The 288,358-nt window shown below is 42.8% G+C and overlaps 4 protein-coding genes across 15 annotated transcripts; 3 read left to right on the top strand and 1 right to left on the bottom strand.

The window, feature by feature from the left end:
* Positions 1-14,463: 14,463 nt before the first annotated feature.
* Positions 14,464-44,126, bottom strand: ANGPTL5 (angiopoietin like 5). Its single transcript, XM_054974659.1, has 8 exons — positions 43,724-44,126; positions 31,298-31,433; positions 29,240-29,343; positions 28,620-28,713; positions 26,556-26,656; positions 19,496-19,616; positions 17,492-17,677; positions 14,464-14,891 (listed from the first exon to the last, which is right to left on the bottom strand). Exons 1-8 carry the CDS (start codon positions 43,820-43,822, stop codon positions 14,581-14,583), a joined length of 1,152 nt encoding a protein of 383 aa, XP_054830634.1. The 5' UTR covers positions 43,823-44,126; the 3' UTR covers positions 14,464-14,580.
* A 3,672-nt stretch (positions 44,127-47,798) lies between these two features.
* On the top strand, positions 47,799-75,012 carry CEP126 (centrosomal protein 126). 2 transcript variants are annotated; one of them, XM_054974025.1, is made up of 12 exons: positions 47,799-48,143; positions 51,094-51,213; positions 53,679-53,821; positions 54,655-54,745; positions 56,128-56,317; positions 59,700-61,716; positions 63,465-63,626; positions 68,209-68,327; positions 69,495-69,582; positions 71,258-71,425; positions 73,024-73,088; positions 74,488-75,011. In XM_054974025.1, the coding sequence occupies exons 1-12, from the start codon at positions 47,914-47,916 to the stop codon at positions 74,581-74,583; spliced, it is 3,489 nt and encodes a 1,162-aa protein (XP_054830000.1). In that variant the 5' UTR covers positions 47,799-47,913; the 3' UTR covers positions 74,584-75,011. The 2 variants fall into 2 exon arrangements, with proteins under 2 accessions (XP_054830000.1, XP_054830001.1); XM_054974026.1 differs by lacking the exon at positions 63,465-63,626 and having other exon boundaries at positions 74,488-75,012.
* A 14,386-nt stretch (positions 75,013-89,398) lies between these two features.
* CFAP300 (cilia and flagella associated protein 300) lies at positions 89,399-115,157 on the top strand. 2 transcript variants are annotated; one of them, XM_054973150.1, is made up of 7 exons: positions 89,399-89,505; positions 91,624-91,705; positions 92,134-92,206; positions 95,843-96,009; positions 97,330-97,502; positions 99,643-99,709; positions 114,613-115,157. In XM_054973150.1, exons 1-7 carry the CDS (start codon positions 89,399-89,401, stop codon positions 114,742-114,744), a joined length of 801 nt encoding a protein of 266 aa, XP_054829125.1. In that variant the 3' UTR covers positions 114,745-115,157. The 2 variants fall into 2 exon arrangements, with proteins under 2 accessions (XP_054829125.1, XP_054829127.1); XM_054973152.1 differs by lacking the exon at positions 89,399-89,505 and adding an exon at positions 91,212-91,378.
* A 1,166-nt stretch (positions 115,158-116,323) lies between these two features.
* On the top strand, positions 116,324-247,463 carry YAP1 (Yes1 associated transcriptional regulator). 10 transcript variants are annotated; one of them, XM_054973196.1, is made up of 10 exons: positions 116,324-117,032; positions 126,891-127,135; positions 190,498-190,613; positions 197,758-197,871; positions 221,144-221,325; positions 223,540-223,587; positions 239,598-239,728; positions 241,997-242,047; positions 242,370-242,482; positions 244,031-247,463. In XM_054973196.1, exons 1-10 carry the CDS (start codon positions 116,700-116,702, stop codon positions 244,267-244,269), a joined length of 1,572 nt encoding a protein of 523 aa, XP_054829171.1. In that variant the 5' UTR covers positions 116,324-116,699; the 3' UTR covers positions 244,270-247,463. The 10 variants fall into 10 exon arrangements, with proteins under 10 accessions (XP_054829171.1, XP_054829170.1, XP_054829177.1 ...); XM_054973195.1 differs by having other exon boundaries at positions 221,144-221,337; XM_054973202.1 differs by lacking the exon at positions 197,758-197,871 and having other exon boundaries at positions 221,144-221,337.
* The last annotated feature ends 40,895 nt before the right edge of the window (positions 247,464-288,358 follow it).

Raw genomic sequence — 288,358 nt, 5'->3', positions numbered from 1 at the left:
CCCTAAATCAATAACTTTATTTCCATCCCGCTGCAAAACTCACCCATCTTTGTTCATCAGTTCTACTTGCTTGCTTCGTCAGACTCCAAGCAGGGACATGTGATGTGTTCTAACAGCGTTCCCAATGTTAGCTTGGGAAATTTGTGGAGATTTGGGGGTGGAATTTAGGGAGGGGAAGGAGTTCAGCAAGAATAAGATGCTACAGAATCCACCTTCTAGAACTGACATTTTTTGTCAGGAGAACTGAACTCTGTAGTCTGGAAATCAGTTTTAATTCCAGCCCCAACTGGAGGTTGATAACCCTCGTTCTAACCCAGTAGCCACCAACGATCAATGCTCATTCCAGAACAATCTTCTAGTCATCAAAAGCCATTGAGCAAAAGCACCTTTAGCCTGCTCCAGAATCATCAACAGATCTTCGGTGCTCATTTAGCGAGCAGAAGGGTACCATCTTCACTTGACAACACACAGTAGCTTTCCTGTTGCGCATCCAATGACTAGCATTTTTGTGACTTAAAATGGTCAGATATTTTCAGAGGAAGGGAGGCATCACCAATTCGAAGTCTGTTATTTGGTTTGAAAAATACTGGAGATTCATTGCTACTTTCCACTTAATATAAATTTATTTCACTTTAGCATCAGTATTCCGCGGTGCTGTCTTCAGGAGTAAAGTGTAAGACCAATGTGGCACATGTGGCTTCCACACAATCGTATTTGTCTATTTCTGCCAGCTCTTTTCCTCATTATGATTGTGACAGTTATATTAATTAGCTGGGGAAACGAATGAATTCTCCTGTGTTTGCTTCTGGTGCACTCAGGTTCATAGCCATGAGGTCTCTTACTTATTCATGTGTATACATTTATGCAATGCAATTGAGACTTCCTTTTTGCAGGATTCTCCATACTAAAATATACCGACAACATGCTTTCATCAAAGACTACTTTAATCTGCTGTAAAGTCTAAGTGCATTTAAATTTTTCCCTGTCCGTTTGCACTCTACAGAATAAAAACAAGAACTGCTGATGAATTGACATGTAAAAATTTTCACTACATGATACAATCCAACCAGGCAATTTGCAAAAGTATTTCCATTTCCAACATTCCATACAGAGCCTCAGAAGATGGATTTTTAAGAACCTTTATGTTCATACTGGATTCCGTGCTTCATTCAAATAGAACTGAGCCATATTATGAATTACTTTTATTTATTCATTTATACTCCATTTTTCTTCCCAATGGGGATCCCAGGTGGCTTGCCTTGTTCTCTTCCCCTCCATTTTATCTTAACAACAATCCTGTGAGGTAGGTTAGGCTGAGACTGTGTGACTGGCCCAAAGTCACCCAGCAGCCCATGGCAAAGGGGGGGTTCATATCTCCAAAACCCTTGTTCGAGACTCTTACCACTGCACTACACTAGCTCTCACTAGCTCTTTTAGGGTCAGCTGCTGGGAATTTAGGGATTTGAATGTTTACTCAACATAAGTCTTATTTAAAACACTTGCAGATCTCTATTATAACGGTAAATTCCTGAGAGGTCTGGCGAGAAAACATTTCATATTTTTGAAATGACAATTTAAATTAACTTTGATAGACACAGTTTTGAAATGACAAGCTTGTAAATCCCTTTGAACAAAGCAAAATGTCACAGACTTTGTTTAAGGGGGCTTTGGGGTTGTTGTAGAAAGCGTGAGATTGTTTTTCTGTTGCATCTTCGGCCATTTTTATGAATTCATTCTGGTTGTTTTATTATGCTCAATGTGATATTGAAATGTTTATATGATGGTTTTTATTGATTGTTAGCTGCTTTTTGAGACCAGCGGGCTAGAAATGCAAGATACAAATGGGGGGGGGGGAGATGAAATTGAAACAGGAAAAGGATGTGCCAGGATGTGCCCTTATTGACTACGACGTGCGGAAAGAGCCAAAATAGATCAATTTCCTCTGTAGGTGGTCTACTTTATTTCTTTTAAAGCTGGAATCTTCATGATTTGACAATGTTTTTAATGTTAGAAAACATCTGTATTCAATTATCCTAAAGATGTACTTCTTGTTCAAGAAGCATTTTTTTCAGGATCAGATCAAGATTTGCCTAGTACCTTGTTATTTGCAAGATTAAGAACCAGACTAGCTGAAACTATAACTGCTGACCTGAAAGCAGTGCTTCTTAATCCCAGTGTTTTGAAAATAGAGTTGCCAGGGAACAGGTGGGGGGCACAATATCTTGTGCACTGCTACGTCACTTCCAGGTGTGGCAGCCATTTAAGAAGTTGTGAAGGGCCTGTCTTGATAAAAGGCCTTATGGGAAATGCAAACCACTGTATTTTTGAAAAAGGCATTGTCGGATCTCAAATTTACAAGAAAGACATCACGAACACCCCCTTTTTGAACGAGGATAGCGTAGCCAGGGAATATCACACTTTCCTCACACAAAACACACACTCATAATTTAGAGTGCAATCCTTCACTCAGGTATACAATCATATTAATAATAACAATAATAATACAGGACAAGTTCTCAAAGCACAGCAAACAGATTAGTTCCCCTGATAGAGACCAGTGATGTCATCACTTGTGCCCATTGCAGGCACCATTATCCATTTGGAACCACGTACCTACACAATGCCACGGTCAGATCCTGCCAGGAGTGCCGCTATGTGAGGCGCCAGCACACCTGACCTTGATCCTGGGAGGCCATCAGGGACTGTGCAGGTTCCCACCCTGTGGAAGGAGGGGTGGTATACATCACCCTAGCTCCCTCTCAGTCCACTCACAGGCCTGCTCAACCTGACAGAGCCCCAGCTGCTTTCCCTTACTCCTTGCCTTCCCAAGCCTCATGACTCATGACTCCCCACCCCCACCCCCACCCCCACTGTCTCCCAGCTGCCTCCCATCCCCACCTCCCAGTAAGTCCAGAGGCTGAGCCTCAGACCCTGGACAGCCACAACTGCTATCCCAGTACCTTTTGGGCCACCTCCAGACATCCTCTGCATCCCCCTCCCCTATTTAGCAGCATTCAGTGGGGGAAGCTGGTTGTGCTTCGGTAAACCACTGCACAGGCCACACTACCTACTGCAGACATGGGCTGGGGGAAGAAGACAGAATAGCACCGTTGTTAGTTGATTCCAGAAGTGAGCTTCCTTCTAGCATGGACGGATTAAAATCCATTCCTATTACAATTTCTATCAGAAGGAAAGTTGATCAAAATGTTAACGCCCGCCTCAGCTTGTCTGCTAAGGTCATTCCTTTTCAAACTGTTGCTCTGACACTGGTGGAATCCAAACTCATGTTCTTTCACTCTTTCTGTATTGATCAGATGATCAGTCTAAAGAAAAATCATTTCCACAATCAATGCCATGAAAATAAACTAGTGCTGTCAAAGAGATGCAAGTAAGCATTGCTCAGGGACGCTAAATATTATAACCTCACCGTTTCCTGTTTAAAATAATTCATAAACAACAAATTATCCTTTGCATCCACGTCCCTAAAGAACTTCAATGATTCAGGCCTCTTGGACGTGTGTGTTTACAGTTGTATTGCATTTAGAATGCAGCTGTAATGACATAAAAACTCTAAATCAAATGTGCGGGGACTTAATTCAGACATAACAACAAACCTTGGTTTCTGCTAGCTCTGAAGGGGCTTTGCTGGCAAGCTCCTTGCTTCCCTTCTCCCTCATGGGCACCAAGCTGATTTGTCCTTTTCCATTTTTGTTGGACTGGCAATGAATAGTGTGTGTTCCCTGCAAATCAAGATTCAACAAGGTTTGGTCTTGGTTTTGAGTTCTGGTTTGTAGAGAAAACACGAGCCATAAATTGCCATTCCTTCAAACTGTACAGGAGGAGCAGTTGTTACCGATTTTCCCTGCTAGCTGTAGCCCACTTGGCCGCATTCCACATTGTTCCCAAAAGCCTTCATTATTGGCTTTCGGTGGGCACAAGAGGCCGCAGTGGAAAGTAGATAACAGCAAGACTGTTCCATTTGCAGTTCTGTAGGATCCAACTAGAAGTCAGAAATTACTAGGAGACAGACAGACAGATATTCTATTGCTCCCCATCCTTTCACCCACAGGAACCAAAAGGCAGCTTACAATACAGTGAAATATCAATAAAATATCATTAAATTTTTTGAACAACAATCATGCTAACTATTCAACAAAGGAGTTTCCAAAATTCTGGTTTGTGTGTCCGATCTGTGGTAAACTTCTGCATGAAGTAATGTTGCATTGAGAATGGTTAGGGGGAGAATATCTACAAGATACCAGCAAACAGAAATGAAGAAATACTATTACAAGGTTATGAAGGCCCTGAAGAAAAGAGGAGGAAAAATAAACTCGCTTTATTTATCCCTCACAACCTCAGCTGCCAAAGCACACTAGACTCTCAAATGGCTATCAGATAATAGATCCAAAGTAAAATCAAAAAGAGTCCAGTAGCACCTTTAAGACTAACCAATTTTATTGTAGCATAAGCTACAATAAATCAAGTTCTCTTCGTCAGATGCCTGATACAGAGACTGGTCAAATACAGAAGAGGAGGAGAGGGAAGAGGCAATTAGGGGGAGGAAGGGGGAGGGTGCAACCAAAACATTCCTTTGCTAGTATATGTAAACATCTCCTTTTAGTGTGTAGATCCAGAGGAGTTAGCCATGTTAGTCTGTAGTAGCAAAATCAAAAAGAGTCCAGTAGCACCTTTAAGACTAACCAGCCCCCTTCCTTCTCTTCCTTTTAGTGTGTGTAACAGTTGGCTTCAAAGGAGTTTGCCCTGTTAGTTTGTAGCAGCCAAACAGCTAGACCATCCAATTCCAATGCAGTATGGGCCTTCGATAACCACAGCTCTCCCTGCCAGATGCATCTGACAAAGAGATCTGTGGTTCCCGAAAGCCCACGCCAGGTGCCACTGAGCTCCCCCAGACCCCACCTCTGTAAAGGAAATCTGTTACCTGTGGTAATGTGATAACCATTCATAGTCCCTATTCAGTCCCAGCTTGACAGAGTCAAATTTGCATATGAATTCCAGTTCAGCAGCCTCCTGTTGGATTTTGTTTTTGATTTCTGTTGAACTACAGTGACCTTTAAGTCTTTGATGGAATGTCCTGGTAGATTGAAGTGTTCTCCCACTGGTTTCTGACGAAGAGAACTTGATTCTCGAAAGCTTATGCTACAATAAAATTGGTTAGTCTTAAAGGTGCTACTGGACTCTTTTTGATTTTGCTACCACAGACTAACACGGCTAACTCCTCTGCATCTAGATCCAAAATAGAAACCTTCATGAAACCCTTTTTGTCCTTTCTTATATTTCAGAGTTAGAAGACAATTAAATGCAAACATCCTTTTCATAAGTACATTTGCTATTATCCCAAGCCTTAATATACACAGGGAGCACCAGTGTATGCCATTCTCCTGTTCACTTTGACTGAGGGAGAGCAATTTGCACAAAAAGATTGTGGATTCAGAGCTTCTCTCTGCAGTGAAAGGAACGACACAGTCCTTACAGGTTGGGGATCATGTTGCAATTTTAAAGCCTACCTCACACAGGTGCACAAAGTATTGCTTTTTGTGTTGGTATTTGTTTTGATGAGCGTATTGATTTCCAGATATTCTAACCTGGTGATGGATCTCTCATGGCTTGAAAGCTGACACATGACATCATATTATTTGGTCCTAATATAAATTATTTTGTCCTAATATAGTGTTATGGTTTTGGATTTTGCTATGGACCAGTGCTTCAATGCAAAGTCCCCCCCTCCCCGCCTTAACAACAGAATCAGTTTCTTTGCTTGTGCTGCCACCTACTGGAGAAATTATGGAAAATATTTGGCAAATTTAACAGAGGCATTACCATTTCTAACCTAGAGAGGAAAGTCAAAGCAGATGAAATGTATTACCCATAAGAAAAGCAGCCACTTTAATTAAGGCTTCATTTTGACAGGTATGGGGCTGAACCGGAGGCTGAAATCCTTGGCTGCAGGTAGACAGTAGAGATTTAAGAAAGAGTTCCATGTGTCATAATGATGAGAGCTATAAATTAGGATTGCTAAAAAGCCTGAAGAAAACTGCTCTGACCCTTTCATAGAGGCTTAATTGGATTTATTTACCAGGTGATTTACCTCTATGGCATGGAAAGTTTCACCTGCCCATTTCTGCACACAAAAGGAACAGGACAAATCTCTACGGGCATGTTGGCAACGCTTGCTCGGGTGAATAATTTTTGCAATAGAGTGCTGGATAGAGGTTAGGGGACCAAGGTGTAACAGCAGAAGAGCATGACGCTGTGTTTTCCAGAAAGGAAGGACTGTATTTTTAGAAACTGGTAATGAGAAAAGCAACATTTAAAAAATTATTCACACTTGAAGTACATTTGAAAGAAAGATCACATATATGCATCTCCCACGTTTGCCTCCACATTGCAAGGTTTTCAATTATTTTGGAATGTGTGCTATCTGTTTAAATGAACACAGCAGTGGGACAAAAATGGAATATGTTTGTTCAGTATGGGAATGTGCAACACATCTTGCAAACCACTTTCTGCCCTCTTAAAAATTACATGTCTCCAGCCTTTGGTACATTTTCCAGACCCTGCTAGTTCTTGGATTACCCTTTTCCTGCCGCTGGAATTTATTTTCACTTCTTTCTCTCCTTTGCAGTATCCTTGAATGGCTTCCCCTGGGAATATTTTAGGGCTCAATGGTTTGCACTACCCCTTCTATGAGAAGTTTGTAATCTTCGGCATTTCTCTTATGCAAATAGTTTCAGGTGAGTAGCCGGTTAGTCTGCAGTCAAAGAACAAGATCAGGGCCCAGCAGTACCTTTAAGACCAACTAGATTTCCAAGGTATGAGGCAGCCTGATGAAGGGAGCTCTGACTCTCAAAAGCTCATGCCAGGAAAATCTACTTGGTCTTTAAGGTGCTATTGGGCCCCGATCTTGCTCTCCTACACAAAGTATTCCCAAGGTTTCCAGTAATAGAAAATATATTGCTGTTTGCACCATTTTTTTAAAAAAAAATCTAATTTGCTTAAGAAGATCAACTGCCAGTATTAAAAGGAAGTACCACAGATGCCAGCTGCCATCTCATCTCATGGCCCCAATACCATCCACTTCCAAAACAGATAGAGGGAAACAAGAAGTGTTTCCATTAGTGTGGCAACTCAGGGCCAAGCTACAAGTGACGAATGACACAGGTTGGACACTTGTCAGCTTCCCTCAAGTTTTGATGGGAAATGTAGGCATCCTGGTCTTGCAGCTTGGCTCTCCGACTTCTGTCCAATGGACTTTTCAACTGTCACTTGTCCAACATTCCACCAAGCTGCCTCTGGGCCAAGCTACACATGACGATTGACACTTGAACGGCAAGTGGATTGAGTGGAGGGCAAGTGAACAGGGAGAAATACACTTGCCGTTCAAGTGTCATTCGTCATGTGTAGCTTGGCCCTACATTTCCCATCAAAACTTGAGGGAAGCTGACAAGTGTCCAACCTGTCAGGCATCACTTGTAGTTTGGCCCTCAGTCAATCAATTTTGTCCCTCAGCAGAGGGATGAACCAGTTTTTAGTTGTGTTGATTTAACGTAATGTGGTGGTACAATCTGGATTTGTTAACGGTGGAGTATAAAATCATCCTACTCCAGTAGTGATGCTAGAATCAACTAGTGTAATTATTACTAGCAAGGAGATTAGCACCACGGCATACCCCCAATAGCATCCACAGCTTCTTCCCCATGATTTTCCTCAGTTTTACATCACCTGAGCAATGTTGTGCTCCTGGTTTAGGTAGGCCTGAAATGGTAGAGTTCCAGAGGGCAGGTGCCGCAGAAGAGAGGGCTCATCTGCCTAAAATTTTGACTGGATGGACTAGATGATCCTTCCTTACAAAGGTGGTTCATGTGTATGAAGATGTGTCCACAGCTATGGAGGCCCAAGATGTAGTTAGCAAAGTGTCCTAATACTGGAGTTGCATAGTATGAATGGCATGGCATGAGGTAGAGCCATGTGACTCCTGATTCTGAACATAGACATTGTAAATTTCCTCAGTGGTCTAGAACGTGGTGCTTGTGGGCACCAGAGCAACCATCAGTGTGTTTCCTGGCACCAGGGCTTTTTTTCTGCCTGAATGCTCTAGAATGGGCCCAAAATGGCCAGGATCAAACCCAATCAGCATGGAACAGGTCGCTGCCGGGCAGGGAACACTGCCCCGCCTGGCAGCGGCTCAATCCTGGCCAAAAATTTGGCCAAAATGGGCCTGAAACGGCTAGGACTGAGCTCAAAACAGCCAGGATCAGGCCGCTGCCAGGCAGGGGAACACTCCCCCACTCGGCAGCAGCCGAATCCTGGATGCTTTGGGCCTGAATTGGGCCCAAACAACCCCAAAATGGCCAGGATTGGGCCCAAATTGGCCTGGGGTGGGGAGGCGAGCAGACTTGAATCACGAGAGCGCTCTTGGGATGGCCATGCCCTGCACTATTACATCACTTCCCGGAAGTGATGTCATCGCACAGTCCCATGAGCGCAAGAGCACACCTTGCGCACATGTATATTGTACAACTGAGAGTGGAACTACAAGTGACAAAAGGCACAGATTGGACACTTGTCAGCTTCCCTCAAGTTTTGATGGGAAATGTAGGCATCCTAGTCTTGCAGCTTGGCTCTCTGACTGCTGTCCAATGGACTTTTCAACTGTCACTTGTCCAACATTCTGCCAAGCTGCCTACATTTCCCATCAAAACTTGAGGAAAGCTGACAAGTGTCCAACCTGTGCCTTTTGTCACTTGTAGTTACGCTCTGAGTTCCACCAGCTCTTTTCTCAGAAAAAAGCCCTGCCTGGCACCATCTTTCTTCTTCTCCATAGCAACATTTTCCCAAAGTAAGGAGCCAGATCCTAGTCATGCTCCATTCCACTGGCGTGGGAGGTGCTTCAGAGCCAAACTAAATGTGACAGTGAACTCATGATCGCCATGGATTCACTTTTGCATTTTAAAAGTGATTTTAAAAAGCCATGAAGGCCCAATCCTGATCGGGTCCATGGCACAGAGCTCCTACCCTTAACCAATCCCTTTTCAAGTGCAGAAACATCTACATGCCATGTGCCCAATCAGGAAAGGTTCCCCATAGCACTTTAAAATGGCAACAGTGAACTCGTGACAGCCACAAGTTCACCATCACATTTGGTTTGGCCCTCAGAAGAGCCCAGAGGACAATACCTTTTTTATCTGTAGGGAGCACCCATTTGGAATCAGTTGCCTTCATTGGCTTGAAACCTTCCTAGCATTTTGTGGAACTTCCCAATGTTTTTTGATTGGACCTTGCCCCCATGGCAGCCATTTTGTAGGAGTGCCCAACATTCCAAAAGTGCTGATGAGTTCAACAGGGTTAGAGACCTCCGATCTATACCATGGCACTATACCCAAAACACCCAAACAGGCATTTTCAATGGTTGCCTCACAAAGAGGGAATTGTCATCTACTGGTGACTCTCCAAACCTCTTCCCCCAATAAGTATCTTGCAGAAACCTTATAGTGTAACATTTTCTGTATCTTAAAAAGCTATTTTTTCCTTCCTAACCACCTGTTTCTTTCCTTGCTTTGCAAAGCCAGAGCTGGGATATGCATCCAGTATTGTTTACCAAAAAACGGCCCAGAAATATGAGTTTTTCTCTTCAGTATTGCTCCATCCCCTTCCCCATATCTATTAGGTGATGATAAAATATCACTATACTGGACAGGGTGAGTGTAGCACTAATTTAGTGGTTGGAAATTCCTTATTGGGCAAAAAACACTGGAATTAATTTGAATTCTTTGGGGTATCACTGGTATTGCTTATTATAAAAACGAAAATGCTGATATGAAAACATCCGTATAAGTTGTCGAAGGCTTTCACAGCCGGAGAATGATGGTTGTTGTGGATTTTCTGGGCTGTATCGCCGTGGTCTTGGCATTGTAGTTCCTGATGTTTCGCCAGCAGCTGTGACTGGCATCTTCAGAGGTGTAGCACCAAAAGTCAGAGATCTCTCAGTGTTTGACAGTGTTTGACACTTAGAGATCTCTGTCTTTCGGTGCTACACCTCTGAAGATGCCAGTCACAGCTGCTGGCGAAACATCAGGAACTACAATGCCAAGACCACGGCGATACAGCCCGGAAAATCCACAACAACCATCCGCATAAGTCTTTTTTGTAGGATCAGAGGAGCAGTTTTTACTCTATGTGATGCCCACGTAGTCTGTTCTGATCTTTCCTCTTCCCAGTTTGGGCAGTGAAAGGACAGTTGCAGACCAGTAAAGGTTGTGCCTTTTATGGGCACAACTACAACCTTACACAGTCTTCTCCTGCCAGCCTCCAGGTAGGGCTTGGAAACCTCCCAAAATTACAACTGATTTCCAGACAACAGAGACCAGTTCCCCTGAAGAAAATGGTGGCTCCAGATGGCAAACTTCATGGCATACCATCAATTCTAGGTGAAAATCCCTGCCCAGCTTTCCCCTTCCACAGGCACTGCTCCCAAATCTCCAAGAATATCCCAGGCTTCAGTTGACAACTGAACTTCATAGAAGCCTGGTAACAGAAAAAGGAAGAACAAATATGAGGGGTTAGAATGGAATGTATCATTTCAGGCTACAGGTGGGGGGATGCCGTATTTGAATGCTCTCCCGCATAAGAGGATACCCACATATTGCAAACAAACATGTAAGAAACTGAGAGCGGGACCACAAGTGACGCCTGACACAGGTTGGACACTTGCCAGTTTCCCTCAAGTTTTGATGGGAAATGTAGGCAGCTTGGCGGAATGTTGGACAAGTGACAGTTGAAAAGTCCATTGGGCAGCAGTCGGAGAGTCAAGCTGCGAGACCAAGATGCCTACATTTCCCATCAAAACTTGAGGGAAGCTGACTAGTGTCCAACCTGTGTCAGGCGTCACTTGTGGTCCCGCTCTGAGATTCTAGCCCAGCCCTTTGACTGTTGTGCTGGGTTTTTATTGGCAGGGATTCTTTAAGGAGGGGAAAAGTTTTTTTAAAATCCACCCATTGTCTTATGTGGCCCAATCCATTCTAGCACCTCAGTATTCTTCATTTAGTGATGTGTAGCCAAGGCCTCTTAACAGTTGTTTCCCCTCCTAAAGGAATTCTGAGAACTATAGTTCTGTGAGAGAGGCTTGGAATCTCTACACCCTGTCAAATTTTTTATTTTTTATTTTATTTCATTTATATCTCACCTTTCTCCCCTACAGGGACCCAAAACAGCTTACATCATTCTTTCCTCCATTTTTTCCTTACAACAAACCCTGTGAGGTAGGTTAAGCTGAAAAGGTGTGACTCGCCCAAGATCACCCAGCAAGCTTCCATGGCTGAGTGGGGAATTGAACCTGGGTTGCCCAGACCCTAGTCCATCACTCTAGCCACTGTACTACACTTGCTCACAAAATCATTTAGATCACAGTTAAAGTCAAGGATTAAGTAGTTCTTTCCACAAAGTGGAAGACTCCGTCTTTTGGAGTTCTCCTGCCCAAGTCTGGATCTCACCCCAAATCACTATGCATCTAGCATAATACATTCTGGGTGCTTGCCTTTCCAAAGCAAGGGTCTCCTGGGGGACCAAGCAGATTTCCCAAGGATATATCTGCATTCCCCAGCTATGTAACTTGGCCCACAAGGAAGTGTATATTTGCAAAATACACATTCGCCATACAGCATTGCAACTTCTAGCATAAATCCAGAAGCAAATAAAAATATGCAAATGCATTTTACAGACACACGCTAATATTCAGCTTCACTCTCTGTACAGCACAAATAGACACTGACATTAGTCATCTAAGTATGTCTGCAGAGACTGTGCCGGCCAGACTGAAGCCTGTCCAGGGAGAACGGGAAGCTCCTTGCCTGAAAATGCTTTGTTGTTTCCAAATGTTTAACACATTGAGCTTCTGCTGCCACGTCAGACATAGCTGAGCTGTACACTTGCCTGCTTGCTGGAGAAATGATTTCCCAGCTGCTCGGTGACACCAAAAACAGTAGTGTATTGAAGACTCTTTGCATATGAAGTTTTCATTAAAATGTGTGTTGGCACTGACAACAGGCTCACAAAGCCATCTGGAAATACATAATCATTACTTACAATTTGTATTAGGTTACTTTACTAGCTGTTTCCTGAGCAGGAAAGGGGCATGTTGCAGATGCCGTCTCATCCACCACCCATTACTGTCACTTCTTGGGAAGGCAGAGCATTCGGCTGCCATTGCTCTACCCACTTAGATGGGGCTAAGCATTCTCTGACAGATCAAGTTTATGCCTGGGGATGCTAGTAGATCAGCCCTTGTTGATGGATAAACAGGTCAGCGCTGTTGTTAGGAGAACCTTCCCTCCATTGCATCTGCCTCATAAACTGGCCCCTTATTTAGACACTGCAAACTTAGCCACACTGATCTATGCCACCATAACCTCCAGTGTGGCCTACTGTAATAAGCTCTGCATAGGGCTGCCTTACAAAACCTCTCTGGATATTCAACTGCTACAAAATGCAGCAGTATAGTAAAGAGTCCAGTAGTACCTTTAAGAGTAACCAACTTTCTCTTCAGTGTGGCTCTTGGAAGCTTATTCTACAATAAAGTTGGTTAGCCTTAAAAGTGCTACTGGACTCTTTACTATTTTGCTACTACAGACTAACACGGCTAACTCCTCTGGATCTATGAAAATGCAGCAGTGAAACTCCTGCCTGGACGACACCAGAATGACATGTTCTAAACAGCGAACTCCAAGCACGAGGCGTCTAGATTCATGGCTGCCTTATAGGAAGCCCTCCCTGTGCCCAGGGGAGCCCCAGAAGGATCTGTGGGGGCTGGAGCCAACTGTGGGCTGTTTCCATGTCCCATATCACCATCCAGGGGTGCTCCCTTGTCAATTGGCACTCCTGGTATCTCTTGAGTCTCGACATCCACTGCCTCTGCCTCTCACTTTAACAAGGGGCACAGCAAGGGGACAGAACTGGGTGACGACCAAGCACAAGCTGGCAGGGCTCATGCAGGAGCTGTAAACTGTAGTCTGATCACACCCCAACAGTGCGGGGGGGGGGGGACTGTTTGCTGGCAAATCTCACAAGGGGTTAGCCAGGCACAGTTCATCTCATTGCAAGGAACTCCATCCATCTGCCCACTTCCCCAACCACTTTGCCCACCTTTCCCCCCCTGCTACTCTGTCCTCCAGCATGCCATTCTTTGGGGAGTGGTAGCTACAGGGGAGAGGTGGCTGCCGCCGCCCTTGGCATCAGCTCACAATCTTCCAACCACTCCCCCATGCAGCAAGGTAAGTGAATACTTTTGGGTGCCAGCAGAGTGTTGTCTGCACAAGCACAAGTGATGATCATCTGTTTGGGGAGAAATTTGCCCCCTCCCATCATTTTTTCAGAGTTGTCAGAATTTTCTGCAAACCTGGGGGAGGTCCCCCATGTTTGCAGAACTGTTTCCCACTCCATGATCCCATTCTGCAGATTTAGATATCCGCAGATGAGGCTATGTTGACTAGTAGATATATTGATAGTGTTATAATAATATAGCAACCTAGAAAGTCTGTAAAGAAAAAAAAAGCTGTCCAGTGGTGCTTTCTTGCTCTCTTGCTACATGTTTAATACGTATGCTGCAATTAAAAATTACTTTGGTGGCAAGCTCTGGTTGATTTTGGCTGTGAGGAAGTCCACGTAGGTGTTTGCTAGTTCTGCTGGCCCATTCTAAGGACCAAACTAGATGATATGGGCATCCCCAGGGATATTTTGGGATGCCCACCATTTTGAAGCAGTAAGTTCCCATCTAGAAACCCCTTTAAACTGCATTGTGGAGGCCTGATTCTGGTTAGGACCACCACAGTGCAGAGGGAAATGGGCTTCCCTCCATGGCATTTTTCTGATCTGAAATGCAGCCATGGGGATATATAGGCAAATAACATTTTACCATAGAGTTTCTGACGACTGCTAGAGCTACTCATTGTCACTTCCAGGTTATACCCAGAAGTGAAATACTGGCACAAAGGCCGGTGGTGTTTTTTGTTATTTTTCTCCTGCCACTGTTCTGAGCAACAAAAATAATCGCTAGGAGATTGCCCACCATAAGCAGGCACATGATAAGCCTAGCCATAGTAGTTTCAACTGAACTTGGGCCCCACAGTGCAACTTAAAGGAGTACTTAACTGGGAACTCACTGCTTCAAAATGGTGGGCATCCCCAGTGCGTCCTTGTGGTTGCCATATCATCTAGACTGGCCTTAAGGTTAAAGACAAGATATCGTAAAGTATTAAAGAAACTGGGATTCTAGGTATTATACTGAAGGTTTTCTGATTCCTGTAATAACAGTACAGATGCAATATGCCATAATGACAACCAGTAAGGTGATGAAAATATCCCTAATGAAGCTATATCAGGCGTAATTTTATAGCAGAAATATAATTATATTGTTGCAAAAAGTGCAATTTCCAATTAAAGTCATGTGCAAAATGCTTTTGAACCTTACTAAACATTGATCGCGGACTACAATTCTGCATAGTTCAATCTGAGAAAAGCTATAAAACAGCCTAATTCCATCAAATGATACATTTCGATGACATCCTTCCGTTATCTGAAATATGTTCTTCTGATTTTCATTGAAACAGATTTAATTTTGATTGGTTTTCCACCCACAGTCCAGGTGTCCCACCGAATCCCCGTTTCCAGCATCCTCCCTGTGAACCGGTGAACACCGTTGAGATTTGCCAGGCCACATTGGCTGAACCACCAGCCGGTTTTCTCACTGAAGTTACTGCAGCTCTTTATAGGCTGTTCCCCAAGAGTGCAGGCGGGCACACAACCATCGTTGTCAACATCAAATGTACTAAAAGGAAATGAATTCTGGTTATCTTCTTTCTTGAGTCCCCGAAATGCATCTCCTGATTTACAGAAAGAAGAAAAAAACAGTAATAGTAATTGAAATAATTGCAACAGCGTTCAAGGTATTGTACTAAAAAATACAATGGCAAACACATTTACTATTGATTACATGTTTATCTCATCCTTCCACCGAAGAATTCCGGGTGCCGTATGTGGTTTTCTTCACTTCCATTTATTCTCATAACAAATTAGTGAGAGAGGTTAGGCTGAGAGAATGACTGGTACAAGAACTATCAGTAAGCTTCAGGTAAAGCAGGAATTTTCCACCCCACTTCCAGATCTCAAGCCTAGTCTAGTCTCTACATCACACCAGCTCTAAAAAAAAATTGACAATATTTTACCCTTTGATTATATTTCAAAATCTGCTTCCTGGGCAGTTTCCACTCAAAGACAAGCCGTTTCCCCATTGCTGCTGCACCTGCTGATACAGCACAGTAGCAACAGGGCTTTGAGGTTCCAGTTTTTCTGCCATGGTCAACCCACCCACAGTCATTCCTCTACCTCCACACCACCACAGATTTTTCATTTTTTTAAAAAAAAATGGCGATTTAATATTGTTATATCAATGTAATGTTATAACAATATACGTAACAAGTTCTCTGAATTCCCAGCTGTCATTTTTAAGTAAGTGTCCAGCCCCTTTTATTATGGATTCTGCTCTGGAGCATGGTACAGCAGGAGGAGGGACTTCAGCCTTATCTACTGTGCCACTTTTGCAAGCAAAAATAACTGTGGTGGGAGCCTGTTTGTTCCACTGCCAAGATCTATGTGTCCTGAAGCCATGTCCCACCCAGTGTTTTTTAAGGTGAGCTTCCAGTCATATGTATGCCTGCAGACTAGGTTGAGGTACTCACATCACATGACTCATGTCACATGCCTTGTGCACTAATAACAGCACCACTCCACATGGGTTCCAATGTACTTCATGCAGCATCACATGTGAGTTCCTTATGGCAATGGGTTTTCTCGGAGGGGTGCACTCTCTGGAAGTGTAGTGGTTAGAGTGTTGGACTAGGATCTCTGAGACTCACATGATGTCACATAAGAAGCTGCCTTCTACTGAATCAGACTCTGGGTCCATCAAGGTCAGTATTGTCTACTCGGACTGGCAGCAGTTCTCCAGGTTCTTAAGCAGAGGTCTTTCACATCATCTATAGCCTGGTCCATTTAACTAGAGATGCCGGGAATTGAACCTGGGACCTCCTGCTTGCAAAGAAGAGGCTCTTCCACTAAGCCACAGCCCTCCCTTGTCTCCCATTCTACCATGGAAACTCACTAGGTACCCTTTGGGTGGCTATTGCGCAGAAAAGTGAGTTATAAATAAAGAAAAAATAAGCGGTTACTCACTGTAACGTATCCATCTATTGTCTAACATTTCCATTTCCAGGAAGAGGTATACTCATTGAGGGCCATTTCACCAAAATGGAGCAGGTGTTTGTTTTCAAAATCATGCAAGACCACCTTGATCTTACAGAGTGTAGGCTTATCCCTTTATAATAACTGTAATTTAAATATTTTTACATTTTCACAAGCAGCTATAACAGGCAAGCTTGGAGCTGTGTATCTCAGCTATGGCAGCACAAGAGGCTAGAAAATGTCCTTCATGTTAGCTGCTTTCACCAAGAGCAGAGAACTCCTGGCTTGTAGTTGCTGGTGCAGATCTGCACTTAGAGAATTCCCATATGCATGAATGAAAGTAGCATGTGAAACAGCTCTTCATCTTCACCCTTCTCAGAAAGATACCAGGGTGGAGATTCTTAATGCTGTTTCTTAGTCTGGGGGCCAAAATAGACAAGGGTCAGGCCTGTGGATGCTACCCCCATTTTAAAGCAATTTAAAAATACTGCCAGGGCCCAATCCTGATCCTGTTTGGGCCCTCAGCACAGCAGGCTGTGGGGCTCTTGTCCTCCCTCTCCATATTTTTTTAAGTGCTGAAACAGCCACACAGACACCCATGGCTGCTTTGGTACTTGAAGCAGCGGGGGGGGGGGGGGGGACAAGAGCACCTTAGCCTGCTGCACCGCAAGTTTGATCAGGATCGGGCCCTTGCAGCATACACTTTAAAGTGGCAGTGGCATCCCGATGTCCGACCCCTGAATGCTGTGATGTCTAGCTTGGCCCGATGTTATTCAGCTTTACCTCCCCGGAGGCTTTGTCAATTTCACCTCCCCTTTGGGAGGTGAAGATGAACTTTTTAAAAACCCTCTGAGGAGCGATCTTTGCCGTCTCTGTCTTTTTACACTATGCTTCTCAGCCAACATTGCCTCTCCCTACACTTGAGCATCCCCGTGTAAGATGTCTCGTGTCAAGAAACTCTTATTACAGGTTCCTAGCTGCAGGTTTTAACTGATGTAGATCGCTGAAACAAAAGGCCGTGTATTGCAGAACGTTGGCAGTTTGCATAAAGCAGACCGTAACTTGGTGATGATGCTGAACACAGGAGATGGGATAGATTTTTTGAAAGAAGATCTGGGTCTACTGCTTTCTTAGCAATCTCCTTTTAGAACAGATGCTGCATACAGAACTTATTTGTCCAGTAATTTTCCAATCTGCAGTTTTAAATCTCAACAGCTCTGAATGCCCCAAAGAAAAGTCTTACCAGCATTTCCAGAATAACGTCCTAAATGTATCTTAAAAGAGCACGCTTCATCTTCTAACCAAAAGCTGTCGTACGAGGCATATGCATACGTGTCGTCTTCAGACTCCAAGCCCACGTAAAGCATGAAGCTGGCAGTTTTCTGGTTTACTATGTGGAAAACCTTCCGCAGCCCGAGCCAAAATTCCCCTATAATCAGCATTAAAATAAACTTGGAAAGAATAGAAGCAAAGCCTTATCCATCTCTGCACTTCTTTTCATGGTGCAATCATAAGCAGAGTTACAGTATTCTAAGACCTCAACGGACTTAAAAGGGTATAACTCTGTGTAGGATTCATCTGTTTGCCTCCCTGGAAACCTGCCATGAATTGTGAACTGTTTGAAGGCCGTTACATTTAGAAATTGAGAAACGAAACAAGAGTTTTCTGCAAAAGATGAATGCCCTGGAGCTTCAAGGTTATGTTTGACTGAGTGACAGCATCCCCCTGCCCCAGCCCCTATTTCTCTGTGCAGTAGGAAAGGCTCTGAACATGCTATGCAAGTACCCATGCTTTCTGCTGAGACAGGGCCAAGCTACAAGTGATGAATGACACTTGAACGGCAAGTGTATTTCTCCCTGTTCACTTGCCCTCCACTCAATCCACTTGCCGTTCAAGTGTCATTCATCACTTGTAGCTTGGCCCTGAGTTTCACCTTAAAGAGGAAGCCCCAGCACATGTGGGGCTCTAATGTAGTGGCCACTTTATTGCAAGAGGGGAAAATCCATACCATTTCACATGCAGGACAATGCACGCAGGACAAAGGCAGGCACTCCCTTCCCCCGATATATTCTTTTTCTGCTTCCCTTACTCGATCAGAAGCCCAACTCCTAACTTGCTCAACACTCCCATTCTTCAGAGAAGGAATATGCTGGAGCTATGATGGTGAACTAGGAATTCTCAAAGTGCCATACATCAATGCTCAGTCCCCCCCAGCCTACTCAGCACACAGCTAACTCTTGCTGGGGGACTGGACCAAGAATTGCCTACATGGCACAGGTTTCTGTACACACTTCCTCATCCAGGTGAGACATACCTCATCCAGGTGGGAAACAGCCTCCAGCTAGCTTGGAATTGTTAGAAGGAATGGACTGTGCAATGCCTCTAAGTACTAGCACCATGGCTTTTTTTCAGCGGAAATGCGGTGGAACAGAGTTCCGGAACCTCTTGAAAAGAGTCACATGGCTGGTGGCCCCGCCCCCTGATCTCCAGACAGAGGGGAGTTTAGATTGCCCTCCGCGCCACAGCGTGGAGGGCAATCTACACTCCCCTCTGTCTGGAGATCAGGGGGTGGGGCCACCAGCCATGTGACCCTTTTCTCCGAAGGCAACCCACTGAGTTCCACCACCTCTTTTCCCAGAAAAAAAGCCCTGACTAGCACACATACCAAGACTTCAAAGACAGCAATAGAGCTAGAATGATAAAGAGAGCAGGACTTTCTGTACCCTTCCTTGGATCTACTTTGCTGGTGTTTCTTTGACACCTAGATTGCTATTCTTTGGGGACATCCTTCCTTCCCGCTGACCCTTCTCTCTCCCCTTCTTGGTCTAACCTCCATGAGGGCAAGATGTGTTTCTTTTCCCTCTCTCCATCCTAGCCTAGACAGACAGACTGCTGTCTCTACCCTTTCCTATCCAGCATGGAGTTCCACTGTAATAAAGAATTTCTATTCTGGGACAGAAAGTGGCATGGTATAGCCCGGACTCATCAAATCTCATAAGCTAAACAGGTTCAGTACTTGGATATGTTCAAGGAAATCAATGGCAAACTGCCTCTGCTTCTAACTTGCCTTGGAAACCCCTTTCTGGGGTAGCCTTCTCTTGCAACTTCATCACATATGTATGTATTTCTATTTCATGTGAACTTAACTCCTAAAGCAGCATCAGAATCTTGTTGTGCAAAACAAACTCTTAAACTATCAGGAATGACTGCAAACACACACAAACACACACAGTTTATACACTGATACCTGAAAGATCCCCAAATCCATCCAAATAGTCAGACCACGTCTTCTGAAATTCAACTATCCCCTCAGATCTCTTTTGAATCACTGTCCATCCTCCTCCTCTGAAGTCCATCTCGCATAATACCTAAAATTAATCAAGGTGTGGAAAAGACCTTTGGTAACGTCATTTGTTTGTCACAGGGCATTTTTTCCCTCTTCAAAAACAAACAAAAACGATGTATCCAGTAAGGAATTGTACACATGTGGCAAAGTGAGGCCAGTAATTTTTCTCGGTTTTCCTTCACATCTTTTAAAATGAACTTTGAAAAATTCCTGGAACTGCCTGTTTAAGCAATGTTCCACTGCCTCAAGGAATTTCCCTGATACACAATTGGATCTGTGTAGAGAAGGAATGTAGCGGAACTATGGTGGTGAACTTGGAATTCTCAACGTTCAATAAACCAGTCGCTCAGTCGCTCTCCTGTTCGGCCATGCCTAATGAGGCATTTGTTCTAGCTACCAGGCCAATAAAGGGCTACTCCACCTCACCTCACGCCAAGTGGATGGCTTATCAGGTCCAGGGGTCATTTCGTAGAAAAAGAGCTGGAGGAACTAATTAGCATAACATTAGCATATGCCACACCCCTTGACATCACCAGAAGTGTGTCATTAGCATAACTGATTTGCATATGCCACACCCCCTGTCATCACCTATCCTAGCTGTTTTGGACCCAATCCTGGCCATTCAGGGCCTAAATTGGGCTCAAAATGGTAAAAAGGGGCCCTAAATGACTGAAAGTGGCCATTTTGGACCCTTTTGGTCCTGGTTTGGGGCTGAAACAGCGTAGATTTGGTCAGTGCTGGGCAGGGGAGGGTTCCCCTGCCCGGCACCGATCCAATCCAGGCTGTTTCGGCCCCAATCCAGGCCAAAACAGGCCCCAAATGGCTGAAAGTCAGGTGGGCGGGGCCACCTGACATGTGACCTCTTTGGAGAACTGCCGGAACTGCATTCCTGTGCGTTCCCCCTCGATATGAGCCCTGGGCCGTTTCCAGACGGCCCCCCGCCTCGCGAAACGTCGCGCGTCGTCGCGCGTCGTCGCGCAGAAAACGCGAAATATCGCGTTTTCTCGCGCGAGTTTTGCGCGACGTCGCGCAAAACTCGCGCGAGAAAACGCGATATTTCGCGTTTTCTGCGCGACGACGCGCGACGACGCGCGACGTTTCGCGAGGCGGGGGGCCGTCTGGAAACGGCCCTGATCAGGTCCAAGAAGAAAACTCTATTAAGCTGGGTTTGTGCACCTGTAGGCCCAGCTCCAGTGCCAACCTTGGATATTTATAAACAGAGAGAGTGGCACAAAGACTCCAAACAGATCATGGTGAGATGGGTATGCATAATAACAATGTAAAGAAACACTAAAGTTGGCTACGAATTTGGCCAGCTTGTAATACTCTCTTGGACTGGGAACTGAGCCAAGTTTCTCAGGTTAGCATCATAATTGGAGATGGTGCACCTCCCTCCGCTCTTATTGGGACATTAATATAATCTCGAATTCAGAACAAGGCTCAGGGGAAAAATGAACGGTTTTCCAACTGTCATGCAAATAGTTCAGTTTGTTAAGTTCAGTTCTGAATTGTCTACCCTTGGTAAAGAATAAAAGCCATCACATTCAATGGAAATGAGTGTCTTTGGATCACATCAGGAGCAAGTGAGGGGGACACATTCAGGTAGCAAAGATGGATTTCAAATTTTTAGGATGATATGGTTCCTAGGACTTATTATGATCCTTGCTTCATTTTAATTTCAATTAATAGGCCTTGTCCCTCCCCTGAATTAATTTTTCAGATGCCTTTATATACCATCTTTTTAAAATGGTATCTCTAAACTATGCAACTTATTCAGGAGGGCGTTTTTGGAAAGGTAAAAGAGACTTATTAAAACGGAATGATCAAGGAAGAATGCTTTAAGAAATAGAAGGAAACTGCGGGTTAAACTGCTGCGTGCTGCATATAGAACATATTATCTATTGCTGTATATATTATCCTAGTATGTAATTTCTGCATCATTTGATATGCCATGTTAATAGTTATGCTTTGTTTCAGCCTTGTTTCAGATTCTGACATGGTTTTAATTTTCCAGTCCTAATCCTAATGCATATTGAATGCGCCCATCCTATTGATTGCATTGACTTGCACTGTGTAACTCACCTGGAGTTTCAGTGAGAAAGGTGGACTATAAATAATGTAAATAAATAAATAAAAATAAACCCTGAGCTTTGAAGTGGGATGAGGAAGCACAAGTGGTCCCTATGATGGACAGCTTCCAGTTCTACCCTCCAGATGTCACAGCCAACCCCTAATCCTCTGAGGTGTATAATAAATTCCTAGAGTTTCCAGCCAATGAGAGGCCATGAACCCTCTGTGGGAGAGAGGTTCGATTTTGAGAAGAGGGTTAAAAGGGGAGGAATGGCATCAAGCTGTCAGCTAGGGCTTAGGCAGATAGAGAAGTATGGATCGGACAAAGACAGGACTAGGTATCCCTGTGTTAGGCAGGTTAGAGAGGCTGTAGGTCAGGGATGGGTGAAAGGATCAAGGAAGAATCCTGAGACACCAGCTGATCTTATCTTCAGGGTCTGAGTCAAGGGGTGACCAGACTGGGGGAAGGGTAGGGGCTAAATAGATAAGGTCCACACTTCTAGTACTCCTATCAGTGTGGTGAAAGCAGTAGTGAAAGGATCAGAGATCTCAGAGTTTAGGGGATGGGAGGACTTCCTGGTTTGAGGAGAGGCTCACTGGTGATGTCACTGCATCACTGGTTACACACTGATGTCACTTCCCATGCACCTGGAAGACACTCCCCATAACAAGGAAGCACTAGCATTTGTGGGACGTGATGTTAACATGTCAGGATACTGACAACATTTTCCCCCATTTTCCCCACCAGCCAACCGAGCAATGGTGGGAAACCCCAGACAGCAGTGGGACATCCCCTGCTGCAGCTGACTGGGGAATGGTAAACCTGCTATTGAGGGACTGGTGACAGGTGGAGGCGTTGATACAGAACCCTGCTTGTATAGCCCCCCCCCATCCAGTTCCCTCTTGGGTATAGCCCTTATCTGGACCAGAGGGCCTTCTTTTTTGCAATATTTCTGACCCTGAATATTAGCCTTTGTTGCTTGCTGAATCTTGTCCCCACCCTCACTAAAATCTCTTCTTCAAATCTCTAATGGCATCCCTGACTTTATTTTCAGTGTTAACTCCCTTCCTCTGGTTATTTATGTATTAGGTAATCATGTTTTCCCATTGGTTCTTGATCTCTGGCCAGTGTTACAAGCAAACATTTTGACTTGTTTGAACATTAATGTCTATAGATATTGGCACTGACTCTCAAACATTAGGACATCTTTTTTAAAAGAAATTTTTGAGATTAAATTATCATCCTGGCTATTTCAAAAGCATCCTTCAGTGTGTGCTTAAATATTTTGATGTACAAATGTTTAACCCTTATAAGTCCAATTTTCACAAAGGATTTTTTTAAAATCATGGAACTGATGCAGTACAAGTTTCTCTGATTGACTTAATTGATTTAATTTCTATAGTTTTAATGCACAAGTATTGTCTATTAGTTCCATTCTAGAGCTAGGATTGATTGATTGATTGATTGATTGATTGATTGATTGATTGATTGATTGATTGATTGATTGATTGATTGATTGATTGATTGATTGATTGATTGATTGATTGATTGATTGATTGATTGACAGACAGAGGGAGAGAGAGAACTGTAAACAGGTTTTTCAGACCTATCCTTCAATCACCAAGAGCTAATTATATTCACTTTGCTCAGAAACACTCCTGGCAAGTGCAATGACATTACTTCCAGAAGTGACATCATCACATCCGATGGTGAGCGCAGTTCCACCCTTCACAGGGGCCAATTGCAACCAGCAGAAGCACACCTGCTGCACATTGGCCAGGGAGATTATTTGCCTCCCAGGCCCATTCTCCCGGGTGCTATCACTCACCGGCCAAGTGAGTGGTGGCTGAGGGCAGAGGCTGGTACCGAAGGATCCCCCTGCTCCTACTGGGGGACCTGGCAGCCCTAGCTGTGGCGGAACATAGGAGGAGAGGTCATGAAGGGCTTTGAATGTGATAGATTACAAATTGAAATTTAGATTTTTCAAAATGCCAAAATGTTTGTAGAAAAATACTTGGCGCCTCATTGGCCTTACTCACTTTTTATTAATTCACAGTCCTTATTCCAATGATCTGGACTGAACCATTAAAAATAAATTTTTAATTTTATCAGTCACCCAAACCTGCTCTAACAAAAACAAATGATACTGGAACTGAACCTATGAGTGAATTTTTGTTTGACAAGTCAGATCAGATCGCTAAGTCAATATCTATGAAACTTTATTGTGTACATTGGCTTAATAGAAGTGGTTGCAAAATCAGGTTGTAGCTAAGAAGCACAGATATAGGATAAAACTTTTGCCGGAAATACTTTTTAAGAGGCAAACTGCATGTGATGTCAACAGGCCTATAAGCTAGGAGACTATGGGTTGCTGCAGAATTAATCAATATCAAGGCAGAGAGAAACTCACAGGAGAAAACAAAATAACCAAACTGCTCACAAAACAATATATACAGCGTAATGCTATTATTACTTATAAAGTTTGGTTATTTTGTTTTCTCCTGTGAGTTTCTCTCTGCCTTGATATTGTGTTACGGGAGACGCCATCTATTTATTTAGGCAGAATTAATCAAAGCTGATGGGGCAACATAAGACTGAAATAGTAGGCCAAAGCAGACCCAGAACTAGAGTTACCAGGAAGCCCCAGTACTTCAGCTCCCATTGTTGCTCGATAGAGCATCGGAAAGAAAATGGGGGGAGAAAACTAGTGTCACTTGATGCTTTAGAAATTTCCCAAATCTCTATGGTTAGAAAACCATAGAGATTTAAAGAATTCCGTGAGTATCATATGATACTGATTTCAACAGTCCCTTCCTCTCCAATGCTCCTGGGGATTGCCAGATAAGGACTGGCAATTCTATACAGAATTTTTCTCCTACCATTCTCTTTTTTTTTCAGTCCCTTCCCTCCAGTCTTTTTCCCCCCTAGTGAGATGTTGAGGTGAGAAAGAGGTAAGCTATATGAGAAGAAAAACAGCTAGAGGTTGTAAATGTAAAGCAGAAGTGGGGGAAGGGTTGATGTTTTGTTATCTCTCCCCAACGAGTAACCTATGGGTGCCATACAACCTGCCAGTGGGTTTCCTGGTACCCATTTGCTTTTTCAACAAAGCATCTCTTCCCCAAAGCAAAGAGCCAATCCTTTCCTTCCTCCACATCACTGGAACAAGCTGTGCTTCAGAACTAGGATTGCCAAACTCAAGGTGGGGTCTGGACTTCTCCTGGAATCACAACTGACCTCCGGAGTACGGAGATCAGATCCTTTAGAGGAAATGGCACCTTTGGGGGGCAGGTTATATGGCATCACATCATTGACACTGAGCTCGCTCCTGTACCCAAATTCTACCCTCCCCATGTATGGCCCCCAAATCTCCTAAAATTTCACAAGATGGAGTTGGCAACCCTAAGAACCCAGGAGTCATCACTTATTTTTTACCAAGAATACCAATTCAAACACAACTGCCTCCATCGCAGGAATATTCTTGGCTCGCAACCTTCCCAGCACCCCATTGGCAGCCATTTTGTAACTGCCCTGTGGCAGCCATTTTGTGATTGCATCTACTCACTGTTCTCAAAATTCCAAAAGGGCCCACGGCAGGGCTTTTTTTCTGGGAAAAGAGGTGGTGGAACTCAGTGATGGAACTCAGGACCACACAATGATGTCACTTTGAGTCAGCTGGAACAAAGGGGGAGTTTTTTAAAGTTTAAATCGCCCTTGGCAAAAATGGTCACATGGCCGGGGGCCCAACCCCCGGATCACCAGACAGAGGGGAGTTTAGATTGCCCTCCGTGCTGACCATTTTCAAGAGGTGCTGGAACTCTGTTCCACTGCGTTCCTGCTGAAAAAAAGCCCTTGCCCACGGTTCCATCAAGACTGGAGGCCACTGATTCATATTAATTATGAATAGCCCACATTATAAAACAAGTTGTGCCACCATTAAATGTAGTTAGCTCCTGTGAGTCACCTCTGAAGAGGCCACAGTCCACACTTTCTGCTGTGGACAACAAAGGTATTTACAGTGTACTCCTAAGCAGAGTTACACCCTTCTAAGCCCCTTCAATGGACTTAGAAAGAGGTATCTTGGTTTAGGATTCTACTATTAGCAAGAGAAAGCTAACATATTCTAGGACATGCATAATTACCTCTTTTACTCCTGAGACTGGTGGTAGTCACTTTGGGAATAATTAACGTCAATTTATACATCCACTTCTATGATTACTGTTTATCTACATAATCATGAAAATTGCTACTAGCTGAGGTAACACATAACATTGGCTTCATGAGGGCATATGCGGGGGTGACACATACTGGTATGCGTACATTTTCCAGGATTGTACCTCAAATCTCTAAAAAGCTGAACAATTTTTGCCTTTCAGTTCAGCAGGAATACAAATTTGGACACAAAGCAGTCTTAATTTATAAGCCTGTAAGAAAGATTGAGAATTTCTGCAATTCTGTGCTGACCTGTTTTTCTGATCTTGTGCAACTGTTAATGCACTTCGGTGCCCTCATCACCAGAAGTGGGCTCAGAAGGTATCAGAATCATACCACTGCTAAACAGACTGAGGGCCAAGCTACAAGTGACGCCTGACACAGGTTGGACACTTGTCAGCTTCCCTCAAGTTTTGATGGGAAATGTAAGCATCCTGGTCTTGCAGCTTGGCTCTCCGACTTCTGTCCAATGGACTTTTCAACTGTCACTTGTCCAACATTCCGCCAAACTGCCTACATTTCCCATCAAAACTTGAGGGAAGCTGAGAAGTGTCCAACCTGTGTCAGGTGTCACTTGTAGTTTGGCCCACAGATGGGTTTAACTTGGCCATAAAGGGCTGGGGGGGAATCAAAGAACTCTGTTTTTGCAAGCAACCAGTAGACATGAAAAATGTTCATTACCTCAAAGGGGTAGCTTGATCCTTCTGGATGGATTATGTACAGGCCGCTTGGTGTTTTCGTAACAGTGCCAATGGTGTCTTTAATATCACTGCAATCCAGACCTAGAAGATGCATTACGAAAATTCACACCCAAATTTGCAAAAGCGACCGTATGTTAAGCCTAAAAAATGGAGACACTGCCAGCCCCCGTTGGCCTGAAACCCCTCTCTCTCCAGCATCAACCCATCCTGCTGTGGAGTTTAAGAGCTATATTTGCAAGGTAAACATGGATCCAGAACATTGTTGGGAGTAAAACCAACTGAGAAAATGGAAGTTCCAAGGAAAGGATAAAATGTCTTCTTCAGCCCTTTTCCTTCTCTACTGAAAAGCCACCCACTCCTAAGAAGAAGGGGCCCTTGAGCCAACATTGCACTCTGTTGTAATGTAACAAGTCATATGGTGCACAGACTTTTGGCCTCCATTACAGGGTATTTCTTATCTGTTGCACAAGGCCCTTCTATGGTAAACCAATTATTATTATTCCTGAGGTCATCCACTTCTCATGTCTTTCTTGCAAAAAATGTTGACTCATAGCTTTAAAAAGCATTGTGTAACTCTATTGCACGTTACAATGGGGAAATGTTTAGGCTTAATTATATGGCTGGACAGAGCTTACAACCACCTAGCTCAAGAAGCTTGCAAATATGTATGTCATATCCTGATAGATCTAGTCAAATCCTGAAGGCAAATGAACGTAATTGTTCTGTCTATGGCAGCCACTTTGATTTTCAGTTCATGGCAGGTCCCTGTTTAGGATAGATGGGTCCCCTCACTCATTCAGCACAGAATAAAGCTTTGTTGGGTCTGTGATAAGATGTGAGGCTTTATGGGTTGAGGCTTTGTGGGTCTGTGATAGGGTATGAAAACTTGCAGGCTCTTCTCATGATAAATGAATCTACTTATCACAAACAGGGAGACCTAAGGTCTAAGCCAACCAGGGATGTCCAGGGCTTGGACATCTGAAAGCTGTATGAAACATGTGAACTGGCCAAGGCCTGGTATAAAGGCCAAAGAATTTGACCACCTCTCCTTCACTCATCAACACAGCAGAATCTTCCACCTGCTATACACCAGGTAGACCCAATTTAAGTTCCAGCAACAAAGAAAAATCACCATTTGGCAGTCTGGATTCAGGCATTGTCCTGACATAGGCTTGCTGTTTGCCCACCTACAGCAGGTATATTCCCACCCTTGAAAAATTGAGGAATGGGAGAAAAAATGGCCAGAAAATGGCTTCCCCCTGTCTCTATGGTCTTACCATAAAGATTAGGAGAAATTCCATCATCTGGATGTGATGTCACATCCGGTCCAAACTCCACCCTCATCAGGCCCCACTCTCAAAATCTCCCAGCATTTGCCAAGACAGTGCTGGCAACCTTATCTTAATAGGCTGCAATGGAAAAAGACTGACCAGGGTGGACATGTAAACAGACCGACAGTCTGAGGCCAATTTATACTTTCCCGTGTCATGTGCTTTCCATTTTCCCCATGGTTGAAATACATTCTGCAGTTTAACATATCACATGATTACTAGACTTAGATCTTACTGCATAAAACGGCATCTGGCTATGGAGAAGCAGTAACCACACTACAGAGATCATCTATAAAGAATCATCTATCAGTTAACACCTGGTGAGTTGCTTATTTAGATAAGTCATTGGCACTTTACTTCTCTGTCAAGCATGAATTAGTAACATATCCAACAGGATAGTAGTAAAGATAAATAAGATAAAAGATTGCAAAGCTTTCTGTATGCCTAAGTGTTGTTGAAATTATTAGGAGCCACCATATGGAGAAAAGCGGACTTTAATGATAAGACAATAGTTTGGGGTCATCATGACTCATGAGGCAGATTAGGAAGAAGGAAATTAGCAATTCAAAGGGTATTATAACAAGGAATAAAAATATACAGCTTTAAAACAACTGCCCGAGCCCCTTCCATTTTGATTGTTTTCATTGTGTTTCCAGAATAATTATAGGATTAAAAAAGAGAAACAATAACTACTAGGCAAGAGAAGTCTTTACCGTGAGACTGAATTGCTCTATGAGGAAATACATCCATTGGTCTTCTGGAAATGTCATTGTTTAACAGCATGATCCGACTCATAAGTTCATTAACCTGTGTGTTTACAAGAAGAATAATGGTTAAATATTGTTACAGTTTCCGGCCAGATCTGCATTCTCTGATGTTTAGAATTTGCTCATAGTCAGAAGCACATGACTAAAAAGTGCTCAGTTTTTCAGTGGATCACGTCTGCAGTTTAGATATCATTTTGGTTTTTTTAAAAGAATGTAACTATAAAATATCTGCTTATCAATGTTCAAACTGATTCTATGTGCTGAATAAATATTCTGGACTGAAACCAAGTATTGCACAAAGCTCTAGGGGCCTATCTTCAATTACTTCGATTTTTTCTTGATATCTATTCACAGCGGTGCCTTATGCATATTGTATGATAAGAGAACAGTAGTTACTCCATTACAACTAAACCACCCTGTACTTGCAGCTGAAGAACTGAAGCACAAGCTTCTTTTATGAAAGCATTTGTTAAATTTGTAATTCAAATTTCATTTGGATTAAGAAAATTATACATTAATACTAGTTCCTGTACAGAGCAATTTATTCTGCTAGTAATAGCAGGCACCTGATTAGAAAGATAATCCAGAGAAGACTGGTGGTCGTCCATCATGTTTCTTATCATTTTCTTGGTACTTCTTGCATATTCAACTAGAGAAGTCTGCAAATTCCCTTGGAGCAAACAGATTGTTTTAAAGTTATTTAAACAATACAATGATATACACAACAGTATAGAATGTGTTAGTATTGCATGGAAATGTCAAGCTTTGTAAGTCAGCTTCTCAAGTTAATATGGGACACCATTTTTAGGCTTTTGAATACATCTGCTATGGTGATAGAGTGGCAGTTCAGAAAGGGACTATAGCTAAATTTGTTATTAATTGTCCACTCTACCACTACCCCCGAAATATGGTCAAAATATTATACAACACATTAAAAAAAGTGCAACAAAACCCATCAAGAACAAGAAAACAGCAAAAGAGCTATCAACAAGGTGATTAAAAACCCAACAAGAAAACAGCAAAAGAGCCATTAACAAGGTGATTAAAATGGGAAGAACTAAAAGCAGAAGGAAATAAAAAAGTCTTTTCCTGGCCTACACTGCCTACAGTGAAAGAACCAGATGAACCTTTCTCCAGAGGAAGCCACAACTGTACTTGTCTTTGGTCACCAACCCGCTCATCCCTAAACTCTTGGGGGACCCAAAGAAGGACCTCTGATAAAGATCTGATTGGATGAGGAGAACAAGTTCATTTGGGAGAAATGGTAGCTTGGTCCTTGTACTTTTGATTCAAGAATTCAGTTAGCAGGGCTGAGAAAGTCAAACCCCCAAGAGAGTGCTGCCAGTTACAAGAACTGGTATTCCTTTAAGGGGGTAGTTTGATCTACCATACAGGGTTGCGGCTGTAAGGCTTATATCAAACAGGCTGCCAGGCCTCAGGGTCAGTGAAGTGTTTCTAAGGTCTGCTTCACACATGCACATGTATCACTTGGCTGTAGTCCTTTGGAACAACATGAGATTGCTGAGGTTAGACTCCTTGATTACTTAACAGATGATGCCTTGTGGATGAATACGTAAACTGTCTCTGCTGAAATCCTATCTCTAATACATGGTGGCTGGTTTATACTAGAGATGGGCACGAACAGCAATATGAACAAAAAAAAGCCACGAACAGCCCAATCAGCTGTTTGCGAACAAGCTGTTTGCGAGGCCCCATTCTAAACGAACAGGTGGTCGTTGCAAGCCTCGTTCATTGCTGTTTGTTGCTGTTCATCAAGCCAAACAGTCTGGCACCTGCAATCAATTCCCTTGGCAACCAGAGGCAGGGACTGCCTGAATTCTGTCTGAACTGCTGTTGCCCTGGAAACCCCAATCTAAGCCCAATTTAGCTTGATAGGCAGGTCTTCCTTTCAAGTGTGGAGCTCCAAATTTGTTACAAGGAAGAAAAGAGCAGGGGGGAGGGGGGCTCCCAGCTCTGGTTTTGCAGACAGTGAGGGAGAGACCGTTGCTATTGGCATTTTGAGAGACAGGGTGAGTGCATTAGAGCTTCAGTTTTCTTTGTGTGTGGTGGGATAGGGACCTACCTCTTCGAGTTCCAGGGCTGCTGCCAGGCTCTGGGCGAAGCTATGATTTATTACTGGTACCTTTCCTGCTGCCTGCTCAGGTAAAGTTTCTGGGAGTGGTGTGGTAGGGATCTACCCCTTCAGGTTCCAGGGCTGCTGCCAGGCTCTGGGGCCAAGCTATTATTTATTATTGGTACCTTTCCTGCTGCCTGCTCAGGTAGGGTTTCTGGGAGTGGTGCGGTAGGGATCTTGATGGCTGGAGGAGAGCCTGATGCCCCCCACGAACAACAAACAACAAACATGTTCATGAACAGGTCATGTTCATCAATGTTCGTTGTCCGTGGATGGCAGTGAATAACGAACACCATGTTCATGTTTTTTTCTGTTCATGCCCATGTCTACATGCAAAAGTTATTGTGTGATGCTACAGTCAATAAGTGGTGAATTAGCAATTTGAAAATGAACAAAAAAATCAGAATAATGCAGAATAATTATGGCTTGATTGTATGACTTTATTTTGAAATGGCATGGCAGGAAAGAGTAAAATTAAGAAGGAACGTACTACACATATAATGTTTTTCTTCCCGCATTACTTTAGCTTGAAAGTCACAAGGCATACAGCATTGTTTCTTCTCTTGTGGAATATCTGCTGTTTGATTTTTTGTTGCTGGGCTGTCTGTGCTCGTGAGGGAAGTATTCTGTAACAGCAAACAGTAGAGAAAATTAAAGAAATCTGTAGAAAATATAGTAATCTAGCTCTCTTATTCAAGGATTTCAAAGTATGAATGTAGGAAACTCATGTTTTTAAACATTTATCTCATAGATGTACTGAGTTGGGGCTCTCTGTTAATTTATTTAGAAAACGTATATACAGTTCTCCACAGGCCTGCCTGAGGTAGCTCACAAAGAAAACCATTAAAATAGCAGTTTGAAACTTTTCAGCAAGCCATAAAAACAAGCTGAGGCATTAAAACAGTATAAACAACACTCAACAACCTAAAATGATATCCATAAAGCAGTCCTTGGGCTAGAGCAGACTTTAAGAACAACTTTAAAAGATCTAACTCCTCAGTTAAAGACTGAGCACCTAAATAATAAAGTAGGTGGGCATAAGGCAAGACTCATATAGGAGGGTATTGCAAAGGCAAGGTGCCACCACTGAAAAGGCCTTGACTCTGGGTTCTACCAACCTCACCTCTGCAGGTGAGGCATGGAGATTGAGATTTAAGATTGTCAGGTTGCCTGCTGTGGTGGGCAACCTTATACCCCTGCCAGCTCACTCTGTTCTCAGCCACTCTAGTAAAAGTGGGAAATGGGGAGGAATGATGTCACAAATGTATCCACAATGCTCTAGAAATTTGTTTCTTTGCCATGGAGATTGGAGGAACTCCTAAAGTGGTGGAAGAATGACATCACAGAAGTGACATCACCATCTCAGTGAGGTTCATCCTCCCCATAGTCCACCCCACAAAATCTTCTAGGTGTTGTCAGCACTCGGCTGGCAACCTTATCAGGGCTTGAGAAGAGGATCTTAACCAGCTGTCTGGCCATTTAAAGTACACCTGGTGGCTAGTCTGGGATTGCTGTTAAGTAATGAAATGAATGAGATTGAGGGATACTCAGTCTTATGCTCACCTTCCCTCTTCCCTTGCTTTAACCATAGTTTATTACATATGGATTTTTTATTTATGTCATTTATAGTCCACCTTTCTCACTGAGACTAAAGGTGGAATTACATACTGTGAGACTAGTACAATCAGTATCAAGGACATTTCCCTACAGTCAAGGACAGTTCCATAGGATAAATAAATACAAGTTTACAAAGGCATAGCATTAGCAAGGATCCAATACAGAGTTTAAGAACTGCTGAAACAGAACATAATCAATTCTAGGACTGACGTTAGATAACATGAAGCACAGGTAGTATATAGGAACACATATTCAAAGCAATAGATAATATGCAAGACAACATAGTGGTGAAGTCACCAACTCATTAGCAAAGCATCTGAGACCCCATCCCTACAATACCTCCCTCCTATCTGAGTAAAACGCCTTTTTGAATAATTCAGTTTTGCATCATTTGTGGAAAGCCAGGAGAAGGGGGGGCTCTCCTGACCTCCTCAGGCCTCCACAGGGTAGAGGCCACCACAGAGAAATCCCATTTGCTTTCTTTCCTCTAAACCAGGGCTGCATCCATAAGGTGAGAAGCCTGTTTCCCTGTCGTCATCTCCATGAATTCAACTGCAGACGCAATTGCACTGGAAACAGAATTTCATACGCACTTTTTCTCTGCTGTTTTCTCTTCATTTTCCCTGCTCTGCCACTGGATAGCTTTTTCCAGAGATTTACAATAAAAGGGCTAGTGGCTTAAAGCTGGGAAACCAGAGGAACTAGTAGGTTGTGGCAATAGATAGTTATAATGGTATTGCACTGCAGTGCAACAGAAATTACCATTTTTTTAAAACCCTCACTGATGACATTGGGACATATGCGGCTGAGGCAGAGAAAATCGTGCAGATGCAGGCTGAACCTTTGAAAATCCTCACCTTCTAGGTGGTTTGTTAATGCACTTGAAAGAAAGGTCATAGCAAAACTAGGTTTGAGAAAGAACAGGCACGTTCTAGGAAGTGGACTATTAGAGGATGACATACAGTTGGCTCCTACAGTTTAGAAGGCAACGCACAGGAAAAATCTCTGCATGGATACAGCCCAGGGTTCAAAATTATGGCCTAGTCCTTATTTGGAATCATCCAGGCTCATCACTCAGAGGTCAAACAATGGTGTGTTGTTACATCTGAACCACATCGCAACACCCAAGTAGAAGAGCACCTGTTTTTGCTAAAAGTCCCAGCTTTGAACCTGGGACAGCACATCAGTAAAGAGCCATGATTGCTAGACACAACCTGGTTCCTAGCTGGAGACCAGGGGAGGGCAGAGACATGGGGGGGGGGCACTATCAGTGACTGTGCTGATGTCACCGTCAAGAAGCTTACTTTGTTTCTTGTTCAGATCAATTATTCTGAATTAAGTATTTTGGATGGTATGCCCTTAAAGTTTATGGCTTTAACGTTTATGGCCTCCATCTCTGATATTAGGGAATGATGGCTTTTCTTTTTGAAGACTGAGCCCAGATGGTACTGCTGGCTCAGACTGATAAGATAAGAACCTGTCTCTTGAAGTGTGAAGTTCACAAGGCCAGAGGCTTGGGGAGTCCACTTCTGGTGTCCTGGTTAATTAGCACAAAGTCTCCTGGGATTTTAAAAAAAAGTGTTTCCTTTTTTTATCTGAGAGCCCAGTAACTGCAGAACTAGCCTAGCAGATCTGCCCTTTGATTGGCTAGTTTGTTCTGACTCGCTGCAGGTCAGTGTGTCTTTAAAAAGGTGTCTTTTGGCTTTAGTCTTCATCCCTCTCTGCGTTCCTCCTCCATTCCCTTTGGGATCCCCTTCTGTCTCCTTGTTTGCCCATCCTTTCTGGAAGGATGGACTTTTGAAGATCATGCAATAAGTGGGAATCTATAGCTGGTCTCCCACTGTACTCTTGGATTTGTCGTCTTGAAATCTTGCTGAACTCTCCTATTTGCTTATAGGCAACATCTGGAATAAGCTTAGGGATCTTTAGTGTATGCTAGCTTAGTTAATAAGTCTTTGTTAATTTTGCTTCTCCTGCTATACCCTTCTAAGCTCTTTGGTAGTTAGTATTTTGCACTTCTTTAATAAACATTAATTATATCTTGTGTGGAGTTGTTTGAGCATTGCTTCAATCTGAATCCAGTTGCTTGGCCAATTTGCCACATTACCCTGTTCATTTGTTTTGGGACTCAACCTGCCAACTGCCTACCTCGCAGGGCTGACCTGAATTGGTTTAGCGTCCTGAGGGCTAGAGGCTCACCTTTCGGTCTCTAGCTTTGGAATAGACAGAGGGGCTGGAGATAGCCAATACTGGATCTTTGTATCTTTGTTCTTGTCAGCACCGAGAATCAGGGCTGTCCTTTGGGGGGAGATCACGGCAGGGGCAGCGTTCCCTTCTCCTACAGTCACTTCCAGGGAAAACCCAGAAGTGATGTCATGGCTATCTAGAAATTGCTGCAAACTATACCATAGAGTTTCTGGGGATTCCTTGAGAGGACTGACATCACTTCCAGATTTTTCCCCTGAAGTAACATCAAGCCTTTGGCTTGACAGCCAATTTTTTTCTTCTGTGTATTTTTTCCCACTTGTATTTTTTTCTCATCACTCTGAGCAGCAGTGAAAATAGGGAGCAGGGGTGGAGAAATCCCCAACTCCAGCAGGGGCTTGGTAGCCCTACCTGCAGAGCTTCCAGCTGTTGAGCAGAACTGTGTTAAACAGATAAATGATTCTGAGCACATAAGACTGTCGCACATCTTTGCTAAAGTGATGATCAGGACTAGAGATGGGCACGAATCGAATTACAACCCCAAAAAATGCACCAACCAGGCCAGTTTGTGGAAGCTTGTTTCCATGAACTTCCACAAACTGGTCTACTGGTTCGTTTGGGTTGTAAAGGGGCAGTTTAAATGGCCATTTCCCCAGGGATCCCCCCCCTTGCTGCCTTCCAGGTGATAGTTTAAAGGGACCTGCCGCTTGCAAGCCACGGGGCCCTTTCAACTGCTCAAACCGCAGCCCCAACCCCAGCCCCACACTTACCTTGCCCTGCGGGCCCGCGGCATCTTCCCTCTCCTCCCGTGAGGGGTGGGAAGGCCCTTTTTGGCCTCTTCCGCTGCTGTGTGGGTCCGCAGGGTGGTGGTGGAGGCCCTCAAATGGCCGCAGCATTTTTGGCCTCCTCTGCTGCTGCATGGACCCACAGGGAGGTGGAGGAGGCCGAAAACGGCCCTTCTGCCCCTCAAACGGCCACCGCACCATTTGGTGTAGTGGTTAAGAGTGCGGGACTCTAATCTGGAGAGCTGGGTTTGATTCTGCACTCCTCCACTTGAAGCCAGCTGGGTGACCTTGGGCTAGTCACGGCTCTCTGGAGGTCTCTCAGCCCCACTCACCTCACAGGGTGTTTTGTTGTGGGGATAACAATGACATACTCTGTAAACCACTCTGAGTGGGCATTAAATTGTCCTGAAGGGCAGTATATAAATCGAATGTTGTTGTTGTTGTTAAAAATGGCCTTCCCACCCCTCGTGGGAGGAGGGGGAGGCTGCTGCGGGCCCACAGGGCAAGTTAAGTGTGGGGCTGGGGCTGGGGCTAGGGGTGGGTGGTGGGGGTGGGGGCTGGAGTTTGGGCAGTTTAAAGGGCACCGCTGCTTGCAAGCGGTAGGTCCCTTTAAACTATCAGCTGGCAGGTGGGGAGGGGGGGATCCCCCCTGCCACCTGCCAGCTGATAGTTTAAAGGGACCTGCCGCTTGCACAGCAGGACAGGGCCCTTTATACTGCCAAATGCCTCTTTCCCTGCCGCTGCTAAGCGGCCGGAAAGGGGCATTTAAACCCCACAAACCATGAACTGGTTCGGAAACTGCCCCAGTTCATGCCAGTTTGTGGTTCCTGGTTCGTGAAAACCCACGAACCACGAACCTCAAGGTTCAGGTTTTTATGGTTCGTGCCCATCTCTAATCAAGACATTAGGAGCAAAGTTTCCGGGTCCTGTAGCATTTTGTGGGATTGTAATTTACATGTGTTGAATATAACCTTTGAAAAAGGAATAGATGGATCCATATGGCATAAAACATACTATATGGGAAACGTTCTCAGAAATTGCTTTTGTCATGCTTTACAATCATGTTAACGGAAATTGCCTTACAGTCACACTTTACTATTTTTATTATTTGTTTGTACTGCAGAGTAAAACATTCATAGCACAAATAAACTGACTTTCTTACCACCCATAGATCACAACTATGTAACCAATGGATAAAGTCAGCAAACTGTTTGCATGCGGCAGCTGCAACTTTGCACACAGCCTTCTGCCACTACCCTGTCCAGGCTCCCAAGCATTTTGATATGCCATCTACATAATGCATATGGATGGAGGACTCTGTCCTATGGGCTTAACAGAGTCTCTGACAAAAGGATACAATTACAGGACCCAATGGCATCAACTACACTGTCTCTGGCTCTTACAGCTGCTCATCCTCCAATCTGATATATGCCCTCATGTGCCAACAATGTCCCTCTGCTCTGTACATTGGACAAACCAGCCAACCTCTATGCAAAAGAATAAATGGACACAAATCTGACATTAGAAATGGAAACGTCCAAAAACCAGTGGGAGAACACTTCAATCTACCAGGACATTCCACCAAAGACTTAAAGGTCGCTGTGGTTCAACAGAAACCTTTCAAAAACAAAATCCAACGGGAGGCTGCTGAACTGGAATTCATATGCAAATTTGACTCTGTCAAGCGGGGACTGAATAGAGACTATGAATGGTTATCACATTACCACAGGTAACAGATTCTCTTTACAGAGGCGTGATCTGGGGGAGCCCAGTGACGCCTGGTGTGAGCTTTCGGGGACCACAGTTCTCTTTGTCAGATGCAACTGGCAGGGAGAGCTGTGGTTACCGAAGGCTTATACTACATAGGAATTGGATACCTTCACTGCTACAAACTGACTGCACACCAAAAGGAAATGTTTACATTTCCAAGCAAAGGAATGTTTTGATTGCCTCTATGCTAATTGCATTCTGCCTTCTTGTGATTTATGCTCCCCTCCTTCCCTCTCTTTCCCCCTCCTCTTCTGTATCTGCCCAGTTTTGATCAGGCATCTGACGAAGAGAACTTGATTCTCGAAAGCTTATGCTATAATAAAATTGGTTAGTCTTAAAGGTGCTACTGGACTCTTTTTGATTTTGACAAAAGGATAGTTATGTTTCTTAAAGCTTTTAGCTATTAGGAAATGGTTCTGTCCAAGTACCCAGCAGGGCTTGGAAGCATTGGCCTGCCTAGCAGAATAAGGGAGGAGGCAGATACTGCAAAAGAGAGAGAAAGAGAGAGAATCATACAGAGCAGTAAGCTGTCTAAAGCCATTTAGCATCTAGTTACATGTGACAGAATCCTTGTGGCTTCCACAAACATGTTTGCTTTTCATCCCTATAAGAGAAGGGGAAGAATATTCACACCTCTCCGTAAACAAAGAAGCATAAACTTGAGTCTTCTTCTGTCTTCCAGAGGGTGACTCATCACTCTGGATATATCCCAGCATGCCTTTTCTTTACCCTTCCCAAAAGGCATTGTCTATTTTTTAAAAAATCTCTAAGTACCAGGTAGTGTTGTAAAACAGTATTTACCCATTAGCTATACATACGTTTGTAATAATATGCCCCCCCCCCGACCCAGGAAATGCAGTTGTTGCCTGAGAAGCAGTGATCATTTCACAGCATTCACACTTCTGGGTTGGGAGAATGTATGCCGGGGCTCTGAGAAAATTTCCTAAGGCTGCTTTCCTTCAGATTCATTGATATTGCACTGGTGAAGAGGTTTGCAGTAAAGTGAATTTCTTTTGGTTCTATCAGGCTTATTTCCAGTTCAGTGCACAGAAGAACTCACAGCAAAAACTCCCCTGCAGGGAGTTGCTGGAAAACCATAGGGAACACCAGAAAGAAATCTGCTGAGGCAAACTCTCTAGTACAAGGACCCGTGGCCAGGGCAGTCAGATGCTTGGAATTGTAAACAGAGGACAGGAGACAGGGTGGAGCAGGCACACAGTTGTGAAGATAGGGTAGAACTCAAGTCCTCAGAGGATCTGTCTTTCAGGGGAATTTGACATAGAATGGTAGATCTGCTGTCCTGTGACAATGTCTCTGCCTGTGTTGTACTTGTGTGTATGTTTTGTGCTGTAAAGTTGCCTCCAACGTATGGTGACACTAGACCTCCAAAATGTTCTGTCGTTAACAGACTTGCTCAGATCCTGCAAAATGGAGGACGTGGCTTCTTTTATTGAGTCAAGTTATCTCATTTTAAGTCTTCCTCTTTTCCTGCTGGCTTCTACTTTTCCTAGCATTATTGACTTTTCCAGGGAATCTTGTCTTCTCATGATGTGACCAAAGTACAATAGCCTCAGTTTTGTCATTTTAGCTTCTAGGGAGAATTCAGGCTTGGTAAGTGAGTAGTACCCACTTATTTGTCTTTTTGGCCATTCATGGTCCAACTTACTTCCCAATCCTTTCAGTTGGAGATGTTGGGGATTGAACCTGGGACCTTCTGCATGCAAAATTGTTATTCTACCACTGAGGCACAGCCCCTCAGTGGTAGAACATCAGCAAATGATCACTGCTGCTCAGGCAATAACTGCAATAATGTATGACAATATATAGCAATTTTAAGAGACAGCCAGTTTGGTGTAGTGGTTAAGAGTGCGGGACTCTAATCTGGAGAGCCGGGTTTGATTTCCCACCCCTCCACTTGAAGCCAGCTGGGTGACCTTGGGTCAGTCACAGCTCTCTCAGAGCTCTCTCAGCCCCACCCACCTCACAGGGTGTTTTGTTGTGGGGATAATAATGACATACTTTGTAAACCGCTCTGAGTGGGCATTAAGTTGTCCTGAAGGGCGGTATATAAATTGAATGTTATTATTATTATTAAATGTCACCACTATGAGTCTCTCTTCATAAGACATCTTACATGAGGACGCTCAAGTTTAGGGAGACACAATGTTAGCCAGGAAGCATAGTTTTAAAAGTCCCAGAGCTGGTGGAGATCGCTCCTCAGAGGGTTTGTTAATTTCATTTTCACATCCCCAAAGGCTCTGTCAATTTCACCTCCCCTTAGAAAGGTGACAATGAAATTAACAAACCATCTGAGGAGCAATCTCTGTAGGCTCTGTCTTTTTAAACTACTCTCCTATAGAGAGGTGAAATGGACAGAGCCTTCTGGGAGGCGAAGATGAAATTAACAAACCCTCTGAGGAACAATCTCCGTGGGCTTTAGGTCTTCTAAAACTATGCTTCCCAGCTAACATGGCGTCTCCCTACACTTGAGTATTCAGTGTAAGATGTCTTGTGTTGAGAGACTCTGTGTCCATTGGGGTAGTAAGAATTGCACAGGAACAAATATATCAAACTCAAATACATACTTGCCACTTAGTCATTACCCCAAATGCATTGAGAAGGTTGCCCCACCAACCTTGGAATTTACTCTGTTTACCAAACGTGATATGCCTGGAGCAAAGTACTGTCATGTTCATAAGTCAAAAGCTGAAACAAAGAGAACATTTCTCTACTCCTACATTATGATGATTGAATATGTGACTAAATTAAGTGTGGGCCAGCAGAGCCCTGTAATCTTACCACTGGCAAATAATCAGGACTTCATCTGAGCCAAGTTGAGTCCTAGGCCATTTCCACACAGATTATTTGACCAGGGTTCAATGCTGTTGGGAAGGGTTTTTTTTTTCAGGAGCACCTCATGAGGAAGTAGGCTTTAGTCTAATATTTCCCAAACATGTTTGGTACCAAAGTTTTGGGAGAAATCCCCCAAAAGCCTGGACAGCTGATGTGGGGGCAGGAAAGTTTGGATTTTCTCGATCCCACCCACACAGTAGCGATTTTACACATGGCAGCCATTTCATCCCCCATCCACCAGAGGATTGTCTCATCATAGGGTTTTCAAGGTAAGAGATTAGCAGAAGTGGTTTACCATGGCCTTCTTCTGCAGCGCAGTACTAACCAGGGTTAGTTAAAGTGGCACTGCCGTTGTCTGTGAAAGATCCTCCGCCAGTGTCACCTTCCACTACTGCTGCTGCCCAGTAACTAACCTTCAAGAATTCCTCCACTCCCATCACCATTGGAATATTCAATTCTCTAAAAGAAGCCATGTCCTTCAGTTGGCAAGTCTGTTAATGATAGGACATTTTGGAGGTCTTTTCTTTATAGGGTCGCTTATAGGTCAGAGGAGATTTGACGGCACATAACACACACACACCACCAGGGGGCTTTTTTGTTTTTATTGGCAGCTAAATATTGTTACATTGCTATAACATTATATAACAGGTTCTTAATTCCAAGCTCTCATTTACAAAAAAAGTCTCTCTTCCCTTTTGTTGTGGAGATATGGGGGGGGGGATCATCTCTCTGCAATGAAATGGGCTAATTTCTAGAGATTTACTTTTTTTAAAAAATCAAAAGCTAGGAATTCATAAAACTTATTGCATATATCAATATAACAATATTAAAGTGTTGATTTTACAAAAAGGGACAGGGAGAGGGAAACTAAGGAGAAATGGCCACGTGGATGTCTGTTGCTGCTGTGGTATATTGGCAGCCAAAGTGGTAATGGGGAATCTTACACAAGCCTCTCCTAGGTTGCCAAATCTGTGTTGGGAAATTCCTGGAGATTTTGGAATAGAGCCTGGGATGGCAGAGTTTGGGAAAAGGAGAGACCACAGTGGGGTGCAATGCCATTGAGTCCACCCTCCAAAGCAGCCACTTACTCCAGGAGAAGTGATCTCAGTATTCAGTTGTAATTCTGGGAGACTGGCAACCCTACCCTACCTCCATGTGGAAAACAACGTAGAACCTGTTTTGAATGCCACAGTACAAGGCCATAATAACAGAGAACCCCAAATACACAAAGATGGTTTTTCCCCCCTCATCATTGAACAATAAGAAAGGTCACAACCAGATCTGTGTGTGTCAGATGAGGGGTATAGATATGGTTGCCATCTTCCCTAGGGATGGCGGGCAAGTTCCTACTTCCAGGCTCCAGATCCTGCCAGGCCTCTTCACTCTAGTGGGAACAAAGGGCCTGACATCAGAAGTGGACGAAGAGAAAAACAGTCCTGGGAAAGGGCCCCAGCCAACCGTGGCCTCAGCCCACAAAAAGAGAAAGGGAGGATGAGGCAATCTGCCTACCCACCCTCCAGCTGCTCTGGCCCCTCCAATCAAAATGAGGGAGGGAGAGGCAGCCTGCTCACCCATCTGAATAGACACCATCACCCACTTGTCAGACACATCCCTTAAGGGGCTGGGTAAGCTCTGCCTTCCCCTCCCCCAGCTAGGACTGGGTGAGCCACACAAGGGGCACTGCTTCCCCCTTCCTGTTTGAGGGTTGTGTGAGTGCCGCCTGAGGGCCAGGTGGGCACCCATTTCCCCCTCTCCATGTGGAGCGCCGTGAAGTGGCTAGGTAGCTTCTGCCTCCCTCTCATCATGTGAGGGCTGGGGGAAGCCCTTTTTCCCGCTGGCCTGGCCTGGCCTAGGTGGGGGAAGAAGGCCATCAGCCCACCAGGAAATGTCCTGGTAGACATAATGGTTAATACGCCCCTGAGCACCATCATGATGTCACTTCTGGTTTGTTGTAGGAATTCACACTTTCTTATGGTAAAATCATGTCAATTCCAAGTACAATCTGGAAGTGATGTCACAACTTCACACATTATCATGTGATATTGTCCACCACCACCACCCTGCTCCCAAGTTCCTTGGGTTGCTAGCATTGAGCTGGCAATCCTAGAAGTGTGTTAGTTATGTGTTGTCAAGTTGCTTCCAACTTATGGCAACCTTAAGAATTAACAACCTCTGAAACATCGTATCCTTAACAGCCTTGCTCAGATCTTGCAAACTAGAGGCCAAAGTAGCCGGAATTCTCCTCATCCCTCAGTAGGAATTTGAGTACAGGAACTTTATGAGAAACTAGAGGCTACTTTCTTTTATTGAGCCAAGCCATCTCATTTTGGGTCTTCCACTTTTTCTAACAGTATTGTCTTTTCCAATGAGTCTTGTACAGCAGCCTCAGTTTAGTCATTTTAGCTAGGGAAAATCCAGGGGAAATTGGAGGTACAGAGGCTCGCGGCCCAGTGCTTTTCATTTTAGAAATGTAGCTGTTATTTAGATTGTATTCACTCACACTGTGTAATCCACCTTAGGTCTCAGTTGGAAAGGTGGACTATACATACATACAAACATACACAATCACTGGTGATTACTTTTAAAACCTGACTTTTAAAAAATAAGTTAACAAAGAAAGATATAAAAGTTGGAAATCAAGTTCCCTGAAGCAAGGGAAAAAATTACCATTTCCCTTTCCAAACATTTCCTTCACATTCTTTTCTTCCCCACCCAAGGAAATACTCTGTTTTTACAGTTCATAGCTTTGATAAGACTGTACTCTTTGAGGCTTTTTAAAAAGTGAAAACACGTAAAGTGTAAAATGAAAACATTTAAAATATGAAACGTTTAAAATGTTTTTGTTTGACTATTTTTACAGATGTTCATCTCCGTATTTGTTATTTCTGGCATTGGCAATATACTGACACAATAGTGTATATTGCAAGGCATACTTCGAACTGAATAAAACAGTTACTTAAGGCAAAAAGCTATAAGCAAACACTTTGATCCTAAATACATTTAAGCTGAGTGGTTAATGGAGGATTGGCATGACAGATATAAAAAAAGAATCCTTAACTATAAACAGATTTCCTTGTTGTGCAAATAAGCAGCAAAGCACCTGAATCTCGTGCCAGATCTTTCAGTGGTTATGGCTTCAAAAGAATTACTAAAACTTAGAAACATAATAAATCTCAAAATCAATCTTTCTATGAAAAAGTTGAGACACTTCTACAGGAAACTAGCATGAATCCTAAACTTATTGTAAAAACTTATTGTAAAAGAAGAGCAACAAGGAGCAGATCCAAAGGACTGGATTTTTTAAACCTCTTTTAGAGAAATCAGTATGTTAAAAATCACATTAAAAACAATGTTTACACTGGCATAAATGAATCTTGATGTTCATCCAAAGATTCCATTGCCCGTATGCTGAGGTAGGTTTCCATCACCTATAACTTAAAAAAAAAAAAACCTATCTTTGCTGAAGTGAATGGCAAAACTCCCGGTAACTTTAGTGGATTCACCATTCTTCTGAAATTATAAAAGTTAATTGCTTTAGGGCAGGTTCAGCAGGATGTTTTCAAGAAGAATGCAACTTCTCTTACTATAAATATCCCTCCAAAAACAAGTTCGAAAACATGATCCCCTGGCTTCAGCCTCTCTATTCTTCTACCGCCCATTCAAGACATACACATTACAGACCTTACCATTGTAGAACATGGCTTGGCATTACCAAACACAGCATCAGCCCAAATGAAACATATGACACTTAAGAAGATCAGTGAGGAAGCTCTCGACTGGATCATCTCTGAGTTGAAGGCATGAAAAAAGGGTTTCAGGGAGTCTCAAATTGTCTTGGAAAATATTGTCCGTTAGCCGATGAAGTCTTGAGTTAAGAATTTAGGAATGTGTACAGCACAAACATTAGCTAGCAAGCCAACCCTTTTATGAACAGGCTTTGGGGGAAAAAATGCACAAAATTGCTTTTATGTAACACGCACACGGTTCAATCCTAGGAGCGCTTAGAAATCTTAAAGCGATTTGGTATTAAGGCAGAGTGGCTAATATTTAAATAACAACTGAACATAGTGGCTATGGGTTTTACATCAGCACCAATATTCTGCAGTAAGAAAGGCAAGGGTAATTTTATTGAGAACTGCCAGGTATACCAATGCCCCTTCTAAAGCAGAACTCCATTAAAAGGAAGTGCTGTGTCCCTCACCCCATGGCTTGCCAGCAAACCCAGCCACCATTTTCTTCTCTTCTCCTAAAGGATGGAAGCAAGGGTGGGGCAGTGGGGGAAAGGAAGCAAGCAGAGCATACTCAGAAGGCAAAGGACAAACCCCTTCCGGGCTTACCCTGGTCTATTTTCCAACCTTCCTCTCCTGAATGAAAGCTGAATGTACCAACCAGCTTACAAAGGGTTTCTCCTCTCCCATATTTTGCTTCCTCTCCCCTCCAGCTGTTTCAAGCTGTATGGAAGGGAAGGAGAGACGGAGTTGGCAGCTGGGGTCTCAGGCATATTATGTTTACATTCACCATAATCCCTATTCAAACTCAGAGATATTTATTCTTGGAGTGGGAAACAGACCAATGTGAGCTGTTGATTTCTGATTCTGATCATCTGGAAATAATCTTGCAAGAGCACACAGGATCTCAGAAGGATCCAGGGTGACGTACTGGTTAAAATGGGAGTTTGTATGCATATTTACTGTGGTTTAAAAAGGAGACATCTTAGAAAAGAAAGAGGGGGGCTGGATTGCTGAGTAAAGTGCATTATAATTGGATGGTGGCTGTATCTTGGGGTTGCCAACCTGCCAGTGGTGGCTGGAGATGTCCCAGAATTACAACTGATTTCCCAGCCACAGAGAGCAGTTCCGTCAGAGAAAATTGCTGCTTTGGAGGGTAGACTCCATGGCATTATATCCCACTGAGGTCCCTTCCTGAACCCCGCCTTCTTCAGGCTCTTCAGGCTCCACCCCAAAATCTTCAGGAATTTCCCAACCTGGTGCTGGCAACCCTAACTTAGCTGTTTTGAGGGAAAGAGTTACGTGTGTTGTTCTAGAGTTGATCAAAGCCTGGGGAAAGAGGGAAAAGTAGTGATGGGCTATATTCTGAAAGAAGTCTCTGTGTTCTTTTCTTTGTAGATATTATTAGCCTAAGTGATAACCAAGGAAAAGTAAGTCTCTGTGATTGTTTAGAAACATTTGAAGATATGTACCTATGTTGAAACCATTACGTTTATCAATATGCTTATGAAGTACTCTGAAACCATTATGCATATGTACTTATAAATAAACTCTTATTTCTAAGTAAAATGTGTTTTTATCTAGAATAAAGGATCGATTTTTACCTCACAGCCACCCTCATGCACTGACTTTTCTCTCAATCTACCAAATATATCTAAACCTTCCTATACTGTGGATCAGCTGAGAACTGAGAGCCTTTTGTGGCAGCAAAAATCTAAAGGAACACTAAGAAAGGCAGGGAGGTAGTATAATACAAGTCTCATAAAGGGAGCAAAACACCACAAGTCTCATTTTACCTTGATAAGGAATGATTTTCTGATACTTTCATGGAAAACAGCAATGGGATCAGAGGAGCCCCCTTATTAGCAGAGGTTGCAAGGGCCTTATAGAATTTTATGGGATAGTAAATGAACTGCTTTGAGTATATGGTGCTTCATGTGTGAAAGTTGTTAATAATTTGTACAAAAATGGAAAGTAGTACTTTATTTATTTACTTCATTTAAAGCTAATCTTTTTCCACATTGGGGACCCAAAGCAGCGTATATTATTCTAGCTAATGTAGGTTTCCATTCAGATTACAGACTAAGACTTAATTCACATGTACCAGATTTCTGAGCGGACTAATGGCCATGCACAAAGGTTTATTTACAACTGCATTTTAACTTTCTTGCATTTTACAAAGTATATGGCACTGATTTAAGACAGAAATTGATAATGTGCTATTGTAACTCAGTGCTATGCATGTTGACTCAGATGTCCTACTGAACTCAGTGAGATTTACTTCTGTGTAAAAAAATAAATCAGAAGTCTAGTGACTTTTTAGAAGAATGCGCTGTCAAATTGCTAACGACTCATGGTGACCACTTCCACGGGGCATTCCACGTATGCTTATGCTGGAATAAATGTTATTAATCTTTAAAGTACTAGTGGACTTCTGTTTAAAGACTGGGGTCTCAGATGCTTCGCTAATGAGTTAGGGACCATAGACGTCACCACTATGTTGCCATACATATTATCTGCTGCTTTAAATATGTACTCTATGTACGACCTGTGCTTCATGTTGTCTAATGTCAGTCCTAGAATTATGTTCTGTTTCAGTATTTCTTGGATTCTTGCTAATGCTAGGTCTTTTTAAACTATTTACCTTATGGCATTGTTTATGGAAATGTCATTGATACTGTATGGAAATGTACTTGAGACTGATTGTACTAATTTCATACTGTGTAATCCGCCTTGAGTCTCAGTGAGAAAAGTGGACTATAAATGACTTAAATTAATTAATTACCAACGCTTATATTTATTATTTGTCTATCAGGTTTTTAGACTTCCATTCAACCCAAAGGACCTCCAGTTTTCCGTATGACTGAATGGTCAAGTATCTGTATTAGAAGACTAATACAGTACAGATTGCCTGGGGAAAACAGCTGCTTTGGTGGACAGACTCCACAGCCCGACACCTTGCTGAGGTTCCTCCCCTACTACCCAAACCCCATCCTTAGGGTTCCCAATCCCAAATTGGGAAATTCCTGGAGATTTGAGGGTGGTGCCTTGGGTGGATGGAGTTTGGAGAGAGAAGGGACATCAGCAGGGTATAATGCCTCCACCTCCACGAATTTCCCGTCAGCGTTGGTGATCCTGTTTACGGCAGTAGGAAATCTATTTCATTGCTGATGTCTTCTTTTAAGGGGCAGATTGTCTTCACTTCTTGTTCTCTAAAGTTTTCAGACTCCACCATATGATCCATGCGCTTTGGAAAAAAAACCCATTTAAACAATTTTCATAAGGTGTTTTGTTTTTTATTTTATATATTTCCATTTAGGTATTGGGGTATTTAACTTGTGGATCCCCCACCCCCACTACTAAGGTCTGGCTCACAAAAACTTATACTGGAAAAAAGTAGGTTAGGTTCTAAAGCGCCCTTGGACTCCTGATGAATTTTGCTGCCACCTTTCTGGATGCAGACCCTGGAAGGAGAGAGGGTCAGGAGTCTTGGGGCACCTTAAAGGCTTAACAAAATCTTTTCCAGCATAAATTCTTGCGAGTCGTCAGAGGCGTGAAGTGTCAATGTGTCTGCCTCCGGGATGTACACGTCGATGCGTATGAAGAGATGAGCGCTGACTGGGGGGAATCCTTTTTTCGGGGCAATCCTAAAACCCTTTTCCTGGAAGTCCGCCCCACTGAACAGGCCTGAATAGGATTCAGACAGAGTAGACTGGTTTGAGTGCAATCCTCAAAACGTTTTCCCGAGAGGACGCCCCATTGAATAAAGTGGGACTTGCTCCCGCGTTGGGCTTCTTTAGCAGGCTGCCTTGGTTAGCCTTTGAAGGCGCCTCCTGCTTCGCGCCGCTCCCGCCTGTTTGCTTAGCTTCTGCCCTCGCTCGCCCGCCCGCCCGCCCACCCGCTCGGGCCGTCGCCCCTGGTTTCCGTTGCGAAGGAAGCGGCGTCGCCGGTTGCTAAGATGGCGGCTGGGCGGCGGCGCCCTGGAGCCAGGCGGAGGGCTTCGGCGGGCGCTTGTCAGGCGGGGAGGGCCCTCTGGAGCGCCCCCGCAGGGCGCTGAGAGCCCGAAGGCCGAGAGGAAGGCGCGAAGAGGGGCGGCGGCCGAGCCGGGGTGGGCAGCCCGCGAGGCGGCGATGGAGGCCGGGCCGTGAATGGAGCCCAGCGGCGGCGGCGGCGGCAACAACGTCGGGTACTACTCCGGCTTCGCGCGGGTCCCGGCGGCGGCGGCGGCGGCGGCGGCGGGGCTCCAGGCCGAGGCCAAGGCCGCGGCGGTCGCTGCTGAGGCCAGGCCGGCCACCCAGGGATGGAAGAGGAGCCCGTCGGACAGCGCCTTGTCGCGGGGGCCCAGCCGCCGGGCGTGGAGCGCCTTCGCCCCCAGCACGTATCCTCTTGCCACGGCGGGAAAGGAGAAGGGAGGAGGGGGAGCGCCATTCCGTGGGCCAGGGGCAGTCTCGCACGTTGTGGGTTGTTTTTTTTCAATTTGAGGTAGACACCTGACTTTTTTTTAGGTGTCTACCGGATAGCCTTCAACAAAACTCACCCAATGCCTTTTAAATTATTACTAAGAATGTCTAAAATCACACAAAGATTTGAGTCCAGCGGCACCTGAGAGACCAACACGATTTTCAGGGTATAATCTTTCGAGAATCAGAGCTCCCTTCAGATACTTCAGATCTGATGAAGGGAGCCTTCGCTCTCAAAAGCTTACCCTGGAAATCTAGTTGGTCTTTAAGGTGCTACTGGACCCAAAACTTGCTCTTCTACTGCAGACCAACACAGCTATCCACCTGCAATTTTCTTCAGATATCTTATGCAGAGGGCAGCTATTCTTCAGGTATCTGCGGAAGGGAGCTTGGACTCTCAAAAGCTCATACCTAAAAAATCTTGTTGGTCTCTCAGGTGCCACTGAACTCAAATCCTGCTATTCTCTCAGTTTAACCTTCCTCACAAGGGTGTTACAAGGGTGGGGGTGGGGGGGAGTAGTGAGTAGAGTAGAGGACTGTACAAGTCAAAATCTAGAAAGGAAGACTAGGCTACAAAAGTTTTAGGTGGGTAGCCATGTTGGGCTGCAGTAAAACAGCTGGAGTTGAATCCAGTGGCACCTGAGAGACCAACAAGATGTTCAGAGTATGAGCTTTTGAGAGTCAGAACTCCCTTCTTCCATTACCTAAAGAATATCTGAAGAAAAGAGCTTGGACTCTCAGAAGTTCATACCCTGAAAATCTTGTTCTCTAAGGTGCTATTGGACTCAAATCCTGCAAAATCTTTGTCTCACTCACATATACAGTTGCACGCACACACAGAATTGCCATGCAAGCTTCTGAGTCCTCCAGAACTCTTCTTTACCCAGCCTGATGAAGAGTTCTGGAGAAACGGAAAGCTTGCTTGCTGTTTTGTTATTCCACAGGGGGTAGTTGTGTTAGCTGCAGTAAAAATAAACAGGATGTCTTATAGGAGTCCAGTGGTACCTCAGAGACCAACACAATTTTCAGGGAATAAGCTTTCCATAGTCAAAGCCCCCCCTTTTCAGATACCTTATTCAGATATTGTTCAGGTCTCTGACAAAGGCTTGGACTCTCAAAGCTCATACCCTGAAAGGAGCCACTGGACTCAAAATGTGCTGTTATACTGCAGACCAACATGGCTGCCCACCTGAAGGTGTCATGTGGCACCCTAAAAATTTAATTAAATGCATAGCATTGATGAACTAGACTCAGCCTGCTTCAGATGCTTCTAGGCTAGATGGCTTCATATAGCGCTTGCACAGAAACGATTGTGCTTAAATAAAATTCATTAGCCTTAAAGTTTCCACAAGACTCCTGTTTAATAGTACTCATTTCAGTTGGTCTTCGTAAAAAGTATTATATGGTTTCTGTTTCTGGATTTTGTTTTGAACAAGCGTGGGTACCTATAACTTTTTTTCTGCCCACTGAGAGTTAGGCATGTTAATTGAAATCAGTTGTTTTAACCATGTCTAACTCTTTGCTAGTGTATACCCAAGTAGTACTAGTGTACTAGTGTATACCCAAGTAGGTTAGAAGTGCGAATAAAACATTGAGAAGTACATACATGTTTGTTACACAGATACAGTCTTTGAGGAAGTGTTTGTTTTGCACACTGTGTGCCACTAAACCCAGGTTTGTCATGAAGTTTATACTTAAGAGGAAGCCTTGGGCGCTTAGATTCATGATGGCTTTGTATACTTGTACTTCTCATCCTCACATTTTACAAATTTTATTTGTGCAGACCTTTTAAAAAATGTAGTGTGTGCGCAAAGCAGAGAGCAGGGATTGCCTTGGGCTTCCTGTCAAGTGCACGTTTGGTGGCAAACATAAATTTGTCATTATGTGACATGATATGAAATGGCCCCGAATGGATGGAAGGGTCCCGTAGTGCAATCCTAAGCACGCATACATAGAAGTAAAATCCAATCAAGTTTAGTGTTGCTAACTTGCTAGTAAGTGCATTAAGGATTGCAGCACAAGTGAAATAGCAGCAGTCTTCCCCTTTTATAGACCTTCATCCTCAATTTGCAACATGAGATTTGCTTTTAATCTTTGAAAGGCTGGACGTCATCACTTAATGGGCATCATTTGAGTCACAGGCTTGCAGTGGCTGATTTCTGCCATAATGCATTATGTTGCCAAAGGCTGAGCGAGAACAGTGGGAAACACGAAAACTCTTTATCTGTTCCTTTGCTAATATCCAGCTTGGAACATCTGGAGCAAGCTGGTTGCATTTGCTTCTGAGCTAACATGCGTTTTACTGACAGAATGCTTTGCTGGAAGGTCTCTTGGTTTAGCTCAGCACTGTTGCTTTTACATTCTTTATAGCCAATTTTATTAGCATTTTAGATCAGAGGTAGGCAACGTGTGCTTTAAAAATGAGATTAAGGTTGTACTTGGCCAAGAACACTGGGCGCATGCTGAGCCCGGCCAACAGTGATGCCAGCAACTCAAGGGCTAAGCTTTGTCTGTTGGGTGGAGAATTGGTCCGGCATGCTGAGCAAAAAAGTTTGGCGTGCTGCTGTTCTGCAGGGATTGTCAGTGGTTGTCTCAGACACTTCATGTGTGACTGTTTTAAAATATGTTTTTAGGCAAGCAAAAAACTGATGTGTGTGTGAGAGAGTGTTTGGATATCTAGAACAGGGGTGGTAAGCAACTCTACTGTCTTTATTTTGATTTCAGGCCATATAAAATGTTGGATTATATGGAATTAATACCGATTAATTTCAGTGGGATTTTAATTTCTAATCTAGGTCATAATCTAGTATTTAATTGGAGTTTCTTTGCATTTTTACTAGTTTCCATTATCTTTAATTTCACAATCAGAAATCTAAAGCTTTTTCTTGAGAGGGATTTATCAAAAGAACGTCAGGAGTTGCTAAAGGATCAAAGACAGTTTCATAATCGAGCACGAAAACATTCTCTAGAAACAAATAAACGAAGGAGGTATGCAAGTATAGGTCATTTTTTATTTTAAGTGTGCTTTTATTCAGATGTCTTTTTTATACTTAATATGTGAGATACATGCCGAATAGCTGTGATTCTCTGCTTATGATAGGTTTCCAGTATAGCTCTAAACACTGAACAACATGACATTTAGCAGTAATAATCAGATTTTTCAAACTTTCTTTCTAAGTCCTGATTCTGTGGCTAAAATAATAGTGACAAAATTAATGCTTTTAATGCTGACCTTTTAAAATAGGTACTAAACTAAATCATAGCTGGAGGATAAGGTACCTTGTTAGCATTCTGTTACAATACTGGTTTACCCCACTGCAGTCAAGACGTGTGCAAAGTTCATGAGTTTATACAACCTGAAATTGTATATGGTCAGCTAATGAAATACTCTGGAGTCTTTATTATGCACTGCCAACCTAGCATATTCCAGCTTTGTATTTATAGTCTCAATAAAGGAGAAAAAAATCTGTGCTGAATTACAGTTTTGGAGGGGAGGTTGAAGTAGGGTACAGTGTAAGGAGGTCTAGCATTAAGGATTTGCAGGCTCGTCCTCAGACAGACCTCTATATATTTATAATTGTATTAATATTTACTTTATTTATACCCTACCTTTCTCTCCAATGGTGACCCATTTTATTCTGACAACAACCCTATGAAGTAGGTTAGACTGAGTATATGTGGCTGGCCCAAGGTCACCCAGCAATCTTCCATGAAACACTGGATGTTGGGTGGGATGCTGCTTTACTGGAACAAGAACTGTAAATTCCCAAAAAGTTTTTTAGACATAAGATGCTACCAGTGAATCATTTTATAAATATTTTCTTTAATCTATAGACCAATCGAAAAGGTTGAACCGCCTGTAAATATAAATTGCCACATCTTATCAGTAGTTGCATAGCCCAGTGTATTGTTCCATTCATAAGTATTATAAATACAGTCAGTATTACTTCGGAAAGCACTTTTTAACAAGACATCATATAATCTAGACACTTGATATTTAGCGTTTTAAAATACTATTTGTTCAGATTTCATACAAGCTCTTATTCCTGATGATCTCATTTTTTTCTTGTTAAAATGCTTTTAACTTGCAGATATTCTAGAAAGTTGATTTGTTTATTGCTTTTCCTGTAAATTTCTTCAAATGGAATAATGCTGTTACCAGTTATACACTTCCAACCCAGGTTTTCCCCACTTAGTTAAGGATTGCATTTTATATCCTTCAAATTTATCTAGATCATGGGTAACAGAAAAAAAGGGTGAAATACCTGGGGCAAGTATACAAATCTTCAGACTATAATGGGTTATTATAAAGTTCTCATTTTTGTAGTATCTTTTTCTTTCTTGTTTTTTGAGCCATAAAATTTTTTTATAGGAAGTTTAACTGAAGCTTATTCATTTGCATATCTACAGTCTCCAAACACCAGTCTGTAATCTGTAAGAGTTTTGCTGCATTCATGATATTGTGCAATGTTTGGAATCCCAAAACCATTTGTGTTCCATTTAGATTGAGTTATACTAGCTTTTACCTGTGGTTTCTTTTTATACCACACAAATGGACTTATCAAAAAATGCTGTTGTTTTAAAGATGATCCCTGCACTGGTTGTGATACATTTGTTAATAAATAGATTAGTTTTGGGATTACCATCATTTTATTCGTGTTTACCCAGCCTAGTAGGGATACTTTGAACACCTACTATGTATTCAGAAAGCTTCTTATTTCCCTTATTATTGCTTTATAGTTATTCTCAACTAATTTTGAATTGTCTTGACCTAAATGCTTAACTACTTTTGTCTGCTATTAATCCTCATTGTTAAAAACCAGCCATCATGTGGCAAGTCCAGTTGTTTCACATGCAGAAGTAAAGCTTCAGTCTTATCAGTGTTCATCTTACAATAATAATAACTGTGCTTATATACTGCTCTTCTAGAAAGATTAGTGCCCCAGTCAGAGTGGCGAACAAATCAAAGGTATTATCCCCACAATACAGCTGGGGAGCTGGGGCTGAGAGGAGTGGCTTACCCAGGGTCACCTGTTGAGTTCATGGCACTAGTGGGATTCAAACCAAAAGGCTGCTGATTCATAGCCCAAGCACTTAACCACTGTGCCACAGCAGCTTTAAATAGTCATACCACTGTGGATGGTTTCACATGGCCTGAGTATGCCTTAGTTTCTTGGGAACAGTAAACATTAATGCAGCAACCTTTGTCTTTATGCTTGCATGGTAGCCTTGGCATTAATTCTTAAGAGTTAGGATTCAGTGCATTCACAGTGCGTTCAGTGTTAAGCTTGAAATATGTTCACAATAAGTCTTACCTTTCTAAATATGGAATATGGCATTCTTTGGGGAAAGAGTTTAAGCACAAAAAAACCCTTTAGAAAATAATTTTAACGAAGACCACTTGCAATTTCATGGTAATTATTTTTATTTAAAAAGTAGTTATTCTTAAATAGAGCACTTGAAGAAAAATGGAAGAAAGAGGAAGAAAAAGAACAAAGATTTAGAGAGCAGATTTTACTGCAACGGAAACTAAAACTCCAGGAAGCAACTGAGAAGTTCCAGCGCGGCCATCTTCCATATTCACAGCGGAAAAGAGGTTTGTCCAGTTTAAAGGATGCTTATAATGTGGGCAGTTTGTAAAAGTATGCTGAACCATTTCAGTGAACAGCTTCAAGAACACAGATGTGCTGTTTTAACTAATTTCTAATTTGTTCATGCATTGCTGAAATTGGCTTTCTTTGCAAACTGCACCCTATATTTTGGAACTTGCATCCCTATGAAATTCAATAAAATTTCAGAAACTTCACTAAATTATTTGAATACTGGAATTTTCCTTTAACCACTTTTCCTCTAGTACTTTTCATCCACTTTAGTTCTGCTCCAATTTTTATAATTGGAATAAGTGCACACTGTTAAGAGTAGGTGGCAGTTGTAGCATAGTCTGATGTCTCATTCAGCTTTCCAAGGTTGAAGCTACATGATATGGTATTTCACTTAAACGTTCTTCTCTAGACTGGCTGTCATGAATGCACCAAGTCCAAATGTGAGGCAATATTTCCTACTCATTAAATTAAGGGAAGGAAAAAAAGAGTTGGTAGTGGTGCATCCTAGCTTTTCCAGGTTCTAAATTTGTGGTGTGATGTGATGAGGGAACAATAATTCTCAAGTTATTAATATAGATACAGCCCACTCTATCAACCTTCCCCCTGCACTGTTTTTCCCACGGAGGGGAGCTACATGGGCTGGAGTAACTTTGCATAGGATTGCACTGCAAGGCACAGTGAGGAGGAAACAAAACATTAAGAATTGAAGTGAAAGACGCTGGTATGGGATCAGCCTATCGAGCACTAATTTTCAGTCTTTTATTGTTGAGAACTTGACATTTTTGTAAACTTCTTTTCAATGCTGCGTCTTTTTAAAAACTCTTAGTGCAGAGAAAACCAGAATCTACATTGGATGAAGCTTTTGAAAAAATTCAAGTAACTGGATTACAGTTGCCATTATACAGATGCAATGGCAGGTAAATAGTCTGTTTATTTAACTCCAGAATATGGACACTGCAAGAACCAGATGTTAATTTGAGGGATCTTTGGCAAAACATCTGGCATAAAATATAAGATGTCAGAAATTAGGTAGGTTGTATTTTTCTATCTTGGTAATGTTTACAAGCATATTGGACCATTACAAATATTTCTAATCTCTTAATTGTCTCAAATAACTCATTGCATTCTTCTGAAGGTACTTCTATTGAAGTTTTTCAGGGTAAGCTCTCAAGACCTTCACTTTAGTATCCTCATAAAAAATCATGCTGAGACATAGTGTATGGCCCAAGCTTTCCCTGAACAGGAAGTTGAACCAAGGACTTCCTGGGTGCAACTACACGTGACACTGGAGGTTCTGTATATAAGCTCCTCCCTTTGTTTTTTTAAAGCAAAAAGCTGGGAATCCCACTTCGGAGCAGAGTTACAGTGCAAGGAGGGAAGGGCCTTAAGCTTTTCCCCATGCTGTATTCTCAATCAAAAATGGTCCCAAGGAGCAGCCATTTTCCCCATTTGGACAAACATATGAGTACTTATATCAGTACTTGTATGTTTCCCCAATAGGATAAGTAGTACCCACCCTGGAGTCATTACAATTTGGGAAAGCTTAAATCACAGTCCCAGTAATAATCCCCACCCCACTTCTGCATGATATATATGTGTATGTGTATTAATTAGGATGCTTATATGTGGTACCTCCATCACCATACATAGTTACACACCTCTGGAACAATTACACCACACTGACTTGTAGGTAGAGGTGTTCCAAATGTTCCAGCATTTTTAAAAAAATCTCTTTATTATGCACCTTCATGGCTTTGTCTCAAGTTGTCATCTTTTTGTCTGTTTGCATACATGTTCATTAACCAATCAAATGCATATTTTCAGCCCTTCCGTTCAAAAATCACTGCTCAGTTTATTTACACGTAGAGCTTTGCCCTTTTCTCTGATTTTTCACCATTTCATTTTTCAGCATCACAGCTTCATTTCTCCTTTTATTTTTTATCTCCCTCAACCCTTTACATACTTGCCTGTGCCCAAAAGGTCTTGGCATATCCTTCTTTTTGTTATTTATTGTGGCATCCAAATCTCTGCTATCAAATACTTCAAATCTTTTACGCTCCTTTAGGACATTCTTAACAAAATGTTTAACAATGCAATCAGTACAACAACAACAAATCTTTCTAGCCAGGTCATAGTTTGAGATGAACTTTCTAATGCCACATATTGCTATTAAATGGTTTCAGTTGTTCCAAATGTTACATTTTAGGTATCATATTTGTTTTATAGGAAAAATACAGGTTTGTGCACAAAACAGACAAGAATGTAGCCAGAAGTAACAATATTTTATCTTCCCTTCAAGAACTACTGACACAGTTTCCTCAGCAATCAGAAATGGCCCTTTCCTGTGGAAACAAACAGCAAAAACTGGTAGTGATAGAATTACAGAGGAAAATGATAGGGCCAGTCTGGATAGAGGCCAGCTTCTCTTCCAGCAAAATCTGGAGGAAATGCAGCAGCAACTGCAGGAACAGCATTTCAGCAACCTTCAGGTATGATGGCCTGACCATTACTTACTTTCTTTTCCATCTTAATGCTGCAGTTCACAAACTACATAAGCAGAAGTAGCACTTTATCTACTTAAGCTCATTGATTTCAGTGGGAATACATCTGCTTCAGCTCCGGTATTCTCTTAAGGAGTTTGAAGCACAGGACTTACAAAGACAGGAATCACAAACTTGCCCCACTACCTGGCATATGAAGGGGTACTTTCATAGGACTTGACCCAAGCATTGCTGATCCTTGTGTTTGATACATTGTTTCTGTGTTGTAGCCAACCGAGCTATTCATAGCACGATGAGGATCTCGTGTGCCCATTTTGCTACATCCAGTGGCCAGTTCTGCTCAAGGCCTGTTACCTTTACTAAGTCAGTTGACTGGCTGCTTTCTAATGATTGTGTGATGATCCTGAAAATTACTGCTGAGCAGACCCATGGAGAAGCCTTTGGCAGAGTCAAACCATTCTAAGTCCATTCACTTCAGCCTGGAAACCCTAAAACATAACAGTTTTTGGTCTTTAAAAGTTTCAAAAACATTGACATGGCTTTATTGAGATGATAATTCATATAGCAGTGATCCACTTCTTTTTAGTTTTTGAAATTGTGTATCAGAATTCCCTAAAAAAATTAGTTAGCACTAGCTGTTTATACTTCACACTAGCAAAAATACTTTCAAAAGCCATATTCTGGTGAAAAAATGGTAAAAAAATTATACTTTTCTCTATATTATCAGTCTATATTATCAGACAAAAAGCATCAGAATCTATTGACTGTACATGTATAGGATCCCTCAGGATGTAGGTAGGATCTGTATTAAGTGTAATCTAAATTCACATTCAATTTAGTGGGCGAATTGGAAAACAATAATATAAATAATTGATTTTGATTTTACATCATAAATTGCCACTAGGGGCCGCTGAGACTTTTCCGGTAAATCAAGAAAAGTTGTATGTCCTATTCTAGGGATTATTTATGTGTTTTATAATTTCAACATAGAGGTAAATGGCAGTACGACACAAGAACTGTTACCATTCATTCAGTGAATGCTTTCATGATAATTTTTCACTTGATATCAATCCTCAATGCCTTTGTAATTAAGTAAGGATTGGTGATAAGAGCGTGTATATACCTGATTCCGTTGCTGAGAATATTATGTATGATATGAATAGGCCATTTGATTTTTATTATCTGTTGCTTAAATCAATCAAAATCATTCAGAACAACAGTTGCTTCTGTAGAAGAATTCAGAGCTCAGACTGTACATCAGGTTCAATTTTTTATTATTAAGTATTGAGCTCTTTTGACATCTCACTCTTGGTGTTACAGGCTCATAAAGATCCATAAAATTAATTTTTTAAAATAGCCAGTGACAGACCCATAGAGACCTTGCTTCTATAAGAAACACTTGATTCTCATGGATATCCCTAAACAATAACAGTGCAGTCTTAAGAAGAGTTACCCTCATCTAAGCCTGTGGATTTCAGTGGGCTTAGACTGGAGTAACTCTTCTTAGGATTGCACTGTAAATCTATTTTCACTAGCTTGAATACAGTAGCAGTGTCTATAATGTGTGTTTGTTTGTTGTTATTTTGAGAAATTTATTCTATTTCAACTACAGTTTCTGGGTTGGATCCTACCAACTTTTTTGCTGGTACAGGAGGGAGGAGGGGAAATCTCAATAGATTCAATTGATTCCCTTCCTCATGCAGTCCCACCCCACATGACTTTTTGTCCACATGGATGACATGACCCCCCAGCAAAGCTTTTCAAGGGTCAGAAGTGGACCCTCCTTCCTCTTGTGCCAGCAGGTAGGAACCAATCCTCTGTTTCATTCTACAAATAAAATTAATGATCTTGCAGTGACAAATTATTTTACTAGTATTAACTTACTTTTTCTTGTTCTAGAGAAACAAGTGTACCTAATTCTTATTCAGTAAGGAAGGAAACATAAATTTAATAGGGATGAAATTAAAGCACTGAAGCAAAATTATTATTTGTTTAAAGTTTTTGAGAGGATTAGTGTAATCCTAATCATAGTTTCACTCTCCTCGATCTATTGAAGTTAATGGCCTTAGAAGGATGTGACTCTTGAGTAGGACCTCACTGTCAGAATATTTGAGCCACTCTTGTAATGTGGCATATTTACTGGGTTGTGTCTACCAGAGGATTTCATAGGTAGTATTTTGTCTAAGTAGATTCTAGATCAGATCAAGCCTGAATTCTCCCTAGAAGCTAAAATGACTAAACTGAGGCTATCGTACTTCAGTCACATTATGAGAAGACAAGACACAATGGAAAAGACAACAATGCTAGGAAAAGAGGAAGACTCAACATGAGATGAATTCACTCACTAAAGGAAGCCACAGCCTTCAGTTTGCAAGATCTGAGCAAAGTTCTTAATAACAGGATGTTTAATGTCATTAATTCATAGGATCGTCATAAGTTGGAAGCAATTTGACTGTGCATAATATGCACATATTTTAACTATATGCTATGCTATTGGATATGGTCTGCTGATGCAGACAAGCACCGCTAGGAGGTTTCCACATTGATTAACATGCCATGTAAATAAGTTATGCATTGTTTCAGAAGTTTTCATCTCTATGCTTAACTTCATGCTTGTTTTCAAATTTGCTGCTTCCGTACAGTATTGTATCTGTCCACTGAATATCCTAACTGTTGTTCGTTACGGTACTTGCTCAGTGAATGTCCTAGATGTTTGTTATATTGAATCTCACTTGCACTACATAATCCATCTTGGATCTCAGTGAGAAAGACAGACTATAACTGATTAAATAAGAACAACAATAACCGTTTCCAACATGGCACTGGATGAATTTTTGAAAATATATATTTGGCTAAATAGAATGAAATTCGAGCTAGAAAAATCCCAGGTATGCAGTTGCCTAGAATTGGATAGTGGCACCTGGCAAACAGATATTCACCCTCTGTGCAGGACCTAGAATGTAAAGCAATGTGATTTTAGGAATTTGCAGCCTTTTTCTAGCTTTGAAATAGATGATTGTGTGCAAATTCCAGTTAAGAGAATTAATTGTTTGGCATTCTTAAATCATCTGACCATGCTTGGAAGACAATGTTCTATATCTCAGAAACTTTCAGAGGCAACAGAATTGTAATATAGTTCTTGAGAAATTCTAAAGTTTTCTATAAAATTATTTGGTTTGTTTTTTCCTTTTACTATACATGTCATGTAGATAAGAATGTCTGTAACCTCATGATGCTTCTATGAACTTCAAACTTTAAAACATTATTGTATACAGAACACAGTAGTATTTCCTTAGTTTTCACCTCAACTGATTGACTTACGTAGGGATGTGTCAGTAATGTTCATAACTCATTTACTTTTCTGTCTCAGAGTTTTCATCGAGAAGTGAATGAAATAACCAATTCGGAAAGTATTGGCAGTGTCGACAGTCTGGAAGCTGGAGAACAAATTGAAAGTTTTGCAACACCCACTGAGGCTTCTGCACAGTTGGACTCCACACTATACACTTCACAGGAATCACAAGCTAGAAACAAAAGTGTATCCGATTACATTAACATGACTTTTTCTAAAAATCAGCATGTAAATAATTGGCTCATAAATTTAAATACCTCAAATATCCAAAGAGCTTCTCCTTTTCATGATATGTTAATTAAATACAATGTTCTAAATCCTGAGGAGGAGGCCTGCAATCCTGCTCAGAAACCACCCCTTCTGAGTACATCTGAACAAAAAGAGTCTGAGAGATGTACTTCTGATGATGATCTAGCTTTTATGCAAAATAAAAGAGGTGAGAAATGCTCTCTGTTGAAGAATCCATCTTCAGGACCAATTAGCACAGAAGATCGAGTAGCTGCTGATAAACTTGCACCCAAATTCAACCAAGTCTGGGCTACCTCTGATCCATCTCCAGTTGCTTTAGAACAAGAAAAGAATTCTGAAGGTCTCCAGAATAATAGGACTTTGTTGGCACAACCCTCCAATCCAATTGCAGCAACACCTGTAGCCTTTCCTACTGGACAGTGGAGTTCCACTGCCCCTTACAATAATGGCTTCTTAGTTAATTGTTGGCAAAAGGGGAAGGATGCCCATGCAGCAAGATGTACTGAAGATATAGATTGTGCAACAGGTGCTGAAATGGAAAAATACTTCAGTCATACTAACAATGAAGCATCTTTGGTCGAAGAGGTGCGTAAAAGCAGCCTTGATCAACAGAATGACAAAGGAAAGGAGAAAACGTCTGATATTATATTATCTGTACCCTCCAGAGACTGTGCAGCCAATTTATCTGACCGTGACCACCAGTGGAACAATAATGCTAATGAGATAAAAGGAGTGAAATTTCCGAAAAGTATTTTGAAGAAAGAATCTAAATATGAGCCTAATGCTAGTTTCAAAGCACTGGTTGTAAACCGAGGGATCAGATTTGGGATTCAGTCTGTATCTTCTATCAGAGACAGTGTTGAACTGGCTAAAACGAAAGGGAAAGATGTAGATATTCAAAAGAACTATAAAAAACTTAGATGGTTTGATGAAATTAACAGAACAGAAGAAACTAATGATAATGAAAAATGTTCAGAACAAAGTATAATTGAAATACCTCGGGCACCATCCCATTCTTCTGGTTTTCCAATCAAAGCTACGACTTCTAGAACAAATCTTAGAAGTGTTCCTTCTTGCAATATGAATTCTACTTTAGTAGAAAATTGGCAGGATAATTCTGAAACATCAACCAAAATTGCTGCTTCTGGAGGCTCAGAAAGAGTTTATGACACACTGAATCCTTTTGAATCAACGAGATATCGTATTGCTAAAGAGGCTTGGATGGCGCCAAAAGGTGAGGAAATCAAACCTTCTCCATGTGTTGACCTTAAAAATCCAAAAGGCAATCCACGCAAAAGTCGAGCAAAAATGATCAAGAGACCAAAATCTGCCAAAGTCCCATCAACTTTCACCCCCAGAAACCGAAAGGGTACCATTATCCGACCTCAGTCTGCCAGTGAAGCCACCAATGTTATGAAAACTCAGGGCAAAATCATGGTTCCTCACCCACCTTATAAATCTGTAGGAGGCAAAAGTACTGATCAAAATGGTAGCTCACTTTTAAATGAAGATCAGGATTTGAACAGAGACACTACAGAAGGCCCTTCACCTCACATGGGCACTGGGAGTCTTTCTGAACCTCCTCCTAGTACACATGATCCTTTGACAAAGACCAGTCACATGGCAAACACTACTCAGTCAACTGCACAGCATGACAATGCTATAAAAAGAAGTCCTGGATACTCAGAAAATGGATTATGTCTAGATCACACCCCAAGCGATGAAGAAATAGAACTTGCATGCCAAGGAGTGCATACTGTACAGACTCAAAAGGACGGGGCTGCTGGTAAGATTTATTTGAGTTTTTAGTGAATGAGAAGGGTTCGTATTTTCCCAAACATATGAAAAGTCCATTCACAAGGACTTCAAAAAACATTCAGGTTCAGGCACATTGGGCCATGTTAACCTTGGAAATAACAGAAGTATATAACAAGACGGTCACGGCTGATTATGCAAGGGACTGCCCACCCAACCCCAGGGGACCTCTGCTTATCCATGACTGGTATTCAGATACTCCATTTCTTTAAAAGTTTTGTCTTCTCAGTCTCAAAGGCCACTATGGTTTTTTGTCTCACTTGGAAAAGCGAACGTTCTGAGGAATGTTTAAAAACAGAATGAAAATAAGCCATTCGTAGAGGAAGGGAAGAGGAGAAGGAAGTATTTTTTTATCTGGAAATGAGAAGGGGGTTGCTGATACTCATACCAACAAATAACTGCTGGTTCAGCAGTCAGTTTTACCCTTTCCAAAAGATTTAGTCAGGTGACTCCCTCCCTTAAAATTGATGAAGCACTACATTTTCAGCAAATTCCACCAAACCAAGGTTCACGTGTAGCAGTAAATAATTAGATTAATTTGAATATTTGTTGAAATTCCAGATCAACCATTAGTTTGATATATGACTTTGGTCAGCAATAAATCAGCTTGTTTCTGACAATACTTCACACTCCAAGACTTTGGAGTACCAGTGGAATTGTTACTTTTCTTTTGATTGTTTGATTACTGTGACATATTGCAAACTGCTTATGAAATGCCCTTTCATTTTCAAAACGAGGATTTGCCATTTTGAGGGGCCTCTTTTTCAAACCTACAAGTCTAAACCTCCCTTGGCCACATGGAACTAGTCATGTCGTTCTTTTTCAGTGCAATCCTAAGCAAGATTACTCCAGTCTATGCCCGTTGATTTCAATGGGCTTGGACTGGAGTAACTCTGCTTAGGATTGCACTGTTTGTGTAGGCCATCATTTAAGTATTACCACTTGTGTGTTTTCACACTGTAATAAATTACCTACATCTTTTGCTACGCAAAAGTCTTATTGATACAGTACTGGAGGAACTGGTAAAATAGATGGGCTGAGCAGGTCCTAATAGCAGGATTAATAAAGCAACTATTATCTGATGTTACAGATTGCAGACCTGTCAGTAAGTGCATTGGCAGCAGAATTTTGCTGCAAGAAAGTACTTTAATTGTCATCTAACAGAAGCCTGGCTATCATACATCATGAGTTTTGGCATTTCAGTGTTGCAGAATTGAAGGAGGAATGGATATGCATTGAGAGAATGTTTAACCTTCACACCCAGTACATCATGCCTGTGGTTTCATCCCATGCGGGTGAATTGGGTCTGTAGATTTGCTCTATAAATGTTCTCCTTAGGTAAAGCAATTGGTGATGGAGAGTGCTGTCAAGTCATAGCTGACTTATGGTGACCTCTGGTGAGGTTTTCATGGCAAGAGATTAAGAGAGGTGGTTTACCATTGCCTGCCTCTGTGACCCTGGTCTTTGCTGGAGGTCTCCCATCCAATTACTAACTAAGGCCAACCCTGCTTAGCTTCCAAGATCTGAAGAGATCAGATCCTATCTAGGTCAGGGCTTAAAGCGATTAGATAAACTGAAAATAAACACCTGTAAACAGGGAATAAAGAAGCTAGGTTTTCTCTGTTTTAAAGAATAATTCTTGGCTCTGATTTCTGTTCCGTTTGATAGAGTTAATGGCTCTCGTCATGTACTTTGGTTTTGTCTTTCTTCTTCTTACAGGGGATTTCAAGCATTGTCCTATACGTCACAATAATTTAAGCAATGGGGACTCGCAGCCCATTAGAGCTAGTGTGCCCCACATCACAATTGATGGCGGCAATCTGATAAACAATGTGAAACCAGGTATTAGGGTGAATGGATTTTTTTCTTCTCAGCCAAGCAGTAAGTTCCTGTTTCTGTCAGATGTTGATGTAGTAAAATAACCTATTATATAACATATTTGTTGACTATCAATCATAAAATGTGGGCAAGAATGTATATAGTTAAGCCTAGATTGTCTGTTCATTCAGTCACTTAGCTCTGCATACAAGTATGAAGACACCTATTTGGATTGAGTGCCTGCATCCCAGTTGAATATGGATATTCTTTATAAGTAAATTTTAGAGACTAGAACCTAAGAATGCAGTAATCTCATGGAGAAGAATGGTCATTTTGTCATATTGATGGTTGAGAAAATTGCCTCTGGTACTGGGAGTCCATACTAGTGAAGGGGAATATTTATTCTGCATCTTTTTGTTCTTTACTTGACAACTCGACAAATCTTCAGTGCTAGGTCACTATGGTGCCTAGGAATTTAGTTGTGGTGCCTAATATTTTCAGCAGTGATTTTACTGTAGTGTCTTTTGACAATTCTCAGTTTGTCCAAAGCTCATTTCACTTTAGAATGTTTTCTTCTTTGACATAAAAAGGATGTGCATGAAGTTCTTGTCATTTCTTGTTTATATGTTAACTTTATACATTTTCATGGTGGTGGATGAATTCATTTTTTACCAGTTGCTTTCTGTGGCTCCAGTATTCATTTAAATGGAGTTTTTAAAGCAATACTGCAATTATGAGAAACTAGGAACGAAGTCTGTTGTCTGAAAAAATACAATGAGATCTAGAAGGGGAAGGGTAGGCAGGCATCACTTCCACCTCTGTGACTGATCCCGGCCGGGTGAAGGCGGGGGGGCAGACATTGCCACCTGCTCCACTCCTGATCCCGGCCGGGTGAAGGGGGGTTTGGGCATTGCCTCCTGCTCTGTACCTGATTCTGACCGGGTGAAGGGAGTGGGTGGGCATTGCCACCTGTTCCAAGCTTGATCCAAGCAGGGTGAAGGGGGGCAGGCATTGCAACCTCCTCCATGCCTGATTCTGGCAGGGTGAGGAGGATGTGGGCATTGCAACCTGCTCCATGACTGATTCCGGCAGGGTGAAGGGGGTGGGCATTGCCACTTGCTCCGTGCCTGATCCTAGCTGGATGAAGGTGGGGGGTGGGCTTTGCTGACTGCTGTGCTCCAAAGCCTGGCTGAGTGAAGAGGGGTTAGACATTGCCTCCTGCTCTGCTCCTGATCCTGGCTGGGTGAAGGGGGGGCATTGCCACCTGCTCCGCTACTGATCCCAGCTAGCTAAAGGGGGTTGGACAGTGTCACCTGCTCCACTCCTAATCCAAGCTAGGTGAAGGGGGGCGAGCATTGTCTCCTGCTCTGCGCCTGATCCCAGCTGGGTGAATGGGCAGGAGGTGGGCACTGTCACCTGCTCTGCTCCTGATCTAAGGCTGGGTGAAGGGGGGGGCATTGCCACTTGCTTCGCCCCTGATCCTGACTGGGTAAAGGGGGGGCAGGCATTGCCACCTGAACCTCGCCTGATCCTGATGGGTGAAGGGGGGGTGGGCATTGACACCTGCTCTGCTCCTGATCCCTGCCAGGTGAAGGGGAGACAGGCATTTCCTCCTGCTTTGCATCTGATTCCATCTGGGTGAAGGGAGGCAGGCATTGCTGCCTGCTCCGCATCTGATCCAGTAATTCAACAAGTCAGCTTCTCCTGGTCCGCTTTCTTCGGCTACACCACCTAAAATTTAAAGAAAGGATTTGTTCTATTAGATACATATGAGAGTATGCTTTTTGTATTCAGCTGATACCTGTGTAAATTTGCATACTGTAATATTTATTGACTTTCTATAGAGATATTTTGTTACATATTTATTAAGCACTAGTCACTTTTCACTTTTAAGTACTTAAAATATATATATATATATATATATATATTATAAAAAAATTCATATTTAATTGTTTGGTGTATATTTACTGGGTCTTCCTACAGAGTGGTATTTACCACTGAGTATTGTGGCTTTGGTTCTGGAGGTGCCTCTTATTTTGTTAATGCTGGGAGGCACGCATTGCCAGCTGCTCTGCGCCTGATTCCGTCTGGGTGAAGGGGTGGGCGGGCATTGCTGCCTGCTCTGCATCTGATCCTGAGGGGGTGAAGTGGGAGTGGGCATTGCCACCTCCTCCATGCCAGATTCTGGTGAGTTGAAGGGGGAACGGGCGTTGCTACCTGCTCCGCTCCTGATCTAGGCTGGGTGATGGAGGGGGTAGGCATTGCCACCTTCTCCATTCCCAATCCTAGCTGGGTGAAGGCAGTGGTTGGGCATTGCCACCTGCTCCACTCCTGATCCCAGCCAGGTGAAAGGAGGGTGGGCGTTGCTTCCGGCTTCGAGCCTGATTCTGGCAGAGTGAAGGAGAGTGGTCATTGCTGTCTGCACTGCGCTTGAGCTTGGCTGGGTGAAAGGGGGACAGGCATTGCCACCTGCTGTACTTCTGGTCCCGACTGGGTGAAGGCAGGGGGCAGGCATTGCCACCTACTCCACTCCTGGTCCCAGCCAGGTGAAGGTGGAGGGGCGGGCATTGCCACCTGCTCTGCTCCTGACGCCAGCTAGGTGAAGGCAGGGGGCAGGCATTGCCGCATGCTCTGCGCCTGATCTCAGCCTGGGCTTCCTGCTGCGGCTCTCTCTCTGAAGGGATGGGCTATCTCATCTGGGCTTCCCTCCACAGTAGCATTCTCTGGAGGCTCACCAGGGTAGGAGGTGAGTTGTCAAGACTACACATTGCCTTTTATATAGTAGGATTGTGGGGCAGTTAGATTAGAGGTAAACTTTTTGTTGTAGTAATGACAATCAGCATTACTCCTGTATTTATTTATGTTTGTGCCACATGAAGTTGTGAAGATACTAGGATTAGGCTTTGTGATAGCAGCAATTATAAAATTATAAAAATATGGTAATTAAAGTACAAAACCTGAGGTCTGAAAACTGAGTTTGTCTTTCAAATTTCGCAGCTAGCTCCTCAAGACCTGGTTTATAAGTAATATGGGGACTGTATCAGTGCAAGTGAGTGTGTGTGTGTGTGTGAGAGAGAGAGAGAGAGTGAGTGTGAAAGTGATTATTCCAAATCTCAGTTCAGATCAAAGTAGCCTTAAAAATCATTAAGTATGCCTTCAACTTTCACCCCCTACCAATTAAACAAATGCCTTTGCCAGCTGAAATTTTCCCCAACTGACCAACCAAAGCTGCATTTATTTAGATTTTTTACCATATTTTTTTCCTCAATGGGGACCCAAAGTGGTTTATAACAGTGTTCTGCCCTCCTTTAGTTTATCTGCACAACAACCCTGTAGGATAAGTTATGCTGAGAATGACTTGCCCAAGGTAACCTAGCAAGCTTCCATGGCAGAGTGGAAATTTAAACCCGGACATCCCAGATCCTAATCCAATGTACTAGCCACATTTCAACTCTGTCTCTCAAGTCTAGTAGGTTAATCTGAAGCTTGCACCCTGTCAGGCTTTGGCTAGGGCATAGCTGCGCAGGGCATCGGTGTGCCTGAACGGCGGTCCTTGGCTGTGGACAGGGACTGCCCAGGTCTCCGTTCTGTGGAAAGAGGGGAGGTATACATCACCCTTGCTCCCTCTCTACCACTTGCGCGTCTACTCAATGTGTCAGGGTCCCAGCGGCATCCTCCTACTTCCAGCCTTCTGTGGCTTCCACCCTCCTTGCCTCCTCCTTGCTTGCTCTTCCTTCTCGCCTTCATCTCTCTAGCTCTTTCTTTCCGCCCGCCCGCCCACACTCTCCTAACCCCTACACAACCCACCATGTCCTGTGGGTGGATTTCCCTTATATCCCTTCACCCATTCCTGGCTCCACCTGCCAGCCATGCCCCCATCACCCTAGCCACGCCCTTGGCTGTCCTAGGCAGCCACACCTGTGGTTGCTTTGCTGGCTGCCTTGGCTTTCTCTGTTAGGGGCCTCAGGCAGCCCCACCTGGTTCTGGCTGATTCCTTCTGGCCTGCCTGCAGGCTGGGGTGTGGCCCTGTGCTGCCTTTCCTCTACTGCAGGTAAGGCTGCTGATTGTCTTGCTGCTGGCTGGCTGTCCCTGCTTCCTGGGCTTTCTCCCTCTGTATTTGATGGCATAATATCGACTGACTGTAAGGGTGTGTCTGTGGAATAAATGAATGTGTGAAAAGGTGTGTAAAGTGCTGTAAAGTCACAACTGATTTATGGCAACACCTACTGGGGCTTTCAGGGCAAGTGAGAAGCAGAGTTGGTTTGCTGTTGCCTTCCTCTGTAGAGTCTTCCTTGGTGGCCTCCCATCCAAGTACTGACCGTGCTTAGCGTCTAAGTTCTGACGAGATCAGGCTATACCATGCAGCCTTCCCTTCCATAAACAGGTATGCCTCTAGTTAAGAGGATTAGGAACAATCACTGTAACATATGAAATGTCATCATCAGCCATGAGTTTTGTCAAAATAATCTGCAGAAAGTGTCTGAATTGGCCATTGAATCTGTTTGGCATTTTTGATTTAACGGAGGTTTAACAGGCTTAGCAACCTGCTCATTCATATTTCTGTTATGCTCTCTGGGGACTCTAGGGATCAGTGCAGGCTTATAGGAGCAAGGTTTTTTTTAATGTAGTACATTATTTCTTTCAGGTGCTGTTGCAAGACGAAAATATAGTAATGATAATAGTGAAAATAAACGCAAGGCTCTTTTAGAACAGAGAAGACAAATGACAGCCTCAGCAGGATGGAAACCGTCTTATTTTGGACAGGTATATATTCAACTGAGAAATGATGGACTGGAGTTATCAAGAGATAGTTGTCTGAAGAAAGTGATTTCAAGTTAATAAAAGTTTTTTAAAAAGAAAAGAGAAAGAAAGTGATTTCAAAGTTATGTGGTAGTAATATATGAATAATATACTGAAGAAAACAGAAACTTTACTTTCAGGACAAGGGGGAATGATTCTTTGGCTCTCTCTGGACCTCTTTGCTCCCACTGCTCTGATAAAGTAGAACATGGAAAGTGGGGTTCCAGTACACTTGTACCTTATAAAGCAAAAATAGGATGGAGGGTGAAGTGATCCAAATCTCATGGTTATTGCTTTATCAATAACCATTGTATCTTGTGCTTGGTTACATGTGCAATGTGTGTGTATGTATACACACACACACACAAACATATATACACACGTATATACATACATACATACACACACACACACACACGTTGCACATGTAACCAAGCACAAGATACAATGGTTGATGAAGCAATAACCATGAGATTTGGATCACTTCACCCTCCATCCCATTTTTGCTTTATAAGGTACAAGTGTACTGGAACCCCACTTTCCATGTTCTACTTTATCAGAGCAAAATAGCCTTCAGAAAGATCCTGAAGAACTACTATAACCATTGCAATAGAGGGCCATTTCAGTTACCATTACAGTCAGGGTTTTCTGGGAAAAGAGGTGGCGGAACTCTCAAGAGGGAAATGAGGAGGAAACACACGGGATTCTTTGAAATAATATTATTTTCACGCACTATTGCTGAGTATTTTGAAGAGGTGCCGGAACTCCGTTCCACCGCGTTCCTGCTGAAAAAAAGCCCTGATTACAGTAATATTTCTGTATGTTGTTCTCTGTATGAGAATTTACGAACCAATCAGTCACTTGTAGTCAACAGCACAAGAAGTAGCCTTTGATCAGTGTTGCCTATTCCTATGGTGGTATCATCTTCCACCATTGCAAGTTATTGCTTATCATCCATATTACAACAGCATATATTATAGACGGTTTCTTTTTTAGCTTATTAAATTAAGAACTCGTTTGCCTTCTGTTTAAGGACAGTGTTAGCAGTTACAGACTTGTTTTCAGTTGCGTTTAATTCATTTTAGTTACATTTTTTAACAGGTGGATTCTTTTTTAAAAATTTCTTAATAGAATTCAACACAAACCATGAAATCTGGACCATTGTCATCTGCTTCTGAGCCGGTGCACGCTATGGGTAGCGTTAGTCATTCTGACGAAGGTAATGCAGCACATTTCCGTCTGTTGCTATATATAGTTATTTCTTCATTATTGCTAGGTACCATGTGCCATTTCCACTCCAGGAATACTTTTTAAATTGCAAACAAACCCCTCTCATTTCTAGAGTGCTTATCTACAACAAGCACAAAGTCAGACTAAAAGACAAAGCTCCTGTCTTCAGGCTTCCAGTCCAAGTAAGATAAGATGCATAAGGTGAAGGGAACGTGGGAAAGGTACAAGATCAGTCAGACAGCAAAAGCATGTTTAAATCAGGTATTTAAATATACTTCATCAAGGAGTCAGACAGTTGCCAGGATGAAAAGTAGTGTAAAGGCAGCAGAGTTGAAGAACAGAATCTAATTTTAGATTTATGGAATACCAGGGTACCATGGCATACTGTTCTGCTGTGTGCAGAAAATGAATTGTCTGTCTGGATCATGATTTTGAAAAAGGACATCAGAACATGGACTTCTGAAAGGGCTCAGAAATATTTAAATATACATCCTCTCTAGGCGACTTGTACTTCTTGGATCACCTGCTTCTTATGCAAACACTATAAAAGGAGACCAGCTAGGTATCCACACCAGTGTACTGTTTATATGGTTTACAGTGCAACCTGAAGGCCAGCCTATAAGCTCTTTAACAACTAAGTCACATGGCCTTCTTTGGTATCTGTCTTCTCTGCTGAGAGAGCACAGAACACTAACTGGCTATGGTGCCAGCATCTCAAGCCCTTTCTGCACCGGGGCATAACTCCTTACTATCCCAGAAGTCAAGCTGAAAGGCACGGAATCAGCTTGTCTGGGTTCTTCCGCACCTCTCATGTTTGGCCAGTGTGGTGCCATTTTTTTTAAGTCTGCACTGTGTCAAAGCGAGTGCTGGTGATTTCATCACCAGTGCTGTCATTGGTGATGTTAGAGCACCAGCCCTTTCCTTTTTTCCTTTTCTTTTTGTATACACAATGAATTGATGCAGCGCTGGATAAGTCTATTTCCTGGATTTCTCCCTCTCGACCCGTAGGTGCATCGATCCTACGCTGGATTTTTTTTAAAAAAAATTTAAACAATTTTTTTTTAAAAAAAAGGAAAATGAAGACAAAAGAGGGGAAGGGGAGGAATGGAAAGGAGGGGGAGGGAGTGGCTGGATAGACAACAGCGGCCAATCCCAGTGAAGTGGGCTGGCAGGGGGGGCAGAAGAGGGTGGAACTAAAAGATGGGATAAAGAGTGCGCATGGGGAAACAGCAGACTGGAAAACGGATTTTTTTTTTAAGTCAGGGTATAAGTGCTCCTAGGAAAGCTGTGGAAAAGCCGCATAGTAGCCAGAGTGACTACTCATGGTGGCAATTCAGGTGCAGATGGTCATGAAGAAATGCTGCAGTGTGGGATCTGAAGCGGCGAAACTGGCCCATGCAAAAGGGATTTCAGTCTTAGGATTGGATTCTTGCTTTCTAATTTCAAATGGAGAAAGATTTTCTTCTTTCTGGCATGCTTTCTGTGTACCTAGTTTAGTCATCCTGAAAGCAAACACTAATGGTGCCAGGTTAATAGTTGGGTATTCCAGAGGCAGAGGTGATTATAATAGTGCTGCAGTCCAAGTGTTCAGGGTGCTTCATGTACAGTACAGTGCAGATACCATTAAACTGTTTTGCTTAAAAGATCTTGTATGCATTTCCTAGCAAACGCTGCAGCTGCAGAAGGTGAAATCCTGACTTGTGTGGACCCAGCGCAACAGTACAAACCAACGGTGGTGCTAAATAGACCCCTGCGGCCAGGCATGAGTGCACTTTCACTTGAAGAGTACAAAGTTCTTCAGTCTCTTGACCGCCTTAATCAAAGGCTGCAAAGTAAGCACTCAGTAGATCTGCAACGCTGTATTTTTAAACAATGTAGTCATCAGATTGGCAAAGTCATCTAAATATAAACAAATGAAACAGACAAAAACTACTTTTTTTGGCCAACTGACTTGTCTATTGGACTAAAGAATGTTTGTGAGAAACAGAATATATAGGATTACAACTAGTTGGATTCATTTTTACGCAGGCAAAACCCCATGCCTAACTTTCCCAGTGAGTATGACGTTTGGGCTGCTGCATAGTGATATATACAAACCTAGAAAGTGATATATTTGCCATTCAAGAAATACACTATCCCTGCAGAAAGAGAGTAACAATTCTATATCTAGGAAATTCAGAGACTGAGGCACATTCAAGCTCGCTGCATAGTGTTATTTGTTGAATGGCAGGAGGCAAGGCCTCAGTCTCTGAATTTCCTCGTCTCTATTCAATCCAAGTCTGATTGAGTCAAATTTACATATGAATTCCAATTCAGCAGCTTCCCATTGGATTCTGCTTTTGAAATGTTTCTGTTGAGCTATGGTGACCTTTAAGTAAGTCCTTGATGAAGTGTCCTGGTAGATTGAAGTATTCTCCTACTGGTTTCTGGATATTGCCATTTTTTATGTCAGATTTGTGTCCATTTATTCTTTTGCGCAGAGGTTGGCTGGTTTGTCCTATGTACAGAGCAGAGAGGCATTGTTGGCACATAAGCACACATATCACATTGAAGGATGAGCAGCTGTAAGAGCCAGAGATTGTGAAGTTGACACCATTGGGTCCTGTATTTTCTGTGTAGATACGTGGGCAGAAGTTGGCATCTGGGTCTGTTGCAGGGTCTGGTTCCTGTGCTGATGACTCTGTCAGCCAGTTCATGGTTGTTAGTGAGAAGTTGTTTAAGGTTGGGGGGCTGTCTGTAGGCAAGGAGAGATCTTCCACCAGAGCTTGTGAGAGAGAGGCATTTTTGGCAGTCCACTGGACAACACCATCCTAGCAACTATGGATGTTGAGGCTCTGTAAACCAACATCCTACATGCGGGGTATTTTATCAAGGCGGAACAACTGCTGAGACAATAAATTGGCTTGCTTAAACTTTGTTTTGTGCAACTCAGCATACTAAGGGGACTTTAATCAAAATTGCCACGCTGTTTTATAGTAGCCTTCTATATCTGGGGAGAGCTTAGTAGACTTCTGTGGTCACTCACTAGAAGGGATTGGGAAACGGCAATCATTCGTAACCATTCCTTAGGAACCTTCTGGCAAGAGCACACACTGGTTTTTTTATGTCCTTGAGCTCCATGGCTACTTTATCAGCATCTCATGATCAGCAATATCAGAAACTTCAGAAACATCCAGCAGGGTCAATCGTAAACAATTTCTGTGGCCAAATAGCAGTAACTAGCGTCGTATGCCATGCGTGGGTTGAAAGCCAGGCCAGCTAGCAAATAAAGCAAATGCTTCTGCATCCCTGCAGACAAAAGCAAAACAGAAATCTCTACAGGTACTGTAAAATTGCTATATTTGAATGAACAATTGTGCCAAAACAGTGACTGTTCATCTTGTTCCTTTTTGGCCACATACCTGAAACACCTTCATTTTATATCATTTAGATGTCCAAGAAACAATGAACAAGAATCCATCCTCCACAAGCATTTTACAAACAATTGCACCTTTGGTAAGCATACAGGTTTGCTCTTCCGATTTCTCTGTCTTACAGAGGATTAAGTATATATACAATTTTCTTTATATATTATAATATTCAGTGAGTAAAAGTCCTATTTATTTGAAACTCAAGTCAACTTGTAAGTTTCCATAAGCTGCTAAACAAACCAGAATGCTGAACTAGATGCATCTGACTAGAGATGGACTTAGAATACCCTGCATCATCTTTTGGGGGCAAACTACACATTATGTGCTAACCCATATATCAGTGCATGGAAATCTTTTTTTTAAGCAATGCTACTTTGCAATATAAGAATTTAGAGCAGAGAAGCAGCAAGAGGGGGATGTGTAACCTTTCACACTCCAAATCCACCTCAGCCCCAATAGGATTTTGTGAAATCTCACAACGTCCTTTGTAATAACTGGGTCATGGGTAGACATGGGCACGAACCAAAAAAATTTATCGAACCAGTGGATCATGGTTCAGTGTGGACCACGATCCCGGATTCCCTAACAGCAACGACCATCTCCCGTCCCCGAACCGAACCCGGATCTTGGAAAACGCAGCGGGGCGCGCCGCTGTTCCCAGCCCATGGCTATTTATAAGCATGGGTCCCATTCAGCAACACAGGAGGTCTGTGTTTGACCGTCAGAACTGCCTATCAGGGTTTGCAGGGATGAGATTGGAGTGCCCATGGCTACAGAACACCCCCTTCCCCCTCCCTCCCCTGGGTGTCTTCTTCCAACTTGTGATTGCTTTGCTGCTCCGTGGTTGGAAGGAAGCCCTGCTGATCAAGGAAAGCTGGGCTTCCATTCGGGTTTCCAGGGCGACAGAAGGAGGGCAAACAGAGCTCAGGCATTCCCCTGGCTCCGTTGCCAGGGAAATACATTGCTGGCGCCTGAGTGTCTGGATCCCCGAACCGAGCCCGAACGCCATGATCCAGGCCTCTCCCGACGGCTGGATCGTTGGCCGCGGACAATCACGATCCGCCTGGTCACAATCGCACAATCGCCATTTTCGTGGGGTTTTTATGTTCGTAATGCGGATCGTGCCCATCTCTAGTCATGGGTATGGCAGGAAGCACAATGCCTCTAGGATAATCTCTGGTTTAGGAACTAAGAGCCAAGCTACAAGTGACGAATTACACTTGCCTGGCAGGTGAACAGACTCGCGTGTATTCCTCCCTGTTCACTTGCCATTCACTTGCGCTCCACTTGATCAAGTGCAGAGCAAGTGAATGGCAAGTGAACAGGGAGGAATACACACGAGTCTGTTCACTTGCCAGGCAAGTGTAATTCATCACTTGTAGCTTGGCTCTAATTTGTCATTACACGCAGTTGATAATACAGAAGGTGACATGTTAGAATATTTTGTTTTCTGTTGTTAATAATATTCTCCCTCTTTCTTATAGGTTACATCCCCTTCTTATGTGGACACAATGCCATCCATACAACGGTGTAAGAGTATATTAGCTGATGCCCGAACTCTTACACAGAGAAGATATTGACATGGCCTAACAAAGGCTGCTAAAATGGGGTTTATTTTAATATATTCTTCGCTGCTAACTATGTAACATATTTGCAATTTGCCTTAAATACTATTCCAAAAAATCCAAACAAAATAAAGATGTAACACAAGTATTGACTGCTTGTTACCTAGTTTACATACAGGGCAAAAATTACTTTATATATGCACTTTATTGTATAATATATTGTATTTTTTTTAAAGAATGGAAATACCTCACTTTTGAATGTGTGGTGATGTTTGTAAATTTATTGTACATTTTAATTAAATTGAAAAGAAATTATTTTGCTACTGATAAAATTATGTATGAGTTTATCTCTTAAACTTTATGGCTTTCGTTAACTGCTAAATAAATTTCTAATACATTTGTAAAAGGTATGTTGCAGAAAATTATCATCAATTATCTACAGAATTCAACAAAATAATAATCCTCTCATTCTTTTTTTGATTGTTCCTCCAAACAGTAAAATACACTGTTTGATGTTGTAAGTCATGGAGTCCTCAGAAGGTACCTACTCTCTTTCACTGGGACATGTTCCAGGAGAAACAAATATACTGTTCAATAAATAACCTAGCAATAAAAAACTGCCTTCAAAATTTAATGCGATGGAGGGTTCTGGATCCTTCCTCATTTTACCTCTTACTATCCAGTTACTATACGAAATCATTCTGATGGGGTAGCTGTGTTAGCCTGCAGCAATACAGAACAGAAATCTAGTAACATCTAAAAGACTATCAAAATCTGTTGAAGAATAAACTTTTGTGAGACAGGGCTCATTTCATCAAATAGCAGTTACTTCGAGTTACAAGCAACAGATGGGCTTGAACAAAGACTTGTTTTTTTCACTCACTAGATATGTTAATAGATCAGCATGACCCACCCTTTACATTTGTTAATTAGTTCTACTTAATCCTGTTTCATACTGCACCTTTCTCAATTAGAATTTATGTTTATCATAATCCACCCATTAGAAGTGGTCCTTAACCACTCTGTAAGGACTGAATTCCCTTTAGTCCTTGATTCAGATTGTTTTATCTGTAACATCTTCCAACACCTACCCACCTTTAACTTTAATGAGAAATAACGTATATACAAAAAAGTGTATATACAAAATGTATCTGGTGAACTGAAGTCTAACTCACAGAAGCTTATGCTGGAATAAATTTTCTTAGTCTTTAAAGTGCCACCAGACTTCTGTTTATTTTTATGGAACAATTGAGCTGTACCTCTGTATTTTATTTCTGGAAATGTATCTCTATTGTCAGTCCTTTTTCAAGACTGTTTATTTTCCCATGACAATTTTATATAAAGGATACATTCTAGTATGAAGACAAAGCATATTTTATTTTTTAAAAAATTATTTCATTTATACATCACCTTTCTCATTTATACATCACCAAAGTGGCTTACATTGTTCTTTCCTCTTTTTTATCATCACAACAACCCTGTGAGGTGGGTTAGTTTGAGGGTGTGTGACTGTCCCAAAATCACCCAGCAAGCTCCCGTGACACAGCAGGGAGGGACTCAAACCTGGATCTCCCAGATCCTAGTCCAATACTGTAATTATTACCCCACATCTATCACACTGTGGGATTGAGTGTACCGCTATATGTTGAGGTTTGACCAGAAAATGGACGTACAGATCATCTTCTCAATATGTGTTGGGATGAGCAAGACTCTACATTTTTTTTGCTTGGAGTTAAGAGAGTAATAGAAAAATTAATGGGAAATTACAGTTCTGCAAAGAGTATTACCTTGTGGTTATTTACTTCTGATATCAGAACTGGCCTACCTACCTGGAATGGGAAGAAGTGGTAAGTCACATTTATCCCTTAGGAACCTAGAAAATCATCAGGAATACTACAGTTAAGCCATACAATACATGTCATATTCAAATTGCATTTATGTATCGGTTGCATCTATTTACAATAAATAAAAAGGATGCCAGTTCTTCAGTAAACCAGTAAAACTGAAAACAGTGGCAACAGAGAAACTAAATGAAAAAGAGCAGAGGAGGAATTCACAGTATCCCCCAGATTATATACATTCATTGATGCTTAGGGGATTCAGAACAAGTTTGAATATTTTCGTATTGGAAATGGATTGACTGCAAAAATAATTTGTTTCAGCAAAATAAGATGTTGGGGAGGAAAGTGACCAAAATTTTCAGCTGCAGCTTATATTGAAAAGCAATACAGGAAGCTAAACAGAGTAATTTGTTCTCCATACTGATCTAATCTCCAGTAAGTGGCATTTGATTTAAATACATCTCCTTCCAATTTTTAATGATGTACATTTGCATTCACACCGAGAGAGAATCTTAGGAATGCTCTTTCTTGCAGCTAAAGAAATATGTTTTTATTTCAAAACGTAGCAATGTTCATGATGGCTGTTTTGAGTTCTTAGCGCTTGGAAAATGTTTTTAACTTTAAGATACTTGTATACTGCTTTTTCCATTTGATGTTTATGGCTAGCACTAAGCTGTTCAAGAATATCACATTCTTGAAATTGCTGATGAATTTAGATGGATCCAGTTTGGGAGATAAAAGGATTGACCTACTGAATGCTTTCCAAGTAGACGTGGGCACGAACCAAAAAAATTTAACGAACCAGCGGTTTGTGGTTCGGTGCTGATGACGATCCCGAAGTCGTGAACCGCAACAAACATTTTCCGTTGCCGAACTGGTTCGTGGTTCATGGGCGCTAGAATGGCCCCCGTTGCACTTAGAGAGCCCATATTCACAGGGAGTGTGTAGCAGACTCTCCTCCAGCCAGCAGCCAAGTTTGGTCAAGAGCCCTTGCCCACCACTCCCACAGACCTGAACAGATCAGGCACTAATGTGTGAGCCCTCAGCCGAGGTGCCCACTGAGCTTGGCCCCAGAGCCAGGCAGCAGCCCTGGAACCAGAGGAGATAGATCCCTATCCCCCAAAGCCAAGCTGACTTATACTCTGTCTTTCTCCCCAAAGGCTAGCAAGTGGCAAGCAAGAGCTCTGTCCCACACCACTGCTCGCTGAAAGTGAAACAGCCTGGGAGCCCATTGCTATTTATAAGCACAGGTCCCATTGAGCAACGCAAGAGGTCTGTGTTTGGCCATCAGAGCTGCCTATCAGGGTTTGCAGGGATGAGATTGGAGTGCCCATGGCTACAGAACACCCCCTTCCCCCTTCCTCCCCTGGTTGTCTTCTCCCAACTTGTAACCGCTTTGCAGCTCCGTGGTTGGAAGGAAGACCTGCCGATCAAGGTAAGCTGGGCTTCCATTGGGGTTTCCAGGGCGACAGAAGGAGCGCAGACAGAGTTCAGGCACTCCCCTGGCTCCGTTGCCAGGGGAATTGATTGCTGGCGCTTGAGTGTCTGGCTTCCCGAACCGCAGCCGAACGCACCGAACCAGGCCTCTCCTGAAAGCTGGTTCGTTGGCCGTGGACAATCATGAACCGCCAGATCGTGATTGCGCAATCGCCAATTTTGTGGGGTTTTGAAGTTTGTAATGCGGTTCGTGCCCATCTCTATTTCCAAGGCTATTTCCAGACATTTTCAAAGAGTGTCCATCCAGAGACAGGACAGATGTTGTGTAGTCCTTTGACAAAGATAGCTTCAGTTTAGATTCCATGGTATTGGACTTTCAGTCATTCCCAATAATGTTTCCATTAATTCAAAATAACTGGGAAGGTGGGGAGGAAAACTGGAACTTATTGTTGAATTTATTTAAACCTGGTTTTTTTAAAAAAATCCATGTTACAATTCTAATACGCTGAAAAAATTCTGGTTTGTTCAGGAGGTAAGTTTCATGTCAGAACAGGTTTTCTTTCAGAAATCTCTCTTCTAAAACAAACTTCACTCTCTTTGTTTACCATATGTTGACTTTTTGGCTTTTTAAAAAATTGTCCATAAAGCCAATTCATATGAATTTTTTATATGCTTGCTTAAGATGGCAAACCATCTTGCAACTTAACTACAACAGGGCAACTTAACACCCAATCCAGTAACCAGAACAACTTTGACTACTGTGACAGGGCAAAGTGTCCCCATCGCCCCCGCCCCCGCATCTTTCAGTTCCATTTTCACAGTTACTGCAGAGAGAGAAGCCAAAAAGAAGCAATGGGGTCCATCGTCTGCTGAAGTAGCCCTTGAAGTCTGTTTTCAGGAAGAAGCAGGCTGAATCTAGTTTGGTGGCCTAGAGAGAGAGACACTGATTTAAAAACTCTCAGATTTAGTATTCCTGAGGGAACCCAAGGGTCAAACTGAGGCCTGAGTGGTACAGCTCCAGAAATGTTAAACTAGGCTGGAAAACCTGAAAGAAATTTTCTCTCTTTTAACATACAGTAAATTTTCTATTTCATAATACAGTTTTCCAGTCGTAGCACTCAGATGAAGGCCACCTGGCCTCAATATCTTGTTCTTTGAAAATCCAGTGCTTGTAGTCTGTTGGAGTTGGCAGGAAATGTGACTACACCCAGCTTGTTTACCGTTTATGTGTCAGTTGTTCACAACCTCCAAGATACTTCTTGGTTCCTGGGTTTAAAAGAAGTTGCTTTTATCTTCACTTGTCTAAGGTATAAATCTTGTCATGTCACCTATCTCTGTCACCATCAGGCAGGATTAATCCAATGCTCTTGAAATGGGTATACAAACAAAACGATAAGTCATAAACTAGTACAGATTTAGCTGATACCTGCAATATATATGGGGAAGCCTAATTTCAATATATTATTACACCTCTGCCCCAAGCTCCTAAATGGCTTGCCAAACTTGCTTTCAGCTTTCTTTATGAACGGGTTACATCTAAATTCTTTTAGGTGACCTCTGCAACTCAAGGTCTTATCCTGACTTGAACTGAAGGATTTTGGGTAAGGATTCTGGTCATTGCCATAAAATTAGCTGTTGCTGACTGGTTAAACCTGATTCTCATTACAGGCTGACTGAAGCTGAAGTAATAGAAATTTCTGGACATAGGCTATAGCCCATCTGATACTCAGCTGGCTCTAGGGTAAATTGTTACTGTGTGTAGAATAAATCTCATTTGAAAAATGTGGAATAGGACAACTGATTTTTTGGCTAGCTATAACTTGTTTGTTTATTTATACTCTGCTTTTCTCCCGTCGCTAACAATGTCGTGCTCCTCCATTTTATCCTGGCAACAACAGTCCTACAGAGCAGATTAAGCTAAGAGTGAGTAACTGGGTCAAGGTCCCTACAAGCTTCCATGATGGCAGAGTGGGGAACCTGACCTTCCAGATCCTAGTCTGGGACTTTAAGCTTGCCAACCTCCAGGTGGGTCTGGAGATCTCTTGGAATTACAACTGCTCTTCAGACTACAGAGATCTGTTCCCCTAAAGAAAATGGCTGTTTTGGAGGCTGTACTTTAGGGTATCGCATTCGTATTGAGCTCTCTCCATGCCCAAATCCACCTCCACAGATTCTACCCCCCAAATCTCCAAGTATTTCCCAGCCTGGAGTTGGCAACTCTCCTTTAACCTCTAGATCACATTCACTTGTGAGAGGTTTCATTATACAGGAAAGGTTTTAATCTATCCTACCTAGTAGAAAAGGTGCTAAGTATTCTCTCTAATTTTGATCTTGAAATTGAGGCTAGTTATTACTTATAAAGCTATTCATGACCTAAAAGCCACATACCTCCAGGACTGCGTCTTCCAATATGTATTTATTTTATTTTGATTTACTCCATTTCTAGCTCTTCTTTCTCACTGAGACTCAAGGCAGATTCCAGAAGATAAAACAAACAACAGAGAATGCCGATTAACAGTGCAGTAAGACTAGGATTACAGAATTGTAAAACAATGCAAACAAAGAGGGGGAAAAATTTAAGGCAGGACAAACCATAATTCAGAAAGTGAGCAACATTGGTCAAAGATGATCTGATAAAAGGAAGGTGATGATACATACAAAAACATTGCAATAGACCATGAATTTAGCCATGAACGGTGGCTAATCTCGCACCAACTCACGTCCTCACCCCTCTCTTCCCTTGTGGTTGGCAGGGAGGGGTGAAAACCTGGGACATAGTGCAGATGTAACCCTTGCTCACTAGAGGGAGATAGACAGTTGGGGTATTCCTTATGAGGAAAAAAAGGCGCAATTTTCCCTGAGAGACTGGAGGGCCTGAAGCTGCAAGGAGAAGCACTCTCTCCTCAGAAACACTCCTTTCTATGAACTCTGTATGAATGTTATAGGACTCCTGTGACGAACAGAAGGCATCCCAACGTAGAGCACAGCTACAAGTTGCTGCAATTCAAGGGACTGACCACCATACAGAAGTCAGAAAGACTGAGACCTGGGTCTGCTTGAGTAAAACAGGCCTGTTTTGTTACATGATTGTTGTTATATATGCTTTATTATTGTATTGTTCCAAATAAGATGTTTTTTCCCTCAAGTTTGTTCATTGTAATCTTTTATAAATGCAAGTGTCACAAGGTGGGATCACACTGTCATAGACATGAACTCTCCCAGTTCTCAAATTAGATAAATGTACTTATTTGATATTGCCCTGGAACAAAACAGGTTACACAGAGTCAGAACAACTTTATGCACTATTGTGTTTGGAGCTAAGCCTTCTGAAGATGCCATCCTGCCAATGGGTGAGATCAACAGTTGCCCATACCCTGGCATCTCGGCCATGGTCCCAACTTTATGGAAGGGCCTGCCTGAGGAGGTCAGGAAGGCTCCCACACTTCCAGCATTCTGCAGAATGCGCACAACAGAATTGGTTAGGACCACATTTTTATAAATAGAATAGAGGTGTAGTTTATGGCATTGTTTATTGTATGTAGTAGCTCTTGTTTTCTCATTTTTGTAATCCAATTGTTGCTTTATTTATGGTATCTCTTGTACTGTTTTTCTTTATTACATTGTTTTTTTCTTATTTTGTAATCTGCCTTGAGTCTCCACAAAAAGAGAGATGGTAAGTAAAGTAACTGCATAAAATAAATTCATATTATGATTGTTTTGTAACATAAAAATGTTCTTAAATACTGTTTGGAGTATGTAACCAAAGTGACATTACAGCAACATTGCTTTTCCCCTCATTGGCTTCCACTGTTCCACCAAGCAACAACAGGAGCCCAGAGACGGAGCCATAGCAGGGAACCTGGCCTCCCAAGGTACTGGTGCTATAAGTGGCTAGACCCATGTAGAAGCCTGGCTGCCATATTTTTAGAATTCTCCATTGTTTTTAAGGGCAGTCCCAGTGTTACAGTAGTCCTTTCTGAAGAGTACAGCGGCACAGGTTACAATAACAAAGATCTCGGAGTCCAGACAGGGAGACGGTTTACAAGCCAGGTGTAACAGAGGTGCTCCTAGTAACATCATGAGTATCTTTTTCCGTCAACAGGGCTGGGTCCAGGAGCACTTTTCAAACGCTATTCTAAACCTTTCTAAGGCCATAACTTTGCACTGTTAGGCTGTTTGCTCATTCTGTATAAACTGGCAGAACAAACCAAATCCAGATAAGACAGAGGTGATGTTGGCTGTAAGGGCTATGGCTGTAAATGGGATTGTTCTTCCGACCATTGATGGCGTGCAGCCGTCACTGATTCGGTTAAGAGCTTGGATCCTGGTCTCCTTGTAGAGAAACAAGAGACCGTGACAACAAAAAAATGTTATTTCCCCACGTACATATAGTTAGGATGCTAGTTCCCTATTTATAAACGTCTGATCAGGCCACACTGATCCATCCATATAAATAAATAAGTAAATAACTAAATAAATGTGACGGTGCTGGTTTAAATCTCGCTTCAGCAATAAACTAATTGGGTGGCATTAGGCAGGCCACCATATCTCCATCTCCTCTCCTCCCCCACCCATTGTCATTGTTTACTTAAAATATTTATATCCCTCCTTATCTCCTTAGACTCAAGGCAACTACCAAAGCAACAACAAGCTACAGGCGGTATAAAATTAACATAACAGTAAAACCAGCAAGATGCGAACAGCACGGGAGATAAGAAATCTATCAAAACACTTCCCTGCCCTGCCACCCAATGCCCTTTGAAATAAGACCATTTTATACATCTTCTTGAATGCACAAAGTGCCTCACCCCATCCTTCTAGGATGAAGATAATCCCTGGCCTTCTCTTGAATCTAGGTTTTTTGTAAGGCCTGTCAAACCGTACGTGATTTCAGTTAGGCAGCCATTTAGCCAATAAGGGGGCATTATTTTAGCCCAAACACAGCTATTAAGATCAACAGAGTGTCTTCCTAAGGCCATAGGTTTGCCAGCTCCCAGTTGGGAAATTCCTGGAGATTTGGGGGCCTGGAGAGGGCAGGGGAGGGACCTCAGGTGGGTATAATGATATAGTTCCATGGCAACTGATTTCTGTTGTCTAGAGATCAATTGTAATTCCGGAATCTTGAGCCACCACCTGGAGGCTGGGCACCCTACAATCAATCCTTCTGGTTCACAGGAGTTAATGTTTTCCACTATATCAAAAAGAACAGGTTAGAACACTTTGCATGTTAGAGAAGTGACAGAAACACAGATGCACAAGAGGCAGCTTCTCCTTTTCAAAATTCCAGAAGATGCATGAAGAATGGGGTCACATAAGACATGCCGAGACCCTAAACTATGTAAGAGGACCCAAACCATTAATTTGAAAATTAGTTTTAAAAAATTGTATTTAGAAGTCCCTCATAATCTGAAATACTAAGCTATAGAATACATAGCTTCTGCATAAATCCAGCTCTGGCAAAGAAGAACCTTGGACATCTTCATTGCTGCAAAATGTGTTAGAACAAACTTGTGTGGGACGTGTGCACCTCTTTGGATGCTAGAAGCTGGAGCTGCTGGGCTGAACCTCCAGCATCCTTTCTAGCCTCAGTATTGGGAGATGAAGGTGTTACTCACCCTGTACCCTTTCTCTCCTATGTTGACACTCTTAGCAATCTAGCAAAACAAGCCCACCTTCATTAGCCTTTTAAAGGAGGCACTGGAGAGGAGACTCACCTATCCGGGAAATCCCACCAGAGTGAGTATTGGAGACTGCAGAGGGAGGTGTGTGGCTTTATCCCTCGCTTGAGAATTTCCCTGGTCATATTCTGGGCTTAATGGCTAGCTGGCAACAAGCCCAGCTACTAGGGATGGATCCTTAAAGGCTTTACTGGATCTGCTAGCCTTTTGAATACTACTGCTGTTCCAGGGCACACCTACTTCTCCTTAGGAATACAGTGGGGGTAGAACCACATTGCTGGACTTGCTGGGTGGCGGGTAGTTGCCCTCCGCCCATCTGCCAACCTCAATAGTGTGAGGGAGCAGGGATGGGCACCCCAAACCCAGGCACTGAAAAAAAACAGACAAGTTCCCCTAGGTTTCACTTACTACCCCAAAGTTTAAACTACTTTTAAATTCTGCTTTTGTTTTACATGAACCTACCTGTTAGTCCGGTTGAATACAAAGGCTTTGGAACTTTGAACTTCAAACTAGATGCTTGGAGATGGCTGGATGGATATGCCCAGCATTTTTTTAAAAAATTATAGATGCAGAGGTGCCCAATTTGGATTGAAGACACTGCTCAGGGGGAAAGAGGTTTTAATCTTCCCCCTCCCCATGTGCAGTTTCACCAATTAAAACCAACACCATATTTAGCATTGTCAACTTTGGGCTGGGAAGTTCGTGGAGATTTGGAGGTGGACCCTGGGGAAGGTGGGCTTTGGTGAGGAGAGGGACCTCAGCAGGCCAGACTATCCTGCAAAGCAGCTATTTTCTCCAAGGGAACTGTAGGCTTGAGATCAGCTGTAATTCCAGGAGAACTCCAGGCCTCAGATGGAGATTAGCAACCCTAATCCTTCCCCCAGATCTATAATTAATCCTGAAAGGGGGAAAAAGACATCTTTTGTTCCCTTTCAAGGCTGATAGGCTGGAGAGAACCGGTCAGTCAGTGAAACTGCATGAAGGTGAGAGTTAAGATGTACAGCAGCTTCATTCCCAATCAGGCCCCCCCCCCCCGGCTAAAATTTGCCTTTTAAAATGCTGGAAGATCTGTTCACAGGTCTTCCAGAGTTTCCTGTAGTTTGGTCCAAGCTTCTCCTGGCCAAGAGTTCTGGAAAGAAAACACCTTTGCGTCTGTACTTTGTTTTGGTGCTAACCAAGCCAGCGCTTCAGATAGCCCATGCTGCTGAGAAGACTCACCAGGCTGAGCCAAGGATGGCCTTTGGGCACTGCATTTTACAACACTTCATAAACTTTCTTTGAACAAGTGTAAATGGCAGACAAAGAAAACAGGATCTGGCAATAAAAAGTTATTTTTGTAAAAGCAAAACAAAGCGCTCCTTGAGTGTTCTGCTCCGCTGCTAAAAGTCTCTCACATCTGCAGGACTGTTTCTCTTCCTATGCTCTGCCATGGCAGCTACTCTCATCTGAACCGGGCCTTCTGCAGGTGCCACCCTGCAAATAGCCAAAATCAACAACTGCCTTTACATGTGCAGTCTCTGTTGTGGGCGGCCTCCTAACAAACAAACAACATCAACAAGTATGCTTATGTACCACCCTTCTGGACAGATTAGTGCCCACTCGGAGCGGTTAACAAAGTCATTGTTATTATTATTATGTCCACAATACAGCTGGGGAGCTGAGGCTGAAAGGAGTGGCTTACCTAAGTTCACCTGCTGAGATCATGGCAGTAGTGGGAGTCAAACCAGCAGAGTGCAGGCTCAGAGCCCAGCCACTCAACCACTATGCTACAGCAACTCTTTCTTATGGAATGGCCTGCTTGGTGAAGTTAGGAGGGCTCCCGCTCTCTTGATTTTCCACAGACTATGCAGAACTGAATTGTTCAGTAGGACTTTTTTTACACTGTTCGGTAGGACTTTTTTTTACACAGGTAGGAGGACCATACTGTAAGGAAATGGTTCGGAGAGATACTTTGGTAAAGGGACAGGAACAGTGGACTATACTACTGTGCACCGTCTGTTGCTTTAAGTATGCTCCCATTAGGTAGCTTCCCCCTTGTTAATTACATCATGTTAAATTGCTTATGCTTCATTTCACCAATGTTTCAGCTCTGTATCAGATTTCTGCTTGTTTTCACATTTCTGCAACCCATAGCCTATTGTATTGTTTATTGAATATCCCAGCCATTGATCGGATTGACTGACACTGTGTAATCTGCCTTGAGTCTCAGTGAGAAAGGTGGACTACAAAGAACGTAAATAAAAATAAATAGATAGTAAGAACAAGCCACCCTGTCATGGGTAGTCCAGGCAAGCCTGATCTTATTAGATCTCAGAAGCTCAGCAGAAAGAAGGCCAAGGATGGCAGATGCCATGGCAAACCACTTCTGTTAGTCTCTTACCTTGAAAACCCTGGCAGGGGTTGCCATAGGTCAGCTATGATTTGATGGCACTGTCTACCACCATAGCCCATATAGATTACCCACTACTCCACACGAGTGGCAGGGACTATTCTGCTTAATTAGCCATTTGCTTTCTGCAAATCATGGCTGTAAAAAAAACCACTGCTAAACAGGAAGTACTGGGGAGGACCTGTGGGACTACTGCTACTGCCAGGGCTGCAAGCTAAGCCTGAGGCATGAGCAAGTACAGCCTACCAGCTAATCCTCTGTCACACAACAACCTTGATTTACAACAATATCCAGGAAGCACTTCCACTTCACCTCAAGCCTCCTCTTTCCCAAAGCTCACTCCCAGTGTTCCAATGGTGGTGGAAAGTGCCATGAAGTTGTAGCTGACTTAAAGTGATCTTGTAGGGTTTTCAAGCAAAGAACACAGGTGCCTGCCTCTGCATAGCAACCCTGGTCTTCCTTGGTGGTCTCCCATCCAAATATTAACCATGGCCAGAGCTGAGGAGATTGGGCTAGACTGGGCCATCCAGATCAGGGCAGGGTTCCAAGAGAAGCTGTGAAACCTCTCTCTGACCCCCCCCCCCCGGGTTTCATTACATGATCTTATCACCAGCTGGCTTCTTCACTTCATCCCACCTGCAACCTTCCCTAATGCCTGCCATTTTCATAAGGATGTTCTGAAGACCAGAGCAGGACCAGCCTCAGCATACCCTGAGGCAGACCAGGGCCCATAGTTTCTGGTAGGGCCCACTGTCACAGAGCTTCCCCCTCCCCCAACCATATGCCTCCAGGGAACAACCTGCAGATGGTGTACAATGATGGCAATCTGGGTGGGCACACTGGTGGTGTTCCTATGCGGTCACTGGGAAGGCTCACAAATGGGCCACAGTTTGGATACTTCTGAGGCAAAATATATGAAGGATGTCTCCATATGTAGCTTGCTCAGTATAAACATGTCTGTAAACAGCTGCCTGGCAAAAGATGTGTGGTGAGGTATATGAGTGATTCATGTACAGTTCTATAGAAAGGACTCATTGATATTTTGATATTATAGATTAGGAAAGGGGTTTCCTTGAATCTTGATTGAGCGATTGTGTAGTCTTTCTTTCAACAACAGGTATGGACTTATCTGATCTTCTTGCCAACACCCTGCATGTGCCATTCCTTCCCTTTCCTCACTTAAAGATCTGGAATGACCAGTCGGAGAAGTGAACACGCCCTCATCGTCTTCCTTACTCTGGTTGAGCTGGAAGCTTTTGCAGCAGGCGGAGCAGGTGAATCTCCGCCACCTGATGACTGTCTCTGAGGTTCTACTATTTGCTTTCCAACTATTTCTTCAGGACCTATGACTACAGTGCACACACCTAACTATTGGAACAGGCAATCAGGAAACCTACAAGAATTCACAAGGGAGAAGAAGTCCCACTTCCCCTACTGGTCCCCACTTCCTCTGCCTAAGCACACATCTCCCCCTGCCCTTCTCCTTGTCCAGCCCTGTTCCCCTCATGTGATCCTTTTCTCAGTGATAAAGCACCTGCTTTGTGTGAAGAAGGTCCCAGGTTCAATTCTTCACATTTCCATTTAAAGGGATCAGGTAGAAGATAATGTGAAAAACCTTTGCCTGAGACCCTAGAGACCCTTTCCATGCAGGTCCTAGGTTCAATCCTCCACCTCCATTTAAAGGGATCGGATAGGAGGTGGTATGAAAGGCCTCTGCCTAAGACTTACTGCAGTCTGAGCAGGCAAACCCAATAAGAAAATTTGTGGGTTTCTTCAATCAACCAAAGAGAATCCACTTGCACCTTTTCAGGTCAGAAAAATGGTTCAGGGGAAGGCTCTAGCCAATTCTGCATAAGGGCCAAAGTCATGATCCAAACTGGGTACGGTGTGAGCAAGAACTGAAAAAGAACTTACAACTCATGAGTGAATATTACTTAGGACACAGGGTGAGGCTCCTGGAACAAACCTGTGTTCTCTGTAATGTATGAATCAGCTAACGTAGACCAAAAATCTGACTCAGTATAAGGAAGCTTCAGTGATGTGATATTTTTTCTGTTTACATTTTCACTTGGTTTGGGTTTTTTTAATGTGTGTGCATGCACATCACTAATTACTTGGGGGTGGCTAACCCTCAATATATTTAATCTTTTAATATTTTTGTGTAAACCTGGGGGTTATCTCTCATTCACAGAAACATATACCGCAGTTTTGGGTGCCCCCTTCAGATTTTTTTGATCCATACAGTAGGGCCAACCATTGCTATTAGACATGTTTTCAAAGACAGCCATGTTCTCACAGCACTCTGATGTTGTCTGTATCCTCTGTTGATACATGACGGATGGATCCCATGGTGGATAACCAATCTATGATAGAGCCATTGAAGAAGGTCTTAATGAGATCAGGCCAGAAAAGCTAAAATCCAGCTCTGATCAGTTTAGTGTTTCTGCTGAGATTTATGTAGCCCAATCTCATCTCTTTTGCAGAAGAATGGAGCTTAGTTCTTTTCTAAGTAAGGATGATATTAGGACAGTTACTCCATCCACTCTGAAATATAACTTCATAAGACAGCTGAGTAAAAGTTCTTATTTATGTTGCTACTTTGCTTACTTCATTTGCATGGGTCATGACTTAGGAGCTTATTGATCAAATCTATCCCGCAAAAATAGTGTTTCCATTCCTTTACAACTGGGAGGGGTGCAGTGGAGGAGTGTATATATGCACGTACAGAAAAAATGCTGACTCAAATATGTGTCAGCTAAATAAAGCTGCGTTAAACATAGTACATCCAAATGGGGAAAAAAACCGAAGGCTCATTGCCTCATTCCAACTCATGATGCTGAACTGGTTCTGAACAACCGAGACCAGCTCAGTTGTTTAAGTGGAGGGTGTTAAGGACGCACACACCCTTGGTGACTGATTTTCAACAGGACCTGACTTAAAATCTGGAGGAGTTTATGTTGTATGCAGAAAGTTGCGAAGCACTAGCACATCTAATCACCACTTAGGCAACACCTCACTGACTTCATAGATAAAATCCGAGTCGGTTAGGGACCAAAAATTCAGCCCAAACATCTGGTGAGCTGTGGAAAATAGAAGTAACAATAATCCAAGACTCTAGGAGTCAGGGCAGGGGGTATCGCCTTATCTTAGATTCTTGGATAAAATCCGAGTTGGTGAGGGAGCAAAAATTCAGCACAAACTCTTGCTGTATTGTGGGGAAAAAAGAGATGGTGACGAAGACAATAATAGCTCAATGCCCATTCTCCATTTCCTGTTACGCTCCGTCCCCCTCAAATTTGATGGGAAACGTTATATCTCCAGTTGGAGGAGAGTTCAACCTTTACTTTAAGGGAATAGAAATGGAACCATTGTCAACAGTTCTGGCTTTTCGGGGGACAGGAAACGCGGGACACCATGCAGGCATGGCTGTAAACCAGCTCGTTTCCATGGTAACCAGCAGAGCGTTTGGTCCTGCAGTAGCAACGATGTCTGCCCGAGGGGACGAAGGATCACGATACGCTTTTCACCACCTTCCTCAAAAAAACTTCCCGTCTCTGGAAAGCAGGGACACCCGGGATCGCCTGGTCAAATGGTGCGAAGGAGAGCCGGCTGGAACAGCTCCCCGGGGGGGACGAAAATGTGGGCTCAAGTGGAGGGTTCCCTGTGAGGGTGGGGTGGGGAGAGGCTGCAAAATACGGGAAGGCACTGGGGGAGTGGGTTGGGTGAGATACAAGGTCAAAATTTCTGCCAACTCCCCCCAACCCCCAAATCGGGAAAGCCTTTAGCAGCTAATTTATAATGTAAAAAAGCACTTTTGCAAAACATTTAGAAACGGTTCTTCCATAATCTTTGCTGCATGTTTATTATGTCACGAATACATGCATTTCTTGAAGAGTCAGGGGGACGGAGCAGAGAGCAGCTGCTATTAGTGTTCGAAACAGATTTTAGGGTTGTAGTAGAGGAAAGTTCAATGAAAATGACAGCACAGTATGCAGCAGACGTGAAGAAGGCAAACTCCATGCTAGGAATTATTAGCAAAGAGGTGGAGAGCAAAATGGCCAATATTGCAACAGCCTTGTATAAAGCTATGATGTGGCCTCATTTGGAATACTGAGTGCAATTCTGGTCACTGTATCTCAAAAGATATTACAGAGCTGGAAAAAGTACAAAGGAGGTCATCCAAGATGATTAGAGGGTTTGGAGTACCCTTCTTAAGAAGAAAGGATTTCTTATGAGGAAAGTACTTGCTTACTCAGAAGTAAGTCTCACTGTATTCTATGGGGCTTACTTCCAGGTAAATGTTCTTAAGATTTCAGCCAGTGCTTCTTCTCAATCACAGTGGAGAGGTGACATTTCCTACCAATGGCAGCTCCTTGTGCCTCATTAGGTGCCATTCCAGAGGGTGTCTTGACCTTAGAGGAGGGTAAGGGGTACAAATGGCTACTGATGGACTGGAGAAACTTAACAGCTAAGTGTGTGAGTGGCACACCTTGCAGAGGTGGGTTTTGAACTTCATCTTCTGTATCTCTCTGATTCAACTGTCTGTCCACCCAGGGCCTTGCATTGTTTTGTTAAGAACCTGCAGGTTGTGGCTTTGGTGGGCCAATCTTGAAGTGGAGTTCTATAAAAGAAGGGGGTCACCAATGTTGTTTTCTTTTGAACTGTAATACATCTCATAGCCACGTCTTATATCTAAAATTAATTTAAGTGATTGGATGTATTGGACATAATGTGTACATTATGTATTGGACATAATATGTAGAATTGGCTTGTCTTGATCAGACCCTGAAAAGGAACATGAGATATTAAAAATAACAATACCCTCCCCCCCTTTGCACAACATAAATGTACCTGTTGGAAAGGAGATTTGTTACATATGTAAGATTAGGTTTTATTTTGGAGATTTGCTATATATGAAAAATTGGATTTTATTTTAATGAATCTATGATTGCTCATAATAAATCTTTTGATTTTCTCTGTGCCCAGTTAGGTCTGTTCCATCATAAGTATGATACAACATTTTATCAATGTTGCAATTTATCAATGACCACTGAAGAAGGCTATTTGGGCTGAAACACATATGATTGGTTGATGATATAGTTTGTTCTAGTCTGTTATCAGATATCCTACTGTTTGCCAGTTTTCTGTTGACCTTATCAACATCAGGGAAAGATGCTGTATTGAAATGTCATGTATATGTAGCTTTGATTTTTAAAATTTTGTTCTTCTCTATTTCATTAGAATTGTGGTGTTTTTAATTTTAGTTATTATTTTACTTTTTGCTTATTTTGGCTTTGTTTTCCCAACCTCTTGGTTACCTTATGGAGGTAAACAACACCCATCTTGTAAATAATTTCCCATTAAGGCTCTGGTAAGAGCTGGACAGTGTTTCTCCAGGTTGTTGGCAACTCTAGTTTGATTAGCTTCCAAGCAGAATGGACAATATGACTTGAGCCTGCAATGAGGTATGCCATTATTTAATATTCTTTCTTTTCTTTTCTTTTAAACAAAAAGTCTACTAGGAAGAAAGATTTTGTCCCATTTTTCTGCTCTCTGTTAATTTTTATTTTGCACATATGTTTATAAAGGGGTGCACTGAAAATGATGGATTCTCCCACTGTAGTCTGAAAGTGGTAAAGTGAATTCCATCACATCGTTCAGTGGCATATGTAGACGAAGCCTGTCACTGCATTCTTTCTGTACTCTACAGGTCCATGGATGGCAGAATCATAGCACAGGCATTCAGCTTTGATCAGAATTTCAAAGGCTATCAACAGGAAGATTTTCTTATGGTAGTTATACAAATATTATTACATTACTTTTATGTAAAGAATGCTGTGGACAAGAATCATATATTTACAGGAGTGCTTCTGCTAGTCTTTCCCATGGGGGAAAATTATAACATGGAAAGATTTATATTCCCCTGGACTAGCACATCCCGCCTGATTTTGCTGAGGAGCAGCTGTGCAGAGCCTTCTGATTTATGAATAGACATGGGAATAAATCTTCCTCATGTTACAGCTTAGTCATTAGAACTACTTGCAAGAGAGGCTCCATGAATGAGAATCTTAACATGGAAAGCTGTTCTGAATTGAAGACTTTTGGAGGCGGCAAGGGCTCAGAAGTCAAACTGGAGACACCTACCTTGATGCATCTCTTAATTTCATTTAGTAACAGAGTCTGTTTAACCAATGAATTGTCATTTGCTTTGTACTTCTAGGGCTTTTTTAATGACCCAGATGTTAACACCAATTTGAAAATGCTTTCGTCCTCTGGACAATGGACTACATTAAGTAAGTAGCAAATATTTGGGAGAAGCTTCTCTCCTTTCAATGCAATCGTTTTCTCTCTTCCGTAACCACTCCTAGTTTGTAATAGCAGTGTGATTCACGTTCACATCTTTTCAATGACACAATAATTGCAAAATAGAAAACATTACTCTCAACGGACAGATAAGAGGTATTAACGTATTTGGGTACTCAGTTGTTCAGGCTGCATTATCTGTGTTTGACCCTCAGGTTTATTTTAATTATTTGCGCTGTAGATTTTGGTACTATATAAGAATCTGGTGTGTGTGTTTTCTTCTGTTTAAAAAAGCTGTGGTATGAATCATATCTGGTTGTAGCACTAATGCAGCATTTCACTCCACCCAAAGCTTCTAAACAATTATGTTTGGGTGATTTTTCTTCATGCTTTGCTTTTCTAATTGTGATGAATTGTCTGTCCTGTTACTTCCTGCATTGTTTAAACCTAATAAGATGCTTAGGAATATCCACTAGCTAAAGGTTATGGACTGTCTGCTGTTTACCTATAGGCCGTTTGTTAGTTATTTTGAGAGTTTCTGAAGTATATCCTAGCTGGTTCCCTTGGAAGGCAGTTCCTGTAACACCTGAATGCAAGATATGTATAATTGTGTTAACCGCTTTCATATCTAACCTTAAACCATGTTGGGAAAAATAGGAGGGGGCATACATAGTATAGGTATATAAATTACATATGGTGAATGGATAGAACATTTTCTCCTTTCCCCATAATACAAGAACTTGAAGTCACAGTGAAGATGATGGCCAGTAGATTCAGTGTAGAAAAACTGAAGTAACTTTTTCATAAAATGGGTGATTAATGTATGGAATTTACTACCACAAGATGTAGTAATGATGATGACCACCATGTTTGCTTACTTAAAAATACAAGACTAGTACTGGATAGGCTATTGCTAGATATTGGCTAAAATGATTAAATGAAATCTACCATAGGAAATATCAAGTGTCATTTTCTTATGCGTGTGTGTGTGTGTGTGAGAGAGAGACACACAACGCACAGCACAAGACTGCTGCGTTCATATCCTGCTTGTGGGCTTCCTAGAGGCATCTGGTTGATCGCTCAGAGAAATGGGGGCAGATGAACTCTAGCGCTGATCTTACAGGGCTCTTCTTATCTTTGGTGTCTGTACAAGGCTGGTCTGAAGGGCTTCCAGAGATGGTCTCCAGCAGAGTCCTAGCCCCATTGCTGGGGATACTGATTAGATAAAATAAAAAGGCTGGCTTGCTCTTGGCAAGTGTCACTTCTGATTTTAACAACAGCCTGATCAGCAGAAGCTGATCAGTAGGTGAAGCTTTTCACAGTCTGGCTTTAAGGATTTTAATCTGCATATGTGTGCAGAGCAAGCTGCTGTTACAGGCAGAGGAAGAGAAGCCATTAAAAAAATTGTCAACCTTCCCCAGTGCACCCACAACCAGCTTTTTCACCCTCTTTTACACCCATTCTGTCTTCAAAGGTGTTTGCAATTGTTCATGTGCAATCTTTTGTCATTTTTTGTGCCTATGAAGTCCTTTCTCTTTGTTTGGCATCTTTATAGTTCCCTTTTTAATCTTTTTAGATAGGTATCACTGAAAAAGTATTCTTTTCAGGCTGGTCATCAAACAACGATGGATAATGGGAATATGAGCAAAAGAATGTATTTCCAGTTTATTCATTACGGGTTATATTTCACTGTGTGACCATGCGGTCCTCAGAATACCTTATAATATTTTTAAAAGTCAGTGGCAAGTATCCAGTCATGCATTTGCTGCTATGCAATAACAGTTCTGTTCATGAAAGAGGGGAAAGTGATTTGTGCTGGTTTCCCTGTCCAGCGAGGACCTCCACTGTGCTCCCGTTTCTTTTCTTGAGCGTGCTCTGACATCCAGGAAGAAAACTTCTGGCAAAAAAGTGTCCCCCTGCCAATTCTTGTGGACATTCGAGGCAAGATCCAATCCACCATTTTCTACTTCCCCTCTGCCCCCATTGTACCCTAGCCTTCCTCAAAGCAGTGTTTAACCTACGTGATAGATTAGGAAGAATGATACTGGTTTATCCAAGGTTTACTGAATGAGTGGACTAAGAAGGGCGCAGGAATGCCATTGTGTTATGTGTCCTCTACCCAGTAACTTCTGGTTCCGCTTACCCTGTGTCTTCACACATTCTGCAGAGTTTGCCCTCTGCTCTTCTGTGTTTGTCCAGTCTCTGTATCAGGCATCTGACGAAGAGAACTTGATTCTCGAAAGCTTATGCTAAAATAAAATTGGTTAGTCTTAAAGGTGCTACTGGACTCTTTTTGATTTTGCATTTTTAAAAGTTTGCCTCACATAATTGGCTGCCACTGGTAGGGGCAGGGCAAAGCACACTGACTTCGGTTCAAATCACCCTGAGCAAAGTGAAGTTTGTAGAGCAGGACTTCCCTGCCTCCTTCCTCCTGCTGCGTCCATGCTTAGCCCCGGTTCTGTTTCTGGGCAGCAAAGCACAAAGTGGGAGTCTGCAGTGGGAGGGGGAAATTGGCAGAAGTTGCATACATACAAAACAATTGACTTAAAGTAATAAATTAGATCTAGGAATAAAACAACAATAATTTATAAAATACATTAGTTATACAGGTATCCACGACAGGCTTCTTCTGTTGGCTATAAGATGATAAAGTAGGTGCCAGGCTAATTGGACTAGGAAGGCTGTTCCATAAATTTGCCACCACAGAAGAGGCCCTCACTCCTTCCTAACCTCAGAAGGCAGGGGCATGCCTGTGAAGGCCTCTGATGCAGACCTTAAGCTGAATTCATTTGAGAACAAGCAGTCCTTAAGATACCTTCGTTTGAGATTCAGGGATTTAGGGGTCCAGGGCTGTTGAACTAGACTGTAATGCCTAGTTTCCCTTGAGGTGGGGGAAAGTTGACCTGGGGCTACTGTTTTCAATTGCAGCCCTTGTATTCTTCATAAAGTTTAATTCTGCTTGGGAATCAGCTGGAATTTGAACTTGAGTTTTCAATATCTGAAATCAGAGTCTCTCTACAACAAGACATCTGACACATGAAGAACATGTCGAGAGATGCAATGTTAGCTGGGAAGGGTAATTTTTAAAAAACAGAGCCAGTGGCAGGGCAAAGGCTTTGCTATACAGTGGAGCTGTATGAAGGGGCTGTGAAATGCCAGAAGGGAAACTTCGCCCATTATAACCTCTTCAGATCCAAGCCCGTCTCTGGAAGGCAGCCCCAGCCCATTTCTATTCCTCGCTGCCCTCTGGTTGCAATCCCACAGAGTTTTAGACTGGAGAAGTGAAATTGACGGAGCCTTAGGGAGGTGAAGATGAAATTAACAAACCCTCTGAGGAGCGATCTCCACTCGCTCTGCCTTTTTAAACTATGCTTCCCAGCTAAGATTGTGTCTCCGTACATGTGACAAACACTGAGGTGCCTTGTGTAGAGAGATTCTCTGTGCTCTAGTCACTGCATCATGCTGGCTCTAGAAGTATTCATATTTGTGAAGACTTTAAAAAATTCTTTAAAATTTGCAAATATAAATGTTATCTTCTGTATTCGCCCCTGCTATACATCTGTGAAAATATAGCCTTGTGGCCTCATGTCAGATTTATTCCCCATATTTCTTCAATTCCCTTTCAGATACCAGTGTGAAAAAAGTTGAAGTGAAGAATATTCTGTGTACCAAAGTTTCCATGTCATTTTTTGATCGATTATATTGTGAAGGCGTTGTTCGAGAAAATGGATATATTGTCAAGTGTTTTGATGAATACTGTGATGATACTCTAATTGCTGATGAGCTAAGAAAGGTAAGTACAGGGTGAAACATAGTTTTAATCTTTTGCCAATGTCCATACAGTGGTTAGAACTGCCCAGTGATTTATATTATCTATCTATATTTCCCACTAGTGTTTCTTTAAATAAAATAAGGGAATTCCAGCTTTGGAAAAGGGGACATAAATCAAAACACAGAAAATCTGTAAGTTGACCAAGAAGAAGTTGCTCTTTAATGGGATTATATAGGGGTTGAATCCAGTTGGCTTGTGTGCTCAGATTTGCTCAGGTCTCTATACTACAGACCTTGTCCAATATGGCTTTTGTCCATGCAAGTTATATGATCCCCTAGAATAGCCTTTTTGAATGGTTAAAAGGGACCTCTCTTCCTTTTTCACTGGTGGAAAAGCTGGGTGGATCCAGCCTAAATTCAGTAACATTTGAGTTTCCTTTTTTAAGCTGAACCCAAAGGCTGCCAGAAAAAAAATGCATTTTTTTTAGATCACTTCAGACTTTTGTGAAATGTTACATGTGTTCTGCTGCTGGAAATCTTCTTGCGTTGATGGTATACTCCACCATTAATGGACTGAGACTGAGATGTGTTGCTAGCCCTTTCCTCATATTTGGGGTTGGATCCTGCAAGTCTGATCCACTAAAGAGGCTGTAAGGCTCCTTGGCTATAAGAAGCCTTTTTCTGGTGCTTTTCCTTCAGCAGAACAGAAGAGCTGCCTGCCTTAGGAGGAAGCTCCTTGCACTGGAGGAAAGCAACACCATAACCCAAACAGGATCCAAGCCACAGTTTGTATTGTTGTATGTTGCCTTGAGAGCCTTAAGAAGCTGAAAAGTAGAATTGGGGCTTTTGAACAAATAAAATGGCATGGCCATTCATGCTAGTGAAAGTAGATTTATAATGCTATCCTAAGCAGAGATATTCTAGTCTAAGCCAATTGAAATCAATTAGCTGGAGTAACTCTTAGGATTGCGCTGAAAATTTAAGCCCTAATGCTGTGTGGTCTGGGCATGCCGTCTTCTGTCAATCACTTCCTTAAATGCTGATTGTAGCCAATGTTGTTTTCTTGATAGTGCTTGTGATTTTACTTTGGAAACTGATGTCAAATTAATCATATTAATTCACCCAGAGGTTCCAGGTAGCGTGCCTTCACACATGTCTGGTGGTTCACATCTATCAGAATCAAGTGGCTGTATAAAAGATAAATACATACAGATTATCAAATGTGTTGTATCTATTAATTTTAAAAATTGGCAATGGGGAATTAATAATTTTTTGTATTCAACATAAGTACTGAACAATTTAAAACATTTTCTGTTTCATATTCTTCCATGTCTCATAAAAGGTACTTCTTTTGGAAGATTCAGATCACTTTGATTTATTCAGCCTTTCTGATCGTGAGGAGTTTCTCTTCTGTCTTTTTAAGCATCTTTGCCTTGGAGGAACTCTTTGTCAATATGAAGATGATCTTGGTCCATACTTAGAAACAACAAAGGCTTTATATAAAGATCTAGTAAGGTAAACTTGTCCTGTTAAGAATTTGATTTTCATAAATGAATGCAATTTCTGATTTCCAAAGTGCATTTCTTAAAGAAAAGTGCATTTCTTTAAGTAGTTTAGAGATTGCATGTGTCTAGTTCAGTCTGGACAAGGTATTTGAATTGGAACTTCAATCATGCACTTTGTCTGCAATAAAACATTTTATTTCACTGCTTACAATTCAACTGGCTGTGCGGTTTTCAAATAATTACTTAGGAAACCATGAAATAATTAGTGTCTTCTCTCTTGGTATGATGCCTTGGGAGCTTTGAGCTCCATTATGAAATCTTATATCTGACCAGAAATAAGCAGGATTGGACTGAAAAAGCAGTATTGTATTACTGTCATATATATTGGCTTGAAAGACCAGTGTGATGTAATGGTTAGAGTGTCGGACTAGATCTGGGGAGACCGAGATTCCAATCCCTATTCAGCCAGGAAACACCCTAGGCCAGTTGTTTTCTGTCTATTTGTCTGTTTGTCTGTCTCACACCCCTGCCATCTATCGCACAATGTCATTGTGAAGATAAAATGGAGGAGGGGAGAACCATGTTGGCCAGAGCTCATTGGAAGAAAAGTGGGATAGAAATGTACCAGATAGATACTTAGACTGTCCTCCCAGCCATTATATAAGGGTCACCATTGTCAGACTTTGACAGTGCAATCCTAAGCAGACTTTGATGGACTTGGAAATATGCAATTCTGTTTAGTATTGCACTGGTCAGACCCCCACAAAAAAACCCCAGAAGTAGATGAGCAGCTAAAGAGTGGGCCTGACAAGGCCATGTAAGTTTGGCCAGCAACCTGCCAGTGGCTTGCCACCTCTCTGTGTGGGCCACACTGTCTTTCTTTCCCTAACCCGGAGAAATTTGAGGGGTTGAGGGTAAGGGTTTTTCACTATATGGAGAAATCCCCATACCTGCTGTCCCCATCTAATTAATTCAGAGGTCTCCAAACATTTTGAGTCTGTGTGTGCCTTTGGAATTTGACACAGGGCAATGGGAGCAACCGTAAAATGGCTGCCACCAGGGGGTGGAGCCAACCACAAAATGTCAGGGAGTGTAGTAGTAACTCTAATAGTAACTCTTTAACATTTCAAGCAGAAGCTCTGCTTAACACAGGGGTGGGCAAATTGCGGCCCACGGGCCACATGCGGCCCCGCTACAGAGTTTTTTGTGGCCCGCCAAGACAGTCAGAAAAATCCACCTTGAACCAAGATTTCCTAAAATTAAATGTGCTTGCAGCTATAGATGATATGAAATTAGCACAGTAAATAAATTGAATAAAACTACCACTATTTTATTTAATTTATATTTATTGATTTTTATGATACAATTTATACCTTTTCTGAAATGCAAAGTTAACTAATGAATGCAATCATTTTAAAAGGTGCGGCCCTCCGCTAACCTCCGCTCCCACAAAGTGGCCCCCGAGCCAAAACAATTGCCCACCCCTGGCTTAACAGGATACCTTTTAAAATTTAACATTGTTCAAAAATATTTTCTTGCATACACACAGCAGCTTATTTTCAGTCATGCAGTGAAGATCCTTGTATTGTGACGGCAGCTGCTGCTGAAGCAATATTATTTTGAATTGGCACAGCCAATCAGACATCCAGTGACCAATCAGAAGCCCTGCTGGACAAATATTCCACCTGGCCTCACCTACTTTCTAAAAACACTTGATGGGCTCCAGGAAAGATGTTGGCAGGCACTGAATACCCTTGCTTAAATTTATTCCATGTTTACCTCCTGCTTTCTTCCAAACTCCCCCACAGAGTAGTTTGCAACAAATTAATTATAATTATGAATGTTTGTCTTCATTTAGATCTTGACTCCCCCTCCTCCTTTAAGGTATTTACTGTTTTAGTAACTCCTTGAGATGCTCTCTTTCCTCTTTTTCCTAATGCTGAATTTCATATTTCTATTAGTTACTCTTATGTCCCCTTTTTCTGATATTGTTTGATTTTATACTGTGTCATCTCTTAAGCTACCAATTCACTCAGACGCTTATGGATTGTTCTTTCAGCTGTGGGATACCCATCTCAAACTATAAAATATAAATTTTGACTAGTTTAGGTGTCTGTATTAAAGACTGCTTTATGTTTTATGCATTTCAGTGTTCAAAAGGATCCTGAAACTAAGGAAATAAATATAATATCTACTGTTTTTAAAGTCTCTGCCTATGTAAGTATCTCTCTGGAGAAAAGCATTAACTAAGGATGTAATTAAAAATATTGTTTGGAATCGTTTTAACATAAAAGAAAAAAACCATCGAGAGAGACTAATTTCAATAAGCAAATATGTTTTAAAGTTAAACATCTTAAATTGCATTTATTTACACAATAGATAAGCATGTACCCATATCACTGTTGAAAACAGAAGTGCTTAACTTTGGCTTGATTACTTAATATTTTATTTGAAGTTACTTTTGTACCCTAGTTTTTTTTTTTTTATTAATTTTTATTGAATTTTGTTGCAACATATAACTTACAATCATAAACATCATTTCAAGTCAGATTAAAAGTTTAGTTTACAATACATTATTAACCTTGTGTTCTTGAGAATTAACAATAATATCTCTTTATGATGACTCAAATATACAGTTAGTTTAGTAGAACGAGAGGTAACCATTGTTTGTTATAACTTGGAAAATTTTTGAGTTGGGCTGCAAATTGTGTTCTTCTATATATTCCAAGAAAGGGAGCCATTTATCAATAAAACCGGTATTTTCTGTGAAACGCTCTGCATTTTGTATATCGTTGCTTATTTTTTCTAAAATAAAGTGATTCCAAACTTTGGAGAACCAAGTCTCAATTGTTGGTAGTCTCTTTGATTTCCAGACTGTTGCAATAGTACTCTTAGCTGCAATAAAGAGTGATGCAATGAGTTCCTTTCTGATTTTAGGGATATGCAAATTTCCCCATAGGTCTAGAAAAATCATTTTCGGGTCAAAAGGAAGTTCATAATTAGTAATGTCTTTAATTTTCATTAATATCTCCTCCCAAAATTGTCTAATTTTTTTACATTCCCACCAACAGTGGGCAAAGGTTCCCTTTTCACCGCAATTTTTCCAACATTTAGGGGACGATTTATTAGATATCAATGCTAACTTTTGGGGGGTTAGATACCATCTATGTATCACTTTGAATGTTTGAAGTTTTGTTACAATGACTTTTGAGGTAAATATGCCAGATGACCATACCTCATTCCAAGCCTCTGAGGATTTCTCAATCGAGCAGTCCTTACTCCAGCTATTTTGACAACTTAATTGCTTGTTCTCCGTTGCGTTTAATAGTATTTTGTATAGACGAGCTATCATCCCTTTTTTTTGTTGTGAGGAGGAATTTAAAATTTGTTCAAAATCAGTCAGAGGTTCTTTCATGATGTTCCTTAGTTTTATTTTCTCCGTCATGTGCAAAAGTTGTAGATAGCTAAACCATTGTAGTTTACTTTTTAGTTTTCTCTCTATATCTACCTTCTCTAATAGTCCTGACTGTGTGGTGATGTCAATTAATCTGGTTACTTTTGCCTGTCGCAGTGTTAGGATGAGGGACCGGTCCCACCCCGGTGAGAACCATTCTTGATTTATAAATGATGAGAATCTGGATAGTTTTGGGACTAATTTGCTCTTACTTTGGTCCCACGTCTTTAAAATAGACGATATCACAAGACCGGTTTTAATATTTTTTGGTCTATTAATTGGTTTATTCCAAATTATGTCTGTGATGTCATAATGCCTTACAGAGGGTTGCGTAATTTTAATCCAATCCGGCAGAGTTGAATTAGATGTTATTTGCAAGAAGTTGGCCAGTCTTGCTGCTGATTGGTATAGTGATAAATCTGGATAGTTGAAACCTCCATTTAGTGATTTCCTTCTCATAGTATTAAACGCAATTCTCGGATGTTTGTTTTGCCATAGGAATTTATTGATCAGTATTTGCCATTGTGCTATTAGCGATCTGTTTATGGTAAGAGGGATCGCTCTAAACATATAGAGAAATTTTGGTAATATAAAAGCCTTTATTAAATGAAATCTGTCATACCACGTGAGTTTTAATTTGTTCCAGTTAGTAATGTCTGTTTTAATTTGATTTGTTAATTTAAGATGATTCAATTTTACCAGTTCATTTAGGTTAGGAGAGATATTAACACCTAAATAAGTTATGTATGATGGAGACCACTGATAATTATATAATTTATTTATTTGTTGGATCATTTTGCTATGGATATTAATGGCAAGGTAATAAGATTTTGTTTGGTTAATTGTTAATCCTGATATTGCTCCAAAATTTGTAAGTAGGGTTGAGAGATAGGGCAGCGAATTTAATGGGTCAGTTATGTATAACAACATGTCGTCTGCGAACAAGCTAATTTTGAATTCTGCGGAATTAACCTTTATTCCCTTTATTTGATCATTTTCTCTGATGGCAGCCGCGAAGGGTTCAAGGGCAAGAGCAAATAATAGGGGAGATAGGGGACATCCTTGTCTTGTGCCTCTTTTTATATATATGTTTTCTGAGTGCATAGCATTTACTTTAATATTTGCTATTGGTTGATGATAAATTGCTCTAATTATATTTAAAAATTTTTCTCCAAATTCCATGTATGACAGTGTTTTTAAGAGGTATGGTAGTTCTACCGAATCGAAAGCTTTTTCGACATCTAATGATAACAAAATAGTTTCCATGCTGTTGTGAGTACAATGATCTATAAGGTTTAGTGATTTATAAATATTATCTGTAATGTCTCTTTTTGGTATAAATCCTGATTGATCTGTATGTATGTAGTTAGATATGAATGTGTTTAAACGATTCACTATGATGGAAGTGAAAATTTTATAATCGTGGTTGAGCAACGATATGGGGCGGTAGGATGCTGATTTCAAAGGGTCTTTTCCCTGTTTGTGAATCACAATAATGTCAGCTCTCTCCCAGGTAGGAGGCATTTTACCTACATCTAGAATTGAGTTGGCCAAATTAGTCAGGTGTATTGCTAATAAATTTGTATATTTTTTATAAAATTCTGCCGGATAGCCATCCGGTCCTGTTGCTTTATTATTTTTAGCATTTTTTATTGCATTTATTGTTTCTTGTATAGTGATGGGTTTGTCTAGAAGCGTTCTGTGTACTTCCTCTAATTTCTTGAGACTTTTTAGTGATTTTAGAAAATAGGCTATTTTCTTTGGGTCAGGATTATTTGAAGAATATAGTTGTGTGTAATAGTCTTTGAAGACCTTGAGGATTGATTCTGATTTATATTGTATGACATTTTTGCTGTTATAAATTCTGTTGATATTATTTTGTGACCTTCTTTGTTTTACTTTGTATGCTAAAATGCGAAGAGTTTTGGGAGAGTTGGACCAGTGTGTCTGCTTAGCAGCCAGCAGCTGTTTATATATTGTATGACTTTCCAAGGTCTCTAAGATTTTCCTTTGCGTTAGGAGCTCACTATATGTTTTCCTACTACCTGTTGACTTGTGTTTGATTTCTAGAGCCTTAATATTATTTATTAACTCTTGCTTTTGTTTCAGTTTTTCTCGATTGATTTTTGCTGTAAGAGCTATTATGTGACCTCTGGTCACTGTTTTTATTGTGTCCCAAAGTATGTGCGCCCCAATTTCATTAGATAGGTTCTCTGCAATAGCTGTTTCTATTATTTTCCCAATTTCCTTAGTTGCGTATTGATTAAATAATAAATGCTTTGGTAGGCACCATTGATTGCTTTTCTGTGTCTTGTCATCTAGGTTGAGTGTCATTGTTACCCATGCATGGTCTGAGATTGTATTATTTCCAATTTCTATTTCCTCTACCTTGTCTATAATAGTATTGGAGCTTAATATGTAATCTATTCTTGTATATGTGTTATGTCTTTGTGAAAAATATGTAAAATCTTTTTCTCCTTCATGATAGTGTCTCCAAGTGTCTATTAAATGATATTTCTTTAAAATAGCTGCTAATTTTGTTGTTTTGTGTATATTTTTTGTATTTTGGTTGTTGAAGTTCGATTTATCTAATTGATGATTTACTATGTAGTTTAAGTCACACCCGATTATTAAGTCTCCTTCCTGAAATGTAGTTAATTTCTGCAATGCTTCCTCTATAAAGTCTAATTGGTGTATATTAGGAGCATATAACGAGGCTAGTGTAAGTTTGTGTTCCCCTATTTTCCCTTTAACAAAGATGTATCTACCTTTTTTGTCTTTGAGAGTTTTTGTTTGTTGAAATTGTATATGTTTTGCAATTAGGATGGCTACTCCTCTTGATTTGGAATTACCAGGTGCATGGTATTGTGCTTGTAGCCACCTAGCTTTCAATGAATCAGTATTATTATACCGCAAGTGGGTCTCCTGCAGAAAAATAATTTGTGCTTTAGTATGAGCTAAATTCGAAATCACTCTCCTTCTTTTAACAGGATTTCCCAAACCTCTAACATTGAAAGATAAAGTTTTGATTTTAGAACACATTTCTATCCTTGATTGTAATAATTACTCAAGTTCTACTCTTGTTTTCTATATTGTTGTTGACTCACTCTATGTTTTCCGACTTGGCTTATATTTTATAGTCTGAAGTATAAACTACTACTGCAAGTTGAATTTTCCCAATTATAAGCAGGCATACATTATAATACCGGTTTTTTTTTTGATTAATCCGTCTCAAAATGAATGAAAAAAAAAAGGGGAAATTATTTAAAAAGGTATTGCTATTATCACAATATTTTCCCTAGTATGCTGTTTCAAAGATATTCTGTTTAAACCACTCTCTTCAAATCGATGTATATATATTATTAATACAATTCTTCTTTATTCTCCTTGTATCATAAACCTTTCAAATTATTTAGAGTACAGTCCAATAAAACCACTTGTATCTCTTCGCCTCTTAGTACTGTTTTAATTCCTCTCTGCGTAAGTACCTCGTAGTGTTGTTCTTTCTCCCTTTTATGACCTTTCCTTCTCTTGGTTTCCTATCTTCGTTGCAAACTTTGAACTGCTTGTATTCGTCTCTTTTTTTTTTTTTCCCTCCCCCTCCCTATAACAACCCTAACCCCCCTCCCTTTCTTATACCCCCTCTCTCCCCTTCTATACTAATGAACTATATCAATGAACTATAGAATATAGATTTTTATTACTTTTACTTTTTTTTTTAAAATTATTGCTATTATTTTTTTTATTTATTGTTATTTTTGTTTATTAATTTTTGTAATATTTATATATTTATTTATTTTTTTTTAACAAATATTGTTTTTTGTTATAAAGATTGCTAACTATATAAATCTATATGACTGATATATGCAACTAATTAACTATTCCAACACCCTCCCTTTTTCCCCCTTTTCTTCCCTCCCACCCTCACCCCCACCCTCACTCCCTCCCTATTACCACCTTGTACCGTAATGAACTAAACGTATCACTTCGTTGATTATATTATCAATGTACTATATTCCTATTAAAATTTATTCAAGGTTAGCCCTCTCAAACTGATGAGTTAACTTCACTCACCGGTTGTGGAAATCAACCTCCCTCCTTATCCACTTATGAGAGCTAAACAGATCTATATGAGCTATGTTAAGAGCCCCCCCTCCCCCAAAAACCTCTGAGTTTGTACTTCTATCTACAGTTACACCACTTCTTATTTAAACAGGCTGTTATACTATCAATCATTTTACCAATACGTTGAGAGACAATGATGAGATAATTCAAGTGTCTCTGATGGGGATCTTGCTCCCTTTCTGAGGGGATAGTAGTTCAGAAGATTTTCTTTTTTGGTTTTGCTTGTTCGTCTCCATCGGCGTTTCCAGCCCGACTGCGTTTAGTAACTCCAGTCCCGTGTCTATGTCTGTTGCTGTATACCTTTTGCCTTGATGAAAGACCATAAGTTTGCATTGATCCAGCCATTTATATCTTCTGTTCGCTCTTTGCAGAGTCTCAGAAATTGGCTTGAGTTCTCTTCTTTTGGCAAGTACTTCCTTTGGTAGATCAGCAAAAATATATACCAATTTGCCTTCACATTTGAATGATCCTCGTGTTCTGGCTTCTTCCATTATCTTTCTTCTTGTTCTTTGATCTGGTATCTCGATAATTATATCTCTCGGGCGGTCCTTATTTTTATTTTGGTGATAGGGTCCCACACGATAGGCTTTTGTGATATAGGGATAGACTCCTTCCTCTAGCTTTAATTGCTTAGCAAGCCAGTTGGCAATAAAGCTTGTAAGATCTGTGTTATACGTATGCTGTTCATCTATCCCCCTTATCTTAACCTGATTTTGCCTGGCATTTAGTTCGAGTTTCATTAGTCTGTCTTGTTGTTCTGTAATTAGTTTTTGCATGTCTGTGACGTCCTGTAGAGCTTTCACACTCACTTCCATAGCTTTATCAGCTTTATGGTTAACTGTTTGTAAATCGTGTTTTATGTCCGTGAGTTGTGTTGTGATCGGATTAATGAGTTTGGCCATTTGATCTATAATGTCCTGCTTTAATTGTGCTAGCTGGGGGTCCAAATATTTTTCTGGTTGATTTACCTCAGTCGCGCCGTTTTTTACAATGAGGTCCGCCATTTTAGTTTCCTCCGTCTTGCCGCGTTCCTTCCCCTTCGGCTCTCCCGGGGTCGCGAAGAATGCTTGTAAGTTTTTCACCGCTTTCGTGTTGTTTTTCTTTTTCTTGATGGGGTTCGTAAGCATTATTTTCTTTTACTTTTTCCTTCTTGTGGTGTTTATTGGCAGGGTTTGGGATCAGGGGGGTCGGAGCGCTCTTAACATGCGTCCATTCCTCTCCGCTGCGACGCCACGCCCCTCTTGTACCCTAGTTTTTTAGCAGGTTGGTTATTTTTCATCTCATTATCTCCTTTGCATTTTAAATTATTATTTCTACAATGGGAACACTGTAAGTTTTCTATACTTGAAGGTATAGTTGCCAAGGCTTCTCAGACATCACAAACCAACCACAGTTTGTTCTTGCTAGGCACAAGGCTGGTTTGTTATTGTGATCACCACTCCCTTCCTCCTCCTCCCCTCTCTCACATGGTGTACAAAGATTGGAGAGAGAAGTCTCCAGTCCAGCTCGAGTTTGTTGTGACATCCAGTTCCCAGTCTAAGTGCCTTGATTTCAGTGGCCTTTGACTAGAGTAGTTTTGCATAAAATTACTCTTTTAACAACATGGCTTTTTTCTGGGAAAAGAGATGGCGGATCTCTCTATTATTACATGTGCGCACGCGAAAACACATGATGATGTCACTTCTGGGAAGTGACATCACTTCCAGAAATGACCTTGCTTCCCAGAAGCGACTGCAGGATGCAGGGCGCAGCTACCCCCTGGAGTGCTTTGGGACTGGCTGGCCAGACAAACAAGAGCCGGCCATGAGCTGCAGTGCCGTGGCTTGCCACTGGCCTCCGCGGGGGAGCCTTCCAAGAGGCTCCTTTGCTCCCAAAGACTGGGGTGGGGATGGAGTGGCTGCCTGCCCCGTTAACCCCGACAAGGGCTGGCCTAGGTAGCTGGCTCACCTGCCCTGTGCAGGTAGCGAAGAAGCCCCGAGACTCACCTTTGCCCCTGCCTTGCTCCATGCAGCCGCTCTCGGCTTGCCACTGCCAGGCGCTGCCACGTCTCCTACTGTGGCTCCCGCTGCTGGGCTCTTCGCCTGGCTCTGCCAGGGATGGCATCAGTGGTTGTCCCCGCCCCCCGGGCTCTCCTCCTCCTCCCCCTCGGTGGGCGCTTTTCATCTTTCCATTTACTTGCCAATACTACTCTTGCTGCTGTTAGCATATACCTAAACAGTTCATATAATATTCTGTCAACATTGTCTGGCAATATTCCCAACAACATAGTCTCTGGTTTCATAGCAAAATCTGTTTTGAATCTCTGCATGTATTTCTTTCCATTTTTTTTGTTTTTTTGCACATCCACCACATGTGGTAAAAGGTGCCTTCTACTTCTTTACACTTCCAGCACATCCCTGTATATTTCTTACCTATTTTTGCAATATCTTTTGGAGTTATATACCACCAATAGAACATCTTATAGCAGTTTTCTCTTAGTGCTAGACTTGCAGAAAATTTTATACCCTTCGTCCATAAATCTTCCCACTTATGGAATGTTATTTCTTCTCCAAAATTCTGAATCCATTTTGTCATATACATTTTGATTTGTTTTGTTTCTGTGTCATATTGAAGTAGAATTTTATAAATTTGCTCTAACATATGGTCTTCATAATAACAACAACAACAACAACAACAGCAACAAAACAACTACGCTAATATACTACTCTTCTAGATAGATGAGTGCCTCACCCAGCCTGGTGAACAAGTTAGTGTTATTTATTATCACCACAATACAGTTGGGCAACTGGGGCTGAGAGGAGTGGCCTACCCAAGGCCACCTACTAAGCTCATGATTATCTTTTCAAAATCTGTTAGATCTCTCAGCGGCCTCTATAATCTTTCATAGCTTCCTTTAATCTGGAAATTGCCTGCAGATATACCAGCCATTGTATCTTCTTACCTTCTTCATTAACTGATTGCCACGTTTTTATTTTTCCTTGAGAATCTATCATATCTTTATAATTTATAAAATCTTTAGCTTTCCTCGTATGTTTATCACAGAAGCCATCTGTTGGTGACATTACTGGTGATATCAGTGAGGGGGGGAGCTAATCCTCATTCTCACGGAATCCCAGATTTTGAGCAGACTGTCTCTGATTACATGACTTGTGTGTTGCGTTCTTGTCCTGTTGCTCCTTTGTTTTTTATGTTTTTGCCTGCAGTCATCAAATCAGTCTGGGTAACCCAAAAGTTCTAGTCTTAGTAGCAGTTGTTGGAGATACAGGTGAAAAAAAAGCTGTCCTGGTCACCGTAGCAGTTGAGAATCTAACACCAGTCCCACTGTGAACCAGTTTAACTAATGGCAGCCATGCACTGCATCAAGAATCATATGTACTGTCAACATTACTATTGCTGACAGTGCTGTGAGCTGCTTTGATTGCTGTGTGAAAGTAAGCTAATGTGGGGACATTGCTGTGGCATGCTGTGGCTACAGGCCTGACTTTATACATATTTGCTAACACTGAAAAAAAATTTAAACCTTGGTTCCACTGCACAGGAACTGGGTTTGGGCAAGTGAGGAATTAAGTGGTAATTGGTTTACTAACTTGATAATTCACTGTGTTGCCAAGACTAACAAAACTCTCATGGATCATATGAAGTTGCCTTCACAATGCAATCCTGAACAACCTTCCTAGCCCACTAAAGCCAATGGGCTTAGAAGGGTATCTGTCTTCCTCAGATTGCACTTTCTGTACTTTGCACTAACTAGCAGCAGCTCTCCAAGATCTCTGAGGTGTCTTTCTTTGACTATCAGTCCTGCCATGCCATCCTTTCTGTGGTTGAATCTATGATCTTCTATAGCCCTGAGCTACTGTACCTTCACTCCATATTATCCGATAGACAGAAGTCCCTGGTCCACGTAGTCCAGTAATTTTCACTTCAAATGTCAAGAGCTATCCAAAAACTTTCCTGCATGTCCTACTTAAGATTTTTTAAAAACTGCTTTGCAGCTCACTTCCAAGATTCTCACTAAGGAGAGTGCGAAAACTCATTGGCTTTTCGGTTGACCGCCCAGTTCATTACACGTAATGGCAGTATTGCCCTGCTTCAAGAAGACCAGAGAGTTACTAGCAGGCAGCCTACAAGGCAGCCTTGACCCACAAATAACTTAAGTTCCTGGATTTCACCCAGCGGTAAATCAGGAATGTCATTTACTCAGCAATAGGTGTGGTTTTAACACTAGTCATAATAACTTGAGGCTCAAATAGTTTGCTGATGTGAGATTTCAAAATAAAGAAAGGATTCTAAAGTGCTATCAAATGCCATCAAAGGCTTCTCTTAAACGCTCATTGGGACCTTATCTGCAGACTTGCTTTCGGCATGGCAATAGCAAACAAACGCAGTTTCACTAAGGCAACAATCTAGACACGCTTATTCTGGAGTAAGTTCTACTTAATTTTAGTAAACTGTCTTCTGAGTGAACCTGCTTAGGATCAGGTTGTAAGCTCTGTAGGGCAAGTGGATCTAATTATACCAATACTAAACACTGGTACATAATACCTACTTGCCTTGCAAACATTCATCAGAGCAGTTAATCATGCAGTAGGCTACCCATGTGTCTTCTGCCATCATCACTGGATTAAATGACATTTCTCCAAAGTCCGAAGCTAAAATGATCTGGCATTGGCGTCATTAAATCAGCTGAGGGTCTCACAGTTAACACCTGTTAAATGTTACAGCTACAGATAGTGGAACAGATACTATTCTGAACTAGTGTGTATGGAGTCTAAATACTGTGATAAGGACGTAAATAGACTTGGCCATTATCTTTAAACTGTTCAGATGAGAACTACATCTCAGATACCTAAAATAAATTCCATTACCCAACTGACTTTCTGGAAGTTAAGATAGTACACGTGTTGGATCAGCTCAGTTGTGGAAATACAGACATTTGAGTTTCCTACAATTTTAAAACCAAAATAGTTGTAAACAGTCTGCAGGATATACCACTGAATGTGGAAATGTTGGGAGCAGTCTGTATTGTTATTTATTAATCATTATCATCAAGACTGTCATCTATGAAGCATCTGCAGAGAGCTTTGGGGTCTTTATGCTGCCCTTATAGTGCCTTCCTAAGCAGAGTTACAGCCTTCTCAGCCCATTGACTTCAATGCACTTAGAAGAGCATAACTCTGTTTAGGATTGAAGTCACCCATGTTAGTTACATCTAAGTTTTGCCCATGGCTTCACAGTTTGGCTTATGGAAGTCTTCACCCTTCAGCTGTAAATTGTTTGTATTGTGGAAGACGTAATCTGATCCTATGCAGAGATAAATGTGCCTAAGGACCAAAGTCACAAAAAAGTTATCAACTCAGAAAATTGTGCACATACAAACCGGAATTTGGGTAAGGACTGTGCAGGAATTAACCCTTCAACCTCTGCATCAAGCCATAACACAGTATTTAGCTAAATTATACTGGTTTCCTATGTATATACCCTGTATAGCTTTAAATTTTGTTAACTTGGATTGCTGTTTTCCTAATTTGCTCACTATGTTTTTAAACTCTGTTTTTGTTCCCTAAATAGGTTTAGCCATTAGGTTTGTTTTAAACACACATTGACACAAACTCTCTCTCTCTCTCTCTCTCTCTCACCCACCCCAGAACTTAAAAAAAAGGCAGAATACATGGATATAAATAAATGTATCTGATAAAACTTACTGTAGCAATTGTATCCACTCCACTTTTTAGTAAGCATTTAATACTCAGTTGTTAAAAGTTCCTCAGTATACCAATAATGGATACAGTCTTTTCAAATTTCCTTATATAATGGACAATGGACCATGACGATGATCTCCTATGTCACATGTGCCAAAAATACATCTGTGAATTTTAGGGCTCAGATGTGTATAAAGTCCTTGAAGCTTTTTATCTTTAGATGGAAACCTCAAAGAGGTAAATATCTTTATCAAGAATAGCTGTGACTAAGCAGACAAACAATTGCCTTGTAACATGTGTGGTTTTGAAATGTTTTAGCCATGGGGCTGGTGAGATGTCCTTATTGCTGCCAAGTCCAACTGGATTTCAATATCCCAGCATTTCAAATAAAATATAGATTGCTGCAGCTGCATTTAAATGCAGTGAATCAGATAAAACTAGTCTCACCTCCCTGGAATCAACTGCCTAGGGATGTGGTGGGTTCCACCTCATTGGCAGTCTTTAAGGAATGGCTGGCCGAATACTTGTCGGGGATGCTTTAAGCTGTTCCTGCATCGGGCAGGGGGTTGGACTAGATGGTCTGTAAGGCCTCTTCCAACTCTATGATTCTCTGGTCAGCAAAGTTTAAAGCCTTTTTTCAGCCTAAGGTGCCTTTCTCAGACATACTTATTTCCTTGTTTAATCAGTTTTAAGCAACTAGGTTGACATAGAAAAAATACTTCAAATTCATCTGGGGAAACGTTGACCTATTTGTAGTTTGTAAATTAATGAGATAGTGGTATATAGTTCAGAAGAGAAGGTGGAGTAAAAAGGGAGCATTTAGACTGAGGAGGTTGATTAACATATCAGAAACAGATGAGATACAGTAGAGTCAATTGATTTGAGGAACAGAATACCATGCTAGCAATTTAGGGCTGATCTACACAATATAAAAATATCCAGTGGCACCTTTGCAACTAATGACATTTATTTCAATATGACCTTTCATGGATCACAGCCTACTTCCTTAGATAGATGTGTGATGGAAAATCATAATGTGAAATTTTATGGGGTAGGTGTGGAGTGGGAGGAGTCAAGACTTGTAAATTACATGGAGTCTTTCAAGTGTAAATCTCAATGTGAGAGGGAAAGGGAGTTGATTAAGAGAGGGTAGGTGTATCACGGATTGCAGGTGAGAACTTAACATTTCCTCATATACCCCTACTTTAACGATTTCCAGTAAATGGGAACCCAGCATAGCATGCAAAGAGCTAACCTAGAAACTTTCACTCTAGATGTTTATTTTTTGGAGGGAAACATTAAAAATGTGACTCCCCCAACAACAGTCTAAAGCGGTACAGCCAATTCTATTACCTCATTCATTTACATGTGTAGATCAGGCATTAGTTTTTATTGCAGACATTACTACTGAAAAAACCTCTATCACTGCAGAGTTTGCACTCCTCCAGCAATACTGTGATTAAATATTTTTTCCTTTCTGATAAGAGCAGCCTGAATGTTTCCCAAGACAGAAAGTTTTCAATGCCCTTCTATATTACTGAATCTCCCCCTTTACTGAATGAAATAGGTAACCATGCTGATTGTGAAATGTGGGAAGAAAATGTTTCAAACTGGGCAGTATTTGGATTGTAAACACTCAAGACTAGTAACAATAAAACAGGTGCAGAGTATTAGGGTTATACCTCCATGTTTGTGTGAAGCTTATTTAGTAGCCCCATAATAAGAAAAGGGCTATCTGTTTATGATGTTCCATTGAACATTATTGCCTAAATAGAGCTATGCCTTCCTGATCATTGTATGCGTACCCACAGATAGCGTCAACAAGAATATGTTAATGATCCTTTTTTGATAGAGCTGTGATGGCAACAGTGGTGTGAATTAACATTTTAAAAAGTCAATTGCATGCAAACCAGGGTTAAGAACTATTGTATCAGTTTACTTTTGGATACTTACTGCTATTTAGATGGTTACCAGAGTATAAAGGATGTGATATACTTTCAAAGTTTAAATAGTATGGCTAGGACCTTTTATATGCAATTGGCCCAAAGCCCAAATGCAAGTTGAAGTGATACACAATAATAGAGCAATACAGATAAAAGTAATTTTTAGAAATACAGGTATTGTTTGGATTATGAAGTTTCCAAGCCCTACAAAGACTAAAACAGTATTTTAGAGAGAACTGAGAGCCAGCGTGGTGCAGTAGTTAGTGTTGGACTACACTATGGCCATTTCCACACGTCTTACTGGCCTCTGGAACGTTAATACGCAAAACACCTGAAAGATAGCATCTTCTTGTGCGAAATCACGCCAGGAAGACGCAATGTCGCGCAAACCTCCCGGATGATAGCATCTTCCTGGCGCGATTTCACGCGAGAAGATGCTATCTTCCAGGTGTTTTGTGCAACGTTCTGGAGGCTGGCAAGATGTGTGGAAATGGCCTATGAGAAAACCAGGTTCCAATCCCTGCTGTTCCATGGAAGCTTGCTGGGTGACCTTGGGCAGTCACAGTCTCTCTCTCAGCCTAACCTGTAGCACTAGTTGTTTGTTGTGAGGATAAAAATACTAAGGGGTGTATGTGTGATAGAATGTTGTAAGCTTCCTTGTGTCCCCAGGAGAAACGTAGCATATGTATAAATATACTTAATTCCATAGTTGCAAAAATTCATTTTGAAACTGAAAGTGCCGTTTCCAATAATACAGATGCTCATTCATGTAAGTTTTTGCAGGCTTCGTAGCTATGGCTGCCATCACGTGCACACAACACTAGGGAATAACTGGCATTGAAGCCAGTGCATTTTTAAAAAACTAGTTTTTAAAAATATGTGAGTGGAAATTTCAGTGGGACCTGCTGTTGAATAAATATGGAGCTGGTGCATTTGCAGCATAAAACCATACAGCGAAGATGCCTTATAGATCGGTTACCATAGCAAGTCCAATGTGCTGATTCAAAAGTCTTGCGATGCTTGGAAGCTGAAGCTTAACGTAAGCAGGGCAGCCTCATTCATTGCAGCATTTGGTAATGTTTTTTTCTTCATGCAGTGGCACTACATGCTCTAGAGTATTCACTGACAGCATAGTGACCCCCCTGCTCTGATGGAGTGCATTCATTTCTGTTCCATTTATTCCATGGAGTTCCAGTTATTATTTCCTGTTATTTTATATGTCTCAATTTTTAACAAAATGCTCAGTGGCTTACAATAAATGAGTTGCAATACAGTATAAAACCAATACAATAAATAAAACTTGTAATTAAAATCCGAGCAAAAACTGCAGCCGAGTAGCCATTAGCTAGGGTGCCGCAGACTGGTTAAACAGGAATCGGGCAAAACCAAAAGAAAATAAAGTCTTTGCCTGGTCTTTGACCTTACTGGGCTTATTACAAGTGTTCACATGAATATGTGATGCTGACTGTTGAGCCATAGAACTAAGCACTGTCTACTCAGTCAGGCAGCAGCTTTCCTGGATCTCAAGCAGGTGTCTTTCACATCCCAAACGACCTGGTCCTTTGAGCTGGAAACGGCAGGGATTGAACCTGGGACCTTCTACAAAGCACATGCTTTACCACTGAATCACAGCCACTCCCATATATATGTACGAGTATTGCTGCACCACAGTGTATATTTTATTATGCTTCTCACTAGGTTTTTAAGCTTTTCATGAATTTAGTAACAGTTCCCATCTTTGTTTTCCAATTTCATTTATAAGTAACAAATTGTGTTTGGCCATCATCCAACGTAGAGTTAATATAGACTGTTTATAAAAGAATCTACATCAGACCGAAGAATAAATATGAGTATCTTCCAATACGACATTTTAATAAGTCTCAATATTTTCTTTTCTAGGATGCCCGTGGCCTTTGTTATCCTTCGTCTAGCAGCCATGAGCAAACATTTGCTTATTTGATTGTCAACCCTTTGAAACGACATGTCTATGTTTTGTACCACTCTTTTGGTACGAGTTCCTTCTGCAATTGACTGATTTCAGTGGCTATTGAATAAGCGGACGAGCCTTTTAGAATATAGGTTTGTCAGGATCTCTTTCTTTTCACAGAAATCCATGAGATTGTTGATTTTTATATGCTCAGTGTTTATATTTTTAATGTTTCCATTTGTGTATTCAGACCAAAAGTTGTAGGAGAGTTTTGCTGCTGCCGAGTTGTACCTAAGTCCTCCTCATCTTCTTTTTCTTCAAACTGTGTGAAATACAAGTGTTTTAAATACAAGATTACTTCTAGGTATCATTAAAAAAAAAAGAAATACAGCATTCTGAAATAGTTTTCCAGGCACAATTGTGGGAAGAAAGTTTTTTTTCATCAATGACAATACAATGTATTTATAAAATTAGTAAATCTTGAATTACTGCGATCCAGTCTTAAATGTTTACTCAGAAGACAGACATGCAATGGCATTCTTGCTGTGATCAGCGTAGCTAGGATCACAACTTTATTCTAGGGGTGCAGTTCTCCCCAGAAAACCTCCACTTTTCCATTTTGGAAAACTCCATGGGTGGGTTTCTTTCACTGAAACCTTTATGGGTGGCCAGGAAAGGAATTCTCACTGAGTTCCTAGAGACCCCCCGTGCTTCATTTTATAGTGCAGGGTAAAGATGCCTTATTGGGAAGTGGAAATAGATTTGCCAAGGGCCAGAGAAAGTGAAAGCCTGCCTTTCTGCTATTACCACTGCAAGCGGACTGCAAGTGATTACATACGGATTGCACAGGGGTAGGGGGGAGTCCCATAATCCTCCCCACGATCCTGCCCTTGGGCTTCATGATGGAGCCTGGGGGTGCCATGTAGGGTTGCCCACCTCCAAGTGGGGCCTGGAGTTCTGGAATTACAACTGATTTCCAGACTACAGGGAACAGTTCCCCTGCAGAAAATGGAAGCTTCAGAGGGTGGATTCCATGGCGTAATAACCCCGTGACATCCTTCCCATCCCCAAACCTGGCCCTCCCCAAGCTCCACCTCCAAATCTCCAGGAATTTCCCAATCCAGAGTTGGCAACCATAGCGGCAATCTATGTCGAGGAGGCCCTGATGGGATGGTGTTGGAAGGGACCGTCCTATTTCGTTCCTTCGACCTCTGCTTGCTTAGCCCAGGCTGCATGGAGAGAGAGAAACCCCCATCCGTTTCCATGGGAAAGGGGCTTCCTTTTCATCTCCCCACCCCCCGCGCGCATTGGAAGCCCGGATCGTGATCTCGTTTCCTTCCCCCCACCCCCTTCTGGCTGGGAGAGGGAAAATAGTCCCAATTTCCCCTCCTCCTCGTCCCCGTGGGAGGGCTGGAAAACTTTTTTGGGGGAAGGAGTAAACCACATGGTTGCTGATCTTTTCGAACAGGACGAACAGTGCGGGCGGGCGTAGGAAATCCGAAAACAACTCCGCGTCAATAAACCTAAAGCGACGGCGAAGTTCTTTTTTTCTCTCGACTGGGGGGAGAAAGCTGCCCGCTTAGAGAAAAGAGGCTGACATCGGTAGCGCAAGCGTAGCCAAGACCCGGCGCGGGAGAGCTCTTCTTAAAATTCGGTGCGGTCGGGCGCAAAGGAGAGGAAAGAAGGGCGGAGGAAAGAGCCTCTCGCCGGCTGGGCTGAATTAAGTCCCGTCGATTTCAGTGCGGGCGGGCTCGCGCTGGGCGGAGCTGGCTCGGGCGGGCGCGTCTCCGAACTTTTGTTTGGGAGTGTTTGTGCGCCAGAGAAGTTGGAGAACTTCGGGATTATTTATTATTATCTTCGCCGCGCCGCCGTTTGGACGGGCCGGATCCCGCGGGGCCGGGGAGAAGAGCCCCAGGAGCTCAGCGGTGGAGGGCAGAGACCCCGCGGGGGGCCAGCCAAAGCGGCGGCTGCCGCCGTCGGTGCAGGGCATGCGGGACGGAGAGCGCGGAGCTGCTGCCTGAGAGAAGCGGCTGAAGCAGGGAGACCGGCCGAGCCCGCCATGGACCCCGCCGGGCAGCCCCCGCAGCAGCCGCCGCCGGCCGCCCCCTCGGGGCAACAGGCGCCTCCGGGGCAGCCCTCGCAAGCGGCGGCGCCCCCGCAGCCCCCGCCGCAGCAGCAGGGGCAGCAGGCTGGCGGCGCCGTGTCCGGGGCCCCTCCGGCCGGGCACCAGATCGTCCACGTTCGGAGCGACTCGGAGACCGACCTGGAGGCCCTCTTCAACGCCGTCATGAACCCCAAAGGCGCCAACGTGCCCCACACGCTGCCCATGCGCCTCCGCAAGCTGCCCGACTCCTTCTTCAAGCCGCCCGAGCCCAAGGCCCACTCCCGCCAGGTGAGCCCCGCGAGGGAGGCGGGCGGGCGGCTGGGCGCCGGGTGGGTGGCGACGCCAGGGGGCGCTCCTGAGGGAGTCTGAGCGGGGGGGATGGAGGAGGAGGAGGAGACGGGCTCTCCTTCCCCCCTCTCCAAGCCGTTTTATGCAACTTTAAAAACTCTCTCCCGTTTAGTTTTCAAAGCTGAAGGGGCAGAGGGCTTCCCCACAGGGGCTTTGGAGAGGGGCATCTGGAAGCCTTTTCACTCCATAGTAGCTTTAAGAGCTTTCCAGCCCACATTTCAGGGCATCATCAGAGGCCAGTGGCGTCTGAGAGACCAACCAGATTTTCAAGGTGTAAGTTTTCCAGAGCCCAAGCTCCCTTCTTCAGGTATCTGAAGAAGGAAGCTCTGACTCTCGAAAGCTTGCTCTCTGAAAATCTGATTGGTCTTTCAGGTGTCACTGGTCACAACAACAACTGCTGATTAGCAGTTCTTTTTTTTACAATGAAGAAGTTCCAGACAACCAGGGATTGCATAGTCAGTGCAATAACATCAACACCATCTTATAACTAGTTAGTAAGATTTGAGGCCAGTAGCGCCGGAGAGACCAACCAGATTTTCAGAGTGTAATCTTTCGGGAGTCAAAGCTCCCTTCTTCAAAGGTATCTGAGGAAGGGAGCTCTGCCCCTGGACAGCTGATATCCTGAAAATCAGGCTGGTCTCTAAGGTGCCACTGGGCTCAAATCCTGTTCTTCTACAGACCAATATGGCTACCCACCTAAAGCACTGATTAAAAAGGTTTGCTAAGTTATCTCAGAGGCCCAAACAGACCTGGGCCACTTCCACTTTTTGAGGCCCCTGAGAAAAATAACACATAAGATGTGTTGTTTTTTTAAAAAGCTGTAAAACTTCGTCAAGTATCAAAAAATCAACAAGTGTCTAACTTTGAGCCCTCCTCGAGCTGCTCCCACCCACCCATTACTCCTGACCATTGGATTAGGAGCTGGGAGATCCAGATTCACATCTTCATTTTATCATGGAAACTTGCTGAGTAGATCCTATTTCCAGTCACCCACTCTCAGCCCAGCCTACCTCACAGGGTGGTGGTAGTGAGAATAAAGTGGAGGAGGGTGGAACGATGAAGCTGCTTTAGACCTAGTGGGGACAAGGAAGGTGTAGACACCTAAGTAACTATTTATCTAAATACTTTCCACTCCGTGCTTATCTAAAGACCTTTTCACCCCATAACCTATTAATAGTGCTTAGAAAAGGGAGTCTTTACCCTCCACACGATCGCACACCTCCAGTAAGGTGAGAAGAATAACTTGTTCTTTACCTGTTACGATCTGAGCTCAGGGAGGCATCTTCATTGGGACGTGCAAAGTTTACAGTGCTGTTGAATACAGGGAGTCTGGGGCCATTACCGTCATCGGTATTATTATTATCAACAATAGTAATAAGCAATATATGTTCTACTTCACCAAAAAAAGGTGGGGGGGGGGGTGACAGATTCTTACTCTGTTTTCCATCTACATCTTGAAAGCATAGGAGTTAAAATGTGAGCAAATGCTATTTACCCCTACTTGTGCTAACTTTAAGAACAAGTAAGTTGCCATCGCACCTTCAGTTTCTTCTTTAGATAGGGGTGTGTGTGTACGCCATTGTTGTCCAGGTGTGTGTTACTGGTGCCACATCTGGCTAAACAAACCTGCCCATTTAGCAAAACGGATGTTTGCACATTTATCTTTCCAGCAAGGGTGTATGAAAAACGAAGTGTGGAGGAAGCCGTCCTAAGCCTGGAGGAAAAAAGTTTCCAGGTCAGAGGGAGTGACTTTCTAGCCAGCTGGCTTTCCTTATAGAAATGGTGTCCCTTATCATGACTGATGTTAAAGTTGCCTTGCTTCCCCAGGCACGTCACTACTTCTTCCAGTCTCTGAGTCATAACCATAATGCGATTCAGTTGTTGCTCCTTTTTTAACCCACAGAGGTCCCTTTGAAAGTTTTCTTGCACTGTGTGGTATTTCCAGTTTGTTCCTAGCCTTCCTTGGAAGGATCTGGGACCTTTAAAAAGGAGCTCCCCAAAGGCTTCATAGCTTCTTGTGGAGGCTGGGGGGAGGCAGAACGAGAGACCTCTGTTTTGTTTCCCATTTTACTTTCTTATTGAGAGGTCTCGGTCCCTTTCCTGGGCCTCTGAGCAGAGGGCAAGACTTGGCTCTCCTTTCCGTTCCAACAGTGGCTGGTCTTGGTGACCGTGTGGGTGGATTGGCATTCTGCACATCCCTTGTGCTTGCTGTGGGGGAGCAGCCCCACTTTTCAGCCCCCCCCCTTCTCCCTGGCTCTTGAGAGTATATGGTGGTGATGGGAAGATGTAAACACTGCTGCTATTGATGGTCTACCTCTTTCAAGTAGGAAGGCCTCATGTTTATGAGGAGGAGGTACCAGGTAAGCAGCTCTCTTCCCTTGTGAAATGCTGCCTTCCCAGGAGGACTGAATGTCCCTTCTGTTCTGGCCGCTGGTAAAGAAGAGAAAATGTACCTAGTTCATTTGTAGAGAAATATGGAGGCATCTACTTAGATCCTTTTGCCTGTAGTTCTTCCTTTCTTCTCATAGATGCAGAGGAGTTAGCCGTGTTAGTCTGTGGTAATAAAATCAAAAAGAGTCCAGTAGCACCTTTAAGACTAACCAATTTTATTGTAGCATAAGCTTTCGGGAATCAAGTTCTCTTTGTCAGATGCCAGTCTCTGTATCAGGCATCTGACGAAGAGAACTTGATTCTCGAAAGCTTATGCTACAATAAAATTGGTTAGTCTTAAAGGTGCTACTGGACTCCTTTCTTCTCAGTTAGGCTTCCCTGGATAGCTGTTTCCTGTGCCACTTCCTTTTTTCCTTCCAGGCCCCCTCCCCCTTGTGTCAAACTTTTGCTCTAAGCCTCCTTCTGTAAGAGAGCCATCACTTCGTTTCCCTCCATTTTGGCTTCCCTGGTGAGAGAATTGACCTTTCCTCTAGTTTCATTTCTTTCCCAGAGTAAATCCCTGGACGGACTCATTCAGGCAAGCCACTTCTTCCTTGATTCTACTCTTGGGGTTACTCCATCCCAGGGGCTGGGCCTTATGGGTGACGGCTGACAACTGTTTACCCTTTCCCCCCCCTCTGTCGGAAGAGGAGCTTGGAGGGGGGAATTTCACTCCCTGTCTCCACACTTGCATTATAATGAGTTTTTTGCATGCACACGCCTCCTCCCCTCACCCCTAAGTTTGTGGGAAGTCTGGTATTTCACTCCGAGTTCAAGGCCGGTATTATATGCAGACTGGCTTGATTTGTGTGTGTGCGCGCATGCTGTCTAGGCTAGGCCCTGTGTTTGGAATAGTAATAATTGCACTCTTGTTTTTTTCCTATGGTTGGGGGAACCTATCTGAGAAATGAATTACTTATAAGGGAAAGGGGACTTTGATCCTGCCATCACTCTTAGTCGATATCTGTTTGTGCGCGGAGTGAAAGAGGCCAAAAAAGTCCAGTGGCGGCAGAGCTGTGCTTTTAGCTGGCTTGGTTTTCAACTTATTCCAAGGCTTCATTGTCACCGTGCACAAAATAAATCTTGCTAATTGCAGCGCTTGAGTGCTGTTGACATTTTGCTGATGCCATCTGTAAAGTGGATTGTTTGCAGTCCTGAAGCTTAAACCAAGGTGGTTGCGGACAGACTACTTCCCTCACTAGCCATTAATCCAGTAAAACCTTCACCGTTGGGGAAGGGGGTCCAGGTATACTGAAATATTGATGCAGATGACAAAAAAATTCATGTTCTAATGGGAGTTATAAGTATTTAAAGACAAATTTTACTGCTAGGCTGTAAAACGAGGGGCTTTTATTATGTTATTGTCACATCTCCTGTGCTGCCAGCGAAAGTGAAAATTGCTGGTCTTCAGCTGCTGGTGAGACTTCTGTAGTAGATTATGTCAGTTTTTCCATTTATTAAAGTTCATTTGAAGAGGGACTTGGCTGTACATGCTTCTTTTTCTTAATACTTAAAAAAAATTGATTTGAATCTCTGCACACAACCTTCTTGGCCAAGCATTATTTCATTTGACGTATATTAAAACTTAAAAAGCCCAGTCTTAATAATCGTAGAGAACGACTTCCTTTGGTTTCTTTGAACTTTAACCTACTACAGGCTTATCACATAGTTTCCAATATCTCCACTCCCTTGACAGTTATGGAAGACAAGTTACTGGCTGTGCACATAAGTTAAAATTTTGACAAAATGGTTTGAGAGCAGTTTTCTCATATCTTCCTATTTGCAGAGTGGCGTTAGCCTGTATTTAAACTGTTGTATATGTTGTGGTTACTGTGCAGTGCTTGAATAAAAAGGTGCCTGAATCCACCTGCCTAGAGGATTTCTGTACATGAGAGCCAGCGTGGGGCAGCGGTTAGTGTGTTGGACTAGGATCCGGAACACCCAGGTGCAAATCCCCCGCTCTCCCATGGAAGCTCGCTGGGTGACCTTGGGCCACTCACACCCTCTCAGCCTAACCTACTGCACAGGGTTGCTGTGAGGATAAAATTTAGATGGGGGTGGAATGTTGTAAGCTACTTTGGGTCACCACTGGGGAGAAAACTTGGGTGCAAACAAACAAAATACTTGGAATGCACACCTTTAATTGGTATGCTTGTACAGCTTGACCCTTAAAGCTTTGGTATGCGTGTACAGAGTGTAAGCTATAAATTTATCTACCTCATTTGTTCTCCATGTTTCTCCCCAATGGGGTCCCAAAGTGGCTTACGTTGTTGTTCTCCATTGTATCTGCACAACAACCCTGCGAGTTAGAGTAAGCTCTGTGTGTGCGTGTGTGTGTGTGACTGCTTCAAGGTCACGAAGAAAATTTCCATGACAGTACGGATTTGAAATTGGGTCTCCCAGATTCTAGTCTGACACTCTTAACTGCTGCGTGACACTGTGTGCGTGCGTTCGTGTGTGTATTAAAATCTTTGAGGACAGTAACATGCTTAAATTTATTAACTCTGCAGATTACTTAACTTGGGAGATTTAAGCAGAAACTTTCCAGACCAAAACCTCTTCTCCAGATGAAAGTGTGTCTTGTACATTGAGCTGGAATGAATAGTGAAACGTACAAGCTGTTGTATATTCTGCAAGCATGGGTTGTTTTTTGTAAAACAAAAACAGACCAAGCCTCATAAAACGAGCATTTTAGCAGACTGTAGTTGTCCCCATGTATTCCATATGTATTAAACTAAAGTTCCTTGCTGACAGCTTGATCCATCTATCCCCGCTTCTTAAAGTAAAGTGGGTAGCTGTGAGCAACCTCTGTTGCAGCCCAGAGGTTTTATTCATTTTCCCTCCCTCCATGCAAAACTGTTGTTTTTGTATGCTTAAGTTCTTGGTTATGGTCCCTTTGATAGGTTATTTTTACCATCTTTATTTTAATGGATTTTAATTGTTTGTTGCTACTGTGAGCCTCTTTTAAATCTTTTTTTTTTATGCTGGTCATCTTATATTGCCCATTTACCTTGAAAGTGTGCAATATAAATACTTTCAATAATATTCATATATTCTCCTAAAGTTGAAGAAGGGATCTTTTTTCTTGTTTCACTTACAAGTATTCCTGACTTTACCCTGGCCTATTGTGCAAGCAGTTTTGCATTTGAAATGGGAGTCCTGGGTTCAAACCCTATTCAACTTTGAAACTCTCAGTGCCGAGCTTACCCAGTTCCACCCCTCGCCCTGCCTTAAAGCCTTATTGTGAGGATAGATGGAACATGGTGTGTGTGTGCTGCCTTGAGCTCCTTGCCCTAAGGATGGGATGCGAGTTTCTCTGCTTGTTTGTTCCCTTCCATGTTTTTTCTGTTGTACATGATTTGGGAGGTGTTCTTTGAGACAATGTACATTTCAAAGAGATTTGGTAATGTCATATTCTGCTTCCTGTGCCGTGCTTTACCACTCCTGAATTCTTCTCTCCTGTTTGAAATTAGGAAGTTTACAGATTTTCTCCTTGATTTCCCCCTCCAACCTTACCGCAGTTGATCTTTTCTTATTCTAGAATGCCCAGATTCTCTAGACTTGTTCCAGACCTGGGGCATTCACAAGCCAGAAGATTTTCTAGGACGAAAGGCTCTCCCCTTCTGCCCGTATACATAGAAGTGTATAAGAAAGCTCACCTTAGGACAAGATAATTCTTCTCCATGAAGCCACTTTCTTCCTAGAAGAAGCAGCTTGTTGTAAACTTCCTAATTTGGCTTCCTGAAAGAAGTTCTAATTGAAGGTGATTCAGGCAAGTGGATATTTAAGAGATTGGGGTTTAATTCTTATAATCTGGAATGCCGTGGATAAAATGAGCAGGTAACTCCAAGCCTGCCCAGGAAAGCGTTCCAGATTATTTGTGCGGCAAGAGTTGAAACGGAAGCACTTCACTCTGATTGATTGGTTTGTGGAATTCGCTGCTGAGAGATGTGGCGAGAACTGCTATAAACTAAACTAATTTTCAAAAGAAAAGAGCAAGAGTCCAGTAGCACCTATAAGACTTAACAAAATTTGTGGTTGGGTATGAGTTTTCTTGAGTCACCGTTCACTTCTTCAGATACTTCTTCAGGTAGCTGAAGAAGTGAGGTGTGACAAATATTGTAAGTCTTACAGATGCTACTGGACTCTTGCTTTTTTCTACTGCTGCAGACAGACTAATACGGCTACCCATCTTCATCTAATTTTCTGAAGGAATTTGACAAATTCGTGGATGGCAGGCTCATTATTAGCTGTATTATACTTAGTTGGACCATTGCTGCATCAGGGTCAGTACTGTCTACTCCGTGTAGCATTGCCTCTCCAGGGTCTTGGCAGAAGTCTTTCATATCACCTACTACCTGGTTGTTTTAACTAGAGATGCCTGAGACTGAACGTAGGGCCTTCTGCATGCAAAGCAGGTGCTTCTGCACTGAGCCATGACCCTCTCCTCTATCACAGGCCGTGACACCTGTCTTCAGAGGCATTGCAAATCATTATGGAACTAGGATCTCTGTGTAGAGCCTCCATGTTCAGAGGCAGTTATCCTCTGAACGCCAGTGCTGGGGAAAGCTTTGTCCTCTATTTTTTTTTTTTTTTTTGGCGCTCTTGGATGGCTGGTTGGCCACTACGATGGACCTTTGGTCTTCTTCAGTTTTCCTGCTCATGTGTCGAGGTGCGCTGCTCAACCATGCCTGCAGAGCAGTGTTCCAGAACATTTGTGTAGCCATAGTTCTTTCCTTCCATTGTGTTGACAGCAATCACTCTTAGGATCTGTATTTGTTACTCAGCACCTTCTTGTTTGCCCAGTGTTATGCCCCATAGGATGCATATGGGCCCACTGATCTCAAACACCTGACTTCCCAGCTTTATAGGCAGCTATTTATCAGTTAATTCCCTGCACGAGTCATGCGTTCTGCTTCTATATTTAACTTGTCTCACTCCTGCAGTGACAGCATCGTAGGGGCAAGCTACATGGTACGCACAACAAAACACATGTAACAAAACCCAACAGCTGGATTTTGAAAGCAAAAGTAGCTTTTGGGAGGAGGCGCTTGAATACATGGTTGCCGAAGGGCTTTGCCTGCCTATTGTTTTCTTTTTGTTGCTTTTTCTATAAGTTATAAAAATCAAGACATGATCAAGGTTGCAGATAATCTAGTAAATTAGAATGTTTTTATTGGTTCTTATAATTATCATAATAAGTGCATATTCCTTATATTAAATATGACAATACCAAATTCACATTAACACAGTGAAATTCAAACTATAAAATAGGGAATTCAAGCTCAAAGTGCTGTTTGTGCTTCACATTAGACCTTAAGCAGGAGGTCAGTTTAGCTATTAATAACCAATCCCGTATTCTTTGCAGCCTTTCTTCTTTCCTTTGGGCTGTCTGTATATTCCAGTATTTTCTACAAATGAGCCTCAAGGTCACAACTGGGTATAAAACCACATTTTTCAGGAGTTCTGTGCATAATGCATTTTAAATAGACACGGTTTTTTGCTCAACAACAAACTGAAGTTTGTTGGCCAAACTCCACCCCCCTTCCCCATGAATAGGGAGTTGCATAGAAAAACTGGTTGGAAAGGAAGGGGTAAAAGCACTCTCATTACCACTCCTGTTTGCCTACAGGCAACTTTTTTGTTTAGTAGCTTCGGGAGGGTTATCTGGCTAGGTGCTTGTTAACAAACATTTGAATGTATGATCTAGTTTGCCCCGTGGACCCAAGAAAATGTAGTGTTATGACTGGAGCTGATCCCTCCCCTTCCCAGTTTTAAAGCAAAGGGGCTGCAGGGATCTCATCCCAACAAAGTCACAAAGGATCTTTCTCTTAATTGCCTTAAGGACAGTCCTTGGTGGGTGTGACCAGAGAAGGGGATGCCGCTGTTTGGATCCAAGGGCAGTGCATAAGCAAAAAACCAATCAAAAATAAACAGACAGTGCAGTTCTGTTTGTGCAAGATCTTGCACTTTCCTCCCTAAGTGCCCAGAAAAAAGTCACAGAAGATCTTGTACAAGCAGAAATGCAAATAGGGATAAAATAAGTTCAACTTGCAACAAGCAGCTGTTGTGTTCTTTTCTTCTTGCATTTTCACTTGTGCAAGAGCTTTAGCATGTGGAAATTTGGTGCTGGGTTCAACCCGTTGAACAGAATTTAGTTTATTTTCTGGTAGGCAGGTAAATACACTTTTATTCCCACCGTTCCGCTTTTATTCCCACCATTCCTCAGGAAGTTCATGGTGGAGTGTGTGATTCTTTCTTCCTCCATATTATCTTTGCAGCAACCCTGTGAGGTAGGTTAGGCTGAGAGGATGGCTGGCCCAAGGTTACCCAGTGAGTTCACCTCAAGCAAGGATTTAAATATGGGTCTCCCGAGACTTCAGTTCATCACGAATCACTGCATCACAATGTCTCCAGGTTCTGGTACTTTTGAGGCTTTGACAGTTTATAGACTCTGATCCTGTACGGATGATAGTAAGATTTTATTATGCTCTGGAAGTCACGGTGGGGAGTAATGTTTCCAGGAGTGGTCTGAAATACAGAGAAGAATGTTCTAATGTAGGAGGAAATGTGAGGAAAGTTAACCTAAAGAGTTGCCTTGTCTTGCTTTATCCCCCCCCCCGCCCCCACTCCCGTCTTTTGTCATCTGGAACACATTTTAGCAATAATCAGACAGTTGTTATTACTGTTTGCAATGTGGACCTCATTTGTCCCGTTTTGTGTGTGTTTTGTAATCCTCCTTAAATAGCTTTCACAGCTGTCTCCAAAGTTTCTTGCTAAAGATGTGGGACAAAAGAGGGAAAGCAGCACTGGGGAGGAAGCTGGTGGGCAGAGGGCAAGTGGAATCCCAGTGCCTAACACTGCAAAGTACATCAAAATGGATAGCCATGTCAGTCTGTCTGTAGCAGTAGAAAAGAGCAAGAATCCAGTGGCACCTATAAGACTTAACAAAATTTGTAGCAGGGTCTGTGACTCATGAAAGTTCATACCTTACCGCAGATTTTATTGGTCTTGTAGGTGCTACTGGACTCTTGCTCTTTTCTACTGTAAAGTAGGAAAGAAGCTAAGGGCAACATCAGTTTTAAACATGTCACAGAAAGGTACAGCAGTCATGCCATGCTGTTTATCAGCCCAAATGTATTTTTAAAAATTCTCCATTTTTACTTACTCATTCAGCATTTGCATGAAAACAAAATTCTTGCATTATCTACTGGATGCTGGTTGAGTGGCAGCACTCTTTGTTCCTTCACTTATTTCATCCTTTTGGTCCTGTGAGGCCAGATGTTCTGGATCGTGGAGCTAAGTTGTCTAGAAAGGTAGTTGGCTGCCTTGTATATTTTCTTTCTCTCTCTGTCTCTCTCTCTGCAGGCCAGCACAGATGCAGGGACAGCAGGAACACTGACTCCTCAGCATGTCCGTGCTCACTCCTCCCCAGCCTCGCTGCAACTGGGCACAGTCTCTCCAGGGGCACTCACCCCCACTGGTGTAGTTTCTGGAGCTTCACCATCTTCTCAGCATCTGCGCCAACCATCTTTTGAAATCCCTGATGATGTGCCCCTGCCACCTGGCTGGGAGATGGCAAAAACACCTTCTGGCCAGAGATACTTTCTGAAGTAAGTGGGTTTTTGCTTTCCTTTATGAAAGAAGGAGGGGAATGGTCGCAGTGACAAATTTAATGCATTTTTGGTTTGGTAGAGTTCATAGTTTATGCCTAAGAATGTATTCATTTACTTTACTTGAGGTGGACAACTTGTTTGGTTTTGCTGGTCATCAGGGCTTATTTCAAGGGGAAACGCACAGGAACACAGTTCCAGAGGTCACATGTCAGGTAGCCCCGCCCACCTGACTCTTGGCCATTTTGGGCCTGTTTCAGCCTGGATTGGGGCCAAAAGGGCCCGGATTGGGCCTCTGATGGGTGGTGGATCACTCTCCCACTCAGCAGCGGCCCGTTCTTGACCATTTTTGGCCCCTTTTTGGCCATTTTCAGCCCCTTTTTGCCATTTTGGGCCCAATTTCAGCCCTGGATGGCCAGGATTGGGTCCAAAACAGCTAGGATAGGTGATGTCAGGGGGTGTGGCATATGCAAATCAGTTATGCTAATGACACACTTCTGGTGATGTCAAGGGGTGTGATGTATGCTAATGAGTTATGCTAATGAGTTCCTACAGCTCTTTTTCTACGAAATGACCCCTGCTGGTCATATTGTAACTGTATTAAGCTTACAGGGTCAATGTGCAGCTAACTTATACTTTTTAATTGCATGAGATTTAATGAATCAGTTTTATGGGTGTCCTTGAACATTCTCAGTATATGGAAGGACCACAATTCAGAGGCAGAGTGAGTATCTTCCAGCTGATAGGTTCTTTGAGAGCAGCACTGGAAAGATTTCCTCCCTTATTTCCTTATCAGAGTAAACGGTTCTAAACTCCATCTTTCTTGTTCATAGGCAGCTCTTTTTCCTTGTATCTGTTCTTCTTGGTTTGGAATAGTTGTAGAAGAGAGTGATGAGGGGTTCCCTGTTCCTGATCTGTTTTCTGCCACCTTTGTGTGTGTGCGCATGCACCTGTATGTGTATACATAAAAGCTGTAACTCTAGACAGTAGCAACAGCATATAAGTTGTGTGTTTTCCCATACCTTCTTTTAAACTGCTTTGATTGCAAGTATATGCGTCCTTTCTGCATCTATGTAATTATATGATTGGGCGGGGCCTCGAATGCAAGGTCCTTAAAATCACATGGGTTCCAGTGCACAAATGACTCATCCAGATGAGGCTACATCAGAGGTGACTGGTACCTTTAGCAGAGAGCAGGAAAGGGAAATCTGCCCTGTGTTCAAATGCGCTTGACTAGTTTGGAGCCTATGCAGGTATCGTGGCTGGGCTATCATCTTGGCGGCAGGATGGGAATCTGTATTAGAATTTAGGAGCTGCTTTAACCCCAGGATGGTGCAGTCTGCAGACTCTCAAGGAAAGGTCATTTAAACAGCCCTCATGCTGAATCCAAAACTAATAGCAGTGTTCTATACCGAAAAGATTAGTAGGGAAACAGTAAAAGCCGATAGCTGTGTTCTATACTGAAAAACAGTAAAAGCTGATAATTAAGTTCAGTTTTGTAATTTGAAAAAAGGAACTTTATATTTTCAAACTGCAAATAGAGCTACATGTGAAGGCTGTGGCGTTAAAGGGGTATAAGTGAATAGGAAGTTAAAAGAATGAATATGTACACTCCCGTTGTTTCTGATTGCGGGTGTCTGGGGTGAGGCGAAATTTATTGGAGTCTTTTTGATATTCTGTGTAGTGTTCTAAAACAGGCAGAGTCTGTGCTTCAAAAAAATCCCCACCTGAGAGAGAGAACCGGATGATATGTCAATAAAATCACAGCCAGCCATGGAAAACACAGTGGCGGACCATTTGATTGCCATTTTGAATTTCTGGAAGAAATGGTGAACAATTGTGCATGTTGGGGGTTGTCTAAACATTGTGTGCTTGTGGGCTACTTAAACATCCAGTGCTTGGTGTTCAGTTTGGGGAGATTAGCTTAACCTGTTCCAAAAGAAAATATAGCAGGCATGTCTTGAGATGCTAACTGACCAGCCTTGTGTGGCACGTTCTTGGGTGTTTTAAATAACCTTGATCAGCTGCTTGGTGCTGAATATTTCTTTCAAATTGAAATAATGTTGGGCTATTCAGAAGGCTTAGCAGAATTAACATATGTAGGCCTGGAGTGGGCACACCACACAGTCTACATGCTGACTCTCTGCGTTCCTGCATTCTTGATTCCTGGTCGATTGGCACACCACCCAGGAACCGGGAGAGTAGTGTCAATATGTTTCATCTGAGCACAATAAATCTCTCATCCTTCTCAGAGCACAATATTCCCATATACTCTAAGTAATATTCTTACATGTCTTAAGGTCCACTGTGTTCCACTCGCTATGCTTCATAGATAAGACAGAACATGATCACAGCGTATTTGCTTAGCTAGCTGTGACTGGTTTAGAATGTGTAACTGTTGCTATAGACATATTTGGTCATTGCTCTTTTCCGGGACTTCCTTATTTTTTTTTTTAATTACTAACACTACAAAAAGGGAAAAATGGGAACAGGGGGAAAGGGAAAAAACAACATATAAAAACACACACACTACATCTACAGGTATTGCCTTCCCTTCATACTACAATTATTTGAAGTTAAAACTTTGTAATATGCTATTAGATTGGTAGATCTTATAAAATACAAACTACAGTCAGGGTCAGGTCTTCTCCCCCCCCCCTTGCGTCTCGGTCGCAACTCTCTCTGAACAGCTGCAGTAGCTGTGCTCGCTCCCTCCTCCCCACCCCTTCAGCTTCAAAGTCCTCTTCTTGTTGGAATTCTTGATAGTTAGACACAAAGTCCCTCAGCTGTACTTCCGATGTTATCTTGTAGGCTTGGTCTTTATAACTAAACCAGATACCTTCCGGAAATAACCATTTGTATTTTATTTCACGCTTCCTCAGAAGAGCTGCAAACCTTTTATATTTGAATCTTCTTTTCCGAGCTAAAAATGGAACGTCCTTCAATATCTTAACCAGAAAGTCCAAATCCACATTGTACGAATTATATAAGATGGTGTCCCGAGTCTTCTTAGATGAAAAGTCGATAATAATCTCGCGAGGCAGCTGACGCTTCGTTGCATATTTTGAAGATGTCCGACGGACTTCCAAAATGTCACTTTTTAACTCTTCTTTAGTTGCCTTTGCGGATGTCGCCAAAAGTTCCGACACCAAGTCCTTTAAGTTTTCACTTTCCTCCTCCTTCACATTCTGGAGACGCAATACCGTCTGAGCATGAGCCACTTGTAACCCTATCAGTTGATTCTCCAAAAGCTTTACTTCTTTGTTTGCTGCCTTCATGAGTTCTGCGTTTTCCCGAGCAGACTGCTCTGCCCCCGAGGCTGCTTCCTTAATGGTTTTCACTTCACTCTCAACTGAGCCAACCCTTTGACCGATTTCATTCAGCTTATCAACAAAGGGCTTTATAGCTTCAACGACCGACCGCTTAACCAGCTCTTCAAGAGACTCTCCCATGCAAGGCAGCCGAAACAGATTTGCCCATAGCAGGGCTCTGCTTTTTCGTCGCCATCTTAAGGTGGGGGGGAATCCGCCAACTAAGTTCCGAGACTCAATGAAGGGGAAGATATCCAAACCTTCTTAGCTTCATCTTTTCCAGGACTTCCTGAAAGCTTCTCAATAAAACTCTGGCCTCCATTTTGGGAGGAACAGACTTTGCATCTGGATCTGGGTCTCTTGTCATTACTACATTTGGCGCCCGAGCAGCCAGGGACCCTCCCCCATCCACCAACGCCTGGAACAGGCCCCTCTTCGAGTGCACTCTGTCGTTCAGCGACCCCTTATCACTGGTGAGTATGGGCAGTACTTTAACGCACCCTCAGCCAAGGCATGTGGAGGAATTGCAATTCCTGATACAGAAGGCTGGCAGGCCCACCACTTCAGCTCAGATAGCAAGTCTCATTCAACATCTTCACCTCCATTGTCTGGCATATCCGGAAGGAGGTTCCCTGAACCTACGGGACTGGGAGAAAGTAGGGAGATTTTTGCACATGGAGCCACGAGCTCCAGTGGAATTATTGCAGACCTGGCATCAATGCAGATATGCAGCGGAAAAGTTTACGCCCTCTCCCTCTCCCACCACTGCTCAATTGTCTAAGGAATGTCCACCAGAGTATGCTGAGGTGCAGTTGCTTCCTCCAGCACCGCTCAGCAATCCCTCCCCTCCACAACCTTCTACACCCCCCAGTCAAGATTTTAATCCTCCACCTTCCACTGGAGGAATCCCAGGGGGTCTGGTGAGGGAGATTCTGGAACAAGAACTCAGGCAGGCTAAATCTGAGAATGTGGCAGAATTAACTGAAATGCTTGCTGAAATGCCAGTTCATTTAACAGATCAGGCTGATGATCAGAGCCACCAGACTGTGGAATATAAGCCTCTCTCTTATACTGTTCTTACTGGGTTGAGAAAAACCACAGAGCCCTATCCAGATTTTATCAAGCTTCAAGTTAATAACACTCACTCTCAAGAAAAGCTGCTCCTTAACTTGGCTAAAGAGGATGCTACTTCTGAGTACCGAAGGGTTATTGCAGGTCTGGAGAAAAACACGAAGTTGGTAGACATGGTTGGAGCTTGCAAAGAGATAGGAAATCCCTCTCCTCAAGCCTTTTTGCTTGCTGCTGCTCTCCCTCAGGGAGAATGCCAGGATCCTGGGGGTGGAGGTGTAAAACCAAGACCTACCAGCCCGACTGGAAATGGAAACGCCCCCACACTTGTAGCTTTACAACAGCTTCTGGGTACTCTAAATTGGGTCCATCCCTCTTTTGTTCTTCCTACCAGTCTCCTAAGCCTCCTGTTCTCTTCACTGACCACTGCAAAACATCCAAGTGAGGTTATTCAAGTCTTACAATCAGTTAATGACATTCTGGCTCAGCAGTGTGTCAGTCAGATTCCTTCCATGAATTCAGGATTTTCCTTGTGCATTCTTCCTACCCCTCAGACTCCTATAGGAGTTTTAGCAATTTCTCAAGAGTCTCTCCAACCTTATGGCCTCATTGTAGCTCCTGAAATGGTGCAAATTGTGGAGCCTTATACCTATCACTCCTTTGCTGCTCTGATAGTTCCTTGTTCAAAGTTCCCGTCTCCGCTCACCCTCGTTGCTTTGCAGCAACTCCTAGGCACCCTTAATTAGGTGCGACCTTGTTTTGCTTTATCTACCAGTCTGTTGAGTCCAGTGTTTTCCTCGCTTACTACCACGAAACATCCCAGCAATCTTATCACTGCTCCCCTGCCAGCACTGGCAGCTTTACGACAAGTAAATGAGATTTTAGCTCAGCAGTGTGCTAACAGAATCCCTGCGGGGCTTGATGGCTTTCACCTTTTCATCCTCCCCACACTCCCACTGGAGTTCTGGGAATACTACATCATGGGAATGTCTTTCTTGTAAAATGATTGTATCTCTCTCTCATGGCTCTCACAAAAAAATGTTTATGCCATGGCTGATCTCTGTGCTATGGCACGAGAGCGTGCTATTGAGCACACTGGTTATGATCTGCTGTTGATAACTCTGCCTTTTCCTAAAAATGATTTCAGTCACCTCCTGTGTACTTCTCTGCAGTGCCTGTTTTCCTTTTTTTTTAAATAGTTTTTATTGAATTCAAATACAGAAGATAAAGATTGTAGTTTGTCATTTACAGAAAATTCTAGATTAAATACTGTACAATAAAAAGTAATAAATTATAACAATTGCTTGTATCAGAAGGCAAATGAATTCTATGATACACACCAACATGCATAAAAACACTTAACATTAGTAAAGAAACATAAAAGTAATTTACACATATGTATGTAAATAAAACTGTTTTAAGCCTGGATGGGGTCTATTAATTTCAAGATAATCAAGGAAGGGAAGCCACTTTTCTAAAAAATTGGTGGTTCTTGGGAAGTGCTCCATCTGAAGGATTTTGTCATGTAATTTCTCTGAAATGAAGTGATCCCAGATTTTCATATACCAACTATTGATTGAAGGGTTGGTGTTTGACTTCCAAAGTCCAGCAATTGTACTCTTAGCGGCCACTAGCAGAGTTTCAATGAGATCTTTCCTTATTGCTGGTATACTAACTTGACAGTTGTCCCAAAGATTAAAAAAAATGAGTTCTGGCAACAATGGAATATGAAAATTTGTGATTTGGTGTATTTCATTAAGAACCTCCTTCCAGAATTTTTCTATATATTTACATTTCCACCAACAGTGATCAAAACTACCTATCAAAACTACCTATTTAACCACAATTTTTCCAGCAGTTTGGGGACTGTGCAGACGAGAACTGAGAAAGTTTTTTGGGGGTTAGATACCATCTATTTATTACCTTGTAAGTTTGTATCTTAGTGACGATTGTTTTGGAATTGTATATGTTGGAGGACCAAACTCGCTTCCAGATATCAGTGTTAAGATCTATTCAGCAGTCTTGGGCCCATTGGGCTTGAATTTTCAATTCTTTAGATTTAAGAGTGTTTAAAATTACATTATACAATTTTGAAATCAGACCTTTATTATTGAGAGAAGAGGGCTCTAAGATACATTCAAATTCTGTAGTAGGAGTGAGTAATAGTTTCTTTAGATCAATCTGATCAGCGAGACCAGATAGTTGCAGATACATACTCCAAGGTATTTTATTCTTTGAGATATCTTCAAGTTTAGATTTCTCAAACAGCCCTTTCTTGGAAGTCACATCTATAATTCTCGTCAGATTTAACTGGGTCCAAAATTCAGAGAAGGAATTGCTTTGACCTGATGGAAACCAGTGTTGGTGTATAAAGGGAGTATAGCGAGAAATAGCTGGAACTAAATTTTTCCTGTTATAATCCCAGGCCTTTAGTAGTGAGTCCAAGAAAATATTGCTATGGATAGTTTTGGGGCGATCTATGGGGTGTTTCCAGATGATATCCCTTATAGAGTAGTGTCTAATCAGAGGTTGGAATAAGATGGCCCAGCTTGGAGGATCTGAATGACGCAAGAGTTGTGTTATATTAACCAATCTTACTGCAATCTGGTATAAGTATAGGTCTAGGTAGTTAAACCCACCATTGGATCTTTTCCGATGTAATGTCTCAAAAGCAATTCTTGGTTTTTTATTGTGCCAGAGGAATTTGTTCAATGTTCCTTGCCAGATTTTAATTTGTGTTCATGGGATAACAATTGGGATAGCTCTAAAAAGGTAGAGCAGCTTAGGGAAAATAAAGGATTTTATTAAGTGTATTCTATCATACCAGGAGAGTTGTTGATCATTCCAATCTTTGATAAGTGTTTTGATCTGTTTCATTATTTTCATATGATTTCTATTTATGAGGGAGTTAATGTTGGCTGGAATAGTTATCCCCAAGTAACTGATTTGTTTGTAAGCAATCTGGAACTTGTAGTTCTTGCTAATTTGTTTGCACATGTTTTTGGACAAATTAATTGGGAGGATGTAAGATTTTGACAAATTGACCCTTAGGCCTGCGATCGTACTGAATTCTGTTAATAGTAATTGTAGATGGTTCAGTGACATAAGTGGGTCGGTTAGATAAATTAACATGTCGTCGGCAAACAAACTGACCTTAAATGTCTGAGTTCCCACTTGAATGCCTTTTATTAATTGATGGTCCCTAATTGCAATGGCCAGGGGTTCAGTAGCGATTGCAAATAGAGCTGGGGATAAAGGGCAGCCTTGCCTGGTCCCCCTTTTTTATAGGTATGGCATCTGAAAAAATACCGTTTGCTTTAATGTTAGCAGGAGGCTGTGAGTATATTGAGTTGATTGTAGTGAGGAATTTATTGCCAAATCCCATATACTGGAGTATCCTGCATAGATAAGATGGTTCTAATGAATCGAATGCTTTTTCTATATCTAAGGAAAGAAATGATGTTTTAAAATTGTTGGCTTTACAGTGGGAAATCAAGTTTAGAGTTTTGTAAATATTATCAGTTATATTGCGACCAGGAATGAAGCCAGATTGATCAGTATGAATATAATCAGAGATAAAAGAATTGATGCGTTTCGTAAGGATCGAGGTGAAAATTTTGTAATCATGATTTAATAGAGATATCGGTCTGTATGAGGCTGGGTTAGTTGCATCCTTCCCTTGTGTGGGTATAACTATAATTGTTGCTTTAGACCAGGGGTCCTCAAACTTTTTAAACAGGGGGCCAGTTCACTGTCCCTCAGACCGTTGGAGGGCCGGACTATAGTTTTAAAAAAAAACTATGAACAAATTCCTATGCACACTGCACATATCTTATTTTGAAGTAAAAAAACAAAACAGGAACAAATACAATATTTAAAATGAAGAACAAGTAAAGTTAAATCAACAAACTTACCAGTATTTCAATGGGAACTATGGGCCTGCTTTTGGCTAATGAGATGGTCAATGTCCGGTTCCATATTTGTCACTGCTAGTCGTAACAAGTGATGCAAGTGTGCATCAGTTAGTCTAGATCTGGTTGGAGATTTCAGATGTTTCATTCTGGAGAAAGTCTGTTCACAGACATAAGTGCTGCCAAAGATGGTTGCTATTTTGAGTGCATGGTTCCTGAGATTAGGATATGTCTCAGAGGGGAGAGATGCATAGAAATTAGGAAGGCTGCTTGACTTGAATGCGTCTTTCAGAGAGTCGCAATTCTGCAGTTCAGCCAGTTCCATTTGGTAAATTGTATCCACATTTTCAATGTCAATAGAAAATGGATTACGGAAAAGCTGTATGTCCTGTTCATGGAGATGAAGCTCTTTAAATCTAAATTGGAACTCCTTTTGCAACTTTTCCAGTGAATCCACACATGTTTTGTTTGGGAATGCAACCAATGGTTTTTCCGCTAACAGATTTTGAGTTGTGGGGAGATGGCAGAAATTTTCCTCCTTCACTTGTTTGATGAGGAGGCCTAATTTTACTTCAAATGCTTTCACATGTGATTGCATATCACAGATGAGCTTCCCCTTTCCTTGAAGTTGCACGTTGAAACTGTTGAGTAGCTCTGTTACATCTGTCAGAAAGGCAAGGTGCCATTTCCATTCTGCATCATTGAGCTCTGGTACTTCTTTGTTTTTTGAAAGCAGAAAAGCTGTAATCTGTGGAAGTAAGTCATAGAAATGTTTCAAAACTCTCCCTCAACTCAGCCAACGGACTTCTGTGTGGTACAGAACATCTTCATAGGCAACATTTAGCTCAGACAGAAATTCCTGAAATTGTCTGTGGTTTAGTGCATAGCTCTAATGAAGTTAACACAAGATACCACAATTTTCATAACAGAGTCCCACTTCAGTGATTTACTACACAGCGCTTGTTGGTGGATGAGGCAGTGTATGGCTATTGGATGAGAATGGTTATGTTTGTCCATCTCTTGTTTAATGTGAGCAATTACTCCTTTCTTACACCCCACCATGCTAGGAGCACCATCAGTTGTCACACTGGCTAGTTTAGCCCAGTCCAGCTCCAAACCATTCACAGTTTGGCAAACCTTTTCATAGATATCCTCTCCTGTAGTTGTTCCTTTGATGCTTTGCAGTGCAGCAAGCTCTTCTGTGACTTCGAAATAGTCATTCGTCCCACGAATAAAAATTAGAAGTTGTACAGAATCACGAACATCATTACTTTCGTCAAGTGCCAAGGAAAAATAGGAAAGTTTTTTTGCAGAGTTTTGCAAATGCTGATGCAAATTGTCTCCCATTTCTTCAATCCTTCGTGTAATTGTAGGTCCTGAAAGACTCACTGTACTAAATAAATCGGCCTTCTCTGGACACATCTCTTTGGCAACAGAAAGAAGGCATTCTTTAACAAATTCTCCCTCCACGAATGGTCTGCCAGTGCACGCTATTAGCTTGGCAACTTGAAAACTCGCTCGCAGCGATGAAATATTTAGCTGCTTCTGCTTCACAAAAGTATTTTGCTGAGTTGTCAATGTATTTTTCAGTTTTAATATTTTCTTTTCTCACTTCTCCGACCGAACAATCATATTTATCTTTATGTTGTGTTTGATAGTGTCGACGCAAATTGTATTCTTTGAACACAGACACTATATTCTGGCATATCAAACACACAGCTCTTTCCTTGTACTGCATGAAAAAATAATCATAAGTCCACTGTTCTTTGAATATCCTACACTCCGAGTCAATCTTTCTCTTTCTTGATATCATTGTTTCCTAGCCTAGGGGTTCCAAATTGCTGTTAGTAAAATACCAATATATATATACAGCGCTATAAAAACAATATACCATAATATACCATACAGAGCCGGTTCCTCCACCACCTTTCCAGTTCACACTACTCTGTGCAAACCGCACTGCGATCTGTGAACTCGCACAGGAATCTGATCGCATGGGTGAGAAGACCCATGCAATCACATTCCACTGCAGGAAAAAAGAAGGCACGTATGCCTTTTTTCTTCCGAATCTAATGCGAGTAGAGCCATACAAGCATATGGCTGAACTCGCACTGCTCAGAGATCGCAACAGTGTGAACCTAAGCAGGACAGGCAGCGGCGGCAAAAACACCTGGCCCCCAAATCCTGTCTGCACAGGAAAGCCCCCCCCCAGCATTGCATTGCATTGCATTCACTGCATTGCACTGCACTGCCCCCTCGAAGAGCGGGGAGCGAGGACACGAGCGCTTGCCCGAGGGCCGTAGTTTGAGGGCCCCTGCTTTAGACCATGAAGGGGGAATTCGTCCATCGTCCATTATCGAATTGCAAGCTTTCATGAGTGGAGTTGATAGCAAGGAAGCAAATTTTTTATAGAATTCATTGGAAAACCATCTGGGCCTGGAGATTTGTTGTTTTTTGAGTTTTTAATTGCATCTAATATTTCTTGTTGTGTTAGTTTGCTATCCAATAGTGAACGGTGTTTGTCATCTAATTTTTTAACTTGTTTAAGCAAATTCCAAAAATTAGAGATCTTATGTTGAGTAGGGTCTCTAGAGGTTTACAGCTCACTGTAGAATTTATTGAAGATTTTGACAATATCAGAGGATTTAGAATGAGGTATTTTATTCTGATCGTATAATATGTTTACATTATTAGCTGAGCGTTATTTCTTTACCTTATATGCAAGTAATTTTAGTGCTTTAGGTGAGTTGAACCAGTATCTTCGTTTAGTGTAAAGTAAGTCTTTTTGGATTTTATTTATTTCAAGAGTTTCTAGCATTTTGCGTTGTGTCAGTAATTCATCATAGATTTTTTTACTCCCTGTTTTTTTATGTTGTTCTTCTAGGGGTTTAATTTTCTTGATTAGGTCTTTTTTCTGAGCATTTCTTTTTTTATTAACTTGGGCTGATAGAGCTATTATATGTCCGCTGTTTACAACTTTAATGGTATCCCATAAGATATCTGGTGTGACATTACTAGTTGAGTTATCGGTGATAGCGAGTTCTAGAGCTCTTTCAATTTCTTTAGATGCAGAAGTTGAAGTAAGCAAGTTTTGGGGCAGACACTATTGCTTTGTTTTTTGTTCCATTCCATCTAATCTTAGTATGACATTAACTGGTGAGTGATCTGAAACTGAAAGCATTTCTATATCAGTTAGTAACTTTGTCCACTAGTAAATCTGATACCAAGATATAGTCTATTCTTGTGTAGACTTTGAAGCGTGGAGAGTAGTAAGTGTAATTTTTCATTGTGGTGAAGATGGCTCCAAATATCTGTTAAATTATTAGTTTCGATAATAGAGGCCAATTTTGTTGTCAAGTTTTTATGTTTTCTATTTCTTAAATTGAAGTTTGATTTGTCAAGCTTGTAGTTCATTAAATAATTAAAATCTCCCCCTATAATTAAATCTCCCTCCTTAAATAGAGAAAGTTTATACAGAACCTCTTTAATGAAACATTTGATTGGAATTTGGGGCATAGATGGAGACTATAGTGAATACGCGACCCTCTATTGAACCAGTTAAGAAGATAAATCTGCCTTTGGGATCCACCAAAGTTTTCTTATGCTGAAAGGAAATATTTTTTGGAAATTAATATTGAGACCCCTCTGGATTTTGATGAGCCAGTGGCATGATATTGAGCTTGAATCCAAGCCGATTTGAGATCATTGTCATGTTGTGGACGGAAGTGGGTTTCTTGTAAAGTAATAACGTGTGAGTATGATTTGGCTAGTTGAGTTAAAATACGTTTACGCTTAATTGGATTACCTAATCCGTGTACATTGTAGGAGGTGACTTGAATGGTAGAGCACATGTTTATCTAAGGGACTATTACCAACTGACTTGTGGTTGACTTAACTGCACGTCTGAGAGGATTGAAAGTCTTACTGACCACACAACTAACAGAAGGAAACTAAAGATTTTAAAATAAAAAATGATAAACTCCGAAACAAATGAATTGCAGCTAAATGGGAAATAGTGTAAGTTTAGTGGTCTGATTTGAATAATTGAGACCAAAACATGCTTCCCTTACTTGAATCAAGTATGTTTTGTGAGCTATCAAACACAGATTATTATGTTTTAGATTATATTGAAACAAATAGATATATGTGAATAACCAAAGTGTTAAAAGAATTATAAACAGTTGCAACAATAGCAGGATCAACAATACTTCCCAGTAACAAAGTTTTATAATCCAGGCTAGCAAGATCAAATGAAAATACAAGATTGGTTAACCAAGTACCACTTGATTTGATTTACAAAGAAACCTTGTACTAAGTGGCAGTAGCTAAATTTTCCTTAAAAAATAGTGTCTATGAACACTAATGTTACAGTACACTACTATTAAGATGTGAATCTAATACTACTGCTTTTTGAAATATTAACCCTTGAACACTGCTTAAAATAAATAAAATAGTATCTACAGATTAGTGAGATAATATAGTCACTTAAGATCTGTGAAGAAATTATGATGAGTTGAGCAATTAAATGTGAATTAATTAAAATGTAAATTAATTAATAGCAAGTAGTTTGTTATAAGATGAACAAGATAATCAGACAGTTTATATCTGTTGAGTAAACTAATTTAAGTAGCTATCCCCCAATCTACTTCCCACCCCTTCTCTGAGGCGGAGGACATCTTGGGTTGTTCCCTTTGCCCAATCAGGGAGGCAGGAAATTCAAAATTGTTCCTCCTCTTCCTGTTGGCGCCCAGGATTGCCTCTTCCCTCCCAGTTCTTTCCTGCCTCCAGGGAGAGCAGTCGTGGTTTTACAGCTCTCTGCTGACCCACTGCACTTTGTCTTATCTCTTACTTGTATTTGTCTTATTGTTCCTGGCTCATTCTCTTCCTGAATTCTCATTACTTACCTGTCCGTAACTTAATTCTCATTCTGTCCTCTTCCTGCTAATTATTCTTCTATCCCACTGTTTTCCTCCATCCACGTGTTCGAAGCTGCGATGATGGACAAGGAGTCTAGAGACTCAGAAGGCAGTTTCATGGATGAGGAGGAGCAGCAAACATCAACAGCTGCCGCCGCGGCTTTAATGTCCGATCCTCCTGGTACCGTCCTGCCGTTGTGGCAGGAACAGAATCCCGGCGCCTTTCCGGCTCGTAAGCCATGTACATCGTCAAAAAGGCCGCGTCAGAAGCACGCAGAGTCGGGATCGACACTCCACCCCAACACCGGAGATGGGAGTTGCGCTGGATCAGAGGCCGAAGATCAAGCAGGAAACAACAATGGCGCTCACGCCAAATCCCGCGCAGCCCCATGTGTACTGCTGGCCAACCTCCCAGCAGGAGGATGTGCCTCACTATCTTCCAGCCCGATAGGAGACACCCAAACACCTAGTACTAGCACTCAGGCGGCCGGTAAGGACACAAGTAATCTCGGTCCCATGTTACCAGGCGAATTTCTCTCCTTCCTTCGGCAGACTATGAGAGAGGAAATCCATAATTATTGTCAATCCTCTCTTGAGGCAGCAAGCGAATCTACCTCCACCCCCCCATCCCCCTGAGGAAACTACGCCGTTCCACTCATCAGTGGCCCACCAAGGCTGCTCAGAAGTCGGTCCCAGGGGTGCCCCACACTTACGGCCTAGGAGGGGGGACCAGCTCTGAGAGCGAGGAGGGGGAAGAAGGGGAATTTCTCTCTGAGGAGGAAGAGGAGGAAGTTACCATGCCCGATCAATCTGAGAGAATTTTTAAGCCTGAGGATTACCAATACCTTTTGGCCAAGGCACTTGCTGCTTTAGATCTGCAAGAGAAATGTAAAGGGGAGGAGGATGATCCCATTAGGACGGGCAAGGCTTCCTCCAGACCTAGAGGGAGTAAGGAGTTCTTCCCAAGGGCTCACAACCCTGAGAAGGTTTTCCCCTTCCCTGAATATTTTGAGAGGCAACTAAAAGCAGAGTTGGCATCACCAGCTGTTACCAAACAATAATCTTCTATTGCCAAAAAATTGTATGCGTTACCTAACTATGCCACTGAATTATTGCAGGTACCGAAACTAGATGCTCCAGTTGCGGCCATTCAATCTGCTGGTCTCCTGTCAGAAGATGGCCAGGGATCAGTGAAAGACAATATGGACAGGAAAGCAGAAGCTGCTCTGCGTAGAGCCCACGAGGCGGCAGCTATGGCCATCAGAGCTTCTTCAGCTGCTTCAATCGCGTCAAGAGCAGCGGTCATCTGGCTCCGCAAGTTGATACAACTACTGCCTAGTAATCAAAGACGTCTGCTAGAAGGAGCAAGCCGCATTCTGAAAGCGACCACGTTCACGGCAGACGCCACCCTCGACGCAATAACATTTTCCTCTCGAGCTATAGCCTCGGCGACAGTCGCCAGGAGACTCCTCTGGCTAAGAGCTTGGCCTGCGGACTTACGCTCCAAGTTTATTATGATGGCTTACCCCTTCCACGGCGACAAGCTCTTCGGAGAAGCCCTTGACAGGGTCCTGGTGGAAACGAGGGATAAGAAGAAGGCTCTTCCTAAATCAGTCAGAAGATTGGACAGACGTCCTTTCAATTTCCAGCCCTTTTGTGCCCACCATCCTTACCCAGGTTCCGTCAGGACCACAAGCGCCCATCCTGGAACGGCAACAGGACCAACTTTAAGAAAAACAGCTTTGGACCCAGAAACAACAGGTTTCACCAACCAAGGGGCAAAAGACAAGAGTTCGATGGCAAGGGCCAGAAGGCCTGACTCGCCTCCGGATCCAGTGGGGGGAAGACTACAATATTTCCAACAGACCTGGAGGGCATCCCGAGCAGATGCATGGACCTTAGAAGTAGTCTCAAAAGGTTATTTAATAGAATTCAAATCCTACCCACCGGATCATTTCCTATCATCCCCTCTCCGAAAAAATCACCAAAAAAGACTGATTACATTACAAGCGGTACAACATCTACAAAACATCAGAGCAATAGAGCAGTTGCCCCCTCAGGAGCAGCGCTCGGGGGTTTATTCACTGTTCTTCGTTGTACCCAAGCGAAACGGAGGCTGGAGAGCCATTCTGGACTTAAAGTTTGTAAATCGTTTCATAAAGCTAAGACACATTCGCATGGAGACACAGAGGACTATCTCGGAGGCCCTCAGACAGGGAGAATTCCTCACGTCCATAGACCTTACCGAGGCATACCTACACATTCCAATCCACCCCGCTCATCGTCGTTATCTAAGGTTCCACTTGAACAACTGCCACTATCAGTTCAAGGCCCTCCCCTTCAGTCTGGCAACGGCCCCACGTATTTTCTCCAAGGTTCTCATAAATCCCATCGTCCGTCTCAGAGAACAGGGGATTCATATCCATCCTTACCTGGACGACCTGCTCCTCAGGGCAGATTCCAGAGAAAAGGCCGAGCAGAACACCAAGACCACAATCCTTCTCCTCCAAGAACACGGCTTCCTTATAAATATGTCCAAGTGTTCCTTGGTCCCTTCTCAGAGGCTGTGTCATCTCGGCCTGATTATCGACATGTCAACAGGCCAGTTTTACCTGCCACCAGAGAAGATTCAAAAAACAAAAGATCTGACCAGCCTGACCATCAGGAGCCTCCACTCTTCATTAGCCTCTCTATCCAAACTGATGGGAACACTAGTGGCCAACTGCGAAGCCTTGGACTGGGGTTGTCTTCATTCACGAGAGCTCCTATCGTTCCTCAGGCCCCTTCCAGTCGCTGATTGTAGCGGGAGTGGACAAACAACTCAAGATCCCATCGAGAATCGAAACCAGCCTCAGGTGGTGGACCAAAAACTCCAACCTATGTCAGGGCAAGTCGTTCCTCAACCCTCCTAGGATACAACTATTTACGGACGCCAGTCTGTCGGGCTGGGGGGCGATCCTGGCGGGCCGGCCCGCTCAGGGCATCTGGTCCCCTGAGGAGTCAAGACTACCCATCAGTCTCTTGGAGATACACGTGATCCAGCTAGCTCTTGTTCACTTCTCCAAGGAAGCCACCAATATGGACATTTTGATTCACACAGACAACATCGCTGCCAAAGCGTACATCAACCACCAAGGGGGAACTCGCTCCTCACAGCTTCACAGGGAGGCGACGAGAATTCTGTTCTGGGCCGAGTCTCATCTGGCATCTCTGCAAGCAGAACACGTGAAAGGCACAGCCAGTTCCCAAGCCGACTGGCTGAGCAGACAATACATCCACCCGGGGGAGTGGGTCCCCAAGCAGGAGATTTTCCTGGAAATATCCAACAAGTTCGGATTTCCAATCCTGGACCTATTTGCGATGTCCAACAACTATCAAGTCCCGAGATTCTTCTCCCAATATCTGTCCCCCCAAGCCAAACAGACAGACGCCCTATCTTCCCCAGGGCCCAGGGGACTGCTGTACGCCTTTCCGCCCATCCCCCTGATCCCCAGAGTGCTCAGAAGAATCAAAAGGCACAGATAATTTTGGTGGCACCATGGTGGCCTTGGAGACCATGGTTCTCCGTGATCCAATCGCTGTCAACCTCTTCACCCATGCGTCTTCCATCAATACAGGACCTCCTGCATCAGGGCCCAGTCTGGCACCCTCACCCAGACTGGATGTGCTTGACCGCCTGGAGGTTGAGCGGCGAGCCTTAGCCAGTCTTGACTATCCTCCACAAGTAATCAACACGCTCCCTGCTTCCAGGAGGAAGTCGACTAACAGAATTTATAACACATCCTGGAAGGCCTTCGTTCGGTGGACCAGAAGAAAGCATCTCGATTCTGTGCATCCCTCTTTGACAACGATTTTAGGCTTTCTGCAGGAGGGCCTTGATTCTGGACTTAAACCAGCCATGCTATGCAAACAGGTGCCAGCTCTGACCTCGGTCCTTCCTCCACTAGAGGGCATCAAGGTTTCTAGACACGCACACGTCCAGTGTTTTCTAAGGGGCGCCTCACTCCTGAGCCCCCCTGCCCTACATCGTTTTCCCACTTGGAGACTTCACGTTGTTCTGTCAGCGGTAACGAGACCTCCCTTCGAACCACTCCAACAAGTCTCAATGAAATGGCTGAAGCTAAAGATCGTATTTTTAGTGGCCATTACATCGGCCAGAAGGATTTCGGAGCTAGCAGCCTTGTCTATCAAACCTAATCTTTGCATTTTCCATCGAGACAAAGTAATTCTTCGCACTGACCCTACCTTTTTACCAAAGGCTAACTCCAGATTTCATCGAATGCAAGAAATCTATCTTCCATCCTGCTGCCCCAACCCAACACACCCTAGAGAGCGAGACTGGCACACTCTCGATGTTAGGAGAGCTCTCAAGACCTACCTGACCAGGACGGAGGCATTCAGAAAGACAGACTCTCTTTTCATCAATGTTTCTCCCCCTAACCAGGGGGGGAAGATGTCTTCATCCACAATAGGACGAAGTATTAGATCTTGCATATCAGAAGTTTATACGGCATGCAACAGGGAGGTTCCACATGGAATCACTGCACACTCGGCCAGGAGCGCGGCTGCCAATGCAGCTCTGTTTAACAACGCTTCCATAGATGAAGTTTGCAGGGCACCTACCTGGTCCTCAATTTCAACATTCGTCAGGCACTATAAGCTACATATCTCCAACTCAGCAGACGCAGCGTTTGGAAGGAGAGTTCTTCAACACATAGTTCAAGACATAGTTCAATCCCTCCTTGGGATAACTGCTTTGGGAGCACCCAAGATGTCCTCCGCCTCAGAGGGAGAACGGACCTTTGGATACTCACCGTGAAGGGTCCTTCTCCTCTGATGGCAGGAGGACATCTTACTCCTCCCGAATTCCTCGTCTGTACTCTCACTATCTTCCTGCTATACTGCTATTACTGATTGTGTCAGTTAACTGCTTATCCTCTTTTTTCTTGTTATCAGTGTTCTACGATTTTATACTCCATATTCTCTGGGCAGCATTTCTTGTCTTGTTCCAGTTGTTAGTTACCATGTTTCTTCTCTACATTTCTTTCATTAAGGAGAATAGAGTTAATGTTTGTCTCACTGCTTGTGGAGTCCCCAGAACTGGGAGGGAAGAGGCAATCCTGGGCGCCAAGAGGAAAAGGAGGAACAATTTTGAATTTCCTGCCTCCCTGATTGGGCAAAGAGAACAACCCAAGATGTCCTCCTGCCATCAGAGGAGAAGGACCCTTCATGGTGAGTATCCAAAGGTCCATTCCAGATCCTCCCTCTGATTCCCCCTAACACTTGTTCTTAACAGTAATAAACCTAACTAATACAACTATTACCCTTTCTACCCCCTACCCTCTCCCTAAATGTAATCAGAAATTTTCTTTTAATTAATTTTTTTTAAAGTAATTCCCTTTATCTTAGTAATGTTGTTATTATGAATATGACGTGAGATTAAATTATTAATTTACCCCCAACCCCCTCCCGTTAAATCCCAGTTTAAGCTCCAACTTCTGTCTTGCCTCTTGACGCTAAACAGCCCACTAGTTTTAATTAAGTAATTGAAAATATATTAAAATGAATATAATCAAATGCTATAATATGCCAGTTAGTGACTTGAGTGGGAACGCCAGTAAAGGAGATAGTGGCAAGAGGGAAGTAAACAGTTAATATAAGTAAAAGTACCTAAGTCCTGCTGTGCTAAAACACACGACAGTATTGACTTATGTCAATTTCCTGGTACCACTAAGCTACGAACCTAGGAGCTACACTAAAAGAGACACAAACGCCCCTTCCCAAAATTGCAACTTAAAGAGTATTTTTAAACTTTAACATTGAAAGAGCAAGACTAAGTAACTAAACTTATATAGACCATCCAGGAATCTTGCTCTCTTTTGTTGAAGATGAAGAAGCTGATTGTGATAATTTCCTTTTTTGAGATGGTCTCTCAGTGTCCATTGCTGCTATGTTCAAGTCCTGAAGCAATTTTAAACCTGACTCTTCGTCAATTGGAGTGAACAATTTACCACGTTGTAAGACTGATAACTTAGTGAGATTCACCCATCTGTATTAGATGTTTTCTTTCCGAAGGGCTTCTGTGATAGCTTTAAAAGTTTTCCTTTTCTCCAGTATCTCGCTTGGAAGATCTGTGAGGATTAAAACAGGCTTGCCTTCATGCATAAAGGTTCCTTTTTCCCTTGCTACATCAAGAATAATTTTTCTTGTATGTTGGTCTGAAAGTTCAACTAAAATGTCTCTAGGAAAATCCTTTGCTCTTTGTTTTATCGCCCCAAGTCTATATGCTTTTGTAATGTTCAGCTCAAAGTCAGTTTCAGAGCCTATTTGGGATGCTATCCAGGAAGCAAGATAGGCAGATAAATCTACATTGCGTGTATATTCTTCTTCCACGCCCCTCAACTTAATATTTCTCTGTTTCGCATTCAGCTCTAATTTTAAAACTCGGTCTTGTAAGCTGTTACTGAGTGATTGAAGTATTTTTACCTCATTACTGACAGTTATGCTTGTTTCAACTGCCATTTCTGACTTCAGGTTTACCTTTTGAAGATCAACACGTATTTCAGCGACTTGATCAATAAGCGGTTTAATCGCTGAGGCAAATTGTAGCTGAATGTTATGTTCTATGTTTAGTAATTTTGTATCAAGAATTTCTGCTGTTACTGGTTGATTCACTTCAGAACTGTGCTGTGAGCTCGCCATTTTAAAACCTGAGGCAGCCAAGCACTCTCGTGATCTGCTTTTAGTTTGGGGAGGAAATAAATCCTGAAGGTTTTTAAACGCTTTTACCTGAGTTTTATTTTTGTCTAGATCATTCTTCCCCATAATAAGAGGTTAAAGTGTGATTTTTAAACTGGTTGCTGAGGCAATTTTGGGTTGGTGTGGACAGAGCTCTCTCAGCTGGCTTCCATCTACAGCAGTTCCGATGCCCCGCCTGTTTTCCTTGAATCTCCTCAGCCGCTGCATGCTGCAGCTACAGTTGTTTCTGAATAGTGACCGCTCTAGAGGAGCTATTGTTTTCCAGAGCGAAGGTCGCTGAATTACTAAATATTCTCTTCAAGCTCATCTCTAACTCACACTATGTTTATAAACTAATCAGCTGTCTTCCTGGTGCTTATTTAGCACCCCTATCAATTCTAATCTTATAGCTCTGTTTCCACACTCCTTCTTTCACTGTTATAAATGACATTCTATCTTAAAATCTTCTGCCTTGTAGGATCAACAGAAAGCTTGGTATCAAAGTACACAAAGCCTAAGAAATTTCCTGGGGGCTCTAAGTCATCTGTCTCAAAAACTTCTTTGGTTTGATTGGTTGTCTGTTCCTTAATTATTCACATTATTTGTAGTCTGTCCTTTCTCACTGAAACTCCAAGTGAATTATAGCATAGGTCTGTAGATTCTCCTTAAAATCTTAAATCTCTAAAGCAGCTCCACTGCCCTCCTCCTTCCTCTCTTAAAGTCTCAAAGGGTTACTGCTTTGAAGCATAAGGGTTATGCATGCATTCTTCCAACCAAATACTAACCAGAGCTAACCCTGCCTAGTTTTAAGAATTAGCAAGTGTTTACTTTCAGTCAAAAGAAATAAAAGTTCAACTGTTTGTGTTACTTATTTGCATGTAACCACTTAGTTTTCTAGTGAGGATTCCCACCATGGAAAGGGGAGTCTCTATTCTTCATGAGATAGACTTAGAATTCTCTATTAGACCACTCCTCAGAGGGGAAAAACTGCTTCTCATGTTCTTTCCTATCTCCTGGGATATAACACTGACAGTTACTCTGGGATATAACAAAACAAAATTAAATGTTTATTTTTCAAGAAGCGTATTGGTTTCATAAAAGTAGTTCTTAGTTCTTAAAGTTACTTCATCCAAACTCATTCATACAGATCTATTGTAAGGCTTTACACACAGCTAGCCTGCTTTCTTCTCACCCTCCCTCTCCCCCACACTTCCACAAACAAAGATAAGTTAGTGAACATTCCTGAGGTGGGAGCTGCTTGACTCTCAGCTTGCCAACCGCTGTTTCCAGGCTGCTCTACAGCAATCTTTTGCAAAGTCTTTGCATTGCTTCTAGTAATAACTAGAAACTCTTTAACAGCTGTTTGCAAAAACGTACTCCCGTGAATGTGCAGTTGTTTTTCGACTAGATATAAAATGCATTCTAGGCTGCCACAGTCCCGACTTAAGCGTGGTAATCGCTCTATTAAAACCCTCCTCTCTAAACAATTACAACAAGGGGGGAGGAGGGCCCCGACGCTGGGGATGACCATGCAGCACATACATAATTGTTTGTTCATGTAGAATCAGCTCAATTTTTCGCAGCCACAAGCTGCTGCCTCTCCACCTGCTTCTGCCTTTGATAGACATTTCCGGCAGAAACCACAGTTACCCCCCCCCCCCCGCGCAGGTGTACTATAGGAGCCTGTCAGATAAGACCTGGTGAGGGCCAGTCCCCCTTTTAACGTGGGGGAAAGGGTATGCTTCTGTTTTGTCATCCACAGGTCCTTTGGGGATCCATACCAGGTGTATCCGTGGCATCAAGTGGCAACCAACCCGAGCCGGAAAAAGTCAGCCTGAAGCAAGCTCAGACTGCCAATTCACTTCTCATTCCTTGTGTGTTATGCTGTTTTCTTCCTCGCAAGTTAATGTCTCACCTTTTGCCTTGAGGAGTCTGCTGATTAATTGCTCCTCTGTTGAAAAGTGCTATGCTAGATTCCAGCTGTGACTCTACAGTGAATCTCCTAAGCGATGTAGAGGCCGTGGACCTTGCAGCCTCTCTTGTTGGTGTTCCAGCGCTCACCATTGTGAACCATCGAACTCTTAGCAAAATAGCTTGTAGCCTGACTAAGACAATGAATGCAACTTCTATTGTAATTACTGCCCTGAATGCTGAGCTCATAGAGCTCAGACGTGCTGCTTTGGACAATCGTGCTGCCATCTTTGCAGTTATTACTGCAAATTCTACACTCATTCTGTGTGTGCTTCTCTGTTTTCTGCCAATGACTGTACACGCTGAAGCCCAGCCTGTGCAGGATAGCATTCAGTACAATTTGTGGGAACAGCTTGCTGCACAAGTGAACAGTTCCAACTTTTGCCTGCAGCAAACAAATGACATGAACTTATTGTTAGCTTCTTGCCTTATTCCTGTATGCACTCCTCTTGCGTTACTTTTGAATGACACATCTTTAAGCATGTTTCTGAAACGTAGTAACATGAAATATACTCAAATGTATGATTGGGGTCTAACTGTGCCCCGACTTCCATTGTTTGCAATGTCTCTTTACACTCCTTATGTAGCTTCCAATTCATCAACAAATCAAACTGTTTGTGCTTGAATAGTGAATTGCACCAAGCACAAATCCAAGCCTCACTGTCTTTCTGTAGGACCAAATGTGCTTAATTGTTCAAAAATAGAAAATGTTACTTTTGCATTTGCATATACTCAGTTACCCCCAGGTTGGTTCTTTACCTGTGGTTCAAGAACTTTTAATTACATACCTGCTAATTTGTCTGACTCTCTTTGCTGCCTAAGTCATTTAGCTATTGCTTTACCTTCTAAAGCCATGCTTACTGCTTCTCGTGAATATCGCTCAGTTACCCTTGATGCTACATGCTCTGAAGAAACCGCTCTTGTTAATAAAGCTGAAGCTGTTGCTTTAGGGGCCTCTCTTATAGGGGTTCCAGCTCTTGCTATACTTAATGCTAATAATTTAAGGCATTTGGCTTGCAACTTAGCTAAAACTATTAATGCCTCCTCTGTAGCTTTAGCAGCACTAAATTCTGAGCAACAAGAACTTCGCAATGCTGTTTTAGACAATAGAGCTGCTATTGACTATTTGCTGTTTCTTCACCATCATGGTTGTGAATCTGTAAAGAATATGTGTTGTTTTAATTTGTCTGATAACTCAAAAACTATAAGCAAGCAATTGCAACAACTTTCTCACTTACAATCTTCCATAAAAGAAGATGTTTTACCCTCATGGTGGAAAGCTCTGTGGCGCTGGTTGCCAGGTGGGTTCCTAGGTACCATTGTACAATATGGTGCATACGCCCTAATAGCGCTTATTGCAGGATGCTGTTGTATTCAATGTATCTCCTCACTTGTTGCTTTAATAATTCCAAGAAAGCATCCTGCTGCACTTTCAGTTACCACTTCAGTGTCTAGCTTCCCAACCTCCTGGCTTACATCCTCTGATAGTGAGGATGGGGAAGATTGCTCTTGGAATGATGCCGAGACCGGCCTGTTGTTGGCTACTTAACAAACAAAAGAGAGTGGAAATGTAGGCCTGGAGTGGGCACACCACACAGTCTACATGCTGACTCTCTGCGTTCCTGCATTCTTGATTCCTGGTCGATTGGCACACCACCCAGGAACCGGGAGAGTAGTGTCAATATGTTTCATCTGAGCACAATAAATCTCTCATCCTTCTCAGAGCACAATATTCCCATACACTCTAAGTAATATTCTTACATGTCTTAAGGTCCACTGTGTTCCTCTCGCTATGCTTCATAGATAAGACAAAAGCATGATCACAGCGTATCTGCGTAGCTACCTGTGACTGGTTTAGAATGTGTAACTGTTGCTATAGACATATTTGGTCATTGCTCTTTTCTGGGACTTCCTGAAAGCTTCTCAATAAAACTCTGGCCTCCATTTTGGGAGGAACAGACTTTGCATCTGGATCTGGGTCTCTTGTCATTACTACACACATACTCAGTATGGTTTATCGCAGTAGACTATAAGCTGCTGTTGATAGCACAGGCCAAATAATAAAGTCTTATTGTCCTTCATTTAAGCCCCAGTACTTTCAGAGATGCTTACTCTTGGTAACACTCAGTTTTTATGGTCCAACCAGTTAAGTATAATGAGAGCACAGGTGGGGTTTGTGCATACACCCAAGTTTTTCAACAAGTCCTTATTCCAAGATGTTTGCTTTCTAAACAGTAGAAAAGAGCAAGAGTCCAGTAGCACCTATAAGATTAGCAAAATTTGTGGTAGGGCATGAGCTTTCGTGCGTCACAGCTCACTTCTTCAGATACCTGCATGTCTTATAGGTGCTACTGGATTCTTGCTCTTTTCTACTGCTACAGACAGTAGAGCACAGCTACGCGTCTTGATCTAATTTTTAAACAAATTGCTTTAAAATAATGGTCAAGAGAATGTGTGAGCCAGAGAACCCCTGATTTCGAATCTTGCTGCAGCCATGAAACGTAGGTAGCAATCTGCTCATACCTGCAATGTGTGGATAATTTTGGTCTACTTGCTTGTAACACAACACTTAAAATGGGCTAAGCATAGTACAGAAACTTAGAACAGGCCTTGGAAAATGCTCTTGCTTCTAAGAGCCAGTCCAAACATTTAGGACCCAAACATTTTTAGTATTTATGGGTTTGTATTTCTAGGGGGGTGGGGAGGGCAGTTGGTGTAGGGGAAATTCTTTAATAATTGTACACCCCTACATTTTTCGTATACAGCTTCACGGGAAATCTTCCTTTTAGTGTTTTCCCCATATATGCACTTCAGCGGTTTAGCAGTTTCTTTGTTTGCCTTGGTGTGGTCCCCCTTCTTCTTTGTATTTCTAGGACTGTATTACTTTAATACTACGTGCCACATATGTGCCATGTTTTTAATATGCACCACAATGAAATATCTAGGTGCCAGGGCAATCTAGTGCCTGGGATTTGTCAAGGCTTGCAATAGAAACAGTGTGTTTCTTGGTGGCCACAAGCTCCTTGGCTACACTGGATGGAGGAGAAGGGCATGCAGAGAAAGGATCAGCTGTTGAATGGGGTGTGTGAGGGACATTGTGCTGTAAGTCTTTTCTGAGCACAGGAGGGAATTGGGATGTACTCCCATACAGATTTCCTTTTTAAGAATGCCTTGAGGATTATTTCCAATGGAAAGGTAGGGCAGGACATCCTCGAAACAAACCAATATAAGATCTGCCAGCAAGGCCCTTACTCTGGATTGCGTCTCCGGATGGTGTTAGGGGATGACAAGTTAGTTAATGATATTTGGAAATATCAGACGGTTATGTTAAAATAGGTAAGAGTTTCACTGGGTAGTGAGTAAAGAATAAGTGGGTGCATAGAACTGGAAAATACATGCCTGTACATGACAGGGGAGGTGGGATGCATGGATTTTAGCGGCATGTTTCCACCCCAGATTAGGGATGCAATCTGTCATGCAGCCTGGATTAAACATACTTGATCGGCAAGCTTTGTACTAAAACTTGCAGCAAAGTTGGCTTGTGACTTTATAGAAAAGCTTAATTTTTTTTTAAAAAAAGAGAATAAACTGAGCATAAGCCATGGTCACAGTTTTGTTTTTAACACTTTACGTTTGGGAGGGGGGAATGACAGAGGGAAGTATTAAAACTTTTTGACAGGTTTATTATTATCCCCGCAAAAGGGAAGAGGGGCGTGCGCGTGTACTTGGGTCTGTCCTTTCTTGGTGTCCTGGTATTTATTTCAAAGGGTCAGGTTTCAGTAAGAACAATAAAGCGCCTGAGACTGGAAAGTACACACAAGTCTGGCAAACTCATCTGCATGAGCGAGATCATTTGTTCTCAAGCAGGCATCCAAAGTAAATGATTTCGAGAGCTGCTTGCTGTGAAGGATGTGTCTTGAAGGGGGGGAAAGAATAGAAACAAACCAGGTTGTTAGGAAGAAAAATAAAGACTGTACTTTTTTTGAACCTCTCCCTGCTGGGTCACATGCTGATCTGGGGAAATTTTCAACGTCTTAATAAGTTGTTTTTCTTACTGTTTTTCCTTGGGTGCTGCTGCAGTGTGGAAGAATCCAAGGAGAGTTTTGAAAGTTGCGCTTCGGCCCTGAAGAACAACATTGTGCCTCCTTCGTATAGGTTCTGTGACTGTCCGTCACGGGTTTTGTGCATCTCCACTGTTTTGCGTAAAGGGATTTCTGATTACCTTGCAACCTGGTTTGCCTTTACTGATGTGATCATTCTCTTTTATAAAGATCTCTTTTTAGATGTCTGAAGCAATTTGAATTGAGTTTTGTTTTTAAACTCTGCTTGATAGAGAAACATGCAAAAATGGATTTCGAACTAGGTAGTTAACTGCGCGATCTGCATTCTCCTATATTTAGAGTTGGTCTTATCCCACCTGGAGGTCATCCCAAGTGCCTGTTCCGGTTTGGGACTGGTGTTGGAAATCTGTGCAGTCAGCTACGATTGTTCCATACTGTTTTACACTAGTGAGGGCTGTTTGCTCTAATAGCTCTTGTTTCGCTATCCTTTAAAGAGAAAGTGACACAACTGCTTGGGGGTTTACCTCAGCAGCATTGCACACTATCAGATGCACCACAGCATTATAGGAACTGAATATACATCTCTTCTCATGCCATGCCAGACTACATGATCTCTTGACTGGAGAAAATTCCTACTCAGCCCAAATGAGCAGAGAAGTTGGGGGGAGGAGCAATATGAGGATGTCTGTGGCAGGAGATGGTGGAAGGGAGGTAGTACAGATAGCAGTGGCAGGAGGAGTAAAGGGTGGGTGAGAGGCAGTTGGGAGAGGATCCCCCCCCCCGCCCCCAATCCCTTGCTTGTATGCTGTACAATCTTAAAGCCATAACCAGTCATGCATAATAATAATTAAGCACCGTCAAGTTGTGATTGACTTATGGAGACCCACCCCCTGCTGGGTGTTTCAGGGGAAGAGATAAGCAGATGTGGTTTGCCACTGTCTTCCTCTGCATAGCAACCTTGGTCTTCCTTGGTGTTCTTCCACCCAAGTACTAACCATTACAAGAGTAGACCGGTCTGTGCTGTTCAGGCTTCTAATAGCACTTGGGTGGTGGGAAGTGCCCTCAAGTCAAAGCTGACTTCTGGCAACCCAGCTGGGGTTTTCAAGGCAAGACTAACAGGGGTGTTTTATCATCTTCTGGGTGTGCAGTAAGGGTCACTGGGCATGTGGGGGGAAGGTAACTGAATTTCCTGCATTGTGCAGGGGGGGTTGGACTAGATGACCCTAGAGGTCACAACCCTATGGTTCTAGGTCGTTTGCCACTGCCTGCCTCTGCACAGAGACCCTGGTCTTCTTTGGGAATCTCCGAATTACTAAGGTTTACTCTGCTTGGCTTCTGACATCTGGTGAGATCACGTTTGCCTGGCTATCCAAATCAGGACTAATTGTGCTGAGACATGAAGAATAACCCTGAGTCCTGTGTATTGCTTCTGTGGTCCACCTGAACCACCTGAATTAACCCTTTTAAAAAACCTGTTTGTGGTCTGCTACTAGCCTGAGGACTGTTCTATTGATATCATTTCAGACTGCTCTGTCTTATGCCTTAGTTTAATTCTAGTGATGATTATTTTTATGTTTTTTATTATCAGCATGGATGGTTTCATTATGGCTTGTTTTTTATTGTTGTATGTATTACTGTTGTATTGTTGTATTATTGTTAATCTACCTGGAGGGGGTCTGGTGAGATGGCATGCAGATTTTCTGAATAAATAAATTAAAATAGAATCTAATTGATTCACAATCATAACCAAGTGATCTGGTTTAAGCCCAAAAATTTAAGTTCGCCAGACAAGAACTTGAATGTGTATTAATGCAGCTTTTCGGGAACCCAATCCTATGGGCAATAGAGAATATTCTCCTGCAAATATCCATTGAAATAAGAGTGGTGCAAAACATGTGTAGCACCTGTCAATTTCAATGGGGCATATTCAGAAGAATTTCCAGGTGAATTTGTGCCTTAAATTAAGAAGAACTTTGAAGACCAGATACCTCCACATGTTGACATTTTGAGAAAAGTAAAGCTAAGCAGGGTCGGAATTGATTAGTAATTGGATTGGAAGACCTCCAGCAAAGACCAGGGTTGCAGAGTCAGGCAGTGGCAAACCACCTCTGTTAGTCTCTAGTTATAAACCCCCCACCAGGGGTCGCTACGACTTGAGAGCACTCTCTACCGCCACCAGTCAAGTATAGCTATTTTTATCAAAATGTCATTCTTTAAGAATAATTCCAGCACTATACTCCATGTTTATTTAGTACTCAAGGACTAAATCGTTAATTCTGACTGTTAGATGTTCTCTACAAGAATATCTAGGTAATCCCACAGGATACAAGTGTTTCAGTACACAACTTTGTAATGAGAAATGCCGTATAATGAAACCTTGATAATTTTTTTTAAGGTAAAAATATTTCCTCCCAGTGGAGAATCTAAGGTGACTTACAACAGCGTTCTCCCTTCTCCATTTTATCCTCACAACGTCTCTGTGAGATAAGCGAGGCTGAGAGAGACTGACCTGATATCATATGGTGGTAAACTGATGTGTTTACGGAAAGCCCTCTTCCCCACTCTCTTGCCTGCACACTTGTGTGTGTGTGTGTACTCTCACTCTCTCTCAGACAGACAGACAGCACACTTTTCTTTTTGTAGGAGACCTGTATTTTCTTCGCAGTGATCGTTTTGAGTGGTAACTTGCTGGTAACTTGCTGGCCTTTCTCTTGCCTCAAAACTATGGTGTCCGCTTAAAAAAAAAGTTGAGGGGATGCACATTTTGTTTAGGTTTGGCCTCACTGTTTAACTTAAATAAATGATTCGACTTTTGTGGCAGGGTTCTTCGAAGGCAGAGCGGGTTCCAGCAATTGCCAGAAGAGGTCTATCTGTTTTTTCTGGATCAGGAAGCTGAGTGTAAAATTGAAGGCTACGTTGAACCAGCATGGTGGATCTGGGAGACCCAGGTTCAAATCCCCACTCTGCCATGAAGCGTGACCTTGGGCCAGTCACTCCTTTCTGTCTTAACCCTAACTCACTTCACTGAGGGACGAGCAATGATAAACACATTGCCTTGTGCTCCTTGGAGGAAGGGCAGGATAAAAATGTGCTAAATATTTTTTTCAGCACCCCCTTATCTTGCCTGACGGTAGTATAAGGGGAAATGCAGCAAAGTTAAGTTTCCCCCAGGGCCAGCCTGCTTGATTTCAAGATGTGCCCATGTGACTAGTCTCCCTCAGTCTCCTCCTCAATTCTTTATATCAGTGAGCTATTTGGAGGCATTATGGTGTGAACAAGGAGTGCAAGGTCCAGTTCTGCCGCAGGACTGTCTCGTTCTGAATACATTGTTTGTGTCTTCCCATGTGGGAGATAAGCAGGTTTCTAGTGTAGTTTGTGTATCCATTGCATGGGGGGGTCGTGTTTGTAAAAGAACTGAATTTTAGGTGAGATGTGGTGTGGAGGAACAGGAAGAGCAAGGAACTGGCACATTGCTGGGGGGTTTTTTCCACTGCGCGCTCCATCTTGTCTAGAGCCCACTATAGATTTAAGGAGCCTTGAATGGGCTTCCTTGGCTCTGGGAGGTTCACCATCAGTGATGGAAGTCTGAGAAATCCTGCTTTACGTTTTCTGCAATAGAGTTAAAAATGGATGGTTCAGCCTCATTTCCGTGGAAGCCTGATTTGATTGGTTCAGAATGCAGTCCAGTCCAAAGTGAGCCCCCGTACGTTTCGACAGGGCTTCTGTGGCATCAGAGTAGCTGGTTTGTGCCTCTAGTGGGGTCATTCATTGGGAGATGAGTGTTTTGTTTTTTTTTAATTTAAGGGTTTGCATGCCATGCAAAAGGCCTGCTGAACAGAGACATCTGTGCTGCTTTCGAAATGCTTCCTGTTGGCCAGCTGTAAGTTGACATTGCAGTGAACTATGGAGAAGGGGGTCCAGTTCTTCCTTTAAGGCAAAATGCAACTTCAGTTTGCAGCAGATGATGGTTTGCAGGCGTGTGTCTTGATGGAGAGGGTTTCTTTTTTTTCCCCCTCCCAATTGTGGGTTTGCTTGCTTTCTCTTATTTAGAGGGGAAAAAAGAGGGATGGCTCAAATTCATACGTATGTACATCTCATTCTTGCATGGAATCTAGGAACATTAATAATGCTGCAAGCTGAGGAAATAAATTATCCGTCTGGCTGTCTTGCGGAGTGAACGTTCTCTTCAGGAAACTGTTCATTCAAGAAGTTTGTGAACAACTTCCTTATTTTCTTTTTGAGGTGCCTGTATAACTTCCTGAATGAAGTTGTGACACAATTTCAATTGATGTTTGTGGGCACACATGAGGGTGTTGATGCAACCCTCCTTATCAGATTGCTGTGTGTGCTGTACGCATGCAAGTGAAGGGCAAAACTATGCTGATTAGCTCATTAAAAAACTGGTTGGCTGGTTCATTGTTGTGGTCTCTGTGCAGCCCTTCATTGATATGGCACCTGCAGAGGCCTGCTGTAAAGAAACTTGAATGGACGTGTAGGGTCAGTTCTTTCTCTGCCACCACGAAGAGAACACGTTCTTTGGGGAGCTCTTCTTTATACCTCGTATAGCAGTCCGTTCGTTATCCTGTGGTTTGGATTTTGGAAAAAAAAAGGCTATTTAAAATAAATTGAAATATTTTTATTGTTACTTAAGGCAGTCTTGTGAGGAGAGGACTGCGGTAGTACAGAAGTTATTATTTTAAAAATGTACCAGGTGTGGAGCCAAGTGGAAAGACACAACTTATGTTTACTGTGTTTGGGTAAGAGACTTGATGGATCAAAATGCCTGACTTGCTGAGAGTTTACAGCTAAGGCTCACCATGACAGAACTTCAAGGCTCAGTGCAGCACTTTGAGAGAAGAAGGTGTTTTTGGCTCCAGTTCCCTCAAAGGTTTTTGATGGTGAGTCTCTCAACATCGCATCAGGGACAGGCTGGATCAACCTTTTCTCCGTAATTTCTCCTTCTGTTTTGAAGCCAGTTTCTTTGGATCTAACTCCACCTCCATAGGTTCTGCCTGTGCCTGCTGCCCAACATAAACATCTCAGCTCCTCCACCGAAGAAGGCCAAACCAAAAATATACAGATACTGAACCAAAACTTTTGGAACCAAGCAAGGCTAAATGTGTAAACTGCCATCACAAGTACTTCTTCTCAAGTTCTGGTAAGGAACCAAGATTAAAAACGTCAGATTTGTGGTCTATTCTGAGGAGTCCAGCACCACATCTACATTTGACCTTGGCAGCTAGGTCCTCCGTGCCATGTCTGGGGCAGGGGGAGCTCCTCCACAAATACGTAACAGAGCCAGGAGAGGTTTCCGAGGACCCAGTGCCTCTGGTTCCATTCTTTGTGATGCAGCCCTTCTGCCAGCAGCAACCAAAGCTTTGCTTGCAGTGTAGGATTGGTAGTGGAGTCTTCTTCGTGTCCCACTCACTATAGTTGGCCTTGTCCTCCATATGGTCCTTGGATGAAAGGAAGTTTTTCTTTGCTCTGGCTGGATAGAGGCTCCCATTTCATTGTGATGTTGATTTATATAAGAGCCAAAACAAGACTTTGACTTGGAATTAGAGATGGGCATGAACCGAAATACGAAACAAAATTTGTGATGAACCAGGCTGGTTCATGGTTCGTGAACCAGCACTTCGTCAGATCCCGTTTCTGACAAACTGCCATGAACTTTAGGCTGGTTCGTTTGGTTCATTTTTCAGTTCATCACTGGGGACAGCCTGGTGCTGATCAATCAGTTTCCTAGGTGACAGGGGATGGACTTCCTGCAGACCTTCTGCTGACCCAGAAGTGACCTTCTGCTGACCCGGAAGTGGTGATTTGCTGGCCCAGAAGTGACATTTTCATGAACCAAAACAAACCGATTCATGAACCTGGGCAGGTTCATGAAGGATCGTTGTTCATGAAACGTGATGAACCACAAACCGCATGTTTTGTTTTTTTCTGGTTCGTGCCCATCTCAACTTGGAATGTTTGTTGCCAGTTTTTTTCTGCTCTTCCAGACCCACCCTTTATAGATGTTGAATAACATGGGGGATAAGATCATGCCCTGTGGAATCCCACAAGACAAGTCCCACACTGAAGATAGCTAGTCTCCATTGGCAGTCTTTTGAGTCTGATCCATAAGAAATGGTTTAAACTGGTCCAAGGCACATCCCTTAATAATCTGCTTCTGCCTTCAAATGCCTCAGCAGGATGACATTTTCCACCATATCAAAGGCTGCAGGTAGATCCAGGAGGCACAACAAAGAAGCATGAACTTTGTCTACATTCAGGTGGAGGTCATCACCCGAAGCTACCAGAGCCATCTCTGTTCCATAGCGGACCTGAAACCAGACTGGAAAGGGTCTCAAGCAGATGAGTTATCCAAGACCTGAAGTTGCTCTGCTACTGCGCTCTTCATCACTTTGCCTAGACAGGGCAGATTAAAGAGTGGATGATAATTGGCCACGTGGTGAGCTCTGCAGAGGCAGAGAAAGAACTGAGGGAAAAGGGCTCCCTTTCCCCTGTCAGCTTGTGGCTAGATAAGGCTCTTCCTACAGGTTCCCTTTCAAAAGCAAACAAGAGTCCATTGATTGAATAAGGAAACTTTACTGCAGAAAAGGTCCATTATAGTCCACTGTCCTGAATAGAAGACTCAGGATGGTACACAGTCATTGTTACCAATGAAGGGCCAAGCATGAGGTACAGAGTAACAGTTCCCATCTGCATCCGCCTCCCCCCACAGTTCTCAAAACAACATCTTTCAGTCTTGGGAAGCTGCTCTCCTTCAAGGCCAATGCTTGGTGGAACGGTGTTAGACAAAACAGTCTCCTCCAGTGGGAAAGCTGCCTGGGAACTGGTGCACCTGCGGGGGAAAGCACTTAGACACTAGAAACATTAGAAAATGGAGTCAGTACAGTTTAAATACACACTGGACCTGACATTCTGCCCCCCTTAAAATAGATCCCCCCCTGGCTTATATGGGTAACGAGTATGAAAAGCTTTGGTTAATCTAGGAGCATGAACATGTACAGAGTTCACCCACTCATCGTATCCAGAATCAAAGTCCTTCCACCTAATGAGGTAAAAAAGCTGATTCCGTTTGAATTTAGAGTCCAAAATTTGTTGCACTTCGTAGTGTATTTGGTCGTCTATCAAAGTTGGAATGGGTGGAGCTTTGATGTGCCACTTGTCGTCGGTGGGAGCTCTTTTAAGGAGACTGACATGAAATGTATCATGAACATGGCGCAAGTTCTTGGGTAAATTTATAGCAACAGTCACTTTATTAATTACTTTGCGCACAGGGAAAGGCCCAAGGAACTTTAATGCTAGTTTGCGGCTTGTCTGAGCTAATTTCAGGTTCTTGGTGGAAATATAAACATGATCTCCAGGTTGTAAATCCCATTCGGCCACACGATGGCGATCAGCGTACTTTTTGTAATCCAGTTTGGCTTTCTCGAGGTGTTTTTTAATAAGAGTCCATTGCTGCGTGGCCTCCCCCCACCAGGAAGATACATCAGGCGAATTAGAGGAACGGAGGGGGGGAGTGTCCAACGGAAAGGGATTGAAGTGAGTTCCATATACAATTTTGAAAGGGGCCTCCCCAGTGGAAGCATGCACACTGTTGTTGTATGAGAACTCTGCTAGAGGAAGAAGGTCCACCCAATTATCTTGTTGGAAATTAATGTAGCAACGAAGGAACTGTTCTAAAATCTGATTAGTTTTTTCGGATTGTCCGTCGGTTTGTGGGTGGTGGCTTGAACTGATTCCTTGCTCAATATTCAACATTCGCAAAAGCTCCCGCCAGAAGTTGGCAACGAACTGTCCGCCGCGATCCGAAATCACCTTGGACGGAAAAGAATGTAATTTTACGATGTGTTTTAAGAATAAATCTGCCAGTTTTCGAGCGGTGGGTATAGCAGTACATGGAATAAAATGAGCTTGTTTGGAGAACAGATCTACCACGACTAAAATGCAATTATGTCCTTTCGAAAGGGGTAAATCAGTGATAAAGTCCATAGATATTATTTCCCACGGTCTGTTAGGCGTTTCCAATGGTTGTAGGAGGCCTGGAGGTTTCCCTTTCCGGGTTTTGGCGCTGAGGCAAATGGGGCAGGAGCTAACGTATTGGGAAATGTCTTTGCGCATGCCCGGCCACCAGAATTGCCGTTGTATTAGATGCAACGTTTTCAGATACCCATAATGACCAGCAGTGGGGGCATCGTGACATCGTTGTAATACCTCCCGTCGGAGGCTGTCTGGGACATAAAATTTGCTTCCAGCTAGCCAGTCCCCCTGTGGGGATTGAGCCAGTTTGCTTTTAGGCGCTTTATCCCCCTCCTTTTCCACCTCAGCTTTAAGTTTCAATTTCCACTCCTGGTTATGCGGGAGGGGCTGTCTTGCGCGGTTGCGGGTAGTTACCACGCCTCCCAATTGCGTAGGGGAGAAGACCGTGTCTACAGTCTCCTCCCGTTTGCTCTTGTGTTGGGGCATGCGCGATAGGGCGTCTGCAAGAAAGTTAGTTTTGCCCGGGAGGTAATTTAAAGTGAAGTTGAATTTGGAAAAGAATTCCGCCCATCGCAATTGTTTGGCATTCAGTCTGCGAGGGTTGCGAAGGGCCTCCAGATTTTTATGATCTGTCCAGACCTCGAAGGGATATCGCGCCCCCTCCAGCCAATGTCTCCAGTTAGTGAGGGCCGCTTTTACTGCAAAAGCTTCCTTCTCCCACACATTCCAATTCCTTTCTGCTTCTGAAAATTTCCTTGACAGGAATGCACAAGGCCGTAGTTTCCCATCCTCCCCCTTCTGCAATAATACCCCTCCTATCGCCGCATCGCTGGCGTCGACTTGCACTATGAAAGGGTAATTTTCGTTGGGGTGGCAGAGGATGGGTTCTGTTACAAATTGCTCTTTTAGGCATTCGAAAGCAGTTTGGCAATCGGATGTCCATTGTATTTTGGAGGAGGGTTTTTTAGCCTGGTCCCCTTTATTTTTTGTCCTTAACAATTCGGTTAAGGGGAGCGTGATTTGAGCAAAGTTTGCTATAAAGTCTCTATAGAAGTTGGCAAAGCCCAGGAAGGACTGCACTTCTTTGCGGGTGGTGGGAGTTTGCCATTCTTGGATCGCTTGTATTTTGGCTGGATCCATTTTTAATCCCTCTTGGGAGATACAGTACCCAAGGTAAGTGAGTTCAGTTTTGTGGAATTCACATTTGGACAGCTTAATGGGAAGTTTATTGTTCATCAAAGTGGACAGGACTTTTTGCACCATTTGAACGTGTTCCTCCTCCGAGTCCGAATAAATTAATACATCATCAAGGTACACCACTACACCTTTATAGAGGAATTCGTGTAGAACTTCATTTATCATGGACATGAATACAGATGGGGCTCCCGCCAATCCAAAGGGCATAACTAAATATTCATACTGTCCGAGGGGTGTATTAAATGCGGTTTTCCACTCATCCCCTGCCCTGATACGGACGTGGAAGTAAGCATCTTTTAAGTCTAATTTAGTAAAGATCTTACCTTGGGCCACGACGTTGAGAAGATCTCGGATGAGCGGGATGGGATAGGCGTTGTTGGTAGACACAGCATTAAGTCCTCTAAAGTCCGTGCACAGCCGAAGTCCCCCATCTTTTTTCTTCACGAAGAGTACCGGAGCGGCATGGGGGCTATTGGCTGGGCGGATGAATCCTCTTTGAAGATTGGTGTCGATGAATTTTCGGAGCTCCTCTCGTTCATGGAGACTCATGGGATAGAGTCGTCCTTTGGGCAATGAGGCTCCAGGTACAATTTCCACCGCACAGTCAGTTCGTCGGTGCGGGGGTAGAGTATCAGCTTCTTCTTCGGAGAAAGCATTCAGAAAGGGCCAGTACGGTTCGGGTATTTGGTTTATTTCTTCTTGGGTGAGAAGAGCCTTCTCGGTGTGAGTTGGATCACTACCCCAGTTTTGGTTCCAGCGATGGTTTTTACAGTTGGCGTGACTGAAAGTGATACATCCTTCTGCCCAATTTATGTAGGGATTGTGATCACATAGCCACTTGCTGCCTAGAATTAACGGGTATTTGGCAGTGGAGCTGATGACAAAAGACCTTTTCTCCCAGTGTTGGCCCATGCCGGTGATTACTGGAATGGTTTCAGTGGTAACAGGGTTCATATTGGTGCCATCCATTTGTTCAAAAATCACTGGATTTTGCAATTCACGAGTTGGTAGAACTAGTCCGTTGACTAGGGCTGGGGCGATGATGTCTCTCGAGCAACCCGAGTCGATGAGGGCTTGCACTCGGATGTGCATCTTCCTCTCCGGGTTAAGTAAAGTCACTGGCATGAATAAGATGGACCCAGGTGGCCGGTTCCGCGCAGGGACGGGCTTGGGGTGGATCTGTCGTTTGGGCCCTTTTACGACAGATCCATCTCGTTTCCCGACTGGGGGCTTTCTGGATTTACCTCTGCGTTTGGGGAAGCGGGGTCGTATTCCATAACTTCTTCCGCTTCCAGTCCTCTTTCTGAGGCGGGCCTTTGGGAAGCGCCGCGGCCTCTGTTCGCGCGTGGCGCGGGAATCGGGCGTTGGAGAGTAGGAAATGGAGCAAGGGTTGGACGCCGTAGTTGAAGCGGAGGTCTCTGCACAGGCCGGTAGGGGCATTGTGCTGCAAAGTGACCGGCTTGTCCGCATTGCAAACACAGCCCTTGTTGCCATCTAGCATCTCTCGCTCCACGAGTGGCATACCCAGCTCCCCGTCCTCCCTTCTGTAAAGTCAAGGGTCTTCTTTGTCCCGTTTGTTGTTGTTGTTCAACCAAACGGACTTCCAACATGCGATTTTCAACTTCGCATGCAAGTTGGATCCAACCTAACAACGTAGGGGGATTGTCCTGCATAAGGGCTCTGTCCAGAAGTCTCGGGTTTAGCCCTTGCTTGAACAGGATGATTTTGGTGGACTCCTCACACCTAGGGCATTTGGCAGCCAATTGTCGGAATTTCGTAATATAGTCCCTCGCCGACATGCTGCCTTGTTTAATGGCTTGCAATTCTGTTCGGGCCCTGGTTTCCTCTAAGGGGTCTTCATATTGCGCTCGAATAGCATCCACCAACCCCTGGAGAGTATTGAGTTCCGGGGCCCCGATATTGTATAGTCCTACATACCAGTCCGCTGCTTTGCCTTGTAAGCGGGAGCCGAGATGTTCAATTTGACTGGCCTCGCTGCCGAAGAGGTGTCCCCACCGGTTGAAGAATTGCACGACTTGCACTAGGAAAAATCCCAGTTTGGAGGGATCCCCATCAAAAGTAGCTTCCAGTTTCACCCAGCCCATCGGGAGGTCTTGCCTCGGAGCCGGTGCTGGGTAGAAGTCCGTCGGAAGCATCAATGGCACTTGAGGTACGGGGGGACCCGGTTGTGGTAGCGGCGCTGGTTGCGCTGGCGGCGGCATCACCGGCTGAGCTGGCGGTGGTGGCCTCGGCTGGGCTGGCGGTGGTGCCCTCGGCTGGGCTGGCGGTGGTGCCCTCGGCTGGGCCGGTGGCTGTAGCCGTGGTCGGGCAGGCGGCTGCAACCTTGGTCGGGCTGGTGGTGGCAATACCGGAGGTGCTGGCAGTAGCGGTTGAGGTGGAGGTGGCCGGTGCGGTTGAGTGATGACCGGCCGCTGAGGGGCGGGTTGGTGGGGTCGTAGTGGTGTAGGCCCCACCGGTTGGTTCGGAGGTGGTAATACGGGCTGATCAAGTGGCAAACGTATCGGTTGCTGCAAAGGGGTTAGTTGCGGTCGAAGCGGAAGGGGCCGCAGCGGCGAAGGCCTGATGGGTGGTGGGCCGCGCGGGCTTGCCCCTCCCGGCGTCGTGACTCTGGGAAGCAGAGGCTGGTCTTGTGGCGCTGGTAGACCGTCCCTCGGGGTTTGCTGAATGGGAACCACTTCTAGCGGTTGTTGCGGCAATTCCTCCCCAGGAGGGGCCGGAGGCTCTTCCGACTGATCCGGCCGAACTGTTATTGGAGAAGCGGGAGGGGGTATCACCGTCGTCTCGGTTGGACGGGTTGGCCCTTCTTCCCCTTCTGCAGGCACCTCAGCTGGAGTCTCCTCGGGAGGTGGATCCCTGTCCGATTTAGGGGGTTCCGTTGGAGTCTCTCCAGGCACCTCAGCTGGAGTATCCCCGCTAGGCGGAATTTCGTCTAATCTAGGGAGTTCTGCGGGCGGTTCTCCCGGTTCTCCAGGGTAGGATTCCTCCTCTCCCGAAGGCAGCGGCTGCTGCGGGGCGTCCTCCACTGGATAGGACATAACGCTTTGGAGGGTGGCGATTTGTACAGCCATTTCTTCAGGTGAGATTCTCTCTCCTGCCCCCATCGCTGAGATTAGGTGAATGGCATGAGCCAAACTTTCCTCCATATCGATCAGCCTAGCTTCCAACTGTTGCATTCGGCTTGGACCCGGTTGCCCCATCACGGAACCTCCCTCGGTTGTACTCACCGGGGAAAACGGCCCCCAAGGCGGAGGATCTCCTTGATCGACTCGCGATCTCGCTGCTAGAATTCCTTTGGCTAGACCCGTCACTGCCGAGATGCCGGAATCTACAGCATGGGTGCGACTTTGCATTTGCACCCAACTTTGTTCAGGAACTTCCGTTGGCTCTTTCCATGGGGCAAGTTCCGAATAATCCCAACTCAGGGCGCCGCGGCGGGATGTGTTCCCGTCCGTCTGTTCGGTCGTCCTGTTCCAAACCAGCCACGGTTGGCTGCTATCCAGCTCAGGGACAGTCTCTAGGCTTCGGCGTCCGTCCATCGAAACTCTTGGATGTAGTCCTCCGGCCCGGCGCTCTCGCGTTTCTCGGGGTCTGGCTCCCCACTCCGACGGGGTGGGTAGCGAGATCAAGGGGAGAGCGGCAGCCGTCGGCCTTGTCCCCTCACTGCCGAGGTCGATGAGAGGCGGTGTAGAAGTCGAAGCTCCGGCCCCGGCTGGCACCGGTTCCTGAGATTCTTGGGGTTGCGCTGTTTGACTGTCGGGGGACGCATACGGATCAAACAAAGGATCCCTGTCCGGGACTACCTTGGATTCCGCTGGGCCCGACTCAGGCATGATTGGTAACAAAATGTCAGCTTGTGGCTAGATAAGGCTCTTCCTACAGGTTCCCTTTCAAAAGCAAACAAGAGTCCATTGATTGAATAAGGAAACTTTACTGCAGAAAAGGTCCATTATAGTCCACTGTCCTGAATAGAAGACTCAGGATGGTACACAGTCATTGTTACCAATGAAGGGCCAAGCATGAGGTACAGAGTAACAGTTCCCATCTGCATCAGCCTCCCCCCACAGTTCTCAAAACAACATCTTTCAGTCTTGGGAAGCTGCTCTCCTTCAAGGCCAATGCTTGGTGGAACGGTGTTAGACAAAACAGTCTCCTCCGGTGGGAAAGCTGCCTGGGAACTGGTGCACCTGCGGGGGAAAGCACTTAGACACTAGAAACATTAGAAAATGGAGTCAGTACAGTTTAAATACACACTGGACCTGACATCCCCTAGGTGTCAGTTCAAAAAGGCGGGAAAAGATGGCATGAAGGGGGGGGATGGTATTTTTAAGAGCTCTAGATGTTTACTCACGGTAAGCCTACGCAGGCACAGTACCTATGTATAACTGCACAGAAGACCATTTGATAAACAATAGGTAACAGATCAGTGCAACCATGTCTTCTGTGGCTTTCCCCCGCCCCCAGCACGTCATAAAATAATTGCAACGACTACACCTGCATGTCAAAAAGAGCTTCCACTCTTGTACCCGTCCTGATGTCTTTTGGTACAGAATTCCTCCTACTTGTAGAAACTTACACAACCCAAATCAACAGCATACAGTAGTTGGAGTGGTTAATGACTTTGCTCAAAAAAAAAAATCTGACTTCTGCGCCAAAGTGATTTGGATTCTGTGACAAAAGAGGAGCTCCATGATACACGTAAGCCCCTCAAATTATTTTCATCCTGTTATATTTTGGCACTTTATGTTTCTAATAGAATGTAGCCATTTTCCTTGCATTAGTTGTCGTGTAAATAAGGGCCTACTTCACAAGGCTGAGTGGGGACAATGTCTTTTCCCTGTTTTATGTTGTGGTCCTGCAGTCAAACTGCGGCTGGAACTATAGGCTGTGCGCCGTGCCGACCTTGTTTCAGTTGTGTGTAGGAGATGCACAGACACTTTTTCTTCCCCTCAAAGCGCACATTTGAGGCCTTTCATGTGGAGCTGCTTATGTATTCACATTTTGTCAATCTACTACGTAGAAAATACCAAATATTTAAGAACATTGCAGTATAATATCTTTGTGTGTGTGTCAGCAAAGTTCATGCTGTGTATAAAGTAATATTCTCTGACAGCCAATGCTATTGCAGTTTTCTGAGAAATTAGTGCTGAAAAGCTGGCATCAGTGAAGTCTTTGCAAAATAACTTTCCTATCTGGGGAGACGGAGGAGTGTCTGCCTATTTGTCTTGCTGTCGAAGCAGAGCTAGGAGAGATGGGGTGGCAGGCTGCTCTGTGGGTGGGCATCCAGGGAAAGAGTGACACGCTAAACACTATTGAATTTTAAAAAGAAAACACCGATAAGGTCCTTGGAGTATGAACTCTGCTATGGGCAGAGCTCCTGGGAAGAGAAGACTGTAAAGATAGGATTTTAAGCCAATAGACTTTGGGTGCTTTAGTCACGCGAACAAAATGCACAGTTTGAATTTGCCACTTTACTTGGACTACCTGCTTTTTTACATAAGTGGTAAATCTTTCTATTAACAGCAACAAATGCAGTGAATAGTAATGCTGTGTGCTGGCCCACTTTCACCAAGCAAAAAAATGTAGTGTGAGGGGAGGCAGTATCATGTTTTGATGGATGGACATCCATCACGCATCTTGGCTGTGGTTCAGAAACCAACTTTAGGCATGTTCAGCTGGACTCTGGGTTTTGTTTGAAGGACCAGTGCTGGTCCTCAAACTCCTTTTGAAACTTGTTGTGCAGCATGCTGCATTTGTGGGGCTAATAGGACAGTTTGCTAGATGATAACGATTGCTTGCAGTCTGCCATGGAAGCCTCATTTAAACTTTTTAAAAAACTTTTTATTTAAAAAAAAGAAAGGAAAGCTGATGGCTTATATCTTAACCACTTTGCTCAGTTTGAATCCTTCCTCTGATGGAAATCACTCCTGCTGGTGGAAGACCCCCTTCGGTCCGCACACGGCAGCTTAGGCTGTAGGAAAGCTTCAGACTTGGGTGCATAAAGTGGTTGGATTAGTAGACTAGTACCTTGCTTATTGCAGTTGGGGGATGAGTTGTTACCCATCCCTGGATTTAAAAAAAGGATAAATGCCTTGACCTTCCAGTAAATGTCTAACCCTTTACTCCTCTCAGTTCCCTGAAATCTGATTACATAGTTTGGATCCTGCATTTTCCACTTGCAGAAAGCTTTTCTGTTAACACAAAGGGTGGAGAGAATTTTTTTTTTTGCGCTAATTCCCCCCTCCCTCCTACTGTAGACCACAATTTTGTCTGCTGTGCTATTCCCCAGGGGCAGGTTTTTTGGGAAGCATGGCAGGTTGCTGTGGGAGTAGGGGAAGTAATCGGAGTTCCCTTCTGTGAGTGCTGCTTCTGTACTCATATAGTTCAGGATCCAAGCAACTTGAAGAAAATTCATAGTTTTTTTACTGGACCGCCTTTTCTCGAGTGACTTTGTATTTACTCTTTGGAATCTTAATATTTCCGGGCAACTTAGAGTTGTGTAAACTTGTTCTTTTGTAATAAAAATAATCTGTGCTAGCGGTATCTTAGAATATTCTTTGGAGACTGGAATTGCTAAGCATAGTCTTACAAGTGATTCTACGGAGGGGCCTCAATGATGCAACAGACGGAAGGTCTGTTCTAATGATTTATATGTCTCTGTGTGTTTTAAAGGAACTGATGGGGGGCTGTTTAACCCTGTCTGTAGTTTACCTCCTTATAATCTGTTCTCTCCACCCTGACCCCCTTTTCTCTTCAGCCAAACTGGTAGTGAATAGTGCTGGGAGAAAATCATTTAGTGTTAGTGAAGGGGGCTATTTAAAAATTAGCAGCAGGGGGTGAGGGAGATTTATTTGTGCTGTATTCACTCTTAAAAAGAAATGCAACAACTGGACCTCCCATGTGCTTTGTGACTGGGGCAAAACAGTCATTGAGTTAACATACATGTTGGTTATGATTTAGGCCTAAAGACAGTTCAGTTACACTACAAAATCAAAGCTTGAAAAGCAGCAACGTCCTTTTTTAATGAAAACTTCATTTTGCCTCAAGTTCCCCAAATACTGTAGCAGAAGAGTTTCTGGCAATTAAATACTGCTGCCATGGAAGCACCTTTATGTACTCGGGTCTTGACCTTTCCAAGAGGCAAACAAGAATTGGTTATAAATCATGGCACTTGCTCTCCTAACCCCTTAGCCTTCTCTCCTCCCATGCTCTTAACACAGGAATGGTTGAATAAGTTGGTTTTCTTCTGACATAACATGACATAGATGCAACGAAAGCTCTCATTCCCACACTGTTAACAATATCTCAGAAAGTTTACTACAATTTAAAGTGCTCTGTGCTCAAAGTGCTTTCTATTAGCAAACATAACAAAAGTTAGTACACAATAATGCACCTAATCAATCCTCAATACATCTTCCATTCCTTTAAATCAATAATATCCAAAGTAATTTCATTCAAGCGTCTAAAGCTGTCTGTTAATGTTTCCACCCTTATTTCCATTCCTCATATAATGAATGGGATTCCACGAACACAGACAGTGGTTCAGCCGAATAATGACTCTTTCTTGAAGTTCTTTGCAGAGCCCAAAATATATACAGCTCAACAAACTGCTAGGTGGGGTTTGTTTCACATGTAATTGCTTCCTTGGGAGCAAAAGGAATTACTGAACTGTTGTCCCCAGTCATACAGTTACAGGTACATTATCTGCGCATCGCTCCCTTCATATGGCGGACGCCATGACCCCACCCCATTGCGGTCAGTCACAGGCAGCCGTGGCAGAGGTAGAGCAGCAGCGACTAAGAGGCCAGTGGTGTGACATGTAGCAGTATGAGGCTGATGGGGACAGGAGGCAGCAGACAGGGTGGATTCCCATCCCACTGCTCCACCTCTGCCTAAACTCCAAAAGGGCCCTCAAGCTGCTGCCAGATGCCTTTTAAATGCTGTGGTTCCTGTGAGCCTAAACCCCCTTGCTTCAGCTCGAGATTCTCTACTTTTACATTGGCACTCTGGTTGGGTGTTAGGACTCTCTGGTTGGACATTGGTTCCTCTCCTACACTTCGGTTCTGTTAGGCTTTCTTGGTTCAGCTTGCATGGGAATGGGGCTGGCTTTTGGCCAGGGATTGCTTTTACTTAAGGAGAACCTTGGAAATGTTTCCTGTGTATGAAACAATGAAGAGTGGCTGGGGGCAGCTTGTTTAGGGGCACTTAGAACTGGACCCCAAGGTCCAATCTTCCTGAAATTTTGGGGTCTTTAGAGGGGAAGAAAGAGTAGCTTTCCTGAAAATTTGGTGGCTGAAAATTGTGTGGAAAAGCTCCCTCCACCACCACCCCTCCCCAAAGGGAATAATGGCCAGATAAATTTGGGATTTTCTCATCCTACTGAACTGGGTTAGAGAATCTGACAGAGATGTCAGGGACACCAAATTTTTATGGTGCACACCCATAACGTGTTATAGGGCCTCAGAGATGTATATAACAGTTGGACAGGTGTGCATGGGTCAGCCCACACCATTCTGTGAGATGTTTCATGTGACCAGTTTGTCTTGAACTGCTCCATAAGTCCTTCTGTGGCTTATCTTCATTCACACAATTATTTTTTTAAAAAACTATTGTAATTCTTGCTTTCAAATTGAAAATTGACCATAACATACTGGGCTGCTGTGGTGGACTGCACTTAGCAGGTTTCCAAAGGGCAGCAAAATCAGAGAGCTGGAAGGGGAAGGGTTAACTATTCCCTAGAATGGAGAGGTTGAGTGACAGGCTGCTCCCTCTTCTCTGGTTGGTCAGTTAGAACCAGTCTGAAGGCAGTTAGTTGGTCTGACAGGATTTTGGAGTGAGTGATTCTGACAAGTAAAGTCAGAGAGGTTCCCTTTTAGAGTCAAGGAAGAAGACTTTTTTGCCATAACTGTACTATTACTGTCCTGGGGAAGAATTCTATGTAAGAATTCAAGTCAGCATAAGCTGAAACAAGCTTTACACAGACATGAGAGAACCGGGATTGTGTTTTGGCGAGAGTGGTTGGGTAGTGGATTGAGACTCCTTTCAAATTAAACGGATGGTTATATCTTCTGAGGAGAAGAAAATTAATTCCTGCCCAGTTTCTAAGGGGGCAGGGGAGCTTGGCTCTGAGAAGGACACCAGGTCTGTTGTGAAAGGGAAACTGTTTTAGACTAACTTCAGGATACCTGAACTGATATAGTAAACTTTCTGAAGAAACATTGTCGCTGTAACTAAATTACTAAGTAAAACATGTCTCACTGTTAAGAACCAAGAATATATTAAAATAAGGTCCAAGGATACTATTTTGCTTGTTACAAGAAGTGTATTCTCTACTATCAAAAACATTTTACCTCCGCATTTCCATCCCCTAACTACACTTATTTAATCCCTGCTTGTTAAATAAAGTTATTTCTTTTTGAATGTTGTACAGTCTCTAGTGCCATTTCTAATAAAAAAGGAAAGGGCTCCTGCTTTTCCCCATCTGGGTTAAAAAGCCAAAATTTGCGTGTCAGGGTGGAATAAGCAGACTGTCAGAATCACAAATAGTAACACACTACTAAATATTAACACACTCATTCAAAGCAGGAAAACTGAATTTTGGTGGGAAAATCTGCCTTACAGTGGGAAGAGTTCAGGATGGGGTGGGGAGTCTGTCATAGCTGCATAATGGGATTCTGCAGTAGAATAGATAAGACATGTAACAGCATCAGAATTAAAGAAGAGTCTTAGTGGAAAAATTAGTTCAGAGTTGAAGTAAGTAATTCAGTTCTATGTGTACTTGTAGAGATCCAAATCCCATCACTTCGCTGCTTTCCTTTCGTATGTTATCTTGATTACAGCTGTGTGCATGCAGGTTTCTCTTCATGTTTTGGGAAGAGGCCAAATACCTGTATTGGGATTTAGTTTAACTCCTTGAAGCCAATGGGCCCGCTGTTCCATGTAATAGTAAAGACACGAGGCAGAATGAATCTATTATTGGAAATCCTGAAATACAGAAGTTGTAATCCTGCAATGATATGGATTAAAGTTAACAAAACAGGGCTTGGTTTTCCTCTCCACCCTGTCCCCAAGACCCACAGGCTTCCTCAACAGCTTCAGTTTGCAATCGCTTCAGTGTGCGCGCAAATTAGGGCATTAAATATATATATATAAAGGTAATAAGCTTTATGTTTCAGGAATAACAGGAATCTATGCAGGTGCATATATAGAACGGGACTGTCTAAAATGGGAGGTGGAGCTCCCTTTGTAGGTGATGGATTGGACGTTCCTTAGCTGGTAGCTGCAGGTTATTCTTCCCCCTCCTTGCTCTTTTTCTTCTGAAACGCCAGAAAAAATACCTGCAGATGAAAGCCAGGAGCTTTGGGGCCTTTTCTGCCTTCACAGTGACTTTCTTCAGGAACAGAAGCCTCAGGCTTGTTCCTGCCCAGTGGAACTCTAATTCAGAATTAGGCACACGGGATGGTCAGTTCTGGAAAACTTGTGGAAGCAAACATTTATGTACAGGAGCAAAGGATTTTAAAAGTAACCATGACCAAGAATTTTAGACTAGCATAGGATGCTAGAGGTAGGAGGAAAATTTTCTGGGCAACTAGCAGATTCAGTTTTGAGCTAGTTTTGTGACGTGATTTGTATTTTGGTAAAATTACTGTTTCCTAGATGGACATTTTTGGGCCCAGAGTGAAAGGTAATACGTGCCTTGATTATATCCTGTTTCTAACTGTATATGCAAAGAAGCAAGCTCCAAGGAGTTTATTTTATTTATTTATTTCAAACTTCTATTGTGTCCTTCACAGGGAGGGTTAAGATTTTATACACCCCTTTTTTCAAGCGGGCGGAGGCCTAGCATCAGCCATATGCCTGGCGGAACAACTCTTGTCTTGCAGGCCCGGCGGAAGGATAGTAGGTCCTGCCGGGCCCTGATCTCAGCAGACAGAGCGTTCCACCAGGTGGGAGCCAGGACCAAAAAGGCCCTGGCTGTAGTCGATGCTACGCGGGCCTCCTTGGGGCCAGGGACCACCAACAGCTGTTTGTCCCCTGATCGAAGTGTCCTCCGGGGAATATATGGGGAGAGACGATCCCGTAGATACGCTGGTCCCAGTCTGCACAGGGCCTTATAGGTCAATAATACCAGAACCTTGAATCTGATCCGGTACTCCCCTGGCAGCCGATGCAGCTCGCGTAAGAAAGCCTTATTTAGCACTCTCGTAATAACACGTGCTGCTGCATTTTGTACCAGCTGTAATCTCCGGGTCAGGCTCAAGAGCAGCCCCGCATAGAGCGAGTTACAGTAATCTAGCCTAGAGATGACCGTTGCCTGGATCCCTGTAGTTAAGTCACGGGTTGACAGGTAAGGGACAAGTTGCCTGGTCTGTTGCAGATGGAAAAAAGAGGACCTGAAAGCCGCTGTGACCTGTGCATCCATTTTCAGGGAGGCATCCAAGATCATCCCCTAGCTCTTAACCCTTGGAACTGGCACTAATGGTGCTCTATCGAGGGCCAGGAGCCAGAGTCCCGAACCTAATCCCCCGTGGCTCAAGTACAGGACCTCCATCTTCGTCAGGTTCCATTTCAGCCGACTTTGCTTTAACCAACCAGTCACGGCTGCAAAAGCATGTTCCAGGACATCTGGGGCTGAGTCAGGCCGTCTGTCCATCATCAGATACAAGTGGGTGTCATCTGCATATTGATGACACCCAAGTCTGAAACTTCGCACCAGTTGGGCAAGGGGGTGCATATAGATGTTAAACAATAATGGGGAGAGTATTGCTGCCTGTGGGACCCCGCACACCAAAGGGTGGCGGGATGACAGTTTCTCCCCTAGAGCCACCCTCTGTCCCTGACCGTGGAGAAAAGAGACAAGCCACTGCAAGGCAGTCCCTTATATCCCCACATCGACGAGACGGTGAGTCAGAAGATCGTAATGGTGTGAACCAGTGAGCAGAGAGGAAGGTTTTAATCTAGAAGAGGTGAATTCTAGCCCTGTGTCTGCTGTGTCTATTCACAAAGTTTTTTGAGCAATGACTTGCTCACCTCTGCATTGCAGGTGATTTCAATATTAGCAGTGCTTTATGGATCCTTTTCCTTTTCTTTGTTATCTGTCAGAAATGTTAAATACCCCCATTTTTAACTTAAGTGTGTGTGAATTGCATGTGGTTTTGGAAATAATGATGAGATGGTGGATTTCTCTGGTGGAAGGAGCTTAGAGCTCTGTTTGAATCCACTCTCTGCCATGGAAGCTTGCAGGGTGAACCTGGGCCAGTCACATACTCAGCCTGCCCTACCTCATAGGGTTGGTGTGAGGTTAAACGGAGGAGAGGAGAATACTGTAAGCTGCTTTGAAATCCCATTGGAGAGGGGGAAAAGGGATATAAATGAAGTAAAGATATAAGTAATGTCATGAACCAGTTTGGAGCAAGGTGGAGCACTTTCTGCATGAGAAGTTTAAATTAGCTTTTAGTGTACACTACAGCCATCATATATTTACATTTGATTTTGCTTTAGAGTTTTTTACCATTCTGTGTAACAAAGGTCAATAAAGCCTGAAGTGCGCTTTCTAGTGACATGCATAAAAACAGTCTTAGCCTAATCTTCAACATCTCCCTAACAATGAAGCAATTATCAATATGCTACAAGATTCAGCTGAATTTTATGACATAAGTCACATATTCATCACACAGGGCACATCAACTCTGTGGCGTCTTCTGTAGTGATTGAGGTTCGCCTCCCCCGGAAAATACATCTAAAATATTATGCTTCTAGCTATGTTACGCATTTGGTTCAGGCATGCCTTGGAGTTTTTGGAGGGGGGGGGGTTGCCCTTGGGATAGATTGCATTTCGTTGACTAGTAAAATATATCCCCTCCATTTAATGGTGTGAACCAGTGAGCAGAGAGGAAGGTTTTAATCTAGAAGCCCTGTGTCTGCTGTGGGCTCACTATATGGCCTTCAGTGACAAGCATGGAGCAGGGGGTCATTGGGAGTGTGGGGAGAGGAGGCCATTATGAATTTCCTGCATTGTGCAGGGGGTTGGACTAGATGACCCTAGAGGTCCCTTCCAACCCTATGATTCAATGTTCATCAGCATCTGTTTCTGAGCTTAAATGATGCAGCTGCTCTTTACACCTCTGGTGGCAAGTAGTCTTACTGGAGGGCTACTTTGAGAAGAGGAATGCAGAGCCTCACCCACCCTTTCCTGATTGGAGTGCTTGTAAGGGTCATGGGCAAAACGCTGTCATCTCCATCGGCAATATGAGGGTGAAGAAAGAAGTGTATGAAGGCAAAAGGTCTGTCACGCTCAACTCCCCCTTTTTCCAACAATGGCCAGTCCTCACGATTCAGCAAGGATTCAAACCCAGATCTGTCTGATCGGAATCCAGCACAGCAACCCCCTGTGCTATGATGGCTGTCCAAGAATGACGGGCACTTCCCATAGATCCGAATGACCTGGCAACACTGGGTTTTAGAAATCTTGTGGCAAGATCTTGTAGTCTTAAAAACACGCTCAGCGAGTTTACATCCTGTTGGATGAAAATACTGATAAAACTTGCCTTTGGCAATAAACTTGAATTTGATGTTTTTAAACATTAGCCAATGTGCATAAGCATAACAATTAAAATTCCTGAAGGGGCTGGACAAGCTGCTAATGGTGAGGTTAGTAAGTTGAAACATAATTTTACAGTTGATAAAAATCTGAAGGTCTTCTGCTTGATAGTATCTACACAGGGTTTTTTTTAGGGACTACAATATACAATACAGGCTGTTACAAATATTGTTAATCTTGCTTTCTAGAATTACTCAGAGTTTGAGTGCTGGTAAGAAAAAAAACCCACAGCAAAACGCAGAAACTCATTTCAGTCTCATTGGGTAAAGGTTGGGTTACTGTATCCTAAATTTAAACAAAGCATGTATAAATAGCGGGTGCGGGGGGGGAGCTGCTAAAATAACTGAATGCCCATCCCTGGACACACAATGGGTGCCAAGATAAACACTGCCTCTAGAAATTACTCTAGCTTGAGCTTTGGCAAATGCCCAGGGAGAGCGAGTTCCAGAACTGGAGAAGAGCCAATGCGTGAATGTCTCTCTTCTGTGCCCTAGCCTTTCAGGCCTTTTTCTGTATGACGGCTGCCGCCTACTCCTGATAGTAGGGGAAGAGGCTTGATGGACTCCCCAAGCCTTCTGAGAAGGAAATTGAAAGGGGGGGGAGTATTTTGAGAGGTAATTCTGTACTTCGAATATAGCAAATACACTTAAAGATGAAAGCCTGTTTGCGCTACTCTTAGGAGATGCCGAAGCACCATTCATCTTCGACAAATGGGTTTAAGGATCTTGCACTCTGTTTGTGCAGCTGACGCTCAAGGGTGGCCGAAATAATTCTGGTGCCTCGGGTGGAAAATCCAAACGGTGGCTGTAAGCACACACTCCCCCCTCCTCTTTTGCTCAAGGCACAGTCTAATCTTGAAAAGCTCTTGCTTGGCTCCCATATGTTGCTGCAGGACCTGAGCAGGAGCACTTCGAAGTTGCTCTGATCCTGAGAGGCAGAATTTGTTTCCCCCCCCCTGTGTGATCTTTAATGTCACCCAAAACCTGCTTCCTGAAGGGGCCGCCTTATCCATCTTGCCTGATAGCGGGCCTCTAATTCTTGATGGAAGAACTGGAAACCAGAATTTTTGACTTGTGATCAAAGCTAAATAAATGTTTTAATTATGTAAGCAACACTCCACCACCTGTAGTAATCCATGCTGAAATTAATTTTCAAAAGCTGTGTTGACAGTTCTTTAGCTCCTGCTGTTAAGAATCAATTAGCACCTTGAAGCTCTTACATTTTTTTAAAAAATGTGTTATTTGAGGATGCTTTTTTTCCCCCTTCCTGCTCAGGCCTGCAACCTAAATCTTGTTTTGCAGAGTTGCTGAGCAAGTTGGAGGTTGTAGGTCAGTCGTAATTGATTCCTCCACCCTGTAGTTCTGCCCAAGGAAGAGTTCAAAACCTCTGCTGAGTAAACTTTGCTCTCTTAAAATGTCTACCAGTTGTTTGCTTTCTCAGTGCAAAGTAGGAATGAATAGGTTAATAGCTTGCTTTAGCAGTTAACTTAGCCGATATAGTATCCGAACTGGTCACATGGCAAAATTAAGAAGAAATGCTTTTTAAAACCTCCTTTTGATTAAGTTTGCCACTGGTAAAGTAGGTGTAGGAATAACCCAGCTATAGAAGATCACCTGGCATCTTCAGGGAAATGTTCTTCATTCACTTTGATCTATAATTTAGGAGCAGGGTGTATTTTCCCTAGCAAAGGTTTCGGTTGGTCTTGTATGATTGATCTAAATTTTTTACTCAGCAGCCGTATAGCCCTAGACTGAAAGACACATATATTCTTCCATTCGTATTGAGATATGTGGGGCAGAAGGAATATAAAGAGAGATGAAGTGTCTCACTTTGTTTGGTGTTTTGCCAGAGGTCACAGTGTCTACAGAGTTGTAAAGAGAAGGGAACAGATTTCAACATGAATGCAAACTGGTTGGAGCAGTTTGTAGGCAGGCTCCTCTTCACTAAATAGTAGCTGCTGCTTCTTCTTCTTCTGCTTCTTATTATTATTATTACTTTAAAATTTTTATTTTGTGAAGTGGGCTGCTGTTTTAGGACTGAAGAGTACTTTTTCTGTTGTAAATGTATTGTATAAAGCTAATAGAATATGGCTTGGATCAGCAATATTTTAATGCTACAAATGAAAATTGACTGTAAACAACTGTAGCTCTCACTGCTGTTGGGATTGTACTTCCAACTTCTTGAAGATCCAGCTGACCTGCTGCTAGAAGTCTGTGGGTCCTTGGGCAAAAAGCCATGTTGGTCACATTGTGTAAACAGGTTTGTGTTTATAGTGAAAGTTATGTGAATTTCCATTAACCTTTGTTCCTAGTTCTCATAACTTCTGTCATAAGCACCCTCCCACCTCAGTAGCTTATTGTACTTTTAGGAAGTCATGCTTCAGTGAATGAATGATACACTCCTATTCTGAAATGTTAGAATACATACTCCATCTTAATTTTATAAAAACCATGCGGACTATTTACATTTTGGAGACATGGAAGTGTCCAACCTTTTGTTTTTTTAGAGCCCAACTTAATGGAAGACATAAGATCAGGAAGAGTGGTATCTTTTTTCTAAAGAGAAAGTTTGGGGAAGGGGAAGAAGAGAGATTTGGGGTTGAGGCTAGGCTTAATAGCTGCCCTTCTGCATGGACAATACAAATCATCTCCTTCCCAAGAACTGCCTAGAATGAGAAAACATTAGAAGAAAGGGGGTTAAATTCCTCTTCCTCCTCTTTCCCCATGTCTGCTTTTGCCTTTAGAAAAAAAGAGAAAATTCTGATCCAAGATTTCCCACGTTGCACGCCTGTGATAAAGGTCAAAGCACATGCATGCTGAGTTGAGAATTGTCATGGTGTCATTAAATACTGTAGGTGAATCATGTACACGAAATTAGTTATGCTTCGTTTCAGAAAGATTTCGTCTCTCTGCGTGGCTTTAGGCTTGTTTTTCCCAAATCTTCTGCTACCATACCCTATTGTTTCTCTTTCCCCGATTGTCCTAATTGGTGTTCTTTATTGTACTTTGCTCAGTGAATGTCCTAGCTGTTTGATTATATTGTATTTTCATTTGCACTGTGTAATCTGCCTTGGAACATCTAATTAATAATAACACAGGTGGAGTTCTCAATGAAGCAATGGAATCATGGCCCACCTGCCTCATCTCTGTGTGTTTTCTGGCTGTACCACCCAATAGGGAATATCCCCTTGGCAGGGACAGGCTAGCCAATTCAGGCGTTCTTGAATGACAGAGAAAATCTGGAGCCACTTCAACTTTTCTTCTGTCCTGGCATTGTAACTGAAACTGCTTTGGCTGCATCTCTGCTGGGGGACAGCTAGGTGGTGTGTGATCTTAACTATTTTCTTGGTTCTCTGCCGCTTTCAATACTATCTGGTACCGTATCTTTCAGGGGTTTTTTTGGTTGAGGTGGTTCATCAAGAATCGTGAGGGTGGCAGGTTGGTTCCAGAAGATATAGTGCAGGGGAGGGGGCTGTTCTTCTCCCCTGTGACATTCATGCTGTGAGATTTCCATAGAGGTTTTCAGTGTTCCTGTATTCTGTGTAGCATCTGTCTGAAACCTCTAGCGGAGGTTATTCAAAGGCTCTCAGCTCTGTTGCTACCTTTCCATAGAGTAGAGTATACCCATAGAAGTTCTAAATGATTGTCTGGAGTCAGTAATGGGCTGGATAAAGGTCTGAAGCTCAGTCAAATTGGTTAATAATGATGCAGTTTTGAATGGGGTTATATTGTCAGTGGAGTGTGGTTGCTGTTGGATCCATATGTTCAGGTGGATGCTCAGTTTTCCTTTATGGCACAAAGTGGTTTTAGATAACTGCTTGGTCCAGCCGTCTCTTGCTTTGATTGTAAAGTATAATTTGGTCCGATAGCATCCAGGTTGGATTATTGCAATGTATTCTGCATGAAACTGTTTAAGATCTGTGTTCGAATTATACCTGGAAATGTGTCAACAGCAGCAAAGTTTGAGTTCTTATCTGTAAAGCCCTAAATGGTCTTCTCTCTTGCCCATCAGCTAAGATCTGCAGATGTCCTGTTTTCATTTACTCCCAACCTGCTGAAGGTAGGTAGGGGAGCTTGAAGGGCAGTGCCCTATCTATGGAACTTGGTCTCCTTGTCGATGCCTAGGTTGCAGGAGAGCTATTGAACGCCTGACATACCTGCCACATCTTTCTTTTCAACTTGAGCCACAGACAACATTGAAAACTGAAGCTCTTGGGTCCAGTGACCTACTCCCCCCCTCTCCAGCTGGCCTGTGGGCAGTTGGGTTGTTGGAAGCTGTTTGAGGGCCACCTGGTTGATAGGTCAGCTAATACTGAATCCAAAATAGCCCAGCATCCTCCCGTTCCCTCCCCCAGGCACAAATGCTGCTCCAGCTTAAGGCTGGAAGTGAGACTTTTCTTGAAGAGTACTCCCCTTCTCGTTTAGATTGTCATCTTCTTTCCTTTTCATATTGGTTGATTTTATTGCTATTTATCAAAAATGTGCTTAACATTGATGGATGGAAACTGTTAATTTATTTGTTTTTAATAGCCTTTTGTTCTCTTAGGTTTTTTTTATTTTTAATGTTGGGTGCACTTATTCTGATTTGTTTTTAAATTTGAATGGAAGCCAGCTTGGGAGGCTTCCCCGATGAGGCAGGTATGAAGTATTTTATGTAACGACATGTCCACTTGTGTTCCAGAGTGTGTGGATCTTATCTATGCAATATATGCACACACCAGTTTTAAGGGGTAAAAATAGTGCATGCGAGTCTGTGTATGCATTACTGGATGTTACAAAGATGCATGGAGGATGCATCCTTGCCAGGATCTCTGCACAGTTCAAGTTTTCCTGTTCTTTGCATTCATGTCACTATTGAATGAGAACTATTAGATTACCTCCTCCATAGCCGTACGTAGCATGTTTTTATATACTTGCTATTAGTACAGGCTCGCTACTAAAAATGTCATGTTCCATGTTCTGATTTTTTTTTCTGTTCCATGGTTGGACTGATCCTTCCAATTGACCTGCTTTATTTAATTGCCAGGCTGTGAAAAAGCTAAAATAAATTTTGGACTGTTTTAATTAGTTACCTTTTGTATCTATAGTTAGAAAGCAAAGTCGTTTGACTTTTTGTTCCTATACGGTGGATAGTGCATTTTTCATTGATAGTGTTCCCCCCTATGGTGCACATGTGCATAGTGTTTGGTGTAGTGGTTAAGAGTGCAGGACTCTAATCTGGAGAACTGGGTTTGATTCCCCACTCCTCCACTTGAAGCCAGCTGGGTGACCTTGGGTCAGTCACAGCTCTCTCAGAGCTCTCTCAGCCCCATCCCCCCACAGAGTGATTGTTGTGAGGATAAATAATAACACTCAGAGTAAATTGCTCTGAGTGGGTGTTGTCTTTTCTCACTTGGGAGCTGGCCCTGATGGTCTTTTCTCCCATTTGCTCCTGCCCTGTTCTTACAGACATTCAGGGCGCCTCCTTCTGTTCCATTACAGGGCTGTTGGTCTGTTTAGGGTTGCGCCTGCATTGCTCCCTTTTTCCTCCTGGGGTGTGTGACAGTCACCCCACCATCTTCCATGGCAGAGTCAGGATTTGTACCTGGGTCTCTCAGATCCAGTACATTGATTGTCAGTGCTTAGAGCTACAAGAGGAGCTCGCTTAGGTTTAAAATAAAGTTTATTTTGATATTGGTATATTACTGTAATAGAAAAAGACAGATATCCACAATAGCCTAAAATATATTGGTAAAATTGCAAAATTATTGTATACATCGTGGGGAGAGGGGAACCAAGAGCACATATACTGTTGGGAGGGAGGGATTAATAATAGACAGGCTAATTTGTCATCTCTTCCATCAGTCAGTATCAATGTCTCTTTTATAAACTAATGCAAAAACTTCATATGAATTATCCCATCATATAACATGCAGTGGTATGAAGTTCTCTAGAAAGCTTATAATTGGAACCATTTTAGTATCCTCTATAAATTGAGATTTTATTTTTGGCATGCTTTTTTGATCTATTAATATAAACAAAAATTTTTGCTAACTTTACATTTAATATGTTAGATACAACCAGTTTTTCCACTGACAAAAAAGAGAGGAAACTCACCCAAAAAACTGCATCTGTGACCGTGGGACCTACATGAATAAAAGCCATATAGAATGAGAGCCGTAATTGAGCAAAAAAGTTAGCTGTGTCCCATTCTGTATCTCACTTTTCCCCGAGTAACCTGGAACAGCTGAACTTGAAATACTTGTTCATTTAAAGGTTAAAAATTCGGCCACATGCACTTAATGTGGCCTTTGTGTGAGAGAAGGTAAGTGAGAGGTTAACTTTAAGAATGTGCTCACACTTCCATAGGAAACAGCCTATGAAATGTTTTCTCACTCAGTACCACAGACCTGTTCCGAAACACTGTTAAGTTTTGTACAAACTGCCATTTTGTGAATGATAGATCCCAAAGCTCTTGAAACAAAATAAAGTAGCTCTGGGAATCATAAACTCTGTCCTCCCCTGACCTAGTGGATTCCAGTCATGAGTGTAAGTTTGTAGGGCCGTGGTCAACAGCTAGCTTTACCCTGTACACTGCCTTTAAGCAGGTTCTAGTATGATGAAGGTGCGAAGGTTAGACTCCTGATCCAAGATGACTTGCTGCCATTCACCCTCTGTCCTTTTATCCCTTTTTAGTGGAGTAGGAGAGAGGCATAATCTCTTAAGCGGGTATGTTTGGTGCATAGGTCTCCAGGATTCATTGGGGCCAGGCCCAGAAACAGGTGCCTGGTGACTTGATAACATGCAACTTGCCTGACTCACCGTGGACTGGCTGATTACTACTGTTCAACAGCAGCCACCCTACAAAAATCACTACGGTGTAGTGGTTAGAGTTTCAGACTAGACTCTAGGAGACCCAGGTTTGAATCCCCACTCTGCGGTAGAAGCTCTCTGGGTGACCTCGGTGGTGGAACATAGAGGATGTGGCCTGTGAAACAAGTACTCATGTTCAGTGTGCTGTACAAGAACTTGCCGTTGCTATTGCTACCTAATATATCAACTCATTGCCTGGTGCCAGTGCGTGGGAATGGTCGGAGAAAAATTGAAACCCTTTGCCTGCTTATGGTTTCCCCTCTTTTCCTGCAGTAGAATGTGACTGCCATGAATTGCTGCGTTCTGTACCTATCCCACCTGCTATCAAGCCCAGCTTTCTTGCGCTTCCTGCTCAGCCCATATATGTATGTTTGGGTTCTGCAGCTCAAAGTTTTTTGTTCCCTCTGTTTCTTCCCTCTGGCTTAGACTCGCCCTTGCTTCTCACCATGCTCTTTAACCCCTGGAGTAACATACTATTAGAACACATTGGCCTGCATGAGCTGCTATGACCTACCTGCCTTCATCTTGTTCTTGTGCAAGCTATTAACTCTGCAGTTAATCCTGCAGATGACACCCATGTCCCGGAAATTTTATAGGTGAAAATTTGGTAAACATGGGAATCTAGGTAATGGAGTTCTGGATTGAGTTTAAGCTTCCAGATAAAGCCCGCAAGTGTACATTTTAATTGGGGCTCACCTGGGACTAAATAATGTAATTCTTCATGTGCTCTCACGTGCGCTCACACATGCATGCGTGCACACACACACACACACACACACACACACACACACACACACACACACACAGAGCATCTAATTTTTAACAATGAAACCATAAATATGCTGCTTGTTAATCATTAGTACTAGAAGACAGAAAAGAACCCACTAATGCTTAACTAGTTTGGGATTGTGCCATAAAGCTTAAAAAAAAAGTTTTTTCATTTTGCCCTTGTGAACTTAACTTTTATTACCTGTTATAAATAGGGTAATGTTTTTCCAGGCCCTCTTAAAAGTGATATTTCCCCCCGGAGTAGATGGTAGATGTTTAAAGTGTAACTTGTGAATACTTAACCTTAAATTCAGATAGTCTAGATAAAGATACGTGCTTGTATAAATTATGTATTTTCAACTCGGAGCTCATCCTTCTATATCCTGAATTGAATTGAACTCCACAACACTTTTAAATAAGAATGGAGGTTATTGCTGATGCCATTCATTTAGTGTAGAAATCTGGCTCTTGGTTTGTTTGCTCTTTGTGACATTAATAAATCCCAGAGATTGTCATCTTCACTCATATCTAATTGTAGTGTGGTGTGTTTGAACTTTGTGTTGACAATTCTGAAAACAGACGAAAGCAAATGTGCAAATAGTGTAACCCAAACAAGAAGCATACGTTTTTGTGTGAAGAACTGTAGAAAGATTAGTCAACAATAAAGCATTGTCCGGAGAGTCAATTAAGCGTGTAGGTTTAGCGAGCTTGAGAACAAGCCCTAGCATGTGACTCTATAAATAACAATTTCACAACAAATACAGGCTTGATAAGTGGGCCATAAATCTGGGCAGTCAGCCCGCCATGAATTTTCAATGTCAGCCTTTGCTGTCGCATTACTTTGAATCAGCTGGGGAGGGGGGACGGGTGAGAAAATTATGGGTAGTTGGAGTTCAATAAACTGAAAAAGGTTGTTGCCCTCATCTTTTTTTTTTCATTGTTCTGTTTTGTGAACTTGGTCTGTGCTGCTTGCTTCTACCATTGGATAGCACATATTATGGGCTGTTGTTTTTAATCAAAGGCCTCAGTCATTACCACACTAGTAGGATCTAGAAGTTGGCATATCTCATAGATGTGCAGCCATGCCGCTGTTGGATGTAAAAGGTGTTTTCTGAACTAGTCTTCCCTTTCCCAAGCAAACAAAGCAGATACTTTGTGTGCAAGGGGAAATCTGAAAATGGGTCCAACTCTGCACCTTTGGTTACTTCATGGATGCCCTGTCCTTTTCTCTGTTGTTTTCTTTCTAATGTCCTCTCCATGGAAGTAAGAAAGGAGAAAATTGGAGGATAGTCCAGCAGTGCAGAGGGGGAAGTTTTCCATTCTTTGGTACTAAGGGAGTCAACATCACTGGAATAGTTTGTGGATTTAACTACACTAAAAGTATAGTTAACCCCTCTGCCTGGTAATATAAATAATGTAAATAGATAGTAACTTCTGTTAGTGTATCAGTGGAAGTAATTGGTGAGACCACAACTATGATCTTTAGATCTAAGAACAGCAGCTTGGAATAAATTTCTGTATATAGTTTTGGACTGCGAGTTAACCAGGAGGTGACTTGGGAGGAAGAATTTTGACTTTTGATTCATATACACCGTGAAGACTTGCATGTTTGCAGAATAGATCTCCCTGGCCACTAGAGAATCAAATGACCTGCCAAAGGTAGAAATACCTTTTGTCTGCTGCACAAGATTCTCTAGCTGCACCCCTTCTGGAGAGCAGAGTCTTTGATGACAGTAGTTGTGTGGTAATCTTGAGTTGACTGCTGCAGCTGAGTCTACCTGAAGCTGCTCTTGAACACTTCGTGAAAATTTCAACCGATACAGATTGCAGCCTCTTCTCTGATGGATGCTGACTCCAAAAAGATGTTATTTCTTGCATTCCCCTGGTTGTGTTGGCCTCATAAGATCTTCCAAGTCTGATTCTAAGTGCTGGTGGTTGCAAAGTCCTAAATGATGTAGGGTCCAGTGTACCTTATGGGGACCTTCTTTCCATACAGCCTCATCCAATTGCCCTTTGGAACATAGCTGAGAAGTGTTAGCACAAGTTCTCATTTCAGTATGAGGATCCTGAGCAGAGCATTCTTGGTGATGGATCTCCTTGCCAGGCTAAATCCTGCCTTCCTTGGTATAGGAGGCTTGATAACCCTTCTGGTTTTGGCAGGTAGAAATGGCGTCTGTCAATAAATTGGGCACTGTCTGGTTTGGAGGACTGGGAATGTGTTTTAGGCTCCCTACCACCATTTTCCTGGTTTGCAATAGCCATAGTTTGACTAACAACTGAATTGGTTGGTGCTAAACTCCAGCCTGTATTTGCAAACATGCATTGAAGGTGCGTTTGGAGTCTAGCAGTACCCATAATTAAAACTTCACAAAAATGCAGCTTGGAGATAATTGGAAATGGAGGAGGGGATTTCTCACATGAGAAGGGGTGAGGGAGAGTGCACAAGCCTGTGGTGCTGCATTAGAATCTTGGTTTGTTAGGGATGAAACAACCTCCAGTTTGTCCAGCTGTCTGCATTCAGATGCCATGACAAATCGGAAGTCTTCAGTATATAACTCCCTAACAGTATTTAATGGCCTTCCATGCATGAGGGGGAGAGAGCATGCAGGCACCATCATTCATCAAGCCTGTGCTTGTTTCCAGCAAGCAGAGATTGGTTTGCAATGTCTGAATACACCTTGTGGCTGCAACAGTGGCAGCCTTAATAAAACTGGTGGTGAAACTATAGCATAAATCTCTTTCTGTGACAGGTTCCGTTCCACCTGTGTTCCTTCTCTTTCTTCTTGGTATCTTTAAAACGCACTGTTACAATTTCTTGCTCAGCCTTTATCTTGGCAGATGTGTAGTAACTCCTAAGTCATGGAATCACTTACTTCCCAGTTTTTGCTTCTTCTTCTGTCTCTGAAAAGATTGGTTATAGAAACTGTAACTTGAGACACAAGCTGAACAGGGAGCCAGCGATTTGCCTCCGAAGAGCAGATTCTGTATTAAAGGAGTGAGAGCCAAGCTCTTTGTAAACAGCATGAAGCAGGCAATCCAAAATATTTAATTTGGCTCATGAGCAGCCTGGGATAAGTTGCTGATAAGTTTTTCCACAAATGCACATTAGTTTCATTACCGTGAATTTTTCCAAGAGCTTATTGTGAGAGAGTTCTTTTGAGCTCTCTTCCAGTAAAGTTACAGTGCAGAGATTAGTTCTTTAGTTGGTGTTTTTAATAAACAGCATTAGGTAAAGTGAGTTTAAATCTTCGTGTCGCTCCTTTTTTAATGAAGACTGAAATGCACTAGAACAATAGTTGGCACTAACTTTTTTGGGTTCTTTGCAGTACAGTAAGGATTACTGCATGATCTCATTCCTGTGGCACTCGCCAAAATCTGTTGTCCCGACTGACTAGAGGAAACAAGGGCACGCAGGAGTTGTTTACTTCGGGTACCTTTCTCAGGAGGCTTGTCTGCGTAGCCCATTTCATTTCCTAGGACGCAGGAGTTGCAACGGCTTCATTAAAGCAATCTGATTGCTAGGCAGGCAGTGATGCTGTTACAACTGTGATTATTTTAAAAAGAGAGAGAGCATCACTTCTGATGCAATCCTATGAGGAATTCCTCCAATCTAAGCCCATTGATTTCACTGGGTTTAGACTGCAATAACTCTGCATAGGACAGCACTCTTAATGTATTTGCTTGCTTACTAGCTTGTTGGCAGATAAAAACACCAATATTGTTTTTTTTTAACCAAACATAAGAGCATTGTTGAATGTGGTTGCCCTTTAGAGTGAACATCCTTCTAAAAAGCAAATGTGCCCCTGTGATGGAATGCAATTTAAAGAGGGTTTTCCACAGTGCAGCACTCAGAGGGTTGGTGGGGGAGGCGTTGACAGTGGCCTGGAATAAGAATTTGGTTGGCAGGCTTCCCCCTTCCCTCTGATTGGCTAGTTAGAACTCACCTTCAGGATGAGAGGGTTGCTGACAGGATTTTGAGTTGAGTTAGGAGTTGGGAGTTGAGAGGGTGTGTAAGCATCTAACAAGGAGAGTCAGACAAGCACCCTTCTGAAGTGAGGGAAAGGGTATCAGTTGCCCTAACTGTATCATTGTTTTGAGGGAGAAGAATTCCAAGTATAAAAGCCAGCACAAGCTGAAACCTATTTAAACAGCTACGATAGAACTGGGGGGGTGTTTTTTGCACAGGGGGATTAGGTAGTAAGAGACTCCCATTCTAGCCAAAAGAAAGGGCTAATTCTTCTCAGGAAAGGAAAAACAATTCCTGTCCAGTATCCAAAAGGGGTTTGGCTCTGTGGAGGACCCTAGGACTGGTGTAAAGGGAAAATTGTGTTGAACTAACCTCTGGAAACTCAAGTTTAAAATGGGAACTCTGTGAAGAAACTTTGTTACTGTAACCAAAGGAGTAAACAAAACACCTCTCACTAATAAGAACTAAAGAACATTGAAATAATCTGCAAGTAAACTATTTTGCCTTTTACTTTTAAAGTATTCTGTTCTACCAACAAATTTTACCTCAGAAATTTCATTCTGACTGCCCCTATTCCATCCCTACCTATTAAAAAAACTGGTTATTTCTTTTCAGTTATTCAGCCACTAGTTCCATTTTATACAAGGAAAAACAGGGCTGTCAAGTCCTGGGCTAGGCTAAAAACTTTACAACTTTCCAATCACTAACAGAGACATGCTACTTGGGGCTGCTCAGCCACAGCAGGCAAACATGGGTTTTGGCAGGAAAATCTGCCTCAGTGTGGGGGAGTGAAGGAGGGGTCTGTCATAGCCCCTTTCTGCTTGTTTAAGTGGCATTAGGATGGAGGTAATCTGCAGAAGATGGTCTTTCTTGCATATCATTGGTATCCTCTTGGAGTCTGCAAATGAATAGTTCTCAGTGGCAAGGGACTAATACTATTGATGCCATGTATAAAAGGGAGATCTAAAATAATTGCAGAATTATGGTGTAACGATTTGCTAATTGTTTTTATTTGTTCTTAAACATTTGCTTTTGGACATTTAAATCAGCTCCTCCTTACGTTACTTTAAACCTTTATCTCAGGAGTTCCCTGGTCCAATCAACAGTCCTTATATTTCCACATTCACAGAGCTTCAGGTGTTCTCTACTTTACCCGGGCTTATACCTTAAAAACACCTTCCCTTTTTTTGTTTATGTGACCTATATGTTTCTGCATCCCCCGAAGGTTTTCACTGCCACCAAAGGCAGAGGTCCTAAGGACTACTGTGGTAGGCCCATGGGCTTGTTATACAAGGCCTAGTGGGATTTCTTGTTTGAGAAGCAGTTTATCATTTCATATCAGAAACCTGCTTTTGAAACTCACCTCCTGTGCAGAAGTGAAATGCATAGTAGAAGCTATGTAACTGGAGTCTGTACATAAGCCGGTTTGGTGTAGTGGTTAAGAGCGCAGGACTCTAATCTGGAGAACTGGGCTTGATTCCTCACTCCTCCACTTGAAGCCAGCTGGGTGACCTTGGGTCAGTCACAGCTTCTAGGAACTCTCACACCCACCCACCTCACAGGGTGTTTGTTGTGGGGATAATAATAATAACATACTTTGTAAACCTCTCTGAATGGACATTAAGTTGTCCTGAAGGGTGGTATATAAATCAAATTTTGTTGTTGTTGTTATAAGTTTAATGTGATTCACCATTATTGAAATAGGTACAAATTATAGATATCCATGTTGATTGATCCCCCTCCCAATAAAACCCAAAACAGTAGTGAAGTTTTTGGAGGGTTGAGATCAACTAACCAAAATATCACAAAATTATGAGAGCAAGCTTTTGATTTCCCCATAACTCTTAATCAAATTGGATGTTAAGTACAAATGTGTGTTTATGGTGTCAGGAGGGAGGGGGATGGGAGGGTGTGTTGGCAGAGGCCAGAAGCGTACCCTTTGTAGTTCCCATAAAATGGAGACTCAGGGATGTTTCTGGCTTAATTCGATTACATTATACCGGTTCAAATAAGATATCAGGATGCCGTAAAAGTTTCTGGGATGAAAAAACAAAAGTAGCTTCTCCTTTTGAAAATGTAAAAGCCAGCAGTTCATCGGAATGCTCCACTTCCTTGGTCACTGTTGGAACATATCCATCCCTGTAACACTGAGAGTAGCAGGAATGCATGGCGACTCTTGTATTCACAAAGACAAAAAATTAGATGATGCACCAAGTAACAAGTTGAAGTCAAACTGGGTAGTACTACCTGGTGACTTAAGGGAATGTAAACCCATTAGAAGATCTTCTCTTCCATTTGTAGAAAACCTGTATTGCTGAATATACTCTCTTTGGCAAGCAAAACTGGAGATAGCTCTGCTGATCCTGGGGTGGATGGATCTGTAGTGTAATATTTTTCATTAGGACCCACCAAAATTTTAGAATATAGCAAGCACTGGCTTTCAAGTTCCCTAGATGCCTTAGTAGCCCTGACCTGGATCACCCAGGTGAACCTGATCTCATCAGATCCCAGAAGATAAACAGGGTCGGCCTTGGTTAGTAATTGGATGGGAGACAAAGCCCAGGGTTCAAGAGGCAGGCAATAGCAAACCACCTGTTAGGCTCTTGCCATGAAAACCCTGCTGGGGGGGGGGGGTTACCATAAGTCAGCAATGGCTTGAGGGCACTCGGTACCACCAGATGCCTTAGTAAAGCTGAAAAGGAAAAGTGTCTGCTATTCAGCTTTACGCAAAACTTGTCTGCCTTCAGGTTTGCTTCTCAAACATGAGAAATGAAGGGTGGACCGTGTGCTTAAAATGCACGCAAGAATTTTGTACTCATTGTAAGACATTGTTATATTTGATGTGTTTGTGTTTCGAATAGAATGACGATTGGTTGGTATTTGAATAGGCTTCTTTTATTTAATGCCGCTGCCTACGATTTTTATAGTTCTGTTATAACTTGTTATTGAGATTGTGGTGTGTTAAACTCAGTTATTCTTTTTTTGTTTTTTCTCAGTCATATTGATCAGACAACAACCTGGCAGGATCCACGGAAGGCCCTCCTCTCCCAGATGAACGTTACAGCCCCCACAAGCCCTCCAGTGCAACAGAACATCATTAATTCAGCATCGGGTAAGGAGAGATCAACAGATCTTCAAAGAAGTTGCCACAAGCAACTTGGCATCTTATAATGTAAAGCTACGCATCACTCAAGCACGGCCTGTCCTTCTTCTTCTTCTACAAACCCTTCATATAGAAAACATACGTTTCTTCTTTGTGGGTAGAATTCCCAATCAGAAATACTGTGTGTTCGTATCATTAAAAAGGAGGTAACACTACCTCAGTAAATGGAAGTGAGATGTAATTTACAAAAACTAAGTTTTTTATATTCTTTGAAACATGTAGGGCAGTGGCGTAGTGTGGGTTGAGAGCACCCTGGGCAAGGCAAGTATCGCACCTTGGTTTTTGCTCCCTCTCATACGCGCACGCTCCCAGGCCCGCAAGATGACGTCATCATGCAGGGCACAGCTTCCCCCCTCTGCTGCAGCCGCCCGTGCCTCCACAGCCAGCTCGCCGGCCACCCCGTCAGTGCACAGGCGGCATGGGCAGCCTCCTCACAAGCGCAGCGCAGTCTCCACCCCCCTCCGCCGCAACCACCTGCATCGCAGCAGCCAGCTCAGCAGCCAGCAAGCCGGCTGCCCCGTTAGTGCACAGTCTCTTGCACTCCTACGAATTTTGCGCCCAGGGCAACCGCCCCTCTGTCCCGCCCCATGCTACACTACTGGTGTAGGACTTTGTCTATGAAAAAAATAGGCATTGCCTTTTGTCCGCTTTAAACCCCTTCTGTCTGATGTTTGTTAGAAAAGTGTCTTTCTCCTCTGTTTCTTTGTTTTGCTGAGCAAATCAATGTGTGGTTTCAATAGGTTTCCAGCCAGAAACCATTATTAGGTTTTTTCCAACCCCCTTTTTAATTTGGAAACAACACAGCAGCAGTGTAGGTCAGGCTCTTCTCATGGAATGACTGGAAACGGTCTCCTTGAGAGCAAAGAGGCCAGAGAGACAAGTAGTTAGATGTTAGAGACTGGCACAGGTATAAGGTTGTTTAACCATGACTGCGTGATGGAGAGCAGTCTGTGATGTGATAGGAAGCACAGAAGTAAAGTCTATGGCTCACTTAAATCAAGACTTGAAGATGATATTGGACTCTAAATCAAAAGCTAACCATGGCTAACATTGACCTTGGTGAAAACAGAATTCTGCAACATAGCTAGTACTGAATAAGGTGGTGCTAGGGCGTTTTAACAGGTGCTGCCCTTTGCTTAACAAAGATTAAGAGTCTGGGAAAATTCTTCACTGTGTATAACTTTGTTTCTCAATTCCCCATGTTTTTGTTTTCCAACCTGATACATGCTCCTGGGGTCTAAACCACCTCAAGAGGTATCTGCTTAGGACTTTCATCAAGGACTAAATGTGTATGTGTTAACCACACTTTGATTGTCACTGTCAACACACCTGCAGTCCTTCAAGCCATGTCAGTCCTTCAGCTGACTGAACATTGAACAGGGAACAGTAATAGTCATGGTTTCCACTGAACTGTGCTGTGTTTTCAGACAGGCAGTATATAAGTTGCTTTCCTTCCATTACTCCCCCCCCCCCACCGACACACACTGAATCCCATGCTTCCTGCTTATCATATCATAATTGCCAACTGCTAAAACACTCTGTTTTTTTGTTTTCATTGTGAATTTATGGTTGAGAAATTGATATTTTGTTGAGTTAAACAACTGGGTGTTTTAAAAAAAATTATGTTGGAATCTCCATTTGTGTTGTGTAGTTTGAATATAATGCATATTGGCTAATGATAAAAGTTCAAGCTCATTAGTTTTTTGCTAAATCTCTAATTTTTATAGGAAGCCCCGCCCCCCTCAGATAAAGAGTGAATGTTGTCTACTGGTCCATGAGACTAGTCTTTGTTGCCAAAAGGGAAAAGCAGAAAGAGGTTCAAGGTAGAGAAAGCAGATACGTTTCAAGATGGTATTCTCTTGACTGCCCTTTTACTAGATAATAAGAAAAATTGTACTTTGGGGTATGTATAGCTAATCTGGCCATGTTGGCCCACTTACCTCTCCTGCTGCCTTTGATCTTCCACCTACTGTAACTCTTTAGTTCCTGAGCACACCTTGGATGTGACAGAAGGGTGCTTTGTGTGTGGGTGCTAGCTAAGTTATACCCCTGTCGAGGCTGTAGATGGTAGGGGTGAAAGGGGAAGAGGTGGAGGAACAAGGAAGGCAACCCTTAAGATCTGAGAATCAATGGGGATTGTAGTGGACCCCACAGAAAAAATCACCACATGGGGTGTGTTTCTATCCCTCTTTGTGAGACTCTAATGAATGTCAAGAGCAGAACTCTGAGGAAAAGGGGCTTGCTTGTATGGGCATCGTCTATCAGTTTCTGTAGGTGAAAATAGGGGAATATCTGCCTGTAATCCTGAATATGGAGTAAAAGATCTGCACAGCACTTACCTGTACTTTATCTGGATGCTATCTCTTGCTGTCCGTTCATCATGGGTACCCACATGCCCAGGTAGTACTTGCAATATATGTATTTTGTGAATTTATGCTGAGAAGCGATGTAATAGAAACAAGCATCTGCAGTGACAAAGGTTTTTCAAGGTAGAAAGAATCTTCCTCAGTTTTGTGTGTGGCTACTTCTCACTAACCGAATATAAAACTGTGCTGTGTGAGTTACAAATTATGCAGCTGGAAAATCCAAGTTCTGTCTTTGCAATCACACTGCAGATTTATAAAGTATTTAATATATTTAGAATATATTGGAGATTCTGATCTTGTGAAATGTGACTGTTTTAGCAGGCAGTAGAGTAGTTTGGCAGTCTGTATAATCCAGAACTGAAAATGATTCCATACCAAGTTGCAGTTTTTGATGTGGGTTCTTAAAGGGGTTGGATGGAGTGGGGGTGGAGGGCTGGAAGAGGAATTGATGGAGAACTCCTACACCAGAACATGCACAATCTACCTGTTCAGTGAAGTAGCGGCTTATATAATCAGAAGAGTGGATGCTGAAGGTGAGGTACGCATCTTGAACCACACCAGAAGACCAGTTTGAGAACCAGTAGCATAATGTATCCAGCAAAAGAACATTCCACACTGACTTTTTCAGACTGGGAAAGGATGGTGCTTCATGGTAGTGCATTGTGATGTACAGGTTATGTGTGTGCAGTAATGCATATTGCTAATTTAGGATAGTTTCTTGGTATCTTAATAGTGCTTCTCACAGATGTCAGCGAACTGACCAACTTGCTGTCTTGCCTAAGTCTGAAAGAAAATCTAGCGATTTATGACACGTGCCAAAGATTTTTGAAGGGGCACTGCAAATATCCATTGGGGAACAAATGAATGGGACATAGCTGTTTGCTGCACAGGTGAAATGAGGAGAAATCTTCAGCGTCTTGTCTTGTACTAAAAAGCTTCTTTTTATGTTGACTTACCATATGTTATAATAGGGTATGCAACTTTTTATTGTTGTTTACACACCATAGACTTCAGTGAGTACATGCTAGTGCAATGTAGTGCAAAGAGTTTGATCCATGCTCTGACACGAAATTCTGGGATCATTATAGAGCGGGATGAGAGAACAATATACACAACCTTGAGTTGTTTGGGTGGAAGGGTTGGCTTAAAATCAACTTTTTAAAAAGTGTATACTGTGTCCTCAGTGTGGACAAGGAATTATGCCCTAAATTGCCAAGGTCCAAGACCAAACTGTCTATTATTTATCTATTTGTTTCACTTATACTCAACTTTCCTCCCTGATGGGGACCCAAAGGGTCTTACAAAATTCTCTCCTTCTATGTTTTATCCTCACAACAACCCTGTAAGATTGGTTAGACTGAGAGTATGTGATGAGCCCAAAATCATGCAACAGGCTTCCATGGCAGAGTAGGGACTACCTTATAATTGTCAACTAGATTCATTGGTTAACAATTGAAAGTCCAGAGGAAAAGGATAAATTGGGGAGTGGGCAAAGATAAGGTATTTCTAATGACATTTTTGTTCCACATTTGTTCCAAAGATGTATAAGAAGAGCCTTGATGGATGAGTCTGGTGGTCCGGTCTAGTCTACCATCCTATGTCACACCGTGGGCAGCCAATTACTCTGCGGGGGGCGGGGGGCAACATCCAGACATAGAGGCCAAGGCCTTTCCTTGTGCTTCCTGATGTATGTGTAAAGTTCTGTCAAGTCACAGAGGGCTTATTGTCATCCGATAGGGTTTTCAGGGCAAGAGATGAACAAAGGTGGATTGCCACTGCCTGCCTTTGCATAGTGACCCTGTATTTCCTGGGAGGTCTCACATTCAAGAACTAACTAGATACTAACTGCTTAGCCTCTGAGATCTGATGAGATTGGGCTAGCCTGGGCTGTCCATGTTAGGATATTTAGAAGTTTACTGCCTCTGATAGTGGAGTTTCCCTTTAGACACAATGGCTAGTAGCCACTAGAGATGGGCACGAACTGAAATATGAATCAGAGTTCGTCACGAACCGGGCTGGTTCATGGGTCGTGAACCGATGGTTCGTCGGGGTGCGTTTTTGACGAACCACAACGACTTTTAGGTGGTTTGTTTGGTTCATTTTTCAGTTCATCAATGGGATTTGCCCCCTCATCCGCCAATTCCTCCGTGTGTGCTGCCAACTGGCACAGCGAAGTCACTGCCGGAAGTGATGTCACCGCGCTGGTTGGAAGCGCGTAGGGCGGCATCAATTCCAGAAGTGACATCGCCGTGCTGGCTGTGGGACGCATGTGTGTGGCGCTTTCTTCAGACCTTTTGTTGCCCTGTAAGTGACAAACTGCGAACCAGGCAGTTTAATGCCAGTTTGTGAAACGTGACAAATCACGAACTGCAACAAATCGCCATTTTCCGGGTTCGTGCCCACCTCTAGTAGCCACTGATAGACCTATTCTCCATGAATCTATCTAATCCTCCTTTAAAGCCGGAGGCCGTCACTACATGCTCTAGCACCAAATTCTGTATTTTAATCCTTTGCTGTGTAAAGAAATATTTTCTTTTACACTTTCTGAATCTACTGCCTGTCAGCTTCATTAGGTGCACTTGAGTTTTGGGAGGAGGGATAAAATGTTCTCTGCCTACTCTCTCTATCCTGTGCATAATTATATGAACCTTTATCATGTCCGCTGTTAATCATCTGTTTTCTAAATTAAAAGTCCAAAATTCTTCAACCTTTCCTCTTAGGGAAGTGATCCAACCCTTCAATAATCTTGGATGTCCTCTTCTGTACTTTATCCAACCCTGCAATGTCTTTTTGGATATGTGGTGACCAGAAATGAGCCCGCAGCATAGATCTATACAGGCACATTATTATATTGGCCATTTTATTTTCAATCCCTTTCCTAATAACCCCCAATAATTGCCTTTTTAACTGTTGCGGCACTCTAGGCTGACACTTTGATTGAGCTGTCTGCTATGACCCCACGTTCTCTTTCCCTCTCAGTCTTGGCAAGTTCAGTCCCTATTAGTGAGTACTTGAAGTTGGCTTTTTTTGTTCCAGTGTGCGTCACCTTACACTTGCCTACGTTGAACTTCATTTGCCACATTGTTACCCATGCACCTAATTTTTGGAGATCCTCCTGAAGCTCTTCGGCCTTGGTTTTTTTCACTATCCTGAATAATTTTGAGTCATCTGCAAACCTGGCTACTGCACTGCTCTCCGCCAGTTCCTGGTCTTTTATGAACATGTTAAATATCACCGACTCCAATATCTATTCTTGTGGGACCCCAATGCTTACTTCCCCCCATTGCGAGAACTGTCCATTTATTCCTACTCTTTACTTCCTGTTTAACCAGTTTTTAATCCGTAAGAGGACCTGTCCTCTTATTCAAAGCCCAGCACTTGAGCCACTGTACTATACTTCACTGGCTTAGTGTAAATGAGATGTTATACATACTTGAAGTGTTGAAGGACAGTATTTTAAGAGAAGGAGATCCTTCATGTTGCTCTGGGTTGGAGGCAAAAAGTCATAAGCTAGGGCTATATCCAATAATTTATGGTGGTGTGACAAGCAGTGGTATTTCCAGTTATCTTATAGAAATGAAACACAGAAATGTTCCTAATTTAAAAAAAAACCCTTTGGTTCCCTTCCAGATTTCCTTCTGCATTACCTTGGGCTATCTAACTTCATAAAATGTTACTTTTTTCTTATTTTGGGTGGGCAGCACTGAAAGCAATTGTGGATTAATCAGCTTCACGTTCTACCTTATCTGCATATATTTTACATAATGTGTGAGTGGAATTTGCATTGGAACTAACTGGAGCATGTTGTACTTCCATGTCTCTCAATGCAGAACATTGTTAAAATGGGAGATAGCTGTGAAAAGGAATGATGTAGATCTCAGCCAATAAATCAGTACCTTCATGATTAATTACATCCAGAATCATTCATAATTAATTTGTACTCACTCCAGTCTTGTATACAGTAATTGAGTCTGAGATGGCAAGACTTTGACTGAAATCCTATGAATCCCTGGAGAAATAAGTTTCCGAACTTGGCTGTTTAGGCTCAAATCCAGTGTTCTGTCCACTCGATCATATGTCGGGGCAGTTGTCAGAGGAAAATAAAGAAAAGAGCCTCTCTGTTTACAGTACTGTAGCAGTTGACTTTAAGTAATAGTTCACCTAAAGTTTGTATGTTACTTAATACTTTAAGTAATATATAGTCCACTATCATTTCACGAATTGCTACCCAGCATAAGTTATATAAAATTAAGTGTAGTCAAATGGGGGGGGGGGAGGATCTTGCTTTTTAAAAAAGGGAGGAGAAGTTATACATAAAGCAATAACTCCTGGAGTATTTCAACCACTTCTGAAAGAAGAAGAGGGAGAAACAAAATGGAGACAATTGTTTACCTGAGGCCTGAGAGGGAATGGTCAGCTGTCTGTGTAACTACTTTTTCTGTCCTAAACCCTTGTAATGGGGCAAGTGTAGAATAAATAAAATGGAGTGAATTCTGGGGCAATTTTATAGCCTCCAGAATAATAACGAAAGTGCTTCACAGTAACACAGCTGCTTTTTCTGTCCTTCCCACCCCCACCCCGTCCCAGGCTACTAAGACTGAAACTATTAGTTTCATGTGCGGTGTTCTGTCATACATTTGTTTGGGTTTTATTTATTTAAATAGCTAACTCTCTTCAATGGGGGGCAAACCAGAGCCTACTATGAATTGCTTCCTTCTGTGTTACAGGCCCGCTCCCTGATGGATGGGAACAAGCCATGACCCAGGATGGAGAAATTTACTACATAAACCATAAGAACAAGACCACATCTTGGCTAGATCCAAGGCTTGACCCACGCTTTGGTAAAAGTTCCTCTCACTTCAGACTTTTTTTAAAAATTCATTTTGTTTCACTTAGAGTACTTCTATATTTAGGTAATATTTTATTTTTTTAAGTTGAGACCTGTATCAAAGACAAGACTGGCCACTTCCCATTAACATGTGAAATTTATCCCCTCCCATCTCTACAGACCCTGTCTCTTCAGCTTTGCACATCTGTGCACATCCCTTCCAGACAGCAAGTAAAATCTCTCCCTAGCACTATTTTTGCCTGTTTCTAGCTCCACGGATTTCTTTTACCCGGAAATATGAAGGCTCAGGGAGGGAGTTTTCTTCCCCCCTTCCCGATTTTTTTTCCTGAAAGGGGAACACTTCCTTTTTGGAATGAATGAAATGCATTTTATGAGATATTTTGCTCAAATGCTTTCTAACGTGAAGTTTTTTTAAAATGTAAGGCAAGCCTAAAGCATTCGGTGTTGTGAATATTATAGGCATATTAGAGTGTTTGTCGTTTAAATGTAAACAATTTCGCCACAGCTAGTACAACCTGCTACGTTTGTCTGTTGGAGTTAGTCTTTTCAATTCTAAACTTAATCCAGTCTCCAAAGCTGATAGTCCTCCTTAATTCTGTGACTCTTGAGGACTGTTTCAGAGCTCCAATAATAAGGTGCCTTTTTTCAGTCTACTCAGTTTATGGTTACTGTGGTTAGGATACAGCAGCCTGCAGTGTTCTCTCTCTCACACACGCACATATATCTGGTATATTTGCATTTTTCTTGAACAAAACTAAGCCATTCATACTTTCAAATTTCATAAATATGCCAGCTGTACAGGTAGTACAGATGTATGAGCTAACAGATCTAGTGGTATAATCTATTGTTAAAGAAATAAAATAGGGTTAGAAAGCAAACATTGCATAGATTTTAATTTCCTTTTCCAAATTTCTGTTTTTGTTAAATGAACTTTCTCCCTGGCTTCAGAGTTTCCAGGAAACTCGCATTGATACTTCCATCCTTCCCATGGGTCCTTTCTTCACAGCCATTATTTACCATTTCTTTATGGTCTTCAGTGCACGCCACCATCATTTCAGTATTTCTGCTGCAGAAAGGGGGGTTAGGGGGATTGTTGCTTGCCTAAGCCCACCTAGTAAATTCAGGGCAGAGGCAGCTTTCCAAGCTTCTTGACAAGTGTTACACACCAACTTGATCTACCTTGTCCCCCTCATTTTCTCTATTTTGGCAAAACTGTCGTCCTAAGGTTGTATCTAGTCTGCTTCTCCATCTCTTTTCAGTCTATAATTATCTATATTTGTTTTGGTATAGCAAAGATTTGTTTTCTAAGTTTTGTGGAACCTGCATTGTTCTAAATTCTTAACAAATATGTACTGAGACGTCATGATGTGACGTCCTCCCTGTGGGTCAGTAATGACTTGGTGCTTGCACAGGGGACTACTTTTACCTTTTTTATGTACTGAGAACTTGGAAAACAGGGTTGTAGCAAGCCAGCTACATTGGTGTGTGGATTTTCCTCCACGTGCCCCTTTCCTACAGCAGTCTCTTTTTTCTCTTCCAAAGTTGATACTTAGATAACTCAGATACACATGGACGCCCCCCCCCCTCCCCACTGGTTTCCATACATTTAGGGTCTGGAGGCTCCAGTGAGGAGGGGGAATCTGGTGGAATTCGTACCTAGTGGTGTAAATGGTAAATTTTGCAGGAACCGTTCATGACGTCCTGTCGCCATGTCTCTAGTAAAACTGTATAACAAAAATGAGCTTCAGATTTCTTCCTTTATGCATAATTCTTTGGTGTGAGTAGTGAATCTATAATTAGGATGGGTCCCAGGTGGAGCTCCAACCAGATCCCTCTGGGAGGTTCAGCACATCTGATGTGAAACCCAGATACCATGAAAAATTTGTCCGCTTCGGGAAGGTGAAATAGATTTTGTGCCAGTTTACCCTACAGACTGCATCATCAATTTGAGGTTGGCAGATTTTCTAAATGGCCTTAAGAACCTGCTCTTGCAGTATAGGAATAATAATCTACCTTATATATGTTGTGAGGATTGCCAAATGGTAATGTGCTGGATCGGACTAAGGACCCACCTTGTTCAGCATCCTGTTTTGCACATGGATGCACCAGATGATTCCAGGAAAGTCACAAAGACAGTAGCCCTCCTCTGCTGCCCCCCTTCTCTGCATCTGTGGTGAAGTTCAGAGGTGAAGTGCCTCTGAACATGAAGGTTCCATTTGCAGGGTCAATCTGTTACATCTCATTCAAAACTATGTCCTAGAGAGAAATGTCCACCAGTAGAGATGAAGTGAGACAACTTTCTGAGATCTCGGTGGCCAGTTTGGAGGTTGCCAGGCATCCACAGCAATATTATGAAGCCTTCCAAGCCTTGGTGTTTCTGTTAATCAAAGATGAAGAAAGAGACTAAAAAAGAAAAAAGATGGGAGGGAGGGAGGGAAGGAAGCTGGGAAAGACAAGAGGAGGCTGAAGCAGAAGGGGGGAGGAGAACAGAAAAAGTGAGTTTGGTGGGTGAAAGAAAGGGGGGGGAGGCAGCCAGAAGATGAGAAGAAGGGAACGCTGAAGGGGAGGATTATAAATGAAGGGCAGAGGGTGGGTGGGAGAGAAAGAAGCAGGGTAAGGGAAAGAAGAAATGGTGTGGGGAAGGGGATATAGAGGTAAAATAAGATGCTCCCAGTGAGTCCTTATGGATCCCCTGCTTGTGAACTATGGTCCTCCGTGGATTTGCCTAACCTTTTAAAGCCATCAATACGGTTAATAATACACAGCTTTGAAAGTTTTCAAAGCACTCAACCTCTTGGGGGAGCCATGTTAGACTGATGTGGCAAAACCAAAAAGAAATCTCGTGCAACCATTAAAAAATACATCATCTGGGGAGCTCATGTAACCTGCCTCCTCTCCCTCGAGGAGACAAATCGACTTTTCACATCTCTTCAATTTTCCTTCCTCATTAAACTTCTTGACATTGTGGTGAGCTTGGCTTGGGTGAGTAGATATCTATTGAAGGGTGTTTTTTGTTGTTGTTGTTGTTGTTGAGTACTTTTTGAGAGCGACTTTGTTCGATAGGGCTTCTTCCCAGGTCATTTGTGTCTCGTCTGTATTTAATTTATAGTGCACTTCAATACTCTGGTTAGGTTGATGGGCTGAAGAGTCTTTCTGATACTACCTTGGGATGGGGGGACTACTATGTCCCTTTGAAGACTACTGAGAGTAATTCACAAGTTGAGTAAAATCTATTCTTTAATAATTTATCCCTTTTCCTATACTGTTTCTTACCTAATGAACAGTTACTTTATATACTTGGTATTAATAATTTGCCTTTCTTACTGAGACTTAAGGCAGATTTATTGATCAATACAATCAACAGCTGGGCCTTTCAATACAATCGGGTATAGATTACAGAAACTGGAAAACAAGCTGAAATCTCATATAGAGCTGAAACAAAAAATAAGCAATTTGACATGACAGTACGCAAGAGTATAATCTCCAGTTCCTATCCATTTTATTACTTTATTCATGTTGTATCAGGAAGCCAAATGATTTGTTTTGTAATATTTGGTTTGCATCAGGGTCATGGGGAGCCCAAATGGAGTCTTTGGGGGCCCACGGTGGCTCTCAGCCGCTCTGCATTCGAGGAGGATGTTCAACCACTGTAGCTCAGTCTGTCTGCTTTGAACCTAGGATCCTGTGCGAGTAGTTCCGCACATCTCCAGTTTAAAACAAAATCAGATGGTAGACGATGCAAGAGGCCTCTTCTTGAACCGTCCTTTCCCCAAGAGCTGCTGCCAGTTAGAATAGACAGTGCTGTGGTCTGACTTCAGGTGGACCTCACTGCACCTGTGCTGCTGCAGCCTCCTGGGGTTTTGTGCCTCCAGGCATCCTCAGTCCATAGATCAAAAGGGACGGCTGAGGGAAGGAGAAAGTGGAGATTCCGTCCTGATAAGAATGTTGTATCTTCATAGTGGTGTGTGTTCAGCATATCAGGCACAGACTAGAAAGCATCAGTGCCCCACCTGTGCTGTCCCTTCCTGTGCGGCATGCACTAGAGACTCATGCAAGCCCAATATAGCGAATGACGGCGGCTCGGTTGCGGAGCCCTTTGGAAAATGAGTTAAGGACACTTTGGAAGGATGCTTTTTGGTTACCATTTTAATACAGGCAACTCAGATTTGTGTAGAACATGTAGGTCACCTCTTCAGGGACCTTCTCAAGGTGGCTCACACACAAATAAATGGTAAAAACAACCACCCCAGCTTACAGTGAAATCTATAAAACAGCCCTGAAGTTAAAAATAAACTATAAAAGCAGCTAAGCAATTTCTGACTTAAAAGTAAGGAGGTGTTTTCACCTGGTGCCTGAAAGATCATAAATAGGTGGAAGAGGAGCCTCGTGATATTCAAAGGGTAAGGTGCCACCCCTGAAAATGCCCTGCCTATGACTGCCTCCTGCTTCACATCTGCCAGCAGGGGCCCTGGAGCAACAGGATCTTAACTTGCAGACTGAACAATATGGGAGAAGATGGTCCTTCAAGTACTTTAGCTACAAGCTCTTCATGGCCTTAAAGATAAGAACCAGAACTCTGAATTATGCTTTAAAGCCAATGGGCAGTGAGCGAAGTTATTCCATCATGGGGTTGATATGATCCCTTTGTCCAACCCTCACCCCCACCCCCTGGACCAATTGAAGTTTCTGAACAGCTTTCAAAGGCAGCATCTGTGTGGCCTTGCCACTTCTACCTTTTTAGCTAGTACAAATGAAGGAGATCAGGCTTAAGTTGCAAGCTGCTTCAAAGAGATGCTTACTAATAGCTAGTTCATGGATACAGCTTGTGTAGAGAGAGTGTGCGTGTGTGTGTTTTTCAAGGGTATTTTGGTTGAAATGGTCACTCTGACTCCAGCCTTTCCCCATGAAATTTATTTTCATTTAAAACACTTATGCCCTGCACATGCCACAAGGACTCCCAAGTTGTTCACAAAATAATTAAAACATTCACTTTTTTTAAAAAAGTGTTTCATCCTGAAGAATTTCTCTGTGTGCATGCAGTTTGCTGTAGTGGTTTGGTGTAGAGCCAGGTTGGTGTAGTGGTTAAGAGCAGCAGGACTCTGATCTGCAGAGCCAGGTGTGATTCCCCACTCCTCCACTTGAAGCCAGCAGGGTGACCTTGGGGCACTCACAGCTTCTAGGAGATCTCTGAGCCCCACCCACCTCACAGGGTGATTGTTGTGGGGATAATAATATCATACTTTGTAAACTGCTCTGAGTGGGCGTTAAGTTGTCCAGAAGGGTGGTATATAAATCGAATGTTATGTTAAAATGTTATATGACTTTCTCCTTTGTCTTAAAAAGGGAAAGGGTTGGGCGAGGGGAGACCCGGATACGTGTGGCGTAAAACAGCTGGGACACGAAAGGGTGCTGAGGGCAAGTAACCCGGCTTCACTGGCTGCAAGCCTCTGCTTGGTCATGGGAGATTGCTCTGGAGTGTCACGGAAGCCATTCTGAACTTTTCGGGAGAACAGGAGGCAGGAAACAAAGATTTAATTTCTTGGGTCTTTTAAATATACATTTAGTTCCTAGTTATTTTTGGCTGACCAAACCATGGTTTTATATAGTGTTCAGACAGCCTGCTCCAGAAGTACGTGGCACCACTGATGAAAGAGAGCAGACCTTCCGTGGCTTCTGCGCCTGGTGTAGCTAAATGAAAATAGTGTGCAGATCACTGAGCAGGTCAGACTGAGATTACACTGAAGGCTTTGAAGTTTTGCAGGGTTTTGACCTATCAACAGCTGTAGGCCTCTCTGGGGATTCCTTAACCCCACAAACACACAATGCTAGGAGACTTTGTATTTCATGGTTTCTGTGTTGACTTCACTGCTAATTGTGCTGTGGTTTACATGTTAGATGTAACCGGGATGTTACGGTATGTTTAAAAACAAAAACCCCAAGCCCTCTTATGGAGCGATGGGTTGAAGGTTGCAAAGACGGAGGTGGGTTCAGAGCTCTCCCCAGCCAGTGAGACACCAAGCCCGTGCCCTGCCCTGTGACACAATGGGGTTGCTCAAGACTTTGCTTTGGAAAAGGGGTTGAAATGCACCACACCTACATGTTATGAAGTGATGAAACGTTCAGCTGTCAAAACACCTATTAACTTTGAACTAGGCAAATCACATTGCATTACCTGTTTATGTCCATTTTCTCCTTGTCTCTCATCCGATGTAAGTTGATTGTAACACACAAACAAAACCAACTGTATATATCCTAGACAATAGATATTAAATATGCACAGTTTAATGTGGGAAAGAGCATTGAACACCCTGTAGAATCCTCCTGTCACACTTCCAGGGTACCCAGCTGGCCAGAGTTGCTTAGGGAGTTTTCTTCTCACCCTGTGTAACACAAGCCCAGTACAGATGACAGCCCCAAGCGTTCACTAAACGTTCTATAACATCTGACGAAGAGAGCTGTGGTTCTCGAAAGCTTATGCTACAGTAAGGTTGGTTAGTCTTAAAGGTGCTACTGGATTCTTTACTATTTTGCTACTACAGACTAACACGGCTAACTCCTCTGGATCTATAACAGCCTTGCAAACAAGCCTGCCTGCTGTAAGTACACAAAATGCTTTCCTAGCTAGCTCTCTTGCCTGTTTGCCCATGCTGCATCTGTATTGGAGGCTTCAGGATCGCTAATATCTTTTGGAAACGGCAATTGGGCGTGTTTTTAAATTTCAATTAAGTGTTCTTTAAAATTTGTCTGAATGAAAAACAAACACACATCATCTTGCACTCATAAGGTTGGCTCCTCTGTTCATTTTTCTGCCAATGCAAAAACACTTTGACAGGGTGGGCGGGTGATTTCTGTCGCTTCCTCTCACCTGGACACTCTCACATTAGCCCCACCCAGCATTATTCCTACAGGGTCTCCAAACCGTAGGCAACATTGGGGCTGCATTCCATGTGTGGAAGTCCTTCTGTCCTTGGATATGTTCCGTCACATCCAAACCCATAAATCACAAACTGGATACACAGTGGATACATAGTGAACCTTTAAGTTCTGTTAAGCAAACAGCATGAACTAATCATCTTCATTCATTCCTGACCTAGAATCTGCTGAGCATGCAACCCATGGAAGTTGCAGGCACATGACAGGAAGTCACATGATAGGAAAGGGGGCAGATTTATAACCTCTTTGCTGTTGTGGCCAGGATGGGAGGCAGACCAGAGACGGGAAACTCAAGCCATGCAGTAGGAGGAATTGTAGTGAGGAACAAGCCAAGAATCAGCCATAGCAGAATCCTTTCCCCTATTAAGTGATCCCGCCTCACCAGACTGCTTTTCTCAGAAGGCTCACAAAGAACCAGGAGGGGCTGCCTTGTTCTGGGCCAAGCAGGTCATTCCAAAGGGCAGCATCAGGAAAGTACAGGCTTATGACCCCAGTTGAAAGGGATCTGCTACCTGCCTGAGGGTTGCGTCCATGAGATGAAGACCACTGGCATAGATCTTAATTTCCCTTGCCATATACAAATACTTTTTCTGCTTTATAACAACCACTCTTTGCTTCAGGGATGGACTCTTAGGCTCCCATTAACTGGTTTTGCCATATAAAACCTTACTCATGGGTGGGGGGAGATCAAAACAAATTCTTAATTTCACAGTTGCTTCCCTAATTAAACTTTCCAGCATAAAAAGCATGCAAGCTGCATGGTCACAGGCTGTGACGCCTGCAGCTTGCATGCTTTATTTCCACTAGAAATGTTCTCTTTAATTGCAAACATATATTTTAATTGTGTTGGCAATCAATGGGTATATTATGAACGCTTGTTCAGGAAATGTACGAAACGGTAAGATTGAAACTTAGTTTAATCGGCGATCTCTCTTAGTGATTGCTTTTTAGAAGAAATTGTCGTGAATTTAAATCGATCCAACCTGTGTGGCACAGGGTGCCTCTGAAAGAGGAGTGGGGGGGGGGGAGGAACTGACTCTTTAGAGTTATGAAAGATTTCTATGCCTGACCACCTGGAGGCAGTTTGTACCTTTGGTGTGGCTAATATTAGACATACCACATGGCTGCCTCCCCACCATTGCAAAGAGTGCTACCAAAATAACAGCATTGGAGGGGGGGGGGGCGCTGTGGAGGCGCACTGCAGGCTTATTTGCTTTGGGGGGAAAGGGGTGGGGGGAGACAGAGTGCTGCTTGTCCCAGGCAATAGCGTAGTGAGCTGCAAAGTAGCGCATCTGGGCCATGTGTTGATTATCTGAAATGAGATCTGAAAGGAAGCGTTTGTTTTGCTGCTTTCCCATGCAGTTGCTCTCTGTTCTGCCCGTATTATCTCCCCCCTCTTGCTTGTCAAAGCCAGTAAAGACTCTCTGGAATAAAGAGCTGGAGCAAAGGTCACAAGCTGGAAACATCTCCCTTTTGGAAACAGACTTCATTTGCTATAAATAAAGGTGGCTCCTTACTTAAAGGGGCTGCAGTGCCTTGCCTTAAGCTTGCTGTTGTTTCCTGAGACACTAACGGCTGCATCAGTTAAGCTCTAAAAGATGTCCTATCCAAAAGAGATGCATACAGTTTTTTTTTTAATTGCATAGTTTCCCTTTTTGGGCCCACTGTGTATGCCTAGCCCAGACAGGCTTGAGTACATGCCATATATATATTTTTTTTTTGGTGGTTGGACTTTTTAATCTGTTCCAGGCCTTTTCAAGTCAGAGCTCTAGCTGAAGGGGGGAGGGGAGAGAAACTTGGGCATGTGGGCTTCTCTGATCTGACAGAAATTAAGGCTGGCTTTACTTTACAGGGACAGTTTCCCTTGAACCAAAGTTATGGGCAAGGAAATAGTTACGCTTGCAACCCTCCTGTTATCTGAACTCCCCCCTCCCCCAGAAGTTCATACAACTTGCTGAAATCCACCGTTACTGAGCTAAAGGGTTCAGAGACGCCATTGTTTGACAGTGTATCTGGGGCCCCATAAAGGCCAGAAGAGGGAAGCGGACCCAACCTCGGGGCCACAGCCCACAAGAACATTCTCTTGCCTAATCCCAACTGTGGTCTCGAGCAGGTCCTCAGAAATTTTTTGTGAATGTGCGAATGAGTGTCCTAGTATGTGGTGCTCTGTGCTAATTGTGGGGGAGGAGGCGTTGAGTCATACTGCCACTGGGATATTGTACCTCTAGCGCCAAAAGGTCTTTAGGCTGGTTTGAGGGATCTCTTTTACAATGATAAGTAAAAAAAAGGGTGGGGCGGGGTGTGATTAAGAAGCTGTTTACAGCCGCTTAGAACAGATTGAAATCTTGTTTGACCCTAAGGCTTGATGGCCCTCTTTTTAGCACAGTTCCTGCTGTTGAGAATACTAGCAACAAGGCTTGATTAGTCCATCTTTGAGGAGCTGAGGATAGTATGTTACGATAGATGAGGAGAAACAGACGTGCAGGCCCTGTCCCCTCTTGATTCTGGAAGGTCAGAAAACCCACGGCCGGCCGTTCCAGGTCTCTGCTGGGTGACAATACCTTTTTTCTTCACTTCCTGGCGGGGAGGAGGGAATGTACCAAAATCAAACCGAGTAGTAACCACTTCCAGCAGCAAAACTGAGAGTATCTCCTGTTGGATGGAGTTGCACATCCAGCACACTTATCCCTGTGTTGCAGTTGGAAGGCTCTGCCTGGTTGCTGCATCTTCCTACCAGCTAGCGGCAGGGCAATCAGTTGCCCTTTTGAGCTATCCCACTCTAGAGTTGACAAATTTTCTTGCTGCCCTTTCCCTTGCTGCAGTTTATGTGTTTTCATTATTTATTGTCTGCTTTTTTCCCACTGGGACTCAAGGTGAATTGCACAGGATAAGTTAATACAATCAACAGGATGGGGCCGCCAATAAACAATGCAATCGGATTTGGATTGCAGAAATCTGAAATAGAGCTGAAACAGACCATCGGCATTTAAGCATGACATGTTGAATGGTGAAGAAATATCATACTAGGAGCATACTTAACAGCAACGGACAGTATGAACTGTACACAGTAGAATAGCCCACAGTCTCTAACCCTTTACCACAAAGAACTTTTCGGAACTGTTTTCTTTACAGTACAGTCCTATTGCCTGTGTAGAAAAACCTTCTTGAATTTAGCACAGTTTGAGGAATACCAGGTGAGTGAGGGTCTTCCTGACTTCATCAGGCTGGCTATTCAATAAGGTGGGGGCCACCACAAGGAATATGCATGTATAGCCTGTTGTTGATTTTGCTCATTTTCAGGATGGCACCTGAAGAAGACCCTACTCAGATGAGCGAATCTGTCAGCAGACAGCAAGACCAAATAGCCATAGTCTGTTTATAGAGATCGGACTTAGAAAGTTTAATAAAAATAGAGTATATGAGGTCAGTTCAAGCATCAGGCTGAGCAACGGAAAGTGAAAATGCTAATGTATCTCACCCTAAACTCTGTGCTTCTTCTAAAAATGTTGCTGGAAGAGTCTAGAAGAACATTTAAAGTCACAGCATGTAAAAGTCCATCATTACCGTAGTTCTCAGGGTTGGGACTTCTCCCCAAAAGCAAGATGGAAGAGACCTTCTTTCTGTACCCTGAGAATTTATAGTTTCTCCCTTGAGAGTTCATTCCCCTCTGAGGTCATTCTTGCTCTTCCTGATCAAGAGGAAGAAATTAGTGTCTAGCCATTTGACTGTGCAAGTCTCTTTTCTTTGAGGTATGACTTCCTAGCAAAGTGTGAGATAGTAACCCTTTTGTTCTATTTCTGCTGTAGCCATTATCATCTGTAAACACTAAAGTACTCTGCGCTTGGGGCTTGATGGCTCATCTTCCGGTCCCCTCCTTTCTGCCAGCAAGAGATCTGCAGCCAGGCTCCAGCTCATAAACAGAGTGTAGCCCCACAGGTTGAATTATGGGGGTGCGTTCTAGGATGGAGGGCATTTATCCACAGTAAATAATTCATCTGTTTTTCAAAAAATATTCCTGATGCTGTTTCCTAGAGAGTTTGGGGTAAGGAAATTGGTTGAAGAATTAAGTCACTAAGTAGCATGTGCTTCAGTGTACAAGAGTTTGAAAGAAACAGAACGTATTGCGTTTTGGCCACCCTGCCATCTCCCTTCCTTGTCAGTTAGTGGGATCAAGAGTTGGCCCACAGCTTCTGTTGTGTTCTTGTGGTAACAAATGTGCATTTTGTTTTGCATGTCCCAGCTTGCTCTCATTCAGCTGTTCAGAAGGGAACTTCAAGTGGCACAAGCCTGTAGCCAGGTAGTCCTAAGCAAGTGACTTACTCTACATTTTAGAAGTGCACTTCCTAAAGATTTGGGCAAGACATTCACCATCTGGTTCAGGGGTGGCCAAACTGCGGCTCGGGAGCCACATGCGGCTCTTCTAGACATATTGTGTGGCTCCTGGTGGTCTCTTGAGTATCGCCATGGCCATAAATTTTATTTTAATTTCTTTCATATTTTCAACAAAAATGTTGGGGTTGCCAGGTCTGACTCAGAAAATACCTGGGGACTTTGGGGGTGAAGCCTAGCAAGGGTATGACATCACTTTTGTGATTTCACTTCCAAGTCAAAGGTCAGGTGATGGCTCTTCCCAAGCTCCACCACTTTTGATGATGTCACTTCCAGGACACTCCCCCAAACCCACCTCTTCATCTGAAGTCACTTCAGTGCATCATGTCTTGTGGCTCTCAAACAGCTGATGTTTATTCTGTGTGGCTCTTACATTAAACAAGTTTGGCCACCCCTGATCTGGTTCATCCTTAGGGAGTAAACATTGCTACAGCAACTATCTCTAAGCCGAGGGACTGTTCCGATCCTTTTCAGGTGATACATATCTTGTATCTGATGAAGGGAGCTCTGACTCTGGAGCATTCATACCCTGGAAATCTAATTGATCTTTAAGGTGCTACTGGACCCCAGTCTTGCTCTTCTACTACAGATCAACACAGCTACCTACCTGAAACTAGGACATAAGAGGTTTGCACCATTTCTCATGGCAATCACAGGATAAGGAAGGTGAATGGAAACCAAACAGGTTGAATTTGGTCTTGAGACTGAACTTCTTGGGCATCATTTGATCAAGCAGAAAGGAAAGTGGATTGTATTTTGTTTGCCGCTGCCTTATTTTTTTTAACAGTATCCTTTTTTAAAATTCCCAACACCAATCAAACTCTCTCTCTGCCACTGAATATTTGTGAGTTGCATCAAAAGCATGCCGAACTGAGCCAGTGTTGAGCCATTTGTACTTATATTCCAGTATTGTCTCACTTGGATAGAATCGTTTTTTCTTTCAAACTGGAGGAGGTAAGAATGGAGCCTGGGACATTCTGTAGGCAAAGGATGTGTTCTGCCACTAAGCTATAGTGCCTGTTCTTATCTGCTGAACTTTCCAGTATGAACCTGCATCTCCTCTCCCCTTACAATTTGTAATATAATTTCCTTGGAGTCATTTGTAATATAATTCCATTAAAAATATTCAGGTATCTTTGTGTTGTTTGTAAAATGCCAATGGCCAGAACGCCCAATTCATTAGTGGACCCTACAGTCCTTGAACAGAAGAAGTTTATAGGATGTGTCTCTACTCTTCCTCCTGCACCCCCTGAAAAACTGTTCCAGGCAATCAAGGGGCCCTCAGATAGAGCAGATGTGGGGCAAGGAGCAGCAGCAAGAGAGAGCTGTCAGAATGCCACATCCCATTCTGTTCTCTGATCCTCAGGAGCAGCTGTGGGGGGGGGTGCGCAAGAGGCTGTAAATGAAAGGGGGAAAGAGAGCCTTTCCATGATTGCAAAAACATGCATGCAAGGTCTGACCCATGCACCGAATGTGGCTGCTTCAAGGGATACTGCACAAGAGAGAATACAAATCTTATTCATTTGTATCGCAAGGTGTTGGGTTTATTGTTTGGTATTCAGAGAGAGTACCCTTCAGTGACTAGGTGGCCAGCCGGAGTGATCAGTTACATCCTTTCAAGCCCATCAAAGGCAGCGGACTTAGAAAGGCGTCACTGATGCTTAGGATGGCACTGTGAGATTTGTCCCGTAGACTTCTAATAGCCTCAAATCAAGACATGCTATTTATCATATTTTTATCCCACTCTCCTCCTAGTTTAAAGGGTTAAAGGGAAAGGTGTTAAAAGATACAATTGTTTGCATTTTCAGAGCCCTGATACATCAAAGTGTGTTGCGTCTTATACTTTGGTGGAACAATACATCATCAGTAAGTGCTTTCTGTGTGAATGAGGGCAAGAGACTGATGCTGACTTGGATATTTTTGTATGAAATTTGGCACCATAATGCATAAGACATGATGCTAACCTGTATGTGAGAAATATATAAATAACAAATGGTGAAGTCTTGCTCTGAAAAGGAGTTGCCAATAACTTCCAGAGGTGAAAGGTGGAGAATTCTTGTCCTCTGCCAGCAGAAGCACAATATTTAATATGAAAAAAAGGAAACTTAGCATAATTCCAGGTGCAGAATTTGGTGTGGGTTTTTAACTTCATATAACCTTGATCACAGATGTATACTTTATGTTGCAATGTGGGAATGGTATGTATAGAACTGGGAAACACTGCCTTGGTTTATAGATGCAGAGAAGTTAGCTGTGTTAGTCTGTGGTAGCAAAATCAAAAAGTTTATAGAACTACATTGTACATTCTGTAGCCAGGGGGGACCTTTTTTGTAGGGTACGGTTAAAGGATGGGAGCATGCAGCTCTTCGGAAACTACTTTGGAAGACAGTAGTGTTTGCAGAATGAGAAACATGGTTGCTGTTCCAGCTGGGAGCTCTGTCTCTCCATTGTTCAGTTGCCATCAGTAAGGGTGGCCATCAGAAGGAGAGCAGGAAGATCCCAGGTACCTCTTAACCACGCAGGAAGCTGAGGATTCTCCCCCCCCCCCTCCAAGCAATAACTGTGTCTAAGTCTGGTATCATTTATAGTGGACATAAGAAGCTGCCTTGTGCTAGTCAGTCTGGTGGTCTGTCCAAGTCAGTACTGTCTGCTGTGACTGACTGACCAGCTTTCCCAGGGTCTTCAGTCAAGTCTTCCACATCCCCTCCTACCCGATCCTTTTAACTAGAGATGCTGGGGATTGAACTTGGGACTTTCTGCTTGCATTGTAGCTGTTCTGCCATTGAGCCACAGGCCCTCCTGCTGTGAGTTAGTTTGGAAGCCAGTTTTGGCCACAAAGTGAAATAAAAATACAATTAGTAATATAAGTATTGTCATTGGATTTAATTGCAAGGATCCATTGATTTTCCAGTAATGACTATCAGAGCAAATATTCTTTTATAATTGAAATACATATTCATAAATAGGGGGAGGAATGACTCTTGCAGGTTTGGGCTCTACAAATGTTCAGTTTTAATCGTTCTTGAACTTTATTTTTGCCCTCAAGAATCGGTTTGGAACAAAGTCAGTGAAAAATTTTTGGTAGTAATTCTATTGTTATAGAATTTGCCAATTGAAAGCCTCTGCTTCAGCATTGAACTCCAACTTGAACAGCTTAGTCATAAATTCTGTTATACTTCCCTTGTGGAGAATACAAGGGACCAGTTCTTAATTGAATTATACATACAGTGGTAGCTTTATGTAAAAGAGAAGCAAAAATTCCAGGGACCTGCCTACATTTACTCCCTATTTTGAAAGTATCAAACGCTTTATTGATTGCATTTCCCAGCCTTGCATTGCTGCGTATGTGAACGGTCGTAAATATTCTTGTAGCACCTATAATAACATTAAAAACAGCATATACAGGAAAGGGTAGACTTAGAACCCTTCTGCTTGTCATATAAGCTACTCAAAGGTGTCCCTGATCCTGTTATGGTCTGTGGTGGTATATTTACGTCATATATACCTTGCCTTTCTCCCCCATGAGGGACACAAAGCAGGTTACAACCTTCCTCTCTGTTTTATCTTCACAACAGCCCTGTGAGATAGATTAGACTGAGAGCTAAGCTACAAGAGACAAATTACATGAGGACGTGCACATGAAGGGAGTTGCAATGTTAGCTGGGAAGCTGAGTTTTAAAAGAGATCGAAGGCTTTGTCAATTTCCCCTCTCTACAGAGCCAGCAAAGATCACTCCTCAGAAGGTTTGCTAATTTCCTCTTTGCCTCCCAAAGGTTCTGTTAGTTTCACCTCCCCTTCTAGGAGGAGAAGAAGAAATAAACCCTCTGAGGAACAATCTTTGCTGGCTCTGTAGAAAGGGGAAACTGACAAAGCCTTCTGATCTCTTTTAAAACTCCGCTTCCTGGCTAAGATTGCGACTCCCTTTATTTGAGCGTCCTCGTGTGGTTCGTCTCTTGTAGCTTAGCTCCGAGTGTGTGTGACTGGCCCAGGGCCACTCAGCAAGATTCCACGGTGAGGGAGGATTTGAACCTGGATGTCCCAGTCTGACCACTATGCCACATTGGGTCTCTATAGTCTGGGGGGGGGGCACATCACATGATATTTCTTAACATGTAGATTGTCCATGCTGTATAACTGCGTGGTAAAGCTCAGCACTTTCAGGCGCAATGGTCTCTGCAGATTGATTTTGGCTTTCCGGCTTCTCCCATCCATGAGACTCAACACCAGGGAAAGAAAGCGAATACTTGGTTCTGTGTTTTAATAGACGGAGCCAATCATCTTGTATATGATTTGATTGCTTACAGACCTCAACACTCAGTTGTTTTCTGGTGTTGGGGGAGAGACTCAGATACTCCATCATTTCCTTTATATAGAAAAGAGTTAGAGATGCCTAGTATATACCTGTAGTTTGGTTCTTAGTGGTTAGGGCACACTCAAAACATAGGGTGCAGTGCAGCCGAGGGTCAACTAAACAGTAGAAAATTGACTAGACAGCATTCTGTCCTAAGTTTTGCAAACTGCAAAAAATGAAAATATATTGTCTAGTGGTTTCAAGAAATATAATAAAGTGCTGTTTTTTGTTTTTTTAAAATGTAGTACAGTTCCCCTTCCCCCTTGTTCTAAATCCCTCCTTCCTCCTAAATCCCTCTCTTTCCTTTCAGAAACAAAGAGTTGTTTGTTTCTTGTCTGCCTGTGAGGTCTTTTGCTACTTGCCCCGTGTGTGGGTGTAGAGCCCCATATTTAAATGCTTCCCTGATAACCATGAAAGTTAGGAACAGGAAACTGGTAAATCCTGGCTGTTGGGGATAAAAGCAGTTATTTTGCTTTCATTTTCTCCTTGGTTCAGGCAGAGCAAAGTATTCAAAGATCATTAGAAGCCCCTGTTTCTTACAAAACTAGCATTGGAAGTACATAAATTCAAGGGAGCACATGTGAAGGTTGCAGGCAACCTTATTTGTGTGGGTTTGCTTCACTGTGCCCCCCTCCTCAATTAGTCATGAACTCCCCACTCCTTCCTCTCAGCAGCTTTAAGAACTAAATGAAGAGTGTTGCTTGCCCACATGAATGCAGAAATTTATGGTGCAAACGAATGGATTTTTCCAGGCAACACCTCTAGCTGTCTATTAAGGTTTGAATACTGTAGAGAAGCCCTTGGTTTTCCTTGTGCTTCAGTTTTTGATTGAATACTAGAAGTTTCTCTTGCTTATCAGATTTTGAGGAGGGCATACTCTCTCCTTCATTTTTAAAAACCAAGGCTCCCTTTTCATACTTAAAGACAGTTATTATTTTTTTGAATTTTCTATTCTCCATTGCTTTTTTTAGAAAACATTCAAAATTGTCATCAGAACACCACCGTCTGTTGTTTTGCAGATGGAGCAAGCTCGGAGGCCAAAAAGCACTCTTGCACCGCTCCCCTTCCTTCCATTTGTCTTTTGTAGGAGACTTTCCCAGAGGAATTGTGCTCATAAATGTTAATCTTAGCGTATTTTAAAACTGGCTTGGAAATAGGCTCGGGGAATTGAAAGTGTTTGGTTATTTTTGCCACCTAGCTATAAATAGCCCCTGGGTTTGATCTACAGCCCAGTAGAGCTGGCTCATAGTTGTCTATTTACAACTGAAATGGAAACTGGCACCACTTCTATATGAGCCTATATTTATCATAAATGTATTTTGTTTCTATGACCTACGAACAACATAGTTGGCTAAACTGTGTAATCGGAACAGCAGACTTGCTATCGAAGGTTTAGCTTAGTTTAAGCAGACTTTGAGAAGTTCTAGGAGAAACCATCCTCTTTCTCGGTGTCCTTTTCTCTTCTGTACCCTGGTTTTTGTTGTTTTCAATGAAAAAATCTTGGCTCATTGGCATTTGTTAGTCCCTCCTATAGGGAGAGGTAACTGTTGTCAGCAATGAGGAGCAAGCTTATCACAAAATGTTAAACATGTTAACATTATGCATTGTGGCCATGACTGGAAGAACAACTTCAGACAAATTGTACAGATGCATATCAAGTCACTCCTTCTGCGGCATTAGAAACTGCTGTTGAATTCCCCTCCATGCACACACGCACCAGTTTCAACAATTTTATTTATTTATTTTATTCTATTTGTATTCTGCCCTCCCCGCACTAGTAGGCTCAGGGCGGATTCCAATTAATAGAATAATATAAAATACAATATCTTTAAAACCAATAAAGCATCTTAAATATTTAAAAAAGAACACACACAACAAGCAATACAGCAGCAGGTTTTGAAAAACACATGGCAGCAGATTTCACCAGCAACCACCACCCAACCACCTCCAGAAATATATGGCAGAGGCTAGGTGGTAGATATCTCTTTGTAGGAGCACAGCTTTCTCTAGGTGGCCGGCAGGGAGGCCAAGAGCGCCAACCATATGCCTGGCGGAACAGCTCTGTCTTACAGGTCTGGCGGAAGGATAGTAAATCCGGCCGGGCCCTGATCTCTTTACACAGAGTGTTCCACCAGGTTGGAGCCACGACCAAAAAGGCCCTGGCTCTGGTCGACGCTAAATGGGCCTCCCTGGGGCCAGGGACCAGTAGCAGCTGTTTATCATTGGATCGAAGTGTCCTCTGGGGATCATAATGACTTGTAAATCAATGTGTGGCCTGTACTTCGGGAACTTGTTTGTCCAGATCATGGTCTATATTATCTAGCAAAAGATTTCAACACTTGGTGTCACGCACACACCCCACCCCACCACCCCAGCACCATGTGTGGTACTGATGCAAGACAAACAAAAGGCAAGACAAGGCAGTCCTAGAACTCTTCTATTCCCTAACACACCAGCCTCCAATGAGGGTTCCTTTTTTCTTTCTAAGACGTCCTGCTACATCTGCAAAGCACTTAGGCCTTCATAGACTTATTACTTCACTGCACATTTTCCAGGGGGAACTTGACTTCCAGCTTTTATTTTCCAACTTTAGCTCTCTCTATTACCATTTCTCAGTATGGCACACAGCAGTTAACTCAGAAAATGAGAAGTGGCCAAATAGAGCCATACAGTGCCGTCCTAAACCAAGTCATACCTAGGCTTAGAAGGGTATAATTCTGCTTAGGATTTCATTGACAGAGACCTACAGTTAGAAGCGCTGTGTAGGCCATCTAGTCCATCCTCCTGTTCGGTGCAAGCAATCCAGAGCCTGAGCATTCTTGAAAAATCACTGTCCAGCTTCTGCTTGAAGACTTCCAGCAAGAGAGAGCCCAGCTAGATTTTGTTGAACGCTCTTAATGTTAGGAAGCTTCCCAGGATGTTCAGCCAAAATCTCTTAAGCTCATTAGATCAAGTCTTAGCTTGTGGAGCAGTGGAGAATAGTCATGCAAAGAGAGTCCTGAGCATGGCTCTGCCAAAGGAGACATCTCTTAGAGCTCTGATATCCAAGGAAGGGTATCTCACAGAGGTACAAGATTGAAATCACTCTGCAAAGTTCTAGCTTGGAGAACCCTTCTGCTCATTTCGTCTCTTGTAGAACGTACCCTGTAATCCCCAAAAGAGACTTATGAACGGAGTCGTAGCAGAGTTGAATGGCAGATGATACCCAGTGACTGAAGCACTGTAAAGAGACCTTCTCTTCCCTGCTGGGGCCAGGCAGGCTATTTTTAAAAAGGAGCAGTCCTCTTGAACTAGAATGCCAGTGCTTTATGGACATCTGAGGCTGAGCATGTATACACGTTGGAGAAGAATGAGATGGGAAGATGTGCTAGGAGCCAGTCTTCAGTGTTGAGAAAGAAGATCACTTGATTCCAGAGGTGTAAGGCAACTACTGTCATGCATTTGAGGTAATGAAAAAACCAAAGGGTAGCAATTTGTACTAGTAGAGTGTATCTCCCACAATAGAATGGAGGAATTTGCATGTTGAGGCCAAATTGAGATGGAGAAATAGCTGTCCTTGAGGTCCAGGGAAGCTTCCAGTGTTAAGAGGAAATACGGGTTATAGCATTACCATTCTGAATCCTCTTCGTCTTGATTAAAATGTTGAACTCCCAGATATAAAATTAAGTCCTCTGTCCTCACAACAGTGAAATGCCAAGACTAGAAGTCTAGGTCTCTTAGGGAAAAAATGAAATCCTGCCTTCTAGTCATAGTTACTTATGGCGACCCCGGCCGGGGTGGGGGTGGGGGGCGATTTTCATGGCAAGAGACTAAGAGAGGTAATTGCCATGGGTTGCCTCTGCAACCCTGGTCTTTGTTGGAGGTCTCTCATCCAATTACTAATCAAGGCCGACCCTACTTAACTTCTGAGATTTGACAAGATCAGGCTCTCCTGGGCTATTCAGGTCAGGGCTTCTGTTAGGAAGGGGGATATAGGATTTATCTCCAGGAGGGAGTCAATTTTCAAGAGGAATGTGGAACTGGGAGAGTGGTCAGACATTCTGGAAGGAGGTGTTCTACTGCATACAAGTACAAGCTGAATTGTGGTTTGGAGTAGGTAGAGTTGTATGAAGGTGTGGAGTAGGATTTTCTGGACAGCAACTTAGCTGTTGTGGAATAGAAGGACATGGACTGATGACAACTTCTCAGTAATTGCTTCTTAGTATTGTAAGCTGGTATAGTGGCTTCAGCATTTAGTCTAAGGTGTGATCAGTTTCACTATGGAATAAATCTTATCCTTCAAAGCTTGCATCTTCATTCTGAGCCTTGAACTCCACCATGAGACTTATGCAGTGTACCAAGGTGTGGAAACAATGGGCTATTGTTGTGGCCATTATTTTGGAGCCACACTCAGCTACAAGATTGGTATTGATTATTGCTTAGTGAGATGTAGTACCTCCATTTGTTTTGAAAACGAGAGTCAAGCCCTGGTCAGCTGCCGAGTGGTCCAGAAAAGAGGAGATTTTCTCCCAAAAGAAATATTAGTTGCATGAACTTACAGCCCTAATCAAAGGGCTACTGAGGGGTAAAGCTTTGTGGGGAACCAAATGTGGCTTCTGACGGCCCTTGCCTAGTGCAGTCTCTACAATGATGGGAGTTAGAGGAAAGAAGAACCAGCTGCATCTTTTTCTGCTGTACCTTGTGCAGAGGTTTTCTGGATGGCTAGACCTTGCGTGCCTAGGGAAATGGGGCTTGCAAGCACTCATTTCTGCCCAGTGTAGGGGTAACAAGTTATTTGGCCATTCCAGGTCTCCAGTGGAGCCAGGCTTTTCTTCCTTCATTCCTTATTTCTCTCACATGTCTTCCAGCAGTTGACACTGGCTTGGAATTAACCACAGATAAACCTAGGGATGAATCTGAGGCTTTGCTCAGTTTGCTGGAATTCATTTAGCCTCCTCATTCTTCAAAGTAGAGGACCAAATGAGTTGCCTCATCTAAGTCTGAAAGAGGAGGGAGGCTGCGGATTAGACCAGAGAGTGCACAACTGTGGTTGAGCTGGCACTGAAATCAAGGGAGGACCTGTCCGATAGCAAAGGCAGCAACACTGGGGAGGCTTTCTCAGAGGGGTCTACAACACTGGTGGTGGTATGTTCAGTATCAAAGGCCATAAGCAGTGCAGGTGGTGTCAGTTGCTAGATGCTGAGACACGGATGGTGGAGCAGTGGGAAGCAACACTCGTCATCAGGAGCAGGGGTAGCCGCAAGAATACATAGTGAGTAGGAATCAGAGATCTCTGATGTGGCAGAGATCTTGTACCAAGGTATTCTGGCACGCATTGGCACCAAGGCATTAGGGGCAGTTAATGTAACCTTGTTAGCAGTTCAAAGAAAACTGAGTAGGAAGCAATGGCTCCTCGCCATAGGCATGCAGAATGGAACACCGGTTCCAAACGAGTGGCAATTTTATACCTAAAAGCTTTGCTCTAGAATATTCTGAAGAAGAAACAGATGATCACTTTCCACACTGTGACCACACATGTCCAGTATGGTAGGTCCAACTCTGTTTCCCTTCTCCTACAACACATGTCCAGTATGGTAGGTCCAACTTTGTTTCCCTTCTCCTACAACACATGTCCAGTACGGTAGGTCCAACTCTGTTTGCCCTTCTCCTACAACACATGTCCAGTACGGTAGGTCCAACTCTGTTTGCCCTTCTCTTACAACACATGTCCAGTACGGTAGGTCCAACTCTGTTTCCCTTCTCCTACAACACATGTCCAGTATGGTAGGTCCAACTCTGTTTCCCCTTCTCCTACACCACCACACACGTGGGCGGAACTTATCATTAGCTATCCATCTGCTTAGCCTTGTAATGGGTTTAACTGGGTCTTCTTGATAAAGGTAGTGCAGTCTGTTGGTTTCTTGTGCTGCTTTATTTAACTTAATATACTAACTATTTCTCTATGTGTTTAGAGTGGCTTGCAATAAAACAACAACAAATCATAAGACAATAAAAGGTCAGCTATAAAACAGCACCAAATACAGCAAAAATATTATATAAATTAATAATGTAAAAACAGAAGATGGGTTACTGATTGAAATAGAATTCTCACAAAGTGCAACATATTTTTTTTCTCTGTATCAATTGTTATTTGAACATGAGTGAGGTTTCTTTCTCTTGGCTTTTCTGTATTTCTCATCCCCCGCCCCCCCCCCCCCGGCCCATTCTGCAGACGCTTCTTGGGTGGAATTCCAAACCGTACTTTTTTAAAGCCCTAGATGCCCTGAGTTTTGTCTCCTCTCTCTCATGTGCACTCAGCCTGTGAGATCTGTGGAGTAGAACCCGCGGTGGGATGTGTGCAATGTCTGCCCATAACAGACCTTCTCCATACTGATGCTGGGGTTGGAAAATTCCCTCCCTAAAGAATTCTATTTATTCCTGGCATATTATCACTTTTTGGACTACTTTTACATTATGTATATGCAGTATCTTTTTACGTTTATTGTGAGATCTTTTGAGTATTCATAATCTATTTTTTCTGTAAGTATTTTAATGTAAATATACAATGCCCAGAAGTTAAGGCTGTCATTTTGAAGAGCGCTTAAATAACCTTGATAAAATGGTTTAGATCATGTTTCTCAGGTGCTTCATTCCATCCACAGCACATCTTCTGCCACTTGTGTTTGTGGAAGAGGTTAACATAGAGCGGAACCACAAGTGACAAAAGGCACAGATTGGACACTTGTCAGCTTCCCTCAAGTTTTGATGGGAAATGTAGGCAGCTTGGCGGAATGTTGGACAAGCGACAGTTGAAAAGTCCATTGGACAGCAGACAGAGAGCCAAGCTGCAAGACTAGGATGCCTACATTTCCCATCAAAACTTGAGGGAAGCTGACAAGTGTCCAATCTGTGCCTTTTGTCACTTGTAGTTCCGCTCATAAATGAAGTTCTTAGTGGCACAGAATGTGAGCTGTGCTGCGGCCAGAATGAAGCTTGTGTGGAACATGGTCATAGGATCCGTGCAAATGTTTGTTTGATCTTTTAGGTGCTCTCTTAAGAGAATCCCTTGATCTCGCCCTCACAGCAACCCTTCCTTCAGAGTAAACTGCATGGAAAGACATACAGACTTGTGTAAACCTAAGCTCTGGTAGCAACTATTTCCAGTGGCTTCGGAATTTAGAAAATGTTGGAAAGGACTGGAGTGGTAGAAGGCAAAAAGAAGGCATTAGATGTCTATACCGGTCCAATCTTTGACTCCATTACAACCTACTGTGGGTGCTGCCTGAAACATGCAAACTCCATTCTGCATCCATGAAAACTAGAAATGGTTTAAAAGAAAAGCAAACATGTCACTAAGCCTATTCGTCAGAATCTGAACGGCTCTATTGATAGGCAAAGTGGTAGTTTGGCGTAGAGTTTTGCCTTTGTGCAGTCACAGTTTGTAATTATAGCCGTTGCTATTACTTGTATACTTTGGCTTCTGGGGATATTAGTGATGTCCTCCTTTTGGATGTCTGCCTTGAATCCAAGTGGGAAGTGTGCATTAGAGTCTAGCTTTCTGAACGATGGCTTGAGTCATTTTAACACACCTGCCTGTTGTCTGTCTCCCCAGCGATGAGCCAGAGAATCAGCCAAAGCGCTCCAGTGAAGCAGCCGCCTCCGTTAGCCCCTCAGAGTCCACCCAGTGGAGTGCTGGGAAGCAGCAGCTCCAATCAGCAACAGCAGATGAGGCTGCAGCAGCTTCAGGTGGAGAAAGAGAGGCTGCGACTGAAACAGCAAGAACTCTTTCGGCAGGTGAGGCCACAGGTTAGAAACATGCTTCCACTCTCATACTCTGTTGTGCGTGCTTTTCTGGTGTGCTTATCAGCTTGCAATTCCTTTGAGCATTGGCCGTTTGGAGAAGGATGAAGCACCCTCTTCAGGAAGATTTACACTTGTCCATGCTAAAGAATTCTTCCCTCTCCCCCCACCCCCCCAGTTAAATTTCCCATGCAAGCTTGACTGACACCACTATGAATGCGTCTCAGGGGCCATAACCTTTTCAGAGTGCTGATGCAGTCTCTGGCACAGAGGTTGGTTCCCAGCCTGGGCGTTCTTTCTGTCACTTCCAGCATAATTTTTCAGTTCTGCCACACAAGCATCTTGTCAGATCCAAGAGATGTTGGGCTGCTTCGCAGATATATTAATGTTCTGCACAGATGCAGACGCTCACGTCTTCTGTCGTGGAGTTGGGAGAGCTCGTAACCTGGTTCTGCCCGTGGGGGTGTTTGGCGTCTTCAGCTTATTTGTAGCCATTTTCCAGATGATGTATAAACAAGCAGTTACTTTCCACAACATGCGACAAAGGTGCTGAAGCAGACCAAAAGTTTTAGTTAGTCCAGCAGCCTTTTCCTTACAGCGGCCAGCCTGGTGCATCTGAAAGACCGTCAGGCAGGCGTGAAGAAAGATGACTTTATCCATTTTGTCTCCAACCTCTCATAGTTGGAAGTGTGCTGCCTCTGTTGAGCTGTAATTACTTCTAGCCAGTTTCCACTTTCTTTTCATGAATTTATCCAGTCTTTCTAAAAATGCCGCCTAATGCGATCTTGTGGTACGAATCCCCTGTGCTGTTTACGCATTGTAATTTGAAAGAGTCCAACTCAAGTCATGAGAGTTTGTGACTGTGAATTCCATCATTGTGTTCATTTGGGAGTCTTGGACATGCACTGGACAGCATCTGTTTGTTTTACCGGTCAACTAACAGCAATAAATTGTATTTTGCTTTCTCATAAATGTGTCATTCTAGCACTTTGCCAAGACTGCGGTTGGCTTGACTGGGAGAAGGATTCAAAGAAGGGACAATACATGTGAATGTACTATAATTATATACATCATTATGGCCAGCTTGCCTGTGTGTTCTAGGTGATGGGAAAATGTGGGTTTGGGTGGGGAATAATCCATATTAGGGCAAGGTTTATATTGTTACAAGGAATTCTTAACAGCATAACTGTCTTAAAAGTAAGCTGCATGAACAGATTTTTGGCTTGGCTTTGGTGAACATTTAAAACTATTAAATGGTTTTGTCTGATGGTTCCGGTATAGTTCATTATTTGTTGCTTTTGCTTTTTTGTAAACCAGCAAAGAAAAATAACCCTGGAAGCATGAGCTTGGAGTCAGTGAGGCTTCCTTTCTAGAACTGTTGCTCTCCATCCATGCTTCCTGTCCTAGATCTCTTGCTAATTACATTAATTAGCTCCTAGTCTCAAATGTCTGGCATCAGCGCTTTATCAAGGTTATGGGGCATCTCAGCATCCTAACTCCTCTTTGAGGGAATCCTTTTAAGTCCATGTTCTTCCTCTCCCCACTTTCTTTGGGTGATGGATCCATTTTCATGCTCTTGGAAATCTTTTCCTTGGGCTCTTCCCCTTCATCGCCTCTTGCTTTTTCTGATCTTATTCTGGAGGCTCTCTCTCTGAAGGCATATTTTTAGGAATAACTACCTTCTGGATTGCCCTGGTGGGGTACATCTCAATTTTAAGGGCGGGGGGAAGCCCTCTTCTGATGAAGTGCCTCTTGACAAGATAAAAACTAAGACTTCTTGGGCTGAAATGTCTGAGCTTCTCCTGTAACTGCTTTGCTATTAATTCTTAAGCAAATACATACACTCTGTCAGCATGCTTTTTAGATGAGGCTTCTAATTTTGGATTTCTTCTCTGTAGTAATTCTCTTCTTAATGCTGACTAACTTCAGGCCAGGCAATATTCGTTACCCTTGATGTTCCTTCCTTTTTGTTCCCTATCTGAACAACACTCTGTTCATCTGTAAGCACTTCTAAGTGTCTTGTGCTGTTACGCAGCGGCTTTTTGTTGGCTTTTAACTCCCTTCCCCTTTGTCATCTTTGGCTGTCGCGGAAACTTGCCTCTTCAGAATGCTAAGAGGGTGATGTGTGTATCGACTCAGCTATCCATCCCAACCGTGCACAGCTTATAAAAAAGTAATTTTTATCCATCTTATTTCTTTTGCTCTTAGGCATTGCGGAATATCAATCCCAGCACAGCAAATTCTCCAAAACGTCAGGTAGGCTCTTAATGAATGTTTCAGGACAATAAGAAACATTTTTAAAGTATTAAGTTAGATCAGCTACATATGATGCAAAACTACTTGGATTTTATGACTCACAGTCGGCCAATAACCTGAGTATGCCTGAAGAGGATCTCTGTGTAAACTCAAAAGCTTGCCTCTGGGATTTTAAGGAATAGTTGACCTAACAAAAGGGTATCTATCATCTGGCTTGCTCCGTGTTTCTAGAAAGTGATGCCATGGTTTCCAGATAACCATATCTTATTTGCCAGTGCTGGGAATCCTGTTGAAGAGGAGGATCAATGGCTGTTAGATACACAGGATCCACTATTGCTCAAAACAAAATTGGCTGTTAAAGAGAGAATCTTTGTCCAAGCATCAACAGCCTAGCAGCCTCCCAACGTGGATGAGGGCTGACATTCTTAAAATCTGTCTTACAAGCCTGTCTTCTCTAGCAGCGTTATAAAATCTCTGTTGACCTAAATTAGACATAAGCCTAAAAAGGTGGAAATTACCAAACTCAATATAAAGACAGTAAGTTGCTTTGATGTTACTGCTTTCTTTCATTTTTAGATTAGTTATACAAACTGCTGCTTATTTTAAAGTTAGTCAAACACCTGATTATTTCTTATAAAATGCAGTGGGGAAATGGTATAGCTGTTGAGTGTTTTTAAAAAATGTTTAAACATAGCATTCGCCCTGACCTGGATAGCCCAGGTGAGCCTGATCTCATCAAGAAGCTAAGCAGGGTCAGCCTTGCTTAGTAATTGGATGGGAGACTTCCAATGAGGACCAGGGTTGCAGAGGCAGGCAACAGCAAACCATGTCTGTTAGTCTCTTGCCTTGGAAGCCTCACCGGGGGGTGGGGGGGGGAGGTGTTACCATGAGTCAGCTATGGCTTGAGGACAGGATTTCATTTCAAGCATAGCATTAGTTTTATACAGCCCCCTTTCATTGGCAGTGATGGGGATGAGATTTGGGGGCTTGGCTTCACTCAGATTTTGGCTACACATGGAATTGTCACCTCCACCCCCTTGGCAGTTACTGATTAAAAAATTGTTATTTCTATTCCAACTCTGCCTCTTGCAGACTTTTCTTGTTCATCACAATTTCACCCTGTCCTTCTCCAGAGGAGGTTTGCCAGAGAGCTGCCAACTTGGCAAAGGGCACCCTGTAAGGGCGCCCTGTGAACTCTGTAATTGAGCAAGGTACTATGTAGCTGAGCCCCTCCAGTTCAACTTTGTCAATGTGATTTCATGGCAATCCAGATTTATATACTGTGTTTGGCTAGTGGACTGTGGAATAGCCATTCCCCCCTAGGCTGGAAATTCATCAGTCAGTTGGACTTTTACAGTTCTACCTTCAAACACTGATCTCTGTCTCTTTCTCTCTCTCTGTTTTTGTTGGCGTGTTCTGAACAACTGAACATGTATAGCTGAACAGTTTTGTGTTGCAGCTTACAACCAATTGACTTCCATAGGAACTTTCACTTGTTTCACACCTTTTCAACATCTCTCCAGTAAGAGGAGGGACTGCAGTAGCAGAAATCGGGCTTGAAACAATTACATTTGGCAGTTGCAGAGACACGGTGGAGATTTTCTTTTGTTGTTTCCTTCAAATTGGGATCACTGGGCGCATTTAAGGAGACCGTGAATCTGAGCTGCCTTATGTCAGACATTCTTGGCACCTTGTCATTCATTAGCTTTGTCAACACAGCCTATCGGATTTTGGCTAGATTTAGACTACTCATGATCAGTTCTTGTTCAAAGAGCATGCTATTTCTTGGATTTATTCCTGGCCCACTGGGAGGCAGCTCGGGCTGCAGCTAAGCACTGCTCACCACCTTTTCATACTTCAATTTACTGAGGGAGTCATGGGAAAAGCTGTTTCACAGAAACCTATCTTAAGGGCTAGTATCTTGTGTCAAGTTTCTGCTTTAGTTGGAGCGGTTGTCTGGTCAGTCTAATATTCCTGCTTGCTTTAGAACTCGCTGGAGGGCTTATGTTTTTCGCAGCATTTTCCTGCATCTGTGAGCCTTTCAGTCCCACTGCGCAGGCCTCAGTCATACTCTCAGAGTAACCATTCCTGTTTGTCTTTCCACGGTCTCAGAGCACTGGGCACAAAGTCTTTCAAGAGTTCATCGAGGGCTTCCCAGTCTTCTCTGCTCCTATATACTGTTCTTGCCACAGCGGCCTTCGCTGCTGTACATTTCTGCATGTGGCTTTGTAAAACAGTTTGTCAGTTTGTTACGGGCCCTGTATTTCTCCTGGCCTGAAGTTCCTGTTGTGCTCTCTTCATCCACGAGGTCTTTCTGCGTTTCATATTCATGCAGTTTTAGGGTCCTCAGAATGTGGGTGCAGATCAAAGCTGTGAGATCCAAACTTTCCCACTGATATAAGGCCTCTGTTGTTCTTCATTTTTAAAAAAAACACTTCTTGGGAAGGTTGCATTAAGTGCTTTGTGGTATTCTTTCTCGGGGTGTACAAAAGCGTGTGCGCTCATGAAAAAAGACCAAGTTAAGTGTTGAATCTGGAACTGAATTGGGGCTTCCAAGAATATCAGTTCCATGATAAGCACAACGCACTTAATACTAAGTTATACTTTATCTTTTTGGGGTGGTTGCTGCAGCCTCTTACACCCCACCCAAAATGTCTGTTTCCCATCTCTTAGCGCTAGTGATTGGATAGCCTCCGTTACATAAATAGTTCCATGCCAGAATCAGTGGCCCAGTGGAGAAGGCAGGGGACAGCATCAGTGAAGGGACAATCCTGCTCTGTAAAGAGTAGCTGATTTTGCAAAAAATGCACCCCCTATTTGAACATATTAGCCTTCCTTCATCTCTTCTTTGCCAGCCCATGTGACAGAAGTTACAAAGTTGGTCCAATCACTTCCCTCTTCCAGGACTACTTATTTCTTAACTAGACTGTTCCACTCCGTCCCCAAGACTTTGGAAGTTATGTTGCTGCTCTGCTTGACCCTCATATGGTGGCTCAATATGTTAAAAAAGTCAGAAAGGGAAAGCACAAAGCAGCCAGGATGATGAAGGGGTGCCAGCAGGCAAGCTTTGAAGGAACAGGGGTACATTCAGGAAGTTTACAGGAAAGTTGGTTGGTGTTTTTAGAGTTTTATAAAGATAATTGGGATCGTAATTAGCCTCCATCGTTGAAGGCCCAGGACAGAAGTAGCAGTTTAAAACTGATGGGGAGGGAGGGTAGAGTTTTGGGTTCGGTTTTTTTTCAAACTTGGAGGTTTTTAAATTTTCTCGTTTGGATCCAGCTTAATGTTTCCACGGGCACGAGGACTTCCTCCCGTAGAATGTGATTTCCCTGCCTCCCTCCTCCCTCAGCAACCTGAAATCCTGTTCATAGGAGTCCTAGGAGACACTTCCTGCTGCTGTTGGGAGGATTGTACTACTTGAGTGGAAGTTATTGCGCGTGTGTAAACATTAGTCAGGATCCAGTTGTCTACCTTGAAGGTGTCAAATAATACAGATTGAATGGCATGAGCTTACTGGAAAAGTAGGTAAGTAGGCTGTCTTGCCTTAGGGTAAGGCAGGCAGGCTAGATGAGTTGATGACCTGTTGAATTGCGTCAGCAGCTCTGTTTTCCCCCAGCATGTTTCGAAAATAATTAGCCTTGCTATGCAGGTTTATAAAATCTGGTTTATTTCTCCTTCCGTATTAATGCATATTAATGGAATGAATATGCAGCAATACAACTTCTTTTTAAAAAACTGTTATTTATATACATTCAGGCAAAAAGAAATAGCCAAGGGCATATATTTCACATACCTGCATTACTATAACTGGACTTGTGTATATCCACAGCTAAAGTAGTGGAATAGGCATGCCACCCTAAATAGGTTCTCTCCCCCCCCACCCACGGTTGGGTAAGGTAAGGATACTGAACTGCTTTTCATGTCACATGGGGATCACTTTAAAAGGATTTGTATAAATTGTGAAGCATCTTCTGACTCTGTTTATGTCTACAGGATCCAGCTTTTTGCCATATCCATTAAGGGTGGAGAGGAATTTTATTTCATTATCGACTTGGTTTAGTTAGACACATGAAGATGGTTTCGCCCTCCTGAAAGTAGCTTGGGGCTAGCTTGACTTGACTTGCCCCAAGGTCCCGAGGTTCTTCTCTCCGCTGTAATCCCAGGTTCTCTCCACTACAAGTGCCCCTAGTGGCAGTTCTGTGTATAGCATGCCATGGATTGCATTATGCAGAGGAATTTGGGAAATGTGCTGTAGATTCTGAATTGCACATTGAACGAAATTACACGTTAATCTTGCCTGGACTGCACTTCTTCAGGCTTTTTTTTAAATTATATTTTATTGTAATTATAACTTTTTTCATAATAAACAGGAAATAAAGAACAATAACATACATACAATCGATAAACATATAAACTTTTTCAATACACAGGTAACATTGAAACATAAGCCTACAATTGACAATCGGCCGGTACGGGTCCAACAGTTGCCGGTAACTCGGTCCCACTATATAGCAAAAACAAAAGGGGGAATAAAGTTTTCACATCTCCTAAGTTCCTCAGGCTTTAGGTACAAGATCATGTAGGAAAATGTTCCCTCATCTCTACACACAGAAAATTATCACATGAGGATAGGATTGGCTAAGATACTCATTCCTAATATATGAGCTTAGTAAACACGGGCTTTTACATGGGAGGGCATTGTAACAGTGGTGCTCTTACTATCAGTCTAAAGTGGCGTAGACCAGAAAGGCCACGTAATTCTGCTGAATGTCAAGCTTAGTTTTTCAGACTTGAGGACATTCTAAACATGTCCTGCCTTGTAATGCTGCGATATATCAAAAAGTCAAAAGGTGTGTGTTTATTTGTTAACCTCATGTTGCTAGTACCTCTTGCTGCATAGACAGATGATGGCATTAGATGAGGTAATTGCTTATTTGAAATACAGTTGGTAGAAACCATAAAAGAACCAACACAGTAGACTTCTGTTTCCACAGTATTTAGAGTTGTTTCTAACAACCTTTTTGTGGAAATGTCTGAGTAGATCTGCTTGATCCCAGCAGGGCAAGTCCAGTCTGTTATGACTGAAACCATCAAGCAGGAAGTGACTTGGGCGCTGAAGTCCACCTCTGTTCCTACCAACGTGGCTGGTGTAGAGTACTGCAGTGAATAGTGATGCTGTATATTTCACTTTGTGTGTGCAAGACTGACTGCTTCTGTGTTCAGTTTCCTGGAAAAGCATGAATGCTTTTAATAAGGTAGTGTGTGTTTGTAATTACAAGTCTGATGTTTGTGGTGTTCCGTCTTCTCCTAGTGTGGGTCATAGCCTTCCCAGACCTCAGGCACACATACTAGCTGCTCTGCGTTTCTGTGTGCTTTCAGAGGGTGCAGAATGATTGAAGGGGTTTGCCTGATGAAAGTTATGCCAAGGAGTATTGAAGAGTGTTTGCAGGGAGCCCTTCACTGACCTGGTTTCAGACAACCTTGGCAAAAGTAAACAAAACTGGTTTGGTCATAGTCACGGCGGAAGGATTCCTGTGTGGTCGGCTTTTAGATGGTATGTTGACACAAGAAGGTACTGAATGTGAAACAGAGACCTGGTGCAGACATTCCTGCAGCCACCTTCCTATGAAGATCTATTCATACGAGCAGTGTGAAATCAAAAAGAGTCCACTCTAGAAGGTGGCAATGCTTCCTCCTGTGAGCAAAATCACATTTTTTTTTCTGATTTAGAGCAGATGTGAGAGCAATCTCTATTTGATCAGGAGCCATGTGTTATTCAAAGCACACAAAGCATCAGGGTCAAGAAGTCTGACAAAAATTTAGATGCAGACCAAGATACAGCTGTGGAAGCTACAAGTGTTCTGTGGTTCTGCTTCAAGTAATTTGAAAGATTGCATTTACATTTATTAACTGCAAATGCTGCTTTAGACTCGTTTGTGCTTTTTTGTGATAGTGAAGAGTAATGTATTGTTGAATAAACAAAAAGGAGCAGCACAAAAACTGACAGACAGCTGTGATCTACTACAACTTGGTCCAAGCTCGATTTATTTAAAGAATCGACCATCACTCTGCAGGCTGTAATTTGACATGACATTCTTAAGCATGAAACACAGCTTGACCATAAAGCAATTCCTTGTAGTATAGCTGCTTTCTGTTGTCTCTGTAGTTCACCGAGTCCATTCTTGCTTTAGCAACGTCTCTGGAAGAGGTAATTACTAACAGCAAAAACAACGTTCTGTTTTTATGGCAGCTCACTAACTATGGAGCAGTGGTCACTTTCTAGGAATACTCTCCAGCGCATGGGTGGTATGCGCGTACAGGGAGGGGATATACCTTTCAGTTCTCAGCAATAGCATAACTCTCTGCATGTTGATAGCTCTGTCACGATAAATGTTTTCCAAGTCAGATAGGCTGGAGCACTTCCTTCGCAAAGTTCTAAGCACAGTGGCTGAATTTCTTCTGCAGTTATTTCTTTTTTTTAAAGCTTTTGTGTTCATGGATCGTTCATCATCTGTGCAGAACAAGATTTTCCTAGCCTGAACTCATACTCTGCATACCGATTTGTCTTCTCTCCCAGCTAATAGGAATTTCAATCCAGTTTTATACCTTGTGCACATCAAAGGTCATGGATTGTTCATCATCTGTGCAGAACAGCTATTGGTCAACCAATAAAAACTTCAGTATGCTCACCCCACTGCAGCTGCTCATTAGCTGTTGAGGATACCCATTGGTTGTGTTTGGGGGGCAATGTGTCCATCATTGTCCACCAAGTCCAAGGCATGGTTTGAGTAGGCAAATGAGTAAGGACCCTTTTTTAAAAAAAGAACTTATTATATAAAAAAAGAAAAATACATGACAATGAAAGGTCTAAAAACGACAAAAGGTATACCCAAAAATTGACCATTGTTTCAGGCATTGTCTAGCAGTACAGCCCCCATGCAATGCCACTCCAGTCTAAGCCATTGATTTCAGTGGGCATAAATAGTTCTGCTTAAAATCGCCTGTGTTTCTTTCCCAGAGTTTCCCTTGGCTGAGAAGACAAGCCATTAGCCAGTAAAAGGAAGGGCCAAAATCTGCCACTCACAGTGAGTCTACAGGTTCTGCAACGTGGAGTTAATGAGGATAACTTTTGGATCAAGTACCTGAGAAATGCTGAGCCTTTTAACAATTACTCACACATGCTATTTGCCATTATGGGCAGAACTGAAACGGAAGCTGCGTTGAAGAGTAAAAAAGAAAGTGTAGGTTCATACATCCCTCCGTGAGCTGGTGCTAGAGATCAAAAGGAAGAGGATTTGGCTTGTACACAAAATGGGTTGAGTTGCTGGACCAAACTTTTTAAAAATGTTCAGTTAATAAAGTCTAGGATTCGTCACTGGGGCTGGATTCATTTCCTCATGCACTTTCATTGTCATATTTGATGCGTCTTGGTCACAGCATCTTCTTGCATAACCTTGTAAAAACAAGCTTCAGAATAATTTGTTCCAACTCTTAATGTAGGGAGAATATAAATGAGGAAGCTGGAGAGAGAATACTTGGGACTAATACTTAGTTCCATCCATCCCTCATGCACATAGTAGTACACTGAAAGATGGGCAATAATGTCGGAGTCAGAGAACCTGTGCTGCCTCTGCACCCATAAAATCTCTTCTGGCACTTCTAACCAATTCAGATCAGCTGGATTTCAAAGAATGGTAATAAGGTTAGTAGTGAATGATTTTCCAGTGCGGGCTTTAAGAGGATAAAAAGTTACTGGATTGGATCCTATGACTCCTATCCATTTTTCTTCCAACAGGCAGACTTTTGGCATCAGAGAATGCCTCTTTTTATCAGAAATAAATAATTCTTCAGTGGAAGAAGGCTCAGTGGAAGAGAATCAATTGATCCAGGTTGCCTGAAGGGGAATATGATCTGACCTATTAGCAGGGCTCATTTCGAGGGGGAATGCACAGGAACGCAGTTCCGGCAATTCCCCAAAGAGGTCACATGTCAGGTGGCCCCGCCCACCTGACTTACATTTTCGGCCTGTTTCAGCCCAGATCGGGCCTCTGACAGGTGGTGAATCACTCTTCCACTCAGCAGCGGCCCGATCCTGACCATTTGGGCCCCCTTTTTGGCCATTTTCAGCTCCTTTTTGCCATTTTGGGCCCAATTTCAGCCCTGAATGGCCAGGATTGGGTCCAAAGCAGCCAGGATAGGCGATGTCAAGGGGTGTGGCATACGCAAATCAGTTATGTTAATGACACACTTCCGGTGATGGCAAGGGGTGTGGCATATGCTAATGAGGTATGCTGATGTGTTATGCTAATGAGTTCCTCCAGCTCTTTTTCTACGAAATGACCCCTGCCTATTAGCATTGCTTAAATTAGGCTTGCTTTATGTATTCATTTCTTGCCTTTTATACCTTCTCTCTCTTCCTTCATGATTTATTGAAGATAACCGGCTGGAGACCCAAAGTGGTGTATAATAGTGTTCTTCCCTCCTCCATTTTCTCCTCTCAACAATGCTCTGAGGTTGGGGAAGAGAATGACTGACCTAAATTCAGCCAATACGCTTCTGTAACAGAGTGGGGATTTGAACCTGGGTCTCCCAGATTGCAGTCCAGCACTCTGTTACACAGGGCAGGAAATACCAGATTGTAACTGGGGCTAATGGAAGCTCTCTCATGCAGGCATTGACCAGACCTAGACTTGCTCTGAATGCTACATGTTGATAAAGAAATAGGCTCTGTGTGTATGTGTGTTGCTTTCCTAGTTCACAAGGGAATTCTCTCTGTCAGAATTTAAGATTACTACAGTTTTGGGCTTCTTTCCATGTTGCTGGAATCCTGCCGTCTTCTGAAATCTGATTGAAAAGCATTGTGAGGAAAGGTTAACAGTTCACCACTGTTTATTTTATAGAAGACGTGTACAGTGAGACCATCCTTCCCTGGGGTTGTCGTCTTTAAAAGTAAATAAATTACCTTTGCCCCTGCTTTTTGGCTGACCTTACGGTTTTACAAGCTTTTGTGCTCCTACCAGATAAATAGTATGAGTTTTCCTTTTAAAAAATGTCTTCCCTACATTGCTTGTCAGGTATATAAAGTGAACTACAGTATGACTTAGATCCAGAGGAGTTAGCCGTGTTAGTCTGTAGTAGCAAAATCAAAAAGAGTCCAGTAGCACCTTTAAGACTAACCAATTTTATTGTAGCATAAGCTTTCGAGAACCACTTTCTCTTCGTCAGATGCATGGAGGGCAGAAGGAAACTGGTCAAATATAGAGGAGGAGAGGGGGGAGAAGGGGGGGGAGGAGGAGAGGGGGGATGTAAACAACTCCTTTGAGTCCAGTGGCACCTTGGAGACCAACAAAATTTTCAGTGTGTAAGCTTTCAAGAATCAGAGCTGTCTTCTTCAGACACCTATCTGAAAAAGGGAGCCCTGACTTTGAAAAGTCTACACCTTGAAAAAATCTTAGTGGTTTCTAAAGTGCTACTAGACTCAAATCCTGCTGTACTACTGTAGACCAACACGGCTACCCACCTAAAACTACAGTATGCATCTTTGAAATGTCCCTGATCTTGGTTAAGTTCACATTATTCCTGCTTGTAACCAAATCTGCTAGGTAGTGACCTGCTTACCTTGACTCTTGTTTCATAAAATGACTATGGGCAAATAAATGGTTATGGGTTTTATTGGTGTTAGGTACACTGAGTTTTCCTTTCCAGGTCATTTTTTGTGTATTTCTTCAGAGCAGCATACTTTTTTTCTTTTATTCCTCTAAAAGCATCCTGCCTCTTTTCAGTCTTTAGTTTCTTCATGAGTATGGATTGTATAAGGATATCATAATCTACATAATTCTGATACTAACCAGTTAAAAGCCACTACTCAGTAGCAGACAGATATACTAAAAAGAAGAGTAACAAACATTCCCCCTCCCCCCATGCCTTGAAAGCCTTTTCTTCATAGGGGACCAGGACAAACAAGATCAAACCCTGAGTTAGGCTTAACAAACTCTTCAGGAAAGAATTTCAGGATGGTGGCCTCTTCTTTGTTTTCAGCTGTGAACCTTTGTGCTACATCAGTTGAGCTATATGTCCAGGTTAAGAACTAGCAAATACTTTGTAAAGATCTGTAGTATGTTAATGGACAAGCAGTTATTACCTGATAAAAATTTAGAAGGCAGCAGAACTGAGATTCTTTAGTGAGTGGAGGAATTTGTACCAGCACTGTGTCATTGTTTGACTTTGAGAGAAGGTCCATATAAGCAGTTTTCAGGTGGCATTTGCCTTTATCGGAGTTCAATAAAATTATTTAAACCAATATTTTCAAACAGTGGCAGAAATGACAGGGCTGAGGTAAAGCTTTATAAAAACGCCAGTAATATTGGAAAGCTGCCTTGGGAATGGTTAATCTGGTTTCTGTTTTGTTTTATATTGAACCTTTAGGACATAAAAGTTGGACATAAGTTATCAGAAGGATTTCTCTGTTACTCTAAAAACATATTGACTTGTTCAGAATAGTAAAACCCTTTTCAGCAAATGCAGGAGCCAAAAATAATTTGGACACAATATTGGAAAACATTTTGTACCTTTTCGTATTGGAATGACTAAGAAAAATCTTTGATACTGCTGAAATGGAAAAAATGAATGTTCATATTGTCTCTGTGCTGTTTCAATCTATGCCGCAACCCTTAGTAGTTTAATAAAATCATTCCTTTAATTACTAAAATACATTTTGTAAACTGTTGCCCCTAGAATCTCATATTTTACCTACTGAGTGCAATCCTAAGCAGAGGTCTACTCCAAGTCCTAATAAGATCTATTAAATAGAGCCTTCTCCCAGGAAAGTGTACTTAGAATTACATTGTTAGGAATTTATCATATTTTTGTCCGATTTTCTTCCAAGGAACTCAGGGGCAGTAATCAAAGTTCTGCCCTCCCCACTTATCCTCAACCACCCAATAAAGTATATCAGACTGAGAGTGAGTAGCTAGTCCAAGGTTGTCTGCAGAGTTTCATGGCAAAGCAGGCATTTGAACCTCAGTTTGCCCAGGTGCAGTCCCAACACTTTTACATCACTCTCTTCCCTCGTAATATTTTCTTGATGAATCATTTACTAAAGTTTTCAGAATTCCTCTTTTGTACTCCGAAGGTTTGCCATTTCAAAAGTAGACCTCCAGTTCCCAGCATTTTTCTTTGGGATTCTTGGTATAGCTGATGGGTTCAAACCAAGATCTCTGTAGTGGTGCCGAGTTGCGTGTTGATTTAATGGATGATCTTGGCTTAAGCATGGAAATTTGACTTACGCAATTAGTTTGCTCTGACACTTGTGCAAATTCACATTCTTGTTTACTCTATAAATGAATATAGAAGACGTCAGGGCTATGGCTATGCCATGCAAAATAATAGAAGTTTTAGGTATAAGAGCATTTAGTGGAAGCTTGAATTTTTGTGAGAGTTCATGGTTGCACATTTTTGGACCCACCATGAAGTTTTGTACAACTTCTAAGTAAAAAAAAAAAAAAAACTTTTCAGAGACCAAATGGATAGGTTTCAAAAATCTTACCTCATTTTTCTAGTAGCTTCTCCAGGGGACTGACAAATCATTTTGGCTCATGTGAAGTATCCAAAATTAGAAGTTTGTACTAACAATGAACATTAAATCTGCTTTCCCAAGAGCCACTGGAAAAGTTTGACTGGAGTTTTAAAAGAGCAATGGAGAAATTTGAGTCGTCGTAATTTTCAGCCAGATTTTTTTCAGGCATTGTATTTTAGTAGCTAGAACAGCAATATGCAGTTGCAAGTACATGTTTTTAAAACATGAATTAAAATCTGGGCTTCCTGTTGTACTAATAAAACAGAAATCATTAATATGTGAACAGACCTCTCTCCCTTCCTCCTGCACTTTAAAGAAGCTAAGGAGGAAATCCTCAGAGAACCCCAGGAACAGAGTAAGATGAAGTTATGATGGGGCAGGGGCAGCACCTTGAGGAGAAATTGGCAGAAATCATCACCCACTCTCTTAGAATAGCAGTGGCCAATTTATGACCAAGTGTGCAAAAAGTTGGCTTGTGGTACAAGAGTGCCACCCTAGTGCACACTGAATTACATATATTGACCATCTCCCCCCATGCTTTGGGTGGTTTTGTCTCTTAAGTCAGTTACTTTTTGGGAGTTCAGGTTTTACTATCCCAATGGAGGAAAACTCCAGATAAGCATAACCAGTGTGTGTGAGGACACTTATTGCTACTCCGTGGCATTGATGATGTCAGAGTGTTTGTGCTTTTCGGTCATGCTTGCATCTGTGAAAAGACAACCAGCTGAGCTGTTCTGAGGTGGCAAGGGACATTTCTGCCTTGTCCTTGATGATGGAAACACTCAGCGGTTCACTGTGATTCCTTTGCTAAGTGTTTCCCAGATAAAATGGCTTATGTGCACCGCAGCTTTGTTCTGCAGAAATAACGACGTCCGTTTCTGATCATTATCTGAGCACAGCTTAATTACAGTTACTCGGGATGAACTTTGGTTGTTTTGATCTGATGACATGAGCGAGTTGCCTAGAGGAGTTCAACCTACCATGTCATTGCTTGACTGTTGTTATTTGCAACTTATTAAGTCTAATCAGAGGAGATGGCTTGCTTAGATCTGGGAGGTGCTGAACGCTTCATTAAAGACGATGTACAGCTTACTGCTCTCCATGGACTCTAATGATCTGAATGTCTGTTGGCTGGTGGTCAGCATCCCCTACTTGAGTAACCTTGACCAAGTGATTCTTGGGCAACTCCAAGCTCTTTTGGATGCGATGGGTAATGCAGGCCCCCATTTCAGTCCAGGTTCCAGTCTGATTTTATAACTGCCTTGGTCTCCCTAACAGACTGCCTTTGGCAGAAGAGAGGAGGGGGCTTCATGAACCTGTTGGCTGCTGTGGACCTCTTGGCTACCTTTGATGTCTATATTCCATCCTTTCAGGCAACACGGTTCTCAAAGCAATTTGCAGTGAAAGTCATGAAAAATGGAAAAGTATTCCCCTGGATTAGCCAGCTGATATTGGAGGCACTGTGCTTGCAGCGGCCCTGTTTCTGCCTGGACGACTGGTGGTCCTGGGTTTGTTCCACGGGGTTTTATGCTCTTTAAGATCTACATAAAACATTTGTGTGGAGTCATTGGGAGAGAACTGCAGTCAGTATGCTGATGACACACAGCTCGGTTTCTTCTTTTCAGTACAGTCAAATGAGGCAGTGGAATGTCTTTAATAAGGGCTTGAAATCGGTAACGGGCAGCATGAGAGCCGCTAAACTAAGGCTTAATCCAAAAGAGAAATATGAGGTATTGGACAGTGTTGAGAGCCGGAGTAGTACAGTGATAACACTGTTGGGCCAGGATCTGAAAGACCCAGATTTGAATCCCCGCTCTGCCATGGAAGCTCACTGGGATGACCTTGGGCCAGTCACATTCTCTCTAACTTACCTCACAGATGGTTGTTGTGGGTTTTCCGGGCTGTATCGCCGTGGTCTTGGCATTGTAGTTCGTGACGTTTCGCCAGCAGCTGTGGCTGGCATCTTCAGAGGTGTAGCACCAAAAGACAGAGATCTCTCAGCCCGGAAAATCCACAACAACCATCATTCTCCGGCCATGAAAGCCTTCGACACTATTACCTCACAGAGATAATGTGTGGATAAAATTGAGGAGAGGTGTATTGGGTTCCCCGTTGGGATACAAATGAAGTAACTAAATAGTTTGGCTAGCAAAACTAAAAAGAAGCACGTTTCTGTTAAATTTGCAAATGACAGGAGTATTAGGAAGTCTATATCAAAAGATATGTATTGAAAAGATAGAGTAACAATTCAAAGGAGAAGCGTAGAAATATCAATTAAGTTTACAAGATGACATGGACAGTACAAGTGGGATTACGAAAACACAAAAAGGATCTAATATATGTAATGGAAACCTGTCCAGAGTCCGTTTTGATCCAATCCTCTTCAGAATGCAACAGTAGGTATGTGAAATCAGAGATCATATTGCTCATGGGTTCCAATATTTCTAATTAACTGCAACAAAAAGTTAATGCATTTTAATTGCATAAAAGTGCACACACAGCGCTGTTAACAAATAACTGCACTATTAAAAAATGAAAAAATTAATCACCCATACTCATTCTTGACTATTCAGCAGGATAGATCAGCATGTTTCTTGATGTGTTACGATAGATGATTTCATATCTCATAAAGAAGATTTGATTGAAAATGACTTACTAGTTGGCTTTCCATTAACTGTTACTTACATTTCTTGTTAAAGGTTTTGTAGACGCATTTTGTACTTTTATAACCGTTCCATGCTTTTGTGTTTTTTCATTTCCCAAAAAACATGGTGAACCAGAGAGAGGGGGGAGTAGGCTTGTTTTGCATGTTGTTGGCACTCTCCCTGTAAGAAAAGATCCATGGTTTGTGGGCGCAGTTTGCATTGTACCTAAAGATGGAGGAGCAGGTCTCCTCCGTGGCATGTAGTGCCACACTCTGGTTGCAGTGCTAGCTGTGCTCCTCCTTTGAGAAACGTTATCCATGTTCTGATCACACCCAGGTTGGATTACTGCAATGGGTTGTGAAGACTAATTCAGAAGACTCTGTTGCTGCAGTGAGTGCCTACTGACATGACCGATAAAGAACATAGCAGCCTTGAAGGATCTTCACTGGCTGCTAGATTTGTTTTCTGGCACAATTCAAGGGTCCAGTTATCACCTCTGAAGCCTTAAACAGTCTGGAAGTCTGCAATATTTAAAGATATTTGAAAAGGCTGTGTTGTGTGTGTACCCCACCTTCTGAAGTAAGGTGTGTGGGTACTTGGGGCAGTGCTCTTTCAACGGTGACATCTCAGTAGTAGAATTCCTTCCCCCATTAAGTCACCTGATTCCAGACCTTCTCAGCTTTAAAGGCTAGAGAAGAAGACTATTTTTCCACTTGGTATTATGATACAATCTTAACTTTAGTGAGTTTGTTTTTTGCCTCACTTGTGGCGAAGCTGGTTGTTTTATATTCCCATATCTCTTCCTTGAAATTGAATTTTAAAATCTTTATTGCTGGTTTATTAGTGATTTTATTGTGGATCTTAGATGATAAACAAAATGCTAATTCACATTCTTACCATTATTAATTTTTTATGCTACAAGCATTTTCGGTTTAGCATGATAAGAGTTTGCAAAGTATAAATTTTGTTTAAAAATCTGCTACTAGCCAGGCCCTTTTGCTTCTTTCTGTGTGAACTCTAGACCTTTCTTCACTTGTCAGCCATGCTGCCAGTTGGCAAACCAGTAGCATGGCTGTGGTCATAGTAACGCTAACTAATTGGATGTTTCTTATATGCAAAATGCTGTTCCTCTTTATGTAATCAACCTCAAAATACTCTTAGGTCACTATTATCCCCATTTTGCACATCAGTAATTGAGGCTAAAAAATTGGTATGTGCTTGTGGTAGAAGTGGATCTTGAATCTAGGTTTCCCAGGTCTAAACCCATTACACTATACAACATGTAATACTAGCTGGTTGCAGATTAATACAGTCAGTGGTGTAGAATGCTTTCCCCTACCTTTATGTATGTACCTTACAGATACATCGTTTTTCTAAAAAGGTAAGTCCACATTAAAGAGAGACAAGCTTTTTGTGCAGTTAGGTCTGTTGTATTACTAGAGCACTTTCACTTGTAACAACAAATTTTTGCCATGGTACTTTTGCACCCATCGACCACTGACCTTGTCTGTTTTATGCTCTCAGCACTTAGTTATGCCACAATTTTCTCTGAAGATTAATCCTACATGAAATGTATTGCAGATTCAGTATTTTTAAGGCAAATACCGCAAGTTTAAAAAGATGAAGTACATACATAACTGGAAAAATGAGTGGTGGGTCAAGGTAGTACAGTGGTGAAATGCAATACAACAAGAGTACAGGGCTAAATTTGGCATAGCATTTGCATGGAATCAGAGTCTCTAATGATGGGTTTCTGGAACGTATTAAAGCAGTTGCTTCTTGTTTGGCAGGAACTGGCTCTCCGAAGTCAGCTTCCCAGCATGGAGCAAGATGGCGGCTCTCAGAATCCAGTATCCTCTCCTGGAATGTCTCAAGAACTGAGAACTATGACCACAAATAGTTCAGATCCCTTTCTTAACAGGTTTGTAGCTGTGGCTACTGGTGGTTTTGTTTAGCTAAAAGATGATAATTTGCAAAATTCTGTTTAGCACATGTAATCATCTGGTTTGAACATCTCCCTGTGCCAAGAACCACAGCTGTAAATGAATTTTTCCTTACAAGGCAAGTCCAGGTTTCTTCTCCTTCAGGAGGAAGTCAACTGTTCAGACTTGTAGGAAGGGTTTGTCTTCACAGCTACAACGTTTTTGCACAGGCACAGTTCTGAGGAGCAGCGGTTTAGAATTACTGATTCGGAAAGGCTTTGCAAAAGCTAGCAATGAAATCTACTGTGGAGCTCAATTTTAAGGAGTTTTGGCAGCATTCCTGGTTCTATTTTTATCCTTGTAGCATTGACACAGGAAGCAGTGATAAGACGTTGACATATCGTATTGCAAGGGATAAACAGACTAGTTTTCCCTGGCATGTTTTCCCCCATGCTACTCCTGGATTTGTGTTAAAAATGTTGAGCTTCCAGTTTTGATTTTTAAGAACTGTTTGTCATGTTACACATAGGCTTGAAAATGGAAAATCTGAAGATTCTAAAGGGTGGCCAATATAATTGCATTTTGGGTCTCCTGATTTAGTATATGATATTTGCAGTCTGGTGCAGATTTTCACACATCTACTTAAATAAACACACTTGCTTGGAAAGAAGTATGACTTACTTACCAAGCAGGTGTAAGCTGTCCACTGAGCTGTCGGAGCTGTCCACTGAGTCCTTTTTGTTAATCATAGTCAGTAGAATGGGACAAGACAGGTTGCACCTACACAGCAAGCATCATTGCCTGAAACAGTATTCTCAGTTGCAGCTGTACAAAATCTAAAGTTTCAGAACTGTGGTTACCATATATGCAGATTTATTCTGTTCCTGCATATGCAGTGAATGCTAAAATAAGGGCAAATGAGACATGATACAAGATATGTCATTAGATTTAACAGCTCATTCCCTTTCCTTCAAAGCTGTAATCAGGGGTTACTTATTTGACTGAGGACTGGTTTGGGGTGGTAGTTTTATACCTGTGCTGTCTCCCTCATCTGAATCTCCCCCTCCCTCAAGCTAATAGTAGCCATGGGAGGGAGTGAAATAATAGTATGGCAGGAAAGGGTAAAACTTCCACTGCCCACCACCACTTCACTAGTCAAATTAACAGCTCCACCGTTACTTTGAAATAGAGAACCAGGAATCAGGAAGTCCTATCTTACGTGTTCTACATCATGTCTGAATAGTCCTCCATCACTGCTTTGGATGGTTAGAAGGGTAGCCCAGTCTCAATCAGTAACTTTTAGATTGCAGAGTAAAAAAGGTATCAGCAACGACAATGGTATGTTACTGCTAGACCTGGGAACGGGCCAATCCATCAGCACGTCAAGAGGTTATACAGATGGGGTTAGCATGCTGTTATTTGGATCTAGTCCAACACAGCATCACTAACTAGGATGTTACTCAAGTTGGGATTGTTAGGTGTTCCGCAGTATCATTGGCTGGGCCTTAAATCCCCACTCTGCTATACAAGCTTGAGCCAGTCTCTGTGCTGTAACTCACTCTACAGGGCTGTTATGAAGATAAAGTGGAGAAGGAAGAACCGTATATACTACTGAATTCCTTGGTGAGAGCAGGAAAGAATGCACTAGATAGATTTAAATTTTATGGTTTTAATTGATTATATTTATATCATAGTGAGTCACTTGAGGAGCAGAAAAAGGGTAGAGTTTTTTGAACACATACAATTAAATAAATTTTGTAATACATGGCATTGCAGTTTATGGCATTTTTAAATGTTTATAGAAGAATCGCACAGAAATTTGGATCATCTAGGCAGTATGGGGGTTTTACCTACAGGTTATCTTTGCTTGTTTGATTTTGTAGTCCACCAATCTCTAGCTTCACATGGAAATGTGAAGATTCAGAAGGAGAAAGAAAAACACTCATTAAAAAGTTCTCCCTACCATATTTTCCTCAATTTTTTTACCTGCTGTTCACTCTTCTAGTGATAGCCTTGTAGAAGCTGATGATTAAACAAGAAACTCTGAGACTCGTAAACAATCAATTTCAGAGAAGGGATTTTTTTTTTAAAAAAAGGGCAGAAATTAAGGATTCCAAGAAGACGTGCTCACGTAGCCTCTCCATTCTCAGTCATGTTTCCCTGCAATGAAAACCTCATATCTCTCCCTCATTTTTGTTTTGCCTCACGATCTCTTTCCAAAGTTAAGCTTAATCTGAAAAACCTACATTTTTTGTACCTCTCTCCAGACACATCGTTGCTAGCCCAACTCTGTCTCTGCACCGAAAACACACGAGGAAGTAAGGATTGTTTCTCTCTCTTTCCCTCTACACCACTTTTCTTTCCTCCTCAAAAGCATACTTTAATGGTTGAGATGGATGTCTCCCAAACGCCAGCACCCCTTGGGCATTGGCTGCAAGCCTGGGTGTGTTTGGGTTCAAGGTGAAGCATTGGGCGCAGAGCCACGCATCCTGAGAATTTCTGCTTTGATTCTTTCTTCTTTCAAGTTGCATAATTTGTGCTGATGGTAGGATTTGCTTTCTCTGGGATGATGAGAGTTTCAGGGCCTTTTTTGTGTTTAAAAATTCGCAGGCCTTTTCATACGTTTTTGTTTTCTTATAGTGGGACTTTTCACTCAAGAGACGAGAGCACAGACAGCGGGCTCAGCATGAGCAGTTACAGTGTCCCCAGAACTCCGGATGACTTTCTCAACAGTGTTGACGAAATGGATACAGGTTTGTTTCCTTTCCTTTCCGGTGGAACTCTTAATGATGTTCCATAGCTTGTCTGGTGGTAGAGGATAACGGAAATGTGCACTTATGAATAGGGTCAACATTATTTTACTCTGTCTTGCCTCCATTTAAATGTGCATCTAGGTTGATTGGAGGCTGAAAAGTCCAGGCACCTGTATAAAACGTTCAAGAACTGGGTATAGCTTTCTTTAATCACCTGGATTTTTAAACAGTGTTGTGGCCCTCATTTATTCCTGATGTGGGCATGTAATTGCTCACATTTTGCTCCAGCTGTACAAATTCAGCAGCACAATCACAAAATGCTATCAGAGTAGGAGGTGACACTGCTGCTTGGATGAATTTCATCCAAGGCTTCGAGGAACTGGACTTTTCCACTTTCCCTTCTTGCTGCATCCCACTGAGCCCCTTGAAATTTTGTTCCTGTAGTACTCAGGATGGAACAGCTATGGGGAGGGACAGAAACTACCACCCCTCTTCTGCAGATGGAAATGCAGCAATTCCCGACAGAAGTGTGGTTGGATACAGGCCAGTGTATTCAAAGGAGCACGGCCCATGTACCATCGTTCCATCCAAAACATAACCCATAATCCTAGCTGCCACCTCTTTTGTACTCATCCTCCTGACCTTCATGTTGACTGTGTGCACCCAAGGCACCATATACACTCCAAACAGTGCTACGGTCTCGTGACTCAGAAAAAAATCTCTGTAACAGTTAAAAATGAGAAACAAGATCACATATTCGAACCATGATTGCAGCATGGCTTTGGGGGTTTCCCTGTTGAAGATCATGGAGCACATAGTGCAAAAATCTAGATAGTTTGTACACAAAATATATTGCCCGTAACATGGGTTAAGTGCATAGTTGAATATGATCCTGTCCTCGGAACTTTGTAAGCAGAAAGTTTTGACAGAACAGCTTAATGCCAGTAGTGTTTGGTTAGGATACCATCAAGGATCTTGCCACACCTGTGGGGAACGCCCATCCTGCACACCTGCTGCTACAGGGATAACCAGCCAGTGTAAGGGACACATTTGACACGGACAGCAAACATTTGTGGCATATCTGGATTGGAACAGGAAAGTCTTTTGGCCTGGCTGTGGTAGAATCAGGTTGACTATCTTGCTTCCCTCTCTCATGCATCCTGCTTCTTGTTTTTCTGGTAGACTAGAGGCAATACTGGCAGCTAGGCCAAAGGGGTTGCATGCATGCTTGCCAGAGTGGTGTGTGCAGTTCCATATTTTACTCTTGACTTGTGGCATGCTTGCTAGAGGGGGAAAATGGCATATCATTGTATTGCTCGTAATGATTTAGTGTTCCCCAACCCCACCTGCCTTGTCTCCTTACTGCGTTGGACATGCCAGTAATAGCAGAAGAGTATGAAGGATAAGGGGAGGAGCTACAGGATCAAAGACTTGTGGGGAGGCTAACGTACAGCCCACAGGGGACCAGCTCCTCAGTTGGATCATGTGATGTGTTTGATGTTTTCAATATATTAATGCCCCTGGTTTTGCATTCATACTGTTATGTAGGTGACAGTATCAACCAAAGCAACATCCCTTCACATCAGAACCGTTTTCCAGACTATCTTGAAGCCATTCCAGGGACAAATGTGGACCTTGGGACACTGGAAGGAGATGCCATGAATATAGAAGGAGAGGAACTGATGCCAAGCCTGCAGGAGGCTTTGAGTTCTGATATCCTTAACGACATGGAGTCTGTACTGGCAGCCACCAGGCTAGATAAAGAAAGCTTTCTTACCTGGTTATAGGGGCCTCAGGGAGACGAAGTTTGAAATCTTTGAAGGATCTAAGGAGATAAGACATGTACCTGATATTGAGAACAAGCCTGCGCGGCAAAGGCTTCTTGGCTTATGATCAGAGAAGAAAACAAGTAAATGAACAAAATACTCCAGATTCTTTTCATCCAATATTTTGTTCTTCCTTGTCCAATCGCTGCTGTTATACTGCTGACCTCTTTTCACAGTTGACTCTGAAGAATTAGACAAATTTGTTTTTATCTTTTTTTTTTCGCTGTTGCAACTACTGTTCAACATGGTGGTGATGGAAGGGAGGGGAGGAGTAGCAAGAAATAGACCAGCCCTGTTTTGGATGATGACTGCCATTCCTTTTGTCCTACTATCTGTATGTATATCCATTTTATCTAATATGGATTTTGTTGAGTTTAACTCCGCATGTCCCTACTTGTAGCTGGCTTCTGTTTGTTTTGCCTGGGGCAAGTGGCAAAAACGTGAGTTACTGGTCCGACAAGCCAAAAAAAAAAAGATTTATCTGATGGAACAAAAAGAGTTGGTGCTGATTTGGAGGCAAAGATCAGAAGACTTCTGTAAACCTTTGAATACTGTGCAAAATCCACCAAGCACAGTGGCTGCTTGATCACCATTTAAATGAATGGAAGTTGCATGGCAGCGGTGTTTGCTGGATTATCATTGTTAGCTAATGATTAGCTTTCCCTGTTGGCTTGCTCACATTTTATGGCACCATAAATCATGAGTCATTTTACATAAACTTTATGAATCTTGATTGTTACCTCTTAATCTAGTTTATATTTTTTTTTCTTTTGAATCTTAGAATTTTTTTAATTATAGCAGTAGGTTTGTAAGTTAACTTTTTTAAAATAGTGAAACCTAAATTTCCTGACTTCACTTAGTCTTATTTAAGTCTGAAAGGGTTAACTTTTTTTATACCTAATCTAGCGTAATCAGATAGCCAGAATATCTATAGTCCTATGTTGTGCTTGTAACTTTTTTTAAAAAGATAGCTTTGAATGTATCCATTAGACTACAGGATCCATGGCTTATCTTTCATACCTGACAGCCAGAATTTGAAGCGAAGATCTTAGGGCTCTTGTCCTAAATAGACTTCCTTCCTTGAAAATTAGCCCCGCTTGTTTCAAAGGAACTTGCATCTATCTAAACTTGTTCAGGATTGCCACTTAAAGGTGGTCAATTGCATGTTTTGTAAAATGATGAATTTTAAACAGCAGATATATGCTGCGAGGTTTCATCATGGGACAGTTCTTGCCATTGTGGGAAGAGCTTTATAGTGTTGATGAAATTGGTGGCTTGAAATTCCAAAGTCCCTGATGGATAAACAATGGACAAAAGATGCTTCCTCCTGTAGTTAGTTTCATGATATGATCTGCACTGTCGCCTGAGTTTACAATACCGGCAAGAACACTAAGGTTTAAGGCGCATCAAAGCATATTGAAAAAATAAGCCGAATGGTGCATATAGAAGACTGTAAAGATATGTGTTAAATGGTGAGGTGAGCAAGTAGAAGAGTATTTTAGTTGTAGAGGTTAGTTAGCACTGAAGTCGAGGGCTGAGTAGTGAGTACATCTCGATGCCATTACTTTTAACAGGAAACATGTATCCTCGAAGTCGTCTGCAGGAATTGTATGACACGTTTTCCAAAGAGTATTTTTAAGTGAACAAAAAAGAGCACGAATCAATGTTACGGTATAAGCTATGAAGTATTTCTGTGTTTTTTCAAAAAAATGAATTGAATGAACTAGTACCTTAAGGATCATTCCCGTTGATTTGTTTTCCTTATTTTCAAGATTTATCCATTTGCCTTCCAAAATGTATTGGGCTGAAACTTGGAACACAGGGTTTTTTCAACCTACTAAACACATTGCTGACCCCTCCAAGTTGATGGAGGACCTAAAGCTTAGCTGGTGGCCATAGGCCACTGTTTAATCAGTTTCCCTTATCTCCTGCAATGTGTCAGGCCTGAAAGCCGTAATATGAGGAGGGTCAAGAGAGCAGATCACGCTCCACTGCTCTTACCATCGTTTGTAAAAACAGCTTTCAGAAACAAACATGTTAAATATAAACTGACCTGCTTAGTCTTATAAATGTACAACAGTGAGAAAATTTAGAGTTCTTGCAAGTCAGTTTCCTTGTTTTGTATTCAGATACTGGAGGACCAGTTCTACCTATTTGAGCATCAAGTAGGTAATACTGGATTTCTTGTCCTGGTTATCGCATAGATATGCTTTGGTTGATCACAGCTTTAAAGTTGGAACCTTCTTACTATTTCCATGATGTTGTACATACACTACACAGCTTATACTGTATTTGACCAGCACTGTTGGAGAGGTACAGATGTAAAACTGGGAATTCTTGAATTTCTCTTAACACTAAACCTGTTTATGCAATACTTAAAACTTTAGTTACTTTTTAAGCCTCTTTGTTTGATGGGAAATGTGCCTTAGAGATAATTTGTACTGTTAGCAGAAAAAAAAATAAACCAATGGAAAGTTTTTATTGAATCTATCACTTGACAAAGTGGCCTAACTTTTTTTGTACTGAAATGCAAAAAAAGAAAAAAAGTGTTATGAGTAGTATTTTGTATTGATTGGTGTATATATTTAAACAGATCGCTGTCCTAACTTCGTAGCTTCTAGATTTTTTTAAAGTACCGTATGTTCAGAAAGCAGTTGAAATTTATGAATTCTTGTATGTCTGCACAGCATTATCTGCTTTGGAATATGTACCGTTTCTATAAATCACATGGCTCAAAAATTGTGTACCAATCAGTGTTGGAACTCAAGCAATGCAAAATGAAGAGAGAGAATTTCAGAGTGATTAACGGTAACTGAGCTTTTGCACATCTGGAAAATCCATATTAAAATGACTTCACTTCTAATCATGGGGGGGGCGTGTTTTCTGCAAGAGGCAGGTGTGTGTTTAAACTGACTCCCCCCCCTCTTAGGGAGGGAAAAAACCCTCCATATTTTAAAATGTTTTCTATTAGAGAACTCTGAAACACTACTTTTTCAAATATATATATAGTTACAAATGTTATATTTTCTTTAGATGTAAGAGCATGCCTCTGTTAGGTACCATAGTAAATTCTGTTACATTATTTTCTTTTATGTAATACATTTTTTCATTGCTTTTTGTTTTACATGATATAAATATATACTTTGTGCTTACAATGACTTGTTTGGTATTTTTTAATATTAAATTGAACCTAGCTCTTAGGGGGAGGCATGAGGAAATCTTGACCAAAAGTTTGACAACTAGTGAAGAATCAAACTAGTTGGTGAGACCATAACAGAAGGGGAAGATCTCACCCTGGCATTCTTCCTTCATGCCAGGGTCCAGCTCCTGTTGGCAGCTCCCTTTTTTCCCTGACACCATTTAATATATTGTATTTTAATTGATAGGAGTTGATTTGGAACCAATTTTTGACTGTAAAGTACAATAAAATAAAATGAACCATCTAGTGACAGCGCACTGGAACTTGAAATACTCAAAGCATTTCACATATCTTATCCCTGTAATCTGTACAATTGTCTTGGAAGAGAAGCGAGTATTTTTATTCCTAAATATCACATTCTTTGCCACTACCATCAGATTTCAGTATTCTGTTAACTTTTGGCTATTCTTAAAGAGCTACATAATGATTAAAATTAGCACAAGAAAAAAAAATCTATTTAGCATTCGTCTGCTTGACAAAACTGGGTGGTCTAGATTTTTTTTTACATTGCGTGGCACCTGTCTTGCAACATTGTACTGGGACCTTCTGATTAGGAAGTAAGAAAAAATAAGCCACTGGGTAACACTTAACCATACGCTAATGTGTTTTTCAGAACTGGGAGAAGTCAATTTTATAACCTTTTATTTAAGGGGGTAGGGAGTAGGAAAACTAGTTCAACCACACAATCAACCCAAACTTTCCCTTAAGAAATAATCATTGTCCTCCTGCATCTATTGGCTATGTATTCGTTACTTTTTCCATTTGGTGCAGTGTTTATATTGGGTTACTACCCAAAGCAGAGAGGCTATGTTTTTGCTTGAGATTTCAGATTTTTTTATCAGATCAGCCTATTTTTGAAAAAAAAATAGCTTGCACTCTCTGCATATTGGTTTCCTTTTTTTAGTTAACAGTTCAGCCAATCTACTTCAGTGAACAGCATGCACTTATTCAGTGTTGTTATCCCCACAATACAGTTGAAGAGCTGGGGCTGAGCGGAGAGGCTGACCCAGAGCCAGCTGCTGAGTTCAGGGCAGCAGTGGAATTCCAACAAGCAGCATGCTGATTTGCAGCCCAACCACTTAACCACTATGCTACAGCAGCTCTCAAAGGTTTCTTCTCAATGTTCCTCTTCTCCTATAGAGCACTGGCCACACAGTCAATGGTTTCTTGCTGTATTCAGTAGAACAGGTTTTCTCGAGACGTGGTGGGATCTCCTCCTTTGGAGGTTTTTAAGCAGAGGCTAAATGACCATCTGTTTCTGAGTAATGATTAATCTACTACTCAGTATGAACTTAGGCAGATCATGAGAGGGAGGGCAAGAAGGGATGAGCCAGTGCTGAGCTCTCAGCCCTTGCTTATGTGGCCAGGGTCATGCTGATCACCTCTTTGGAGTCAGAAAGAAATTTTCCTCCAGGCCAGATTGGCCAGGGATCCTGCAGGATTTTTGCCTTTTTCTGGGCATTGAGCAGAAGTCACTAGAAAATTGTGTGTGTGTCTGAGGGGCCATGAATTTCCTGTAGGAGGTCAGACTAGATGACCCTTTGAGGAGCCTTCCAGCTCTGTGGTTATATCATTCCATTAAATTCATAAGTAACCATAACTGTAAAGCCATGGACTTCAATAACGCAAGCAAATCGTATAAACGGGTTGTTTTTCAAAGAAGAAACTTCTTAATGCTGTACTACCATGAACATACACACAAACATCAGTTAATCATGTCTTGCACGTATGACTGCGTGACATGGCTCTATGGCTTGCTGAGCAGAAAGAAATGCCTATGAGCATATTTTGTTCTGATATACAGAGCAGGATTTCTCAAATGGCTGCTGGAACATCCACCGGTTTCTATAAAGACAGTGGGCCGGCTCATCTGGCTAATACGAAAAGAGAGCCCTATATTTTCTAGTAATGGGGTCAGGGACTCTCCACTCGGGGAAAGGAGATGGAATTGGCATCTCACACTCTCAGCGGGACTTTATAGCATTGCCACAGACTGCACTTGTTTTGCTTCTCGATCCCCTTAGAGCACTAGTTAGTAGGGGGGGGGGGAGTGTTGATTGGTTTCTTGGAAGCAGTAACTCAGTGATAGGAATTCTTTAACAGGCCATACAACACCAAACAGCCACATTCATCATAGTTAATTCCAGCGTAAAATTAAATTGGTTTTCATATTTCCCCCCCAAAGCAAAGGATTCCATCAGAGAGAGAGAAATGCCATTCTGCATCCATAGATTATAATAGCCAATATAGGATTTCAGTTGACTACCAGAAGGTATAATTAGGTCAGATTGTTAAGAATGCTGCTCTCTTATTAAAACTCTTATTCTTCTGGGACATGCTACCTACAGTTTCTGTTTGGAGTCTCTTGGCTGATTCGGCACACGTTGTATAATGCACTTTCAATGCACTTTATCAATCGTTTGAGGTGGATTTTTTGTTCCGCACATGAAAAAGTCTGTTCCAAATGATCTATAAAGAGAATTGGAAGTGCATTATCCAACGTGTGTGGAATCAGCCTCTGTTTCTCTTATCAATATGTCTCTTTCCATGAAGCTTGGATGTAGAGAGTCTTTGGTCAGGAGGAGCATTTGTTGGAAACAAAAACAAAAAGGAATGCCAGCCACCAAGAGGCATGATTTCCAGAACCGAGGCTTAAACTGTAGTACGTCATCCCATGGGAAAACAGGTCAAACCTGAACTGCCTGGACCTAATCAGGGCATCTGCCAAATTAGTCCCACACCTCATTATAGGCTTCTTATCAAAAGGAGGTATGTGTTTTAGACATCTGGATTCTGCTTCATGGCCATTTTTTAAAAATAAAGTGAGGTTTGACGCAACCCGTGAAAATCTTGAAGAAAGCACATCCAGGTAGCTTTCCTGTGATCTCTTTTCAAGCCCATTCCACAAGTCAAGGAAATCGAGGCATGTGGTGATCTCTTTGCCTTTCTATAAGGGCTGCATTTGCTGTGTTGCTGTCCGTCTTGGCTTGATCAGCTGGCCCATCAAAGAGCATGCAGAAGAAGAGGCGCATGTCCTAACATAATTTGAACATTTCGACATTCCTATCGTACAATGTGAAAAGCTTTCAGTCTCTGTTGTGCATGCCCTCTTAATCACACCCTGGGATGGGCCACTCAACATTGCTTTTAGCTGAAGAATTTTAGGCTGCATCAATTACTTAACCCAAGGCTGCATAGGGTTCCCTGGCAAAAATGGGATTGCCAGGGTTACATGTTCTCTTGTCTAGTTCCTCTTCGTATCTCAAGTACACTTAGACACAAATAAACCATGTGGTTCCTGTGGAATCCGTGCCATTTCAGACAACACTTGCATGTTTTGAACACTCCCTGCATAAAGACAACTATGTATTTGCTTCATTTATATAATGGGGACTCAGGCTGAGGTGGTAATGACTTACCTACCCAGCAAACTCCATGGACGATTGGGGATACAAACCTGGGTCTCCCAGATCCTAATCCGACGCTAACCACTACACAACAATGGCACATCATGGAGGAGTCTAGGATGGAACCACTAGATTTTCCACAATCCCGTGACTTCCCCACCTGCCATCCAAAATGGTGCCCAGCCACACATCTGCAGGGGTAGCTGTTGTTTAGGGGCAGTAATGCGTTGGGTGCTCTGCAAGACAAAATTTTCATGTTGGAAAAGTTTCTGATAAGACACATGGGCAACAAAATAGAAAGTTTTTAAAAAGGGCTTCTATCCCAGTATCCCCTGACTGCCTGAATGGGGGACATCTAATAGAGCAATAGGCACAGAATACCCCTGAGAACTGTTGTGTGCATGTACAACTGGTTAAGGGCACAGCTAGAATGGGACAAAGTTTACCTGCTAAAGCTAATAATCATTTGCCTCCCATGTGGGTCTGCAGGTACTTGGGAAGTAGCAGATGACCTTTTCAATAACCCTAAGCAAAATATTTCTGTGTTGTTTCATCGGCTTGCGATTTCTAAAAACAATGACGTATACTTTTTAGCAAAGTCTTCTGGCAGTCCCCAAGTCCATGTACGGGCTTTCTGGCTTTTGGTGTAGCCCAGAACGATAAATTTGCTCCATAAACAGGGAGATTAAGATCGTGCTTTTCAGTGCCTTTCCTGCAGTTGTTCAGAACTAACAGCCTGTTCCTTTGGTCTGACTAACGCCAGGCTCCCTACGTGTGGTTGGCAGGGCAGAGAGGCAACTTCAACAGAGAGCTGAGCTGGCAATTCTAGCTGAGTTGTGGGTAAGTCTCAGGTTAGTCTCAGAATGTGTGCATGGCCCAAGATAATTCGGCAAGTTTCTGAGGCAGAGGCGGGATTTAAACCTGGGTCTTCTATTCAGTCTAACCACTACAAAACATGGGTTCTGACAGGTCAAGGAAAGTTGTTAAACCCCTTTGCTTTGTCACAGAGGGGTTATTTTCCACCCTCCCTGTCTCTGCTGCCTCCATTTCCCAGGCTTCTTGTGAGTAAACCTTTGCTTTCATTGCAAATAACAGAGGGATGTTCGGGAGCTAATCTGTTTTAGGATGTTCCAGTTCTCTTCATGTTTGGCACTGCAAATCCCACTATCGCCCTGAAGGCAGTAGCTGAGTTTGAAATACCTGGCTTTATTTTCTGATGAATTATGCCTGCCCCACACAACCTTCACTTCCATTTATTATAATAAAAGGATCTGCCCATCTGTGGCTGGCATAACTCATCAGAAACTGAAGCTAGGCCTTCCCAAACTGGCCAACGGTGTCAGGATGATTGTGGGGGTTGTAGTGCCAGACACGAAAGGAATCTAAACTTCTGGCCCACATAATCAACCCACCCACCTTGCTTTTTGCACTTTTTGTTCTCCCTTTCGTTTTTGGCATTGCAACTCCCATCATCAGCCTGAAGCCAGTGGCCAATTTTGTAACCCCGAGCTTTATTTAGCTTAGCTTTCCTTGCAAATGTGGGCAGGGGGAGTTTGAAGCCACCAGCTTCAGGATAACGATGAGAGGTGCAGTGCCAGACGTGACAGGGACTGGAACCCTGTCTGGCACTGCAGAAGATCCCTCTGCTGTTTGCAATGGAAGTAAAGGTTTGCCCACAAGAAACCAGAAAAGTGCCGGAAGCACAGACAGGGAGGGTGAGAAATGCCCTCTCTCTGACAAAACAAGGGGTGGAGGGGGCATTTTAACAACTTCCCTGACCTATAAGAGCCCATGTGGTGTAATGGATAGAAGGTCTGGCCAGGATCTGGCAGACCCAGGTTCGAATCCCAGATCTACCATAGAAGCTTGCTGGGTAACCTCAGGCCAGTCATAATCTCTCAGTCTAACCTACCTCACAGGGTGCTTGTAGCGAGAATAAAACGGAGGACAGAATGATGTGAGATGCTTTTGAGTCCCCATTGGGGAAAAAGGCAGGGTATAGTGTTTGTTATAAATCTAATGTTGGTCACAGTTCACAAAAATGGATGGTAACTCTTGCTGTTGCTTCGTCTGGTGTTGCTGCCAGGAAGCAGAACCTTTCATTCCATATTCAAACTACCATTAGAGTATTATTAGTATAGTGAGCTACAGGGTTGGCAAGCAGGGAGAGCAACACACACCTCATGAAAGTAACTCATGTTTGTCAGTCCTTTGTAACCAGGCAAAAGGGGAGGGGGACAATTCCTGCAAAGTTTCCCTGCTTAACTGTGAAAGCAATTCTTACCATGGGCAATCAGGCAAGTACTTTTTTAGAACCTACTTCATTACAAAACGAGTTATCACATGCCCTGGACCATTGGCTGGAGAATACAGTGGTTACAAGCACTGTCTATTCCTGTTCTTAGCACTATGCAATTCCAATTCTCGGCTCTTTCCAACTTTAGGATTTCAGTCTTGCTATATCTACTTTTTTTTAAATTTAATTCCAACTATTGAGTGCAATCATTTCAGAGTAAATCAATCTGAAAGGCCATGCGGGTATACACCATATTTATGAGCTACGGCTGTGCTGACTACATTTAAATAAAACATAACAGTTTTGTGTATAACAGTCTTTGTTTTTACTATGGCTTAACCACTCTTGGTTGCCTTCTTTATGGAAAGGGGGGTTCAGCTGAGCTGGAGGAAGGAGATAAATCTTTTGAAACCTTATCAAGGAAAAATAAAACCATCAACAATTGCATGACTAATGTTCCAGAAAGCCTGGCTTGAGCTGACATTTGTTTTTATTAACTTGGAAGAAGAACAAAGTGCCTCTCCCATGTCCTTCGTGTGTGGACTACACCCCTGTTTGAAATTTCTAGGTAAACACACACATCTGCCGCTTACACTGGTGTCTAAAAGTCTCATTGCTATGGGGAATTTGAAAGGTGCCCAGCCCAGATAACGTGAAAGGTGCTTTCTATACACTTCAGAGGTGTTCATGTGAACAGAGTTGGTTCTATTTATAGGGTTTCTTCAAAAGCAAACACCTTTTGCTGCTATTCATACATGTTAAAGGGCAGGAATGCTTTCCGTGCAAGGAGGGACCACTCTCCAAGGAAACCTGGGAGTCTGATCCTCCAGGCCTGCCCTCTGCAAGTTTCCAGAAAAGAAACCACAATCCTGTCTATAATGGGTAGGGGGAAGTAATGGAGGTTACTTTACTTTGGAGGTTCTTTCTTCAGGCCTAGTTTGTATGTTAGCAGGGCAGTGAGTGATATTTCCCTGCAGCATAACCCATTGCAGATTCAGTACAGGGGAAGAGTACAATCCTATAGAAACCCCCTCTTGCCAGGCCATAATTTGGACTGCAGATGAGAGAGTGGACTGAAACCATCTGAGTCTGGGTAACTTCTAGGGTTGCCAGGTCCCTCTGTCCTCCCAGTGGGAAGTGGGGGACCCGGCACTTATCTTCCCCCCTTCTTCCTCACGCGCACTCTCCTGGGCTCGTGCGATGATGTCACTTCTGGGAAGTGCCAGCATTGTGTCGGCTGCAGCTGCCCCTGGGAGTGCTCCTGTGCTCTGCAGAGGTCCGAATTGAGCCGAATCACGCCCAAATAAGGATGGATATGGGCCGATTCAGCCTGAATTGGCTGCTGCGGTTTAATCCAGTCTTTCCTTGGGCTCCCTGCTAAGGAAAGTGTTATTTGGACTGCACTGTAAGTAAATGCCCCAGGAGCATAGGATTGTCAAGCCGCAACCAGCGACCCCTGGGAAAAATCGGGGGATGGAGCCTAGTATGTGGACATCACTTCTGGTAAAAAACAGAAGTGACATCATAGATGTCTAGGATTCAAACACATACAAATCAATGGTAAAACTAGAGTTTTTGTAGAATTTAGTATCTAATGACATCTCTTCCCGTTTTTACCAGAAGTGATGTCAGTGAACTGGTATGATGCCAGTGCACACTCCATTCTGCACCTCCCCCCCCCATTTCATCCCATCAGTGCCTGAGGAGCCAGCAGGCAAAGGAATGGGTTACCAGAAAGTCTCCTGCTATACATTCCTATGGCAGCATCTTAGTTTACAACAGTGCTAAGCAGGTGTAAGCATAGAGGACCGTTGGGAGCCCCACAAGAGTGCACTATAAGCAGGGAGTCCGCAAGGAGGGTGGGGGTATTTGCCCCCTCCCCAAATCTAAATTTATGGTATAAAAGCTTCAAGCAGTCAGGTGACTGGCAATTACAATTAATAGACCTTACTCCAGTCCATAATTATTTCAGTGGATCTTCTTCCACTATTGTATTTTATACATTTAAAAAAATACTCCCAAGTCTGCTTCTCCTACCTCCTTTCTTATTTGAATCAGGCACGAATGATTAATCTAGTTCTGAGCCAAGCAGAAGAGCCCTACAGGCACAGCCATATCGGGATGAATTAAGGGGCCAGAGACACTTCCAGATGTTGATTTTCTCCAGGGACCACGGTGCATCCATTGGTGACCAGCCCCCGGTAGATGATACCTCAGTTCCATTGATTCCCATGCTGTTTGTCCAAGTGCAACAGCAGGGCTAGCCTGGGAGCAAAAAGCAAATATCATGTAAATCTAGCTGCAGTGCCTTGGTCCCAGGGTGTGGCTTGGTAGGCATGTGATTCAGCAGCCTAGCTGAAGTTATACAGGTTTGGGGCTGGTTAGTGCCTAGATAGGAGATCTCCAGGAAACCCTAGGTATGCCACCTTGAGTTCCATAATGAAAGGAAATAATAAAGTGCTGTCAAATTGCAACCAGTTCATGGTGACCCCATCCATAGGGTAGGTGAAGCAAGAGATAAGCAGAGGTGGCTTGCCATCGCCTTCCTCTGCAATGCAACCCCAGTCTTCCTTGGTTGTTAGCAGTCATCGCCCCCCCTCTCCTAGACTGGTAAATATTGCCCTACCCTGAATCTCTCTCCCTTTTCTTCACTTACTTCCCAGTTAGCCCTATGTGTATGCTGTGTGAGTTTTCTGTGCGTTTGCCTTTATTGCTTCTTTAATAAAAACCATTCTTGTTGAAGATCTGCCTGGTTCATTCCGAGAGTTCTCTAAGGGAACAATCCTGGTATACATTGATGGAGATATCCCAGTTAGCCCCTCCAGCTGCATTGCCTTGAATGTTAATTCCAACTTACAAGGAGACTCCCCTGCCCCATTCAGGATAACATGGCAGGCTCTCATCCATGTACTTACTGACCACGGCCAATGCTAATTAACTCCCAAGCATGCTACAACAAAGCAGGGCAATTTAGAGCAGAACTACAAGTGACAAAAGGCACAGGTTGGACACTTGTCAGCTTCCCTCAAGTTTTGATGGGAAATGTAGGCAGCTTGGCGGAATGTTGGACAAGTGACAGTTGAAAAGTCCATTGGACAGCAGTCAGAGAGCGGAACTACAAGTGACAAAAGGCACAGATTGGACACTTGTCAGCTTCCCTCAAGTTTTGATGGGAAATGTAGGCAGCTTGGCGGAATGTTGGACAAGTGACAGTTGAAAAGTCCATTGGACAGCAGTCAGAGAGCGGAACTACAAGTGTTGAATGACACAGGTTGGATGCTTGTCAGCTTCCCTCAAGTTTTGATGGGAAATGTAGGCAGCTTGGCGGAATGTTGGACAAGTGACAGTTGAAAAGTCCATTGGACAGCAGCCAGAGAGCCAAGCTGCAAGACTAGGATGCCTACATTTCCCATCAAAACTTGAGGGAAGCTGACAAGTGTCCAACCTGTGCCTTTTGTCACTTGTAGTTCCACTCTGAGGCTACTATAATGAAAGAAATCTGGATGAAAAAGCAATAATCTTTACACACACCTCTTCTATCCGGCTCATTCTGTTGTGTGTGCCATCCTAAGCAGAGTTATACCCTAAATCCATTAAAGTTACTGGGATTAAAAGGGCACAGCACTGCTTCTGATGGCTCAGTAAACTTGCCATCTGTTGCCACCAGAGAACCTGACACCCAGAAGTAGCTCCATCAAAAAGCCCAGAGTTTAAAAATATGTCAAATAAGTGTTGGAAATGTAAAGAAGGTATAGGGACATTTTTCCACATGTGGTGGTCCTGCAAAGAAGTGCATAGATATTGGATAATGGTACATAAGTTATTACAAAATATCTTACAGATAACAATTCCTTTGAAACCAGAAATTTTTCTATTAAACTGTATGTCGGATATAAAGAGAGAGCAAGAACACTTAGTAATCCATATAGTAACAGCGGCTAGAATCTTATTAGCAACCTATTGGAAACAACAAAGAATCCCCCAGCAAGAAGAATTAATAACAAAGGTAATTGAGACAGCGGAAATGGATAAATTAACATTGTTAATGAAAGGACAAGTGGAAGAAGACTTCTCTGTACCATGGGATCCCTTCTACAAATGGATGACAAATAACTATAATCGGTAAACATAAATATGATACTAAGATTAACTGTATAATGACATAATCACAGTTGATGTAATAAGATGGAATATAAGAGATAAAGAAATAGATAATAGATATCGACAAGTAAAATGATAACTGTCTCATATTTGTATATATATGTGTTGAAAAACAATAAAAATATTATATATATTAAAAAAGCCCAGAGTTGCAGTCATAAGATGAGGCAGCCAAAAAGCTCCTGCCAAGGATTTTCATTCAGACAAAACAGAACATGCAGGCGGGCTGACCGATCTGGCTGCTTGGCAACAGAGTTATAAAACTTGCAACTTAGGAACTGGTGCTGGCAGAAACAAAAGGGCTCTTTAAAAATTCAGCATAACAAGTGTGTGTGGCCTTTCAAGTGGACTGCCATGCAAGATAAAGAATGGGCTTGTAGATTTATAGCTTGGTCAAAACGGGTTGCCTTTTAGGGTGTGCTCTGAGGTAGCTTGTCCTCCGAATGAGATAGGAAGAACCAGTGGAGGTTTCCAGTGTGTGTCACTGAAAGATTATGCTGGGCAGAAGAGGAAGTCATGTCAAGTGACATAAGGAGCCACTTCTGTTGGGCTCTGGTGATTGACACGTCCTGCTGCAGAGTCTGGGAAACCCTTGCCTGAACAAGCACATCTCCCTGTTGCCTAAAAAGACCCCCACGCTTGTTCATTTAAAAACCACAAATCCCAGAAGGAGATGGGTTTTAGACATTTTCAAAACAAAAAAGCTATTATTCTGCCAGACAAACAGGTAAAGCAGGTGGTTCTATTTCAAAATGAGAGACAAACAGCAACAAGCTTTCCCACCTAGTTAGAAAGCAGCTATAGTTGGAACCATCCATGAAACACACTTTGGAGCAAAAGACAGGGTTGCAATAAAGCTGCCCTAAAGGAGTGACTGGGACCGGAATAAAATGGGTCAAAGCCCTCCAAACCCAACTCCAGTGTTATGTCAGTTGCCCTGATTACCCATTTGCCTCTGAGCCCAATTATTATTAGGTGCAGTGAGCTACAAGCATGATATTATTGAACATAATCCGCATACAAACACCTCAGAGAGATTCAGCATTCTGCAGGACAGAATTGTAACATTCTTTATGATGACCACCACCTTCAAGTCAGCTTTTCTGAGCTAAAGTTTAAGCAAACTAGCCCATTTTCCCACTGCTGGTTACATCATCATAATTATAATTATTATGTTGCTCTAAAAGGTAAGTGTTGGAAGCATCTCCAGGCATATAAGGTTGTGCTGGGCTTGGGATACGGGGGCCTTGCTGAGTCAGTTTTGGTTAGGCTTGCCATTTGCTCATTTTTAAACTCCTGCCCTCAACCCCCGTCTTCTGCCTTTGAGAAAGTAAGGAGTGGGAGAAAAAAGGGCCTCCATAGTGATTCTCTAGGACAGGGGTCCCCAACCTTTTTGAGCCTATGGGCACTTTTTGAATTCAGACATGGTGTGGTGGGTGCAGCCACAAAATGGCTGCTGCAGGAGGCGGAGCCAGACGCAAAATGGCTCCTACAGCTTACCTTAAGTCACAGTCAAGATTCTTGTGCTGTGGAAACAGCTTCTGCCAAAGCAATTTTTTTAAAAAGCTGCACAGCCAATCAAATCGCCAATGACCAATCAGAATCCCTGCTGGGCAAAAGCCCCACTTGCCCCCTCACTTTCTAAAAACACTTAGAGGGATACAAGGAAAGGTGTTGGGCACAATGATGCCAACGGGCACCACGCTGGGGACACCTACTCCAGGATTTTCTCCATGTCTCTATGGTCATCATCAAAGGGAAGACTCCTAGAGGATCCCCAAATTCCAGTCTCCCCAGGCACCCCCTCAAAATCTCCCTTTATTTGCTGAGGCAGGGGTTGTAATCTTGAGAAAGAATGGGTTGTGAAAGGTAACTCAATTATAGGTCCATGAACATACCCACGTTACTATCAGTACATATTTTACCAATTTCCAGGTCATCATCTGAATGACTTGGGATTGGTACAAAGCAATCAGCGCAGTCTTTGCTTGGCTTAGGAATACCAGCTGTACTAAATCAGTATTCCTGATGTGCAAAGAATTATCTGTTGGGACCAGGCTTGCAACCTCCGGGTTGCGAAATACTTGTAGATTTGAGGGTGGAGCCTGGGGAGGTGGGGTTTGGGAAGGGGAGGGACTTCAACAGGAGGGTATAACGCTGTAGATTCCACCTTTAAAGCAGTCTTTTTCTCCAGGGGAGCTATCCTCTGTCATCTGGAGATCAGCTGTAATTCCAGGAGAGCTCTAGGCCTCTCCTGGAGATTGGCAAACCTAGTTTGGCAGCGCAATTTGATCAATGTGGGCCAAATGCTTTTGCATGCTTCTAGCTTGTTCTTAAACTCCTGCCTGGGTTTGCTGGTGTCTGTGCCTTTAAGACACGCTTGGACTCTGTTTATTTCACCGGATGGGGCGTTTGCCTAAAGCAATTTGAAGGTACACTAAACTTCCAAGCTGCCCACAGAGCTGTGCTTTTGTGTCTTTATTTGCTTTCCATCTTGCATGGCTGACAAAGGAGATGGGCTGCTTCTTCTGAGCTTGCTGGAGACTGCCTCTCCCTTCGGATGCACTTCAGCGAACCACACGTGTACCAGGAACAAACTCCGAAAGGTACAACTTCAGGCCTGGGCATGCTGGTCTACCCAGGCCTAACATTTAGAGTTGCTGATAGCCTCAGACAGGCTGTCACTTCAATGATCTATTATTTTCTTCAGCCAAACTAAGCGTGGAGACTTATGTCAGCATTTCCAAAACTACCCATAGCAGAGGCTCACTTTTTTCTGAATTAAGAGCAGAGGCATATTTAATTTTTTGCACCCCAAAACTGTTTATTTTGAGAGAGTATGAGAGTTGCCGCCAGCCCCTCCCCCCTTTTTTGATGTGAATCACTGCTTGGTGCATAAATCTGGATAGAAAAGAGGCATGCCTGGGCAGGATTTCATGCAGAGATGCAACTTCCTTCAAAGATCTGCTGTCACTGCATCAGGAGGGATTGAACAATCCAACCATGCCCCAAGAGGAAGTTTTCAAGGATTACATGCTCCGAGCACAGATGCACTGAAAGATGGCAAAGTGAGCAGTAAAGCATGCAGAGGTACAGCAGGCAAAATTTTGGGGGGATGGGCGCTTTCATTCAGGGCTGGCATCAGCATACCCTGAGGTGGGGCAGTTTCTGGGGCAACCTTCCCGATCCCGACCCATTCAGTTCCCCTACCGTCTATCTGTATGCCCTTCCCTGCTTTTAAAACAAACTTGCTTTTAAAATAAAGCTAATGTGGTTCTTACTGTATTGTTCTGTGGACAATAGAGGACTGAGGCTTCTGTGGGGCATGCCAAATTTGCCATGCTCTTTGAAAGGGTCTGGCATGTGATGCATGCTGGCGAGGGAGGAGGAATAATAATAATAATAACAACAACAACAACATTCGATTTATATACTGCCCTTCAGGACAACTTAATGCCCACTTAGAGCAGTTTACAAATATGCCATTATTATCCCCACAGCAAAACACCCTGTGAGGTGGGTGAAGCTGAGAGTGCTCCAGAGAACTGTGACTTGCCCAAGGTCACCCAGCTGACTTCAAGTGGACGAGTGGGGAATCAAATCCGGCTCTCCATATTAGAGTCCCGCTCTCTTAACCACTACACCAAACTGGCTCAGAGAGGACTTGAGGGTCTGTGAAAGAATTTTAAATCAAAATGGGGGGGGGGTCTCCCGGTAGCTAAAGTTTGAGAACATCTTGATTAATATAGAAAACTAGCAATGTGCCCAAAGTTTTTGCAAGTACCTGTTGCATCATACAAATCTGCCAGTTCATCAAGAGAAGCTGCTAATGTTTTACGACCTGGTATGAGGTAAGAACATTGGGGATTTGTGGAGGATATTTTTTACATTGGCTCCATAGCTATGGAATCAGTTACCCAGGCAGGCCTGGCAAACCACCTCCTTCATAGACGAATAATGAAAATTTATTCTTGTTAGAATTTTAAGACTGCCAGGATGGAAGCTATTGTGGCCATGTTTTATATTTTTGGGGGTGGTGGTGGTTTGTTAGTGTAGTGGTTAAGAGCGGGGGGACTCTAATATGGAGAACCGGGTTTGATTCCCCACTCCTCCACTTGAAGCCGGCTGGGTGACCGTGAGTCACTCACAGCTCTTCCAAAGCTCTCTCAGCCCCACCCACCTCACAGGGTGATTGTTGTGGAGATAATAATAACATACTTTGTAAACTGCTCTGAGTGAGTGTTAAGTTGTTCCAAGGGCAGTATATAAATTGAATGTTGTTGTTGTTATATTTTTATTGGTTGACTACTTATTGTGGTTTTATGTTAAAGGCATCTGTGCTTGATTTGGTACTACTTTCTTGAGGTACCTTTTCTCTGCTTCTTGTTTAGTTCATAGGCCATATTGGAAAGCTGCCATACAGATACACCCTTTCCATGATATGTAATTCTGAACTGGGCCAGAGAATGCGGATCGAAAACGCACACAATCAAGCCAGGGTCAGCGACAGGGTGGTATCTGTAACCCGGAAGGAATCCCCAAGTTTGCATAAAAATCTGAAATAGGGTTGTCAGTTTCCCTTACCTTTCCAGTAGGAGAGGGGACCCAGTACTCTTCTTTAGTCCTTGTGAGCGTTCTTTGTGCACGTGCACTGTCGGGCCTGCACGGCGATGTCACTTCTGGGAAGTGATGTCAGCGTGCAGGCCCAGGAGCTAGGGTTGCCAGGCCCCCTCAATCTCCCAGCGAGGGATCGGGGCCTGGCTCCCACTTCTCGTCTGTGGGGGTGCGTGCGTGCTCCCGCAAAGCGTGATGACGTCACTTCCGAGAAGTGACGTCATCACGCAGCGCCCCCCCCGGGGTGCCCACCCTCTGCAGGGACTTGCATTGGGGGCTGCTGTGGAGCGCAGGAACACTCCAGCACTCCACAGCGGCCCAAAATGCACCCACGGATCGGGCCCGTTTGGAGGCACTGCGGAGCACAGCAGCGCCTCAAAACAGGCCCGTTTTTGCCCATTTTGGGCCAGTCTTGAGCCGCTGTGGAGCGCAGGAGCACTCCTGCGCGCCGCAGTGTCCCAAAATGGGCCCGATCTGCGGGAGCGCGCAGCTCCACAGGGGAGCATGCACAGAAGGTGCGCTCCCTTCTGCTGGCCAGGTAAGTGGGGGCGGGGTGTGGGGGGTGAGGGCGGGGGCGGGGGATCCCCTGCCCCCACCGAGGATCTGGCACCCCTACCAGGAGCACATGCACACTTCACAACAGGGCAATTTGGGCCCCAAACAGGCACAATTCAGCCTGTTTGGGGCCCAAATCAGCCTGCTGTGTAGCACTGGGGCGCTCTTGGGGCGGCACAATGATGTCACTCCAGGGAGTGATGTCATTGTGCTGCCCTGGGAGTGCACCCGAGAGGGCTGTTCCCCCACCTTCCCCCCCCCACCAGTGAATTGAGTGGTGGCAGGAGGTGGAGTGGGGGATCCCCTGCACCTACGGGGGACCTGGAATCCTAATCTGAAAGAAAAATGTGAGAGTTAACACCCCCTCAGACAATAGAAGCAATGCCTGTAGCTTTAAGAGATGGTTGCCTACTGAGGTCTCAGGAGACTATGTTCTGAGATCTTGGTGGCCATTTTTGGGGTTGCTAGGCAGCCACAACAATATTGCCGATCCTTCCAAGTCAAAGGTGAATGGGGAAGACTGAAGGAAACAGGGGAAAGGAACAGAAGGGGAAGCAAGGGAAACAGAAAGAAGTAGGTGGGGGGGTGGGAGAGGAAAAAAAAGGAAAGAGGCTTCCAGTGGTGGGAAAGAGAGAAAGCTTAAGACAGCAGGGAGAGGGGGGAGAGATAAAGATAAGTAAGTGGTTGGGTGGCACCCTTGAATGTGTCGGATACAAACAAAAAAGGACCAACTTTGAGCAGTTTCCTTCTTAAGATAAATCATGCATGGTAAGATAATGTCCTAACAAGTATAGCTTATGAAGCAAAAAAGTAGAATGGGTGTGGGGAACCTGAAAAGCAATTTATGAGAGGGCAGGTGAAGATGACAGATAAATCAGTTGTTTTTCCTGCTACGCTTCCATTCTTGTTCCTGGTTGCCTCTCTCTTCATCCACTTCCTGACACAGAAACGGCAATTGTGAAAACACCAGGGGTGCTGACCTGTTAAAAAAAAACACTTAGGGGATTGCAGTCTTTACTAATTATTGTGCTACAACATCTATTCCACAATCAGTAACTAATGTATTACTAGAGTGCCTAGTTTTGTTTGTTAGATGCTTGTTGGTTGGATTCTGCCCGAGGGTGGGGGAAGATAACATTATTGCTACAAGAGTTAGTCAGCTGAACTGGTATATTAATGAACAAAAACTTGTTCCTTGAACAGCAGAAGTCAATTTTAATCGGTGGAAATGAGAGAGAACAGCTTTCATTATGTATTTCCGGATTCCATCAGTAAACAAAGACAATAGTCCAAAGCGGTCTCTCTTTTATTGTAATTTTCCATCTCAAAGAGGCACCTATATCCATATTCATTTACATGTAATTATTTCACCTGTTTATTAGTTAAAGCATGGTCACTCCAACAATGACCATGAAATACATTGCTGGGCTCACATGCACTTCTTGAATCTTACTCCCTTGTGAACCACCCCCCCCCCCATGGTTGAGATCATGGTTACAGATTAAGTCTGGTTATGAATGCAGGTGTAGGGATTAACCAGAGATAGTTATGGTGAGTGTGCAAAATGTTATTCTGCCAGTGCTCTCAGTCTGTTGGAAAAAATTCTCTGTGAGATCAACCAATCAGGTTGTATCACTTACAACAGTTCTTGTTGCTCTTTCCATTGCCATGACAATTCCATTAATTCATCAGTTACACTGGAAGACAGGCAAGAGGTAGGGGAAATAAAAATCCAAAGGTTGGGTTTTGCCAGACATTGCAATCCTAAACAGAGGTACTCCAGCCTAAGCCCATTGACTTCTATGGGCTTAAACTGGAGTAACTCCGCTTAGGATTACACTGAGAGTCTGAGACCGTGCCTAGTACTGTCAACTTTCTATCAAAGGCGAGTAGGTCTATGAAGTGCAGCCAAGGAGATCAAAGGAATGGAGCACCTTCCCTGTGTGGAAAGGCTAAAGAGTTTGTGGTTTGTAGTTTAGGGGGGAAAGGTAAGAGCCAGGGGGGTGGGGTGGGGGTTGACAGAGGTTTGGAAAGCCTCTACGCCATTCAACTTGGGGAGGGAGATGTAGAAACCATCCTGTCCAGCTGCATTTTACCCCTTAGTCCCAAGACCAGATCAATACCTTCCTGCAGACCTAGCTCCAAACCTTAGCTATTGTGGTCGACTTACCTAACTCATAGCCAGGTAAACAGGAAGCTTATTTATCTAGCCCCCTGCATTAGCAATCTCAATGCTATTGCAGTATGCGAAGGAAACTTACAACTTTTTTTATTCTCTCTGAGATTCTTCAGGAGCCCCTAAACTATGATTCACGATGGCTAAATGGAGATTTTGTGTACAGAGGCAATATGCCTCTCCTCAACACTTGCTTCATGCATACAACTTAAGACCAGATCCATGGGACAGCCACATTAATAAGATTCCAAACTCACAACAGTATTTTAGAAACTTCACAGGGTCTCCCAACCTTTAGGAGCCTGAGGGCACCTTTGGAATTCTAACCAGGCTCATGGGCACAACTGCAAAATTGCTGCCGCAGAAGGTGGAGCCAGCCACACAGTGTCAATGAGCTAGGTTATTCATAAATAGGCAGAATTTCTGGCAGAAGTTCTGTTTGACAAGATACCTTTTAATCTGCACAGCCAATCGAATCTGCAGTGGCCAGTCAGAAGCCACCCCACCCACTTTCTAAAAAAAACACTTGGCAAGTGTCAGAAAAGTTGTCAGCGGGTATTATGGCACTCGCAGACCCCGTTTTGGGGACTGCTGAGCTAGCTTAGTCTCTCTCCCATCATCAGGGGTGATATTTTAGTTAAAAGTTATAGGTTCATCCGGGACAGGCAACAGAAAATAAGAACTGCCTTGCATAAACGGAGATCTAGTCCCTATGTTTTTACATCTATCTCAGCATCTTAATGCCAAAAGGTGAAGGTAAAACCCCTGAACTTGCTGCCTTAGTTACCCCAGATGGCTAATTGATGGATGTCAATTTTATAGCCCTAACCTCCAGGCTTTTGTCACATCACAAAAGTAACTCAACCAAAAAAGCTCTTGTTAACTTGGCACACTGCCTGCTTCAAAGGATGGCAACCAGAGTAGCTCTCAGGGAAGCATGAGGAAGCAGAAGTAACTGGTTCTTTTGGATTTCTCTGAGACAGCATGCTGAATAGTTAAGAGTGCCCGACTGGAATAACAACATCATTTGATTTATATACCGCCCTTCAGGACAACTTAATACCCACTCAGAGCGGTTTACAAAGTATGCTACTATTATCCCCACAACAAAACACCCTGTGAGGTGGGTGGGTCTGAGAGAGCTACTAGAAGCTGTGACTGACCCAAGGTCACCCAGCTGGCTTCAAGTGGAGGAGTGGGGAATCAAACCCGGTTCTCCAGATTAGAGTTCCATGTTCTTAACCACTACAACAAACTGGCTCTCAGGTCTGTGTTCAAATGTTCACCAAGCCATAAAACTTCGGCCAGCCACACATTCCCTCTCAGTCTCACCTTCCTGTCAGGATGATTTTTGAGGATAAAACTTTGGAGAGTATTGTTCAAAAATGAGACATCGGAGTGGGTACCACTCAGTGGTGCCTCACAGGCCACCTCTCCCAACTCCAGGGATGGTTTAAAGCTTATTTGTATCATCCATCTTTCAGGCTCAAATGGACAATAAATACTTGGGAATTGCAAATAGGGAACTAGGAACCATCTTCAGCCTTGTAGTTGATTGTGAGGGTTAGCCAGTTGCAGTAATATCTGTACAGGTTCTTCAGGCTGCCATTGTTTAATGGAGGGAGGAGCTGTGCTTAGAACAGTTTCACAACAGACAGAAAGCAACCACAAGGCTCTTTTTTTAAGCAGGAAGTGATGGGGAAAGCTTTAGCAGTTAATTGCTACCAGGAACACAGTTGTGAACACAGCTGTGTGTTCTCACAGTTGTGAGAGCCAGTTTGGTGTAGTGGTTAAGAGTGCGGGACTCTAATCTGGAGAACCGGGTTTGATTCCCCACTCCTTCACTTGAAGCCAGCTGGGTGACCTTGGCTAGTCACAGCTCTCTGGAGCTCTCTCAGACCCACCCACCTCACAGGGTGTTTGTTGTGGGGATAATAATAACATTGTAAACCGCTCTGAGTGGGCATTAAGTTGTCCTGAAGGGCGGTATTTAAATCAAATGCTATTATAATGTTATTATAACAATTCTTGGCTGTTGCTTCTGCACCCCATTTTCAGTGGCTAAATATTGGGAAAGATGGATCAAGATGGGTAGCCGTGTTAGTCTGCCTCTAACAGTAGAAAAGAGCAAGAGTCCAGTAGCACCTATAAGACTAAAAAAAATGTGGTAATGGTTGTTGTGGATTTTCCAGGCTGTATAGCAGTGGTCTTGGCGTTGTAGTTCCTGACGTTTTGCCAGCAGCTGTGACTGACATCTTCAGAGGTGTAGCACCAAAAGACAGAGATCTCTCAGTGTCTCTGACACTGGTGGTGCTACACCTCTGAAGATGTGAAAGCTTTTGACAATACAAATTGTGGTAAGATTAACAAAATTTGTGGTATGGTGTGAGCTTTTGTGAATCTCACAAAGTGAGCTGAAGAAGTGAGCTGTGATTCATGAAAGCTCATCCCCTGCCACAAATTTTGTTAGTCTTCTAGGTGCTACTGGACTCTTGTTCTTTTCTCTCGGGAAGATGGTGACCCATGTCTTTGATGACAACCAAAGTAGACATGAGAGCAACAGATCTGTATGTTTAAACTAGGCTTGCCAACCTGTAGGTGGGGCCTGGGGATCTCCTGGAATGAAAATTAATCTCCAGACTAGACAGATCAGTTTCCTTGGAGAAAACGGCTGCTTTGGATGGTAAACTTCATGGTATCATACCCCACTGAGGCCCCTCCCCTCTTCAAACCCCACTCTCTCCAGGCTCCACCCCCAAATTTCCAGAAATTTCTCAACCTGCATTGGGCAACCCTGGTTTAAACTGGACCTGCACATTGGGTGGTAAACCCTCCCTTGGAAATAGGGGTTGAATAATCTCCAGTTCTGTCAAAATCCAGCAAATGCCTTAGCTACCACCCCACCTTCATTCTGTGATGATCTCGATAGGCTTGCAGCGCATCCTCCTGGGGCGGTGGTGGTTGGGTACTCTTCTGGATATTTAATTGGCAATCTGGCAGCTCATAAGTTCAGGCCTTTCATCTCTCAGATCATTCATGCCATTATAGAGAATATTAAGAAAACTGCAGCCATTTACGTCTAAAGAAGCCACTGCCACAGTTGGGCAAGCTTTAACAATGGCAATATTGTGCTTAGCCTCTCCTATATTGTCTTTCTGGTTCCTGGGAGACAGCTGGGTAGGAGCACAATCGGTCACTCTTCTCTTTAATCAGCTGGTTCCCAAGAGAGGCTTGGAAACGAGAAGGTCACACTCATCACACACACACTCGGTTGTGAGACTGCCGGATGAACCAGACAGCGGTAGCTCTGTTTGTCTGGAAAGCCAATGGCTTGGACTCGAAGGTGCTATCCCATCAATGCAAGAGCACTTCCTCAGAGGAAGTGGCATTCCTATCAGCAGAGAAGAGGGCAATGACCCTCTTCTGCTATAGATTTCCACTTTGCTACCCACATCATTCCACAATCATTCGTATACGGAGGCATTCACAGGATAATACTCTTTTGACCCTGATGACAGGCTAAATACCACTCCTCTGTTTCATTTGGAAAAAATCTAAAACCTTCACTCTATGCAAGGCACACCGATGGTGGGAAAAATTTGGGGTGGGCATCAGTATTTCTCTACTTCAAGAAGACAACAACAACAACAACAGCAGCAGCAGCAACAACTATATACTTTGTATAATGATGATAATAACATGCTTTGTAAACTATTCTGAGTGGGCGCTAAGTTGTCCTGAAGGGTGGTATATAAATTGACTGTTGTTGTTGCTGCTGTTGTTAAGCAATTACCAGACTAGCTAGAAAGCTTTTTTCAAGACATTCTTGATTACTATGGCGGTCCAAAAAAGAAATGTTTCGACATCTTTCCATACAAAGCTTAAATTTGGCACATGCATACTGCAAGATGCATTAGCTGAAAATGGGATGTTTTAATACCAAACAGACAAAACTGGTGGCATGAATTTTACGTCATAATAATGATCACTATTCCAGCACAAAACAAGCCAAGGCACATATGAGGGAGAAAAATGCTGTTGCTTTTATATGTGGTTGAATAAGACGGATTGGGGAGATGAGAACTTTTAGGAGCAGCTGGGAACAACCATAAAGTAAGCTTTATTTGGTAGAATATGTATACAGAGACTGTTGGTCTTCACCTGTTCAGATATTGGGTGATGGAGAGGATCAAAATTAGTAAAATAATTCCACAACAGAAAGTTGAAATGTGATACTTAAGTGGTCCATTTTCTCATAATGGCTATATGCACTCCAGCAGAGACGAGAGCAAGATACACATGTGCCAAAGCTGAAGGCTTTTCACTGCGTTGACTTGGGAAAGGGGGATTTCCCGTGACAGCCAGGTAGTTATCTGTGCTTGTAGAATGTGTATTAAAGAGCCATGTGGTGGGAGGAGTGTGGAGCTTAGTTCCACCATTTTGAAGGCACTGTTTAGCTCTGTTTTGAAGGCACCGTTTAGCTCCACTCTCCTTCCTAGATTGGTGATGGGTAGAGCATCCACATGCCATTGTGTGGAAGATCCCCAAAAAGCTGGTGTCAAGCTGCATTCGGAGTGGTGGTGGGGCGAAAAACCCCGTGCCCAAAGGGGCGCTTCTAATTCATTCAATTTAGGTGAGCTACATCAATATAACTTATTTTTCTTTTCTGGGCATGTGATGAAATGGTCTCCTGACTGACTTTTCATGCATTTTCCTCACATAAATGGTTTCATGTATTCTATTTATTTCAAACATTTGTATGCAGCCTTTCTACCCAAACAGGGTTCCCAAGGCAGTGAATGTTAAAAAATTTAAAACATTTTAAACAATTGAAATTTTTAAGCAAAATTCAAAATAGGATAAAAATAGTTCATTAAATACACAAAAACACACAGAGAATAGGGAGGGGGGACAATAACAGTTATTGGGGGCATGCCAAACAAAATTTAAAAGTCTTCACACACTGGTAGAAGGCAACAATAGAGGGAGACAGATGAATCTCCCTGTAGAGGGAGTTCCAAAGTTTTAGCTCAACAACTGAGAAGGCCATTTCCTTGCGTTGCCTCCCAAGAGCCAGTTTGGTGTAGTGGTTAAGAGCGGAGAACTGGGTTTGATTCCCCACTCCTCCGCTTGAAGCCAGCTGGGTGACCTTGGATCAGTCACAGCTCTCTCAGAGCTCTCTCATCCCCACCCACCTCACAGGGTGATTGTTGTGAGGATAATAATAACACACTGTTCTTGCTCTGCTCTGAGTGGGTGTTAAGTTGTCCTGAAGGGTGGTATATAAATCAAATGTTGTTATTGTTTTCCAAAGATAACTGGAGTGAACAGGCAGTTTTTTTCTGCATTACCGCTGACCTCATTTTCTAAGGTACTGCAGAGATGGGGAAAGTAGGAAGCAGAAGCACTCCTCTGACCACTTTTCCACAAATCTAGGAAAAGAAAAACTCAAGTCACCTTATTCTCTCAAACTGATATCTTGTAATGGAACAATTGGTTGTGTGAATCAGGACACACAATCACAACAATGAGCTAAGAGTTATACCCATTGAAAAGGTACACGGAATGTTTTCCATGTGGTCAATTCAGTAAAGACACAGATATAATTATTTACTTGTTTGGCATATTCTTATCCTCCCTTTCCAAAGACTCTCAAAGGCAATCAGCATAAAAACAGGGGGGAAATAAGTATACAATAAAATCTGGCAATGCTCAGAAGCAATAAAAGAATATAAAGAGTAAAATTCAATTCAGTAATAAAAGATGCAATTGAAAGAAATCCCCAGAATTTTTACAGACCAGTAAATCCAGATGTCCGTTGTTAATAAACCAAAGTAATTGATGCTGGAACAGAGGATACTTTTTGATACGTCACTCAAAAGTGTGCCCTGGCTGCTTTGGTTATTAACACAGGGGATAGCTTTTTTTCTTATGAGTGACTCTTAGGTTCATATTTCTCGACATAAACTCAGGGCTCATTTCGAGGGGGAACGCGCAGGAACGCGCGTTCCCCCTCGAAACGCGCGTTCCTCCAGCTCTTTTTCTACGAAATGACCCCTGCATAAACTGATAAAGTCACCTTAGAAGCAAGGGGAGTAACTGATATCTTTTTACAATCCTCTGGCTTCTGTGTCAGGGCAGCGTCACTAATGGTGGATTAACAGAAGTGTAATCCAACAGAATTAGCTGCTTCAGCAGAGGTTATTCAGGAGAACGGGCATCTATACGCGGTCGAAGCGCATTACGCTCTCCCCAAAAGGAATACATCCAGTAAAATCAATGTGGGGACACTGTGGGGAAGAGTCAGTTTTCCCAAAGGTTAAAAGTGGTGGATGAGGACAGGGGAGATTTACGTCTTTAAAAATGCTGTCGTCCTCTGCAGTGAATTTAGGACAATTGTGCTCTCAGCCAAACTGACCTCACAGGGTTGTTGTGAGGATAAAATGGAGGAGCGAAGGACCCACTTTGCAGTGTAGAAGTGGTCAGCAGTGACAGGATAGTAGTGGTGAACTTTTCCCCTCTGTTAATGCTCACAGACCTCACTTACAGATGACCTACAACAGTTTGGACAAACATCTGCATTTCTGGAAAAAATAGTGAATGAATTGTGGCAGTTCCATATCAAACAGCTGGTGCGATACTATCCAAACAGATCCTCTGCAATAAAACCCTCTGCAATTTCTTTTAGTTTTTCATTTTCTTGTTCCTACCACACGATGGTGCTAAAACAGCAGAAATACAGCGTTTGTTATTGCTGTACTGACCTGCTTCCTTTTTTCTTTTTAAAACTGAAGATGACCTTTCAAGTGAACCTCCTATGGAGCGGAAATGTTGATGTCTCAGGGCTTAGTTGATTATTTTTAGGATTGCCGGCCTCCAGGTGGGACCTGGAGATCTCTAGGAATTATAGCTGATCTCCAGGATATAGAGATCAGTTCCCCTAGAGAAAATGGCTTGAGTTGCAGGGTGGAGTATATGATATGCTCTGCTGAGGTCCCTCTGCTCTCCATATTCCACCCCTAAATTTCCAGTAATTTCCCAACCTGGCATTGGCAGTTCTATTTTTTATCTGGTGTGTGTGTGTGTGGGGGGGGGGAACTTGGTTAACTGATCACTAAAATGCATTTCTTTAGTCATTTTCATATTGCCTCTCCTAAATTTCCAGGAATTTCCCAAACTGGAGTTGGCAACCCTATTTTTTATCTGGTGGGGGAAAAAACTGATCATTAATTGATCATTAAAATGCATTTTTTTCTTTTTTTAAATTTTATTGGGTGAGTAAAAATTAATTACAAATTTTCAATTAAAACCCTCACTTCCCTGTTCTCCCACCCTTTTCCCTCCCCCCTTAATCTAAGACTTCCAACAGTTTTACAACCCGCTGTCTGAAGCTACTACTTACATCCCCTTTTCTATTCTTAACTGTCTTAACACACTAGTAAAATAGATAATATATATTAGATTAAACAAAACCTAACATCAAACTATCAGTTACATTGTGTTTCTAACTTATCTCCTCTCTTCTCTTGTAAAGATCAGTATCTCCTCCTTTCTGCAAAATTAATAGTTATCTAACAACCATAATTGTCCCTTTACGTCCCACTTCTTTTCCAAATACTGTTTTCGTTTACCCCAGTCATTAAAATGCATTTCTTTAGACATTTTCATACTGTCCTAAACTCAAAGTGGCTTCTCTGTGTGTAAAGTGCCATCAAGTCACAGCCAATTTACAACCAATCCAGGGCCCTTTTCACACTACTTACCGGGATGCGCAACGACGCGGAACATCGCGCTACAAATGCGGAAAATCGCATTTTCTCACACGAGATTTGCGTGACATCGTGACCATACCACTGCATAAAATACAATTTAAACAACAACAGCCCAAATAAAATTATTATTGTTGTTGATGTTGTTGTCGTTGTTGATGATGATGATAATGATGATGCCATTTCTCACTGAGACTCAAGGTAGATTACACAGTATGAGAGTAGTACAGTCAGTATCAAGGACAATTTCATAAACAATACCATAGGGTAAATAAACACAAGTTTACAAAGACCTAGCATTAGCAAGAATCTCATACAGAGTTGAAGAAATTCTGAAACAGAACATAAGCAATTCTAGGGCTGACATAGGAGCACATATTTAAAGCAACAGATAGTACGTGAGGCAATGTAGTGGTGAAGTCTATGGGTGAAGCCTATGGTCCCTAACTCATTAGCGGAGCATCTGAGACCCTTCCTTATAAAACAAAAGCCTTTTTGAATAATTCAGTTTTGCATAGTTTGTGGAAATCTGGGAGAGTGGGGGCTCTCCTGACCTCCTCAGGCAGGCCGTTCCACAGGGTAGGGGCCACCACTGCCCCGTTCCACAGGGTAGGGGCTGCTGTTGATTTCACCCATGTGCAGGCTGCCACCCTGTTTAGATAAGCAAAGTTGCCGTGGAGGAACATAGTGAAGGCAGTCCCGTAGGTATGCCGGAATAAGGTCATGAAGAACTTTATATGTGATAACCAATACCTTGAACTGAGCATAACTTTTCAGCAGGCAATTCAATAAAATGCCAACTTTAAATGCGTTCCTGAATTCCTTACAAAACTGTGGCTTTATTGATTTCTTCTGGAAAAGGGTCTGGAGGTACAACTTGGAAAGCTCTCGTGCTGGAACTCTCTAACTATTCATTGGAAAGATGATCCAACCAACAGTCCTTATTGGCTGGATCATAACTGGCAAGTGAATCCATATGGGAACAGGCAATTCCTTCAAAAATGCAGGCCAAAAATCACAGAGGCTAATTCTTTGCATTCCAAATTGAACCTGGAAGCAAACGGGTAACTGGTGCGGCTGGTTCAAAATGGATTGCATTTAGAGGATTCACCCAAGCCACTAAGAGCAGATTGAAATCAGGACCTTCCATTTCTAAAACTGCTGTGGGGCTCTGTTGTAAGAAAAAGGCAGAGAGGGAGAGCACTAAAAACAAGATAGGTCACATCTCAAGTGGTTTCCATATCTGGAAATGTCTAGACTGGTATCAGCATCTCAATAGATAAGGCTCACACTGGAAGTACAGGACTGCTGTGCTCAGCAGGTGAGGACTGGAAAACAAAATCAGCCCTGGAAAGGGGACTAACCTTCCAACGGAAGAGGGAGGGAAGAAGGACCGGTCATCCCCACCACCCTCCTGAGGAGAAATGAAGTCTTGCCGTACCTTCTGCTGGGGTCACACCCACTCACATTGTGAGGGGCAGGGGCCACCAGCTCACAGTGGCAGTGGTTCCCACCCGCTTCATATTTATTTACGTCATTTATAGTCCACCTTTCTTACTGAGACTCAAGGTAAATTACACAGTATGAGGTTAATACAATCAGTATCAAGTTTGTACATTTCAATACAATACCATAAGGTAAACACATACAAATTTAAAGACAGAACATTAGCAAGGATCCAAGACAGCAGAAAATACTGAAGCAAAACGTAATCAGTTCTAGGACTAACATTAGACAACATGGAGCGCTGGTTGTACATAGGAGTACATATTTAAAGCAGCAGATAATATATGAGGCAAAAATGGTGATGAAGTCTATGATCCCCAACTTGTTAGTGAAGCACCTGAGACCCCATCCCTACAATGCAGCCCTCCCATTTGAGTAAAAAAGCCTCTTTGAATAGTTTGGTTTTGCATCATTTACGGAAAGCCAGGAGAGTGGGGGCTCTTCTGAGTTCCTTAGGCAGGTCATTCCACAGGATTGGGGCCACCACGGAGAAAGCCTGTGTACGGGCTGCTGCTGATTTCACCTGTGTGCAGCCTGGTACCTGCAGGAAGCCCTGTTCAGATGAGCGAAGCTGCCGTGGAGGAACATAGGGAGGGCGGTGGTCCCGTAGGTATGCTGGACTAAAGCCGTGAAGAACTTTGTATTCATATGAGTCAAGGTGGCACAGGTGAGGGGCGGTCACCCAGGCCATTGATCGACTGGGACTTTTCCTGTTGGCTTTGCTGCTTAGCAATATATTTCTTCTAGTCTGGCCATGATTGAGCAACTTATGTAAGAGAAAATCTGGAAATCCCTCACGAGTCCAGGACATCATGTTCTTGCACTTTGCAAAGAGACATGTTGTATTTCTACTGCTCTCAGCTTGTAACTTTCTCTTTCTTAATGTCAACCTTTCACTTTGTTTTGAAACAAGCAGCCTTTTCTTCACAGGCAGTCAAAACAACGCCTAACTGCATTTTGGCATTTGTGCCTTATCTCCAAATGTCTCTTTTCAATGACAATAGCACAATACCCTGTGAATAAATATAATAAATACATTTGACGTGACTGCAGTTGACCTTGCAGTTGACTAGTGACTCTGACCCTGAAGTTGTACAGAATGGGAGTGCACAACTGCCAGATAATTTTTTTAATCTAAAAAGGGGCTATTAAATGCTGACAAGCACACTGGGTAAAAACTAGGTAAAGGTAGTCTCCTGTGCAGGCACCGAGTCATTACTGACCCATGGGGGGACGTCGCCTCACAACATTTTCTTGGCAGACTTTTTACAGGGTGGCTTGCCATTGCCTTCCCCAGTCATCTACGCTTTACCCCCAGGAAACTGGGTACTCCGAGCAGAACCACAAGTGTGACAAAAGGCACAGATTGGACACTCGTCAGCTTCCCTCAAGTTTTGATGGGAAATGTAGGCATCCTGGTCTCGCATCCTTGGCATCCTTGGCTCTCTGGCTGCTGTCCAATGGACTTTTCAACTGTCACTTGTCCAACATTCCGCCAAGCTGCCTACATTTCCCGCCAAAACTTGAGGGAAGCTGACAAGTGTCCAATCTGTGCCTTTTGTCACTTGTGGTTCTGCTCTCATTTTACCGACCTTGGAAGGGTGGAAGGCTGAGTCAAACCTGAGCTGGCTACCTGAACCCAGCTTCCGCCAGGATCGAACTCAGTTCGTGAGCAGAGCTTGGGCTGCAGTACTGCAGCTTACCACTCTGCGCCACAGGGCACTTCAGATAAAAACTATGGTCTACCAATTAATAATATCACAAAAATATTTAATGGAATCATTTCCTTGATACAGACAATGAAATTTCACATGGTAATCACAATAGCGTTGTTCAAAGCAGGAAGCTTTAAATGCAGAATCAATGAATTGCACACAGGAAAGCTGAAACACAATTAAATATCAAACTATTTAGGTGCTGCAACACACAAATGATTTTTGATCCAAAGGCTTATATACACTACAGACATAAAGCAATTTAAAACTGCATATGTATACCATCTCTACCTCTGCCAATCTGGACTGGTAGAGACAATAAAGCATGTTCTTTTATACTGTCAGTATTATCAGAAGATTCGAACAAAGTACATTTTACCAATTATTGCTGCCTACCCAGGCAGATCTAATCAATTTTATTCTGATCTCCTTTTAGTTGATTGCTGCAATGAAATTACTGCCAAGGTAGCAAGTTTCTGTGCCCTGGCTAGTTTAATCAGACAGAATATTTTAACTTCTTTTAATTATATTTTAATTATTCATTTTAGTTCCTAGTTGTATTTAATCCTTAGATATGTTTATATTTGGAATTAATGTACTTGTCATATATTACTGTACATGCCAATCTGAATCTTGGATCATACTAATAAAACTGAACTGAACTAAGCACCAAACTGCTTAGGTGCTACAACATACAAATGCTTTTTGGTGCAAAGGCTTATATATGCTACAGACTTAAATTTATTTATTTTATTTATTTTTTATTTTTTATTTTTATTCCACCCTCCCCACATTTCCAGCAGGCTCAGGGCGGATTACAAAATATATAAAGCAATTTAAAAATAATTCCACCTACTTTGGAAATTCTGTGAACTGTAGTTTTGTAATGAGCTAGTGTTCTCTTTTCAGAAATGCTCAAAATCTTGTGGAATAGGCTTGTATGTGGCCATTCATGCCTCTCATGTTTGGTCCACGTAGCATGGGGTTTTTTTTTAGGCTGCACCGTGTCACAGAATCACAGAGTTGGAAGGGGCCATACAGACTTTCTAGTCCAACCCTCTTGCCCAATGCAGGATGAGCCTAAAGTATCCCTGACAAATATTCATCCAGCCTCTTCTTGAAAACTGCCAGTGAAGGGGAGCTCACCACCTCCCTAGGCAGCTGATTCCACCTTGGAAGTATACTGACTGTGAAAAAGTTTTTCCTAATATCCAGCCGGTACCTTTCTGCATGTAATTTAAGCCCGTTGCTTTGAGTTCTATCCTCTGCTGCCAATTGGAACAGCTCCTTGCCCTCCTCCAAATGACAGCCTTTCAAATATTTAAAGAGGGTAATCATGTCCCCCCTCAATCTCCTCTTCTCCAAACTAAACATTCCCAAGGCCCTCAGCCTTTCCTCATAGGGCTCAGTCTCCAGACCCCTGATCATTCTCATCACTCTCTTCTGCACCCTCTCAATATTGTCCACATCCTTTTTGAAGTGAGGCCTCCGGAACTGCACACACTACTCCAGGTGCGGCCTGACCAAGGGAGTATAGAGAGGGGCTATGACCTCCTGCAATTTCTATGCAATGGCCCTTTTTGATACAACCCAAGACTGAGTTTGCCTTTTTTGCCACCACATCACACTGACTGCTCATATTTAGTTTACAGTCCTCTCTTACCCCAAGATCTCTTTCGCATACACTACTACCCAGAAGTGTATCCCCCATCCTGTATTTGTGCTTCAAATTTTTGTGGCCCAGATGTAATACTGTGCACTTATCTATGTTGAATTGCATCCTGTTCACAACTGCCCACTTTTCCAGAGTATTCAGGTCTTGTTGAATTTAACTCTGTCTTCTAGGGTGTTTGCCACTCCTCCCAATCATCAGCAGATTTAAAGAGTAGCCCGTTTACCCCTTCATCTAGATCATTGATAAAAATATTGAAAAGTACTGGGCTTAAAACTGAGCCCTGCGGCACCCCACTGGACACCTCCCTTCTATCTGATGAAATGCCATTGACCACCACTCTTTGCGTGTGGTCCTCTAACCAGTCAAAACGAGTCAGGATCATGAGTGCTTGTGTTGTTGTCACCAATGTATCACAGTGCCAGCCCTTTCTTCCTTTTTTTGTGAATGTGCTGAATTGGTGCACCACAAGAGCACTGGATCAACCTATTTCCTGGATTTCACCCTCATCACCTCTCCACCCCTCCTTTTGTTGATCCTGATTGGCTGATTTGCCTACACTTTATTTTCCTTTTAAGGAACTCCACATGTGATTGGCTGTGAGAATTGTCTATTGGCCAGCCAAACAGTGGAAACAATAGAGTTTCCACTGTTTGGTGTTTCCAGTTTGATGCAGTGGTTAAGAGCAATGGGGCTCTAATCTGGAGAACCGGGTTTGATTCCTCTCCTCCACTTGAAGCCAGCTGGGTGACCTTGGGTCACTTTCAGCTCTCTGGAGCTCTCTCAGCCTTACCCACCTTACAGGGCTATTGTTGTGGGGATAATAATAACTTACTTTGTAAACCACAGGGAGTGGGCGTTAAGTTGTCCTCAAGGGCAGTATATAAATCTATTATTATTATTATTATTATTATTATTATTATTATTATAGAGGAAGTGGGGGAGGGATTCACCCATGAGTTTGATTCACTTGTGCGAACAAGGAAATGTTCTTTCTCAGAAACAAAGAGACAAAATATTTTTTAGAAGGAATTTTATTTTGAAATTATCATCTCCTTGGAGCAGTGATGAATTGCTGGTAAACCTACATTCCTGCCTCCATCTCTGTTGCTCCCAAGCATCTGTTTCTCCACTATGGGATAAAAAGAGAATCTAAAACTCAATATTAAAATCTATTTCTGATACCCAGATATTTAGCCCCCTATATAATATTCCCACCTGTGCCAAAGCAAAAAGAATAAAAAATTAGCTTCCCCCTGTGTGCTTTCAAACCGGCGATTCATCAATTCTGTGCTAGACTGAAATTTTTTTTTAAAAAAACAAGAGGAAAGAGGGGAGGGGGGAATAATGGAAAGAAGATGGGGAAGGAAAGGAGAGGGGAGGAAGTGGCTGGCTAGACGAGAGTAGCCAATCACAATGCAGTGGGCTGGCAGGGGGCGGGAGAGGGGAGAAGAAGGTGGAACACCAAAAACAGAATAAAGAATATGCACGGGGAAACAGCCTACCACAAAGTGGACTTTCCAAATCAGTATTTCACCTCAGTGCTGCTTTCAGGCACTTTGACACTGCTCAGAGTAAATATTCTGCCTGTGCTAGTCAATCCGATTGATTGATTTTTGGCAGCCAGATGCAGAACTCTTTCTCTGAGTCCTGTGTTGCCTATGTTGCTTTGCTTCTGAGCCTAGCAGAGCCTGGAAAACCTGAGCCCCCAAAGAACCTGCTGTTCAGGCCCCAACTTAGGGATGCCAGACCCCCGGCAGGGGCAGGGGATCCCCTGCCCCCCCACACCCCGCCCCCACTTACCTGGCCAGCGGGGAGGGCGTGCACCTTCTGTGTGTGCTCCCCTGCGGTGCTGCACGCTCCTGTGCACAGCAGCCGTCTGGATCAACCCTGTTTTGTGCTCCTGCACTCCGCAGTGGCCCTGATCCTGGCCAAAATGGGCCCGATCCACGCCAAAACAGGCCCAAAACAAGCCCGTTTGGGGTCGAAATGGGCCTGTTTGGGGCCACTGTAGAGCGCAGGAGTGTTCCCGTGCTCCGCGGTGCCCCCAATCTGAGCCCCTGTGGAGCGTAGGCGTGCTCCCGGGGGCTGCGTGATGATGTCATCATGCTTCCAGGAGCGCTTCGCGCGTGCACCCCCCCCATAGGTGAGTGCAGGGAGCTAGTCCCCCGCCAGGAGGTTAAGAGGGACTGGCAACTCTACCCCAACCTGCCGGGAAACAAACAAGCAAGGTATGTTCTGACACTTCTGAATTTATCTGTATGTTGGTCTGTACTCCATTGTGTAACAATTGGTGCAGAATGCTGGAGCGAGAAGGCTGACTGGAGTGAGTTGTAGTAAACATGTCAGTCCAGTCCTACACTGGCTTCCAGTCAGAATTCAAGATGCTGGGGCTGACTTTTAAAGCCGTATTTGGTTTGGGACCAACAAACCCAAAGGACCTCTTACTCTCTTATGAACCCATCCAACCTCTGTGGTCATCTTTAGAGGTCTTGCTTCAGGTGTTCCCAACTCCTGAGATTAAATGGGTGCAAACCTGGGAGAGGGCCTTCTTAGTAGTGGCACCAAAATTCTTGGACTCTCTCCGCAGGGAGATTCACCCAGCCCCTTCTGCTGCCATTCTCTGTCTGCAGGCGAAGACTTCTTTTGTTTCGCTCGGCATTCCCTCAGTGATCCCTCCTCCCTCCCCAACGTTTTAACTTTTTTTTTTAGTTATTTTAAGCTCTGGTTTTAAGTTGTTTTAATGATATATCTGTGTGCCGATTTAAATGGTTTTTATGACAAGAATTCCATTTGTATGTCTTAATTCGTTAGAAGCTTTGATGGCCCCGAGGCTGCCCAGAGCCACCATAGGCCCCTGGACAAAGATTCTAGCGAGGCCCCCTATGTGATCCTCATCCAAATCAAATATTGTCTTGCTGTTACCATGAATAGAATTAATTATTGGTCATTAAGTAAGGAATGTTAAAGGAAAGGGGACAGGATTATTAAAAGAACAGATTTTATGTATTTATACAACGCACAGTGCAATAAGATACTTGTGGTACTGATCCATTCTTTGGGGCCCTGTTCTGCCTTCCTTTCCCTCAGTTTGTTTTGTGGGCTGTCACCCTCTATCTCACTGTATTGCTTAGGAACAGAATGGAGAGAATTAGAGCTTTTTTGCGGGGGGGGGGGGGACACGGGCAGCCCATGTGGGCTCCATGGCACCCATAAGTATGTTGCTTGGCAACTGCTTCCATCTTCCCTCAGACTCTCTCTTCTCTAAAACAAAGAATGAGTCCTGGCTTGCCCCCACCTCCAGAAGCAGGTACTTTAACACAACTCAAGAGGCATCTCCTTGTAGCCTGCAGGGAACATTTATTCAGAGCACCCATACTGACCAACAGGGCCTTTTTTCTGGGAAAAGAGGTGGTGGAACTCAGTGGGTTGCCCTTGGAGAAAATGGTCACATGGCTGGTGGCCCCGCCCCGCTCCACCAGCACGGAGGACAATCTCAACTCCCCTCTGTCTGGAGATCAGGGGGCGGGGCCACCAGCCATGTGACCATTTCCAAGAGGTTCCGGAACTCCGTTCCACTGCCTTCCAGCTGAAAAAAAGCCCTGCTGACCAATGTGAAGAATAGAAAAAATTGCAGTGTGAACCCACAGGAAAAAAATTGATCAAGCAGAATCAGTAAAGGCTTCCCAGCCAAGGGATCTAGCTAGAGCACTGCCATGCAGTGAAAATTAAATGTATGTGAGATAAAAGTTACTACTGGGAATAAGACCCATTGAATATAGTGGGACAAAAGATGCAAAGATGCTTAATGGGGAAGGGAAAATAGAGGATATGTAAAAAGTCCACCCTGTCCTTCATGGGGAAGAGAGGTGATTTGAGTACCCAGAGGGTGGTGTCTTCCTGCACCTGCACTAACTTTCAAAAGCAACATTCGCCAGCACCAAATGCTCCTCTTGCAACCCCCTTCAGTTATCCCAGCCTAGGTCTATGGGTTGCCAATATTCTTACTGGATGCTACTGTGCCTTTTACAGCAGCTTGAACTGCAGGAATGAGCCAGTAATAAGCATTTGCTCTGTTTTGACGAAAGTTCCACTTGCTGATTCCTGTAGCTCAGGCTTTCATTAAAGGCAGAGGAGCAAACCAAGCCTCTTTCGTAGTCAGTTGGCAACCCTATCTGGAACTGCCACGGCTCTTAAAACACTGATCAGTATTTCCCCGGGTCCTGATCTGAGGAAGCTTATTTGCCTCTCCAGCAGCACAGTGTGAGGTTTCACAGCCCTGTCCCCTCCATTATATTCCTCTATTGGACATGATCTAAATCCCCCCTCTCTCCTCCAGCTAGAGGCTCATTTACCAGATGGCTGTCCTCTTATTGGGGTAGAGAAGCCTCTCCATGCAGCTGAGGAAATGGAGCAGGGAATAAGCAGCAAACAGTGGGCTGGTTGTTGTGGGTTTTCCGTGTATTGCCGTGGTCTTGGCATTGTAGTTCCTGATGTTTTGCCAGCAGCTGTGGCTGGCATCTTCAGAGGTGTAGCACCAAAAGACAGAGATCTCTCAGTGTCACAGTGGGCTGTTTGCAAGGCAGATGTAAGGAAGAAGATGACAACAAGCACGGCTGATCTTTGGATGAGGGAGAAGGAGCATGTGAGGCTGGTGGGCTTAATAGGTGCAGGATGGGGGCGGGCAAGGGAACCTGAGCCAGCTCCTAGCATCCCTCTCTCACTCTACGTGTGTTAGGGATCCCAGGTCCTCTGGTGGGGGTGGAGGATCCCTGACATCTACCCTTTACCTCCCCCACTCACCTGGCGGTGGAGAAGGGAGGCAGGGGAATAGGCCTCCTGGGAGCCCCAAACAGGCCAAAACTGGCCTGCTGCAAAGCACAGGAGCGCTGCCAGCCCCTGCACATTGATGTCACTTCCTGGAAGAGATATCATTGCACTGTCCTAGGAGCGCATGCTCAAAGCGTGTGTGCAAAGACATCCCCAAATGTGAGTGCCAGCTCCTGCCCTCCCAGTGGGAGTATAAGGGGACCTGGCAACCGGGGCCGGATCGATGGGGAGGCAGGGGGGTAGTCTGCCCCCAGCACCACCAAAGGGAGGGCGCCAAGTGCAGCTGCCAACTGCTGGGAGCGCGCCAGTGGCAGCGTGGGCGGCTGCCCCGCAGGACAGGGAGCATGTGGCAACCCTCAGCGGGGCAGGCAAATGGCACAGGCAGCCTCCCAGCCACCCGTGCTGCTACCGCTCTGCTGGCGGCACACTCTGCCCCTGTGTGATGATGTCACGGAAGTGATGTCATCACGCAGCGCTGGGAGCATGGGCGCACTGTGCACACATAGGGGGGGGGCAGACTTGGGTTACCCTGGGTGCCAGCAACCCTAGATCCAGCCCTGCTGGCAACCCTAGTGTATATATTCATGACACTCGCAAAAGGGCAGAGGCAATAGTCCAGGGAAGCTAAATTGTACTGGGTTGACTGTTGGAGAGCCCCAGCTCAGGGCCCTTAAGCTGACTCTGTGCCCCAGGAATTTTGTCCTCACAATCCCCCTCTCTCAGTGGTCCCCGTGGCCCTATGAGGGGAGAAAAGGAGGGTAAAAATCTTGCTAATACACAAATAAAACAATTATGACATGAAGAAATATAAGGCAGATAAGGTTCCATCATATTTTTTTTGCTCTTTCAAAGTACAAAGTACAATATAACAAGACAATACCCGGTACAGAAGAAAGACTACACAATGAAAAATCACCCGGGTATTTAGAAAAATATTCAGTTGATATTATTTAACAAAAGGACAATCACTATGTGAAAAATACATACAATGTGCAAACAGTGCATTCATATACTCTAATTATTTCTAAGAATGTCCTTATCTCATAGTCCAAACCAGCTTTTTGGTTGGACACTACAAATAACATCTGGGAAGACACCTGTATGGAAAGAGAAGAAAAGACATCAAATATATTAAGGATCATAAGTGATTCACACTTACCATCTCTTCTACCCACGGACTACTTGCCTGGTTCCTAAGAGGATTGGAGCGGGGCATGGAGTTCCCTGCATGGTTTGGACTATGAGATAAGGGCATTCTTAGAGATAATTAGAGTATATGAATGCACTGTTTGCACATTGTATGAATTTTTCACATAGCGATTGTTCTTTTGTTAAATAATAACAACTGAATATTTTTCTAAATACCCGGGTGATTTTTAATTGTGTAGTCTTTCCTTCAAAGTGGCATACGTGGCTCTTCCCTCCTCCATTTTATAATCTAAGCAACTCCGTGAGGTAGCTTAATTATTCAAGATCACGCAGCGAGCTTCGTGGCTGAAAAGGAACTAAAACATGGACCTCCTCAGTTCTAACTACAACACCACACGGGAACTGCAAAAGGTTTGAAGTGCCACATAATGGCTCTGACCAAAAAGCGTTGAGAAATCCTGCCATATAGGGCAATATTAATTAACTACAGAGATATGTATTATTGCCTCTTTTCAACAGCTTTCTGATTCATTCTTTTGTTCAAACAAAAGAATGGAAAAAATATACACTATACAAAGACATCATCAAAGCTTGTTATGCCAAATCTAAAACTGATTACAGAGAGTTAAGTTTTGTTTCTCAGTAGCTCAGTCAGTGTTTCAGAAACAAAACTGAAATGATACTCAGCTTAATCACTGCCTTGGGAGGTTTGTTAGTAGCATCTGGGAGACCTCAAGCAGACTGGGGAAATATCCCTTATTAGTACTGGGAAAATAAAATGAAGTGTGTGAAAACAAAATGCAAATGAATATGAAAATACATGAAACTAATAAAAACATTATTTTTCATAAGAATTCTTGCTTTTATGTAGATGCAGAATGAATTAACTCTGCCCACTCTTTAAGGCCTAATAATAATCAACATGATCAATGAATAATATTTATAGAAAAAACATAAAATGTTTTGTAGATATTGCATAAAATATGATCATTTATAGCTAGGCCTTTCAGCATAAATTGGATGAATATACCCTCTGTACATTTGGACACTATATAGAATTCTGGTCAGATGTTCCACAAACAATACAGTTGAGCCTTCCTTTGTCATATGCTGAATGAGTCTGCATTGCCTGTGGTTACGGTTACCAACCTCCAGGAGGAGCCTCGAATTACAACTGAACTCTAGACTACTGAGATCAGTTACCCTGGAGAAGATGGCTGATTTGGAGAGTGAAATCTATCACATTATGCCCCACTGTGGCCTCTCCCACCATTTGTCCCCTGTCACCACTCACCGTGCTGGTGTGGGGGGGAAGGTGGGGTGACAAGCCTCCTGGGTGCAGTCCCGGGGTGGTGCAATGATGTCAAAAACAAGGTGAGTGCTGGGTTCCACCCTCCCATGTGGAGGGTAAGGGGATCTGGCCACCCTGCATTCTGGACAGGCAAGGCAGGGAGTAAGAACGTGTTACAAATCAGGGAAGCACACGAGGACGAGATAGGGCAGAACAAAAGACAGTCTGTGAGTTCCAGCTGGAGGTGCTTTGTAGTACACAGGGCCGGCATCGGCACATGGCAAGATCAAGCAGCTGCCAGGGCACATAGCTTCTGGTGGGGCTTGCTGCTGCTGACTCTCTACTCATGCATCTCCTCTAATGCTTGCATTCACACCCTTCCATCGCATGCTTGTGAGTGCTGTCTTAGCACTGCTGAAGAAGGGCATGTGGATGGTACACAAAGCCTCGGCAGCAGCTCTCCCAGCTGCAGCCAGCACCATGCAGGAAAGGACATGCAAGCATTGTGAGCAGTTGTGACTGCAGGTGGTGAGAGGTGTGGGGGGCAAAAGAAGGACACTCAGGCAGGTAGGGGCACGAGTGGGAGGCAAGGAGAGCCCAGTAGTGGGCATATAGGGGGCACAAGCACTCTCTCTCCAGGGGACCCAGCCCTAGTTGCACAGATGTGAAGGAAACAGGGAAGGGAGAGAATAACTAGTCTTAGTTATGGGCAAAGCACACAGCCCATGGTGTCCAAGAAGGTATATAGTTTTTCAGAGCTAACGAAGAGTGATTCAGCTGGAAGGCCTATATTCCCAGTTCAGTTGTGGATGATGAGCCTGGTAGAATTGTTTAGGATCCATCACTAAGGATGAGTAATGTGTAGATTAAAGTGTTTCACACACATCTGGCACAGAAGTATTTGTGCAGTCCAACCACATCCTTGATGCATAGTCCTGTTTGCTCAAACAGGCACATGTTGCTCTTTCCCTCAAAATGTCAAAGGACAGTGAGAACATACTGGCACAATAAGGTATCGGTGAATTTGGTACTTATACTGGTTGCTCATATTGCTACTTGTGATATGGGTCAATTGTGAGTGCACTTACAATGTGAAGAATTGTGCACAGGAATCCTTTACACAACTAAATCCTATGTAAGCCTACCATATATTTAACACATTTGTGGAACTCAAATTCCTGGATCAAAACTGGTAAAATGAAAATGTACTGTCATTTGTAAGTTATTGTCTAAAGTCAAAATGAGAATGCATGCACATTGGTTTTAGCTCATCTCATGGGATTCACATTAATTTCTGAGTCTTATCTAGCTACTGTTTTGAATTTTCCATAGGGACTTCCCTATTACTGGTTGGAAAGCCCTGGGGTAATTTGTGTAGAAGGGTTTTATCTGCACCATAAAGAATCATAAGAATCCCTAAATCTGGACTGAATTATCTTTTGGGTGGACTGCATATACTGTTAATGCATAACCATGAGGTCTCTTATGAGAACATACAGCTTTCATGTTCCATCATGCCATTACATTGTGCAAAGTTTTGCCATTATCAGAAAATTCTTGACTATTTGCATTTTTTTTCACTTGCAGAGGGTGGTCTAGGTACCTTACCCATTTTCAAGGCCTCTAGAGAAATGCGGCAAACATCCTCAAAACCATTCCAAATTGTGTTGTGTGGGATATGTCCTCCTATTTGATCGCATACACAGGTTTTTTAATTGTTCTTTTTAAGGGTAACTTTTTAACTGCTTCACATACTGCTAAACCTGGAACTGAAGTGAGGTTCTGAGGTTCAACTCTGGTGAGTCCTGGTTCAAAGTTATGTCTTCGAAACAGGCTGTAAACGTTAAGTGGAGAAGTACAATACACTCTGGAAATCGAGTTGGTCTCTAAGGTGGTACTGCTCTTCTACTAGACTAACATGGCTATCCACCTGAAACTCTGGAATTCCTATTTTCTTTACTTCAGGAACAAAAAGGAGCAGCATGTTTATATTTTTCTCTTCCACAACAATATACACAAGCAGTATGTGTGCTTGCATATGTTTGAATAACAAAAGCAGAGATTCTATATAATCTGTTCAGTCTTCTGGATTCTGTACCAGGCTGAAACATGTCCTTGCAAAGCATGCATATTTTAGGCTCTCTCAGGGCGGGGGGTGTTTTAAATGACATAATCTAACAAACTGGGGACAAAAAATAAGGCAGGGTCTGATGGATAACAGTGCTCTTCCATGCATCAAATCTCCAGGCTGGCCATCCTTCAAGTTAAGTGTTTACAATCAGTGTTATACAGCTACATTGGAGTGGCACGCCAAACCCCTAGTCTACTACTACTACTTTCCAGCCTATCACCTTTCCATGCATACCACACTCAAAATGGCTGGAATGTCAGCTTCAGTAGCCATAATACTGCACATGTACAACATTTTAAGGAAGGATGTCTGTTACGATTATAGCACCAGCAGCTGCTGCTGCTAGTTAACAAAGAATGAGAAATGCTGTAATATGAAAGCGCATGAAGAGGCACAGGCTTGGAGGACATAATGCGGCTTGCAAACCTCGTACAGAAGAACAGAGCACATCTATGGCACATTTATGTAAAACAATGACATATTATATTTAGTTCTCAACGAAGAATGATCAAGACATAGCATGTAATTATGTCAATTTCAAAGCAACACAAGTCCAGCCAGATCTGCAGCCCAAGTGTGTACAGACTGATTTAGAGCAGTGAGGGAAGTGAGCTAAGGCTGGGGAACTTGCACTGAGAAGATTTAAGACAATGGTTTATTTGATCCAAGAAAGTCTCAGAAATCTGAACTGGGCATTTAGGAAACTGCTCTTAAAAATTAATTTCTCGCTCAAAAGCCAGGATCTTAGAAAACAATCCTGGTGTGAATGCAACAAGCTGTAATTTCTTGAAGCGTCTAATTTGGAGGTTGAAATAAATTGTGGTTAGTTTTAAAAAGGAAGTCATCAACCTAGGAGTGATGCACAATGGGGCCGGGGGAGACAACCTGAAGCTCCTTCTTATCCTGAATAAATCCTTAAATGCAGCAACAAGTATATTCCAGATGAATCCAGACCAGCAACCAGATAGTAACAAATTTGTAGACCTAATGATGAAATCATATTTCACTTTAACAAGAATGACACATGGGTTTCTTAGCAGGAAACATTGTCTGGGACTTTGAATGAGAAATTATTTATAATGTACACTTCCTTTTTGTTTCCCTAATTGTACATAACACCTTGTCCATGCTGCACTCTCACAAGGTATAGATGTTTTAAAAATAAAATGATTATGACAAAAAAAATCCTACCATTCAAGAAAACCTACAATAAACTTTCCAGTATTTATTTTGTCATGAGTGTGCAGTATGATCACACAAAATATGACTGAGATTGTCTTCTGGTAATAAAAATCTTCTAGCCATGTTAACATCTGCTGTGGAATTTTCCACAAATTTTGTTTACTGGAGGGAAAACTCTTGTGTCCTAAAATTCCACACTAATGATTTGTTTCCTTTTTACAGTTATCGTTTAGATATTTTACAGTCACCCTATTAAAAGCTGTATTGCTCATCAGAACATTGTCTACACAATATATTCTACACTAAGGACCAACTGAGCCAGAAGGACGGAAGGGCACCAAATCACTCCTTTGCTTTGCCTTGGTAGATCTTTAACCGGCAGATGAGAGTGGATGGG

The sequence above is a fragment of the Eublepharis macularius genome, chromosome 3 (genome assembly GCF_028583425.1).
Source record: "Eublepharis macularius isolate TG4126 chromosome 3, MPM_Emac_v1.0, whole genome shotgun sequence".
NCBI lineage: Eukaryota > Metazoa > Chordata > Lepidosauria > Squamata > Eublepharidae > Eublepharis > Eublepharis macularius.
The sequence above is the reverse complement of the archived record's forward strand: the minus strand, read 5'-3'. Positions and strand labels throughout refer to the sequence as shown.

Excerpts from the sequence above, each read along its gene's own strand:
- ANGPTL5 (XM_054974659.1), bottom strand. The coding sequence starts at position 43,822 with ATGATCCAGTCGAGAGCTTCCTCACTGATCTTCTTAAGTGTCATATGT. Across the intron at positions 26,657-28,619 it reads TAGAGCAATTCAGTCTCACG|GTCTGGATTGCAGTGATATT; the intron begins GTAAAGACTTCT and ends TGCATCTTCTAG. Across the intron at positions 19,617-26,555 it reads GATCAAGCTACCCCTTTGAG|GTATTATGCGAGATGGACTT; the intron begins GTAATGAACATT and ends GATTAATTTTAG.
- CEP126 (XM_054974025.1), top strand. The coding sequence starts at position 47,914 with ATGGAGCCCAGCGGCGGCGGCGGCGGCAACAACGTCGGGTACTACTCC. Across the intron at positions 63,627-68,208 it reads TTTTTCTTCTCAGCCAAGCA|GTGCTGTTGCAAGACGAAAA; the intron begins GTAAGTTCCTGT and ends TATTTCTTTCAG. Across the intron at positions 73,089-74,487 it reads TACAAACAATTGCACCTTTG|GTTACATCCCCTTCTTATGT; the intron begins GTAAGCATACAG and ends TCTTTCTTATAG.
- CFAP300 (XM_054973150.1), top strand. The coding sequence starts at position 89,399 with ATGTCTGCCCGAGGGGACGAAGGATCACGATACGCTTTTCACCACCTT. Across the intron at positions 91,706-92,133 it reads AACAGGAAGATTTTCTTATG|GGCTTTTTTAATGACCCAGA; the intron begins GTAGTTATACAA and ends TTGTACTTCTAG. Across the intron at positions 92,207-95,842 it reads TGGACAATGGACTACATTAA|ATACCAGTGTGAAAAAAGTT; the intron begins GTAAGTAGCAAA and ends ATTCCCTTTCAG.
- YAP1 (XM_054973195.1), top strand. The coding sequence starts at position 116,700 with ATGGACCCCGCCGGGCAGCCCCCGCAGCAGCCGCCGCCGGCCGCCCCC. Across the intron at positions 197,872-221,143 it reads AAGGCTTGACCCACGCTTTG|CGATGAGCCAGAGAATCAGC; the intron begins GTAAAAGTTCCT and ends CTGTCTCCCCAG. Across the intron at positions 239,729-241,996 it reads TCAGATCCCTTTCTTAACAG|ACACATCGTTGCTAGCCCAA; the intron begins GTTTGTAGCTGT and ends ACCTCTCTCCAG.